At 43.0% G+C, this 288,358-nt stretch overlaps 1 non-coding gene across 1 annotated transcript; it reads right to left on the reverse strand.

The window, feature by feature from the left end:
* Positions 1-243,205: 243,205 nt before the first annotated feature.
* Trnat-ugu lies at positions 243,206-243,280 on the reverse strand. The gene has a single exon. It is a non-coding gene; the product is annotated as a tRNA-Thr (tRNA).
* Positions 243,281-288,358: the final 45,078 nt, after the last annotated feature.

Here is a 288,358-nt window from a genome sequence, read left to right on the forward strand (position 1 = left end):
TCAGCCTCAATGCGGGCAGTATCCCGGGCAACCACAGTCGTAGTCCGATCGGGGGATGCGTGGGACGAGTTGGCCGTCCCCAACAAACCCCCATCCGGACCCCCACAGTGATGCCCATTGGCAACAGCCTCAAGCTGTGTGACCGAAGCCAACACTGCCTGAAGATGAGAGCGAAGGGTTGCCAACTCAGCCTGCATCCGAACACAGCAGTTGCAGTCCCTATCCATGCCAAAAACTGTTGTGCAAAGAACGTCTGAACTAATCTACAGAGAGCGCAAACAAATGGACACAAAATTTAAACGGTTATTAAAATACAAGATTGCCTAGTAAATGCAGTAATGCTGCTACTTGCGCACTGCTGACACACTGCTCGGCGGCGGAAGGAGACTACGCGATTTTACACTATTCAGGTACTAAAACGCGATGCTACAACTGTCAAATACTATAATACGCCCGAAATTTATGAATTAAACAATGCAAGCACCAAAAACACGCAAAGAAATTAAGAATTAAACTATGTAACAAAAGGATGAGCTAGGAGTATACGACTTGCTGCTGCAGCTGCTTATCCAACGGCGGCAGGGAGCACACTGACTGCGACCAACCGACACTGGCCGTTCAAAACAAAAACAGAAGACAGACGACTACGCGAATTTACACTATTCAGGTACTAAAACGCGATGCTACAACTGTCAAATACTATAATACGCCCGAAATTTATGAATTAAACAATGCAAGTACCAAAAACACGCAAAGAAATTAAGAATTAAACTATGTAACAAAAGAGTGAGCTAGGAGTATACGACTTGCTGCTGCAGCTGCTTATCCAACGGCGGCAGGGAGCACACTGACTGCGACCAACCGACACTGGCCGTTCAAAACAAAAACAGAAGACAGACGACTACGCGAATTTACACTATTCAGGTACTAAAACGCGATGCTACAACTGTCAAATACTATAATACGCCCGAAATTTATGAATTAAACAATGCAAGTACCAAAAACACGCAAAGAAATTAAGAATTAAACTATGTAACAAAAGAGTGAGCTAGGAGTATACGACTTGCTGCTGCAGCTGCTTATCCAACGGCGGCAGGGAACACACTGACTGTGACCAACCGACACTGGCCGTTCAAAACAAAAACAGAAGACAGACGACTACGCGAATTTACACTATTCAGGTACTAAAACGCGATGCTACAACTGTCAAATACTATAATACGCCCGAAATTTATGAATTAAACAATGCAAGTACCAAAAACACGCAAAGAAATTAAGAATTAAACTATGTAACAAAAGAGTGAGCTAGGAGTATACGACTTGCTGCTGCAGCTGCTTATCCAACGGCGGCAGGGAGCACACTGACTGCGACCAACCGACACTGGCCGTTCAAAACAAAAACAGAAGACAGACGACTACGCGAATTTACACTATTCAGGTACTAAAACGCGATGCTACAACTGTCAAATACTATAATACGCCCGAAATTTATGAATTAAACAATGCAAGTACCAAAAACACGCAAAGAAATTAAGAATTAAACTATGTAACAAAAGAGTGAGCTAGGAGTATACGACTTGCTGCTGCAGCTGCTTATCCAACGGCGGCAGGGAGCACACTCAATTGGAGGATGCTGACCATATAACTTCCTTTGGCAACAGGACGGTGCTCCATCTCCCTGAAATAAATGAGAACGCTATTGGTTAAACAATGTTGTATAGGTCGCGCAGGGTACGTTGGCTGATGCGCAGTGACCAGTTTTCGTCCAAAGAACTGAGCGAGTTCATTCGTTTGTTCAGAACCGACAAGCTTTGCCACCTTTCGCCGGCCGCGGTGGCCGTGCGGTTCTGGCGGTGCAGTCCGGAAACGCGGGACTGCTACGGTCGCAGGTTCGAATCCTGCCTCGGGCATGGGTGTGTGTGATGTCCTTAGGTTAGTTAGGTTTAAGTAGTCCTAAGTTCTAGGGGACTTATGACCTAAGATGTTGAGTCCCATAGTGCTCAGAGCCATTTGAACCATTTTTTTGCCACCTTTCAGTCGGTCGGCGATGATAGAATCGACGCGCACGCCTGCGATCTTTCTCAAACTATTTTAAAGAAACTATTCACCAAAAAATTTCATTTTTGCTTTATTTGTAGCTTTAGAAGTCAGGTTCATAGTGATGCGCCCATCATTTGGTTAATGGTCGTAGTTACTAAGATATTTACGTTGAAGTAGGACATTGTCCGAAATTCGGAAAAGTTTGCAATGAAAAACAGGGGTCGCAATGATTTAGCGTCTGGTGCATATTACATAATATGTTGCTGCATATGCAATTTAGCTTACAAATTCGATTTTTCTTTAGACTGGGTTGGAAGTCTCTATATGTCACAAATCTCGAGATAGTTGATCTGACGTAGCGCACTCATTTGCGATCGCACCACGCCAGAGTGAAATATCCACAACATTCCTCATATTTCATGAACGGTTTGAGATATCGAAATGAGATTTTGGCAAATGATAGCACGCAAAGAAGAGAGTATTTTTCCGTACGGTTATTATGCATAAAGCCGTCCGGTGTGGCCGAGCGGTTCTAGGCGCTTCAGTCTGGAACCACGCGACCGCTACCGTCTCAGGTTCGAATCCTGCCTCGGGCATGGATGTGTAGGTTTAAGTAGTTCTGAGTTATAGGGGACTCATGACCTCTGATGTTAAGTGCCGTAGTGCTCAGAGACATTTGCTTTTAGTATGCAACACTATTCTACCTGCTATAAAATTTTCCGATGAAAGAATGTAATTTTCTACACTTACACCTACATCTACATGGATACTCTGCAAATCACATTAAAGTGCGTGGTAGAGGGTTCATCAAACCACCTTCACTATTCTCTATTATTCCATTCTCGTATAGCACGTGGAAAGAACGAACGCCTATGTCTTTGCGTACGAGCTCTGATTTCCCTTTTGTATCATAGTGATCGTTTCTTCCTGTGTAGGTCGGAGTCAAGAAAATACTTTCGCAGTTGAAGAAGAAAGCTAGTGATTGGAATTTCGAGAGAAGATTCCGTCGCAACGAGAAACGCCTTTGTTTTAATTATGTCCGTCCCAAATCCTGTATCATTTTAATGAAACTCTCTCCCCTATTTCGCGGTAATACAAAACGTGCAGCCCTTCTTTCAACTTTTTCTATGTACTCCGTCAATTCTGTCTGGTAAGGATCCCAGACCGCGCAAGAGTATTCTAAAAGAGGACGGACAAGCTTAGTGTAGGCGGTTTCCTTAGTAGATCTGTTACGTTTTCTAAGTCTCCTGCAAATAAAATGCAGTCTTTAGTTAGCCTTCCCCTCAACATTTTCTATGTGTTCCTTCCTATTTAAGTTGTTCGTAATTGTAATTCCTAGTTATTTAGTTGAATTTACGGCCTTTAGATTTGACTGATTTATCGTATAACCGAAGTTTAACGGATTCCTTTTAGCACTCGTGTGGATGACCTTACACTTTTCGTTACTGAGGGTCAACTGCCAATTTTCGCATTATACATTTATTTTTTCTAAATCGATTGGCAATTAGTTTTAATCTTCTGTTGACTTTATAATCGATAAACGACAGCATCGTATGCAACCAACCTAAGACGGCTGCTCAGAATGTCTTCTAAATCGTTTATATAGATAAGGAACAACAAGGGAGCTATAACACTACCTAGGGGAACGCCAGAAATTACTTCCGTTTTACCCGATGACTTTCCGTCAGTTACGAACTGTGACCTCTTTGACAGGAAATTACGAATCTAGTCACATAACTGAGACGATATTCCAAGACAGACACTTCACTACAAGCCTCTTGTGTGGTACAGTGTCGAAAGCCTTCCGGAAATCCAGAAATACGGAATTAATTTGAAATCAGTTTTGATAGCACTCAACACTTCGTGTGAGTAAAGTGCTAGTTGTGTTTCATAAGAACGATTTTTTCTAAATAGTTGTTCACTGTCAATAGACAGTTTTCTTCGAGGTTCGAATACAATATACACTATGTGATCAAAGTATCCGGACACCCCCAAAAACATACGTTTTTCATGTTAGTTGCATTTTTCTCCAACCTACTGCCAGGTACTCCGTATCAGCGACCTCAGTAGTCATTAGACATCGTGAGAGAGCAGAATGCGGCGCTCCGCGGAACTCACGGGCTTCGAACGTGGTCAGGTGATTGGGTGTCACTTGCGTCATACGTCTGTAGGCGAGATTTCCACGCTCCTAAACTTACTTAGGTCCACCGTTTCCGATGTGATAGTGAAGTGGAAACGTGAAGGGACACGTGAAGCACAAAAGCGTACAGGCTGACCTCGTCTGTTGACTGACAGAGACCGCCGACAGTTGAGGGTCGAAATGTGTAATAGGCAGACATATATCCAGACCATCACACAGGAATTTCAAACTGCATCAGCGTCCACTGCAAGTACTATGACTGTTAGGTGGGTGGAGAGAGAACTTGGATTTCGTGGCTGTTCATAAGCCACACATCAAGCCAGTAAATGCCAAACGACGCCTCGCTTGGAGTAAGGAGCGTCAGGATTGGACGATTGAATAGTGGAAAACCGTTGTGTGGAGTGACGAATCACGGTACACAATGTGGCGATCAGATGGCAGGGTGTGGCTATGCCGAATGCCCTGTGAACGTCATATGCCGGCGTATGTAATGCCAACAGTAAAATTCGGAGGCGGTGGTGTTCTGGTGTGGTCGTGTTTTTCATCGAGGGGGCTTCCTCCCATTGTTGTTTTGCGTTGCAGTATCACAGTACAGGCTTACGTTGAGGTTTAAATCACCTTCTTGCTTCCCACTATTGAAGAGGAATTCGGGGATGGCGATTGCATCTTTCAACACGATCGAACACTTGTTCATAATGTACGGCCTGTGGTCGAGTGGTTACACTACAATAACATCTCTGTAATGGACTGGCGTGCACATAGTCCTTACCTGAATCCTATCGAATACCTTTGGGATGTTTTGGAACGCCGACTTCTTGCCAGGCCTCACCGACCGACATCGATACCTCTCCTCAGTGCAACACTCCGTGAATAATAGGCTGCCATTCCCCAAGAAACCTCCCAGCACCTGACTGAACGTATGCTATGTGCCGGACCGAGACTCGAATTCGGGACCTCTGCCTTCCGCGGGCAAGGGCTCTACCATCTGAGCTACCCAAGCACGACTCACGATCCGTCCTCACAACTTTACTTCCGCCAGTACCTTGTCTCCTACCTTCCAAACTTAACAGAAGCTCTCCCGCCTACCTTGCAGAACTATAGTTCAGTTCTTTTATCTTGGCGGCTCGCGCATGCCCGCCCAGACGCGGGAGATTGCTGCGTTGCCAGTTGCACACGACGCACGCGCCAAGAGAAGCAGCGCCATAGTATAGCATACTTCGCAAGCTTACGTTTAGGGGAGAGCGCGCAGTTCATGAAGTAAGGCTACCACGGCCGCATTAACTCTTTCGCTGCTACAAAGAGGTACCCCCTGCACTCCGCGCTGTGCGCGATTTTGTCACTGCACCGCTCGCCTGTGCAGACACATGGTGTTCCCACTGCTTTGACACTCTTATCATTCGATTACACAAAAACTATTTGGCCCAAAAATTAGATTTTTACACATCTTCTTGACTTATACCTTCCCCCCCCATAAATGACTTAATTTTGTTTCGATGTTCAACGCAGTTATTATGCAGCATTAAATATAGTAAACCATTGCACGAAATTTTGAAGAATTTGCAGAGGTAAAAGTCCATAGAGTATACTTTCCGTATGGTCGATTTTAGTTGCCACAATGTTGAGAATGAAATGTGGACAAGATACCTAAATTTCATATAAAATTTACTGTATAACTATATCTTATTTAATTTAAGTACCACATATGTGTCGTATGTAATACTGAGAAATATTCCATCTTTCGCGACTGTAACAAGAGTTTTATTTACACTGGGCACGTTTGGCTTTATTTGAAAGCACTTCAATCAATCAAAAGGAAGTAGAAAAAATACATTAAACAAAACTGTGGACTTACAAAAATATTAGGACTTGAGTATACCGTCTATCAGTGAAGTGTTCTGAGCTATGTCAAATATAATTTTTGTGTGTGGCACACAAAAACAACATTTATTTGCTAAAGCACTGATCAGCCAACACAAACGTTGAATATTGTGTTACCGCAGCACAAAACTACGAAAGGTGACTTCGCAATGGAGGAGACAAAATACTGTCCACTGAAGATGCTTCAAAAGAGAGAAACGCGTCTGGTCTAAATAAGTCGCTTATTACAGTTGCAGAAGAAGAATATATTTCAATACCATTGGTAAAACTGCGACTGTGGAACAAAAACAAGAAAGAGAACATGAGTACCATTGTTTGTGCCACACCTTTCATTGATTGAAGTACTTTAAAATAAAGCCAAACGCGTCCAGTGTAAATAAAACTTTTATTACAGTCGCGAAAGACGGAATATTTCTCAATATTACATAGACACATATGTGGTACTTCAATTAAATGAGATATTGTTATACAGTAAATTTTATATGAAATTTAGGTATCTTGTCCACATTTCATTCTCAACACTGTGGCAACTAAAATCGACCGTACGGAAAGTATAGGCTATGGACTTTTACCTCTGAAAACTCTTCAAAATTTCGTGCAATGGTTTACTACATTTAATGCTGCTTAATAACTGCGTTGAACATCGAAACAAAATTAAGTCATTTATGGGGGAAAGTTATCAGTCAAGAAGACGTGTAAAAATCAAATTTTTGGGCCAAATAGTTTTTGTGAAATCGAATGATAAGTGTGTCAAAGCAGTGGGAACACCATGTGTCTGCACAGGCGAGCACTGCAGTGATGAGAAAATCGCGCACAGCGCGGAATGCAGGGAGCACGTGTCTGCATCAATGAAAGGGTTAATGAAGAGACAAAGCACTAGAAATTTTAAAAAGTTGCATTCAAACGAATATAATTCGTGAAATAAGGCACTTCAATATTGTTTTTAAATAATGAAAATATTAAGCACTGCAGAAGGTTTGAACTCATAACCGTTGGTGTAGAAGCCCAACACCTTAACCGTTACGCTGACGCAGCGCTTCTCACTACAGAACGCTACAAGGACTCTAACAGGGCATGCAAAATACTGACAAACACTGTTGGTTTGACCAAGAATTACTCACGCTTCGTCGAAATCGGTCCGTGAGATTGATACAAACACCTTTCCTTGCTATCGCCTGAACTAGGAGTCTTATTGCTTGTTTGATTTAATTACTTAATAGAATATGAAGCAATTGGTATAAAGAATGCTTTTTCCAAACTTTCTATAAAAGAAAGTCTGCTATCAAGACATTACTTTTGTTCTATTACTTTATTTATGACTGATCGTTTCTAAAACTGTAGACACTCGTCCATGCTCTGCACTGCAGTCGAGATCTGGCAACGTCGTTCTCTGTTCATTGGCTGACTGTGTTTTGTGACGTCAGATGCGCAGAACGAACCTAAACTCGGCCGCCAACATAAATGACGCGCACTTTAGCACTCCTGGAAGAAAGGCTACTGCGGCGACATTGCTTAGCCACAGCCTGGGTGATGTTCCCAGAATGAAATTTTCACTCCGCAGCGGAGTGCTCTCGGATATGAAACTTCCTGGCAGATTAAAACTGTGTTCCAGACCGAGACTCGATCTCGGAACCTTTGCCTTTCGTTTTTCCCCATCCTCCTTCAATTTACACAAAATAGTTTAATAGTGGTCTTCCCTAATTCGCTTTTTCAGCAAAAACCTCACAAAACTTTATACATACTAGATATCAATGCACTAAATCTAGCGCATTATGCTAAATTGCTTCTCTAGACTCGGTGGAACTTGGCATTAGGGTTGTAAGGACACCATCAGTCGTGCACGTTTTAAGTAGCTCTTGAGCATGCGCAACTGCCATGACGTATCTGTCTTACGGGCCAAATACATACGGAGTTGATAAACATTGTGCTCGGTTCATGGCGTGCACAGATAGCCCTTACTAGTCATCTACAAATTTATGTAAATGCCATCCGATGGTACCACCTGCAGCAGACTTTTATTTCCCGTTCGCTTAGCACATACCACGCTAAACGGTAGCACATTTCTCATATATGCCAATTGACTCGCTATACAGTAAAATTAGGTCGGACATCAGTATGTGTTATAGTTACAGTGATAGAAAAACCTATTTTGTAGTTTTCTGAATGAGGTACAGAATATTAAGTTTACGGTTTTATCATAAAGTAAACCATTTAAGGCGCCGGGAACCGTAAAGCACACCATCGTCGATAGTGACTCTAGCATTTATTCGTGCTTCTGACACCTGTTGATATAATGGTGAGTCATGTTTATTTGTATTGTAGGCCCGCATTGTGCACATATATGGGCATTCACGAATAGCTGTCTTACTGGTGTGCTTTTGGCCTTTATGGCTTTCAGCGCCTGATTGTATTCTAGTCAAGTGACCTTGTTGGTAGACAGTACGACTCGAATTTAATCATTTCCGCAAGTGGCGGTTAGTGTTTGGAGTTGCTTGTTTACTGTGCAAGAATCGGCTTTTTTGTGCATTGTCAACCTGAACTCTGTTGAGTGTATTTTAAGCGCTAAGTGAAAAGAAGATTACCAGGAAAAGTTTGCCGCAAAGGAACTAGGGTGTCCCAGACCAGATTCTGAGAAAGTGACGAAATCAGATAAGCGTGACTACAAGCGAAAATTTATCAAAGAAGCGTATAATAAGTTTAAGTTGTTGTGTGGGAGCAACGTAAGAATGTTTGATTTTCAGGCCGGAAGTTAATTCGTTAAGTAATACATGGATTAGGAATCTTGTACATTTGTCCAAAGAAATAAAAAAATACGAAAATTCCGACGTGAACAAAAATTTGAAACGGAGAGTAGTGAAAGCTTAAACATTATTTCGAGGCGCTACAGTCTGGAACCTCGCGACCGCTACTGTCGCAGGTTCGAATCCTGCCTGGGGCATGGATGTGTGTGATGTCCTTAGGTTAGTTAGATTTAAGTAGTTCTAAGTTCTAGGAGACTGATGACCTCAGAAGTTAAGTCTCATAGTGCCCAGAACCATTTGAACCATTTAAACATTATTTCGGTCTCGTAAACCGTACTTAACTATGTACAAAAGAACAAATTTCCATAAAAACCTTTCTTTTTCCAGACAAGTTTTGCATACTATTATTATTATTATTGACAGTTGTATAAATATGTTGTTAAGCCTAACAGTTACGCAGCAGATGGTATTAATTTCACACTCTCATATGTACCTGAATTTAAAAGTTTGTGAACACCCAAAATGTATAATTACGAGCCACCAGTGATTGCAGCAGTGACTGGCGAGCACAGTAATGCCACGCAGCGTTCTCGCGGCGAGTTAGCGACACCGCGTATTTTTTTCGTGGTCATGAGACCACACAACTTTTAATTATCAAACAAATCATCTGACTATCTAACTAACTAACCAAACATCCTACTTACTAAAGAGTGAGTTGTGTGGCCTCATGATCGCGAAACAAACAAAACTTATCCGAATCTCCGGAAAAATTAATATGTGGGTCAACATTCCTAAAACGCTAATTCCCCTCTCTCAGATCCCACACTATGGGGAGAGAGGGAGAGTTTTAGTCTTAGCGAATCAAAATTTACTAAGTAAATAAGTATTTTTTATTTACTCGTAACCATTTTCCACGCAAAAATGAGAACATGGATTTTCTTTCTATTACAGCGCCAACTAACAAGAATCAGAACTAATGTTTAAGACAAAATGTACGTAGTTTTTTATGTAGAATCTGATTCAGCAATAAAAAAATGGGGTTTCCCATTTGAAATTTGAAGTTGTCTCCAGCCCTTCCGCCAGGAGGCTCGCGTGACGCGCTAATTTTAGCACCAGCAGATGTCCCCGTAGAAAATAATCAACTTTGGATTCTACATGTTTTTTCGCATGAAGCTTATTTTTCGAGTTATTGTGGTTTGTCAACTTAAAATTTACACCCTGTATAATAAAACAGAGATGTTTTTAAACAACATTAGCTGATTAATTCAAAATCGTCACAAATCAATTAAATGAAAGATGATGCAAGCATCAAGTCGTCATTACCCATCGCAGACTACGAGCGCGTAAAAAACCCTCGCACACAGAGCTCACGCTATCTCAGATATAGACAGTCTGCCTACAGAGTTCGCCCCCCTAGACACAGTGTTCACAGGAAATGGATGTTCCACCCAGCAGCTTAAGAGGGCAGTGTCGGTTAAAACCAAGAATCAGGAAGTGGAAAAGATGATCACACGCCGGCAAAATGTTTAGCTTTTTTGCCCGCTTGTGGGCAACATTTCGTTTGAAATAGCAAGAATTCTCTGTAAATTTCAGGCAGAAGTGATTTTCCGTTCAAGGTTGCAGACCTTTCTGGGATCAGTGAAGGACGACTTGTTATTGCGGAGGGCCAGAATTTACAGAATAGCTTTTCATTGTGGTACGGCTTACAGAGGGCAGACCACACACAATGTGAAAGAACGCTGCACTGAACACCAACGTTGCACTCGCCCGTTGCAAGCAAACAAGTCCACTATTGCCGAATTTTGTATTTCCACTGTACTTAAAATGGGTGTGATAGAACTGTGATTCTGACCACAGAAACATCTTTTTGGGACCCCGTTATTATAGAAACCGTGTAAATACATCTAGCGGAAAAGCCGATGAACAGTAATAGTGGCTGTAAGTTGGACCCCACCGTCTCCACGATTTGTTCTAATCGAAAACTAGAGAACACTCCGAGGACCGCGGCGAGCGGTAACACAGAGGAGACACCTGAGTCCCGCGGTTCCACGAGCGAGGGCAACTCCTGTCAAGTCTTCGAATGAAGCACTAGTGTAACGACTGAATTCACGACATCCAGAGATTTATGGCTATATATGACATTTTCGTTTATTTGGAGAGATGCATATGGGGCCTGAAGACGGCATATTGAAGTGCTGAAATTGGCGGCCTTCAAAATAAAATAAAATAACATTTTAAGATACACGGCTGTTGGTGAATTTCATTGACATTGACAATTACTGATTCTTCCGTCTTTTAGGGGCAATTTCCCATTCCAAGGACAAGAGAGTGTCCTGAATCTCCGTCCGCTACTCTGCCCTTTTGAAAAGGCCGTTGGCAGAACAAGGGTGACTTCTTATGCCGGAAGTTATCGGCCGCTTTTGCTGGTGATTTGTATTCAAAATTTAAGCAGTGGTGAGGCTCTAACATGGGCGCTAGGACAGTATCATTACTAATCAACTACGCTACCCCTATACCACGGGTCTAACGCAGCTAAATACACTCAAGCTCATAAATTAAGGATAATGCTGATACATGGTGAAATAACGCACTGCTGGGCGGTTTGCGGGCTTAAATCACCTCGGGGTAAGACCATGCGGTGCATTTGACCTGCGGTCGTCGTACGGTGGCGCTGGCAGCAATCCACATACGCAGAGGTGTGTTGGTGCATGTCAGAGTACGGTGCAGCGAGTAAGTGTGCAGACGTTTTCAGACTTCCTAATGGTGATTGTGTGTTGTAAATGGCTCAAAGAACACATATTGATGACGTTATGAGGGGTAGAATAATAGGGCGACTTCTGGTACCGCGCGCCGCGGACTTTGAATCCGCGCCAGACGTCATTGACGTCGAAGACCCATAGAGGTCTCTGCACTATCGCGCCGTAAGCTGTGGCGGCGCGCGCCTCCTGGCCCGCTTTTAGTGTGAGGGCACCGCAGTGGAACACGTGGTCCCAGCGGCCAATAGCGGCGCCCCCGGTAGCGTACTTAAAGGCCGGCCGCTCGTTCAGCCAGGACTCGCACACGCTCAGTGGACATTCGCGCGCCGGAGATCACCGCCATCAGTGTTTCGTGTCTGTGCCATCGTGTTTGTGCTTTAGTGTTTTTCGCCGTCACGCTCCTTCGTTCACCTGTACCGTCAAATTCATCAGTGGCCGTGTGCAGTGCCAACAGTTTCTTTCGGTGTCTACGCGTGTGAACGGCTACGTGTTCTCTGTTTATAGATTGTGGCAACGATTCCAGCAGACAGGAAACGTGTCCAGGCACTACAGTACGGGACGTCCACAGTGTACAACACCACAGTTGTTTCCAGACACACAGTCTACAGACGACTGAACAGACATGGTTTATTCGTCCGGAGACGCGCAAGGAGCATTACACTGACCCCTGGTCACAAGAGAGTCCGTAAAGCCTAGTGTCAAGAACACAGTACATGGTCATTGGAACAGCGGTCCCAAGTTATGTTCACGGACGAGTCCAGGTATAGTCTGGACAGTGATTCTCGCCGGGTTTTCATCTGGTGTGAAACAGGAACGAGATACCAACCCCTTAATCTCCTTGAAATGGACCTTTAAGAGGTCGTGGTTTGATGGTGTGGGGTAGACTTATGATTGGTGCACGTACATCCCTGCATGTCTTAGATAGAGGAACTGTAACAGGTCAGGTGTATCGGGACGTCAGTTTGCACCATTGTGTCCGCCTTTTCAGGGGTGCAGCGGGTCCCACCTTCCTACTCATGGATAATAACGCACGGCCCCACTGAGCTACCACCGCGGAGGAGTACCTTGAAACAGAAGATATCAGGCGAATGGAGTGGCCTGCCTGTTCTCCAGACCTAAAACCCATCGAGCACGTCTGGGATGCTATCGGTCGGCGTATCGCTGCACGTCTTCAAACCCCTACGACACTTCAGGAGCTCCGACGGGCACTGATGCAAGAATGGCAGGCTATACTCCAGCAGCTGCTCGACCACCTAACCCAGAGTATGCCAACCCGTTGTGCGGCCTGTGTACGTGTGCATGGTGATCATATCGCATATTTAAGTCGGGGTACATGCGCAGGAAACAGTGGCGTTTTGTAGTACATGTGTTTCGGGACGGTATTGTCAACATATCATCAATACCGTGGACTTATAGATCTGTGTCGTGTGTGTGCCCTATGTGCTTATGCTGTTAGCGCCAGTTTTGTGTAGTGCCACGTTGTGTGGCACCACATTCTGCAATTATCCTTAATTTGTGAGCATGAGTGTACATGACGTCTAGTACCATCTGTGGCATAAAATTATTTGTAATTTCTGTCCGATTTCAAAATAAATAGAAGTTCTTTCTGCCTATGTATTCGCAATACGTTACATTTGTTATGACGTGAAGAAACTACATGTCTGGGAAGTGGTGAAGTGGAACTACAATATTTGAAATATTACTTCACTTTATTACAGCACCGCCTCCAATTCATCGTTGCTGTATGCAGCGAGAGAGCTTTATCTTCTGTAGTATCGGTGCGAGTAGCCGACTTTGTTATGGCACCGCGATCTTTGAACGACATCACAACATCCATTTAGTGGGGTCCATTGCCACTCTATGCACGAATCATCAATCCTCTGCGGGTCTTCCCGCATTTCGCTACAATTTTCCATAGTTGCAGCTTATCTGTGTACAAAAGGATCATCCGCGAGAAGCCTAACGGCACTTCCGACATTATCTGCTACGTCATTTACAATGATGTGACAAAAGTCGTGGGGTAGCGATATATGCATGTACAGACGGCGGTAGTATCGCGTACACAAGGTATGACCGGGCAGTCCATTGGCGGAGCTCTTATTTGCGCCGGGGTGATTCATCTGAAAAAAGTTTCCAACGTGATTAAGACTGCACGACGGGAATTAAAAGACAGGCTGGCAGAGTGGCAGTTGCAGCTAGAAGCATCGACCACTCCATTTCGGAAACTGTTAGGGAATTCAACATCCCCAGAGGGTGTGCCGACGGCCTGTACTTAAGGGGAGCCGGAGGTGGTCAAATCCAAAAAATTACGATTTTTTGTTTTGCTACCGAAAATCAATTGGAACATTCCTCTTTAATGTAAACTTTGAATTATTGTTCTACTCGCCCTAGAAGTGCAGTTATTACCATTTTCCCCCACGCCTGCAGAGGAAATGGGCGGCCGCTGAATGCATCTAACACCCTCTCGTGACTTCCTGGCGAACTGCTTGGCATTTTCTCGGCCTGTTACGCATACAGTGCCTTATGTTACGCATACAGCGAGTTTGCAAGGGTTGGCTACATTGTTTTCTGTGACAAATATTACCCGTATTTCCTTACAGCTTACTCCTATTTTCCTCAGAATTTCGAACATCTTGCTCCATTTAATATTGTCGTACACTTTTGTTCTGGTTACTATGCTACGTTTTAGTAACCGTGTATGTAAGAAGAGGAAGAACGTAGAGAAAAGAAAATTAACACTAATACCAAGTTGCGATACTACAATGAATAAGAGCGCGGAACATCGTCTCTTTGCTGTTTACCGTTTCGAATTACTCGTAGTTCAGTGTTACGCCTGTTGTTGGTAGTATTATACTTCTTGTGTAAAGCGGGTTCAAAAAATGGTTTAAATGGCTCTGAGGACTATGGGACTCAACTTCTGAGATCATTAGTCCCCTAGAACTTAGGACTAGTTAAACCTAACTAACCTAAGGACATCACAAACATCCATGCCCAAGGCAGGATTCGAACCTGCGACCGTAGCGGTCTTGCGGTTCCAGACTGCAGCGCCTTTAATCGCACGGCCACTTCGGCCGGCTGTAAAGCGGGTAATATGCAGTATGTACAAGAATCAGGAGGGAACAATAAAACCAATTTTTAATGACTTAGCACAGCCAGAATTGTTACACAAATGTCTACACGGAAAGACGTAGAATCCTAATGAGAGCGTAAACAATTTGATTTGGAAAGTGATTCCTAAATGGGTGCTTGTAAGCATAAAAACACTGCACTTTGGCATTTATGATGCAATAGCAACCTACAACCAACGGAACAGTGTCAAGTATGAAGTTCTGAAGGCATTAGGATTTACAGCTGGGGTGAACACTGTACGAGCACTAAGAAATATTGACAGAGAAAGGATAAGAGGAGCAGAAAGAAGAGAAAGGCATATGAAGTATGATGGAACAACAGGCCATAAAAGAAGACAGAAAAGGAAGCTTTTGGAGGATGAAGAAGAAGACCCTGATAATCCATCCTATAGTGCAGGAATGTATTGAGAAACTTTGATAGCTATTTCCCGTAAATTAGAATTTTTCGAATATAAGGAACATTTTCTCAAAATCCACTCAAGCTAGAGAGATGAAATTTTTATACAGCACTCCTAGTGGTCAAACTTACAGTGTAACCCAGCCATTTGGCAATATGTTCAGTAGTTTCATTTCAGTTTAATTGTTGTTGTTGTGGTCTTCAGTCCTGAGACTGGTTTGATGCAGCTCTCCATGCTACTCTATCCTGTGCAAGCTTCTTCATCTCCCAGTACCTACTGCAACCTACATCCTTCTGAATCTGCTTAGTGTATTCATCTCTTGGTCTCCCCCTATGATTTTTACCCTCCACGCTGCCCTCCAATACTAAATTGGTGATCCCTTGATGCCTCAGAACATGTCCTACCAACCGATCCCTTCTTCTGGTCAAGTTGTGAAACAAACTTCTCTTCTCCCCAATCCTATTCAATACTTCATCATTAGTTATGTGATCTACCCATCTAATCTTCAGCATTCTTCTGTAGCACCACATTTCGAAAGCTTCTATTCTCTTCTTGTCCAAAGTATTTACCGTCCATGTTTCACTTCCATACATGGCTACACTCCATACAAATACTTTCAGAAATAACTTCCTGACACTTAAATCTATACTCGATGTTAACAAGTTTCTCTTCTTCAGAAACGCTTTCCTTGCCATTGCCAGTCTACATTTTATATCTTCTCTACTTCGTCCATCATCATTTATTTTGCTCCCCAAATAGCAAAACTCCTTTACTACTTTAAGTGTCTCATTTCCTAATCTAATACCCTCAGCATCACCCGACTTAACTCGACTACATTCCATTATCCTCGTTTTGCTTTTGTTGATGTTCATCTTATATCCTCCCTTCAAGACACCATCCATTCCGTTCAACTGCTCTTCCAAGTCCTTTGCAGTCTCTGACAGAATTACAATGTCATCGGCGAACCTCAAAGTTTTTATTTCTTCTCCATGGATTTTAATACCTACTCCAAATTTTTCTTTTGTTTCCTTTACTGCTTGCTCAATATAGAGACTGAATAACATCGGGGAGAGGCTACAACCCTGTCTTACTCCATTCCCAACCACTCCTTCCCTTTCATGTCCCTCAACTCTTATAACTGCCATCGGGTTTCTGTACAAGTTGTAAATAGCCTTTCGCTCCCTGTATTTTACCCCTGCCACCTTTAGAATTTGAAAGAGAGTATTCCAGTCAACATTGTCAAAAGCTTTCTCTAAGTCTACAAATGCTAGAAACGTAGGTTTGCCTTTCCTTAATCTTTCTTCTAAGATAAGTCGTAAGGTCAGTATTGCCTCACGTGTTCCATTATTTCTACGGAATCCAAACTGATCTTCCCCGAGGTCGGCTTCTACTAGTTTTTCCATTCGTCTGTAAAGAATTCGTGTTAGTACTTTGCAGCTGTGGCTTATTAAACTGATGGTTCGGTAATTTTCACATCTGTCAACACCTGCTTTCTTTGGGATTGGAATTATTGTATTCTTCTTGAAGTCTGAGGGTATTTCGTCTGTTTCGTACATCTTGCTCACCAGATGGTAGAGTTTTGTCAGGACTGGCTCTCCCAAGGCCGTCAGTAGTTCCAATGGAATTTTGTCTACTCCGGGGGCCTTGTTTCGACTCAGGTCCTTCAGTGCTCTGTCAAACTCTTCACGCAGTATCGTATCTCCCATTTCATCTTCATCTACATCCTCTTCCATTTCCATAATATTGTCCTCAGGTGCATCGCCCTTGTATAGACCCTCTATATACTCCTTCCACCTTTCTGCTTTCCCTTCTTTGCTTAGAACTGGGTTTCCATCTGAGCTCTTGATGTTCATACATGTGGTTCTCTTATCTCCAAAGGTCTCTTTAATTTTCCTGTAGGCAGTATCTATCTTACCCCTAGTGAGATAAGCCTCGACATCCTTACATTAGTCCTCTAGCCATCCCCGCTTAGCCATTTTGCACTTCCTGTCGATCTCATTTTTGAGACGTTTGTATTCCTTTTTGCCTGCTTCATTTACTGCATTTTTATATTTTCTCCTTTCATCAATTAAATTCAATATTTCTTCTGTTACCCAAGGATTTCTACTAACCCTCGTCTTTTTACCTACTTGATCCTCTGCTGCCTACACTACTTCATCCCTCAGAGCTACCCATTCTTCTTGTACTGTATTTCTTTCCCTCATTCCTTTCAATTGTTCCCTTATGCTCTCCCTGAAACTCTGTACAACCTCTGGTTCTTTCAGTTTATCCAGGTCCCATCTCCTTAAATTCCCACCTTTTTGCAGTTTCTTCAGTTTTAATCTACAGGTCATAACCAACAGATTGTGGTCAGAGTCCACATCTGCCCCTGGAAATGTCTTACAATTTAAAACCTGGTTCCTAAATCTCTGTCTTACCATTATATAATCTATCTGATACCTTTTAGTATCTCCAGGGTTCTTCCATGTATACAACCTTCTATCATGATTCTTAAACCAAGTGTTAGCTATGATTAAGTTGTGCTCTGTGCAAAATTCTATCAGGCGGCTTCCTCTTTCATTTCTTCCCCCCAATCCATATTCACCTACTACGTTTCCTTCTCTCCCTTTTCCTACACTCGAATTCCAGTCACCCATGACTATTAAATTTTCGTCTCCCTTCACTATCTGAATAATTTCTTTTATTTCATCATACATTTCTTCAATTTCTTCGTCATCTGCAGAGCTAGTTGGCATATAAAGTTGTACTACTGTAGTAGGTGTGGGCTTCGTATCTATCTTGGCCACAATAATGCGTTCACTATGCTGTTTGTAGTAGCTTACCCGCATTCCTATTTTCCTATTCATTATTAAACCTACTCCTGCATTACCCCTATTTGACTTTGTGTTTATAACCCTGTAGTCACCTGAGCAGAAGTCTTGTTCCTCCTGCCACCGAACTTCACTAATTCCCACTATATCTAACTTTAACCTATCCATTTCCCTTTTTAAATTTTCTAACCTACCTGCCCGATTAAGGGATCTGACATTCCACGCTCCGATCCGTAGAACGCCAGTTTTCTTTCTCCTGATAACGACATCCTCTTGAGTAGTCTCCGCCCGGAGATCCGAATGGGGGACTATTTTACCTCCGGAATATTTTACCCAAGAGGACGCCATCATCATTTAATCATACAGTAAAGCTGCATGCCCTCGGGAAAAATTACGGCCGTAGTTTCCCCTTGCTTTCAGCCGTTCGCAGTACCAGCACAGCAAGGCCGTTTTGGTTAATGTTACAAGGCCAGAGCAGTCAATCATCCAGACTGTTGCCCCTGCAATTACTGAAAAGGCTGCTGCCCCTCTTCAGGAACCACATGTTTGTCTGGCTTCTCAACAGATACCCCTCCGTTGTGGTTGCACCTACGGTACGGCCATCTGTATCGCTGAGGCACGCAAGCCTCCCCACCAACGGCAAGGTCCATGGTTCATGGGGGGAAGTCAGTTTAATTATATAGCAATTATTTGTAAAAATATTTGGGTCATTAATAAAAAAAAATAATTGGAAGGAAACTAGAAAAGATACTCCAAAATCCCTCTGTCATAACTGCAATACTAAACCACTCTGTATGTAAAAAAAAATCAAACTTTTCTATTTGGTAGTTTATTCATAAATGTTCCTCAAACTTAGTGATTTTAACATGGGCGGCATAGGCACCTCCGGCTCCCCTTAAGGATCGAAAGCAGCGGCGTTTGCGTAGAGTTGTCAGTGCTAACAGGGCAAGCAATACTACGTGAAATAGCCGCAGAAATCAATGTGGAACGTAGTACGAACATATCCGTTAGGACAGTGCGTTGAAATTTGGCGTTAATGGGTTATGGCTGCAGACGACCTTCACGAGTACCTTAGCTAACAGCATGATATCGCCTGAGGCGCCTCTCTCGGGACTCGTGGCCAAATCGGTTGGACCCCAGACGACTGGTAAACCGTGGCGTGGTCGGATGAGTCCCTGTTTCAGTTGGTAAGAGCTGATGGTAGGGTTAGAGCGTGGTGCGGACCCCGCGAAGCTATGGAACTCAGTTGTCAACAAGGCAGTGTGCAAACTGGTGGTGCATCCATAATTGTGTGGGCTGTTTTTGCATGGAATAGACTCGGTCCTCTGGTCAAACTGAAACGATCATTGACTCGAAATGTTTACAGATCTGATAAAGTTACCTTCAGATATTTGTCTACGATAATGCTAGAAGCTGAAGAAATGAATTAAAACTTGTCTACATCTACATCTACATGGATACTCTGCAAATCACATTTAAGTGCCTGGCAGAGGGTTCATCTAACAACCTTCACAATTCTCTATTATTCCAATCTCGTATAGCGCGCGGAAAGAATGAACGCCTATATCTTTCCGTACGAGCTCTGAATTCCCTTATTTTATCGTGGTGATCGTTCCTCCCTATGTAGGTCAGTGTCAACAAAATATTTTCGCTTTCGGAGGAGAATGTTGTTGACTGGAATTTCGTGAGCAGATTTTAAAAAATGGTAAAAATGGCTCTGAGCACTATGGGACTTTTACATCTCAGGTCATCAGTCCCCTAGAACTTAGAACTACTTAAACTTAACTAACCTGAGGACATCACACACATCCATGCCCAAGGTTGGATTGAAACCTGCGACCGTAGCGGTCGCGAGGTTCCAGACTGAAGCACCTAGAACCTCTCGGCCACACCGGTCGGCGAGAAGATTCAGCCGCAACGAAAAACTTCTTTCTTTTAATGATGTCCTGCCCAAATCCTGTATCATTTCTGTGACTCTCTCTCCCATATTTCGCGGTAATACAAAACGTGCTGCCTTTCTCTGAACTTTTTCGATGTACTCCGTCAGTCCTATCTCGTAAGGATCCCACACCGCGCAGGAGCATTCTAAAAGAGGACGGACAAACGTAGTCTAGGCAGTCTCCGTAGTAGGTCTGTTACATTTTCTTAGTCTCCTGCCAATAAAACCCAATCTTTGGTTAGCCTTCCCCTCAACATTTTCTACGTGTTCTTTCCAATTTAACTTGTTTGTAATTGTAATACCTAGGTATTTAATTGAATTTACGGCTTTTAGATTAGACTCATTTATAGTGTAAGCGAAGTTTAACGAGTTCCTTCGTTATTTAGAGTCAACTGCCACTATTCGCACCATTCCGATGTTTCTTCTAAATTGTTTTGCAGTTTGTTTTGATCTTCTGATGACTTTACTAGTCGATAAACGACAGCGTCATCTGCAAACAACCGAAGACGGCTGCTCAGATTGTCTCCTAAATCGTTTATATAGATTAAGAACAGCAAGGAGGCTATAACACTACCTTGGGGAACGCCAGAAATCACTTCCGTTTTACTCGATGACTTTCCGTCAGTTACTACGAACTGTGACCTCTCTGACAGGAAATCACAGATCCAGTCACATAACTGAGACGCTATTCCATAGGCACGTAATTTCACTACGAGCCGCTTGTGTGGTACAGTGTCAAAAGCGTTCCGCAAAACCAGAAATACGGAATCGATCTGAAATCCCTGAAATCCCTTTCCAATAGCAATCTACAGTTCATGTGAATAAAGAGCTAGTTGTGTTTCAGAGGAACGATGTTTTCTAAATCCACGTTGACTGTGTGTCAATAGACAGTTCTCTTCAAGGTAATTCATAATATTCGAACACAATATATATTCCAAAATCCTGCTGCATATCGACGTTAACGATGTGGGCCTGTAATTTAGTGGATTACTCCTACTACCTTTCTTGAACATTGGTGTGACCTGTGCACCTTTCCAATCTTTGGGCACGGATCTTTCGTCGAGCGAAAAGTTGTATATGATTGTTACGTATGGAGCTAATGCATCAGCACACTCCGAAAGGAACCTAATTGGTATACAGTGTGGACCGGAAGGCTTGCTTTTATTAAGTGATTGAAATTCCTTCACTAGTCCGAGGATATTTACTTCTACCTTACACATGTTGGCAGCAGTTCTTGATTCGAATTCTGAAATATTTACTTCGGTGTGCTGACCCCACGCCCCTCCTATCCGCATCCTCCACTGAGGATGACACGGCGGTCGGATGGTCCCGGTAGGCCACACATGGCCTGAAGACGGAGTGTGTTCTTGTTTTGTGAAGGCATTTCGGAAGGCTGTGTTTAGTAACTCTGCTTTGGCAGCTCTGTCTTCAATAGTATCTTCATAGCTATCGCGCAGAGAAGGCATTGATTGTTTCTTGCCGCTAACATACTTCACATACGACCAAAATCTCTTTGGATTTTCTGCCAGATTTCGGGGCAAAGTTTCGTTGTGGAAACTGTTATAGGCATCTCGCATTGACGTCAGCTCTACATTTTGAGCTTCTGTAAAAGATCGCCAGTTGGGGCTTGAATCTAGGTCTCTTTGTTTACTGGGCAGGTGTGCTGGCCAGTACACCACCGCAGTCGTAAAGGTAACACAGCTGTATTGACTTCCCTAGTCCAGTGGATAGTTTAATGACAGTGAGTTAGTTTAACTAATTTATTGATGTCAGTGAAAATTCGATTAGCAGCTATTTCTAAATCTATACTTGACCTGCTGATTGTTGCAATGTTTGTATCATGTGCAAACAAAATAAGGTTTAGTGCGACAGTTGCGCCAAGGTTATGTGAAAACTTCGAAATGGCAATGTAACAGACGAGAGGAGTGCCTTGGTTATCATCCAGCTTGTGTACTGGAGTTATGGTCGCGTCCGTGGGTGATGAGAACAGTTCTGAGCCGTTTGTTTTGGAAACGCCCTACTAAACCCACAGGACAAGACAGGTAGTTAGAATTGTGGAAAGGAGCCAAAATGAGCGGCTGTCAGTTACACTCGAACAAATATAACTTTATTTATTTGAGGAAACATTGCAGTACAAACTCTTGAACTTATTTATCAGCTGGATACGCCACACTATGTTAAGCCTTAAGGGCACAACCACTTTAATTAAAAAAAAGTCCAAAAGCCATTAACTCAAAATTCAGACGCCAAAGAGAATATTTAGAAGGCAGAAGGTCTCACGTTAAGTAAGTTCTAGAATTTCGCTGAAGGCCCAAAAATCTAACACTTGAAAAGCAACAGCCGTAATTTAAAGACGGCTGAAGGCCCATGATTTAAGACTCAAGGTAAAATTAAACAAAAAAACACAAGGCAGAAGGCCTTATCTTCAATTAGGCTGAGGGCCCCAAACAGTATGATGCTCGAAAGACAAAGATCCTTAATTTTAAAACGGCTGAAGGCCCATGACTTAAAACACATCTAAAATAATTTTTAGTAGGCAGAAGGCCCAAGGCTTTATCTTTAGACAATATTTCAAGCTGAAAGCCCAAACAATCTAACACTTGACGAGCAAGGAAATTTAACTTTAAAGCGGCTGAAGGCCTATGACTTAAATCACCACTAAAAACAATTCAACTTTAATTCAAAACCATCGTGTATGAGCCATGCAAATACACACAACAGAAAATAAAGAAAAGGCAGTGCAGCTAACGGCGCTCAGAAGTTTCGGGGGTCAGCCAGGACTTGAAATACTAACGATCAACTTGCGCTCCACTCGACCAGCACACAATCCGGAGTTCAATGCGAAACGAAAAAGGCATGGACGCCCACAACCAAGTATACATTAAGCTGTCAAACTACCCACTGTGCTGGACAGCGACAATACGGTGAGGAAAGAACACTGCCTGAATTTACGTCAACGGCCAGGGCAGGTAACCGGAACGTTAACGGCCACAAGGCAGAAAATTCCGATGGTGCACTTCAATTGCAAATAACCAAATACAGTTAGACTCCACCAGACGGTGGCTAAACCTTCGCCAACTCGAACACACACATTGTTGCTCGCGGGAATGTCCCAACAGCCAACAATGAGAACCAGACGGCGAAATGTGAACGGTCTTGACTTGCTGATAAATGAAATCCAGACTCAACTTTCGTGTCCAGGGTCGGTGGGCCACGGACCTTGTAGCTATGGGAACAGCACCACACACTCCGACACTGCGTAGAGACCACCAGCGGGCCCGGCCCAACCACGCCCCATGGAGATTTCCTCTCTGCTCCGCGCCAACTGACCGACTACTCGTACACAGCACAGCTGGAAACTAGAAGCACCAGACCAAACATACACTCCTGGAAATGGAAAAAAGAACACATTGACACCGGTGTGTCAGACCCACCATACTTGCTCCGGACACTGCGAGAGGGCTGTACAAGCAATGATCACACGCACGGCACAGCGGACACACCAGGAACCGCGGTGTTGGCCGTCGAATGGCGCTAGCTGCGCAGCATTTGTGCACCGCCGCCGTCAGTGTCAGCCAGTTTGCCGTGGCATACGGAGCTCCATCGCAGTCTTTAACACTGGTAGCATGCCGCGACAGCGTGGACGTGAACCGTATGTGCAGTTGACGGACTTTGAGCGAGGGCGTTTAGTGGGCATGCGGGAGGCCGGGTGGACGTACCGCCGAATTGCTCAACACGTGGGGCGTGAGGTCTCCACAGTACATCAATGTTGTCGCCAGTGGTCGGCGGAAGGTGCACGTGCCCGTCGACCTGGGACCGGACTGCAGCGACGCACGGATGCACGCCAAGACCGTAGGATCCTACGCAGTGCCGTAGGGGACCGCACCGCCACTTCCCAGCAAATTAGGGACACTGTTGCTCCTGGGGTATCGGCGAGGACCATTCGCAACCGTCTCCATGAAGCTGGGCTACGGTCCCGCACACCGTTAGGCCGTCTTCCGCTCACGCCCCAACATCGTGCAGCCCGCCTCCAGTGGTGTCGCGACAGGCGTGAATGGAGGGACGAATGGAGACGTGTCGTCTTCAGCGATGAGAGTCGCTTCTGCCTTGGTGCCAATGATGGTCGTATGCGTGTTTGGCGCCGTGCAGGTGAGCGCCACAATCAGGACTGCATACGACCGAGGCACACAGGGCCAACACCCGGCATCATGGTGTGGGGAGCGATCTCCTACACTGGCCGTACACCACTGGTGATCGTCGAGGGGACACTGAATAGTGCACGGTACATCCAAACCGTCATCGAACCCATCGTTCTACCATTCCTAGACCGGCAAGGGAACTTGCTGTTCCAACAGGACAATGCACGTCCGCATGCATCCCGTGCCACCCAACGTGCTCTAGAAGGTGTAAGTCAACTACCCTGGCCAGCAAGATCTCCGGATCTGTCCCCCATTGAGTATGTTTGGGACTGGATGAAGCGTCGTCTCACGCGGTCTGCACGTCCAGCACGAACGCTGGTCCAACTGAGGCGCCAGGTGGAAATGGCATGGCAAGCCGTTCCACAGGACTACATCCAGCATCTCTACGATCGTCTCCATGGGAGAATAGCAGCCTGCATTGCTGCGAAAGGTGGATATATACTGTACTAGTGCCGACATTGTGCATGCTCCGTTGCCTGTGTCTATGTGCCTGTGGTTCTGTCAGTGTGATCATGTGATGTATCTGACCCCAGGAATGTGTCAATAAAGTTTCCCCTTCCTGGGACAATGAATTCACGGTGTTCTTATTTCAATTTCCAGGAGTGTAGTACGAGGTGCGAATATCGATACACACCGCTGCTGCATCTCATGGAGAGAGCGAACAAAAGCATAATCGCAATAACCGCGGGAAACCAAACACAGAATAGGAACAAAGGTTTAAACCAACGCATAACATGCGCCCAACACAGCTCGTGTTTGTCTGCCACTTCTCAGTGGCGTGCACACAGTACGTCGCCCTATGGATGTCATGGCGTAACCCACAATGAGTGCAGACTGTCTGCCTGTCACTACTTCAGTGCTGCGTACCAAATATGACGCTGGATGAACGCTGTGGACTCACCAGCATGATGCGTAAACAGCTGGCTTGTCACTTTCCCTGTGTGGGGTACGGCGCCTAGGTACGTGCTACGCCTTTTACGTCTGTGCTGGTGTGGATGCTAAAGCGACTGCATCAGATTAGCGTGGTGCTTAGCTACGGCTGCGGGGTGATCATGTGTGCGACTGACGTTATTTGTCGCCCTTTGCGGATCGTGCAACGTTGCTTTTTACTTTTTTTGGTGTCTTTGATGTCATGTTTGTCTAGTCCATTAAGTTGCATCAGTGTTGCCTGTAGCAACTGGGCTAGGGTTTCTGTTAAACTGTGTATCTCAGTGCACTGGGCTTCCATACAAAGCTAGTGGCCTGTTCTCGAATGTGAAACTTCCCTGTTGCTTCATGTTAGTGTTTAGCTTGGCTTGCCGTTTGTCTACTGGTGTCTGTAACTGTGTGTTTTACGTGCAGCAAAGGACAGACATGTTTTATTGAGATGTTAAATTGTGAAGTTTCCCTTCACTTCAATGCTGTTAAATATTTATTTCACTGGTCGGCTGAGGTTGTCTGTTAGATGGTTCCATGCATGTGAAGTTACTGATTCCAGGTTGCTGCCGTTAGATCCTGTAAGGTTTAGTGCGTCAGTTGCGCCAAGGTTATGCGAAAACTTCGATGTGTGGTAAGTTAATTAATTTAAAAAAAATTTTGAACATAGCTGCTAAGGTTCAGTGACCGTGTCAGAATTATATTACAACAAATAAGCCCTCGGTCACACATATTAAGTCAAAATTGATCAGGTTTCGACGCTACTATGAGCGTCGTCTTCAGAATTAAACTAACTGTTCTAAAACATATTAGGTATATGATACATTAATAAAATTAAAGTTTGTACTGACTGGAAGGAGCTGCAGTACTTACAAGTCACATTCTAAAAAATCTAAGCCGGAAAGGCGACGTGATGAATAGTTGGAAATAAGATGGCGAGCCGCTAAGGGCTGCTCGTACTTGAGTGGACAAAGGTTGCAACAAGACAATGTATTATATACCTAATATATTTTAGTACAGTTAGCTTAATTCTGAAGACGACGCTCATAGTAGCGTCGAAACCTGGTCAATTTTGACTTAATATTTGTGACCGAGGGCTTATTTGTTCCAATATAAGTTAATTAATGTACATGTTTTGTATCTTCTGTTTTACAGGGTTTTATGTTGGATATCTATTTTAAAGAATTTATTGTTGCTTGTAAATGTGTCACAACTTTATTCTGTAAAGTTTAGTGCGGCAGTTGTGCTAAGGTTAATCAAACTGATATACATGAGTTATGTACGATTTTATCCTCTAGAGTTTTACATGAACATTTATTTTAAAGAATTCGGTGATTGCTTGTAAGATTGACAAGTGGAAAGTATCACGGGCTGCGAAGTTACAGCAACTGTAAATTTAAATATTTGTTGTGGCGACCTTTGTTTCTATATTGATCATTTGCTTTCAGTTTTCTCATCAACTTTGGTGAGCAATGCGCTTTAACAGTATGTCTGTCTGAGTTTTGTTATGTTTCCTGTATAATGTGCACGAGATATTACAGTCATACATATTTTGCTTCCAATTCTTAGACAAAATGTTCATTTTATTGTGGTTAAATGTCATTAAGCGTATTTCGGCTTGAAGCAATTTTGATAACATTTCTTGTTTTATGGCCAAATGTGATAAAGTGTGCTTTGAGATCAGACTCCTTTGATCAGGCATGGTGCAGTCGCTCATATAATTATGCGTAATGTTAGGCCTTTTATTAATTGACTAGCTGTACGCGGCTGTGGCTCAGTCTGATTAAATGGAAAAGAAAGAAAAGGTAAAAGCACACGTTTCTAATGTGTGCGGGAATTGCATATTCATCCTAATTTCCTTCTTCCCTTGTTTCTTTCCATCTTCTCCTCCCGCTCTTTGCCATCTCCTCTTCCTTCACCCTCTGTGTGTCCATGTTCTCCTTCCCCCCTTTTCTCTCTATCTCCTCCTGCCCTTTGTCCCTGTCCATCTTCTCCTTTTCGCTCTCTGTATGCATTTCCTCCAACCCCTTTGTCCGTCTCCACTCCCCCCCACCCCCCTTTGAACCTTGTTTGCTGTTATTGCAAATTCAGTTCCTATTGTAATATTTTGGTACTAAGCGGAAAAGCTAGAAATACAACTTTTGTGTTTTCTGTGAAAACCTTCGGCGAGGAAGGAAAAAAAAATTATCTCTGCTGGCCCATCAGGAGACATCGGCTGGTTAAGTAACTGTCAGTGTCAATAAAATTCACCCGCAGCCGTGTGCTTTAAGATATTTTATTTTATTCTGAAGGCAACCAGTTTCGGCATTTCATTATGCCATCTTCAGGCCCCATACGCTTCTATCCAAATAAAGGAACTCGTCGTATAGCGCCATAAATCACTGGATATCGTGAATTCAATCGTTATACAATTGCTTCATTCGAAGACGTGACAACTGATGACGTGACAGTTGAATTCACGATATCCAGTGATTTAGGCGCTATACGACAAGTTCGTTTATTTGGATAGAAGCGTATGGGGCCTGAATGAAATGCCGAAACTGGTTGCCTTCAGAATAAAATAAAATAATATCTTAAAGTACACGGCTGTTGGTGAATTTTATTGACATTGAAAGTTAAGAAACATTGTCGCGCATAAAATGTATGTTTAAAGATACTTGTAATGAGGAGAAATGTATATAGAATTTTATTGACATTGACAATTAAAAAACATTGTTGTGCATAAAATTTATGTTTAAAAATACTTGTAACGAGGAGAAATGTATATGAAGGAAACAATTTGTCTAATGGCTTAAATGCCCCCTATCGTAGTTGAATCTGGCTGCGATAGAGGAAACCGCACATTGTTATAGCAGAGCACAGCAAAGCATTTTCTTTCTCGCTGTCCGTCTTACGAGAAAAGCTGTACGTTGTTATTTTTAAAAAAGTATATAGTCTACATCCATCTGAATGGTCATTAGGGTATTGCGTAAACATTCAAAGTAAATCTATCAAGAACTTTTCAAGATTTTTGGTAACACTGTTTCCCCTTTACGTACTACTTACATACTCGTACGTTATATATCAATTTAAATAGATATGTCCGTAAGCGTTTTGTGTAACCATTTGAAGTAAATCAAACAAGAACTTTTCAACATTTTTGGTAATAACGTTTCACCTCAATATACTACATATTCATTTATGTATTGTATATATTACAATGTGTGTAAAAACACATTGCGACAGCAGCGTTGTGTCAGTATTTCAAGTCAGTCGACAGACTACTTTTCGAGTTTTGCGAGCAAAAACATACGCAGGCTGAGTTTTTATATATAAAGATAGTGAAATGACATTTGTTCATAAAACTACCAGTACCATCCAGTCCCCAGCTCTCAGACGCTTTGACGTTTCACATACATTACGCATACTTTTAGTTAATTTGCAGTCTGATATTACTTTATTAAATGCTGAACGTCGCTGAATGATTAACTTTTAACTTAAACTTTATACAAAATAAACGGAACAGTGAAAAATAAGTCATGCTGACAACTTTACTCAGCTTGCCGCTCCAGCACTACGTTACTCATACGGTCATCTTACAAAGTTTATGTTACTAATTTCTTATTAGGGAAACTTCACACAAATTCGGATAACGCGACAAATCACTTGTGGTGACGCTAATCTTCTGTGTACATGTGGAGAAATCTTGGTTTTGGTTCTGTTTCAGGAATTAATCAGTAAATTACTTGTAACAATTTGTGTAACTGTTTAACAGTAATGAAACCAAGATTATTCTTTAGCAGATATAAAGTCCTATTCAACCGTATGTCGCAAACATGGACTGCGTGCCTATAACACCTGTTATTAATGTTACATGTAATGTCCTTAGTGACATGTGCAATACGTCACTGGCACAGGGAATTGTTACCGATGGGTTAAAATACGCAATTATTAAACCACTTCATAAGAATGGTGACAAGACAGACTTTAGCAATTATCGTCCAGTTTCCTTAGTGACATCTTTCTCCAGAGTATTTGAAAAAGTAATGCACTCAAAAGCAGTGGCTCACTTAAGTGGAATCAATTTATTTAGCATATCACAGTTTGGATTCCAGAAAGGTTGCTTGACTGAGAATGTTATTTATACATTCACTCATCAACTAGTACAAGTTTTCAATAATAATATACCGTATGTCGCTATTCTTTGTCATCTCTCTAAGGCCTTCGATTCTGTAGATCATGATACGCTCTTACAAAAAACACAAGTTTTACGGAATTTATGACAAACAGAACGGAAAAGGTTGTACTGAATAATGGAGACACTGTCGGAAATGTAGAAAATTTTAGTACCTGCAAATTGGAAAATTGCGCAGGTCGCACCAGTGTTTAAGAAGGGTAGTAGGAGTAATCCATCGAACTACAGACCTATGTCATTGACGTCGGTTTGCAGTAGGGCTTTGGAGCATATACTACACTCCTGGAAATGGAAAAAAGAACACATTGACACCGGTGTGTCAGACCCACCATACTTGCTCCGGACACTGCGAGAGGGCTGTACAAGCAATGATCACACGCACGGCACAGCGGACACACCAGGAACCGCGGTGTTGGCCGTCGAATGGCGCTAGCTGCGCAGCATTTGTGCACCGCCGCCGTCAGTGTCAGCCAGTTTGCCGTGGCATACGGAGCTCCATCGCAGTCTTTAACACTGGTAGCATGCCGCGACAGCGTGGACGTGAACCGTATGTGCAGTTGACGGACTTTGAGCGAGGGCGTTTAGTGGGCATGCGGGAGGCCGGGTGGACGTACCGCCGAATTGCTCAACACGTGGGGCGTGAGGTCTCCACAGTACATCAATGTTGTCGCCAGTGGTCGGCGGAAGGTGCACGTGCCCGTCGACCTGGGACCGGACTGCAGCGACGCACGGATGCACGCCAAGACCGTAGGATCCTACGCAGTGCCGTAGGGGACCGCACCGCCACTTCCCAGCAAATTAGGGACACTGTTGCTCCTGGGGTATCGGCGAGGACCATTCGCAACCGTCTCCATGAAGCTGGGCTACGGTCCCGCACACCGTTAGGCCGTCTTCCGCTCACGCCCCAACATCGTGCAGCCCGCCTCCAGTGGTGTCGCGACAGGCGTGAATGGAGGGACGAATGGAGACGTGTCGTCTTCAGCGATGAGAGTCGCTTCTGCCTTGGTGCCAATGATGGTCGTATGCGTGTTTGGCGCCGTGCAGGTGAGCGCCACAATCAGGACTGCATACGACCGAGGCACACAGGGCCAACACCCGGCATCATGGTGTGGGGAGCGATCTCCTACACTGGCCGTACACCACTGGTGATCGTCGAGGGGACACTGAATAGTGCACGGTACATCCAAACCGTCATCGAACCCATCGTTCTACCATTCCTAGACCGGCAAGGGAACTTGCTGTTCCAACAGGACAATGCACGTCCGCATGTATCCCGTGCCACCCAACGTGCTCTAGAAGGTGTAAGTCAACTACCCTGGCCAGCAAGATCTCCGGATCTATCCCCCATTGAGCATGTTTGGGACTGGATGAAGCGTCGTCTCACGCGGTCTGCACGTCCAGCACGAACGCTGGTCCAACTGAGGCGCCAGGTGGAAATGGCATGGCAAGCCGTTCCACAGGACTACATCCAGCATCTCTACGATCGTCTCCATGGGAGAATAGCAGCCTGCATTGCTGCGAAAGATGGATATACACTGTACTAGTGCCGACATTGTGCATGCTCTGTTGCCTGTGTCTATGTGCCTGTGGTTCTGTCAGTGTGATCATGTGATGTATCTGACCCCAGGAATGTGTCAATAAAGTTTCCCCTTCCTGGGACAATGAATTCACGGTGTTCTTATTTCAATTTCCAGGAGTGTATATTCAAACATTATGAATCACCTCGAAGCGAATGATCTATTGATACGTAATCAGCACGGTTTCAGAAAACATCGTTCTTGTGCAACGCAGCTAGCTCTTTATTCTCACGAAGTAAAGGCCGCTATCGACAGGGGATCTGAAGTTGATTCCGTATTTCTAGATTTCCGGAAAGCTTTTGACACCGTTCCTCACAAGTGACTTCTGATCAAGCTGCGGGCCTATGGGGTATCGTCTGTTGTGCGACTGGATTCGTGATTTCCTGTCAGGAAGGCCGCAGTTAGTAATAATAGACGGCAAATCATCGAGTAAAACTGAAGTGATATCAGGTGTTCCCCAGGGAAGCGTCCTGGGACCTCTGCTGTTCCTGATCTATATAAATGACCTGGGTGACAATCTGAGCAGTTGTTTTAGGTTGTTCGCAGATTATGCTGTAATTTACCGTCTAGTAAGGTCATCCGAAGAGCAGTATCAGTTGCAATGCGATTTAGAAAAGATTGCTGTATGGTGTGGCAGGTGGCAGCTGACGCTAAATAACGAAAAGTGTGAGGTGATCCACATGAGTTCCAAAAGAAATCCGTTGGAATTCGATTACTAGATAAATAGTACAATTCTCAAGGCTGTCAATTCAACTAAGTACCTGGGTGTTAAAATTACGAACAACTTCAGTTGGAAAGACCACATAGATAATATTGTGGGGAAGGCGAGCCAAAGGTTGCGTTTCATTGGCAGGACACATAGAAGATGCAAAAAGTCCACTAAAGAGACAGCTTACACTACACTCGTTAGTCCTCTGTTAGAATATTGCTGCGCGGTGTGGGATCCTTACCAGGTGGGATTGACGGAGGACATCGAAAGGGTACAAAAAAGGGCAGCTCGTTTTGTATTATCACGTAACAGGGGAGAGAGCGTGGTTTTTCGTCGGGGCGAGATCTATTTACAAAATTTCAGTCACCAACTTTCTCTTCCGAATGCGAAAGTATTTTGTTGAGCCCAACCTACATAGGTAGGAATGATTATCAAAATAAAATAAGAGAAATCAGAGCTCGAAGAGAAAGGTTTAGGTGTTTGTTTTTCCCGCGCGCTGATCGGGAGTGGAATGGTAGGGAGATGGTGTGATTGTGGTTCGATGCACCCTCTGCCAGGCACTTAAGTGTGAATTGCAGAGTGATTATGTAGATGTAGATGTACCAGTCATAAAGGGACTCCCAGACTGTTCAGTTTTGGATCCAAGTCTATTCATTACAAATATGAATTACCTTCCACCTTCAACAAGCAAAATTGGTACTTTTTTCAAAGCATTGGAACAGTTAGTATATGATATTTTCCAAAGAATTATTAAGTGGTTCTCTCAGAATGGACTGTATCTCAATTTTGAAAAACATCTGCCATATTCAGTTCTGTACAATAAATAGTGCCACACCAACGATTGATGTAGCATATGAACAGGTGTCAGTAAGTAGGGTAGAATGCTCCAAATTTTCAATTGTACATATTGATGAAAACTTAAACTGGAAGAAGCATATTATGGAACTTCTCAAACAAATAAACGTATCAACCTCTGGACATGTTCTGCATATTTCCACTCAGAATTGTCGTATGGAATAACTTTCTGGGGTAACCTATCACTTACAAAGGAAGTATTCAGTGCACAAAAACTAGCAGTAAGAAAGATATGTGGTGTTCACCCATCGACCCATCGACCTCTTCAAGGGGCCGGATATCTTAACTATGCCATCGTAGTGTATATTTTCAGTAATGAAATTCGTCATACATAATCCATCACAATTTGAGAAGAACAGTGATGTCCATACTTACAACACTAGAGGGAAAAATGACGTTCATTACCCATTGTTAAAGCTGTCAGTGGCTCAGAGGGGAGTTCAATATGCAGAATAATTTTTTTTATCTTTTGTCCAAGAACATAAAGCATGTGATTCAGGTAGAGAAGCAAGTTTTAAATCTAATTTAAAATCATTTCTCCTGGACAACTCCTTCAATTCCATTGAACAATTTCTACTTAAAACTCGTAGCCAATAAAGAAAAGTTTTTAAGTGTTGTTGCATGAGTAGGAATAAAATGATAATGTGTTCATTAATGTTAACCCTTAGTAGGTATACATATCCTCTAAACTGACTTTTCCTCACGATTTCAATAACAGAATCGTTCAAATGATCCATGGAACATATAACTAGCTAACTAAACAATATTCAGTGTAAATGTTAACAACTTTGTTAATAATAAATTTATTTACACGGCAATAATTTTAATGTGTTCTTCTACTTACTGTGATTTCAGCAGTCGATTTAGATTTCCTTTATTGTGTCCGGAAGTGGTTTCTGTGTTTATTGTGAATTTTTGAAGCTTGAGTTTTAGAGCTGTCATGAAATGTGGGCTTTTCGATGAGTCCACAAGCACGGGGGGCGAGGGGGGCACCATTTACCCCAACCACTGTGGGGTTACTAACAAGGGAAACTCCCCATCGCACTCTCTCAGATTTAGTGGTAAGAGGGGCCAGTTGGCAGTCTGTGAAAAACTGAACACAGATCAAGTGTGAAAGCACGGAGCGGGTGTATTGAACTGTTAACAAAAGGAAGCCAAATAGGAACAGTGAATGTTCCAACCTAAAGATGTGTAGCGGCAGCACCATTTAGGATAGGAAAGCGAGCGGTCTAAGGCGCTGCAGTCATGGACTGTCCGGCTGGTCCCGGCGGAGGTTCGAGTCCTCCCTCGGGCATGGGTGCGTGTGTTTGTCCGTAGGATAATTTAAGTGTAGTAGTGTGTAAGCTTAGGGACTGATGACCTTAGCAGTTAAGTCCCATAAGATTTCACACACATTTGAACATTTTGGTAGGAAAAGTTAGTTTTGTGCAATATTCTGAGCGCAAGTTACAGCCAGGTACGGGCTGGATTGCACTGAGTTACGCATACCAACAGTTGCAAAGTAGAATTAGAGGCCACAGGGCCGTCAAATTGCTGAAATAGTGTACGTAGCAGTTTTGCGTGTCACAAATCACAGGCAGAAGAGGCCCACTGGCCAACGTAGCGTGTTATGAGTATGTGACGGAAAGCGGCACGTATGGCTAAACAGAGGTGCACAGCTACGTATAAATAGGTGCTGGTTTCTAACGAGATTCATTCAAGTGTGGCAGCTCTCCTGGATGGCGGGGAGTGTCACACCATCAGCTACATGCAGCACCAGAAGGGGCGCCAGCATTTCAGTCCATGGTGGGTCGCTCGTTCGACCCTCTGAGGCCGACGTGGGGTCCATAGTCAGCTAGTGGCGGGCCACTCCATGGCTCTCTACTGCGGTCAGTCGCCCTGGCATCCAACACATGCTGGAGGCATCCCGAGGCGAGGGTCGCAGATTCGGCTTGTCGCGGTGGCCGCAGCCACGACAGAGAGAAGCATGCCAAATGGCCCTACTTCAGAAGTAGGTATCAACTATTTGTTTTACACAAGTACGCTGCGCGGGGTAGCCGCGTGGTCTAGGGCTCCTTGCTACGGTCTGAGCGGCTGCCCCCGTCGGAGGTTCGAGTCCTCCCTCCGGCATGGGTGTGCATGTCGTCCTTAAAGTAAGTTAGTTTAAGTTACATTAAGTTGTGTGTAAGCCTAGGGTCTGATGACATCAGCAGTCTGTTCCCATAGGAACTTACCACAAATTTCCAAATTTTCTACGCAAGTACCACATGTCATAACACTTGCGTTCCGTTTCGGAAGTTTTTACTCTTGAAGTCCTTTGTTGTAACATAGTTCATACCCGTTTATTTGTTGGAAATGGAAATTTGTTGTAAGTTCTGTGAGACCAAACTGCTGAGGTCATCGGTTCATAAGCTTACTTAATCTAATTTAAACTAACTTACGCTAAGGACAGCACACACACCTATGCCCGAGGGAGGACTCGAACTTCCGATGGCGGTAGCCGCGCGAACCATGACATGGCACCTCGGACTGCACAGCGGTTATTTGTTGTTTTCGTGTCTGTGAGAGGCCTATCCGACATCTCACCTGCTCTCACTATTGATTAGATTTACTTGCAACGGTAATATATTCTCACCGCATGACTCATACTCTATAGGTGACCAATGTATAGTTTAGCAATTGCCAAGACTACAGAAGGAGAACGGACACGTCAGTGACTGGAAGGACATTTTATAATTTTATGAAAAGAAGAAAAAAGAAGGATGGCAGAGATTTGAAAACGGATCTCCCGCATTGCAGACCAACGCAGCCACAACTCGTGGTTCTTCCAGTTCGCTCATGGCTGCACATCGTGAGGCTGCACAGTTGACTTTCTCTATTTTGCTCCTTTTTTCCCAGTACAGTATACCTTCTTCCTGTTTTCATGTTTGATATGTGTTAAATTTTGACGGGTTATACAGTGGGCCGACTTACCACTAAATCTGAGAATCGTGCGATGGGGATTTTGCCTTGTACGAACCGAGCGCACTGCGGCCGTCCAAACAGCTGACCCACCTCCTCCTACAGCTCGCTGCAGTGAGTCAGCGCCCACTCATCTACGTGGTCCAGCCACTAAATGGGAACTTGCCAGCGACATGTTGCTCAACCGAAACACGGTTTTTTGAATATAACTGCATAGCGGACATACCACTTGCGACGTCACAGCAGCACATAACGTTTTGGCTCATCAGTGTATAGCGGCCTGCAAACTTTCCACATCTGCATCTACACTCCGCAAGCCACCTTACGGAGTGTGGTGGAGGGTACTGCGTGTACAATTGTCACTTCCTCCTTTTCCTGTTCCAGTCGCGTATGGTTCGTGTGAAGAAAGATTGCTGTTAAGCCTTTCTGTGGGCACCAACCTCTCTGACTTTCTGTCCATGGTGCTTGTGCGAGTTAGTATGTAGGAGGAAGCAATAGGTTGGTCGAATCTTCGCGCAGTGTATCCTGGTGGAACTTCAACTCATTATGCAGACGCCTTCCTTGCAGCGTAAGCCGTTGTAATTGGCCGAGCATCTCCGTCACACTTTGGTCCTTAGTTTACGAACCTGTAGCGGAACGTGCTGCTCTTCCTAGGATCTTGTCTTCTCTCTCAGTACTATCTGGTAAGGATCCCAGACTGACTTCAGTTTGACTGCGAAATTATCGTTCCAAATTAAAAAACTGTAAAATTATCTGAACTGGACGTGCGTAGGCTACATTTAGTTTTTGCCTGAGTTCCAATCTCAGTTCTCTTAGTTCTGGTGTTGGTGACGATAAAGTGGCCAATGAGAGACAGAAAAATGAAATTTGCACGCTCGTGTGACTGCAGTTGCGTTGAATCCGGGATTCTTTTTTCGAAGAGCGGGCCATTGTTTACTTTCTTCACTGCTCTATCACATGTCGTGTTAAGATCCTGAAGACATAGTTTTTCCATCAAAACACTGTACACGGTCACATTTTGTATATAGTATTCGAATATCTAGCACATGCTGAAGCACAGAGTACAGAGAAAATTCTGCTGGGCTCTCACAGAAGCCAAAAGGCCTTTTTTTTATGACGGATGGCATCAGTCTGAGGTGACAGGTGACAAGAAGACTGTGCGAACATTACGATTATCGGAGAGAACTGCGTAGTTTATCGTCGCTTAAGACGATTCCCTTCGAGTAATCATACAGTTCATGGCTCAGAGATGACGCCACACGCGATAAACTGCGCAGTTAACCTGACGGTGTATAGGCTCCCTAAAACTGTATCCACAGATATCCGATCGTAAAATTAAAAAAAAATATTGCTTCTCATTGAATTACACCCACCTTCCACAATGATACTGATAAGAACAGTTAGTTAATGAAGGAATTAAAAAAACAGGTTCTATTTTGCATTTCGAATTAGTTTCGAGAGACCGATTGCATATGCTTAACTTCGGCAGCGTTGTCTCAAGCACGAGCTCTTCTGCTGACTTGGTGTTAACCGTGGTCCTAGCACTCTGGGCTCGCATTCGGGAGGACGACGGTTCAAACCCGCGACCGGCTGTCCTGATTTAGATTTTCCGTGATTTCCCTAAATCGCTTCAGGCAAATGTCGGGATGGTTCCTTTGAAAGGGGACGGCCGACTTCCTTCCCAACGCGACGGGACCGATGACCACGCTGTCTGGTCCGGATTTTCACCTGCTGCTTGAATAAAACGCAAGCTTCCTTTTTGACTGTTTACTCAATCTAGGAAAATCTTTTTCGCGTACTTTTGACATAGACGATAGACTCCATTCTCATCATAGTAACAGGTAAATGAAACGTTCTTCTGTATAACCCAAATAACCAAGAAGTGTCCACAGCCCATTTTCAGCTAGTCCCGAGATACAAGCACTCTAACACAGATTCCTCCTCACACTCCGTTCCACACATGCCACTTAACCACGCTCTCGAAACCAAAGATACATAGACAAATGCGCAAAACACAGGCTTTCAAGAAGCTACATTGCTATGAAAATATGAACTGCGATTTAAACTTCTGAACATCAGAAGGTAGAAATTTATGCCTTATTTCAGATTATGATTGGTATTAATACATTCAATTATTATTTTTAGTCTAATCAGTCTTAAATGAAATGTAAGTCACCTGGGTGTCTACTCTTCTTGTAGCTCCAGCATTTACGGCTTCTGAACATATAAATAAAAAATGAGCTGCAAATAACCAGAAGTTGGATAGAAATAATGGGCGGCCCTGTCAAAACCGAAAGACCTGCAAGTTCAAAAAAACCTGCCGTAAAATCGCTTTAGAAATCAGGCTTCGGTAGGTTCAATGCTGTTCATTGACCATCAGCCAACGATTGTTATAAAGTTCGTTGCGAAATTACAGAGCCTCGCCGATCGATTCTTCCTGTCCAACGAACACACGACACAGCCTCCCCATTTGGCACACATCGGCTGTCGTTCTGCCTGGCCATGGAGGCGTATGATGGGCAGACAGCGTTAATGTTGTAACGTAGCCCTGACATCCCGCTGCTCTGCCTGTAGGTGGTGACAGACGGGACAACTTGCATCGGGCCGCGGGCTGTAAATGTTCGAAAACACTGCCCTCAGTCCGGGGCATTCACAGATGCGAACACTGCTCCCAAACGGATATCGGAAAGCAGAGAGAAAGAGACAAAACACCGATTTTCCAGTGTGTACAGTGTGGCCCAGACTTCTAGGGGCAAAGTTATTCAGTCAGTAGAGGAATCTGATTCGTATATTGGGCTGGTGCATAAGTTCGTAGCGTTTTACCATACATTTAATAAACACAACATCTAAATTATGTGAGCCTATTGTATGTTAAACGGAGGACCTAGAAACGACGGAGACGCTTCGTTGCGCCGTAGCCCTCAGTGGTTCACAAACCTACAACAGGCCACAGCAGTCCACCCACCCCATCGCCGCCCCACACCGAACCTAAGCTTATTGTGCGGTTCGGCACCCAGTGGAACCCCCCCCCCCCCCCCCCCCCCCCCCCCAAGGATGTCTCCCAACAGACGAGTGTAACCCGAACTGTTTGCGTGGTACAGTAATTATGGTTGAAACACCCCATTAGAAAACTTGATGAACTACTGTGCTGGTAAACCTCTTACGTTATTTGATTTTCAAACAGCTGAGCAAAACTGAACGTATTCAGACACTTCTCTCTTTACTTATTGTGATCATCACTAAACTGATACACAATATTTTTAGGGCAACGCAATCTGACTTTCAATAATCCCTACAAAAGAATGGCTGTGCCTAACAATAACCTATACCTTTCATGAATCACTGAAACCTTCGTTACTCAAACTACTGCAATACAGCGAGCGCCAATACTGCCGGTTAAATGAAAGATTCTAACTACTGAAGGCACTAACTACTGATAGGCATAGTTAGGGAATGAAAGATTTTGATGGAGAACAAACAATGTATTTACCTTAATAGTGTTCAAAAGTCATAATATGTATATACTAGTTCAGGACATCCATTCTTACAAATTTCGTTTTTCTGACGGTCACACGTCCAGATCGTCCGCTCTCAGAACTCTGCCATCTCTCTCCCCACATCCACCACTGCTGGCGGCTCACCTCCAACTACGCAACGCTACGTGATGTTCACATCCAACTGCCCAACACTACAATAGCAAATATTCCAACAATGCAAATCAGCCACAGACACACAGCACAGTCAGTGATTTTCATACAGAGCGCTTCGTGGCGTTACCAACATAAAAACCTAAACAAGCCTACTTACATGGGGACGGTGTTCGCGCAGCAATCGCCGACATAGCGTAAATGAGGCAGAATAAGAGGTACCAGCCCACATTCGCCAAGGCAGATGGGAAACCTCCTTAAAAACCATCCACAGGCTGGTCGGCACACCGGACCTCGACACTAATCCGTCGGGCAGATTCGTGCCGGGGACCACCACGACTTCCCGCTCGGGAAGCAGAGAGTTAAACCTCTCGGCTAGCCGAACGGGCTTCAGTGGATACTTTAATCATCGACAATATACTCTCCTTCATTACTTACAACGGTATACCAACGCTAAGGTAACTTCTCGATTCAGCTACTGTGTAAACCACATGGTTTTGAGGCTCAAGATCAGGTAAATAAGGCGCGGATTGACTTCCCAACCTAACTCCTGTATAATGTTTTTTGTCAGTCCAACAGAAACCTGGCGGGCTTTATCGTAGAGCAGCATCACTTCACCCAGTCTTCCTGATGGTTATTCTTGCATTACATCTGCAAGATGTTTCAGTTGTTGACAACAGATGTCAGCAGTGATCTTACACCTCGGAGAAGCAATTCATAGTACACTACAACGTCACTGTTCGATCAGATAGCAGCGTTATCCATTTTCGATGCGCGCAGGTGTTTGAAAGGGAGTTGCTGCTCTGTTTGGGTTCGACCATTCCTTTCTTTCTCTTATGTTGGCATAACGACACCACTTCTCGTCACGAATAACGATGTAGGATAGGAATGGCCGATGTTGTTTATGAGCCAGTTGATGACAAACAAGCAGAAATGCGCATATGGCCACCTCTTGATGTTTGTGATTTTAGCTTGTTGTTGTTGTTGTGGTCTTCAGTCCTGAGACTGGTTTGATGCAGCTCTCCATGCTACTCTATCCTCTGCAAGCTTCTTCATCTCCCAGTACCTACTGCATCCTACATCCTACTGAATCTGCTTAATGTATTCATCTCTTGGTCTCCCTCTACGATTTTTACCCTCCACGCTGCCCTCCAATGCTAAATTTGTGATCCCTTGATGCCTCAGAACATGTCCTACCAACCGATCCCTTCTTCTAGTCAAGTCGTGCCACAAACTCCTCTTCTCCCCAATTCTATTCAATACCACCTCATTAGTTATGTGATCCATCCATCTTATCTTCAGCATTCTTCTGTAGCACCACATTTCGAAAGCTTCTATTCTCTTCCTGTCCAAACTATTTATCGTCCATGTTTCACTTCCATACATGGCTACACTCCATACAAATACTTTCAGAAACGACTTCCTGACACTTAAATCGATGTCAACAAGTTTCTCTTCTTCAGAAACGCTTTCCTTGCCATTGCCAGTCTACATTTTATATCTTCTCTAATTCGACCATCATCATTTATTTTGCTCCCCAAATAGCAAAACTCCTTTACTACTTTAAGTGTCTCAATTCCTAATCTAATTCCCTCAGCATCACCCGACTTAATTCGACTACATTCCATTATTCTCGTTTTGCTTTTGTTGATATTCATCTTATATCCTCCTTTCAAGACACTGTTCATTCCATTCAATTGCTCTTCCAAGTCCTTTGCTGTCTCTGACAGAATTACAATGTCATCGGCGAACCTCAAAGTTTTTATTTCTTCTCCATGGATTTTAATACCTACTCCGAATTTTTCTTTTGTTTCCTTTACTGCTTGCTCAATATACAGATTGAATAACATTGGGGAGAGGCTACAACCCTGTCTCACTCCCTTCCCCGATGTCGGCTTCTACCTGTTTTTCCATTCGTCTGTAAAGAATTCGTGTTAGTATTTTGCAGCCGTGACTTATTAAACTGATAGTTCGGTAATTTTCACATCTGTCAACATCTGCTTTCTTTGGGATTGGGATTATTATATTCTTCTTGAAGTCTGAGGGTATTTCGCCTGTCTCATACATCTTGCTCACCAGATGGTAGAGTTTTGTCAGGACTGGCTCTCCCAAGGCCGTCAGTAGTTCTAATGGAATGTTGTCTAAACCCGGGGCCTTGTTTCGGCTCAGGTCTTTCAGTGCTCTGTCAAACTCTTCGCGCAGTATCGCATCTCCCATTTCATCTTCATCTACATTCTCTTCCATTTCTATAATATTGTCCTCAAGTACATCGCCCTTGTATAGACCCTCTATATACTCCTTCCACCTTTCTGCTTTCCCTTCTTTGGTTAGAACTGGGTTTCCATCTGAGCTCTTGATATTCATACAAGTGGTTCTCTTTTCTCCAAAGGTCTCTTTAATTTTCCTGTAGGCAGTATCTATCTTACCCCTAGTGAGATAAGCCTCTACATCCTTACATTTGTCCTCTAGCCATCCCTGCTTAGCCATTTTGCACTTCCTGTAGATCTCATTTTCGAGACGTTTGTATTCCTTTTTGCCTGCTTCATTTACTGCACTTTTATATTTTCTCCTTTCATCAATTAAATTCAATATTTCTTCTGTTACCCAAGGATTTCTACTAGCCCTCGTCTTTTTACCTACTTGACCCTCCGCTGCCTTCACTACTTCATACCTCAGAGCTACCCATTCTTCTTCTACTGTACTTCTTTCCCCCACTGCTGTCAATTGTTCCCTTATGGTCTCCCTGAAACTCTTTACAACCTCTGGTTTAGTCAATTTATCCAGGTCCCATCTCCATAAATTCCCACCTTTTTGCTGTTTCTTCAATTTTAATCTGCAGTTCATAACCAATAGATTGTGGTCAGAGTCCACATCTGCCGCTGGAAATGTCTTACAATTTAGAACCTGGTACCTAAATCTCTGTCTTACCATTATATAATCTATCTGATACCTTTTAGTATCTCCAGGATTCTTCCATGTAGACAACCTTCTTTCATGATTCTTAAACCAAGTGTTAGTTATGATTAAGTTATGCTCTGTGCAAAATTCTACCAGACGGCTCCTTCTTTCATTTCTTAGCCCCAATCCATATTCACCTACTATGTTTCCTTCTCTCCCTCTTCCTACACTCGAATTCCAGTCACCCATGACTATTAAATTTTCATCTCCCTTCACTATCTGAATAATTTCTTTTATCTCATCATACATTTCATCAATTTTTTCATCATCTGCAGAGCTAGTTGGCATATAAACTTGTACTACTGTAGTAGGCGTGGGCTTCGTGTCTATCGTGGCCGCAATAATGCGTTCACTATGCTGTTTGTAGTAGCTTACCCGCACGCGTAATTTTTTATTCATTGTTAAACCTACTCCTGCATTACCTCTATTTGATTTTGTATTTATAACCCTGTATTCACCTGACCAAAAGTCTTGTTCCTCCTGCCACCGAACTTCACTAATTCCCACTATATCTAACTTTAACCTATCCATTTCCCTTTTTAAATTTTCTAACCTGCCTGCTCGATTAAGGGATCTGACATTCCACGCTCCGATCCGTAGAACGCCAGTTTTCTTTCTCCTGATAACAACGTCCTCTTGAGTAGTCCCCGCCCGGAGATCCGAATGGGGGACTATTTTACCTCCGGAATATTTTGCCCAAGAGGACGCCATCATCATTTAACCATACAGTAAAGCTGCATGCCCTTGGGAAAAATTACGGCTGTAGTTTCCCCTTGATTTCAGCCGTTCGCAGTACCAGCACAGCAAGGCCGTTTTGGTTATTGTAACAAGGCCAGATCAGTCAATCATCCAGACTGTTGCCCCTGCAAGTACTGAAAAGGCTGCTGCCCCTCTTCAGGAACCACACGTTTGTCTGGCCTCTCAACAGATACCCCTCCGTTGTGGCACGGCCATCTGTATCGCCGAGGCACGCAAGCCTCCGCACCAACGGCAAGGTCCATGGTTCATGGGGGGGGGGGGGGGGGATTTTAGCTTAGAGTGGGGATTTTAGCTTAGAGTATGCAATACCCGTAGCGAAATGCAGGGAGATATGCAGCGGATAGGCACTTGGTGCAGGGAGTGGCAACTGACCATTAACATAGACAAATGTAACGTATTGCGAATACATAGAAAGAAGGATCCTTTATTGTATGATTATATGATAGCGGAACAAACACTGGTAGCAGTTACTTCTGTAAAATATCTGGGAGTATGCGTACGGAACGATTTGAAGTGGAATGATCATATAAAATTAATTGGCGGGTGCCAGGTTGAGATTCATTGGGAGAGTGCTTAGAAAATGTAGTCCATCAACAAAGGAGGTGGCTTACAAAACACTCGTTCGGCCTATACTTGAGTATTGTTCATCAGTGTGGGATCCGTACCAGGTCGGGTTGACAGAGGAGATAGAGAAGATCCAAAAAAGAGCGGCGCGTTTCGTCACAGGGTTATTTGGTAAGCGTGATAGCGTTACGAAGATGTTAGCAAACTCAAGTGGCAGACTCTGCAAGAGAGGCGCTCTGCATCGCGGTGTAGCTTGCTGTCCAGGTTTCGAGAGGGTGCGTTTCTGGATGAGGTATCGAATATATTGCTTCCCCTTACTTATACCTCCCGAGGAGATCACGAATGTAAAATTAGAGAGATTCGAGCGCACCGAGACTTTCCGGCAGTCGTTCTTCCCGCGAACCATACGCGACCGGAACAGGAAAGGGAGGTAATGACGGTGGCACGTAAAGTGCTCTCCGCCACACACCGTTGGGTGGCTTGCGGAGTATAAATGTAGAATGTAGTTGTAGAACCGATGTTCGAACCTTCTCCATTACATGTAAATGTCACACAATGTCACACGATGTTGAAATGATCACAGTCCATCCTGTCTGCCAGTTCTCGAGCACACTGATGTGGATTATTGCGGATTAATGGGTCTAACAACCTTCAACAAACCCCGAAGATTTTCCTGAACATGGAGAGTCATTAATGCCATGACAATCTTACTTAAAACGAGAAAACCATTTTCTTCCCGTGCTTTGTCCACTAACACTATCCCAATTCACGGCACAGATGTTTCTGAATTTTATCCATAGTGGATGCTGTTGAACTCGTGACTGTTCCTTTATAGGGTGTCGAAAAATTTCCGTTACCAGTCGCAATAAACGGTGATTTATTTGTCACACGACCGGTTACGGTCTTGCGCCCATCCTCAGGTGATTATACATTCATGTACATGTTTATATTGCTGGAAATCACTGTATAAATACCGGTGGTTTGACAAATAAACTTTTATTGTGACTGATAGCGGAATTTTTTCGTCATCCTACAAATGTTTCTGGCTGCCTCCGCTGCTGTCATATCACTATTGAACTCAAACATGTACATCTGCATCTACAGGAGTAGATGCCCCTCAAGCCGCCGTAAGGTGCGTGGCAGAAGGTACCCTGTATCATCACTACCAGTCGTTTTCTTTCCTGTTCCACTCGCAAACAGAGCGAGTAGAAAACGACTGTCTGTATGCCTCCGTATGAGTCCTAATTTCTCGTATCTTATCTTCGTGACCCTTGCGCGCAGTGTTTGTTTGCGGCAGTAGATTCTTCCGGCAGTCAGCTTCGGCAGAAGAATATGTTGGATATGTTACGATTTCTCCACTTGGCTCTTCGCGCAGAGTCCACAGCTTCACTCACTACCCACAAAGGACGAAACGATACTATTTAAGTTCTAACAGCAACAGTGAACTATAAATAAATCCATAGCAACTGGAATACCAGCACGCCCCAAAACAGAACCGGTAGGAACTTAAGCACCAACCTAGTACTTAGGCACAATTTGCAACCGACAAGATAAAATCCAGAACTGAGCACGCCAGTAAACAATTCGTCATCGTGCTGGTCTTTTTTCGGTAGCGTTTTTGCGTCTAGTGCGAGGTCCGCTTTTTCAGGATTTGACAAATATTATTTTGTTATTTACTTCGTGGCTAGATGCCCTTTCTGGAGTCACAGTCGCCAAGGTAACCTAAGGGAGGGAAGTCATGTTCGCCAACTGTTTGTGAATCTGTGTGTGATCGTGTTTTAACAGGCAGTGTATCGTAATTCTCTGAGGCGGAATTGGGAACCAGCCAAGCATTTGCCTCGACGAGCGTGCAGAACCGCCTAAAAACCGCACCCCTGGCTGAACGGTCGTTAACTCTCCGCGCGGTTGCGATCCGAGTCTAGCGCATCTCCCTGTCTCGTCAGCTAGGCTACAGCGCGTTACGCTATACGAGCAAGTCCTAGGGCTCAGTTGATCAATATGAGAAAACTGTTCACGAGATCAGATTAAGGTCTGCAACTGACAACCAGAATCCTACACATTATTTATCGTCCGTTAGAGCTGTGAAAGTAGGAATCTGGGCCCAAGTATTGAACTAAATATACCCTTTGAAATGGATTTCTGTCTCCGCGACTTCCCTGTAGCCTGGATATTGAAAAGATCTAATACCGACGTCCTTTATTGGACGACAAAACAGAAAGAACTGCTACATGCTACATAGTCCAAAACGAAGAAAGACAGATACTTGCGACGTACTGCGAGGGGCAAGAGATGTTATTACAGCTTGTACTGCTGGTCTGTAAAATTGCAACGCCATGAAGGCGATATGCTACTAACGTCTACTTGCAAAGCAGTCTATCACACTGTTGGATACGCAAATGATTAGCATTTCGGTATAGCCTAACAAAGTAGTTAGGGGTAACAACATCTACATCTGTATATAATGAAACATTACAGGGGGCTGGACAACGATATGGAAACACTGAAGATGTTAGCCGAGCCAGCAGCCGGCGCTGTTGTATTTGACCAAGAACGGCACCTGTGCAATGTCATCAATACGTTGCAAGCGTCAGTCGCGAGTCCATCGTGTCGGAGCCAAGTGAATTCGAACGTAGGCAAATCTTTGGTGCTCGCATGGTTGATGTTTCCGCAATTACGGTGGCCAAACTGTCTGGTGTTTCAAGAGGTACCGTATCGAACATTTATACCACCTACACGGAAAGCGCAAAACATCGTCCGCTGAGTCACAACGCGGGCAGAAGTTGAAACATCAATGTTCAAAAAATGTTCAAATGTGTGTGAAATTTTATGGGACTTAACTGCTAAGGTCATCAGTCCCTAAGCTTACACACTACTTAACCTAAATCATCCTAAGGACAAACACACACACCCATGTCCGAAGGAGGACTCGAACCTCCACCGGGACCAGCCACACAGTCCATGACTGCAGCGCCTTAGACCGCTCGGCTAATCCCGCGCCGCTTGAAACATCCCCTTAGAAAAATTGATCACATAGTTGAAACGTCCCCCTTAGAGAAATTTATGAATTACTGTGATGATAAACTTCTTACATTATTTGATTTTCAAAAAGCTGAGCAAAACTGAACGTACTCAGACATTTCTCTCTTTACTTATTCTGATCATCACTAAACTGACAGACAATATTTTTAGCTCTACGCAGTCTGACTTTCAATAATTCCTACAAAAGAATGGCACTGACTAACAGTAACCTATACCTTTCATGAATCACTTACCTCACAAAAACCTTCCTTACTCAAACTACTGCAATACAGCGAGCGCCAAGAATGCCAGCTAAATGAAAGATTCTAACTACTGAAGGCACTAACTACTGATAGGCATAGTTAGCAAATGAAAGATTTTGATGAAGAACAAGCAATGTATTAACCTTAATAGTATTCAAAAGTCATAATATATATATCAGTTCATGACATCCGGTTTACAAATTTCATTTTTCTGACGGACACACGTCCAGATCGTCCGTTCTCAAAACTCTACCATCTCTCTCCCCACATCCACCACTGTTCGCGGCTCGCCTCCAACTGCGCAACGCTAGGCGCTGTTCACATCCAACTGCCCAACACTACAATAGCGAATATTTCAACTATGCCAATCAGCCACAGATTGCACACAGCACAGTCAGTGATTTTCATACAGAGCGCTACGTGGCGTTACCAACATAAAAACCTAATCAGCCTACTTACAAAGTGTACGTTGATTGATCGTGACAGACTGTCCCTGAAGAGTATTGTGACAAAAAATAAGAGGCCAACAGCTGCAAAAGTCACTGCACAACTGAATACCGCTCTCGTGAACCCTTTCAGCACCAATACAACCCGTGAGGGGGGGGGGGGGGGGAGAGTCTCCATAAACAGGAAATTCAGGGCGCAAAGGAATTCCAAAACCACTCATCACTAATTCAAATGCCCGTCACAGCTAAACATGGTGCTGAAGACATAAAATTGGGACTATGGGGCTATGGAGAAAAGTAGTTTGTTTCTGCAGTTGTGGCTTGTATAAATGGTATGGGACTGCCGCTGGTAAAGACTTGAAGAAATACCGACAGCCGTAATTTTATTAATTATTTTATCAGACTACCAGTTTCTTGGCGGCATTGGCACCATCTTCAAACACCTGTACAAATCGACAAAAATCAAGCTTCAAGTAGAAAACAAATATGATATGCAACATCAAATGTCATTATTTAATCTAAATTATCCATATATGTACATTAGTCAAAAGTATAAGAAGAGAGCTCACGGATATCAAGATGCTAAACTAAAGTGCATGAGATGCAAACATTGGTTACAGAATTGTCATGTAGCCATCAACTGTATTAAAAGAAGCGGCATAAAATTCAAAGCTAACATAATATTACAAAGTAAAGTAAATGTCCTCATATTATAGTAATGAGAAAAGCCTTCATTGAAAAAGTACGCTGAGTCTTATCGTACTAACGATGGTATCACGTACAGTGGTCGTACAGTAACGAAACGTCTTGAGTATAATCTGTCTCAATATATAAATATTGAACAATAGGGAACTGAAATACTAAAAGGTCTCAGACAGATTTTATAATGGTAAGACAGAGATTTAGGAACCAGGTTTTAAATTGTAAGACATTCCCAGGGGCAGATGTGGACTCTGACCATAATCTATTGGTTATGACCTGTAGATTAAAACTGAAGAAACTGCAAAAAGGTAGGAATTTAAGGAGATGGGACCTGGATAAACTGAAAGAACCAGAGGTTGTACAGAGTTTCAGGGAGAGCATATGGGAACAATTGACAGGAATGGGGGAAAGAAATACAGTAGAAGAAGAATGGGTAGCTTTGAGGGATGAAGTAGTGAAGGCAGCAGAGGATCAAGTAGGTAAAAAGACGAGGACTAGTAGAAATCCTTGGGTAACAGAAGAAATATTGAATTTAGTTGATGAAAGGAGAAAATATAAAAATGCAGTAAATGAAGCAGGCAAAAAGGAATACAAACGTCTCAAAAATGAGATCGACAGGAAGTGCAAAATGGCTAAGCAGGGATGGCTAGCGGACAAATGTAAGGATGTAGAGACTTATCTCACTAGGGGTAAGATAGATACTGCCTACAGGAAAATTAAAGAGACCTTTGGAGATAAGAGAACGACTTGTATGAATATCAAGAGCTCAGATGGAAACCCAGTTCTAAGCAAAGAAGGGAAAGCAGAAAGGTGGAAGGAGTATATAGAGGGTCTATACAAGGGCGATGTACTTGAGGACAATATTAAGGAAATGGAAGCGGATGTAGATGAAGATGAAATGGGAGATACGATACTGCGTGAAGAGTTTGACAGAGCTCTGAAAGACATGAGTCGAAACAAGGCCCCGGGAGTAGACACCATTCCATTGGAACTACTGACGGCCTTGGGAGAGCCAGTCCTGACAAAACTCTACCATCTGGTGAGCAAGATGTATGAGACAGGCGAAATACCCTCAAACTTCAAGAAGAATACAATAATTCCAATCCCAAAGAAAGCAGGTGTTGACAGATGTGAAAATTACCGAAAAATCAGTTTAATAAGCCACAGCTGCAAAATACTAACACGAATTCTTTAAAGACGAATGGAAAAACTAGTAGAAGCCGACCTCGGGGAAGATCAGTTTGGATTCCGTAGAAACACTGGAACACGTGAGGCAATACTGACCTTACGACTTATCTTAGATGAAAGATTAAGGAAAGGCAAACCCACGTTTCTAGCATTTGTAGACTTAGAGAAAGCTTTTGACAATGTTGACTGGAATACTCTCTTTCAAACTCTAAAGATGGCAGGGGCAAATTACAGGGAGCGGCAGGCTACTTACATTTTGTACAGAAACCAGATGGCAGTTATAAGAGTCGCGGGATATGAAAGGAAGCTGTGGTTGGGAAGGGAGTAAGACAGGGTTGTAGTCTCTCCCCGATGTTATTCAATCTGTATATTGAGCAAGCAGTAAAGGAAACAAAAGAAAAATTCGGAGTAGGTATTAAAATCCATGGAGAAGAAATAAAAACTTTGAGGTTCGCCGATGACATTGTAATTCTGTCAGAGACAGCAAAGAACTTGGAAGAGCAGATGAATGGAATGGACAGTGTCTTGAAAGGAGAATATAAGATGAACATCAACAAAATCAAAAGGAGGATAATGGAATGTAGTCGAATTAAGTCGGGTGATGCTGAGGGAATTAGATTAGGAAATGAGACACTTAAAGTAGTAAAGGAGTTTTGCTATTTGGGGAGCAAAATAACTGATGATGGTCGAAGTAGAGAAGATATAAAATGTAGACTGGCAATGGCAAGGAAAGCGTTTCTGAAGAAGAGAAATTTGTTAACATCGAGTATAGATTTAAGTGTCAGGAAGTCATTTCTGAAAGTATTTGTATGGAGTGTAGCAATGTATGGAAGTGAAACATGGACGATAAATAGTTTGGACAAGAAGAGAATAGAAGCTTTCGAAATGTGTTGCTACAGAAGAATGTTGAAGATTAGATGGGTAGACCACATAACTAATGAGGAAGTATTGAATAGGATTGGGGAGAAGAGAAGTTTGTGGCACAACTTGACCAGAAGAAGGTATCGGTTGGTAGGACATGTTCTGAGGCATCAAGGGATCACCAATTTAGTATTGGAGGGCAGCGTGGAGGGTAAAAATCGTAGAGGGAGACCAAGAGATGAATACACTAAGCAGATTCAGAAGGATGTAGGTTGCAGTAGGTACTGGGAGATGAAGAGGCTTGCACAGGATAGAGTAGCATGTAGAGCTGCATCAAACCAGTCTCTGGACTGAAGACCACAACAACAAACATGATAAAGGAATAAAGAAAACTAACACTAGCAATGATACTGAATTGCAAAGGATTACAATAACCATTAAGAAGACTAGAAAACTAAAAGTGAACCTTGCATTTAGGTCAAAGGAAGGACTTAAGATAAAAAAAGTAATTTCCTTTTCTTTTTTTGCGGCAACGGTCTTACCGCAATGGGTATATTGGTTCCCGTCAGATCACCGACGTTAAGCGCTGTCGGGCGTGGCTGGCGCTTTGATGGGTGACCATCCGGGTCGCCATGTGCTGTTGCCATTTTTCGGGATGCACTCAGCCTCGTGATGCCGATTGAGGAGCTACTCGACCGAATAGTAGCGGCTCCGGTCAAAGAAAATCATCATAACGACCGGGAGAGCGGTATGTTGACCACACGCTCCTCCTATCCGCGTCCTCATATGAGGATGACACGGCGGTCGGATGGTCCCGATGGGCCACTTGTGGCCTGAAGACGGAGTGCTATTTTCTTTTTTGTAGCATGTAACTGTGATTCCCATGTCCTATTACACGTGAATTATATCGAACAAAAAAAAGAAACGAATTTTAAAACTAGAACAAAAGGTACAAAACACAAGAAAATATAAAACCAGAAGTTTTCACCGATATCATGGAGAATGTGTAAAAATCTATCTGCAGTAGAGAAATTACATTGTAACGTATGATGTTGAAATTATGTAAATAGTTAACATTTGGAAGTGGTTGACCCATGGGACATACAGCTACGAAAAGCACTAGTTTCTTACTATACGACATGGGGTTACATATATAGTTGTTTTCACAGCCATTCTGAGTTCACGCTTATATTCTTGTAGTCCGTGATGCTTCGCTTTTTCGCATACTAAACCCTCTATTTTCGTTACGTAGAATTCTCTTTTTGCGTCTTCCTGACGTATGCTTTCACCTTTAGGGTCAATAGTCTACCGCACTTTAAATGTACGGTTTCCCCTTTTGTCATCCTCGCAAGATACTACTGTCTTTAGCTGAGGGTTTTGGGTTACCAAAGAAATACTCTTTGGCGTATGCACACGCTGCCACGCAGCAGGTAATTATATAGTAAGAGCGTGACAATGTTCGTACATAAGCTATGGCGACTGTTCTCGCCTTTGTGTACGTTTCTTTTACGTGCCGGTGGATGAGTGGATGTTTTCTGCGTTTGTGTTTGTGTATGTCATTGTTTCTTGTAACCTTTTTTGTCTGGCGTTCTCCTATGTTAATCCGCCTGTTATTTTATTGCTTTCATATTTGACCTTTTCATCTCACATTTTCTGCTTTGTTGACGCTGGATAATGTATAAATGTTGCTTCATGCCCGCATTTCGTGGTCGTGCGGTAGCGTTCTCGCTTCCCACGCCCGGGTTCCCGGGTTCAATTCCCGGCGGGGTCAGGGATTTTTTCTGCCTCGTGATGGCTGAGTGTTGTGTGATGTCCTTAGCTTACTTAGGTTTAAGTAGTTCCAAGTTCTAGGGGAATGATGACCATAGATGTTAAGTCCCATAGTGCTCAGAGCCATTTGAACCGTTTGTTGCTTCATACTTCTATCATTTAATTGATATTTATTTTATATTATGACTGATTCTTACGAGAGCATATTATATTGGGCATCTTATTTATAGCATTTTTCGTGTAATGAGTTCGTCGTTATTCAAGATTAAGGTACTCTGTACGCATTGCCCTTTTAATAGAGGTAGTTTCCCGTTTTACTTTGCAGTTGTCCATTACTTTTACTTTTTTGGTACGGTTTCATTCGATTTCCGACAGTTTTCGCTTTATATTACTGCAGTTAAGGCGGTGGCTATCACGATAGTGTGACAGTCACTTGTTTCAGTTTTAGCACCATGCCTTATTTCATTTATTTATGCAACAGAGAAATCAGAGGCCAATACGTTTATTGCCAACTGACATGTCTTTCATCAGGTTTTGCTTATCTCCTCAATGGATCTGGTGATATTGGTTGCCTGCTGTTAGCGTGTTACTTTATTTGTTTATATATTTTCGATAATATCTTCTAGTTTTCTGATCGTCCCTGACGTGAGCTTTCACTTGTATGATCAATGGACTTCTGCATTGTAATTAAAAGAACATATTATTGTCTCCCTTGTTATTAATTGCTATTTTAAATTGCGGGAGCTAGGTTACAAACTTGATACGTTTTGGCACTTACACACGTGGCCGCACAACATTTATTTGTAGTACGGCGTAGTAATCGCGACAAATAATCAATAATGACTGTCACTCACTTTCGAATACTTTTTCTTGTATGTGACGTTTGATGAGTGGGTGTTTTTTGGGGATGCGATTATATACGTCATTCCTTCTCGAAACTTTACCTTATTTGATGTTCTTTCTTGTTAGCCCTTCTTTGTTTAACATAGCTTTCAAATTTAACCACGTTGGGCTTCATTGCCGCTGGGCAGTGTCTATATACGATGTCGTTTCATTAGATTTTTAGTAATCTCTTTTGGCTTTCAATCTCTTTCTCATTATTATTTGTGTAGCTTTATGATCATCCGGCAGGAGATTGTTTGCATCCCTCCTTTTTATTGGTTTCCATGGCTCGAGTTTTCCTCCCTATATATTGACTACCTTGGCGCACCAACCATGATTCTATTTGCGTACGTTCTCTATGTGCTTGTGTATGTCTCATCTCCCATATTGGTGCAGCGTTTCTACGTTTTGACAGATATTGGTTCATATCGTGTAGTATTTATATTATTCAGTCTCCCTTGGTCCTTTGTTCAAACACTCATATTTTGTTAAGGATATGTTCTCATTATTTTAAAGTATCAGTTTTCTTCATAAACTGTTTTATTCTATTGTATTACAGCTTATAACGATAGATAATGTTTTATTACAATAATTATCACGTTACATTATATACGGACAGCTACTGTTAGGGCTGACTTGAGTTTTAAGAGTTCACTTCCTCAATGCTTCTACACCAGCTTACACAGCCTGAGAGTTTACTTTGTTGATGACTTCTGGTTTTATATTTTCTTGTGTTTTATATCTTTTGTTATACACTCCTGGAAATGGAAAAAAGAACACATTGACACCGGTGTGTCAGACCCACCATACTTGCTCCGGACACTGCGAGAGGGCTGTACAAGCAATGATCACACGCACGGCACAGCGGACACACCAGGAACCGCGGTGTTGGCCGTCGAATGGCGCTAGCTGCGCAGCATTTGTGCACCGCCGCCGTCAGTGTCAGCCAGTTTGCCGTGGCATACGGAGCTCCATCGCAGTCTTTAACACTGGTAGCATGCCGCGACAGCGTGGACGTGAACCGTATGTGCAATTGACGGACTTTGAGCGAGGGCGTATAGTGGGCATGCGGGAGGCCGGGTGGACGTACCGCCGAATTGCTCAACACGTGGGGCGTGAGGTCTCCACAGTACATCGATGTTGTCGCCAGTGGTCGGCGGAAGGTGCACGTGCCCGTCGACCTGGGACCGGACCGCAGCGACGCACGGATGCACGCCAAGACCGTAGGATCCTACGCAGTGCCGTAGGGGACCGCACCGCCACTTCCCAGCAAATTAGGGACACTGTTGCTCCTGGGGTATCGGCGAGGACCATTCGCAACCGTCTCCATGAAGCTGGGCTACGGTCCCGCACACCGTTAGGCCGTCTTCCGCTCACGCCCCAACATCGTGCAGCCCGCCTCCAGTGGTGTCGCGACAGGCGTGAATGGAGGGACGAATGGAGACGTGTCGTCTTCAGCGATGAGAGTCGCTTCTGCCTTGGTGCCAATGATGGTCGTATGCGTGTTTGGAGCCGTGCAGGTGAGCGCCACAATCAGGACTGCATACGACCGAGGCACACAGGGCCAACACCCGGCATCATGGTGTGGGGAGCGATCTCCTACACTGGCCGTACACCACTGGTGATCGCCGAGGGGACACTGAATAGTGCACGGTACATCCAAACCGTCATCGAACCCATCATTCTACCATTCCTAGACCGGCAAGGGAACTTGCTGTTCCAACAGGACAATGCACGTCCGCATGTATCCCGTGCCACCCAACGTGCTCTAGAAGGTGTAAGTCAACTACCCTGGCCAGCAAGATCTCCGGATCTGTCCCCCATTGAGCATGTTTGTGACTGGATGAAGCGTCGTCTCACGCGGTCTGCACGTCCAGCACGAACGCTGGTCCAACTGAGGCGCCAGGTGGAAATGGCATGGCAAGCCGTTCCACAGGACTACATCCAGCATCTCTACGATCGTCTCCATGGGAGAATAGCAGCCTGCATTGCTGCGAAAGGTGGATATACACTGTACTAGTGCCGACATTGTGCATGCTCTGTTGCCTGTGTCTATGTGCCTGTGGTTCTGTCAGTGTGATCATGTGATGTATCTGACCCCAGGAATGTGTCAATAAAGTTTCCCCTTCCTGGGACGATGAATTCACGGTGTTCTTATTTCAATTTCCAGGAGTGTATTTTTAAAAATTTTGTTGTTGTTCGGTATGATGCACGTGTGATAGTACATGTGAATTACAGCTACATACTACGAAAAGAAAAGGAAATTAATTTTTCGACATTAGGTTCTTACTTTGACCTAAATTCATGGTTCATTTACTGTTTTCTAGTCTTTTTAAACGTTATTGTATTCCTTCGCAATTCAGTTACGCTGGTAAGCTTAATTTGCTTTATTCCTGTGTCATGTTTACTCATTTATTACTTCGGTTCCCTATTTTTCAATATTTATATACTCAGACAGATTCTCTGTCATCAGGACGTTTCGTTACAGTACGACCACTGTATGTTTGTACAATATGACTCAGCCTGTTTTTTTTCCGAGAAGGCTTTCCTAATTACCGTAATATGAGACGAGGTACTGGCAGAAGTAAAGCTGTGAGGACTGGGCGTGAGTCGTGCTTGGGTAGCTCAGTTGGTAGAGCACTTGCCCGCGAAAGGCAAAGGTCCCGAGTTCGAGTCTCGGTCCGGCACACAGTTTTAATCTGCCAGGAAGTTTCATGAGAACATTTACTTTACTTCGTAATATTGTGTTAGCACTTTATTTTATGCAGTTTTTATTGATACAGATGATGGATACGTGAGAATTCTGTGACCACTGTTTGCATGTCATGCATTTTAGTTTACCATCTTGATATTTTTGATCTCATTTCTTGTACTTTTTGCTAATGTGTACTTATGGTTAATTTATTGTAAGTATTGCCATGTAATATTGCCTATCAGATTTGTTGTCTATTTGAAGCTCGATTTTGTCGATTTACACAGGGATCGTACGACGGTGCCAATGAGGCAACGAAAGTCGTAGTCCAATAATATATTTAATAAAATTTCGTCTGTCGGTATTTATTTTCTTCAAGGAATTTGGTCGCGTCAGTCTTGTATTACATTGTTTCCAACATTTGGCCTAATTTACTCGTACATGCTAACAGTGAAAGATGGAAGGGCTTCTGTGACGATTTGGGCAGCCATATCGTGGTATTCCACCATTTTGCGGACAGAATGGTGCAAGATTCCCTTGAAAACTATACATCACCTGTATCTTTCCATTCCGAGACGACTGGAAGATGTTCTGAATGTCAACTTGTTTCCTACATAGTGTTAGGGTCTGTAATGTGTTGTGTTTTTAGTGTTTATATAGTGTTTCGTCGCGTAATGGTCACGCTGTCCTATTGTAACAGAGGTTCTCGAAATGTACCCAAATGAGTTTCGTGAGAACAACATTGCTTTTCTTCAAGGGATTTTGATTTCAATCAACGTTTTCAAGTCTGTTCTTGGGCCAGACAATACGTCAGGTCACGCGCTGCCTTTTCGATGGCGACACTGTAAGAATTGACATCGAAATATTTTCCCACCGAGCCTATTTCAGAAATATGATAACATTTCTAAAGTGTCCTCGCCTGGCAAGAACGCATTATCTTGCAACAAAGCAAAGGTTCCCGTTCACAGACCTCTGTATAAAGACCTAGAACGTAAGCCCGGAAGAAAGTGTCCGTAGTGGGGTCGATATCCGAATAGCAGCTAGGCGAAATATAACCCTCGTTAGAGTGGTACGATCTCACACGCCGACTCCCTAAACATTGTCGATTATTTTTTCTATCAATGCACTGAGCGAGCTGTTCTGCCGTGTACCTTTCTCGTTCACGTTGCTTTACACGCGACGAGTTAGTCAGCTGACTAGTGAGGACCGCATTGTTCAGTCCTCTAGATCGACCACACCAACTTTGCATGGCTTAAACATTGTTAGCTGTTAGTTAAAAGGTATGTTCAACTCGATATCTTTGCAATTTGATTAGCATTTGCGTGCTTTCATATAGTCGTCATGAATTACTTAACTATACTCATTGTAAGACTTCATTTTTAAAAGATGTGTTAATAATGTACTACGAGAGAGAATGAGAACGTGTCAGAAGGTTACTGAAAGAAACTATGGTAGGCTCTGAACTTGAAACCGAACCAGAATTTTGTGCAAAAGAGGCCTCAGAGGAACGGGAGAAGAAACAGCGAGTAAGAGCTGGATCCTGATGGAAAGGTTCACTTTACGAAAGCATTATTTCCACTCAGGCAAAGATACTGAAAATGCCAGGAATGTCGTTGGGAAGTGGATCGCTGGGTTGGTTTGATTTGATCGCTTGGCGAAGGGTGCTCAAGGTTTTCGAGCAACGCTGGGCGTTTACTGTTGTGCCGTGCTGCAGGAAATGAATCAGAAGAGGGTCATCTTGGTCAAAGAAGAACGTTAGCATAACCTTTCCTGCACTCGTTTGGACGACGACTCCAGCTGTACGTGTGGAACTGGTTAACATCGCAGCCCTGGAAATTTTTGAGACAACTATTCACCGCCTTGTGTCGCAATGGGACAAGTGTCTCAACAGCCAGGATCAATACTTCTAGCACACAGGTACTGGTTTCTGTAATTATACCTCTGGCTCGTTCCTTTTTGAACGTCCCTTATATATGTTTATTTACAAAATATACAAATTTGATATGCAAACTATTACAAATGGGTCTGAATAATCTATGTAGTTCACGGTTCAAATGGCTCTGAGCACTATGGGACTTAACATCTGTGGTCATCAGTCTCCTAGAACTTAGAACTACTTAAACCTAACTAACCTAAGGACATCACACACATCCATGCCCGAGGCAAGATTCGAACCTGCGACCGTAGCGGCCGCCCGGCTCCAGACTGCAGCGCCTAGAAACGCACGGCCACTCCGGCCGGCTCTGTAGTTCATCTCTGTTACAGTATACACGTGAAAATTTATGAGCAAACTTAATTCTGTATTTCCATCTGTACTTGTTGCGGGTCTCAGCTGCTTCCTCCGACAATTGGCCTATGAGTAGATAGGCACTATATGATCAAAAGTATCCGGACACCCCGAAAAACATAGGTTTTTCTTATTATGTGCATTGTGATACCACCTACTGCCAGGTACTCCATATCAGCGACCTCAGTGGTCATTAGACATCGTGAGAGAGTAGAATGGAGCGCTCCGTGGTCAGGAGATTGGGTGTCACTTGCGTCATACGTCTGTACGCGAGATTTCCACACTCCTAAACATCCCTAGGTCCACTGTTTCCGATGTGATAGTGAAGTGTAAACATGAAGGGACACGTACAGCACAAAAGCGTACAGGCCGACCACGTCTGTTGACTGACAGAGAGAGATCTCCGACAGTTGATGAGGGTCGTAATGTGTAATAGACAGACATCTATCCAGACCATCACACAGGAATTCCAAACTGCACCAGGATCCACTGCAAGTACTATGAAAGTTAGACGGGAGGTGAGAAAACTTGGATTTCAAGGTCGAGCGGCAGCTCATACGCCACAAATCACCCCGGAAATGCCAAACGACGGCTCGCTTGGTGTAACGAGCGTAAACGTTGGACGATTGAACGTTGGTAAAACGTTGTGTGGAATGATGAATCACGGTACACAATGTGGCGATCCGATGAAAGGCTGTGATTATGGCGAATGCCCGGTGAACGTCATATACCAGCGTGTGTAGTGCCAACAGTAAAATTCGGAGGTGGTGGTGTTATGGTGTGATCGTGTTTCACATGGAGGGGTCTTGCACCCCTCATTGTTTTGCGTGGCACTATCACAGCACAGGCCTACATTGATGTTTTAAGCACCTTCTTGCTTCTCACTGTTGAAGAGCAATTCTGGCATGGCGATTGCATCTTTCAACACGGTCGAGCACCTGTTCTTAATGCACGGCCTGTGGGGGAGTGGCTACAGGACAATAAAATTCGTGCAATGGACTGGCGTGCACAGAGTCCTGACCTGAATCCTATAGAACGCCTTTGGGATGTTTTGGAACGCCGACTTCGTGCTAGGCCTCACCGGCCGACATCGATACCTCTCCTCAGTGCAGCACCCCGTGAAGCATATGCTGCCATTCCCCAAGAAACCTTCCAGCACCTGATTGAATATACACCTGTGAGAGTAGAAGCTGTCATCAAGGCTAAGGGTGTGCCAACAACATATCGAATTCCAGCAGTACCGATGGAGGGCGCCACGAACTTGTAAGCCATTTTCAACCAGGTGTCCGGATACTTTTGATCACATAGTGTGGTTTAGAATTGCATTCGGTACCATGCAGTAAAATTTGTGACTAGTCGGTGACGCAGGGTACCAACCACATTCTGTAAATCTGTGAACATTTTTGCAGCTACAGGAGAAAAGGCATCAAATTTCCGTGTCAATTCTGTTACCACTCCAGGATTACTTTAAGTCGCTTAATGAAATTTACATTGAGGCCAGTGATTCAAAAAGAGTAATAGTATTCTGGATCAGAAAAAATTGTATTCCTACATGCATGCTCGGATATGTCTTCGGGGAGACCTATTTCTTCTTTGCAAGCTTTTTGAATTGTTGATTTCTTTGTCTCTGGCTGTCTACTTTTTCCTGAAGTCACTTTTGACGTATCTCAAAGCACGACTTAAAACAGCTGTTTGAGCAGGTGAACATTTTAATATTTGTGCAAGTTTTTCTTCCATGAACGAAAGTTTATCATTTGTTTTCTTCGATTTAAATTTCTTCAAAATATCATACAAAGATCTTCTGGTACATTTCTTGACCTTTCCCAAAGAATTTACAACAGAATAAACGAAAAATTACTACGCTGCACTAGTTTAACTAATTCAACATTTCACTTTGAACGAATAAAAACAAAATGGCGGCGGAGGTTGGACGACGTTAGTGTGTCAAACAACTTTCATCGGTCTAAATTTCATGCCCGTGAAAGAAATAGCGCTCGAAAAACAGATAACTAGAGACATTGTGAAAGGCGGACACATATAAGTGGACTGTACATTTATTTGCGGTTAGTTTCAGAATGAGATGAAATCTCATGTTACGAGAGCGAAGCAATCGCGCGTGACATTTGTGGAATAGTCGACTTACGGGAGTGACAGCAGTATCTCTGAACTTGTGTATCTTTTGCTCAGTTGTAGAGCAGAGGGTAGATCGAGTGTTGGACATAGAGTAAGCGGGCAGAACTTTTAGCGTAGCGCGTATTGGAGGAGGATTTTTCTGAAGAAAACTGTTAGGAATTATTAATCTGATGGAAGGACTTATAGACGCAGCTTTTATGGAACAGAGAGAATGGATTGCCTTATAGATCTGTTGTTAAGGTGATAATTTTTGCTGGCGCGTATTGATATCGTCTGCGGTTCTTGCCACAGAACCGTCCAACTCTCCACCTCAGTTTAGGTCATTTCAGTTTAATTTGTTTCAATCTGCATAATCATAAAAGCGTTGCCTTGTAAAACTTTTGTAAAGAAAGTAAAGTTTTTGGTTTTCTTTAAGGTTTTGTTCTTATGAAATAAGAGTTTAAAATACAGCATTGTCATTGTGATGAACGAATTAGTATTTTCATTTCCAGGAGGGATCCAGTAAGGAGGTTTTTTTTAGTATGAGAAAATCATCCCAATGTTTCTCCCAGCAATTTAGTTTTACTTCGGCATATTTTAGCGGGCGCGATTTCTTCATGATGTGCTGTTGCTTCTGATTACGCTGTAATTTTTCAGGTGAGATTCTTTTCACATTTTGCTGGTTCTTTCGTTTCTCATTTAACGTTTCCAGTGCGGAAATTCTAAGCATTTTATTTGTAATTCAGATTTTTAATGAGTCAATGAACAGTGTGTGTTTCGTAGTGTTGCTTCGTAATATCAACGATTAAATTTTTTTGGGCAGTGCACAGTTTGATTTTGATAGTGGTTTCTTGCGTAACAGTTTTAATTTCCTGCACAGTGAACGTCAGTTAGTTTTGTCTTTATGTAAGGATGTCCATTTTGACATGCTGTTCACAATGGTAATTTCAGTTCAACTTTTTTATAACATAGGATAGTACATTCAGTTTTGAGCAAATATCAGGCAAACATTTTAACGCTCATGGACGAACGAACGATCGTGTCAGAGCAAACAACTTTCAATTGAAATTTGAAGATATCTACAGACACACAATTTAAAGAATAAAACCAGGAAGGTATAGTATGAAGTACATACCTATCATTTCCATATTCAGTAGGTGTTTTTATCTAATCGTAACGACAAAAGCGAAGGAAACAGACGTCGCAAACAGATTTATGTCCCTCTATGTCTGGCGTGAGTGCGGAGGAAGGTTCTGACTGCCGAAAGACGGACAGCTTATCGACGCTGAAGATTAACACGTTTGAAACGATTTTAAAGTAACATGGCGATGTTGATTTTTGACCGGTTTTAGAGTGCAAATACTCCTACGTGCAGTGCGCCACCTGTAGCAACGACGGCGCGCACCCGTCAACTGCTGAGGCTATGGAATGAGTGGAAAACCGAAACACCCTTACTGTGAAACAGCGTTCCGAGTTAACAACTTGGTATCACTTCAACCAAGAACAATTCTGGCTTACGACACTTAAAACCACATCAAAACATTCCGTTGTGGATTGTGCTGAAACTCAGTCAAAATGGCATAAAAAAACTTCAAACGTGATAGCAACGTGCACAGCGTTTCAAAACTAGTATAACACTACTGCCCACTGCTACTGTTATACAATAACCTTAAAGTTGGAGAAAGATCGTATACTGAAACTATCTCGTAAAATCAAGTATGGTAAAAAGCAACAGCGCAGTGTTACCCTCTGAAAGGAATGTTGTTGTGTTGACCGTGATGCACCTAACGAAGGTGGCTTATCGGAAGTGAAAGTCAGAAGTACGTAAAAATTTAAACAGCAACAAACAATATTTTACCTATCTGCACTGTTCAAAGAATAAAGGAAACGGTCGCTAGCCTAATTAGGCAAGAGAATGATTGACATTCTTGTTCAAGAAAATAGATATGAGTAACTTTAATGGAAAGATCCAACCTATACTTTGTCACACGAGAGTGCAACGAACTCTGGCACATGTATATGTTAACGCTAAAGTCGGAAATGACAGTCAGAGCAGAACAAACCTATTCGCATCAGTAAATGGACAATGACATACACTTTTGCCTTCAAGGCTTCGTCAAACTGAATGGTTTCAATAATATTACTATTAAAGTGCACTTTAGGATTTTACAATTAAGCACAGATTTAGTCTCACTTTTCAAATACTTTCCTATCTGACATGAAATGTGAATGTGGTTCACTGCAAAATTATGTATTGTGCATATATTAAATCTCTCTCTACTAAATACTCTTCTACTTAACATGAAAGTTAAATGGAGTTCACTAGCAAACACTTTCTAACTGACCTTTGAATAAAAGAAGTTACTGTTTTCATAGGTAGTGGTCTTTCTGTTGATTGTTATCTAGCATGAGCACAATAGACAAACTTTGGATCCTATTACGTTATTAATATGCACTTTCAATACACAAGAGGAACAAGCACTTGGCAAGCATGAGTATATAACTTCCCACAGTTACAGTTCTCAACCTTTACTGCAGTGAGACACAAAGTTGACGTATTTATAATATATTGACTCACCTTTTGCAATTTACAACAGGCAGCACTAAGATCATTTACTAAGCATAACTTTATAAACCTCAGTCTTAAGAACTTTTAATTTTGAAGTTGACAGCAACTGTTTTAATACCTGTTTGTATTACTTTATTACTTTAAATTCTATTTTTCATTTTGGTCTTTTAGCAAGCCCATAAACTTTTAATAAGCAGTTTTAATTGTAAAGTTACTTTCAGCCAACATTATTTGCTTTAGCACACTCTTTTGCCACATTAACTTTAACTTTCTTTTTACTATGTTCAAGAGGCATTAATTAGTAAGACGCTGGGCTTTAATATTTTTTCAATAAGGACACTCGGTATTCACTTTAGCATTGTAAGGATCCTAAGTGGATATTTGGTAGAGGATAAATCAAGGTAAGTTTTCATAAATAGTCCTCTTGTTTACCTTATAATTGAAAACAAATAAATCATCCACATGAGCTGATCCTTCATTGTACATTTCTACCATTCCTTTGTTCCGTTACACTGATTGCGCAACGTGGTGGCGAGTGCATGTTGGTGGATGGATTTGCAGGCGGAAATGCTGGACTCCGTCATTTCTTGCTGGCGATGATAGATACCAATTCCAGAATAGTTCCAGCTATTTATCCATCCATCCGAGGCTCTGGCACATTGGAAAACGGCACGAAGAGCCTCTCTCGGCACTAGTACAATACACAACTTTTACATGTGCAGTTGGCGGACAGGTAGCTCGTCCCAGACTAACTCTTGGTGCACCTTTTCATTCACGCCAACCACATTTTGCGCGCGCTGCACGACTCCCTTCACGAGGGGAACCACAACACCTTTTATACATATAAAGAACTAAGAACCCAAAGTGAGGATCAGCAAATACAGAGTAACAAGACATTTTCAACAAAACATGTCATTTGCACATATTGACAGTTCAACATAAAATAATTGAAACAAATTTTCAGTTATATATAATAAGTTTTGTCTCCCTCCAAGTGAGGCAAAGTGTTTAACTAATTAAGACAATACATTGCATAGGATTAAACCAGGACATCAAAGTTTTTACAAAGAAAAAAGTACACATTTTTATATAGTACCGAATTAATCACACAGGGTGAAAAGTATTTAAACTGACAAACTCTGGGAGGTTATAGGGGACATCAAAACAAATATTTTTCCCTAATGTCATTTTCTCCTATCAGGAGTATTTGAACCGCTAGAGGAAGATTTCTCTGGCGACAAATTAATTAAACCAACAAACACTTTTCAATTTTTTATGGCCAAGACACAACACATTAACACAACCCAATTTCAATTACAGTAGATTTTCAAAAATGCCTCCATTGACACGTAAACGTCGGATCATGTTCTGTCTGACATGGGCAAAAACCCCAGGAGTATCCTGAATTGTTCCTGCTGCTGCTACTATCCGGGCAACCAGATCCTGTTCTGATGCAACATGAGTTACGTAAACAAGGTTGCGCATCTCTCCCCACACAAAAAATTCCAGAGGGGACATATCTGGGGATCGAGCAGGCCATGGTACAGGACCACCTCTGCCAATCCACGTTTCTGGGAACCGTCGGTTCAGGAATCGACGCACACGACGCGTCAAATGTGCCGGCGTCCCGTCGTGTTGGAACCACATGCGTTGATTTGTAGGGAGCGTGACGTCTTCCAGCAATTCTGGCAATGCTCTGGCGAGAAAAATTGTAATAGTGCCTGCCATTTAATGGCCTAGGTAGCAGATACGGCCGAATTAAACACTTCCCAACAACACCGACCCGCACATTAACGAAGAACCGCACTTGATGGCATGTGGGTTACCCTCAGTCCAAACATGCGAATTGTGCAAGTTGTAGACTCCATCACGCCCGAACGTTGCTTCATCGGTAAAGAACACAGAGGATGGAAATGTAGGATGCTTTTCACACTGTTCCAGGTACCTACTACCACTGCGAAAACTGTGCTCTGGGTGGATAATCAACTGGTTCCAGGTTGTGAACACGCTGTAAGTGAAATGGACGTAACAATTGCTCTCGAAGGACTGTTCTTACATTCGCCTGATTCGTATCCATGTTACGTCAAATTGCACGATCGCTGATTGAAGGATACCGCTCCACATGGTGCGAGACAGCTTCCTCAAATTGCAGCGCTCTTACCGTGCGACGGCGTCCCTGTTCAGGTAACCTGCTAAATGACCCGGTCTCATGCAGACGTTGGTACACAGCAGCAAAGGTCGTATGATGCGGGATACGGCGATTAGGATATTGTTATTGATAAACCCGCTGTGCAGCTCGTCCGTTGTGGTGGGCTACGTAGTACGCACCAACCATATCAGTGTACCTACCCCAGGTATATCGCTCCATTAGTAAACAGAGACAATGCACTACTACACTGGTGGACAGCAGTTGCCTACAACTGAAGATCGTAATACGCCCTCTGACAACTGAAGATCGTAATTCGGCCTCTAACAACTGTAGAGCGTAATACAGCCTGCACCGGTTTAAATAATCCTCATAGGAAAAAATGACATTAGGGAAAAATATTTGTTTTGATGGCCCCTACAACCTCCCAGAGTTTGTCGATTTAAATACTTTTCACCCTGTAGAATGATTACAGAAGCTCAACGATGGAATGTTGAACAAAACACAAAGCAAAATGAATCAGCAAAACGTATGTAGTGTCTAAGCTATGGTGTTACACTAGCATTCACAATCAAGAGGTTACATACTTAAGATTTTTTCACCTGCCCAGGTAGTAATAAATGTCAGTAGGCAGAGTAGCGGCCACTCTCTAAACTGCACTCACAGTTACTTAAAGTAGAGCGCTCACTTATCGACTTAAATCCCATCGAACACGTGTGCGGTGCGTTTGGCAGGCGTATTGCAGCACGTCCACACGCACCAACTATCAGTCTCGCTGTCGGAGGAATGGAACACCGCAGCACAACGACTGGTTAGCAACCCTGTGCCCTGTATGGGAGCACATCGCAGCCATCCATAACTCTCTGTGGTGATTGAACACACCATTTAGAGCCATGTTCCGTCTTCTGTAATGTCCAGGGGACTACGATGAAACCGAGCGAGGTGGCGCAGTGGTTAGACACTGGACTCGCATTCGGAAGGACGACGGTTCAATCCCGCGTCCGGCCATCCTGATTTAGGTTTTCCGTGATTTCCCTAAATCACTCCAGGCAAATGCCGGGATGGTTCCTCTGAAAGGGCACGGCCGACTTCCTTCCCCATCCTTCCCTAATCCGATGAGACCGTGGACCACGCTCTCTGGTCTCCTTTCCCAACCAACCAACCAACTACGATGAATCACGCTAACTCCAGGGTAATTATTGTCTTTGACTAAAAGTGTCATTTGTGGCCGTCTAGTTGCGCATTACTTTCAGTTACCTTCTGTAGTGTGCTGCAGCAGTTCTTCCTATGTGTAGTCCTTTTTCATCGAGCTGCGTAACTGACAGAGACAAATCATGCGAAAATAACTTTCATCCTTAAGTTCTACACAATGGTGTACAATGTTTTAGTTTTAATGTAATTGATTTCCAAGCCTACTTTCATACTTTTTCTATTAACCTGTTTCATCCGCAGCTGAAATTGTACTGCACTTGAGGTAAACTTCGTCTGTGTTTATTATTATTCACGCTGGGCCCCGCTGGACCACACTATGTACGACAAGGGGTATTTAGATTTCCTTGGTGCTACTATTACTCTCATTCTCTCAGAATGGGTTCTCGCCAGGCAAAGATGTCCCAGTCTACTTGGGTTTTCCTGCCAGGCTGACTGTCCATCGTGAATTTTGTGCTTAAAATATTTTCTCTCTGGTGTATCAAGTTGTATGATTCCTGCTCCCTTCACTACTGCTTTCACTGCGTCGATTCATTTTATTGTTTCGATTTTAGATTTACAGCGGGTTTCATAGAACTACAAAAGTCCTCAAGTTAATCTGGTTGGTTCCATTACTTTAACATGCCCATAAAAATTTAGTTCGCGTTTTTCCATAACCAGATAAATGTTGGTATGCTTTTCAATTTCTTTATTTATTCTTAATATGTATGTCCTTCTTCATAATAATTTGATTTAAACATTATCTGATTTCTTTACGTACCCTCTTCTGAATTTATCAGTGTCACTCTTTCTGCATAAATTCTTTGAACCTCATAAAGACACTTTGGTTTGACGACTGTGTTTTATTGTCAGAGCTGCTTGTATCTTGAGCTACATTTTTTGTTACATTTTTAAACCAGTCTTTTACAGACAAATGTCCTGAACGGTTTCACTTTAATATTTTAACTGACAAATGTTCGTGACCTTACCGCATTTAATTTTTAGAATTTGGGTGCCACGTAGCTGTTAGGCGTGTATTTTTTCAAATTACATTTGGAGCCCTTTTCTTTCTACTGTATCTTTGTAAATATCTATTGTTTTGTTTTTTCTCCGTTTCAGTTTCCTGACATAGAATCGCCGGGTCGTCTGCAAAAGTTAACAGTCTATCTTAATGTTGGTTCTTCGTACGAAGGAGGGGTGAAAACTAATGCCTCCGAGTTTTTAATGTAAAAATTAATACAGCCTTTTAAATAAAACAAATGTTATAAACGTCATACGTCTTCATTCTTCATGTCCACGTATTTATTTCTCAACATAGGCACCACGGCGACGAACACATTTTTTCCACCGAGAGACAGTTTTGTTGATACCGTCACTCTAGGATGTTTGACCTTGTTAACGGAACAACAATCTCACCTCTGCTTGCCCCGCTTCAACACTATCAAAGTGAAGTCCTCGAAGGCGTTCCCTAAGTTTTGGAAACTGGTGAAAGTCAGATGAGGCCAAGTTGGTAATGTATGGAGGATGATCGATGACAGTGAACCCAAAATTGCTGCTGATGTCGCAGCGCTCGTGTGTGTTGTGGCATTGTCTGGCTGAAGGAGACGATGCTCCATGTGTGGACGACGTCGCCGCATTCGAAACTCGATTACAGCACGCTGTTTCTCAAGCACCGATGTAGTTAGGTTACACACCACCATCTTACACGTTACAGTTCGAAGTCCTCTAGAGGTAGAGGTCTGCAAATAAATAGAGATGAAGAATAAAGATGTAGAATGTTAATAACCTTTGCTTTATTTAAAAAGATTCAAGTGTTTTCACATAAGACTTCCCCTGTTATTTGATTTGTTCCTCAATTTTAAACTCCAATATCAGCTTTCGTCACTCTTGGATTATATTTTCTAAGAAACAGCTGCAAAGTAATGGAGTGTATCCATCACCTTGTCTCTCTCTCTTGTTGTAATTTCAATATTTTCCGAAATTACTCCTCTTGATTTTTATCTCTGCGTTTGTTGTCAGTGATAAAATGTTATTTTCACCCACTTAGCAGGTAAAGGCGACTTACAGCCGATCCGTCACGTCACTTAGGCCAGGTGCTGGGACGGGCAGTACACGCAAGCGCTGGAGTCCAGACCAACCCTCCTCTCCCTCCCCCCTCTGTCCCCGCATCCACACCTCCCACCATAGCCGGCCGGCGCGACGGGAGCGCCGCGCCTGGCGTGTAGGCAGCCCAACACTCACACCGCCAGTGCGGGTCTGCCGTCCGACAGGCGCGCAGCGCGAAGCACGGGCCGAGGTGCACCGCAACCAATTTCCGGAGGGTACTTCGCTGCTCACGCGATGTCGAGCGCAATTGAAGGCGACGTGCCAAACACGGCTACATAGCTCTGCCCACGATACGTTTCTTACGCGATTATCACACAGCGTAACAGTTACACCAGACAGATTTTTCTGGTGCAATTACTGTTTTCAATTTATATTTATGATTTTTTTGCATCGTGTACATATACCAACCCAACTTCATTAACTATCGCAGCCACGAGATAGAATTACATCCTCGTCGTAGAAGGCCACAAGAATTTGTAATAAATGTACTTCTGTTGCTACTGTCTTGTGTTAAGTACCATATTTATTCAAGATTTACTTAGAAATTTTACTAGTTATTCATACCGCAACTTCTGTAACTAATCTTCCCTGTTAGAGATTGATCATTAATAGATATTCGCGTGAACGTAATACTTTCTTTTCAATACTGCAAATGAGATAAGCAGGAAATTCTACCTTGATATTTACTGAAGGTGATCCTCAATTAATATTTTCGAATTCCTTGTTAACAGAAATTGTAGGGACAATAAAGACTTTGGCCAAGACGCGATAGTTTATTCTGCTCGGGTGGGCGGGACGTCTGGTGAGAGAAATATTTACGCCTGTCGGCTAGACAACCCCCATTACAGGAGTCAGTGTCGGATCGGTATGGGCAGGCGAAGCTTGCGACTGATGCTCGCTTTGACAGCGATGCTGGGCTGGTGGTGTGACGGTTACTTCGGTGCTGCGGCTTTGCATCGCACTCGTCACTTCGCTCACCGCTACAACTCCTCAGGTAAGTGTACGCTGCGTGCGTCAGTTGTTGCTACGGCAGCCGCTCTCTGCCAAGACTTGTGCGTCGGGAAAAGTGTCGAATCTGGACACCTATTTAATATCTAATCTCTTCCCTATACACATCAATTGAGTCCTGACCACATATGTATTTAGGAGCTAGTTTTGGGAACTATTGTAGCGATTCTGATCCGGTTGTGACCAACAGATGGACTGATTCACGAGGAACCTTCTCGTATAACGCCTGATCTAGCTGTCCTACCGCTGTCCTTTTATGCAACCTGCATTGTTACAGTTGTCCTTCATGAACCATGTGCGAGATTTTTACATTCTCTGGCTCGCTTCGCACAACCTATTAGTCCTACAGAAAAAATGAGCAGGACTTTTTTTGTAGGAAGTTTAATATAGTTATACGCTTTTTCTAGAGGCCGTAGTTATTCAAGAAAAACGTACAAAAGTGAGTTAAAACGCAGCCCCACTGCCACACTCAGCCCCCGCCGGTCAGGATTTCTAGTATGTTAGTCATGGCACTCCCTCCTCCCCCCCCCCCCCCCTGTACAAATATTTGCGGGCGCACGAATTATTTCCCACTTGCGAACTGTTTCGGTCTTTATTGGATGGCCTTATTGCGCCAGGGGTTTAGTCGAGCACTTACAGAGTACAAAAGTGACGATTATTGCGAATTTTTAACATCATAAAATAAACAATACATCGATGTATTCGTCAGGCCCTCTTACTACGAAAGTACTGAACTTGTAAGGGCTAAGTTTTGATACAATTGTCAGCGTAATTAGCTTTAGCGTAATGTTTACATAAGTCCTTATTGTTTTATTACCCGCACGAGTACGTTTAAATTAATAATGTTAACGAAGTAGCCGACTGTGCTGATGTCGTAAGAGCCCAATCCATACAGACAAAAAAGGTCGAATATTAGAAGTAGGTTCGTGAAGGCGGAAATACTTATACAGTGGTAGAAGGGAGCGCCACAAACAACACAAAACAGCCGGCCGCTGTGGCAAAGCGGTTCTAGGCGCTTCAGTCCGGAACCGCGCGACTGCTGCGGTCGCAGGTTCGAATCCTGCCACGGGCATGGATGTGTGTGATGTCCTTAGGTTAGTTAGGTTTAAGTAGTTCTAAGTTTTAGGGGATTGATGACCTCAGATGTTAAGTCCCATAGTGCTCAGAGCCATTTGAACCAACCCTTTGAACCATTTGAACACACTAGAAATCCTAACCGGTGGAGGATGAGAGTGGAGTGAAAGGTTACTTTTCGTATTTTTCTTGAATAACTGGAAAATCATGGCCTCCAGCAAAAACGTATCCCATTATAATATTTAACTACATTAAACTTCCTACGAAAAGGTCCTGCTCAGTTTTTCCGCAAGAGTCGGCGCGTAGCGAGTGACACAATATGAAAATCTCGCAAGTGGTTTATGAAGGCCAGATATAACATTGTGGGCTGCATAAAACGAAACGGGTACGGGCAGCTGAATTACCCAGTATAATTTACAAATATTTCGTGTCGACTGTCTGAAATGTGATGAATTAAAGTCTGCCGGCCGGAGTGGCCGAGCGGTTCTAGGCGCTACAGTCTGGAACCGCGCGACCGTTACGGTCGCAGGTTCGAATCCTGCCTCGGGCATGGATGTGTGTGATGTCCTTAGGTTAGTTAGGTTTAAGTAGTTCTAAGTCTAGGGGACCGATGACCTCAGAAGTTAAGTCCCATAGTGCTAAGAGCCAATTAAAGTCTATCGTCGCTGTGGCTGTGAAAACGACGGCACTCCCATCTAGCGGTACATCCGCTGCAACTTCAAGCAGCAGCGAATCTTGAGCAGAATCTGAGTTGGACCTGATTGTCTAGCACATGCCTCAAAATCGAAAGGTCGCGGGATAGAATCCCGGTCGAACTAATTTTGCAGTGTATTTGCGCCAAGCAGTCACCTTTCAACAATTTGGGCGTTGGCCGGAAGCGAAACGTGGTTCAGATTCTTCCATGTTAAACTGTAGGTCTCATTATCACAGAGCCCACTTGGCATGCTGTTTGAAGGTCTAGGAACGGAGCTTGGTTACTAGTGGTACGTGGGAAACGCTCACAGCGCTCTCAAACCCATACCGAGGTACCGTAAGCTCTTTGCAAATTATTTTGCTGTATTTTCGTTAAACCCTACCACCACCTAGTAGAGAAGTACGAGGCTCAGTTTCACTTTCCACGCAACATCATACTGAAGACAATATGTCCAGAACTGTAAGCGGTGAGGAAGGACGGAGATGGCCGGATTCGTGGAAAGCTGCATTAGCTGAGGAATTAGCGGAGCAGAATGAGTCTGTTGTAGATATTTTTACATGGAATTGTTGGACATAGAAAACACTAATAACAATGAACACGAAACTTCCAGTGGTTCCGTTTTTTGGAGAAAGGTTGTTTTAGCTGATGTAACACAAGTAACAAATAAATGGTATTTTTGTTTATCCTTTGAAAAACATTTTTTTCTAACATCGTGTTTTATAGGATTTTCATTTGTATACGTTTAATAATTATAATTACATAACACAAAATTATAGCACCATGGATCCTAACGCCTTGGGAGAATTTTTTTGGAATAATTAGGGGCAACGCCTGAAGAGAGTCTCTCTGTATGTCCATCTTTTCATAGATGTTTACGGGATCTGGCCTGTTCAGTACAGAATGTCAAATCAAACACCTTTCAGCAGTCTAAATTTCAAAACTATTATTTTAGTGGGCTACCAGTTTCGCTGATATATCACGCCATCTTCAGGCAAAAGGGATCTGAAGATGGCGTAATATATCGCCGAATCTGGTAGCCCATTAAAATAACAGTTTGCAAATTTAGACGGCTGAAAGGCGTTTGATTTCTCGTTCTGAACAGGGATAGTTCATTTTTTATGATAGGGTAAAAGTGACGGTAAATTTGACGATATGCTAGATGATGATCAGTTTGGTTTTAGGAAAGGTAAAGACACGAGAGAGGCAATTCTGATGTTGCGGTTGATAATGGAAGCACGACTAAAGAAAAATCAAGACACGTTCATAAAATTTGTCGACCTGGAAAAGACGCTCGACAGTGTAAAATGGTGCAAGATGTTCGAAATTCTGAAAAAAGTAGGGGTAACCCATAGGGAGAGACGGGTCACATACAATATGTACAACAACCAAGATGGAATAATAAGAATGGACGACCAAGAACGAAGTGCTCGGATTAAAAACGGTGTACTGTTCAAACTGTACATCGAAGAAGCAATGATGGAAATAAAAGAAAGGTTCAGAAGTGGGATTAAAATTAGATGTGAAAGGATATCAATGATACAATTCGCTGTTGACATTGCTATCCTGAGTGAAAGTCTAGCATAATTACATGATCAACTGAATGGAATGGACAGCCTAATGAGTACAGAATATGGAGTGAGAGTAAATTGAAGAAAGACGAAAGTAGTCAGAAGGAGCAGAAATGAAAACAGAAAGAAACTTAACATCAGGACTGATGGCCAGGGAATAGAACAAGTTAAGGAATTCTGCTACTTAAGCAGCAAATAATCAGTGACGGACGGAGCAAGGACATCAAAAGCAGACTAGCATTGGCGAAGATGGCATTCCTGGCCAAGAGAAGTCTACTAGTAGTGTCAAACATAGGCCTTAATATGAGAAAGAAATTACTCAGAATGTAAGTGTGGAGCACCGCGTTATATGGTAGTGAAACGTGGACTGTAGGGAAACCGGAACAGAAGAGAATTAAAGCTTTGAAACGTGGTGCTACAGGTTGAAAACTAGGTGGATTGATAAAAGGTAAGGAATGAAGAGGTTCTGCGTAGAATCGAAAGGAATATGTGGTAAACACTGACAATGAGAAGGGACAAGATGATAGAACATCTGTTAAGACATCAGGGATGATTTCCATGGTACTAGAGAGAGCTGTAGAGGGCAAAATCTGTGGAGGAATACAGAGATCGGAATACATCCAGCAAATAACTGAGGGTGTAGGTTGCAAGTGCTACTCTGAGATGAAGAGGTTGGCACAGGAGAGGAAATCGTGACGGGCCGCATCAGACCAGTCAGAAGACTGACGAGAAAAAAAAAAAAAAAAGAAAAAAAAAGGAACGGTGCCAAGTAGGAGTAGCTTCGACTTTTGTTTCTTTCTTTTTAAGATTAAACTTAGTCAGATAAGTAGATAGTTAGGCGGGAAAAAGACCTGTAGAGTACTTGAGGGGAAAAGAAAAAAATGGCGAGCTTGGGGATCGAATCCTTTTCGGACCGTGGATTTTTGTTTCAGTTTCTTAATCTCCTAATCACTTCTCAATGAAGTGGAGATTCGCCATAAACGAAACGTCTTTGAAATTTCATGTTAAACTGCATGTCGCCTTTACCCGGTTGGATAAATAGTTGGGGAGACGGAAGCCGCCGAAGTGACGTCGAGTTGAAAGACTTGGACTGAGTCGTTTTTGAGCCACACGATGTTATTGTTACCAGAATCCGCACGTGTTGGATATTTCACAATTCATGTTACATACTTCTAGAGGTTGTAAAGGGGACTTAGTGGAGCAAGTTTTACATAGGCACCCATGTCCGGAAACGTCATCCAACGACGCTACACAGTGTCAAATTTATAGGTCCCGAAAAAATGTCCAGTAAACCTGGGCTGTAAAATGCATACCTGAGGAGCTATGAGCACTTGTTCATCTTCGCTAGTGTGAAACACATCTCTACTGAACAACTGCTCATAACTCTGCATTTTAGAGTCCATATTCACTGCCACCTCTGAAAGTTGGCTACCCTACAACCTTAGCAACAACATTACCAGTACTTGTACTCCACTGTCAAGAGGTATCAGAACAGTTTTCACTTATAACTTTCGTCTCGTTCGTTTCTGGCGCAAGATCCCAGCATCACATTGATACATTTATCCTTCTTCAAAGTTCTAGAAAGTTTCTAACGTAATCGCGGAACAACCCTGAATACACATACATTTAGAAGTGCCGTCACCTATAACTTTGACACTGTAGCGTCGTTGGATGACATTTCCGGACGTGGGTTACTATGTAAAGCGCGATCCACAACATCTGCTCTACAAAAACAACCTCGAGAAGTGTATAACATGAATTTTGAAACATCCTGCACATACAAACATTGCCCTGCAGTACATGCTATTCGCAAGAACTGCTATGGGAATTTTTCATTGGGTTTTCACCTATCGAGAACTTGTCTCACGATATAAAAGCCAAAGAAACTGATGCACTTGCTTAATATCGTGTATGGCCCCGCGAGCACGCAAAAGTTCCGCAACTCGACATGACATGAACTCGACTAATGTCTGAAGTAGTGCTGGACGCAACTGACACCATGAATGCTGGAGGTCTGCCCATAAATCCATAAGGGTACAAGGGGATGGAGATCTCTTCTGAATAGCACGTTGCAAGGCATCCCAGATATGCTCAATACCGTTCATGTCTGGGGAGTTCGGTAGCCAGCGGCAGTGTTTGAACTCAGAAGAGTGTTCCTGGAGCCACTCTATAGCAATCTGGAAGTTGGGGTGTCGCATTGTCCTGCTGGAACTGCCCAAGTCTGTCAGAATGCACAATGGACATGAATGGAAGCAGGTGATCAGATAGGATGCTTATGCATATGTCACCTGTCAGAGCCGTATCTAGACGTATCAGGAATCCCATATCACTCCAACTGCACACGAGCCACACCATTACAGAGCCTCCACCAGCTTGAACACTGTCTGTTGACAATCAGGGTCCATGGTTTCGTGAGATTGTGTCCATAACCGTAAAAGTCCATACGCTCGATACAATTTCAAACGTGAGTCGTTCGACCAGGCAACATGTTTCCAGTCATCAACAGTCCAATGTCGGTGTTGATAGGCCCAGGCAAGGCGTAAAGCTTTGTGTTGTGCGGTCATCAACGGGACATAAGTGGGTCTTCAGCTCGATGATGTTTCGTTGAATGGTTTGCACGCTGACACTTGTTGATGTCCCAGAATTGAAACCTGCAGCAATTTGCGTAATCTGTCACGTTGAATGATTCTCTTCAGTGGTTGTTGGCGCCGTTCTAGCAGGATCTTTTTCCGGCCGCAGCGATGTCGGAGATTTGATTTTACCGTATTCCCGATATTCACAGTACTCTCGTGAAATGGTTGTACGGGAAAATCCCCACTTCATCGATACTTCGGAGATGCTGTGTTCCATCGCTCGTACATCGACTATTTGCCACGTTCAAACTCACTTACATCTTGATAAGCTGCCATTTTAGCAGCAGTAAACGATCTAACAACTGTGCCAGACACTTATATAGGAGATCCCGACCACAACGCCTTATGCTGGGTGTTAACATATCTCTGTATTTCAATATGCATGAATATACCAGTTTCTCTGGCGTTTCAGTATACGTACTTTGATGAATTACATTATTACAGTCCCACGCCGCGTCTTTCTGTCTGCCTGTGAAGGCTACACTCAGGAACTACTGTGTGGGTTTTGATGCTCGCGGCGCAAAGGCGTGACCGTCCCGCCGACAAATGAACGACCGCGGAGCCTTTGATGCAAAGCTACCATTGTTAGCGGCTTGCGGTGGGGCTGTCCGCCCACGCTTTTAGGCGCTGCATAACAGCAGCAGGTGGCGTGTCCTGCTTAAACCTTTTGCTTTGCATGATAGCGATGGTTTTCACTTACGTAACGCTGTCCTCTGATTACTCGCTGCTACCCGTGCGAAGCTAGACCGGGTCGCTGGAGTTTTAATGACTGAACATTCTCGACATTTATCTGGCAAAACATGTTATTTATACTCCATATAGTAATTTACTTGATACACATTGGGTGTTTGAATAAGAACTCCCTAATTTTAATGTGTCCTAGAATCTGTACAAAGTGACATGCACTATTTTAGTTTGTGGTGTTAGATTCATCAACGTTCCAAGTTTGGTTCCCCTGCAGTTGGCAGGTCTGCTTGACCTTGAGAGGGTACCAGTGCTGTTGTTTTCCTCTGTACCCTCAGTTCAGTACAGGCGTGCGTGCAGTGCAGTGCCGAGCAACCCAGCAACAATGTGCTCCGCAACAGAAAGCGCAATGTGTTATTTGGCTTGCGAAAACTGAGTCAGTTATAACAGTGCAACGTGATTTTAGATGTCAGTATGGTGGTGAGCTGCCTACAGCAAAAACTATCCGTCATTGGCTAAAGTCTTTCAAAGAAACCGGTAGTGTTTTAAAAGCAAAATCGCCAGCTAGATGAACACATCCGTGTTTCGTGTGTTCAGAGCCCGAAGAAGTCATTGGCCAGGTACAGTCTACAATTAGGAGTGCTTAAAGGTACTGTGTGCTGGTATGCGTAAAAGACTTAAGTTGAACATCTACAAATTTCAACTGTTACATGAAATAGAACCTACTGATAAAATCGAAAGGTATGAGTTTGATGTTGATTTTCTACACAGAATTGATGATGATGTCAATTTCTTTAAAAGGATTCTCTTTTCTGATGAGGCTACGTTTCATGTCAGTGAAACAGTTAATCGTTTTTTGGGGGGCAGGGCTTCCACAAGAAGTTATTCAGCATCAACGTGACTCTCCCAAAGTTAACGTCTGGTGCGGTTTGATAGAGGATCGTGTGATTGCCCCTTTCATACTTGTAGAAAAAACAGTAAACGGGGACGTTTAGTGTGACGTGTTGACAGAATACGTCTTTCCCCAAATGGACGATATAGAGGTGGGAAAGAGGCTTGTGTTTTTCCAACAACATGGCGCCCAACCTCTGTACAGTAACCATGTGTGTGCGGCTCTTGACATTCGCTTTCCAGAAAAGTGGATAGGCAGGGCTGGCCCAATACCTTGGCCACCACGAAGCCCAGACTTAATCCCAGTAGAGTTTTTCTTTTGGGGCCACATAAAAAATGTTGTGTACAGTGTAAAGATCAGAGACACCAATCATTTACAGGAAAGAATCGTTGCAGCGGTTGGGACAGTTGCACCTGAATGTTGGTGAATAAGTGGCGAAAGGTGGAATATCATCTCGACGTGTGCAGGGCACCAAATGGATCCCCCGGTGACGTGTACTAACATTAAACAAAGCTTGAAGGAATTCTCTTTCATGATGTCTATTCATTGACGTAATTTGTCTTTAGTTTCCCCATTAAATTTATACTTAAAACTATGGAGTTCTTTTTCAAACACCCTGTGTTACTACAAAAATAATAATTTATGAATTTTTATCAAAACATTGCACCCTGTCAGTGCCAAAAATAGACACCTCCTCCATTTATCTTGACCATTCCAAATAAGTTTTTGTCCAGAAGCAAATTGAGAAATATATGAAGCAAATGTAGTAACTTTAAATAATAATGAATAGGCACCTGTTATTTTTTATGATCTTTCCAAGGCGTTTGACTGTGTAGGTCATGATACTTTACTCTTTGTTGACAGACAAATCGCAAAATATTGTTGAATAATTCAAACAATGTCGGTAAGGTAGAAAATTTTAGTCACTGGGGAAGAATCATAAAGGGACTCTCACAGGGTTCAGTTTTGGGTCCACTCCTAATCCTTGTAAATGTGAATGACCTTCCACATAACATTCAAGAAGGAAAATTCGTACTTTTTGCAGAACATACTAGTATTATAATAAATCCCATCAGGGAGAAAGCAACAGACGACTTGGTAAACGATGTTTTCCAAAGAATTATTCAGTGGTTTTCTGAAAATGGACTCTCCAAAATACACTACATTCAGTTCTTTATAACAAATAGAACATATCAACAACTGATGTAGCACATTAGCATCAGTCAGTAAGTGGGGTAGAATGCTCCCAATTTGTAGGTGAACATACTGATTAAAAATTGAAATGGAAAAAGCATATTACTGTCGTTTCCAAACTATTAAGTTCACCTACTTTTTCTCTTGGTATAAGTGCTACTCTTGGAAACAGATGTATCAATCATCTGATATATTTTGCGTATTTCCAACCAGTAGTGTCTTACGGAATTATTCTCTGAAGTAACTAATCACTTAGAAAATACTGATTACACAAAAGCGAGCAGTAAGAATAACATGTCGTGTTCACCCACAGACGTCACGTAGGTACCTCTTCGAGTGGCTAGGCATTTTAACTGTGCCGTCGCATTGCATATTTTCGCTAGTAAAATTCGTCATAAATAATCCATCAAAATGTAGGAAGAACAGTGATGTACATACCTACAACACTAGAGGGATAAATGACCTTTATCACCGATTCTTAAAGCTATCAGTGGCTGAGAGAGGAGTTCAATATGCAGCTGCAAAAATTTTTGATCATTTGCCGAATAACATGTCTGACAGGTAGCGAGGCAAGTTTTAAATCTAATTTAAAATCATTTCCCTTTGAGAGCTCGTTCTATTCTAGTGTAGAATTTCTACTTAAAAACTGGTAGCCAATAAAAAAAATTAAGTATATTGATTTGTGTGGACTGAAAATAATGATGTGTATTTTAACGTTAACACTAACCATATACACTTATTCTTATTCTGTATACTGACTTGTTCAACATAATTTCGAGAAAAGAATCGTTCATAAGATCTATGGAACATGTAACTACCAAAATACAGGCGGACATTAACTACCAGGATGTCATTTCTCGTAACTTGATTTGTTACGAAGATACGGACAGTAGAGGGTTTGTTTTCAATAGCATCCTATACATTTTTATTCAGTACTCCCATTCTTTCCTCAAAACCTGTTCAAAAACGTATCACAGTGCATCACTCATGTACACATGATGTCATTAGAAAAGTAATATGAAACTGACTTCTCTGTACTAGCATGCGGGGTAACGTAATTGGTCCAATCGCTGTAGTTTGTAACACGCCCGGGAGGAAAGGGGGTAGATATGCAGTACTAATATAATCTAGTTTTTAGCATTCGAGACTGTACAACACTCCCTAGACACAAGAACGAGGCTGGATATTTAACGACCGTGTGCCTAAACCCACGTACCTGGTCTTTCCCATTCCGGTTGATCTGCTGCTCTCTGTACATCCTGCTATGTGTCCTGTAATAAGTATTATCTAGCAGGGAGAGGAGCCACTCACGTCAACAATACCAAGTTGATCTGGTAGAATTCACTGTGTTCTGTCAAACACTCGCTAAGGTGGGGTTGCAATTAGAAGCACACCACCCCTGCACATTATTTTTCCGTAACCGACGCGCGCGGTTGATTGTTGTTCTCCCGACACGACATACGAAATCGAGGAACATCATCTCTCGGATAAACATTGATACTGCGTCCTGAACACTGAAATTAAACGCACAACCTGCGTGGCAAACATTTTCAATTACTTTTCACGATAACTTGTAAGATACGCGCTGCAGCCACGGCATCAACACAATACTTTACCCCACGCTCCACGAAAGCTACGCCTCGACTCACCACTGTTGCTCTGCGCTCGGCAGACAGGCGACTATCGATAGTCGGCGATACAGTTCTATGCTTACAAGTCGACAGCAAACAAACGGAAACACAAGGAAAGTGCAGTTGAAGATATGTGTGAGTACATTGTACTCCAACTAGGAGAAATGCTGCTTATGTATGAATAATGTAATAAGCGTGAACTGTTAAACGGGACGTACACCGGCTTTAGGAACGTCAGTCTCCAGTTCCAGTTGTCGTGTGCTGACGTGTGGATTCAATGCAACAGAAGTGAGAACAGTAACAGCTTCTTCTGTGCGAGCTGTTTGACGATTGCGTTGATTTGAGCCGAAATTATCCGTTTCGTGACGCGTCACAACAAGACGGCGGGAGGTCGGTCCGCTTCAGAATGTAACTCTCCATGGAGTTGGGCTGTCTGAATAACATTACGCCTATCTTCAACAACGGCAGAAAGGAATGTAATGACGGTGCAGTTTTTAATCAATTACTGCCTTTAATCTCCATAGCAAAAAAAAAAAAAAAAAAAATGGTTGAAATGGCTCTGAGCACTATGGGACGTAACATATGAGGTCATCAGTCCCCTAGAACTACTTAAACCTAACTAACCTAAAGACATCACACACATCCATGCCCAAGGCAGGATTCGAACCTGCGACCGTAGCGGTCGCGCGGTTCCGGACTGAAGCGCCTAGGACCGCTCGGCCACACCGGCCGGCTTATCTCCATAACATATCGCTTAAAATTATTACAGTACTGTTCTACATGTGCTTAGTATTGTAAAGAAGAAAACCTTTTTTCAGTAACTATTTTTCCGATTTAAGATTCTCCATAGAAGAGTAGCTATTCAACCTTCTCTTCGTTGGTGTATACCGTACTCACACAAATCCTCAACTAACGACTGTTGACTGAATGCATTGTCCTTGTGTTCCCAATTGTTACTGTCAGCTCCAGCAAGTGGACGAGTTATGTTATCCCGGAAACCTGTACTGGGTACAGTGACAGTCATTTCGTGTTACGTTTTTAATAACGTCGTTTTTACTTGAATTGTGCACCGTGATACGTTTCTGATTAACGAATAAAAAATATAAGGTACTGTTTAAAAAAAACTGTATTGCTGATCGTATCTTTGGGATGAACAAAGTTACGAGAACAGTAGTCATTCTGGTTAATCTCCCTCTTTTGCTTGATACTTCTTTTATTGTACTCATAGACAAAAGGTTATTTGGGGTGGTCAAGATGAATGGACAAGCCTGTGTACACTAAGCTTTTAAACGAAAGAGAGAATTACTGAAATATGATGTTTGTAGAATTTTTGTGTCTTCTGCTTGCTAAATCAAGGGGTAGGCTTGATGGCCACTGAGGAGCGTGTGGCAGTCGAGATAACCAGGCTAACTGTTAGGGCTGTTGTAATATCATTTAATTGTATTCTCGGACTTATTACGCGTGTGCGAGAGTGGAGAAAGTAGCAACTAGACTTGGCCACTGTTTGTATGTTTCGATACAGTGTATCGATACGTGGAACTGTTTCAGTGTTTCGGAACGGTTGTGGTTCACTGTTTCGAAACAGTGGTGTTTCATTCCGCCCCTGTCTCGGACCAGATTCGATCTCGAGCCAGACACAGAAACTGTATCGTTGTTTCAAAATAAGGCTGTTTCAGTCCACCTGTGCCTGCAACGGACTAATTGTATCGAAACAGTGATGTTTCATTCCACTCTGTGTCGGACGAGATTCGGGCTCGGCACAGGTACTGAAACACAACATAGCACTTCATGAAACTCTTTCAAGAGTGTCGAAATCTCTTTGACAAGCAATAGCATGAAGCTTAAGATATCTGAAAATAAAGCTTCGTTTCTACTGACTATCCTGCTTCGAAATGGCGTAACATCTGCTTTATAAACACTAACCAAACAATACAACTACGCATACTATTCACATTCAAAATAATAAATATGTGAAAATCATTCAGTTAAATTACACTTTTTTTATAACATACGCTTCTCTGTTCATGTACAGTAATCATATTAAGAAACGTAAGTAAGCCTACAACATTTTGAATAAAAAAAGGCGTAGAGTGACAGTTATTAGACATATACATAAATCTGATGTAGGTATAATTGCGAGTAATCTGTTTGACAAATCACTGATAGTGTAATGGTGTACGGGAAGGGCTGGGAAGCATGGTGAATTTATAGTAACGGTTCGAAACACCTTGAAAGACAAAAAATTTTTCTGTTATATTTTGTTATTTATTCGAATTATTTGGCGTTATTTGTGAGTCTATAGTCACTGTGCCTATTATCCACAATGATTCCCTTTGTGTGCATGGAAATTAGCGGGATGGGTATATTGTCCATACTAACGGAATGTGAGAATCCCAGTAGCATATCCGTTGTTTCTGCAGTTTGCTCCCACCTCCAGTTCCTTTCGTGGTGTTCTTCTGTCTTTAGCTATGGCTGTCCTCAGCCAATTGAAAAGTATGAAAGTCACGCGACACGAAAGCAGCGCATTTGCTGCAGGAAATACGAAACTGCCAAGACGCCTAAGTGGTAGTTTCATACTTTCTGCGACATGATTAGCGCTCTCGCACCTCGTTTGTGTTTATATGGACATACTTATTCAGTGGACATTCAAGATAAAAAAATGTGTAGGTTTATTAGATTTCAAAACACAAACTGTTTCAAAGCAGCGTATCGGAACATTACATTGTACCGTTTCATTTGTTTCGAAACAGTTACGTGTTTCAGTTTGCCCATCTCTAGTAACAACGCGATGGAAATAACGAGTATTACTCTTCTAGTTGCTAACGATGGCATCAAAGCTTCAATGCGACGGTCATATAGCCTCTGCAAGATATAGTGGCTGCGAGTGACAGCAACGATTCTGAAAAGAAGTGGTTATACATTGTATCTCTGGCTGTGTTAGCCGACTTGGAGGTAATTTTTAATTTTTTTTGTCTTGTGTTGTCTTCCTAACGGGAGGAGAGAGGGGTGTTCATTGTTCTACGAAAGGGTTAGTCCGCCACTGCAATCAGAATTATGACTTTAATGTTTGATGTCAATGTAGAAAAGGTAGGATTAAAAACCATTGTAATTCGATAGAGCTCATCTCGATGAACACACTATATTTGTGGTAGGAACTTATGGGACCAAACTGCGTATGTCAGCGGCTCCTAAGCTTACACACTACTTAATCTAACTTAAACTAGCTTACGCTATGGACAACACACACACCGCGGGGTAGCCGCGCGGTCTAGGGCGTCTCGTCACGGTCCGCGCGGCTCCCCCCGTCGGAGGTTCGAGAGCTTACCACAAATTTACAATTTTTTTAGTTTTATGCCCGAGGGAGGACTCGAACCTCCGACGGGGGGACCGTGACAAGACGCCTCAGACCCGCGCGGCTGATGAATAAACGGCGAATATAATCGTCAAAGACAACAAAACAGGAAAGGGTAATTCACTCTTTTAAAAACCCGACACTTAACATTGGGCATTATATATGTTTAAGTTTTACCAGCAAGATTTACATCCTGTGGTGAAAATAATTTCAAGAGCCTGCATCGAATTTATCGTAACACGGATCAAAACCGGCGACGAGCTACATTGCCGTCGTTTCTCAAAAGTAACATTCAATATCCCGGACGTGAATTTATTCTCGCTACAACGATTAAGGTTCTGCTGCCATTTTCATTCCCCTCCCGTTTTTCTGTGAGATTGTGCAGAACCATCGTCGATCGCCGCTACTGAGGAGTCCCGGGATCGACATCGCCGAGATTCAGAAGAATTCTTCCTGTGGTGTCACCGCCAGACACCACACTTGCTAGGTGGTAGCCTTTAAATCGGCCGCGGTCCGTTAGTATACGTCGGACCCGCGTGTCGCTACTATCAGTGATTGCAGACCGAGCGCCGCCACACGGCAGGTCTAGTCTAGAGAAACTCCCTAGCACTCGCCCCAGTTGGACAGCCGACTTTGCTAGCGATGGTTCACTGTCTACATTCGTTCTCATTTGCAGAGACGACAGTTTAGCATAGCCTTCAGCTACGTCATTTGCTACGACCTAGCAAGGCGCGATATTCAGTTACTATGTATCCCAAACAGATAATATTGTGAATCATGGACCGTCAAGAGCGACGTGGATTAAAGTTAAGTATCAAACTACTTACGTCCGCTTTCTGAATTCTTATTCCTTGTCATGTTCCAGACCTCACGTCAGTATAGTTCTTCTCTCCTCACGCCAGCCTGCGTGAGCTAAAACGCGTGCTTTTCGGCCTCCTCTAGTAACATGGTGTTGGCTCTTCTGCCAACACAACACTTCCCCCAGCGAATCTCTATTGCTGTAGATACAATAATAATAATAATTATTATTATTATATTATTATTATTTTCAGAGAATCTTCAAGATATTTGTTAGGAAAAGTCCTGCAATTAACTTCACAAACATTCGTAATATTCTTTTTTCTCATTTTTTATCTGCACAGTCGCCCAGTAAAGCACACATTCATTCACGAGAGAATTAGTACATTACTGCAATTTACTTGGGGAAGCGATATTATACTGTCTCACGACTGCGTCTTTACGTACCGAGATAAAAATTCCAAAACTGCCACTTTTAAACTGAGGCGCAGACATGATACGATGTATGAGGGAACTCAACAGATTACCGAAGTAGTCTCATGTAAGGAATATAATGTATGGAAATAAGTAAAATACACTCTAATCGAAAAAAAGGCTGACTACAAAGGAATCTATAGATTTGCTGTACATGTACAAGCAAACAAATGATTAGATTTTCAGAAAAATCGGATGATTTACTCAGGACAAAGAGCTTCGCAAAGTGAGCAAGTCACTAACGCGTTGGTGCAGCTCTGGCTCTTATGCAAACAGCTACTCGGCTTGGCATCGATTAATAGAGTTGTTAGTTGCCCGCTGAAGGACGTCGCGCCAAATTCTGTCCAATTGGCGTGTTAGCTATTTGGCGGGACCTGTCCATAATGCTACAAACATTATCAAGTAGTGAGTGATCCGGCGACCTTGCTGGCCAAGATAGGGTTTGGTAAGCACTAAAACAAGCAGTAGAAACTCTCTCCCGTTAGCGGGCTGACATTATCTTGCTGAAATGGAAGCCCAGGATGGCTTGTCATGAACGGCAACAAAACTGACCATAGAATATCGTCGATGTACCGATGTGCTGTTGGGGTGTGGCGGATGACAAGCAGAGGGTCCCGCTATGAAAAGAACTGGCATCCGAGATCATGACTTCTGGTCGTCAGGCGATGTGGCGGGCGACATTGGGGCTGGTATCTCACCTCTATGTGAGGCGTCTCCAGACTCGTCTTCTGCCTGGAATCTCATTGACTGGTACAGAATTATCTTCAGGGGTGAGTCCTGCTTCGAACTGAGCCTCGATGACTAGCGAAGATACAACTTGTGGTTCGGATTGCACGGTAAACTGCAGATTCCCTTTTCCCAGTTGGAGAACTGGGGTAAGTTAGGGTCATACGAATCGCCGAAGTGTCGTCCAGTTGAAAGACTTGCACCAGGCCAGTGGGCTACACGATATATAAGTTTGGAATATCATAGTGTCTACTACTATGGATTCTTGTAGTACACCCTTTGAGGTTTGCACAATACCTTATAAACAAAATAAACAGAATTCCTTCAGAAAACAAGAACGATTTTCGTTAGTTACAAAAAATCATTGCAAAACAAAGCAGGCTCTCTCCTAAGCGTGCATCTGGAAAATAAAAACAGTGATGATGACTATCAGTTTTTAGTAGTGAGTATATCCTCCACGCACACGGATGAGTTCTTCCACTCTGCGAGGCATACTCTGGATGACAACATCAAATTTATCTTGGGGTATGAGGTCCCACTCCTCAATCGCAGCTTCAGTGGGGTCCTGAAGATTGTCAGGTGGATTTTGACGCTGTACAATGGCCACCTTCAACAGATCCTATGCATCCTCAGTTGCATTCATGTCTGGCGACTGTGCTGGCCAATGCATTCGGTCGATGTCGCATATTTGAAGATACCGAGACACTGATAGGGTACGGTGCCGTCTTGTCATCGACTGTAGGACCTTAAGTCGTTTGTAGGACCTCTTGGAGGTATCGGGGACAAGTCAAACTGCCGTAGATGGGAATGAGATGGGTCCGCCGTTCCACCATTATTGCCACCCCGAACAATACACTTCTACCAGCAAACGGACAGACTTCCTGAACGTATCGGCGTTACTGGTGTCGTCTAGCGCGTCAGCAAACACGTCTAGTGTCAGGCCGCAAACCTATCCTGGTCTCGTACTGGTGACATTACTCAGTTCCGCAATGGTCCAACCCTGATATGCGAGATCCAGTCGCTTCGAGTGCGTCGGTTCCCTTGGTTCAGTGCAGAACTTTTCAATGGTCTTCTGGAATGTAGACAACTCTGATTCAATCTTCTACGCACTGTTTGGTCTGAGATGAGAATCCGTGTCGCCCATGAGAAGATATTTCCAATATTCTCGGCAGTTGATTTTGGCCGCCTGCAAGCCAACAATTGAAGGAAACGATCTTGCACTGGTGTTGTCATACGAGGACGACCACTGCGAGGTCTATCGTTCACATTTCCCACCCCCCTCTGCACTTTCTCCACACCTTAGACACACCACTTTGAGGAACATGTAACCGGCCGGCAACATGTTGCTGTGTATGACATGCTGAAAGTATATCCATTGTCCTGGCTCTATCAAAGTGTTGTATGCCTCTACGTGGCATGTTATTGTACTGCTGAACACAAACTAAATAAAACTGTTGTTGACATTAGACTGCTCGCGGTGTGCCGCTGCGGCGACGGTATGTTTACACAACAGGGAAACGGCCACAAAGCATGCCAGTTGTAAACACCATCCTGTATATGGGCTTTAACTCGGTAATGCATGACGTGTCTAGGTCAATGAGACCTCTAGTATCGTAGACTACATTTTACAATGGTATTCCCAAGCTTTTGTTGAGCAGTGTGTATACAGGGTGAACGTTAATGAAACCGACAACATGCAGGGATGGATTCCTGATTGTAAATGGAGGAAAATGGTCCTTTGAAGGTGTGTCCGGAAATGCATCGTAGTCACGGTAGATGGTGCTGACGAATGAGAGTTCCTCCTAACACGTGCCGTGTGTGCATTATGTGTTGCAGGCTGTACGATTGACGCAGCGTACCGTAAGCAGGAGAATGGTCCGGTATCCGTGTCAGGAACATGACCTATGATACTGAAACATGTACCCTCGCAAAAAGAGAATGATCAAGGCTGCAAGCATCAGAGATGAAATTTGTTAGATCCACCATCCAGAAGACCAAGATGGACAAGTTAAGGAATGTGGAGCTGAGGAAAGAAGCCAGAATAAAGATATCCCTATTAGATCGAACTGGTGCATCATGTTGACTTCCATTGTAAGGGCATGTGATGAGAAAGGAGCCAATTAGAACAGCCAAAATAAATTTGGAAAGACAGGTGGATGGGAGAAGACCTCAAGGAACACCTAGAACCTGATGGATGGCCTTGATTAAGGCTGATATAGTGACCAGAGGATGGACAGTGGATGATGTTCTCCGTGAACTGGTGTGTTTGGACGGGACGAAGTGGAAGAGGCTCATTACCAGTACCCGGGAAATTGGAACTGTTAAACGAAGATGATGATCCGTATTAGGAACAAGTCTAGTTGCCGTTTGTGTAAGGCTAAGCAGATGCAAACGGTCGAGAGGCAGCACAGTTTTACCAAAACAAGTACCCTCACAGACACCAACCACGTCACACAACATTTCAAGCCCTTTTTCGGCGTTGGTGTCATGGTCGGTCCTTTCAGACAGACGAACGTGTAAGGAGGTGGCGGACTGTGCGTGCACCAGATCTGGAGGAGCAGGTTTTGCCTCTCGACCAGCTGCTTGTCCGTACACAAACACCCACTTGACTTGTTCCCGAGATGAACACCGGACCATTCTTCTGGTTATAGTAGGCTGCGTCAGCCACACATCCTGCGACACACAAGGAACACACGGCACGCAGTCAGAGGAACCGTCATTCGTCAGCGCCATATATCGTGGCAACGATGCATTTCCGTACACATCTTAGTAGGACCTTTTACCTCCATTTACACTGAGGAATCCGTCCATGTAATTTGTTCACCCTGTGTACATAATTAAGTTTGTACAGCATCCTCAGTGCGCGAGTACTACTGGCATTTGTCTGTTTTCTTTTTTTTAATTGTGACTCTTCAAGCATTCCCGGCGGATATGTTCTAAATAGTCTTCACCGGTTTGCCGCCGGATGACGTTGTGCAATACTCCACAATATTTCCTTGGGGCTACTCACCAGCAAGGCTCAACCACTTCCAGATGCTGGACAGTTGCTCCGAGGGAATATTGAGGAATTTGCACGAAGTCACCCGGCGACAAACCCGTGAAGACTATTTACATTTTTTTTTTAAATTATAGATTAAAGGCATCACACACTCCAAGGGTGGCTGGGCCCGAAATTCATTATTCTTTACGAACTGACGAGCCGAAATTAGTTCCTGGTGTTCTGCAGGTTGGGGATTCCACAATTGGACGCAACAACTCGGTGTCTGCAGCGTAGAACAGATTGATGTGCATGAGGCCAACCCTCGCAATCCCTGGGAAAGTTTCTGAGGACAACTGTCAAGATATTGCGTAAGAAAGTAAATCTATATCTTAAGTGTTGTTGTTGTCGTAGTTGTGGTCTTCAGTCCGAAGACTGGTCTGATGCAGCTGTCCATATTAGTCTGTGCCATGAGCGTCACATATCGGTGAGCGAATTTGATTATTTTTTTGCTCATTCCTTAGCTATTTTTCAGGAGAGTGTAAGCCTTACTAACTCTGGAGGAAGGCTTCAGATTGTCTTGTTAAGAGTTAACGGAAGTGCGTGCGGTAGCCCCCTGCCCCTCACTCTGGAGGCGAATGCGGTTTTCTCCTCTGAAGGCAGTTGCCGCTATGCCACTGCAAGTACCTAGAGTATAATTCTTCGTAACAAATTCAATTCCCTGTGCGCTGACCTAAGAACGGGCCCACAAGGCGCCGCTCGGCCTCCGTGACAAAATTCATTGCCTTTCCCTCCAGATATCGTAATCCAATCGGCTGAGTCTTACCGCCACAGTATTTGGGCACGAAGGGCTTGTAAATAGCCTGTTTGTATGTTGGCATAGCTATAGATTGTGATAATATGGCTGGCAGCGCTCGGCGCTCTCGGCAAGGGATCCTGTGGTTGGACGGACTAGCAGTTAGCGAGTGGAAAGGGAAGTATATGGACATGATTTTCTTAGTGGAGACTCCGTGTTGCGAGGACACGCAATGTAAAGTGAGATGAAATGATGTCTTTATAAGAAAATACGCAAGAAAATGTATAATGATAAATGTATATTTGATAATGTTTGGGCAGTGGAATTATTGACAACTATGTAATTTTTGGATCTGGATGTCACACGAATAAGGCAAAATTTTCCAAATACAGTGTTTCCTCTTTAACAAAATCTTTCTTTTGCTAACCAGTGCCTCCCACTAGTTAGAGACTACGTTGTTGTTGTTGTGATCTTCAGTCTAGAGACTGGTTTGATGCAGCTCTCCATGCTACTCTGTCTTGAGAAAGCTGCTTCATCTCCAAGTACCTACAGAAACCTACATCCTTCTACGATTTTTATCCACAAATACTAAATTGGTGATCCCTTGATGCCTCAGAACATGTCCTACCAACCGATCCCTTCTTCTAGTCAGGTTGGGCCACAAAATTGCTCTTCTCCCCAATTCTATTCAGTACCTTCTCATTAGTAACGTGATCTACCCATCTGATCTTCAGCATTCCTTTGTAGCACCACATTTCGAAAGCTTCTATTCTCTTCTTGTCTAAACTATTTATCGTCCACGTTTCACTTCCATACATGGATACTCTCCATGCTAACACTTTCAGAAAAGTCTTTCTGACACTTAAATCTATACTCGATGTTAACAAATTTCTCTTCTTCAGAAACACTTTCTTTGCCATTGCCAGACTACATTTTATATCCTCTGTATTTCGACCATCATCAATTATTTTGCTCCCAAAATAGCAAAACCCATCTACTACTTTAAGTGTCTTATTTCCTAATCTAATTCCCTCAGATAGTGCAATGATATGGTTTGAAAGGTACTTAAAAGACAGACAGCAATGTGTTGTCTGTGTAAATGAAAAATCTTCCCAGAAACATGTCTCCTCAGGAGTGCCACAAGGATCAGTCTTAGGACCACTTTTGTTTTCCTTATATGTCAATGATATTTCGTCGGTTCTATCCAGTAAATACCATTTCTATGCCGACGACCTCCAGCTGTACCTAAGCGTCAGACCTGAAGATATAAACATTGAAATCGCTCAGATGAATGATGATCTGTCTTCAGTGGTGACATGGGAGAAAACCCTGGGGCTTAAACTAAATGTAAAAAAGACACGAGTAAACTTAATCGCTCATCATAAATTAATAAGTTCAGATTTCCGCGAACGGCTGCCTCCTATTCTGCTGGACGGTATTCCAGCACCATATCAGAAAACAGTTAAGAACTGGGGTATAACTTTGGATGAGCATCTCATCTGAACAGAGAATACAGTCGCAGTGTGCCGGAAGACGTCCGCTTGTCTCTATGCTCTCAAAGAGTTTCGGAACGTATTTCCACAGGACTTGAAACGCCAGCTCGTGCAAGCACTCGTTCTACCGAACCTCCACTATTGTGACGTAATTCAACAAGGCATGAGTAGTGAAAACAAAAGACGGTTAGAACTAACCACAGATGCCTGTGTGCGTTACACCTTCAACATTCGCCGATATGATCATGTTAGTGCCTCATATTCTCAGCTAGGGTGGTTGTGGCCGGACAAATTGCGTGACTACCACACTCCATATCTACTTCACCGGCTCCTCGTCGCGCAAGCACGCCAGTACCTTTCATGCCATCATAATCGAAACACGAGGTCATTGTTATTTGGTATCCTAACTGTGCTCACTCACAAAACAAAAACTTTGGAAACTCCTTTACAGTTTCCGCTGACCGCCTCTAGAACAAACTGCCCCTTACCTTGAGCAAAATTCAATCCCTTGCTGCTTTTAAGAAGAAGTTGAAGCATTTCCTATTATCATCCTGATAACGTTTTTCACAAAATTAATGTACAATGTCAATCCTCCCCTTTGTCAAATAGCAAAGTTCGTGTCTCCTATCTTGCTCCTTTCTCTTCTTCTTCTTCATCAGTCTCCATTAGCCACACAATCTTCTTTTCCTTTATGTTTCCTTAATTATGTGTCATCATGTACGTATTCTTCTCCTCCCTTAACCCAGAGTCTCCCTCATATGCCCTGCTGCTAGCACCTCTATCTAGAATCCGTCTCTATCATAATGTCTAATTATAGCAGTACTTATCATCTACGAATGTAAACTATATACATATGTATGTTTCCAAGTGTGCCTTTGCAATTGTTTATTTCACTTTTTGTACTAGATGTAGTTTAAAATGCTTACTAAAACTTATGAAAGTAAAATAAGTAGAATGCCTGGTTATATGTAAGAGAGGACCTGATGTGACATCCAGATCCAAATATATATATATATATATATATATATATATATATATATATATATATATATACAGGGTGTTACAAAAAGGTACGGCCAAACTTTCAGGAAACATTCCTCACACACAAATAAAGAAAAGATGTTATGTGGACATGTGTCCGGAAACGCTTAATTTCCATGTTAGAGCTCATTTTAGTTTCGTCAGTATGTACTGTAGTTCCTCGATTCACCTCCAGTTGGCCAAATTGAAGGAAGGTAATGTTGACTTCGGTGCATACACACCAGTACGTAGCATCAACAGGTTAGTGTTCATCACGAACGTGGTTTTGCAGTCAGTGCAATGTTTACAAATGCGGAGTTGGCAGATGCCCATTTGATGTATGGATTAGCACGGGGCAATAGCCGTGGCGCGGTACGTTTGTATCGAGACAGATTTCCAGAACGAAGGTGTCCCGACAGGAAGGCGTTCGAAGCAATTGATCGGCGTCTTAGGGAGCACGGAACATTTCAGCCTATGACTCGCGACTGGGGAAGACCTAGAACGACGAGGACACCTGCAATGGACGAGGCAATTCTTCGTGCAGTTGACGATAACCCTAATGTCAGCGTCAGAGAAGTTGCTACTGTACAAGGTAACGTTGACCACGTCACTGTATGGAGAGTGCTACGGGAGAACCTGTTGTTTCCGTACCATGTACAGCGTGTGCAGGCACTATCAGCAGCTGATTGGCCTCAGCTTCTGCGAATGGTTCATCCAACAATGTGTCAATCCTCATTTCAGTGCAAATGTTCTCTTTACTGATGAGGCTTCATTCCAACGTGATCAAATTGTAAATTTTCACAATCAACATGTGTGGGCTGACGCGAATCCGCACGCAATTGTGCAATCACGTTATCAACACAGATTTTCTGTGAACGTTTGGGCAGGCATTGTTGTTGATGTCTTGATTGGGCCCCATGTTCTTCCACCTACGCTCAGTGGAGCACATTATCATGATTTCATACGGGATACTCTACCTGTGCTGCTAGAACATGTGCCTTTACAAGTATGACATAAAATGTGGTTCATGTACGATGGAACTCCTGCACATTTCAGTCGAAGTGTTCGTACGCTTCTCAACAACAGATGCGGTGACCTATGGATTGGTAGAAGCGGACCAATTCCATGGCCTCCACGCTCTCCTGACCTCAACCCTCTTGACTTTCATTTATGGGGGAATTTGAAAGCTCTTGTCTACGCAACCCCAGTACAAAATGTAGAGACTCTTCGTGCTCGTATTGTGGACGGCTGTGATACAATACGCCATTCTCCAGGGCTGCATCAGCGCATCAGGGATTCCATGCGACGGAGGGTGGATGCATGTATCCTCGCTAACGGAGGACATTTTGAACATTTCCTGTAACAAAGTGTTTGAAGTCACGCTGGTACGTTCTGTTGCTGCGTGTTTCCATTCCATGATTAATGTGATTTGAAGAGAAGTAATAAAATGAGCTCTAACATGGAAAGTAAGCGTTTCCGGACACATGTCCACATAATACATTTTCTTTCTTTGTGTGTGAGGAATGTTTCCTGAAAGTTTGGCCGTACCTTTTTGTAACACCCTGTATATCCCAAGCAAAGGGCGACACGCAATATAAACAATGCCCTTCAGTATAACAATTTCCAATATATGTAAGTAATATCTCGGATGCTTCTATCCAGATAGCTGGTCTTCTGTAGAACTCGCAGAACTGCGCCGCGGCAGGTCTGGTGCAGCTCTTATGTCCTCTTCGTGTAGAGGGCGCTGCTGTTGCATTGTCATCCTAGAGAGGGGTCGGTCCACATGCAAATGACTGACGTCTTCGCAGCTCTCTCTGCTCTAATGTTCCTGGTTGGTACTCAAATAGGACACCAAACAGTGGCACAATCTAGCAAGCCTTAGACTAGCAGTTGGTCATGATCTTTTATTTTAGTCGAGCTACGCCATGAGTTTCTTTACTTCCTGATTCGATTCAGAACTTCATCATTCACTATTCTACATATACATCTACAACATACTCCACGGTGTTTGGCGGAGGGTACTTCTGGTACCACTAACTGGTCCCCACTACCCTGGTCCATTCGCGAATGCCACGTGACAAGAATGATTAGCGGTAAGATTTTGTATTGGTTCTAATTCATGGGAGTTTGTCATTGTGAGAATTACGCGAGATGTACATAGGAGGAAGTAATATGTTGTCCGATTGTTGCCCGGAAAGTGCGCTGTCGAAATTTCAGTATTAAACCTCTCCGTGATGCACAGTTCCTCTCTTGTAACGTCTGCCACAGGGGTTTGTTGAGCATCTCTGCAACGCTCTCGCGCCAAGTAAACCATCCCGTGACGAAACGCACCGCTGTTCATTGGGTCTTCTCTATTTCTTCCGTCACTCCTACCTCGTGAGGATGCCATAACGATTAACAATACTCAAGGATTTGTCGAGAGAGCGTCTTACAAGCCACTTATTTCGTGGATGAGCTACATTTCTTCACGATTCTTGGCCGGCCGTTGTGGCCGAGCGGCTCTAGGCGCTTCAGTCTGGAACTGTGCGACCGCTACGGTCGCAGGTTCGAATCCTGCCTCGGGCATGGATGTGTGTGATGTCCTTAGGTTAGTTAGGTTTAAGTAGTTCTAAGTTGTAGGGGACTGATGACCTCAGATGTTAAGTCCCATACTGCTCAGAGCCATTTGAACCATTTTTTTTTCAAGATTCTTCCTATGAATCTCAGTCTGGCATCTGCCTTTCCTATTATTTGATTTATAAGGTCATTCCAATTAAGCTCGCCCTGGTAGTTACTCCTGTAGAGTATTTCCAGCAGTCCCTCATCAACAGTGTAGTTGTACAGTAGTGGATTTCTTTTCCTGTGTACACGCAATATCTAACATTTACACCCAGGATCAACAGCCATAGCCCGCACCATTCATCAATCCTCTGCAGGTCATTCTTCAAACCGATACTGTCTTCTGGCGTTGCTACTTCTTATAAATAATGGCATCATCTGCGAACAGTCTTACAGAGTTCTTCAGGCTTTCGCGGCTGTTGTCACTGAAGTTAAAATCTGTTGATTATTAGGCCTCGTAATATTTCTACTAAAATGATCGACGTTTCGACCCCTCTGCTGGGATCTTCTTCAGGATCTTCTGGTGTCCACTACTGCTAGAACTGTTCTAGCAGTAGTCGACACCAGAAGATCCTGAAGAAGATCCCAGCAGACGGGTCGAAACGTCGATCATTTTAGTAGAAATATTACGAGGCCTAATAACCCAAAAGATTTTAACTTCAGACTTACGGAGTATCCGCTGCTTCCTACTACATCGTTTATATACATACTAAACAATAACGGTCCTATCACACTTCCTTGCTCTACTCCAGAAATTACTTTGACATCCGTCGATTTTGTTCCGTTAACAGCGACGTGTTGGTTCCGCCTGCAAGGAAGTCGTAAATACAGCCGCAAAACTGTTGCGATACTCGATAAGCTCGTAATTTCTTTCACTAAACGGCAGTGCGGGTAGTATCAAATGGCTTTCTCAATTCAAGGAACACGGCATCAACCTGAGCGTCGTTGTCTACAACATGGAAGAACAGAGCGAGCTGAGTTTCCAGGAACTCTGTGAAATAGTACTACATGTTGATTTTTATAGAGGAGATTTTCGTTCTCCAAAAAGGTCATAACTCGTGAGCTCAAAACATGTTCCACACTTCTACAGCAGACTTACGTCAACAATATAGGCCTGTAATTTTGGGCCTCTGTCCTGCAGTCCTTCTTGAAAACGAGAATGACCTGCGCTTTTTTTTTTCCTTCCGGTAGGTACCCTTCGTTGCTCTAGCGACATGCCATAAACTTCTTTCGAGTAATCTTTGTACAATCTTATAGGTGTCTCATGTGGTCCTGAAGCCTTCCCACTACTAAGCGACTGTAGCTGCTTTTCTATTCCGCCATCGATTATATCAATATCTGCCATTCCGACATTCGTACGGTGATTGGAAGGACGCAACGTGTCTTCCGCTGCGAAACAGTTTTGGAAGACCTAATTCAGTATTTCGGCCTTGTCCCTGTCATCTTCCGTTCCGGTGCCAGTATGAACATTGTGTGAATGAATAGAGGATTTCGAACCGCTTACTGATTTTACATACGATCAAAACGTCTTAGGGTGTTTACTCAGATCGGTTGACTAAGTTTAACTTTCAAAGTCACTGGACGCTTCTCTCATTGCGTGTACCATCTGCTCATCCAGTGTTAAGAATCCTGCTGTTTCACCTAATTTCAAAAACTTCTTGTCTATACCGTTTACCGTCGGTGTTTAAAAGGCTTCACCCTATAACACCTCTCTCTTTGTACTTTCGATGCCTGCCCTCTCGTGGATATCTCTCGGTTCCCTCTTGTCCTAAAGCGGGATTCATTACGAATCGGTTATTTAATTGCCTTACACGGGCATTTAGATTGATAAATACCATTTATTGCTATTGATTGTTTCACTTGAACTAAAGTTCGCTGAATACTACGAGGGCGGTTCGGACAGTAAACATGGCTATAATATTCGTGCGCGGACAGCCGCCATTGTCACATTTGCATACCTGTATTCTCTGATTCGGTGAGCGTCCAGCAGCGAAAATTCATTTTTTGGCGTATTCGCTTGTTATAACCTCAAAATATGAGCGATGTAACCAAAAATCCATGGAAATGAGAGCACTAATAAGATTTTTTTGGCGTAAAACGTTTCAGCAGCAGACGTAGATCGTCAGTCGTTTACTGTATACTGTCCCAACCTTATGAGCGAAGGTGTTGTGTGGAAACGGGTCCGATTTTAAAAAAATGGTAGAACAAACGTTCATGATGAAGAGAGCAGTTGTAAGCCCAGTGTTGTGACTAATGATCTTGTCAAGAAAATTGATCAAACAGTTCCTGAAAATCGCAGAGTCAGCATCTCTTGTAACACCAGAGCTCCATATCTCCACTGAAATAATTTTTTTTGTCTGTTCTACTTTCTGTTTTTGTAAATATTGTTTGATTGTATTGATAGCACAAGAGTGTTCGCTTTTTCCTTTGTAAAAACTTCGTTGTCATGGTTTGATTCTATGCAGTTTAGTGTACCTACCATTTAAATTCTTTGTCTGATTTTGAGGGAACAAAACTTAATGTATATAATTGTAATTTTGTTTAAATAATTTTTTATAGAAATACCAATATGTGCAAACGATATGTTTTGTTTAAAGTAACTACTTGCTGTTATGTAAAGACTGATCCTCACTAAGGGCTTTTAGTTATTTTGTATGTAAAAGGTGGTGTGGTTCCCCTCGGGAACGGGACTTCGTAGCACGCGCAAAATGTGGTTGGCATGGATAGGAAGGTGGAAGAAAGAGTCAGTCGGGGACGAGCTACCAAACTGTCAACTGCTCATGTAAAAGTTGCGTATTGTGCTGGTGTCGAGAGAGGCTTTTCGTGCCGTTTTCCAATATGGCAATGCCACGGAAGGATGGATAAAGAGCTGGAACTATCCTGGAATTGGTATCTATCATCGCCACCAAGAAATGACAGGGTCCAGCGTTTCCGCCTGCAAATTCACCCACCGACATGCACTCGCCACCACGTTGCACCATCGCTGAAGAGGAACCAAGGTATTGTAGAAATGTGCAGTGAAGGATCAGCGCATGTGGATGATTTATTTGTTTTCAGTTATAAGGTAAACCAAAAGACTATTTATGAAAACTTACGTTGATTTATCCTCTGTCACATTTCCACTGAGGATCCTTCCCATGCTAAAGTGATTGCCGAGTGTCCTTACTGAAAGAACATTAAAGCCCAGTGTTTTACTAATTAATGCCTCTTGAACTTAGTAAAAAGAAAGTTAAAGTTAATATGGCAAAAGAGTGAGATAAAGTAAATAATGTTTGCTGAAGGTAGTTTTGCAATTAAAACTGCATATTAAAAGTTTGTGGGCTTGCTAAGAAACTAAAGTGAAAAATAGAACTTAAATTAATAAAGTAGTACAAACAGGTATTATAACAGTTAACTGTCAACTTCAAAATTAAAAGATCTTAAAACTGAGGCTTATGATGTTTTACTTAGTAAATGATCATATTGCTGCCTGCTGTAAATCGCAAAAGGTGAGTCAGTATCTTATTAATATGTCAATTTTGTGTCACACTGCAGTAAAATTTGAAAACTGCAAACTGTGGAAAGTTATATACTCAGACTTGTTTCTCTTGTGCATTGAAAGTGCGTATTAACAGTGTAACAGGACCCACAGTTAGTACTTTATGCTCGTAATAGATAACAATTAATAGAAAGACCACTATCTATGAAAACAGTAACTTACTTTATTCAGGGGACAGTGAGGAATAGTTTGCTAGTGAATTTTTTTATTCCCATGTCAGTTATAAAAGTAATTGGTAAAAGAAAGATTAAACCTATTCCCAGTTTATAATTTTGCAGTGAACTTTATTATTTGAAAAGTGATAGTTAATCTATGTCTAATTTATGATTCTAAAGTGCACTTTAATACGAATATTATTGAAACCTTTCAGTGGCTTTCTTTAACGTCAACCTCTGCTAGTGACAGGGTTCATTAAACTCTCATGTGACAAAGTATAGGCTTTGTCTGTCCATTAAAGTTACTCATTTTTATGCCTAATTAGGCTGGCGACCGTTTTCTTTATTCTTTGAACAGTGTGGGTAGGTAAAATATTGTTTGTTACTGTTTAAATATTGACGAAGTTCTAACTTACACTGCCGATAACCCATCTCCGTTAGGTACATCACGGTAAGCACAACAAAATTCCTTTCAGAGGGTGACACTGCTGTGCTTCTTTATACTGTAATTGCTTTATTAGAAATAATTTCATTATACGAACTGCCTCCAGCATTGAGGTTATAGTATAACAGTAGCGGACGGTAGTATTATACGTGGCTTTTCCGTGACAGGACTATTTTGTTCTGTTAGGGCAGAGTGCGTAGTTAACCAAATTTGGTAAATAGATAGCACAATCTACGTAAGCACTACAATGTTATACTCTGAACTTTCTGAATAACTCCAGCAAATTTCTCCTTCGGTTTTGTTCGACACTGTCACTGATAACTTAGGTTATCGAAAGTTCTGTGCTCGGTGGGTACCTAAATTGCTCACAGAGGTCCAAAAAGCCAAACGAATGAGCGGTGTCTTAAACTTCTATTCAAACCAAGAGGCGGAAGGAGATGCTTTTTTTGAAGAGTATTATGACTGGTGACGAAACTTGCGTGGCTACGTAAACGCTGGAATGATACAGCACCCGAAAGATTGTAGACATACCAGTTCTCCACGCAATCAGAAGAAGGCTCGTCCGACTTTGTCATCGAGGAATGTGGCGGCTGCGGTTTTTTTCGGATACCGACGCAATTTTGCTGGTTGAATTTATGGAGCGCGGAGCGAAGGTCGCTTGAGATGTCTTCTGTGGGACATTGAAGAAACTTTAGCGAGCCACCCAAAACAAACGTCACGGTATGCTGACATCCAGTGTGGTGATTTTGCGTGACAACGCTTGTCCCCGCAGATCCTGAAAAACTCCAGAGATTTTGAAGCAGCTCAAATGGAACGTTCCTGATCATACTGCAGACAGTCTACACTGACAGGGGGTTGCATGTAGTTACATGGACGTTTTTCTAATATTTGGATGTCATGAACGCGTAAGCGCCTTTGTACTGTTTGAAATTATAAGCGCGTAGTGTCATCAGAGATGCTGCGTCGCCTGGAAGCTTGCTTGGACCATCTCTGCTTTGCAGGCTGAGCAGGAGATGACGCGCACTGTTAATCGTGAGATGAGGAGTGACAGTAATCGGCAGTGGCGTTACGCCATAGGCCGAGTGGTACGGTTGCAGTTATGTTCTGAGGAAGGATAACATGTTGATTTACTGATTAATTATCTGAGATGAGGAAAGAGATTGCAGCATATTGAGAAGGATACTTTATTATGATCATTTTGATTAGTAACAGAAGAGGGTTTAATTTAAGGTAATTGGTTTTAGATTTTGTAGTTTATTGCGGCAGCTTTGGTCAGACAGCCAGAGATATGACTACAGGGAAAGATAAACAGCTGTGCATAATTTTCAGTTTGAGTTTGGAGGTGGGAATAACTGTTGAATATTTAATGTCATTTTAACGAGTTTCATTTTTTGAAAAAGTCTCATTTGATGTTAAAGACTACTTATATTTGTTCACTCAAGAGCAGTAACTTTTTTTGTGTGTTAGTGTTTGTGAAGAAAAGAAAGAGATAATTCTTTCAATGTTGAACTTTTGCAATCAGAAAAATAATTATATTTGACGTTATAATTTACCCCAAGTTATTGTCTGCTTCCAAAGTCCATGCCAAAACATGTGTTTTAATGTTTACTTCTTCTGATTTGTTATGAACCAAGTATGCTTTGTACTTTTCTTTTAAAGAAAGCGCATTGCACTAGGCGCAAGTCAGTTGTAGCTCAACAAATGCGGCGCTCTTTCAATAAAAGTGCAGTTACGATGTTTCCATTGTGCAAGAGGTAAGCCAAAATAAAAGGATAAAAGAAAGGGAACATTGAGTTTTTCCAGAGTCAATTTATCAGTTTAAAAGTTTAATGATTCACACTGTTGAACTCAGACAGTATTCGTGCCATTACGAATGTTTAAACAGAGAAGGAACCAGATAGGCACGTTCAAGTTACTTTTTTGCGTTCGGATTTTGCAACACATTGTTGCACTCGAAATTCTTATGTTCAAGATTTACCAATTCCTATGTTGAAAGCTTACCGTGCCAGCAAGCAAAAATTTTAATGAATAACGGAAATTTTATTACTTTTATTAAGATAACTGTCAAGACTTGTCACCACCTAATCTTCATCTCTTCACTCACATGAAGAAATTACTTGCGTCGCAGCACTTCGATGATAACGACGACAGGCTTCAAAATGCTGCGAAAGATTGGGAACGCGCGCAAGCGGTAGAATTTTACGAAAATGGAATTCGTAAATTAGTGGAATGCTGTGTCAAATGCTTGAATTTGAATGGCGACTTTGTTGAAAAATTTTAAAAAAGTCTGTAATTTCAAGATATGCATAGTATTTTTTTCCAGTGTAAGTTTTTTATTTTCAGCCAAACGAAGATTACTTTACCAACCGTCCTCGTATATGCTACTGGTATTAACTGAACTATATGATCAGTAGTTTAATTCAACCTTGGAACCATTTCGCGGACCAATTTTCTCAGTTCGACAGACGAATCACCTCAAAGTCAAATTGTCGCCACCGACCAGTACGATCATTCACTACGACCCTTCGCTCAAGCCTCTACCTACCGACTCCTATTCCCTGCGGTGCTGAACACAGGGCAGACAAAACCCATCAACTGCTGTGGCCAGAGATGCAATTCTACTCATCTTTCACGAGTCGCCTGCTTAGCTGTGTGGTAACGTACTTGCCTCCCATGCAGTGGACCCGGGTTCGATTCCCGACCGGGTTGGAGATTTTCTCCGCTAGTGGACTGGGTGTTGTGTTGTCCTCATCATCATTTCATCTTCATCATTGGCACGCAAGTAGCCCAGTGCGGTGTCGACTGAAACAAGACTTGCTCACTGAGGCCGCACTTCCCCGGTTTGGGCCTCCGGACCAACAATGCCATATGATAATTTCGTTGCAGTGGTCGATGCTGTTGCCCGATAGGAACATACGCGCATATCTATATTCAGATCAGCTGTAACAACAGTAACCTTACATTCACAGAACTTTCAAAAATTTTCGGTCTTGGCTCCTTCATGTAGATAAACTATAAAAGGTAAGAAAATAAAGAAAACTTACGATGGTCTTAGGAAGTTGCACAAAAAAAACACACAGTAAATTAATGTTGACATAGTAAAAGCATGAGGTACCTATCATCTAAGTAGCTACATATCTATGAGTAAGGGAGAGTGTTGTACCGAGACGATAACGTATCTAGAAACACATGATGAATTTTGGTTGGTAATTCAGACTAGCGACTGCTTTTAGAATCAGATGAAGGAATGCGCACTAGAAATCACCATAAGCAGTGCCCGCCATTTTTTCAGTTTTTGTTGTTGCTAGACGTGAGGTTGTATTCTGGGCAGCATTTGTAAATATTTCGAGTTCTACGTATTTAAGTTTTGTATAATGTATTAAACTATATTATTAATTCTTCAGTTACATAATTTTATGGATAGTGAAATACTATATGTTTTAAAAACCAGTTACATACTGTGAGAACGATAGAAGCGCAATACTTCTTCAGTTGTTTACCATCTTGTGTCTTGAAACATAAGACGGCCATGAAACATGGGTTATTTTGAAAATTAACTGAGTTTCTTTCGGGTGTTAACAACTCTACCTGTCCAGAAAATGGAAATTTGTGTTTGTTTTCAACAGCTTCATTTTTAAAACGTATTTAATTTTCAACTCGTTTTTGATAGTACATCTGCTTAATTTGGTTTCACTTACTGATTATTGGTGTGTAGCATAGTAATAATGTAACAGATAGACTACCAAGAACAGCAATTCTTTTAAAATTCACTAGTATATTTCTTTCTAGGTACATGACTTTGGGAAACCATCATTTTTCGGAGTTATTTTTGTAATTTCAGAAAAAGGATACAGGACATAGAAAGCGATGTCATCATTTAAATGTGGTTGTTGTTGTGGTCTTCAGTCCTGAGAGTGGTTGGATGCAGCTCTCTATGCTACTCTATCCTGTGCAAGCTTCTTCATCTTCCAGTACTTACTGCAACCTACATCCTTCTGAATCCGCTTAGTGTATTCATCTCTTGGTCTCCCTCTACGATTTTTTCCCTCCACGCTGCCCTCCAATGCTAAATTTGTGATTCCTTGATGCCTCTGAATATGTCCTACCAACCGGTCCCTTCTGTTTGTCAAGTTGTGCCACAAACTCCTCTTCCCCCCAATTCAATTCAATACCTCCTCATTAGTTATGTGATCTACCCATCTAATCTTCAGCGTTCTTCAGTAGCACATTTCGAAAGCTTCTATTCTCTTCTTGTCCAAACTATTTATCGTCCATGTTTCACTTCCATACATGGCTACACTCCATACAAATACTTTTAAAACGGCTTCCTGACACTTAAATCTGTACTCGATGTCAACAAATTTCTCTTCTTCAGAAACGCTTTCCTTGCCATTGCCAGTCTACATTTTACATCCTCTCTACTTCGACTTTCATCAGTTATTTTGCTCCCCAAACAGCAAAACTCCTTTACTACTTTAAGTGTCTAATTCCCTAATCTAATTCCCTCAGCATCACCCGACTTAATTCGACTACATTCCATTATCCTCGTTTTGCTTTTGTTGATGTTCATCTTGTATCCTCCTTTCAAGACACTGTCCATTCCGTTCAACTGCTCCTCCAAGTCCTTTGCTGTCTCTGACAGAGTTACAATGTCATCGGCGAACCTCAAAGTTTTTATTTCTTCTCCATGGATTTTAATACCTACTCCAAATTTTTCTTTTGTTTCCTTTACTGCTTGCTCAATATAGAGATTGAATAACATCGGGGAGGGGCTACAACCCTGTCTTACTCCCTTCCCAACCACTGCTTCCCTTCCGTGCCACTTGACTCTTATAACTGCCACCTGGTTTCTGTACAAACTGTAAATAGATTTTCACTCCCTGTGTTTTACCCCTGCCACCTTTAGAATTTGAAAGAGAGTATTCCAGTCAACATTGTCAAAAACTTTCTCTAAGTCTACAAATGCTAGAAACGTAGGTTTGCCTTTCCTTAATCTCTCTTTTAAGATAAGTCGTAAGGTCAGTATTGCCTCACGTGTTCCAACATTTCTACGGAATCCAAACTGATATTCCCCGAGGTCGGCTTCTACCAGTTTTTCCATTCGTCTGTAAAGAGTTCGCGTTAGTATTTCGCAGCTGTGACTTATTAAACTGATAGTTCGGTAATTTTCACATCTGTCAACACCTCCTTTCTTTGGGACTGGGATTATTATATTCTTCTTGAAGTCTGAGGGTATTTCGCCTGTCTCATACATCTTACTCACCAGATGGTAGAGTTTTGTCAGGACTGGCTCTCCCAAGGCCGTCAGTAGTTCTAATGGAATGTTGTCTACTCCCGGGGCCTTGTTTCGACTCAGATCTTCCAGTGCTCTGTCAAACTCTTTACGCAGTATCATATCTCCCATTTCATCTTCATCTACATCCTCTTCTATTTCCATAAAATTGTCCTAAGTACATCGCTCTTGTATAGACCCTCTATATACTCCTTCCACTCTGCTTTGCCTTCTTTGCTTGGAACTGGGTTTCCATCTGAGTTCTTGATATTCATACAAGTGGCTCTCTTTTCTCCAATGGTCTCTTTAATTTTCCTGTAGGCGGTATCTATCTTACCCCTAGTGAGATAAGCCTCTACATCCTTACATTTGTCCTCTAGCCATCCCTGATTAGCCATTTTGCACTACCTGTCGACATCATTTTTGAGACGTTTGTATTCCTTTTTGCCTGCTTCATTTTCTGCATTTTTATCTTTTCTCCTTTCATCAATTAAATTCAATATTTCTTCTGTTACCCAAGGATTTCTACTAGCCCTCGTCTTTTTACCTACTTGATCCTCTGCTGCCTTCACTACTTCATCCCTCAAAGCTACTCATTCTTCTTCTACTGTATTTCTTTCCCCCATTCCTGTCAATTGTTCCCTTATGCTCTCCCTGAAACTCTGTACAACCTCTGGTTTAGTCAGTTTATCCAGGTCCCATCTCCTTATATTCCCACCTTTTTGCAGTTTCTTCATTTTTAATCTACAGTTCATAACCAATAGATTGTGGTCAGAGTCCACATCTGCCCCTGGAAATGTCTTACAATTTAAAACCTGGTTCCTAAATCTCTGTCTTACCATTATATAATCTATCTGATACCTTCTAGTATCTCCAGGATTCTTCCATGTATACAACATCATTTAAATGTGGAATAAGAAATGTTAAGTTCTGTTATAGAAGTGGGTAGATGCGAAAGCCTGAGAAGTGTACCGAGGTACAAACTCTCCGCTACAGGTTGTGGTGTCAGTATCAGCAGTGACGTCACTCACTGTGATAAAACATTACCTCACAATAAGCAAAGTACCTTGTAGTAAGAGTCAGTATAAAAGCGTGACACAACAGAATATATATAAACCAGTTAACCTAATAATCGCAATGTTGTGGTGTGATGTCTATATAAAAGTAATGCATCACGGAATACCAACAAATGTGTAAGAGTGTAAATGAGAATTAGTGTACAGGTAAAAAATGTAAGTGTGAAAAGTTATTCGTCACAGAAATTCAGCAAAGCCATACTTTCACTTAAGCAATATGCAAGCAAACTTGTTTATAATAATCACCCAGAGAGTCAGCTCAATGAAAGAGTAAAATGATTGTGATATGACTTTGAACCTACGCCCAATAATTTAGTAATCAAGAGGAGATGCGCTTGTAAGGACATAAATTTGGAAAAAAATGCCACATCCACGTAAACTCAGACTAAGAGTTCAATGTAAACAACGCAGTCCTTTCTGGAACGAAATAAGAGAACAACAATGTCTAACTTCTAAAAATTCTCAGAGTAGGTTGTCTCGGAGTATGAGTCATAGACCTATGCAAAGTTTTGTTAGAATTTGTACAATCTAGTGACACAGTAGCTTAGTTGCAAGTGTTTATCACCATAATTAAAAAAAAATCAGATTATATAAATTACATGAAATGAACAGATGAAAAGACGAGGACAAAACATTATCCAGCAATGTTCCAGTGATCGTACAACAAAATAAACAAAAATGGCATCAAACAAGATTTCCAAATCAGATCATCATACAGCAGTCAGACAAAATTAGCTCTTCAGTATCAGACATGACAACAACTCCTTCTTTTGTAACAGAACGTTTATTCTGTTTCCAACCAAACACGTTTCACCGGTTCATATTACGCATCACCAGTGGTTTTCATTTTTATGTTCTTTTCATGTGTTTATTGGTTGTTCTCTAGGCCAAAAGTGCAAACAGTAAACGTTTACAGTTAATAGTCTGTCCCATTTATACGTTTCACTACACTTAACCTTTCAGTCATAACACTACAGAAAGCGAACAATGTCTTGTGCAGCGTGCTGCAAGGAACTTCATGTCTAGCGAAATGTGTAAATGTGATGTACTGTCAATTGGAAACACATACTGAGTGCATGTAGTGCCTGCAGAAGAACCAATGGACACACGAAAAGAAGAGAAAAATGAAAACCAGTCATAATATGTAGTATGAATAGACGAAAAATGTTTGGTTAGAAACAACGGGATTGTTCTTATCTACATGATAAACGCAATTTCTGTTTATTGCTTCGTTTGTAGTACGAACATCAGTAATCGGAAATGCTCAGTGTCTGAAAAATGCCTTTGGACTACATTCTTCCTACACACTCCACTTTCAAATCAATGAATAACGTGGACACGAATGATTGAACCAATTACTAGTACCCAGATTTTGGCGATGTTGTGTGAAACACATTGCAACGTTTTCGCACATCATTAATGCTATCGACAATCCACAACTAGTACAAACATTACGCCAAGAGTTCGCACTGCGCGAATAACAATGATAATTCAGAGAACATACCGGCAAACAATGATTTTTTGACATAGCTTAACCAGCTGCTGTTGCAGCTATCGATTCTTTAGACCTCGACTTGCAGGCCACATGAATGAATGAAGTTAGCAAAAAATACCAAAAAAGTAGTAAATATTTGATACGTGTGAGATCATCGGAGCCTCACAACATTACAACAAAGCCATGTACCGTTCTTTCTAAAAATCTGAAAAGCGAACCTCCTAGTACGCAAAGGAGACACTTATTTCCTATATTGGAATAGTTTATTAACTGGTTTTTCGAAACTTTTTGGAAGGAAACAAATTCAATGATGTGACTTTGTTCAGGTTTGTAGCGAATTTTTGGCAAGATTAACTAGCGAATTTTGCAAGTACAAGCGCTGTGGCAGCCTATAGAACGCTGCTTTCCCCCGTCTGAAGGCGTAATCATCATTTAACAGAACCCTACCCGAATCCGGATACTGTCACTTGTGGAGAGTCATTGTAAATAAGTAACCGTCATTACTTTGACCTTTCTAGATATTAGAGACGCGTCAATGGGAACCGCCACACTTCCACTCCACCTGAAAGTTTTCGGAACTACGAATGAATAAATTAGATCTAGAGAGTTTCCGATGACGTCAGAACTGTATATTTAGTCGACGCGTAGATTCACGCTGACAAGTGAAGGGAAAAATCAATAATTACACTTACCTTTTTTCCGTACCCCTTTGAATTTTAAGTGCTCTAGATAATGGAATTAGTGACGAATTTTTTTAACTTTTTATAGCCTCGACAGATGGAAATGATCAGAGTTTGAAGTGTAAGTAGGAAGTTCTTTTATGTACTGTATATACTATTAATCAAATTGCGTGCATATGGAGTCTCGTCTCAGTTGTGTGACGGGATTCGTGATTTCCTCTCAGAGAGGTCACAGTTCGTAGTGATAGACGGTAAATAATCGAGCAGAACAGAAGTGATATCTGGTGCTCCGCAAGGTAGTGTCATAGGCCCTCTGCTGTTCCTGATTTACATAAATGATCTAGGTGATAATCTGAGCAGCCCCCTTAGATTGCTTGCAGATGACGCTGTAATTTATCGTCTAATAAAATCATCAGACGATCAATTCCAATTACAAAATGATCTATAGAGAATTTCTGTATAGTGCGAAAAGTGGCAATTGGCACTAAGCAAAGAAAAGTGCGAGGTCATTCACACGGGTATTAAAAGAAATACGATAACATTTGGGTATACGATAAATCGCACAAATCTAAGGGCTGTCGATTCAATTAAATACCTAGGGATTACAATTACGAGCAACTTAAATTGGAAAGACCACATAGATAATATTGTGGGAAAGGCGAAACAAAGACTGCACTCTGTTGGCAGAACACTTAGAAGATGCGACAAACCCACTAAAGAGACAGCCTACATTACACTTGTCCGTCCTCTATTGGAATATCGCTGCGCGGTGTGGGATCCTTACCAGGTAGGATTGACGGAGGACATCGAAAAAGTGCAAAGGAGGGCAGCTCGTTTCGTGTTACCGCGAAATAGGGGTGAGAGTGTCACTGATATGATACGCGAGTTGGGGTGTCAGTCGCTGAAACAAAGGCGGTTTTCTTTGCGGCGAGATCTATTTACGAAAATTCAATCACCAACTTTCTCTTCCGAATGTGAAAATATTTTGTTGACACCCACCTACGTAGGGAGAATTGATCATCATAATAAAATAAGAGAAATAAGAGCTCGAACGGAAAGATTTAGGTGTTCCTTTTTCCCACGCGCCATTCGAGAGTGGAATGGTAGGGTAGTAGTATAAAAATGGTTCGTTGAACCCTCTGCCAGGCGCTGAAGTGTGAATTGCAGGATAACAATGTAGATCTAGATGTAGATGTCAGGCAGATATCAAGTTAATGAAAAGAAGTAATAATAAATAATTCCATTTAAGAATGAATAGTTATTTGAGATTTTCCATTTTATAGCCTACTTTTATGAATGTGGCCACACTTTAATGCGAAGAAAACTTATAGTGGGAAATGTAGATTGAGATCAATAAAACAGTTTATCGTGGTTTTAAGACAGGTCATGCAAAACACGTCCGTGTGGCTTACTTTGTCCAGTCTGACTACTGTGCCTTACAATCAGTGTATGTATAGAATACGTTGTGAAGTATAGCGTAAGAATGTAGTTCTGGTCTACACCTTTAAAATTAACGTCTACCTCTAATTTTTAAAAAAAATTATTTATCATATGGCATACATAGCTATTCTTATACACTTTGTAAGCAATTTAATTACAAATTGACATCCAGACATTGAATATAATCGACAGCCTGCTCTGTTGCGAGGAAGTCGATGAATATTCCCTTGTAAGTCGAACTCGGCATTCTTCCACTATGCGGTAGACTGTTTATTTTTCAGCACCGCAGTCGCAATTTGGAGTTCGAATCTTTCCTCATTTGTAGAGGGGGTCAGCACTTCTTCCGTGGCCAGTGACTATGCGGTTTAAAGTTGTCCAGATTGATTGAAGCCGAGCAGTTTCTCATTTATCATGAAGCTGTGGCATTTTTGAGGGCAGTGTTGTTTCCAGAGATTGTGGATGTCAAAGTTGGAAGTCGTCATGTCTTTAGCGGTGAGTAGCTATGGTTGCAGTCTTCTGCGCTTCAGGTCAGCTGTATCATTATGCAAGGGCAGCTGAGAGATATTAATTACCTTGTTGTGTTCTCTGAGGAGGGCAATTTTTCGTCGTGTCTATTGGGTTGTATGGCTCACGGTTGACAGCCATACAGTAGATGTAGATTTTATTGTGGCGCTGACGATGCGCATGGAGTCTTTTAATACCACACCAATCACGTTTTGTGTATGGGCTGTCAATACATATCGGAGCGCAGTATTCTGCTGATGTGCGGACTGTGTTTCCTGTGGATACCAAGCAGTGCCGCACAATTAGTGGATGATGATGTTTCTTGTCCTCATTTTGCCTGCAATCTTTGTCAGGTGCTCCTTGTCAGAGGGCGTCCTGTCCAGTGTAGCTCTTAGATGCCTGGGGTACTTGTTATGGTTAAGGCGCTCCATTTCAAAGATAACATTGAGCTCTCTCGTTGTTGAGTGGTTGCAAAGGTGGAAGCATGATACTTCAGTCTGGTTCGGGTGCTGATGCCATCTCTATTTGTGAAAGTAGCCACTCAGCGACTTCAGATGCCTCACATGTTCATAAGGGATAATGTGTCCAACATTCTCTCTTCAGTATTTTAAAAAAAAATTATTTCCATCCCTTTCTTGGGTAATATATCGTATAGGATTAAACGTCTTCTAAATAAAAAATATAACTGTAACGTCTCCTTCTCTACAGATAACAGTTTAAAAAGAAATCTTGTACATTCAGTAGAGATTGCCAGAGATTGGTTTTCCAATTCAGGTGTTTACAAACTAACCTGTAATAACTGCCCCTCATATTATATTGGTCAAACAGGCAAAGCTGTGAAAACACGATATAAAGAACATCTATTAGGTAAAAAAGGAGCGAATATTCACAACTCTACTTTTGCTGAACACCTCTTGATAGCCGGCCATACGCCTAAACAGTTAGAAGACACGGTTATCCTACACAGACAAGTCAAAGAGCGTAGACTAGATCTGTGGGAAGAGTTACAAATTTTTAAACATCTAGAGCTCAAAGACGGTAATATACTGAACGACCAGTTGAACCTTGCCTGTAGACAATTTTTCGAAGGCTTTAAACCCGTACTGTTTATTGTATAACATTAATGCTGGTAACCTCAGTAGTCTATTTTCTCAGGAAGCTATAATGCACTTTCAAATCTTTAAGCTCACTACCTTTTATGTAATGTGGTTTTCTCACGATGTATGGCTGCCACTACATCGGCCCTCATGTCATTTTCTCTTATTCTAAAACCTTGGCTCCCTGAGAATGTGTATTAACTGGATTGTGGACCAGGGTTCGCAATTTTTGTCTTAAGAGCCATTACTGATTATTTTTAAACTTTTGACTTCTATACGGTGTGTGTCCTTCACTAATATTGTAATATAACTTTTATATTCTGGCTGTATATGCCACTGCATGTAACTCACGGCGTAAGCGCCACCTGCCTTTTTGATGTATATACACTCCTGGAAATTGAAATAAGAACACCGTGAATTCATTGTCCCAGGAAGGGGAAACTTTATTGACACATTCCTGGGGTCAGATACATCACATGATCACACTGACAGAACCACAGGCACATAGACACAGGCAACAGAGCATGCACAATGTCGGAACTAGTACAGTATATATCCACCTTTCGCAGCAATGCAGGCTGCTATTCTCCCATGCAGACGATCGTAGAGATGCTGGATGTAGTCCTGTGGAACGGCTTGCCATGCCATTTCCACCTGGCGCCTCAGTTGGACCAGCGTTCGTGCTGGACGTGCAGACCGCGTGAGACGACGCTTCATCCAGTCCCAAACATGCTCAATGGGGGACAGATCCGGAGATCTTGCTGGCCAGGGTAGTTGACTTACACCTTCTAGAGCACGTTGGGTGGCACGGGATACATGCGGACGTGCATTGTCCTGTTGGAACAGCAAGTTCCCTTGCCGGTCTAGGAATGGTAGAACGATGGGTTCGATGACGGTTTGGATGTACCGTGCACTATTCAGTGTCCCCTCGACGATCACCAGTGGTGTACGGCCAGTGTAGGAGATCGCTCCCAACACCATGATGCCGGGTGTTGGCCCTGTGTGCCTCTGTCGTATGCAGTCCTGATTGTGGCGCTCACCTGCACGGCGCCAAACACGCATACGACCATCTTTGGCACCAAGGCAGAAGCGACTCTCATCGCTGAAGACGACACGTCTCCATTCGTCCCTCCATTCACGCCTGTCGCGACACCACTGGAGGCGGGCTGCACGATGTTGGGGCGTGAGCGGAAGACGGCCTAACGGTGTGCGGGACCGTAGCCCAGCTTCATGGAGACGGTTGCGAATGGTCCTCGTCGATACCCCAGGAGCAACAGTGTCCCTAATTTGCTGGGAAGTGGCGGTGCGGTCCCCTACGGCACTGCGTAGGATCCTACTGTCTTGGCGTGCATCCGTGCGTCGCTGCGGTCCGGTCCCAGGTCGACGGACACGTGCACCTTCCGCCGACCACTGGCGACAACATCGATGTACTGTGGAGACCTCACGCCCCACGTGTTGAGCAATTCGGCGGTACGTCCACCTGGCCTCCCGCATGCCCACTATACGCCCTCGCTCAAAGTCCGTCAACTGCACATACGGTTCACGTCCACGCTGTCGCGGCATGCTACCAGTGTTAAAGACTGCGATGGAGCTCCGTATGCCACGGCAAACTGTCTGACACTGACGGCGGCGGTGCACAAATGCTGCGCAGCTAGCGCCATTCGACGGCCAACACCGCGGTTGCTGGTGTGTCCGCTGTGCCGTGCGTGTGATCATTGCTTGTACAGCCCTCTCGCAGTGTCCGGAGCAAGTATGGTGGGTCTGACACACCGGTGTCAATGTGTTCTTTTTTCCATTTCCAGGAGTGTATCTACGTTAATGTTCCCAAGGCTCCCATACTGTTACAACGGGAGTATTAAATGCTTTCCTTCTATTTATTGTCACTTTATCTAAGGACGCAATTAATATTGATATTTTACATGTTGCTTCAGTACGGCAATCGGCACATAGTTCGCGACTTGAGCGCCACCTGCCCTGGCCGCAGTGTAACTACGCTGGCCGATTATACTCAGTCGCTCGTGAGTTCTGCAACTTCCATGCACTAATTTTTATTTACTTGACAAACCCTATTTTCAGGGCTATATTTTATTTGGACTAATGGATCTATGCAGATATTTGCAAAAACGATAATGACATATCATTCCATATTAATGTAATACTGTAAGTACCAGGAATCCTTCTCATATTTTGTAATACAAGAGCTTTCTAATATGTGTTAAACTCTATTCCTGACTTTTGCTTCATACCTTTTAATATAAATTACGATGTTCATTGTCCTCAGGCCGCCTTCTGAAGAAGATAGATTTAAATCTGTCGAAACCTAGGTAAAGATTACTTTATCCATTGCAACTGGTCGGCTGTTTTTAATCTTATTCTCTCTTCACTTCATTAGACACATGATTACATTATTCTATACGGTTGTCGAAAATTCAAAGCTCGGTGACGGATTTACCTTTTAATTAAAGGTATTACTGATATATTTCCTACATTTCTCTATTACAATGACACAGTTAAAACTCCTTTTTAAGTGTAATAAAATCGTGTTAAGCCGTGTCCTACGTGAGCGACAACGAGCGACTTCTGGATTCGCGATACTGCAGCGACAAGCAGCAGCATCGGGCAGCAAGCTTGGATGTGCTGCGTGGGAGCGGCCGTGTCGCGCTGCGAGATGGCTGCTTAGAGCCAACCAGCTGTTTCTGTAAAACGGCGCCAATAAACTGTAGAATACAGTAGCTGGAGAGTAAGGCTACAGAATTAGGTTTACTTAAGAAAACAAAGCTAAAAGGAATGCTGTGCACGGAATTTGCAAAGGGAGGAATCTCCATGGAGAATTTCATAAATATCATCAACTAGGGTCACCAGAAAAATTCTTCGAATACACGTGAATGAGCAGTGGAGCATTCGACTATCTCATCAATAAATTAAATACGAATGTTTTCTAACATTATCAAGAACTTTTAACAGCCAATAAATGTGGAGGAATGACTACTACATGACTAACTACGCTAAATACCATCCTAAGTATATAGATTGATACTAACGAACGGAAGTTAGCTGTGGTGGAAGGGTAGCGTATACAGTTCACGATAACGTGTGAAGAAAAGTTCCTGGGTTAGATTCTCATTTTTACTGACTCAGTTACAATTATGTATACTAAGTATTGTATATACTGTTTACACTGCATCGCTAAGTACATTTTTAAGGTCTTGCCAAAGAACTTCATCTTCACACTTATCCCAGTATATTACACACATTAAATTAGTAATAAATTACAATGAACCATGAAATTTTACAGATATTTGATGTTGCGAACGTAATTCATCAGCAGTCAATGTTAAGGCCAAGCGTTTCAGTTACTCTAAGTAGTCTCTAAAGTTAAGGCTAACAAAATTTTTGAAAAGAAACTCAAACGTTTTGTGTAATGATTTGTCTAAAAGTATGAAATAAAAAAAAATATTAGGGGAACGTTTGGTGCACCTCATTTTCTGTTCATGATTTCGAGCATCATTCAAAGGCTTGTAGAACGTTTCTCTGATCTACTTGTTTCTTTTACACAAATCATTTCATAAAATATTTGACTGACTTCTTCCATTTTTTAATTTCAAGTTTTATCCAGACAGCTTGACCTTACTGACTCCTCGTTTGCCTTCCTGACGTACTTGATTCGAAGGAAGCCTTTCTCACATTTAAATACCACTCCAATGTATCTTTTTATGTGCAAAATAACTAGGTCTTGAGGAGATGAAATTTTTGACACTTCATTTACAGCAGCTTTTCGTGAAATATTTCAATTTTTCCTGAGCGTTTCAATTAACTTTTGGTTAGTTACCCTGATTACTTTCAAACAGTTAAATATTTTCATGTCAAACTAGACCTCATGCTGGTCACTTTGATATCCCGTTTACCTGTTTCTCTCCCATTGTTTGGCTATGAAAATTTGGACAAAACCTCATGGTGTTAGTTATAGAGAGTATTGTTTTCTCTTTGCTCACGCGTTTGCAAAAACGTATCGAGTGTTAATCATGTGATAAAATAGTTCTTTTTGCGTGCTGTCGTTTCCAAAATTCTTCGTTTCGAGATCTTGGACCTTTTATGAGATGCGAAGATTTTTACGACCACTTGATTCCCGAAGTACAGGAAAGGTTCGGACTCTGCGCAAGCGACCCGTTCGCGGATATAACAACCAATATCTCAAGAATGAAAAGAGATATCATTCCGGTCTCAACTTTAAATACAATTTTGATATATTGATTACATTTGATACGCAATAATGTATGGCCTTAAATGAACTATACGAAAGTCTACAAATGTGATTTTACCTCTGCAAATTCTTAAGAATTTCGTGCAGCCATGTTCTCAATACCGTGCAGCACAGTAACTATGACGAATAACGAAAATAAATTCAGATCTTTATCGTTTAAAGATATCAAGCTATAGGTTGCGGAAAAATCAACGTTTTTCACCGAATAGTTTTGTTAAAATCGGATGTTAAGTAATTCATAGCTGCCGTCGCGTCCGCTCCACTGCTTTGGCGAGAAGACACGTGGCTGTCGCTGTCTGTCGCGCGTGCTGCAGCCACGAGATTCAAACACTTTTGAATTCAAACGTCACCAGTTGCAGCGGGAGACAGGCAGCGACGCAGATGCCGCTCACTTAGGGCACTTCCGTAACTACACATGCGGTTGTGTTTTGTCGCCTGAATTTGCCGCGCGCTGTCGCTCGCTTCTGTCGCTCACGTAGGACACGGCCTTAGTGTTTCGCTATGTAGGGTTTAACGTTTGCAGTAAAAAGTATTTATCCTGTAATTCCACAAACCGACAAACGGATCAAAGACATCTGGATACCACTATGAGATGCGGAACTGACGAATAGATGTCACGATATGTGGACCTGCCAGTGTAAAAGGATGTGGGGAGTACTGTGTTGCCAGTAAAGCTGCAGCAACAACAGAAAGGATCGATCGGCAGAGCTACCTCAATGACTTCGAACGTGGACTAGTCAGTGGATGTCACACGAGTAGTAAGTCCATAAGGGACGTTCCCATCCTTCTAAAGCTACCCAAGTTGGGTGATGTGGCTGTGAAGTGGAAACACGCAGGAACAACCACAGGTAAACGAAGACCAGACAGACATAACGTACGAGGAGGTAAAAAAAAGAAGAAGAAAAAGGAATAAAATGGCCATGGCGCGGAGCTTTTGTGGTACACCTTTCTGCTGCTAGGTGTGCTTAGCGCAACTCATTACCAGTTCAGTGACGCCTGTGTTGTCGACCTAGCTTTCTCTGTTCATCTCCAATGATTGTTTTTGCTAGCACTGTTTTGTTCTTGTTTCATTTTTTATCATAGCAAGTTTAAGTCAACAACGTGCAGATGCGAAATTTTGTTTTCTACTCGATGAAAAAGCTGCTGAAACTGTTTTACTGTTGAAAACAGCTTACCAAGATGACGCTATGGGAGAAACTTAAGTGTACGAGTGCTTTGCTGATTTAAAAATGGCGACATGTCGATTGACGACAAACCTCGTTCTGGACGTACATCAACTGCCCGAAATGATGAAAACATCGAAAAAATTCGAGAGCTTGTTGTCACATACGGTCGACAGACAATTGATCAATTGTCAAGAGATTAGAGGGTTATCTTGGAGATCTGTTCAGCGAATTTTGATGGAAGGTTTGTGAATGATGAAGGTTGCTGCCAAGTTGGTTTCTCGGGCTCTGAATGACATTCAAAAGGAACGCCTAGTTGAAACATGTCGTGCTTCGAGTTACTGGTGATGAGTCCTGGTGCTAAGGTTACGACCCAGAAACAAATCAACAGTCATGCCAATGGAAGACGTCACCGTCTCCATGTCCAAAAAAATGTTCCCCAGATCAGACTGTCATTCAGACCTTTTATCTGGAAAATTTAAGAAGATTTCCCTACAGTGTTCTTCAAAAAAGATACGATTTGTGGCAGATAGGAGACTGGTTCTAATCTTTTTCTTATTACCACGCATGAAAAGGGGCATGAAAAGACACCGATTTGACAACATTGAAAAAGTCAGGAAGAAACGGGGGAGAAGCTGACAACCATTTCTAAAGATGACTACAAAAATGTTACGAACAGTGGAAAGTCCAGTGGGACAACTTCATTAGTTGTAATGGAGAGTATTTTGAAGGGGATAGGGTTGTTTTGTAAACAATTTGAAAATAAATAGCTTTTAAAAAATAATTCCAGTTTTTTTGGATACGCCCTTGTACTGATGGACAGGCATCGTCGAGCATCGTGTAGGGTGGTTGTAAAAAACAAATCAGGTGAAATCAGCAGAAGGATTCACTCGTCTGAGTTCCAAATTGCTACCAGCAGTCCATCTAGCAACGAGGGGAAAGATCCACCGTGGTATAACAATCATGTACGAAAGGTACTACGGAAACAAAGAAAGCTTCATCATAGATTTAAGAGTAGTCGAATCATAGCTGATAAGGAAAAGCTGAACGAAGCGAAAAAGAGCGTAAAGAGAGCAATGAGAGAAGCATTCAACGAATTCGAACATAAAACATTGGCAAACAATCTAAACAAGAACCCTAAAAAGTTTTGGTCATATGTAAAATCGGTAAGCGGATCTAAATCCCCTATTCAGTCACTCGTTGACCACGATGGCACCGAAACAGAGGACGACCGAAGAAAGGCAGAAATACTGAATTCAGTGTTCCGAAACTGTTTCACTGCGGAAAATCGTAACACGGTCCCTGACTTCAGCCGTCGCACGGACGCCAAAATGGAAAATATTGAAATAAACGATATCGGAATTGAAAAACAACTGCTATCACTTAGTAGCGGAAAAGCATCCGGACCAGACGAGATACCCTTAAGATTCTACAGTGATTATGCTAAAGAACTTGCCCTCTTTCTATCAGCAATTTATCGTAGATCGCTGGAAGAACGTAAAGTACCTAGCGACTGGAAGAAAGCGCAGGTCGTTCCCATTTTCAAGAAGGGTCATAAATCAGATGCGAATAATTATAGGCCTATTTCGCTTACGTCAATCTGTTGTAGAATAATGGAACATGTTTTGTGTTCTCGTATTATGACGTTCTTAGATAATACAAATCTCCTTCATCATAACCAACATGGATTCCGCAAACAGAGATCATGTGAAACTCAGCTCGCCCTATTTGCCCAAGAAATTCACAGTGCCGTAGACACTGGCGAGCAGATTGATGCCGTATTCCTGGACTTCAGGAAGGCATTTGATACGGTTCCGCACTTACGTTTAGTGAAAAAAATACGAGCTTACGGAATATCGGACCAGGTTTGTGATTGGATTCAGGATTTCCTAGAAGAAAGAACACAACATGTCATTCTTAAGGGTTCAAAATCTGCAGATGTAGAGGTAATTTCGGGAGTACCGCAGGGAAGCGTGATAGGACCTTTATTGTTTACAATATACATAAATGACTTAGTTGACAACATCGGTAGCTCGGTGAGGCTATTTGCAGATGACACGGTTGTCTACAAGAAAGTAGCAACATCAGAAGACTCGTACGTACTCCAGGAGGACCTGCAGAGGATTAATGCATGGTGCGACAGCTGGCAGCTTTCCCTAAACGTAGATAAATGTAATATAATGCGCATACATAGGGGCAGAAATCCATTCCAGTACGATTATGCCATAGGTGGTAAATCATTGGAAGCGGTAACGACCGCAAAATACTTAGGAGTTACTATCCGGAGCGATCTGAAGTGGAATGATCACATAAAACAAATAGTGGGAAAAGCAGGCGCCAGGTTGAGATTCATAGGAAGAATTCTAAGAAAATGTGACTCATCGACGAAAGAAGTAGCTTACAAAACGCTTGTTCGTCCGATTCTTGAGTATTGCTCATCAGTATGGGACCCTTACCAGGTTGGATTAATAGAAGAGATAGACATGATCCAGCGAAAAGCAGCGCGATTCGTCATGGGGACATTTAGTCAGCGCGAGAGCGTTACGGAGATGCTGAACAAGCTCCAGTGGCGGACACTTCAAGAAAGGCGTTACGCAATACGGAGAGGTTTATTATCGAAATTACGAGAGAGCACATTCCGGGAAGAGATGGGCAACATATTACTACCGCCCACATATATCTCGCGTAATGATCACAACGAAAAGATCCGAGAAATTAGAGCAAATACGGAGACTTACAAGCAGTCGTTCTTCCCACGCACAATTCGTGAATGGAACAGGGAAGGGGGGATCAGATAGTGGTACAATAAGTACCCTGCGCCACACACCGTAAGGTGGCTCGCGGAGTATAGATGTAGATGTAGATGTAGATGACTGTTCTTGGGATGTTAAACACAATGAGGTACAATGGTGGACCATCTCCTCAAGAGCCACGATGTCTGCAGTCAATACTAAGCTAAGCTTGATGCTTGAGGTGGTGAAAAGAACGACGCCACTCGACAGTGGCTGACTGAAACGAGTGGAGTGACGATTGACGCCGTACCCTGTGCCGATCCGATGGAAGGTTTTGTATTTCACCAATACCTGGAGAACGTTAGCTGCTATCATGTAGATTGCCAACAGTGAGGTATGGAGGAAGAACCAGGAGGGCACAATAACAATGGAAGAGCACGAAAATGGTGCTCGGAATACAAAGGGTCTAGACCAGTGATGCACTCTTTATGCACTACTGTTATTGAAGAAGCAATGACAGAAATAAAAAAGTTTCAGGAGTGGGGTTAAAATTTAGGGTGGGAGTCTAGTAATGACGAGAAATGCTGATGGCTTTGTATTCTCAGTGGATGAGGGAAGAACTGCAGCATCTGGTGAATGGAATGAACAGGACAATGAGCACAGATTACGCGTTGATGGTAACGTAAAGGGAGACGAAAATGATGAGATTAGCGATAAACTTAACATAAAAACTTGGGCCCATTAAGAAGACTAAGTTAGGGAATTGTGCTACTGTGCATTCAAAATAAACTGAGTCGTGCGCTTCGGTAGCTACGCCGTCAGCTTGGTAACTGAATAACCGAAAGGGCCCAGGGTCGATTGCCGGCTGAAGCGGAGGTTTTCTCCATCCAGGGACTAGTTGTGGTGCTGTCCTTACCTTCGTACTACTATCAAACGTAGTCCTAATTTGGGAAGAAATGTCTGAGAATATAAGTTTGCAGCACAATGTTTTATGACATTGGATCATGTATTGTGGAAAATCCAGAGAAGAAGGGAACAGAAGCATTTGAAATGTGGTGTTATAAAAGGGTCTCGGAAATTGAGCGGACTAAAGAGATAAGAAGAAAGAAAGAGCTTCACAGAAGCGTCGGGGAGACGGATGTGTGGAAATTAGTGTGTAGAAGAAGGCACACGAACATGTGTTAAAGCGTCAGGGAATAACTTGTCTGGCGCTAGATGATGTCAAAGAGGGCAAAAACTATAGGACAGGACAGAGGACTGATTTTTATCCAACAAATAACGATGGACATTGGTTGTAAGTGCTACTGAGATGATGAGGTTGACAGAGGAGAGGAACTCGTGGCAGTCCACATGAAACCAGTTACATGATTTGGAAGAAATTTCATATCCATGAAAGTGTGTATCATCGTGAAGGAGTCACCACGTATACACAGCCGACCTTGGTAACGTCATGCGGTGACAGTACTCCTGCACTCGTTAAGTAACAACCAGTAGATCCCCGATCCTTTACAGAATCCAACTGCCATCTATAAAACAGCTTAAAACGTCTCATTAGTTTACAAATGTGTTAGTGTGTGCAGTATTTGACGTTAAAAACGTCTCAGCTACAGTCTGGAACCGCGCGACCGCTACGGTCGCAGGTTCGAATCCTACTTCGGGCATGGATGTGTGTGATGTCCTTAAGTTGGTTAGGTTTAAGTAGTTCTAAGTTCTAGGGGACTGATTACTTCCGAAGTTAAGTCCCATAGTGCTCAAGGCCATTTTTGAAAAACGTCTCATTACTTTACAAATGAGTTAGTGTGTTCAGTGTTTGGCGTTAGTGATATAAGAGAGAAAAAGTTTATACAAGGTTTGAAATTATGTTTGTCGCTAAGTACTCCCAGTACTAAGAAACACTGGATGGATTCAGTCTGGATAACAGGCGTAACGTAAACTATGTTGCCATGACATATACACACAGTTTTTTACTATAATACCTGTATTACAGTGTTAGACCTTTATTAGTAGATCGTGACAGCATTTTAAATTTTTAAATTCGGCCAATAATTATAGGAGCTACTGAATACTTTTGATGCTCATGGAAGCCGTTATATAGGCAACTTGCAAAAGGGAGCTATGCACCCATGATCCCTGAACCGTGTCAGCCTTATGGTGCACTGGTGTGCAAACCTTGAGGACGAAAATAACTTTCGCTTCACGTGTCGTCCGCAGCTCGTGGTCTAGTGGCTAGCGTTGCTACCTCTGGGTCAAGGCCCCCTGGTTTCGATTCCCGACCGGGTTGGGGATTTTCTTCGCCCGGGGACTGGATGTTTGTGTTGTCCTCATCATTTCATCATCATTCGTGAAAGTGGCGAGATTGGACTGTCTACAGATTGGGAATTAGTACGGGCACAGATTACCGCGCGGTTGAGGGCACCACAAACCAAGCATCACCATCATCGCTTAACGTGTCACAGCAAGTAACGTACCATGACGAAACTCGGACCATAATAGAAAGCGCTGCTACAGTGTGATATAGAAGATAACCCAAAGAAAGTTGGAATGAGGCTAACAGAAATGACACTTCTACTCAAAGACCCCCTGGAGATTACAGAAGGCGGCACATGGTTGTTAATAAGGCATGTGATCACCATGGGCAGCAGTGCGTGTTCTGCAATGTGTTCCCATGCCAGCTACAAGTTTGGTAAGGAGTTCATGAAGTAGGGTTTTCCGTTTCTCCAGCAGTGCGGTTCACAACTGCTGGGTGGTCGTCGGTAAGTGTAAAGGTTTTGCATCAAAAGTATCCGGACATACACAGAGCATACGTTTTTCGTATTAGGTGCACTGTGCTGCCACTTACTGCCAGGTACTCCATATCAGCGACCTCAGTAGTCATTAGACATCGTGTGAGAGCAGAATGGAGCGCTCCGCGGAACTTACGGACTTCGAACTTGGTCAGGTGATTGGGTGTCACTTGTGTCATAGGTCTGCACAGGAGATTTCTACACTTCTAAGCATCCTTAGGTACACTGTTTCCGATGTGACAGTGAAGTGGAAACGTGAAGGGACACGTACAGCACAAAAGCGTACAGGCCGACTCCGTCTGTTGACTGACAGAGACCGCAGACAGTTGAAGAGTGTAGTAATGCGTAATACACAGACATCTATCCAGACCATCACACAGGAATTCCAAACTGCGTCAGGATCCACTGCAAGTACTACGACAGTTAGGCGGGAGGTGAGAAAATGTGGATTTCATGGTCGAGCGGCTGCTCATAAGCCACACATCACGTCGGTAAATCCCAAACGACGCCTCGTTTCTTGTAAGGAGCGTAAAAATTGGACGATTGAACAGTGGAAAAACACTGTGTGGAGTGACGAATCACGGTACACAATGTGGCGATCCGATGGCAGGATGTGGGTATGGCGAAAGCCTGGTGAACGCCATCTGCCAGCGTGTGTGTTGCCAACAGTTAAATTCGGAGAGGTGGTGTTATGTTGTGGCCGTGTTTTTCATGAAGGGGGCTTGCACCCCTTGTTGTTTTGCGTGGCACTATCACAGCACAGGCCTACATTGATGTTTTAAGCACCTTCTTGCTTCCCACTGTGGAAGAGGAATTTGGGGACGGTGATTGCATCTTTCAAAAGGATCGAGCACCTGTTCATAACGCTCGGTCTGTGACGGAGTAGTTAGACGACTATAATATCCCTGTAACAGACTGGCCTGCACAGAGTCCGACCTGATTCCTCCAGAACACCTTTGGGATGTTTTGGAACGCCGAGTTCGTGCCAGGCGTCACCGACCGACATCGATACCTCCCCTCAGTGCAGCAGTCCGTGAAGAATGGGCTGCCGTTCCCGAAGGAACCTTCCAGCACCTGACTGAACGTATACCTGCTGTCATCAAGGCTAAGGGTGGGCCAACACCACATTGAATTCCAGCATTAATGATGGAGGGCGTCACGGACTTGTAAATTATTTTCAGCCAGGTATCCGGATACTTTTGATCACATAGTGTATCTTCCCATCGCATCCCACATGTGCTGAATGATAAGTTGGGCGAACGGTCAGGTCAGTCCATGGGCAGAGTATCCTCTCGTTCCAAGAGATCCTTCACCAGCGCTATTCGACACAGTCGCGCATTGTCATCCATAAAAATGAGTCCCGAAAACACCCACGAAATGACACATATAATAAAGTACCAAAGTGTCACAATAACACTGATTGGTGAGTGTGCCGTGTTCAAAGATTTGCGAGTCAGTACACCGATGCAGCATTATGCCTCCCCACAACATAACACCACAATCAAAAAAACGATCATGGTCGACATGTTCATGATTGCATTACATGTCCCCACATCTCTCCATATGAAGGTAGATAACGCACCCGGGAACATGTCGAACATGATCGTTTTGGTGGTTCAGGTGTGATGGTGTGGGGAGAGATATTGTTGCATGGGCGTACTGACCTCCAGATCATTGAACACAGTTCACCGGTCAACATTATTGTGACACTGTGAAACTTCAACATGTCCATCCTCCCAGTGGTGCTTACGGCTGCGACTTCATTTTTATGAATGACATTGCGCGGCAGCATAGAACAGCGCATGTCAAGGAACTGTGAACCGCGCTAGTGCACGGAATTAACGCCCTGCCACACGAAATCCTCACCAACCTTGTGGCTGCCATGGGAGCACGTTGCATAGCTTCCGTTATCACACAACCTATTAAGATCCATGTCCCACCTTTCCTAATGCCGAAGGGACTGTCATGAAATGAATCGCAGTGCCTTCAGTCTTTGAATAATAGTGTCATTTCTTCATTTCTGTTACTCTTATTGGGTATTTCTTTCTATTAACTTCTGTACTGTAGGACTTATTTCTGCGCGTGGTCCACGTTTCATCAAGCTATGTTAATTGGTAAAGACACATTATGCGAAAGTTACTTTCGCCCAAAAGTTTTGCAACTAGTAATGATGGCTGAGGTAAAGTTATCATTCGCGGAACACAAAGGTTTACAGAAACAATACTGGCTCTACGAGAGCATTCATGAAGTGCAGTAGGAGTGGCGTAATGGGTTTGGAACACAACCACCAACGCTTCGAACAACTGCCCGCATTAGTGATAATTTCGAAACAGACGGAACTATTAACGATGTGCAGAAGGCAAGATGCGGCCGACCGCGAATAATTAAAAGTATGGTGCTCATTGCGTGCAGTGTTCCATCATTTCATACGATCACGGCAAAAATCATTGAAGCAAGGAGTACGTGAAAGTGGTATGAGCCTATCAAGTGTAAGACGCATTCTTAAGAGTGTAATTTCTATGCTTCATGAAAGACGACATCCCTCAACGAGGACTGCATGCAACGAGTTGTTTGAGCACATGATTCTCGAGGATGAGGAATTTGCAGAACACTTTGTCTGCTATGGTGAGGCGTAATTCATGCTTAACGTTACTTTTAATGTCCACAAATATCTCGATTGGGTTACTCACACCCATATGGACAATGCAGTGAATCCGACAGGGGCAAAATGTGTGGTGATGTCTGTCATAATTTGTGTTTGGATTGGTCCATTCTTCGAGAATATGATAACTGCTCAGGCGTATTTTGATACTCATGCTCATAAATTAAGGATAATTGCAGAATTTGGTGCCATACAACGTGGAACAACTCAAAATTGTCACTAACGACATAGGCACATAGGGAACACACACGACACAGATCTGCACCTCCGCGCTATTGGTGATAAGTTGAGAAAACCGTCCTGAAGCACATGTCAACAAAATGCCACTGTTTCCTATGCATGTACACCGACATCATTATGGAATATGAGCGCCATGCACACGAACATAGGCTGCACAACGGTTCGGCATACTCTGGATAAGGTGATCGAGCAGCTTCTGGGGTAAAGCCTCCCATTCTTGCACCAGTGCCTATCGGAGCTCCTGAAGTGTCCTAGGGGTTTGAAGACGTGCAGCGATACGTCGATCGAGAGCATCCCAGACGTACTCGATGAGGTTTAGTCCTGGAGAACAGGCAGGCCACTCATTCGCCTTATATTTTCTGTTTCAAGGTACTCCTCCACGATGGCAGCTCGATGGGGCCGTGCGTTATCATCCATCAGGAGGAAGGTGGGACCCACTGCACACTTGAAAAGCTGGACATGCTGGTGCAAAATGACGTCCCGATACACCTGACCTGCTACAGTTCCACTGTCAAAGACATGCAAGGGTGTACGTGCACCAATCATAATCCCACCCCACACCATCGAACCACGACCTCCATACAGGTTCCTTTCGAGGACAGTAAGGGGTTGGTATCTGCTTCCTGGTTCACACCAGATGAAAACCTGGCGAGAATCATTGTTCAGACTATACCTAGACCCGTCGTGAACATAACGTAGGACCACTGTTCCAATGACCATGTACTGTGTTCTTGACACCAGGCTTTACGGGCTTTCCTGTGACCAGGGGTCACTGCAATGCACCTTGCAGGTCCGGGCGAATAAACCATGTCTGTTCAGTCGTCTGTAGACTGTGTGTCTGGAGACAACTGTTCCAGTGGCTGCGGTAAGGTCCCGAGCAAGGCTACCTGCAGTACTCCGTGGCCGTCTGCGGGCACTGATGGTGAGATATCGGTCTTCTTGTGGTGTTGTATACTGTGGACGTCTCGTACTGTAGCGCCTGCACACGTTTCCTGTCTGCTGGGATCGTTGCCATAATCTTGAGGTCACACGGATGGCCCATGCTACGACCTGCTATGTTTGACCAGCCCCCAGTCGCCCTAGTATTCTACCCAACATAACGTCATCATTGTGTGTTCTTTGAGGAATTTTCAACACACAGTCACCATTAGCACGTCTGAAAACCTCTGCACCCTTACTCGCTGCACCGTACTCTGACATGCACCAACACACCCCTCCATATGTGGACTGCTGCCAGCGCCACCGTGCGACGACCGCAGGTCAAATGCACCACATGGTCATACTCCGAGGTGATTTAAACCCGCAAACCGCCCACAAGAGCGTTGTTTCACCATGTATCAGCATTATTCTTAATTTATGAGCATGAGTGTATATTTGCTGTCGTACAAACCCTGTATGAAGATCAAATGTTTTACATGTTACAACGAGGAGTTCCACCTCACTACCAAAGAGATATTCCCTGGAACAAAACACGGTGCCAAAGAATTGGAAGAATGCCTAGGTCACGCCGAGCTACACGAATGGTTGTGAAACTGATGCCCAAAAGTACCGTCCATTATCCCTAACATCCAATTGTCGTAGAGTATTAGAATGTGTTCTGTCCTCAAATCTGAGTACGTATCTCGAACAGAATGATTTCCAGCATGGATTCAGAAAATACCGATCATGTGAAACCAACTCGCACTTTTTTCACATTACATCATGTAAGTTCTGGTAAAGGCAGTTATGTAAATGCAGTATTTCTCGCTTTCAGAAAAGCGTTTGACTCAGCATCACACCTACTCTTACTACCAGAGTCTAGCTGTATGGGCTACAAAGTGAAATTTGCGAGTGCACTGGGGATTTCTTGGTAGTGAGGACACAGCAAGATATCTTAGTTGCAGAGTCATCATCAGATGTAGAAGTAATTTAGAGAGCGCCTCAGGGAAGCGTGTTGGTTCCCTTGCTGTTCATATGTATTAATGGCCTTGCAGACAATATTAATAGTAATCTCAGAATTTTCGGAGATAATAGAGTTATCTACAATGTAGCACATTATCTACAATGTAGCACCGCCAGCCGGAGTGGCCGAGCGGTTCTAGGCGCTACAATCTGGAGCTGCGCGACAGCTACGGTCGCAGGTTCGAATCCTGTGTATGATGTCCTTAGGTTAGTTAGGTTTACGTAGTTCTAAGTTCTAGGGGACTGATGACCTTAGAAGTTAAGTCCCATAGTGCTTAGAGCCATTTAAACCATTTTTTGTAGCACCATGTGAAAAATGTTGCACAAATATTCAGCCAGATCTTAATAAGTTTGGTCTAAAGATTGGCAACACGCTTTAAAAGTTCAGAAATGTAAAGTTGTGCACTTCTCAAAACGTAAAAACGTAGCATCCTGTGACTATAATATCGACGAGTCATAACTGCAATCGGTCAACTCATATAAATACCCAGGTGTAGCACTTTGCAGGGGTATGAAAATAATGTAACGATAATATAGGCAATGTCGTAGGTAAAGCAGCCAGCAGGCGTCAGGCCATTGCTAGAATACTAACGAGATGCAATCAGTCTACAAAAGAGATTGCTTACGAATCACTCGTGCGACCCATCCTCGAACATCGCTCAAGTGTGTGGGACCCGTACCAAATAGGACTAACGGGAGATAAGGAGAAGGGCAGAACGAATAGCAACAGATTTGTTTGAACAGTGGTAGACTGTCACAGGAGATACTGAAGAAATTGAACTGGCAGATACTTTAAAGCACACATAAACTATGTATCCTGAAAATGCTTGCTTACTAAGTTTCAATAACTAGCTTTAAATGACTGCTGTAGGAATACACTACACTTCCTTCGTATCGATCCCCTAAGGAAGGTGAAGAGAAGATTAGATAAATTACAGCACACACACGGAGGCATTTAAACTATCATTCTTCCCGAATTCCATACGTGAATGGAATGTGAAGAATCATCGAATAAATGGTACGTGCACTTCACAATGGTTTGCAGGCTATGGATGATGATGTAGATGTCAGCTTGTACCTAGAAGTCACTGAAGCCGGAGTGGTGAGAGCTGGAAAAGGAAGTAATGAGTACATACTTTTCTCTCCCGATTTGACACTTACAGACTACTGCCCAGTAAGACGTGTCTCGACAAAGCTATCTACAGTCGACGATATATGTGAAATCGTGGTTACACAACGAGCTGTCAGATACACTGACACACGTATTTCGTTCTGCAGTTTGTGGCATCGTCGGCGATGTTTAGAAGCCCCTGGTGGCCATTTCAAACGTTTAACATTCTCTCAGAGCCAATATCTGTAACTCTAACAGAAATTTTCAGGAATATACCGACTATCAAACAGTGAGTACAGTTTTTGGATCCCCCATATATTCACGTTATCAAGTGCTGTAAACAAGAAACTCGCCTTTCGGTTTATTTCACATGGAGAATATTGGTGAATTAATTAGTTCTGCTGCAGTAACTGCTACGTCACTTTCCTCAGTGACGTAACATGTCGTTAGGAAGTAGAATACAGTTTCTCATGCCAGAAAAACATTTAACCTCATTCGCTGCGCTATTGGAGTGCGGTGCATTTTCTTCGACCTGACGCCACTAGCACCTCTTGCGTGTCAGTGTGGCCGCTTCTTTATTCAAGAGGCTATTCAGCAGTCGCCACTGGGCGGTGTCGATCCCCTCTTTTCCAGAACACCTCACAGCCCTAAAAGCAGGCCGGTTCGGCATGGCTGGTAGCATGCAACTGCTGGTGATCCGTCACTTCACCACTGACGGATCGCGTTCAGGTCTTATGCGCGGCCTTATCTCTCTTGTCACTCTCATTTGTCTGTTTGTGACAGGATATTTTTCTTTTTTCGTTATGTATTCTGGACTGTAAGTTGCATACAGCTGCATCTACATCAGTTCTCCGCAAGCCACCTGACGATGTGTGGCGGCGGGTTCTTCTGATGCCACTAATTGACCCCGCCATCTCTGTTCCACTCGCGAGTCGTGCGTGGGAAGAATGACTGTCAGTAAACCTCTGTGTTAGCTCTGATTGATACGTGGGACTTAGGGAAGGCAGGAAAAGGTGTGGACGGGGGCTAATTAGTTACCGTTGGTTACACAGTAACCACGTGCACTTTAAGGAAATAATTAAAAAAAACAATCATTTTCATAAGATTCACTGTAACACAAGCTACACTGACGGCTAAAGGCCTTATTACGAAAGAATTCAAAATTATTTGTCGGATGAAGGCCACAAGCAATACTTTAGAACAGCAAGCGGCTGAATGCCTGAATTACAAATGAGGAGGACAATTACACGATAAAAATACGAAAATATTTTTTAAAACAATCATTTTAAAAAAATTGACTGAAACAGACCCTACACTGACGGCTGAAGGCCTTATTAAGAAGAATTCAAATTATTAATCGGCTGAAGGCCACAAGCAATAGGAATAATTTAAACAAAATATCATTTTTAAACAATTGACACAATCAGACGAAATAAAGAAGGGAGTGATCCACAGACAGTGCTCCATGGATCGACCTGAGAAAAGTCCCTACAGCTGCGTAAGCGGTGAGACAGGTACCCCCATTGTTATACTCACTTTAACAGGATGGCAATTCAAACCAGTCACAGTTAAACGCAAGACCAACACACTCGCAAAATATACCTAACGCCCGATGCCAAATACACGATAGAATAACTCATACCAGGTAGACGGGTGGACTACACTCCATTATACAAGAGAACATGTTCAAACGCAAGAATAATCCGAGGTAAGCAGAACAAGTTGCCTCCACGAATCCAGTACGCAGACAGCGTTAAAATGACTACTCATTCAAAACCACACTAGATACACACGGATCCGCGGAAACAATTCCACAAACAACTCAAAAAATACTAAAACCATTCACTGGGGAGCAACAAGAGCGAATTACAAGTCGACACAAACAAAGAGAACCCAGAAGCCGTCGGAAGAACAAATACACGTCGTCCGTTGAGCCGACCGACCGAACGACCACCCAACGGTCGCTCTAGATCAAGTCAGGCCAGGCAAACGTCCCAGTATGGTTCAAATAGCTCTGAGAACTACGGGACTTAACAGCTGTGGTCATCAGTCCCCCAGAACTTAGAACTACTTAAACCTAACTAACCTAAGGACATCACACACATCCATGCCCGAGGCAGGATTCGAACCTGCGACTGTAGCAGTCGTGCGGTTCCGGACTGCGCGCCTAGAACCGCGACACCACCGCGGCCGGCCGTCCCAGTATGAATCGCCAACTAACAGCTTGTTACCAAGAGGTCACTTCGGCGGACGGACACACACACACAATGGTGGCGGTTTCACTACTCGGATTTAACGATCCATTCAACTTAAAGTAGTTGAATACGATCCTTGGCGTGGTCGCGCACTCTCGCGGCCACATCCATCCGTCGGGTAGCGCATGTATGTATTGCCAGCTGTCCCGGCGAGTCCTGAGGCTGTGCGAAACTCCCTGGTCCTCCGTCCCAACCGAACTCCGACACACGACGACCCGGAAAGACTAGAGGCCGCTCCAAAGAGAGTACCACTGTACCCGCTATCGATAAACGCCGCTGCTGCCACTCACGGACAGACAAAGCTAGCAAACGTAGTGGCGCCAGTGAACGCACTAAGAAAACGAGAGGTCACAATTCGAATACACGACGCCAACCTGTCAACGGCACAAACTCTAGCAGGAGCACGGCTCACTAATTACTAGAATTTTTTGTTTGTAGTCATTTCGCGAGACGTACACTGCCGGAAAAATATTAGTACAACTGGAAAGTCCGCATCGATTTTGATCTGGTAACCGGCATATGTCACCTGGTGGACAGTAGATGTACTGATAATGGCTTCAACGTCGTCCGCTAACAGATAACGTACTGACAAAGCTACCAGGACGCCATCTGTGTCTACCCTTTAATACTGAATGTTCACAGACAGAAGGCTCAGTATGGTGGAAACGTGTGAAGCAAGCAGCCTACCATGCCACGGAGACGCACTCACGCATCTTACAGCCAAGTGAGCGAGATTCAAAAACGGTTCAAATGGTACCGATTTGCAGGACCTGCAGAGGATTGATGAATGATGCAGGCTGTGATAGTTGACCCTCATTGTAAATAAATGTAACACACTGCACTTACTTAGAAAAATAAATCCACTGCTGCACAGCTACACGATTGAGGACCAACTGCTGCAAACAGTATCTACCGTAGGAGTAACTATCCGGAGCGACATTAAGTGCAATGACGAAATAAAACAAATAGTGGACGAAAGAGATGCCAGACTGAGATGCATAGGACGAAAGTTAAGAAAATGTAACTCATCCACGAAAAAAATGGCTTACAGAACACTTATTGCACTGAATTTTGAATACTGTTCATCGCTCTAGGACGCTTACCAGGTAGGACTAATAGAAGAGAGAGAGAGAGAGAGAGAGAGAGAAATAGAAGATCCAACGAAGAGTGGCGCGTTTCGTCACTGGATCATATAGTGAGCTTGAGAGAGTTACAGAGAAAATGGTTCAAATGGCTCTGAGCACTATGGGACTTAACTTCTGAGGTCATCAGTCCCCTAGAACGTAGAACTATTTAAAAACCTAACTAACCTAAGGACATCACACACGTCCATGCCCGAGGTAGGATTCGAACCTGCGACCGCAGCAGAGCGTGGTTCCGGACTGAAGCGCCTAGAACTGCTTGGCTACAGAGGCTGGCTGAGCGAGATTGAAAGGAGTCAAATTGTGGTCGAGTGGTGGGATGGTCCCTTCGGAGAATTGCCACACAAGTTGGACGTGCTGCGTCAGTTGTCCAAAGATCCTGGTATCAGTGGTCGCGCGAACATTCTCACATCCGTAGACGAGGTTCTGGACGTCCATGCAGCACAGACGCCCGCCAGGATCTTCGTATTGTAAGGGCAGCAGCGGCACATCGTACAGGTACCACAGCACGTTTAAAGGGGCTTGTGAACCCCGACGTGTCAACACAAACTGTTGCTAATCGGTTATCAGCAGTGCGACTACGGACACACACACTTACAGCCTGTCTTACACTGACGCCACACCATTGCTGTGCACGGTTCGACTGATGCCGTCAGAGGATCACTTGGAGGATGGAAGAGCGCGTCTTCAACGACGAAAGCAGACTCTGCCTGCACTAATGTGATGGTTGTTTTGTTGTACGACATACGGTAGGCCTGGTGAGAGCTGTCTCGTAGAGTGCATTCGTCCAAGACACACTGGCCACTTCGTGATCTGGGTATGATAGGCTACAACTCTCGCTCACCTTTGGTGTTTCTGGTCTTGACGGTACGTGCAGCACGTTGTTAGACCCTTATTTTTCCGTTCTTGCAACAAGAAGGTGATGTGTTTCTCCAATAGGATAATGCTCGCCCACACACTGCCCGTCAAACTCAACGTGCTCGCCAAGACGTGCAGCAACTTCCCTGCGTAACACGATCTCCGGACTTGTCTCCAATCGTGCATGTGTGGGACCAGAAGTGACTCGAGCGACTCGTCAACCAACAGCAGTTACAGAACAACGTGGACAGGTCGAGCAGGCGAGGCATGACGTATTCCGCGACAGTATTTGCCATCTGTACGATCGACTGGTCCACAGCTGGTGGTCTGGCGGTAGCGTTCTCGCTTCCCGAGCACGGGGTCCCGGGTTTGATTCCCGGCGGGGTCACGGATTTTCACCTGCCCCGAGATGACTGGGTGTTGTTGTGTTCGTCTTCACCATCATAATTCATCCCCATTACGGTCGAAGGAAGACAACGGAAAACCACCTCCATTAGGACCTTGCCTAGTACGGCGGTGCGGGTCTCCCGCATCGTTCCTATACACTCTGTCAAGTAGCATGGGACTTCATTCCATTCCACGATAGACTGGATGCCACAGTCAGTGTCTCCAGTGCCGCCCCATGAACACACCACATACTATTATGGGTGTCTTAGCATGGGTCAAGACCTGGAAGACCTGGTACCTCAGAACCCCTTGCGCTATTGATCTGTAAAAGTAATCATTTCATGTACGACACATGCAATGTTGCAACAACTAAATCCTGAGTGAATTACAAACCTCTAAAAGGGTGCACAATTTTTTTCCCCGACTGTGTGTGTGGGACGAAGTAGTATATTGCTCGACTCTTGCCGGAAGGTATTCTCTGGGAATTTCCTAGCAAACCTCTCTTCGATGCACAACAGCTCTGTTGTAGCGTACCGAGCGAGGTGGCGCAGTGGTTAGCACACTGGACTCGCATTCGGGAGGACGACGGTTCAATCCCGTCTCCAGCCATCCTGATTTAGGTTTTCCGTGATTTCCCTAAATCGTTTCAGGCAAATGCCGGAATGGTTCCTTTGAAAGGGCACGGCCGATTTCTTTCCCCATCCTTCCCTAACCCGAGCTTGCGCTCCGTCTCTAATGACCTCGTTGTCGACGGGACGTTAAAACAACACTAACCTAACCTTGTAGCGTCTTCACTGGAGTTTGTTGAGCATCTCTGTAACTCTCTCGCGCTCACTATGTGATCCCGTGACGAAACGCGCCGCTATTTGTTGGACATTGTATTTATCTCTCTCTCTCTCTTCTATTAGTCCTACCTGGTAAAGGTCCTAGAGCGATGAGCACTATTCAAGATTCGGTGCAATAGGTCTTTTGTAAGCCACTTCTTTCGTGGATGAGTTACATTTTCTTAACGATCGTCCTATGTATCTCAGTCTGGCATCTGTTTCGTCCACTATTTGTTTCGTTTCGTCATTGCACTTAATGTCGCTCCGGTTAGTTACCCCTACGGTAGATACTGTTTCCAGAAGTTTGTCGTCAATGGTGTAGCTGTACAGCAGTGGATTTATTTTCCTATGTAAATGCAATATGTTACATTTATTTACAATTAGGGTCAACTACCTGAGCCCGCATCATTCATCAATCATCTGCAGGTCCTTCTCCAAATTGTTACTGTCTTCTGGCGTTGCTACCTTACTATAAACAACGGCACAATCTTATGGGGCTCTAGACGCTTTATATACAATGTAAACAATAACGCTCCTATCACACATGGAATATTCCGGAACTTATGTTTATAAGAATCGATTTCGTTCCGTTAAAGGCGGCGAGTTTCGTTCTATGTGCGAGGAAATCTTGAATGCAGTCGCAAATCTAGTCAGATGCTCGAAAAGCTCGTATTTTTTTTCACTGAAAGGCAATGCGGTACGATGTCATCAAATGCCTTCCTGAAGTCAAGAAACACGGCAGCAACCTCAACGCCGATACCTACGGCGCTGTGGATCACAAAGAGGGACAAAATGGCTTCAAATGGCTCTGAGCACTATGGGACTCAACTTCTGAGGTCATCAGTCCCCTAGAACTTAGAACTACTGAAACCTAACTAACCTAAGGACATCACACACATCCATGCCCGAGGCAGGATTCGAACCTGCGACCGTAGCGGTCACGCGGTTCCAAACTGAAGCGCTTAGAACCGCACGGCCACACCGGCCGGCAAAGAGGGACAGAACGGACTGACTCGCGCAAGATCTCTGTTTGCGAAATCGATGTTAATTTTTATAGAGAAGATGTTTGTCCCCCAAAACGGTGATAATACGTAAGCATAAAATATGTTCCATAATTCTACAACAGATTGAAGTCTGCGATATAGGCCCACTAGCAGAGAAACCCGGCAATGCTCAGGCGATGAACCAAAACATTACGACCACCTGCTGAACACCTTGATTGTCCCTGTTTGGAACGAAATAGGTAACTGATTCTGCGTACCAGGGATCTGACAGTTTGTCTGCTGGTTTGTTTAGGTATGTGGCGTTAGATATCAATACACAGGTCATGTAATTCTCTTAAATAACGGGCCGCTGATTTCCATACGCTGTGATGGCGCCCGATAGCGACTCATAGGATTTACATGAGGCGAATTTTGTCCACGAGACATCAACGTGAGTTCACTATAACGCTCCTCAAACCACTGTACCACGGTTCTGGCTGCGAGTCACGGATAATTATACTGCTGAAAGATGACATCGCAATTAGGGAAGATATCGAGCGTGGAGGGGCGCAGGTGGTTCGGAGCTGTCACCGTGTCTTCGATTACTACCACAGGTCCCATGCAAGCGCAGGAGAACGTCTCCCGTAGCATAATACTGTTCCCACCGACCTGCGTGCGTGGCGCGCTGCACGTTTCGAGCCGCCGTTGACCTCGATGACGGCGTCTGTGGAGACGACTATCGATGTAATGGAGCAAAAATGTGATTCACCCGAAGAGCCGACACGTTTCCATTGATCGACAGTCGAATCCCGATGGTCCCATGGCCACTGCAATCGTAACTGACGATGTCGTTGCGTCAACATGTGAACACGTAAAGCCGTCGGCACACGGACAGAGCATCCGAACGTTGAGCGTTGAGCGTGCCGTGTTTCTGACGTCACAGCGCGGAATAGCACGCTCGGGAGTCTTTCCGAACGTGCAGAGCGATATCCGGCATGTCAGATATTCTGAGCGTGCGTCTGAGTGTTGACCAATGAGGAGGCACAACGCCACCTACGTCACAAGCACGCCGTCTCCCTTCAGTTGTGAGGCGCCATATTGGCATTCATTTCAAGCCTATATGTATATATGCCGTTCCGAGCACCAGCAAATTGAGAATCACTGCAAAACCCGTTGTGATTCGTTCCAATAAAATAATGAGAAACATCATATTCGTGGCAAAAGAATTATTGTAACTTGCATATAATGAGAGTAGACTGATTGAAGGCAGCGACACACTGAAGATCCACCCAAAACGCATTGTTCTTGGTACAATTTGTTATAATTAAATTTCAGTTAGTAACATATCTACGATTAAGGTTTTTAGCAAGTGGTAAGATACTATGGGTAGATACGAAATGTGCGAAATTGGTTTAGCGTAATTAATAGCGTCCTTGTCCTGTAGTGAGTTTTTTTGCTGGGGCGGTGGTTCGCGTCCTGACACAACCAATTTTTTTTTTGTCCTAACATTCACGTTTTTATTAGGTTCTGATACTTTATTATTATTATTTTAATATAAGTATAGACTATCATATTTAATGTTATGTAAATACAAGTTCACCTTTTTTTTGAGGGGTGACTTCGTTCGATTGGCTTAATCTACAGGACAGCTTGCGCTACCTGTATACAGATATTTTGCTCATTTCTCTTTTACGCTTCGTAATTCACATGTTGCAAAGGTTCTGCTACTGGGTAGGAACAGTGACCAAGTAAGAGTGACCTTGGGGTTTTACTAAAATGTGGGAATGATGAAATAATGTTTATCTTATTCGGAGAAGTATTCCAAATTTGTAACGCACTGTTTGTAATGGAACTTTTATAAGCCTGTGTCTTTTTTGATTGGACATGGTGCTTTCCTTTTCGTGGACGATGGAAGAAATGTGCGTTTTAATATAGCTAACGTGGGAATTTTACGCGCGCCCGTTGAGTAAACAGTGTGATTTACGAACTAGAAACATCCCTCAACTGTCGCTGGGGTGCGTTGCGATCGCGTATACCACGTTGGGGCCCACGTACCGTATGCACAAGTCGCATCGTTCCTGAGCGTTCAGTAGCACGTTGAACTTGGCACGTTCAACGTTAACGTTCGACAGCACGGTCCGTGTGCCGACGGCTTAAGGGTTGTCTGCAGTGGAGTACAATGTTCGATGAATGGTGTGCTCCGAAACACTTGTGCGTGCACCAGCGTTTTGCTCTTTCGGCACAGATGCCAAGGATCACCATCTCTCCTGCTTTACAGGACAGACAAGCCTTCGCACCCCACGTTCATCTACATCTACATCCATACTCCGCAAGCCAACTGGCGGTGGCAGTCTCGTATTGGTCGTGGAAAGAAAGATTGCCGGTATGCCTCTGTGTGGGCTGTAATCTCTCTGATTTTATCCTCATGGTTTCTTCGCGAGATATACGTAGGAGCGAGCAATATACTGCTTGACTCCTTGGTGAAGGTATGTTCTCGAAACTTCAACAAAAGCCCGTACCGAGCTACTGAGCGTCTCTCTTGCAGAGTCTTCCTCTGGAGTCTATCTACCATCTCCGTAACGCTTTCGCCTTTACTAAATGATCCTGTAACGAAGGGCGCTGCTCTCCGTTGGATCTTCTCTAGCTCTTCTATCAACCCTATCTGGTACGGATCCCGCACCGGTGAGCAGTATTCAAGCAGTGGGCGAACAAGTGTACTGTAACCTACTTCCTTTGTTTTCGGACTGCATTTCCTTGGGATTCTTCCAATGAATTTCAGTCTGGCGTCTGCTTTACTGACCATTAATTTTATATGGTCATTGCATTTTAAATCACTCCTAATGCCTACGCCCAGATAATTTATGGAATTAACTGCTTCCAGTTGCTGGCATGCCATATTGTAGCTAAATGATAAAGGATCTTTCTTTCTATGTATTCGTAGCACATTACACTTGCCTACATTGAGATTCAACTGCCATTCCCTGAACCATGCGTCAATTTGTTGCAGATCGTCCTGCATTTCAGTACAATTTTCCATTGTTACAACCTCTCGATATACTACAGCATCATCCACAAAAAGCCTCAGTGAACTCCGATGTTATCCACAAGGTCATTTGTATATATTGTGAATAGCAACGGTCCTACGACACTCCCCTGCGGCACACCTGAAATCACTCTTACTTTGGAAGACTTCTCTCCATTGAGAATGACATACTGCGTTCTGTCATCTAGGAACTCTTCAATCCAATCACAGAATTAGTCTGATAGTCCATATGCTCTTACTTTGTTCATTAAACGACTGTGGGGACCGCATCAAACGCCTTGCGGAAGTCAAGAAACACGGCATCTACCTGGGAACCCGTGTCTATGGCCCTCTGAGTCGCGTGGACGAATAGCGCGAGTGGGTTTCACACGATCGTCTTTTTCGAAACCCATGCTGATTCCTACAGAGTAGATTTCTAGCCTCCAGAAAATTCATTATACTCGAACATAATACGTGTTCCAAAATTCTACAACTAATCGACGTTAGAGATATAGGTCTATAGTTCTGCACATCTGTTCGACGTCCCTTCTTGAAAACGGGGATGACCTATGCCCTTTTCCAATCTTTTGGAACGCTACGTTCTTTTAGAGACCTACGGTACACCACTGCAAGTACGGGGCAAGTTCCTTCGCGTGCTCTGTGTAAAATCGAACTTATATCCCATCAGGTCCAGCGGCATTTCCTCTTTTGAGTGATTTTAATTGTTTTTCTATCCCTCTGTCATCTATTTCGATATCTACCATTTTGTCATCTGTGCAACAATCTAGAGAAGGAACTACAGTGCAGTCTTCCTCTGTGAAACAGTTTTGGAAAAAACACATTTAGTATTTTGGCCTTTAGTCTGTCATCCTCCATTTCAGTACTATTTTTGGTCACAGAGATATTTTGTTTTGATCCACCTACCGCTTTGACGTAAGACCAAAATTTCTTAGCATTTTCTGCCAAGTCAGTACATAGAACTTTACTTTCGAAAATCGTTGAACGCCTCTCGCATAGCCCTCCTCAGCCGAGGACGTCCAACCATACAGTGCCTAATGGTGGCTTCACTGTCCTTCTGCCTCTTTCCGCAGACGCTCACGACAGTAGCACGTGAACATTCGACCAGCTTTGCCGTTTGCGAGCTACCAGTTCACCGTCTCCGCGTAATAATAACTCGCCCTTTATCAAAGTCACTGATCTAAGTGGACTTCCCCATTTGTATTCCATATCTTCGCTACGGTAATCCCCTGTCCGAGTCTGCTCCGCCTACATACTTTTGCTACCGCGTCGCTTGCCCGCAATACCACCAGGCGGCATCCAAAGCCGCGGTAGCCAGTGGTCATAACGTTTTGGCCCATTAGTGAACATGTAGCTGCTCGTCCGCTCCCGTATCACTCAGCGTCTGGCTTTGGGCTTGATGTTTATGACGTCATATCTCCTGAGCTCTGCGTCGTAAAATGACATAATATTGCTGGCACATTCAGCGACATATGTGCATACTGTCCGTGAAATTTATTGCGAGTAGACGTAGTAACAAAGAAGTAACAGATTTAAACGTCGTGCATGATGCAGCACTTCTCCATTAATATCATTATTTAAGATGTCAAATCTCCTGAACTGCCCGTCGCACAACGATATAATTTCGCCTTCGCACATCAGTATTTAAATTGGATGATGGTGGTACAGCAGCTGGTATAATCTTTATTAAAAATGAAACTCCTCCAGCTGTACTTAAGATTTCATGTTTATTTGGCTACTAGTTTCGGCATTGCGTCAACGCCATCTTCAGGCCCTATATAACATACCATATATAAAACAAGCAATGTGAGACATCAGTAGTGTGTGAGCTATTGTACAAAATAAATATATTACAAGCATATAATTGTAATATGACTTCATTAAAAGTAGTTGCATTTCGTTCATTTTCACTAAGATGCAATTTACCTTGACATTAGCAATTTATATGGTACAAACATGTACAGTGTGTTATATAAGGCCTGAAGATGGCGTTGACGCAACGTCGAAACTAGTAGCCAAATAAATATGAAATCTTAAGTACAGCTGGAGGAGTTTCATTTTTAATAAAAATATAATTTCGCAGTTACATTCAGTGCTGCATGTGTATACTGTTTGCAAAATATGTCGCGAATACAATTAGTAGTAAAGAAGTAATAAATTATAACATCATTCCTCATGTGTTACTTTTATTGCATGGACACCGAAAAAGTAGAAAGTGATTAACTTTTTTCCTTTCATCAGTCTGCAACAGTTGTCAGTGAGAGAAAAAAAAACCTTAAAGGTTTCAAATTACATGTAAAGGCTGTTCAACACTAAGAAGAATCGCTTCTCGGCTTTTGACAAGATCAATGTGTAGGTCTCTTTATTTAAAGAAAGATGAGAATATAAATAAGAGACTTTAGTAATGTAAGTAATATTCAATGACTGTAAAGTGACGCACTGCTGCTGCTCGACAGCTCCAAGTCCAGCTATCTTAACCGCAAAATCCGGTCGCCGAACCTTACCGGTGACCTTGACACACCGGAAGTGAATTGTAGCGCACCGCGGGTCTAAGTAAATATATAGGCGCTCAGCGGCGCAGCGAAGAAATTACGAAGTACCACTGCACGTGAAGCACTCTTAAGCAGCGAAATGGAAACCACTGGGAAAATAAAGAAAATGTTTTATTTGCAGCAGTTAGGTACAACTTCCAGCTACGTATCTACATAGTGACTGCTCCGACTTAGACATCTGTCATGGCGTTGTACCAACTTTCCAATACTCTCTTCGTACAAGGCAGCCGCCAGTGCTTTCCGCCAATTCTCTACGCTAGTCTACAGCTCGTTGTCTTCAAAGCCAGCAGGTCATTTGAACAGACATGAAACACAGGGGGAGCCAATTACGGCCGGTATTGTGGGTGATCAAACACTTGCCATCGAAAGCGCTGCAGGAGCAGCTTCATTGCCCCTGCAGAGAGCGGCCAAGAATTGTCACGAAGAAGGAAACGCACGACAGTTATGTTACGTGGGATGCATGACATCAGGCGAAACTCTCACCAGGCACTCACACCTGGCGGGAGACGCTATTTTCTAGGCATGGTTCAAATGGTTCAAATGGCTCTGAGCACTATGGGACTTAACATCTATGGTCATCAGTCCCCTAGAACTTAGAACTACTTAAACCTAACTAACCTAAGGACATCACACAACACCCAGCCATCACGAGGCAGAGAAAATCCCTGACCCCACCGGGAATCGAACCCGGGAACCCGGGCGTGGGAAGCGAGAACGCTACTGCACGACCACGAGATGCGGGCTTCTAGGCATGTTTACGTACTCACTGTGCGCTGAGAACAGAAAAGAGCGACGTGACGCGATCGACGGGCATACCAGAGACACTGCCCAACACACCTGTGCAAAGCTTCATCAGATTTTCACAGTGGTTTCTATTTCACGACCGATCGGAACTTACTTTCTGGACAACCTTCGTATTTATGGGCAATTATGTGTATCTGTCCTGTGACTGTCCTTGGAAAAGGGAATGACTTACTCGTTTTTCCACCATTCTGTACCCTTTGTTGCTCTGGCAGCCTACGATGAACTGCTCCAGGTATGTGAGCAAGTTCTTTGAGATAATTTCTACAGGTATCCTCTGGTGTTGATGCCCTTCGACAAGTGCTAAGCGATTGTAGTTGTTTTGCTATTCTGTGGTCGCTTATCTCAGTACTTGCCATTTCGACATTCGTACGATGAATGAAAGAAGGAACCGAATTATGGTCTTACACTGTGACACAATTTCCAGCGACCAAATTCATCAATTCTGCCTTCTCTCTGTGATCTTCTATATCGATCCCAGTATGGTCACTGGGTGACTGAATAGAAGATTTTGGTCGACTTACTGGTTTTATGTAAGACGAAAAGATGTTAGGGTTTTTAGTCAAATCGGCTGACAAAGTTTTACTTTCAAAGTCATTGAAAGATATTTATTTATTTATTTATCGTATGGCAATACTTATTCGAAGATTACTAAACTGTTGCGGGCATCCACTGCTGTAAAACTGAACCTTAATGAATAAGACCGCTTCAGCTGTATGATAAATCCTTACTTTTGATCCAACTAATTTCGCTGCGTTAGAGTTTCATCCTTAGAGGTACAGATTTATTCCATAATTTATTCGAAAAGGTAAGTAGTAGATAACCCAACATTCTTTGTCCAGTTGTGATAAAACTGTTTAACCGTCAAGAGATTGGTAGTCATGTTCAAAATAGAGCAGAACACGGGGAACATAATCCCGATTCAGGAAAACAAAGGGGTTCGCCAGACAAACCATAGGTCCGGGTGGTTCGTGAACTCGTCTCACAGAGAGTCCTCGGAGCCTACCTCCATCTATATTATTCGTAAGGCTCGCGAAGCACACGAGTCACACCAGTAGTGTGGAGACACCTTAATATATACTGGTGGCATCTTGAGCCACCTTCCACCTCCTCATTTCAGAAGGAAAATCGTGCCGCTGTGTGAATGCTAGAACATTGCTGATAAAGTGGACCTTCCAATATTGAAAGACTGAATTTATCATGCGATTGGCGTTCATGCATGCAAACAAACAATTTATCATTCAATTACTGTTTCCTAAGTAGCCGAGAATACCACAAGGGCAGTTTTAGTCATACAAATTTTATATGACTGGATTTTTAATAATTAGATACAGTCAGGTTCTAACGTGAAATTTGGTATTTTTAGAATTTTTAAAAATGAGGGACAACCAGGTTCTAAAATGAAATTAGGTATTTTAGGTACTATAAAATTACAATTTTCGATAAAACATTTGCGTAATTCTTAGCTGGGAAGACCACAAGAGAATGTTAGTCATAAAAATTTTATTTAATTAGATTTTTAACTTTAGGTGAAATCAGATACTAACCTGAAATTAAATATTTTTAGGTGCTATAAAACTAGCGTTTTCGATCATAAATTGACGTAATTCGTGTATGTACAACTTTTATTGCCTATATTTAATGAGGAACAAAATAGGTTTCTACCTAAAATCCGAGGTCCAGTTATGACTCATCATTATGTTTTCCACCGAGGACATCGGATACGTCAGGTGCGCATTATGTAGCATAGGGACATTTCTAACTTCGTTTTAAACATTTATTGAGGCTATTGAGTTATACTGAAAGCTGCTTGTTTATCTTCAGTACTTCGGATAATAAATGCATCTTTCTTTTCTTAAAGCACGACATTGGTAGGATTACACTCAACAATTTTTATGATTCAGGGTGAACATGAAGCCTTTCTGTATGTACGTCCATACTTCGCAAGCCGCCCTATGGTGCTTGGCGGAGGGTACCCTGCACTAATACTAGTCATTCCCTTTCGTGTGCCACTCACAAATAGAACGAGGGAAAAGCGACTGTCTATATGCCTCCGTGTGAGCCCTAATTCTTCTTATCTTGTCCCTGCGGGCGTTACGCGAGATGTACGTCGGCGGCAGTAAAATCATTTTGCACTCAGCTTCAAAAGGCGTTTTCCTAAATTTTCTCAATAGGGTTCTTCGAGAAGAAGTTCGCCTTCACTCCAGGGATTCCCATTTGTGTTACCGTAGCATCTCCGTAACCTCCGTAATGGACTACTATATGCTGTATAATGGAATGATGACAATGAAAATTTGTGCCGGACCGATACTCTAACAATTTCGTCATTCCATTATACAGCAGATAGTTGTATACATTCGTAACCGTTAATACATTTTACGTCTGTCATAACGGCTGGAGTCGCCTCAGTGACTGCTCCTTCGGACATGCATGCATGTTCGAAAAAACATTCAAATTCAACGTTTTCGTTGTGCGTATTGGATTTCTGGGCGTGCTCATAGAGCCATCTCAACAGCGGGACGCCAGTAATGACGATACGAATGTAAGGACAACACCCAGTCCTCGGTAATATTCAATAAGACTTTTTTTTCTTGGCTCTTGTACATATCGTATATTACCCGTCTCTGCCTATGGCTTACCCTTATTTTCCTCAGGATTTTGAATATATTGCAATATTTTACATTGTCGAATGCTTTTTCCAGATCAACAAATCCTATGAACGTGTCTTGGTTTTTCTTTAGTCTTGATTCCATTATTAGCCGCAACGCCAGAGTTGCCTCTCTGGTGCCTATCCCTTTACTAAGGCCAAACAGATCATTATCTAACACATCCTCATTTTTTTCCATTCTTCTGTATATTATTCTTATAAGCAACTTGGCTGGATGAGCTTTTATGCCGATTGTGCGATAATTCTCGCACTTGTCACTTGTTGCAGTCTTCTAAATTGTGCGGATGATATTTTTCCGAAAGTCAGATGCTATGTCGCCAGACTCATACATTGTACATACTAACGTGAATAGTCGTTTTGTTGCCACATCCCCCAATGGTTTTAGTAATTCTGATGGAATGTTATCTATTCCTTCTGCCTTAAGTCCTCCAAAGCTCTCTTAAATTCTGATTCTAATACTGGATACCCTATCTCTACTAAATCGACTCCAGTTTCTTCTTGTATCGCATCAGACAAATCTTGACCGGCATAGAGGCCTTCAGTGTACTCTTTCCACTTCCCCACTCTCTCCTCTGCATTTAACAGTGGGATTCCCTTGCACTTTTAATGTTACCATCCTTGATTTTAATTTCACCGAAGATTGTTTTGACTTTCCTACATGCTGAGTCAGTCCTTCCGACAATCATGTCTTTTTCGGTTTCTTCACATTCTCCATGCAGCCATTTCGTCTTAGCTTCCCTGCACTTCCTGTTTATTTTATTCCTCGGTGACTTGTATTTCTGCATTCACTTTTGGTCTCCTAAAATTTTTCATACCACCCTTTCATGCTCTTCGTATTCCGACCATAGGCTCTTCAGAATTATCACTGAAGTGTAATAGGCGACCATCTTGCATCAAACACGAAACACAGTACATAATCTCCAGTGTGGATGTCACTGTGACAACAACACTTTAAGTTGCTATCAGAGTACTCGCTGGAGTTTGTCAATTAAAAAAAAAAATCACGAGTTCAACTAGTTATGCTACAATTTGCAACAAACCGACTAGAATAGTACCTTGTAAATAAATTTTTGTAATCAGTGAAAGGTTTTATGCTAACCCTATATTTCACAATTTACATAAAAAACTAAATAAAAATATTTATGAAGCAGTAAAATCACATATGTCAGCCTGTTGTTATTATGAGCTAGATAAGGGTAAAATGTAAACTTTCACGGTCGGAAATATCACAATTAATAAAATGTTCCAGGCTATTATGTCGTGGTCGACTGGATTTCACCTTATAACCCGACTTTTCGTTCCCATCCGCGGAGAATATTTTCAAGAGGGATCGTATATTTTTGGAATGTCCGATTCACACCCCGATTCGCTACTGACTACTGCAAAATTCCGCTTTGGCGTGACGTCACATGTTTTGAATACCCGACCGCAGTTGGCCGTTGTCGACTGCCGTCGTCCGCTGTTACTATCAGGGCATGGTGGAAGCCTGGTTCACATCTTCTTCAGCACTGGAATACTAATGTCATTCAATTTCACGCCCTCCGCCTTCCTATCGCAATTCCTGGGGTGTTTTTCAATCTCTACGGCCTCTCTGTACAACCTTCCAGGGTATCCACTTGTGGCTGCCAGTACTTGAGTCCTATCAAAATGAATGTGGTGGTCTCCTGTCTATAAAGCATGTTCCGCAACAGCTGACCTGTCAGTCTCCCCTCTTCTGCAATTACCCTTGTGTTGTTCTAGTCGTTTTTTGACAGTTCCTTTTGTAATACCCACGTACACTTCCCCACAACTAAACGGAATCCTAAAACTTCCAGCTTTTTCCAGCGGTTGGCGATCATCCTTGGCCGGTTTTAGGTGACCTTATATCTTGCGTGTGGGTGCGTATACCGCGATGTTCCGCTTTCGCAGGACTTTTCTTGTGCGGTCAATCACGTCCTTAATGAATGACAGGAAAACTTTCCACTTTACCGGCGCTTGAGCGTCGTTTTGATTTCTACGCGGTGGCCTTAACGCTCTTTTCACCTCAGCGAGCCGGCCGGGATTGCCGAGCGGTTCTAGGCACTACGGACTGGAACCGCGCGACCGCTATGGTCGCAGGTTCGAATCCTGCCTCGGGCAGGGATGTGTGTGATGTCCTTAGGTTAGTTAGGTTTAAGTAGTTCTAAGTTTTAGGGGACTAATGACCTCAGAAGTTAAGTCCCATAGTGCTCAGAGCCATTTGAACCATTTTTGAACCTTAGAAGTTAAGTCTCATAGTGCTCAGAGCCATTTGAACTACCTAATCGAGCTTTTAACCGTTCTTGAGCAATGCAATGGTGCGATGTTTTAATTCTGCGTAATGCAGCTCTGGTTCGCAGATTTTCTTTGCTTTATCCGCCAACGTTTTTATGATGCCTCGCTTTTGTTGCGGGAGTTGGTCGAATCCCGGTGTAGGTAACGGTCTGTGGGCGAAGGTCTTTGGTAAACAGTGTGGCCCAAGCTATCATCTCCTTTCTTGAAAACTAGTACATCATGAAAATTTAATCTTTCGCCTAACTCCTCCTCCTTCGTAAACTGTATCTTCGGATTGATCCCATTCAGATGTTTGTGAAAACGATCCAGTTCTTCCGTGCCAGGCCGCCACAAAACAAACATATCCTCTACGTAACGGAACCAAATATTCGGTATCTTGCTCGCAGTTTCCAGTGCCTACTCCTCAAATTTTTCCATAAAGTAGTTCGTTATAACCGGGATTAATGGGCTCGCCATAGCGACACCATCCGTCTGTTCATGGAACTCTTCGTTACGTTTGAAATACGTGGTTGTGAGGCAATATTTAAACAGTTCTGAAACACCGGGAGGAAAAATCCGATTCAGCTGTTGCACCACTTCATTGAGTGGAACCATACTGAACAGCGACACCACATAAAAACTAACTATTATGTCCTCTGGTTGTACTACTATGCCATTTAATTTACTGATAAAATGTATCGAATTCTTGATATACGAATCCGATCGGCCCGCATACTGTCGTAGTAATGCTGTCAACACTTGGCCATCGAATAGGTTGGCGAACCAATAGCACCTTCGGCAATCCACAATGTTTTGGTGCTAGCGCAACTAAATTGAACATGTTTTTCTGAATTCCTTGTTCAATAGAGGACTTCTTTATCAACCGGTAACAGTTCTACGAAATTCGTCAGTGGGGGTCTTTAGTTAGTTTTTTATATGTTTGCGGATCTAATAAATCGTTAATGTTACTGTAACAGTCGATCACACTCAAAACAACCGGTGCATTTCCCTTGTCAGTGGGGAGAATGATAGCTCTAGCGTCCTAATTCAGGCCTTTTATGGCATTCCTCTCACCCACAGTTGAATTACTTTTTGGAGGCTTTGCGGGAGCCAATACTATTACAGTTTCTATACGGATTTCTCCAGCCGTAACCTTGTCCACACTACGAATGCCTGATTCTACAATGGCTGCGCTACTCGCCATTAAACTTGCTACACCACAAAGATGACGTGCTACATACGCGAAAGTTAACCGACAGGAAGAAGATGCTGTGATATGCAAGTGATTAGCTTTTCAGAGCATTCGCACAAGGTTGGCGCCGGTGGCGACACCTACAACGTACTGACATGAGGAAAGTTTCCAACCGATTTCTCATAGACAAACAGCAGTTGACCGGCTTTGCCTGGTGAAATGTTGTGGTGATGCCTCGTGTAAGGAGGAGAAATGTGTACCATCACGTTTCTGACAGACGCGATGACTGTTAGCAGAATATGGAATCGGTGGGTTCAGGAGAGTAATACGGAACGCCGTGCTGGATCCCAGCGGACTCGAATCACTAGCAGTCGAGATGACAGGCACCTTATCCGCATGGCTGTAACGGATCGTGCAGCCACGTCTCGATCCCTGAGTCAACAGATGGGGACGTTTGCAAGACAACAACCATCTGCACGAACAGTTCGACGACGTTTGCAGCAGCATGGACTATTAGCGTGGAGACCATGGCTTCGGTTACCCTTGACGCTGCATCACAGACAGGAGCGCCTGCGATGGTGTACTCAACGACGAACCTGAGTGCACGAATGACAAAACGTCATTTTTTCGGATGAATCCAGGTTCTGTTTACAGCATCATGATGGTCGCATCCGTGTTTGGTGACATAGCGGTGAACGCACATTGGAAGCGTGTATTCGTCATCGCTATACTGGCGTGTCACCCGGCGTGATGGTATGGGATGCCATTGGTTACACGTCTCGGTCACCTCTTGTTCGCATTGACGGAACTTTGAACAGTGGACGTTACGTTTCAGATGTGTTACGACCCGTGGCTCTACCCTTCATTCGATCGCTGTGAAACCCTATATTTCAGCAGAATAACGCACGACAGCATGTTGCAGGTCCTGTGCGGGCCTTTCTGGATATAGTAAATGGTCGACTGCTGCCCTGACCAGCATATTCTCCAGATCTCTCACCAATTGAAAACGTCTGGTCAATGGTGACCGAGCAACTTGCTCGTCACAATACGCCAGCCACTACTTTTGATAAACTGTGGTATCGTGTTGAAGCTGCATGGGCAGCTGTATCTGTACACGCCATTCAAGGCGTATCAAGGCCGTTATTACGGCCAGAGGTGGTTGTTCTGGGTACTGATTTCTCAGGATCTATGCACCCAAATTGCGTGAAAATGTAATCACATGTCAGTTCTAGAATAATATATTTGTCCAATGAGTACCCATTTATCATTTGCATTTCTTCCTGGTGTAGCAATTTTGATGGGCTGTAGTGTATTATTTCTTCCGCGAGCACAAGTCGCGGTCTCATGGCAAAATTTCCACCCTTGGCAAGAACACATCTTTTATCGTTATATAACGACGTACGAATAAATTGACAATCGTGTGGGAAAGTTTAATTGTGGGTGGTCTTATTAGGTTGCAAATTATCAAATATTTTCTTCCGTCTGTTAGAAGTTGTCAACATACGCTTCCTAATAGCATCGTGCAACAGTCTGTCAGTTCTATCCCAGTACCACCACACAATTTATTGCTGATAGTTATATGGAGAGACTGTAACTTACAGTCTGTGCTTGCCAGGTCCCGGCCGGTCTGTTGAATCCGCTCTCGTAGTAAAGCCTCTTCCGTCCGTTTGTAAATCCGCTGCGCCTTGGCCGAGCTGCGAAATCGCTTAATCCTCAAAAACTTCGGAACAACACTGACCGCTCTGCAACGGAACAGAAATGTGAGGGAACAGAAAATCTGCATTCTCTTCTTCTGTAGACAACAAAAACGAGGCATCATAAAAACGTTGGCGGATAGAGCAAGGAAAATCTGCGAACCACAGCTGCTTGATGCAGAATTAAAACATCGCACCAACGCATTACTTAAGAATGGTTATTCGTTCGCTGAGGTGAAATGGGCGTTAAGACCACCTCGTAGAAATTATAGCGATGCTCAAGCGCCGGTGAAATCGAAAGTTTTCCTGCCGTTCAATAAGGACGTGACTGACGGCATGGGAAGTGTCCTGAAAAACCGGAACATTACGGTAATTTACACACACACACACACACACACACACACATACACACACACACACACACGGAAGATACAAGATCACCTAAAATCGGCCAAAGATGCTTGCCAACCGCTGGAAAAAGCTGGAATTTATAGGATTCCGTATAGTTGTGGGGAGGTGTACGTGGGTACTACAAAAAGAACGGCCAAAAAACGACTAGAACAGCACAAGGTTAATTGCAGAAGACGGGAGACTGACAGGTCAGCTGTTGCGGAACATGCTTCACAGACAGGAGACCACCACCTTCATTTTGATAGGACTCAAGCACTGGCAGCCACAAGTGAATGCCCTGAAAGGCAGAGAGGCCAAAGAGATTGAAAAACGCCCCAGGAATTACAGTAGAAAGGAGGAGGAGGCCGTGAAAATGCGTGACATTTGGATTCCACCATGGAGTGACAGCAACAGCTGACGACGGCAGCTGCACTCGTTGTTCAAAACATGTGACGTCACGCCACTGTGCAGAAGCGGAATTTTGCTGTAGTCAGTAGTGTGCCGATGGGGACGAAACGTCGGGTTTTAAGGTGAAATCAATTCGACCACGGTATAATAGCCCGGAACATTTTATTAATTGTAAAAGGCCTTTACTTTCTCGTGTATTATGGTTATCAGTTATTTGCTTCTACCCTGCAGTTGCATGTTTTCGGATATCATCTACTCACCTTCCATTAGGTAGCAGTCCAGGTCCCAGGAACTGATTTCCGATAGCTGTCATACTTCGATCTTAATGGCCTTCGTGTGGGAAAATAGCACAGAATTGTTTCCACCGACAGAAATCACTGTTTTGTGACACTTTTGAGAAACAAAGAAGTAGCTTTAGGAATATCAAGAGGTCAGATGACGAGACCGTACTAAGGAACGAAGGGAAGGCTGAAAGTTGGAAGAAATACTCAGAAGGTCTAGAAATAAACTTGAAGACACTATTATAAAAAGAGAAGAAGAGGTAGATGAAGGTGAGATGGGAGAAATGTTACTGGGAGAAGAATTTGACAAAGCAGTGAAAGACACAAGTCCAAACAAAGACGTAAGTCACCTGGAATTGACTACACTCCTTCAGAATTATTGGGGGGATAGCCAGCCTTGACAAAACTAAGTGTGCAAGTTGTGTGAGAGAGGCCAAACACGCTCACACATCAAAAATAATGTAATAATACCCATTTTAAAGAAGACAGATGTGAATAATATAAAACCGTCAATTCGATCAGTCATGGTTGCAAAATTTGCTTCAAACTATAAACAGAAGATTGGAGAGATTGGTAGTAGCCGAGCTCAGGGCAGATCAGTTTCTGTTTTGAACAAGCGTAGGAACACACGTGGCAGTATTGACCTTACGACTTCCATTAGAACAGCGCCTCCCAAACCTTTTCGACTCACGAAGCTCTTCCACAACGATCTGAGTTGGGTGAACCACTGAATTTAAAATGTACATACAGGAGAAATCCATGAAATGTAGGTCCAAGCAAAAGGTTGAATAACCTTAAAGTAACGTAACCCTTAACCGCTAAAACCTACAGTTACTCTAGTTACGGCTTAAAAGTTACACAACGTGTGGCCTAATTGCAATAATAAATACAAGTTTTCATTGTAATTACTTTTCTGTCCTTGGAATTCAGTGAGGAGTTTGTGCATCCTATCCATGGCACAGAGCTTTGAAGTCAAGAACCACAGAAATTAAATAAAGTTACAAGTCAGTTTCAGCACAAAGTCTGTTTATGTATTTCATTTTTAAATAGACTCATGAAGAAAAACAAATATGTGGATGAAAAGGGTAACAAAGACGCTATGGCTTTATTTGCTAACACTGGGAACTCCTTTAAACTTAACCAAGAACCACTGAATGGCTGAGATTTATGACTTTTCTGTAACTGAAAATCAGCGGAAATTTCAGAATCTGATATTTTCGTTTACCTTTAATGTGTGATTTAAAATTTTTGACCCTTCGAAGGGATTGCGAATTCAAATGTAATTATTAGATATAACAGGGAAATATTCTCTGAAGGTTTTTCTAAATCCCTTCAAATGTTCTTTAACCATTTTCTCGGCATTTTCGTCCAAAGAAAGACGATTTTCCACCAGCAAGTCTTGAAGGGTATCAAGTCGGTTTGATTCCTAGTGAAACACGTTTCCCAGAAACTAAGTTTCTTAATGAATGATTCGATACGGTCTTGCACAATGTAAAGGCTTACATTTGACCCCTGAAGAGATAGGTTTAAACTGTTAATTTTTGAGAAAACGTCTGCCAAATAAGCTAAAGTCTGAAGCCAGATTTCATATTCCACGCGCTTTGCTTTGTGATAGGCACTGCTGATGAGAAAAACGTAAACTTCGTCTTTAAGCTCATACTATCTGGAAATAGTTCTAACTCCAGACAGTCACCTAACTTCAGTCTGAGACAATAAACACTTATAAATGCTTCCCATTTCCTCACCAAGCACTGCAAAGATGCGGGTATTTGTTGGGTGAACCTTAATAAAATTAACTATGTTTACCCCTTTTTTTTAGTTAGTGTAATTATTGTAATTATTGTAATATTTTCGGATGTAAGCACCTTGTCATTTCTGTTATCTTGCAGTACTGCAAGTTTCTCAGGAGAGCTTCTGTGAAGTTTGGAAGGTAGGAGACGAGGTACTGGCGGAATTGAAGCTGTGTGGACGCGGCGTGAGTCATGCTTGGGTAGCGCCGGCACGGTAGATCAGCGTGTTCGGTCAGAGGGCTGTCTGCTCTCTGCAATAAAAAAAACTAAGTGACGAGATCAGCAACGAACTTCAACAGATGTCACGCGACGTCCGCTACGACCACGTGCAACGGAAAAAAAGCCGGCACGATAGCTCAGCGTGTTCGGTCAGAGGGCTGCTCGCCCTCTGTATTAAAAAACGGAGTAAAGGAATCAACGATCAACTTGAACGGATGTCTTGTGACGTACGCCCAGACGAAACACACACGCACACACACACACACACACACACACACACACACATACACACACACACACACACACACACAAAATAATTGAGCACTTGCCCACGAAAGGCAAAGGTCCCGAGTTCAAGTCTCGGTGCGATACACAGCTTTTAATCTGCAGGAAGTTTCAGTAACAAGTACTTATCGAAGCCATCATTATCCGCTTCCTTAAACAATCAGTAAATGAAACCAATATATCATTAACCTTAACAGAATTTTCCGTCGGTGCCTGATGATAATAATAATGTTCAATAATAATAATATTAAATAATCATAATATTAAATAATTATAATATTAAAAAGAAAAACACTTCTTAGCGTTCTGCAAAACTATATTTGTCTTAGCAGAAAACCATTCATATGAAGAAGAAAGTAATTTTTTTGTTTTTTATTTTTACTTCCTGTCAACGAAGCAGAAAGATGACCCTACTGGAAATATTGCAAATCAACAAACACTTGACACAGAACGCTAGCCTAGTTCTAAGTGACAAGACTCAGTTTCCATTTTCCTCTTTGTTAAATTAAATTTTCGATACAAATCCTAGATTCAAGCAGTAAATGTATCATATCTCCCATCATTTGTAAAATGTACCTCAACATAAAAACTTTGTTTACCCTTCTTTCTTTAGTCAGTGTAATTATTGTAATATTTTCGGATGTAATCACTCGCACATCATGTTTATCTGTGTTTACGACATTCAGTTGTCACCTGAAGATGGCCTGAAAAGCCGAGAACCGGTTGATGACCAAATAAATACAATTTTTCAGAACATTAAGAAGTGTTCTTCTTTTTACTATTAATATCGTTAAGTTTTCGAAGCGGACAGAGACAGCATCGTTGTAACATAGCACACCTAGCGATCGTGTTATAAGGCGAATAAAATAAGCAGATTCAAATGGATGTAGATGGCAACAGTTATTCACATATGAAGAGACTTGCAAACAGGATAGAGTAGCTCGGAGAGCTGCATCAGCCCAGGTATCGGACTGGAGACAACAACAACAACAACAACGTCTTATATGCTGTTGCTTTTTCAGGGAAGCCTTCCAGCAAAGAAAGCCTTCCTTTCGTCCTAAATGGCACTGATTTGGAGGATTTTCCCTATTTCGTACCACTTCTTTCTATTACGACCAATTACAGGGTGTCGCAGACGAATGGTCCGTGTTCAGACATATGACAGGTACGATCATTCGTAGCGAAAGAGTGCGGTAAACATGAGCTCAGATCCAGGCCCATAACTATCGTTGTCGATTGCATTGCCGGTCTAAGTATAGGGGCTGAACTTAAGAACAGCAACACTATCCCAGTGGATGTTATTGGAACGCTCTTGCTCGAATACTTATCTCCGAAATGATTATGTTCCATCACATGTGAAGTACATTTTGTAAAACTCATTGCCTATGTCACATTATTCAGTACGGTCATATCATAAATCTGAATGACGATTAATATTACTTACTTATATATTAAACGTGAAATATTCAGCAATCATCGTCTGAGGGGCTATTATTTTAGCTGCCACACATACAAGGCTACCGTGTTGTACAGTACCATTTGTCACATTGTACAAATGACGTGTTTTACAGCGCTGACGGTCGGCAACATTTTTCTTCACTACGAAAGCGGTTACATGTGAGCATCTGCATCCCATGAGCTCCATCTTCTCACATACAACGGTTAGCATAGTCGTAGTAAATTACCATATCTCGTCCAACACGAGAAGGTGGAACACGCAAGTACAAAGTTTTCCCATATGCACGGGAACAGTACCTTCTGGGGCAACGAGGCCATCCTAAAGGTACGGCATCCAAGTCTGGGTTCTACTTCAAAATGTGTAATTCATTGTGACTGAACAGCTAAGAATTTCTTGGAATGGCTCAATAACCGCTTGCAACAGTCTCAATCTCAGTGGAGTTACACCTTTTCTGTCTTAAGACGTTTTCACGTACGTGATTCATTCCGTGTTCATAATTTACACATAATGTATTTGAAATGCCTGAAGATCGAAATTGTATCATTTTACTGAAAATAAACCAAGTAGTTTACAGTTGCAGGCAGTTATGGCGTCATTTCAAAAATTTAGAGGAACTATGGACACATATACAAAGAAAATTACGTAAGAATCCATTTGCTAGCGTATTAGCACTCTCAGAAACTAAGAATAAAAGTCGTTCTAGATAATACGTTCTCTCCCAAAAATCTGATGCTTACTAATCCTGTTCATTGCCTGCTGTAAGCGCAACTATGAAATTATACCCTAGCCTACGAACCCGAAACACTAGCTGTCAATCACGCAGAAAAATCATGGAAAATCACAACAATAAAACTTGTTATAGAAGTCAGTACATTTTTGAGTGTCGTATTTACTAAACAAGTTCATAACTACGTACCACACAGATATGGAACAAACTGTGAATTACCACCGGCAATTGTTTAAAATACTTCTACTTCTACATCTATACTCTGAAAACCACCATGAGGTGCATGACAGAGGGTACGTCCCACTGTGCCTGTTATTAGGGCTTCTTCCTGTTCTGTTCACGCATGGATCGCGGGAAGAATGATCGTTTGAATACCTCTGTGCTCGCAGCAATTATTCTAAACTTATATTTACGATCCCTGTGTGAGCGATACGTTTGGGGTTGTAGGATATCCCTGGAGTAATCATTTAAAGCCGGTTCTTGAAACTTCCGAAACAGACTTTCTCGGGATAGTTTCCGTCCATGTTCGAGAGTCTTCCAGGTCAGTTCCTTCAGTATGTCTGTGACACTCTCCTGCGTGTGAAACAAACCTGTGACCATTCGTGATGCTCCTTCCCTGTATATATTCAATATTCCCTGTTAGTCCTGTCTTGTACAGGTCTCACACACTTGAGCAATATTCTAGGATCAGTCGCACGAGTGATTTGTAAGCTATCTCTTTTGTAGACTGATTGCACTTCCCCAGCATTCTATCAGTAAACCGAAGTATACCTCAAAGTTTAACCACGACTGAATCTATGTGGTTATTCCATTTCATATTCCTACAAAGTGTTACACCCAGATACTGATATGAGTTGATCGATTCGAGCAGCGACTCATTGATATTATAGTCATAAGATACTACGTTTTTTCGTTTTCTGAAGTGCAAAATTTTACATCACAGCATAGCATGTTTTTTCTCATAGTTTCAACAGCAAATCTGTACAGTCCCGTTAAAAAAAAATTTAGCCTATGTCCGACTGAATGTTTATTAGAGCGCTGTGCAGGAATCTGAAATAAATCAGTCAACCAATTTTCAAAACTTTAGCTATAAACGTTTCCATTTTATGTGTTCTACAATTATTTATGTATGATACATATTAAAAAATATATGACATGTTTTACCCAAATATTTTTTAGGGCATTGTGTAAAAATTTGAAGCAAATGGGTCAAGAACTTTTACAGATTTTCTTAACAATATCTCCCGTATGTGTGTGTGTGTGTGTGTGTGTGTGTGTTTAAAATATATAGCTTATGCCCATCTGAATGGTTTTAAAGTGTCGTGTAAACAACATTTCCCCATTACACGAGATGTTTGTTAGCAACGATTTCCATTTATATATTATAGGTAAATGTATTTATATATTTTATATACATTAAGCAATAGGTAGCCTGTGTGCATCTGAATGTTCAATACGTGTAATTATTTGAAGTGAATCGGTCAAGAAATGGTCGAGATATTTGATAACAACGTTCCCCTTTATACAGGGTTTTCGCAAATTCCCATCACAAACTTCTAGAATTTGTAGAGGACAGAGAATGAGTAATATTTTGAATATGAACCCATGTGCGGAAACGTACTGTTGTCGTTCAACGACATATGCTATCACATCCACTTCTGCTTGAGGAACTGAATTAGGCGTGGCGCAGTACAGCTGTTAGGAAACATTTGGAAAGGAAAAGCTACGAAAAATCCGTTTATCACTTAAGCATATTTGTTTGTATCATCACTTAATCATTATATTATTCCTGAACAAAAAAGAGCCCAGAATACTGTACAAACAGAACAGTACTGATGCATTATAACAGCGGCTCGATGTGTCGACCGCCGACGTTGTTACAGGCATTGTCCTGGTACACACTCTCCATCCCTCTTGGTGCCTCTTCAGTTTCTAGGGCAGCGGCCAGAACTCGTGCCACCAGATCGTAGCAAGGCAAACGTTAAGTGACAAGCGAGCGTATACCCTCTCACATACCGGGACAGGCAACTCTGACACTTTTCTCTTTCCCTCAATAACGTGAACGCGTTACACATCTGAACTGAAACTCTCGTAGAGCGGAAACGGTATGTTTCTGGACAATGGTTCCTATTCAAAATGTTATGTACTGGCTCCTCTCGAGAAGTTTGTAACGGGAATTTCCATTCTGTATATTACATACACATCTGCGTATTACATACCTTTATACATATACATTACTGGCCATTAAAACTGCTACACCACCAAGATGACGTGCTACAGACGCGAAATTTAACCGACAGGAAGAAGATGCTGCGATATTCAAATGATTAGCTTTTCAGAGCATTCACACAAGGTTGACGCCGGTGGCACCTACAACGTGCTGACATGAGGAAAGTTTTCAACCGATTTCTCATACACAAATAGCAGTTGACCGGCGTTGCCTGGTGAAACGTTGTTGTCATGTCTAATGTAAGGAGGAGAAACGCGTACTATCACGTTTCCGACTTTGATAAAAGTCGGATTGTAGCCTATCGCGATTGCGGTTTATCGTACCGCGACATTGCTGCTCGCGTTGGTCGAGATCCACTGACTCTTGTAAGGGAACCTCCCCATCGCACCCCCCTCAGATTTAGTTGTAAGTGGGCACAGTGGATAGGCCTTGAAAAACTGAACACAGATCAATCGAGAAAACAGGAAGAACTTGTGGGGTACTATGAAAAAATAAGCAAAATATACAAACTGAGTAGTCCATGCGTAAGATAGGCACCATCAAAGAGAATGTGAACTCAAGAACGCCCTGGTCCCGTGGTTAGCGTGAGCAGCTGCAGAACAAGAGGTCCTAGGTTCAAGTCTTACCTCAAGTAAAAAGTTTCATTTTTTATTTTCAGACAATTACCAAAGATCAGGCAATCATACGTAATCAACTTCGGTCTTCAAAATTCCAGGACATGTTCAGATTTGCTTGGACATATGCAGGATTTTACGGTCTACTCACGGAAAAATTTGAAAACGTTAAAAACATATGTTTTGACAGAGCACAGGGAAAACTGTGCGACTGTGAAACTTTTGCATTCATTTGTTGCAGTTTATGTGACAAACTCTTATGTTTTCATCACTTTTTTGGGAATGATATCACATCCACAAGAAAACCTGAATCGGGGCAAGGTACAAGAATCTTTCTACCCATTCGCCAAGTGTACAAGTTAGATGGGTCGACGACATATTCCTGTCATGTGACGCACATGCTGTCACCAGTGTCGTATAGAATATATCAGACGTGTTTTCCTGTGGAAGAATCGGTTGACCTATGACCTTGCGATCAAATGTTTTCGGTTCGCATTGGAGAGGAACGTCCTTTCGTCTACTAATCGCACGGTTTTGCGGTGCGGTCGCAAAACACAGGCACTGAACTTATTACAGTGAACAGAGACTTCAATGAACGAACGGGCAGATCATAACTTTGCGAAAATAAAGAAAGTAAACTTTTCACCCGAGGGAAGACTTGAACCAAGGACCTATCTTCCCGCAGCTGCTCACGCTAACCACGGGTCCACGGCGCTCCTTAGTTCGCACGCTCCTTGATGTTGCCTATGTTGCGCATGAACTACTCAGTTTGTATATTTTGCTTATTTTTTTCATAGTTCCACACAACTTCTTCCTGTTTTCTCGATTGATCTGTGTTCAGTTTTTCAAGGCCTATCCACTGTGCCAACTTATAACTAAATCTGAGGGCGGTGCGATGGGGAGATTCCCTTGTTAGGAGACTATGGAATCGGTGGGTTCAGGAGGGTAATACGGAACGCTGTGCTGGATCCCAACGGCCTCGTATTACTAGCAGTCGAGATGACAGGCATCTTACCCGCATAGCTGTAACGGATAGTGCAGCCACGTCTCGATCCCTGAGTCAACAGATGGGGACGTTTCCAAGACAACAACCATCTGCACGAACAGTTCGACGACGTTTGCAGCAGCATGGACTATCAACTCGGAGACCATAGCTGCGGTTCCCCTTGACGCTGCATCACAGACAGGAGCGCTTGCGATGGTGTACTCAACGACGAACCTGGGTGCACGAATGGCAAAACGACATTTTTTCGGATGAATCCAGGTTCTGTTTACAGCATCATGATGGTCGCATCCGTGTTTGGCGGCATCGCCGAGATCGCACATTGGAAACGTGTATTCGTCATCGCCATACTGGCGTATCACCTGGCGTGATGGTGTGGGGTGCCATTGGTTACACGTCTCGGTCATCCCTTGTTCGCACTAACGGCACTTTGAACAGTGGACACTACATTTCAGAAGTGTTACGACCCGTGGCTCTAGCCTTCATTCGATCCCTGCGAAACCCTACATTTCAGCAGGATAATGCACGACCACATGTTGCAGGTCCTGTACGGGCCTTTCTGGACACAGAAAATGTTCGACTGCTGCCCTGGCCAGCACATTATCCAGATCTCTCACCAATTAAAAACCTCTGCTCAATGGTGGCCGAGCAACTGGCTCGTCACAAGACGCCAGTCACTATTCTTGATGAACTGTGGTATCGTGTTGAAGCTGCATGGGAAGCTGTACCTGTACACGCCATCCAAGCTCTGTTTGACTCCATGCCCAGGCGTACCAAGGCCGTTATTACGACCAGAGGTGGTTGTTCTGGGTACTGATTTCTCAGAATCTATACATTCAAATTGCATGAAAATGTAATCACATGTCCAATGAATACCCGTTTATGATCAGCATTTCTTCTTGATGTAGCAATTTTAATGGCCAGTAGTATATATATATATATATATATATATATATATATATATATATATATGTTTCTGCGAATTTTCATTAGGGTATCGTGTAAAATTTAGAGGTAAATCTCTCAAGTACTTTACGACATTTTCGGTAACAACGTTAAACAACGACTGTGTTATAGAACCCAGTTTACTGTACGTACAGAACAATAGTGATGCATTAGAAAAGCGGCTCGATGTGGCGACTACCTACGATGTTACAGACATTGTACCTACGAAGCATGTTCTAGTACATGGAAGCCGTTAGGTGCAATGCGCAGTATTTGAAAGTAAGCCAGTAGTAACTAGACTTGTGCAGTAGTGAAGATGTGTTGATGACTATCCTAGAAGTGAGAGATGAATGTCTTTGACTTTTGGTGCACTATTGTAACTCTTGTCATTTTCCTGATTGTTTCTAGTAATTACTTGATGGCCTTCCCGAGAAAGTTAACGCTGGCTACTTGTGAAGTCTCCTAGTTACTTCTCTGGCACTAATGATATTAAACAGAATCACAGACTTTACGTCTGTGGCAGTCACCGTCCTGGTCTGCGTCTTTCGAATGACAAAGTTTTGCAGTTTTCTGAAAGACAAATATAAGCTCCGTGAGTAAGGTTGAAAGTTTTCGGAAGCATCGCAAGATTAGGAGGAGATTTCGACTCAGTGGAATAAAAGAATAGACATGGCTCTCTAAACACACGCTAAGAAAATCTTCTGACAACACTTATACAGACACTGTCGCAATTTTTGCCGTTTTTGTACCTGTACAACACAATTTTTTATAACAAGGCTTAGTCTCTTTTTCGGAAACAAGGTCTCATTTATAAGGACTAACATATTGTTAAACATACGTGTCTAAAAGCATTAATTTCAACAATGATGAGAGTTATATTAATTGGCAGTCCCGTTTCATTAACTAAAAATTCAGATTTAAAGTATACTTTAATTTGCCTTGTGTTTTGGCTAACTGAAATTGTAGGGTTCTGTTTTCAGAATTTGTAGGATGAGTAGAAACAGTAATCGTCAATGTATCTCCAGAAATAAAATTTGACGGATATAAAGAACCGCCTGGCACTTTTCACAACTCATGAGATTATGCTATGATTTGCGTATATGGAGAAAGTAAGAAGTCATGCAGATCGTACGCATGTAATACTTGTTTTTTAGAAGGCAAAGCTTATGTTGCGGTCACACTAAACTCCAAAGGGGTCAGACCACGTTCAATGGGGTTGCAACCCCAGTAGCCCCACTGAGTAGGGCTGAATCCTCTAAGATGTCGAACGTTGACAACATCGTCGTCCTATTGTTCATCAGTGCGATGTTGCGATTTTGTCGTTTTCGACCGCGAGATGTGTGGGAATAAAAGCCCCAAAGGAAGGGGATCTTTTAACTCATGCCCTTTATGCCACCTCCTGAGGCCTTTTCGTGTCAATTCTGTGTAGCGGTGTGTGAAAAATCACGTGATGTCAACTCTTTGTGTCACGGTTCTGACCTCCATCGTAGAGGCGTCAAATGAAGGGTGAAATGTTGGTAAGAGGCGATGTGATGACTTTCCCATCGTGTGACACGTCCACGGTGGCATTGGATGGAATTGTGGTGAAATTTTGTGCCTATGGGACATCAGTAAACCACCTGACACCTCACATAAACTTTTGAGCTGTGGTCTTTCTTTTGCGCACGTGTCGGCACCTTACTGTTTGAAGCGTCGCTGATCCCGAGGGCGACATCGCAGGGAGCCGTGCTTCTACACCATCACAGAGGAAGGCTGTCGTCATCTTTGAGCCCAATTTAAAGCTTATCCGGTGGAATGGGAGACAAAATCAAAATCAAATGGCTCTGAGCACTATGGGACTTAACATCTGAGGTCATCAGTCCCTTAGAAATTAGAACTACTTAAATCTAACTAACCTAAGGACATCACACACATCCAGGCCCGAGGCAGGATTCGAAACTGCGACCGTACCGGCCGCGCGCTTCCAGACTGAAGCGCCTAGAACCACATGGCCACACCGGCCGGCGTAATGGGAGACAATTACGGGATTTCGAAAAAGTGATAATTATTTTTGCACAGGGTATAATTTTTGAATTTCATGTCTTGAATCATTTCATGAAAGTGTTGTCTGTCGTTTTGTTTTCTGTACTTCAGCGCTGCATCGGCGTTGAATTGTGGCGAGCCAGTTGCTCGGCCACCATTGACCTGGCGTTTTCAATTCGTGTGAGATCTGGAGAATATGCTGCCCTGGGCAGCAGTCGAACATTTTCTGTAACCAGAAAGGCCCGTAGAGGACCTGCAACATGCGGTCGTGCATTATCCTGCTGAAATGTAGGGTTTCGCAGGGATCGAATGAAGGGTAGAGCCACGGGTCGTAACACATCTGAAATGTAACGTCCACTGTTCAAAGTGGCGTCATCGCGAACAAGAGGTGATCGAGACGTGTAACCAATGGCACCCCATACCATCACGCTGGGTGACACGCCAGTATGGCGATGACGAATACACGCTTCCAGTGTGCGTTCACTGCGATGTCGCCAAACACGGATGCGACCATCATGATGCTATAAACAGAACCTGGATTCATCCGAAAAAATGACGTTTTGCCATTCGTGCACTCAGGTTCGTCGTTGAGTACACCATCGCAAGCGCTCCTGTCTGTGATGCAGCGTCAAGGGTAACCGCAGCCACGGTCTCCGAGCTGATAGTCCATGCTGCTGCAAACGCCGTCGAACTGTTCGTGCAGGTGGTTGTTGTCAGGGATCGAGACTTTGCTGCACACCCATACGAATAAGATGCCTGTCATCTCGACTGCTAGTGATACGAGGCCGTTGGGATCCAGCACGGCGTTCAATATGACCCTCGTGAATCCAGCGATTCCATATTCTGCTAACAGTCATTGGATCTCGACCAACGCGAACAGAAATGTCGCGATACGATAAACCGCAATCGCGATAGGCTACAATCAGACCTTTATCAAAGTCGGAAACGTGATGGTACGCATTTCTCCTCCTTACATGTGACATCACAACAACGTTTCACCAGGCAACGCCGGTGAACTGCTGTTTGTGTATGAGAAAACGGTTCGAAAGTTTCCTCATGTCAGCACGTTGTAGGTGTCGCCACCGGCGCCAACCTTGTGTGAATGCTCTGAAAAGCTGATCATTTGCATATCACAGTATCGTCTTTCTGTCGGTTAAATTTCGCGTCTGTAGCACGTCAACTTCGTGGTGTAGCAATTTTAATGGCCATTAGTGTATATTGTAACAGTAAGTGTACAATGTGCCTGCCACTAAAGTTCAGAAACGAGTCCCGGTACGATCAACGCAATAAATGGCGTGGTAGCCCTCTATCCCGCATCCGTGAGGACTGTTCCCGTCTTCACCTGAAGAGCGTGCTTTTGATGACGTAACGGCTGGGAAGTTTCGCCCTCTATAAATTTCTAGAATATTCAATAAGATTCGACAGTATCCGAGAACATTACAGAACCATCGAGATCATTCCAAAACATTCCAGAATGTTCCGGAATGTTTCACAATGATTCGGGGTGTTCTGAAGTGTTCGGGAATAGTCTGGCAAGTTCTGGAACATTCCAGAATGTTTGCGAACATCCAGGAACATCGCATATCATTGTGCAACATTCTAGAACACTCTCGAATGTTGTGGAATGTTTTGGAACATAGTGGAACATTCGAAGCCTTTTTGGTATATTCCGGAATTCGCCACTGCTGGGGCTACCAATTGGTAGGGGTATATGAAGCAAGACCCATAGTGGGTTCGAAAGTCAGTTTCTTATCAGTGACGGAGGGAGGAACCGAAACAGTAGAGCAGTGAGCGAATAAAAACAAACAGCAAAGTCCGAGTAGTCAAACTGCTACAGTGACTGAATACCGTATAAACCGAACATGCAGTGTGGAGCGTGTGTAAACTGTACTTAGTGCTTTTGTTAGTAAAAAGTTGAAGTGATTTATGTTGTAGACAACGGACAGCGAAAAACCGGAACAGACGAAGAGCGCGAAGCAGGATTAAGTTCCCAGCGAACGACAATAAACGCAGTGAGAAGCAGAGAAAACGAAGAACAGCGGAATGAACTTACTGAAGAATCAAGAATTGCGACACGATATTATAATAAAAGGCTGCGAATTCAAGCCAGCCATGACGATATCACCCTGGGAGAAGCGCGGAAGAGGACAAGTAAACAGTACAACCTAATAAATGAAGCATTCCACTAAGAACCGACGAAATAATATAATAAAAACAAACATGTCGTAATCGGAAAAATGGATAGCATCTGCTAATTTTGTAACGCTTGTTCTGGAGGGGGAAATTCGAAAAATTTGTGCATACCGACCGCGCACAACAAAATGAAAAATGTTGTTTATGGACAAGTATTGTAAATAGAATATGCTTTGAATAAAAATTTTTTACCTCTTGTACTTAAACAAGTAAATAGTTAGAATATGTTTTCGATAATTTTTTTTTACCTTTTATACTTTAAGGTCTATCCACTTGCCGCGCGGGATTAGCCGAGCAGTCTAAGGCGCTGCAGTCATGGACTGTGCGCCTGGTCCCGGCGGGGGTTCGAGTCCTCCCTCGAGCATGGGTGTGTGCGTTTGACCTTAGGATAATTTAGGTTAAGTAGTGTGTATACTTAGGGACTGATGACCTTAGCTGTTAAGTCCCATAAGATTTCACACACATTTGAACATTTTTCTATCCACTTATTCCACCTACCACACAATCTCATATCAATTGTCTGAACGAAGTCTGGCATCCCAGCTAGTTTTTAATATATGCAGAGGCTTCTGAATTATTTAATATAGTGAATTCTGTAAACTTTATTTGGGAAGTTAATGAGTTTTGGCTGCGAAGGTAAACGTTGCTGTGAGGGACCGCAGTTTTATTTGTAATACAGAGAGCCCACTAGTTAGCCATTTCCGTAACTATTGTTTGTATTAGTTGCATTTTGTTTACGTATTGCTAACACTGATTTTCTTTAGTCACCTAAAATCCTAACTTTGGTCTGTCGTACTGTGTTTTTGTTGGGTTCGTGTCCTAACTATTTAGTCAGGACTCGTTTGTTTAGCTAAATTACATAATAATTTATTGTTCTGATAACTGATTGCTTAATGAACTGAATTTGTCCAATTGGACTGACGACCGAATTTAGAAATAATTTCATTGATAAGCTGTAGGTTACTCATAATTTCGTTGTACTTTTCGTTGTCCTCGTTGTTTGTGATTTGCATTGCTTTATAACTATCATTCAAAACTTAGACGGGATAGAAGGTGAAGTTATCTGCAGAAGTAACTTCTTATTCATTTTCGCCACGAATCAGTTCTGAAACGATTTCCCTCATTTCACCAAATTGGGCTCACGGGATCACTGTCATTTGCATAGCAGATTCTGGAGAGGGGAGGTTAAAATCTCACATGAAACTCGCTCTTACATGAAAGGTTGAGCTAGTATTGGTACATGTATCAGTCCGCCACTGAACTGAATCCTGGACGCGCTGAGGCATCCCTTGAATATTGCGAACGGCTTCGCAGCCTTCCGCAATATTGATACGAAGGCACTCTGCATTTTGTAGTGGGTATCGTTATATGAGCCCTATGAAATGCCTCCACAAATAAAGCTGTAGCGGGGTCGGAGAATGTGGAGGCAGGGAATTGGTTCACCTCTTCCTGTCCATGAAAAAATACGAGGATTGGAACTTTAATACTGGCAACTGTTTATTTACAGGTCGTACAAAACAGATACGCGTTTCGAAGTTTTACTGACCTTCGAAGTAGTCACCAGCATCGTGTATAACCCGCTGCCAGGGATGTGGAAGTCGTAGGACACTCTTAGCAGTGCTAGTTGTGTTGACAGTTCGAGCGCCGCAGTCTATTGCCCGACTGATTTGTAGCAGTTCTGAAGCGAATGACGTGAAGTGTTTCCTTCAGTTTAGAAATCGAGTTGAACTCACGTGGGCTGAAGTCAGGGGAGTGCAGTAGGTGGTACAGCACTTAGCAGCCCCATCAGTCAAACAAATCAGCTTGCTCTGTACCTGCTTGTGCATTGTCCTGCAAAATGATGCTCAGGTCCTGCAGAAAGTGTCATCACTTTCACAACCCTCGTACATTTATATTCCGCAAGTCACCTTTTTGTGTGCGGTGGAGGGTACTTATGGCACCACTTTCTTCTGACCTCTTACGTGTTCCACTTGCGAATGGTGGGTGAGAGGAACACTGTCGATAAGCTCCCGAGTGAGCTCTAATTTTCTCGTCGGGGTCTTTTCGCTAGACGTATGTGGCAGCAAGTAATACGAGGAGATTTCCAAAAAAATCTGAAATTATTATTTCTGGAAAAATTTATTTATTCGTCTGAATCAGTGTTATCCCATTAAGAACAAAGGGCCATTAATTATAAACTTACGATAGCGACATAGAAGACGAATGTATAGCTTTTGTGATAGGAAACAGTGAAGGCAGCAAAGAATCACACAGGTGAAAAGACAAGTGCTAGTACAAATCCTTGAATAATACGGGAGATATTGAAAGTAACTGACGAAAGGAGAAAACACACAAACGTAGCAAATGAATGAGACAGAAGGAAAATAGAGACATCTAAAAATTGAGATTAACAAGAGCGCAGAATGATAAAGCAGGGATGATTAGACGAGAAATGGAAGGATGTAAAAGCGTGCATAACTATTGGAAGGACATGTGCCGTTTATATGACAATTAAAGAAACCTTTGGAGAAAAGAGACGAGCTGTATGAATATCAAGAGCTCAGGTGGAAAACCAGTACTGATCAAAGAATGAATCGCTGGAGGGTGAAAGGAATACATAGAAGGGAGAAACGTGCTTGAAGTCAGTACTGTAGAAACAGAAGAGGAAGTAGATGAAGATGAGACGGGTGGTACGATACAGACAGAAAAGAATTGACAGAACACTGAAGAGTATAAATCGAAACAAGGCCCCTGGAATAGATGAAAATCCCTGAAAGCTGTTGATGTCCTTGGGAGAGTCAGCCATGACAAAACTATTCCACCTGTGTGTAAGATATGTGAACACAGGTGAAAAACCTTCTGACTTCAGGAAGAGTATAGTAATCCTAAGATACACCAGTGATCTAGTAATCATAATGTCCTCGGTCCTGGATCCCAAACCCGCCACTGCTTAAATTTGGAATAAAGATCAACGCAATTTCGGTAGAGGATTTCTGGCTTAAGAGCTCATTCTCGCTCTGCCATCGGCCTTGTCGAAGGGGGCGGAGGAGATGGGAGAGGCTCAGGGCATTCTCTTGCCCTTTGGGTGGGAAACTGCCCCAAAAAAGGTGGAAGAATCAGCAATGATCAACGACATGAGGATGCAGAAGGCAATGGGAACTATTGCATTAAAGACACATATTGTGTATCCACAGGAAGTTTGGCTTGCAATTGAAAAGTGTCATGATGGTCTTTCCATTGGCGAAAGATTCCGGACTAGTCCCCCGTTTGGATGTCCGAGAGGGGAATGCCAAGGGGACGGTGACCATAAGAAAAAGATTGAATGACCAACGAAACGGTAACATTTTACGGGCCAGGGCATGGAATGTAAGGAGTCTGGATAGGGTAGGGAAGCTAGAAAACCTGAAAAAGAAAATGCTATGGCTCAATGTAGATGTAGTGGCGATCAGTGAAGTGAAATGGAAAGAAGACAAGGATTTCTGGTCAGATGATTACAGGGTAAGATCAGAGAAAGTAGAAAAAGGTGTGACGGGATTAGGGTTCGTAATGAACAGGAAAGTAGGACAGAGAGTGAGATACTGCGAACAATTCAGTGATAGGGTTGTTATCATCAGAATCGACAGCAAACCAACATCAACAAAACAGTTCAGGTATACATGATGGCGACGTAGGCAGAAGAAGAGATAGAGAAAATTTATGAGGATATTGAACTGGTAATTCAGCACGAAAAAGGAAGATGTAAATCTAATAGTCATGGGAGACTAGAATGCAGTTATAGAGGAAGGAGTAGAAGAAAGGGTTACGGGAGAATATGGGCTTGGCAGTACGAATGAGAGAGGAGAAAGACTGAGTTCTGCAATAAATTTCAGCTAAGTAACAATGAATATTCTGTCCAAGAATCACAAGAGGAAGAGGCATACTTGGCAAAGGACGGCTGGGGCAGGAGATTTTCTCCGCTCAGGAACTGGACGTTGTGTTGTCCTCACCATCACTTCCTCCTCATCTCCGACGCGCAAGTCACCCAATGTGGCTTCGAATGCAATAAGTACTTGCCTTCGGCGGCCGAACTTCCCTGAATGGGGGACTCACGGCCTACAATGCCGTACGCTCATTTCCACTTTCCATGGTGAGGCAGTGGTTCCGAAATCTGATATTGGATTGTAAGGGATACTCAAAGGCAGATATAGGCACGGATCACAATTTAATAATTATGAAAAGCAGGCTGAAGTTAAAGAGACTAGTCTGAAAGAAACACTGCGCAAAGAAATGGCATATGGAAGCACTAAGGAATAAAGAGTTACGCTTTGAGGCTATAGATACTGCGATGGTGATCAGGTCAGCACGCACTTTAGTTGAAGAGGAAAGGAATTCTCTAAACAGAACAATAAAAGAAGTTCGAAAGAAAACCATAGGTAACTGCGAAGAAACCACGGTTAACAGAAGAGATATTTCAATTGATCGACGAAAGAAGGAAGAAAAAAATATCCACAAAGTTTAGGATTACAAATATGAAAAGTGCAGGGTAGCTAATGCGGAACGGATACATAAAAAATGTCAAGAAATCGAAAGAGAAATAGTTGTCGGAAGGATTGACTCAGCATATATAAAAATAGAAAAAAATATTAGCTTAAATTAAAAGTAGGGGAGGTAACATTAAAAGTACAACGGGAATTCCTCTGTTAAACGCAGAGGAGAGAGCGGACAGGTAGAAAGAGTACATTAAACGCTCAATGAGGCGAAAGACTTGTCTGATGACGTGATATGAGAAGAAACAGGAGTCGATTTAGAAGGGACAGGGGATCCACTATTAGAATCAGAATTTAAAAGGGCTTTCGAGGACTTACGCACCGCAGAATGTATCAAGCCTTTGTCACAAGAGAGACTAGACTCTTCTATTATTATAATGCGTACATATTGCTTCTTTTCAAACATTATGGATGACTTTCAACCAATCGCTGGTCTTGTCGACTATTTGACAAGATGTCTGTATAGAACAGAAGGGATAGATAACAGTCGATCAGAAATTCTAAAATCATTGGGGAAGTGGCAACAAAGCGACTGTTCATGTTGGTGTGTAGGACATATGACACTGGCTATCAGACTTTCGGAAAAATACCATCCACACAGTTCCGAAGATTGCAAGAGCCGATAAGTGTGCGAATTATCGCACAATCAGCTTAATAGCTCATGCATACAAGTTGCTGGCAAGAATAATATGTAGAAGAATGGAAAAAATTCGAAGATGTGTTAGATAACGATCAGTTTGGCTTTACGAAATGTAAAGGCACGGGAGAGTCGGTTCTGACGTTGTGGTTGATAATGTAAAGAAGACTAAAGAAAAATGAAGATTCGTTCATAGGATTTGTCGATCTGGGAAAAGCGTTCGACAATGTAAAATGGCGCGAGTTGTTCGAAATTGTGACAAAAAAGCGGTAAGCTTTAGGGAAAAACGGGTGATATACGATACGTACCAGGAACCAAGAGGGAACAATAAGAGTGGAAGACCAAGAACGAAGTGCTCGGACAAAAAAGGGTGTAAGATAGGAACGTAGTCTTTTAACGTTACTTCAATCTATACATCAAAGATGCAATGACAGAAAAAAAGAAAAGTTCAAGAGAGGGATGAAAATCAAGGTGAAAGGATATCAATGATAAAATTTGTTGATCACATTGTGAAAGTGAAGAGGAATTACACAATATGTTGAATGGAATGAACAGTCTACTGAGTACAGAATATGGATTGAGAGTAAATCGGAGAAAGGTGAAAGTAACGGGAAGCAGCGAAATGAGAACAGTGAGAAACATAAAATCATCAAAATTGGTGATCGCGAAGTAGACGAAGTTAAGGAATTATGCTACCCAGGCAGTGAAATAACCTATGATGAACAGAACAAGGAGAACGTCAAAAGCACACTAGCACTGGCAAAAAGGGCAAAGAGAGGTCTACTGGTATCAAACATAGGCCTTAATTTGAGGAATAAATTACTGAGAATGTAAGTTTGGAGCACAGCGTTGTATGGTAGTGAAACATGGACTGTGGGAATATCAGAACAGAAGAGATCGAAGCATTTGAGATGTGGTGCTACATAAGAATGTTGAAAATTAGGTGGATTGATTAGGTAAGAAATGTGGAGGCTCTCCGCAGAATCGGCGAGGATAGGAATAAGTGGAAAACACTGACAAGGAGAAGGGACAGTACGATAGGATATGCGTTACGACACTATGGGATAACATCCGTGGTACTAGAAGGATCTGTAGAGGGTAAAAACTGTAGACAAGGCAGAGATTGGAATATATCCAGAATATAATCGAGGACGTAGGTTGCAAGTGGTACTCTGAGATGAAGAGGGTGGCACAGGAGAGAAATTCGTGGCGGGTCGCATCGGACCAATGAGAAGTGGATATTACCGAATCATTAGTTTCGTAAGTCATGCTTACCAAATACTGTCGCGAATTATTTACAGAAGAATGGAAAAAGTGGTAGAAGTTGGCCTCGGGGAAGAACAGTTCGGGTTCCGGAGTCACGTAGGAATACGCGAGGCAATAGTGACCCTACAACTCATCTTAGAAGATATACTGAAGATATAGTATTTCTATATTTAGAGAAAGCTTCTGACAGTGTCCACTGACAACATAATCTCCGAAATTCTGAAGGTAACAGGGATGAAACACTGGGAGCGAAGGGTTATTTACAACTTGTGCAGAAACCAGACTGGAATTAGACCATTATCCAAAGCAAGAGGGAATACATGAATCAACAAACTGGTCTCCATCGAAGAAAATTTTCGAGAATGCAAGACACAAGATTTTTCTGGAACAATCTGAGGATAAATCACTCAAAATTTGTGTTTTGTAAAATCAGACGGATGACTCACCTTGACCAACCATGAGAACTGTCGGTACCTGGCACGATATTTTTCAAAACTCCTCAACTGCCCCGAACCGCCCGCAACATTCCATGAGGAAATCTCCGCTCACACCCACACCGGATCCCTAGCACCCCACGAGAAGAGATTCAAGGCATATCCTGAAGTTCAAGAGCTTCGGGAGAAATCACTGCAGAGCTGCTCGTAAATCTTGGCGTCAGTTCCCTTAAAGAAGTCACACAAATCACGCCAGACATTTAGCAGAAACAAAAACTTCCCTAAGAGTGAAAGGGGTGCTAATGCACCCTCTGCACGAAAAAGAAAACCAGTTACACAGAAACTCTCTAGGAATTCGCTGAAAGAGCTGGCCTCAAAATATGCTTCCAATTGATTTAAATAACACTAGCGGTATCCCCGTCCTGCAAGTTACATAAAACATTCTGTGAGCTTACCTTCTACAAAGAGTTCAGGACCAACTCGGTCACAAAATTGACGAATATCAAGCCGGCTTCCACGATGGTAGAAAATGTACAGAGTAAATATTCAGTTAAAAAAAAGAAGCATTAAAATACAAAAAGCTCAGGAAGAGCCCGACCATATGCTGCATTGTGGACTTAAAGAAGGCGAATGAGTCATTCTATCGGCAGATCCTTTATGTTATCCTCGAAGAATAAGGACCCGAAAGCCTACGTCTCAACAAACATTCACCCTGTCAACAAACACTCACCAACACAACTTCCAAAGTAAGGGTCATGGGTGATGTGTCAAAACCATTTCTGGAAAACAAAAGAAAAAGAGAGAAAGAAACCGGTGATCGGTAGGGTGACGGTCTGTCTCCTATCCTCTTTAAGCCGCTTTTGGATGAAGTTCTTCGAGAATGAGAAAATGAACTTAAAGATTAGAGCTACTGGAAAACCATACGACTTGGAAATCCTAAACATGACAATCAGATTTCTTGCCTAGCATTCGCAGACGATCTGGCAATATTAGCATACGTTGAGACGACAGTAATTAAACAGAAACTCTCTAGGAATTCGCTGAAAGAGCTGGCCTCCAAATATGCTTCCAAAATACCCAGTACATCTGCTCAATACATCCTCCTCAAGAACTGATCACAAAATATGGAAAAATCGAGAGAATTCCGTTCAAATGCTATGGAGAAATTCTTCACACTACAGTGGGAGAGACAATGGCACAGAAAATTCTGATACAGAAACGTAGGAGAACTTACGGTAAAATCTGCAATATGTGCAACAAGAAATGGGTGTACATACACACAACAATCAGGTACTATATCTCAGTTCTGAAGCTTGAATCCTTAGCGAGACGCTTACACGCCACAGAAAATGAGATTTGGAAGGTATTCTAAAAGAAAAACGCAAAATTCTGTGAAAGATAGTTCCAAGTCAACAGGAGAGCGATAGATACTACGCGCGACCGTTACGGTCGCAGGTTCGACTCCTGCCTCGGGCATGGATGTGTGTGATAGCCTTAGGTTAGTTAGTTTTAATAGTTCTACGTTCTATGGGACTAATGACCTCAGATGTTAAGTCCCATAGTGCTCAGAGCCTTTTGAACCATTTGATAGAGACTACAATTCCGAAAAATAACCGAAAACGTATCTGCTCTCGCAGTAGACGTGCGAAAAAGAAGACTGAAATTATATGTGTGTATCCACAGACTCCCAAAAAGAAAACTCACAAAACTGCGACTAAATAGAACGACTCAAAACCATATTCTGGATCCAGCAGCTCAAAAAGGACTTAGAAATAGGTTCATATAAGCTTACGAACATTTTCAACAGGAACTTGAAGCATACAAAAAAAATTAGCAAATCGGAAGTACTGCCAGAGAATGAAGTCACTGCCACAGCAGTGGCAGAGTGGACTGAAGGAAGAAAGGGAACCCGCGGAGAAAAAAATGAGAGGTTCTTGGAAACATCTGAGATTGAAAGATAATAGCTTTGTGTGATCTGATATGGTCGAATCGCGCTTAGTAATAACACAATAGCGCACACACACAACACACACACACACACACACGTAGGTGCAGATATTGTGTTAGTTGGTCCTTTAGTATGTACCCCCTTCAGTCTGTTAGTTGCTCTTTCTATGTATCTGACAGTCTTCCTACAAACAGCACCATGACGTGATTTACCACTGTCAATATAGACTATCCACTTTCAATCCACACGTCCAAACTTCAATACCAGATCTGCTGCCCAAGGGAAGATAAACGTCGCCACCCTTACCTGAATGTACTAACTAATCGAAAAACTTACTACTCCAAACAGCTATAATTATTACACTGCCCTCAGTCATCACACTCCAAACATCCTGTATACGGGGTGTAAATTAATTAATGGCGTAAACGTATACAGTTTAAATTACGCGAATTCTCAGTAAACATAGGGTCGAAAATGCATGCCGTAAGAGATGCGAACAGTTTTTCATCTTCGATACTGTGAAACAAATCTCTTCTACTGAAAGCTCTATGCATTCCATATTTTGGGAAGTGGCAGTATGGACCAAAACAAGAAAAAACGTCCAGTGCTCTAAAATGCATACGTTAAGAGCTAGGAGTACCTTTCCATCTTCGCTACTTTGAAACGTAATTCTTCTAATGAACAAATGCTCATGACTCTTAAGGTACGCATTTTAGACCACATGTTTAGTGGACATTTTTTTCTTGTTTTGGTCCATACTGGCACTTCCCAAAATATGGAAAGCAAAGAGCTTGCAGTAGAAGATATTTGTTTCACAGTATCGAAGATGAGAAATTGCTCGTAGCTCTTAAGGTATGCGTTTTCGACCGCATGTTTACTGAGACTTTTTTGCTTCTAGTATGGTGTACTTTTAACTGCATGCGTTTACGCCATTAAGTATGATACACCGTGTATATGATTAGTTTCCCTCCATATTCTGTATTTCGTTTCTCTGAAATTTGAGCCACACAACCTCTGCTAAGGAAGCGTGCACGTGTGTTTATTCATTTTTTTATTTATGTGGCTCATTTTCCTTCTCAGTTTATCTTTGAGTGCACGTTATTGTGTGGTACCGGGAGAATGCAAGTCATCTGAAGCACGCTCCTCTCGTAGTCAGATTTTTATCATACTGTTGTGGGCCTGTAGTGCAACTAAAAAATTTTTGCTGCTAGGGATAGAACCAGAGGCAACTCAGGAACAGGGAGTGGGACTCTGCTTCGGAATTTATGTACAGGGTTGGCAACAGGTCCAGTTTTTCCCCCACCATTCGCGTTGTTGGTGGCGCGAACCAGAGAAATAAGTTTGAGGCACTCTCCGCTGGGGTCTGATAAGTATAGTTCGCTCTGCTCATAGGTAAAAGAGTCAGAATTCCGTTTAATTGTGTCGGTTTGGTTTTGCAACTATTTTGGAACAGTTTTCCATTTCAGTGAGACATTTCCGTCGCGAGTTTTGATTATTTTGGGATAAATTCACGGGCTTTACGGGACTCCATGGAACTTGCTTTGTTCTAGAAAACGACTGTTAATCTCTTGAACTGAACTAGTAGAAAAGTATTTTCATCCATCTAATATTTCTATTACACTGTCAATATGAATTAAAAAACGCCTTCAGTCACAAATTGTTGTGTTTCATTAAATACACGATGCATTTCGGACCTTGTCGGTCAGTCCTCAGGTGTAAGTTATCTTAATAAATGATTTATTTTTGATCTTGAATATGGTGAAATGAGTATTCCTGTCATGAAAAGGTTTGATGTTAGGTTATTAATTTCGTAAGTCAAATGCGGAAAATATATTAGAAAGAGTTGAAAAAAATTAACAGTGTAAACTTACCACCTAATCCAAGAAATACGTTTTCAACTTTTTAACACCATCGTGCAATGGTTTCTCCATCCTGTTCAAGCAAGAGACACATCTGCATGCAATTTTTGTAAACAACTCAAAGATGAAGTTGTGGATGGGTTGTTCAAAGATGAATTTATTCGTCGTGCCAGAGATCTAATTATTAAGCAATTGACATGTGTAGGGAATAACTTTTGAATAGGACTTTAAAATTATTGAAATGACTGTGGCGTGCGAAATCTGTCTGTTCATTTAACAAAGATTAAGTTTTTTTTTTAATTTTATGGAGGTATACCTCCAGTTGTTCTAAGAGAGTTAGGGTCTTACCATAGGGTTCATTATGCAGTACTATCAAATTACTCTCTACAGTGTTGATGATATGGTTCGTTTCCAACATAGGTTGTGCAATAACTGATGTTTTGAAGTGGTTGAGCATGAAAGCATTTACATGTTCTTGAAAACGGGTTTTGAAGTTGCTGCCTGCTTTCCCTACTTAGTAGGCAGGGCAACTGGGGCATGATACTTTGATGTTTAACTTTTGTGTATTTGATTTTATGTTATGGACGAGCAAGTTTCCTAACTTACTATTGGTTGAAAATGCCGTTGTTACATTTTTTTAAAGTTTAGCGATTTTTTTTATACAGGACCTCGGTATGGGGTACTGGCAAATATCTTCTCTTCTTTCACAGTGGGGCCATTTGTTGTCTTACTTTAGTGCATTTGACGGCCTAAATTGTCAATTGTGTTGGCTGTGTAGCCATTGATTATGACAATGCTTTTTATTGGATCTAGCTCATTCCTGATGCTGTTTTCTTCTAGATCAAGAGATTGTTCTCTGTGTAGCACGGATCTAAATGCAGCATGTCTCTGTGTGGTGGGATAGGATGCTGAGTTGTCCAGTGTTATGTTTGTGAATGTGTGTTTTCTGTGTATTTCTATTGCATGTAATCTCCTGACCGAGAGGATTAAGAAATTGTAATTGTTTTCAAAAATCATCAGTTAGATTTTCCAAAAACGATGTGTCGCTTACGAGACACTGATATTCATGGAAAGCAAACTGGAAACATGAAGCTGGGTAATATACTGATCATATATTTTATAAACTTGTTTTGTAGATGTAGAGGTATGAAAAGGAAACGAGTACAAAAATATGTAATGACAACATGGTATGTTGGAATATAAGTTTATACTTTCATAAAAAAAGATTTTCTGTGTTACACAATACTTGTGTCTTTCGAAGTGAACATGACATTCCTCCTCTTACACTTTTTCAACCAGGCATTCTGCAGGGATCACTCATGGAAATATTCCTGTAGTAGTTGGTATTAGAGCTGCACATTTTTTAGATTTAAGTCAGTTGATAGGTATACCTGCTTAAGGAAAGTCCCCCTAACAAAGGAATCACATTCAGAGGAGGTCAGGTATCCAAGTAGAGAAGGACTGAGCATTTTTTATCAAAATACGTAGGTTGGAACTTAAATAGTGGCAACACTGCTGTGGAGACACTATGCAATGGAATCTACTATTGTCGCTGATAGCACACGTTGTTGACATTCCTACCTTACCTCCGAGCAAATGAACTCGCCCGTCCTACGTCACCGGCATGCGCACAGTCGAGGGAAATACAGTCACTTGTGAGCGTGCGGTCTAACGTAACGGTGTCACTATGTTTTCGAAACAGGAACAACGGAGTTGGATCAAGCTTGAATGTGCCAGGGGTCGTACAGCACGGCAGGTCATCAAGGTCTTCAAGAGACGTTCGGGATATCGGCATTTCCGTACAGAACAGTGGCACGTAGGATAAAAGCCTTCAACGATGGTCGGCAAACAGGGGCAGACATGCATGGGGCAGGTCATCCTAGCGTCTCTGAAGAAGACGTGCATGCTGTTGCCGCGTGATCGACGCCATACGATTCGTGAGCTTGCATCCTGAAGGAACGCCTGGGTATGCGAAAAACTGCATCACGGTGGGTTCCGCATGACTTGAAGGAAATGTAGAAATGGATGCGTTACGACGGTGCTCAGACGCACTTGGAGCGCTATGAGCCCGAAGGAGAGGCTTTGTTACGCTGTATCGTAACACCGGATGAAACATGGGCCACATCGTACGAGCCTGAACTGAAACGCCAACCCAATGAATGGCGTCATTATGGGTCGCCGCGAAAGTCGAAAGTGCGTCAGAGCTCCAGTATGGTGAAAGTGATTCTCGCGTACGACTGTGGTGGTGTTATCCTAACGCATTACGTTCCTCCACGGTAGACCGTCGATGGACAGTATTACTGTTCGTTTTTGGAGCACCACCTGCGACGAACTTTGCGAAAGAAGCAGCGACAATGCGCGGGCGCGTACAGCGCCAGCTGTGGCTGCTCTGTTCGGTCGATGGGACTGGGAAGTACTGTACCACCCACCATACTCCCCGGACTTAAGTCCTTGTGACTTTGATTTGATTCCGAAGATGAAGGGAAAAATGGTGAATGGCCTTTCAGACCATGATGCTCAAATTTTAACACTAAAAGGCTTTTGTACTCAAACAAATGTCACATATAATCACAAACTATATAGGAAAGTTAACCCAACAGCAACAGAGAGTTTTTTAAACCATGTCAAGGAACAAGAGTGGTAGGACGTTTATAGTGCTGATAACATAGATGACAAATATAATGCTTTTCTTAACACATTCCTCATGCTCTTTGAGACTTGCTTTCCATTAGGACGTTCTAAATGGAATACTAGCAGTAAAAGGCAGCCTGGGTGGCTGACTAGTGAGATAAGGATATCATGTAGAACAAATCTGGAATTATGTTAAACTGTTAGAAATAGTCACAACCAAGCTACGGTAGCACATTAAAAACAGTATTTTAAGGTGCTTAAAATGTTATTAATAAGACAAAGAGTATGTGGTAACCAAATAGAACAGCTAATTCACAGGATAAAATTAAAACCACGTGGTCAGTTGTGAAGGAAGTGTCTAGTTAGCAGCACAAGGTCGACGATATAAAGTCAGCTCGTAGTAAAAATATTTCTATTGCTCATAAGTCAGATACATGTACAGTATTTAACAAAAATTTTCTGAGCATTGCAGGTGAATTAAATAAAAACTTAGTTTTTACAGGGAATCATATCACTCTTATGGAAAATGCCTTTCCGCGATTGATGTCTGAAATACTCTTCTGTGATACTGCCGAGGAGGAGATTGAGACAATAATTAAATTACTGAATTCCAAGGTCTCTCATGGATATGATGGAGTGCCTAGCAGAATATTAAAGTACTGGGCTGCACATCTTAGCTCTGTACTTACCCATATTTGCAGTTTTTTCTTTAAGAATGGTCGTTTCCTGAACGAATACTCAGTAGTAAAGCCGCTTTATCAAAAGGGAGAAAGAGACAATGTAGACAATTTTAGACTTATTTCTTTGCCATCAGTGTTCGCTAAAGTTATTGAAAAGGCTGTGTATATAAGGATAATTGTTCATTTTATTTCACATAATTGCCTTTGAAATGTACAGTTTGATTTTAGAAGTGGTTTATCAACTGAAAATGCTATATTCTGTTTTCTTTGTGAGTACTAGATGGATTAAACAAAAGGTTTCGAGCGCTAGGCATATTTTTTGATTTAACTAAAGAGTTTCGCTGTGTTGATCACAGAAGTAGCTCACAATTGGTTCACCTCTTACTTTAACAATTGACAGCAAAAGGTCATTATTCACAATGTTGAGAATGGCTGTGATGTGGGGCCTGAATGGGGTATGGTTAAATGGGGGGGGGGGGGGGTGTCCCACGGATTGGTGTTGAGGCCTCTCCTGTTCCTTATTTATGTAAATGGTATGCCCTCTAGTATTACAGGTAATTCTAAAATACTTATGTTTGGTGATGACACTATCTTGGTAGTAAAGGATGTTGTGTGCAACACTGGCTCTTTTTCAAACAGTGCAGTTCTTGACAAAGAAAATAAACTAACGCTAAATCACAGTAAGACTCAGTTTTTACAGTTTCTCACACCCAGTTCAACAAAGCCCGACGTTTTAATTTCGAAGAGTGGGCATATGATTAGTGAAACTGAACATTTCCAGTTTCTAGGTATTCAGACAGAGAGTAAACTGTCGTGGAAAGCCCAAGTTCAGGATCTTGTTCAAAGACTTAATTCTGCCGTTTTTACTATTCGAACGGTATCTGAAGTATGTGGTCGTTCGACACGAAAATTGGTCTACTCTGCTTATTTTCATTCGCTTATGTCGTATGGTATCATATTTTGGGATAACCCTTCCCAATCTCAAAGGATATTTTTGGCTCAGAAACCGTCATCTGCCGAGTCGGTAGATGATGGTTGAAGTGATCGCTGTAGCAAGCAGAAATCTACTAATAGCAGTTTGCTGGTCGCTGTTTTGAATCTGTGGAATCTTCATACACGTGAGGGGCCTGAAGATGGCGTAGTACATCGCCGAAAATTGTAGTCAAATAAAATAAATTTGGAAACTAGAGGCTGAAAGGTGTTTAATTTGACATCTTCAGGTAATGGAGGGTGAACGTAAGACAATGACAGCCACTAGTGCTGGCGAAACGTCAGAAACATCATCAAACAAACGTCGGCGACACAGAAGACAACAGGCAATCTGTCAATTTTTGCGTAATTTATGCCCTTCTGCGAGCGTCGGCAGTTGTGAGCGTTCGAGACGCACACACAAACACAGTGGATTGCAAGAGTAACGCTTATTTGCTCGCGCTGTTGCCTAGCGCGCCTGTAAAGTGGGCGTGCTTTACCTCGGCGGAAGTAAATTTGTCCGGCGCTATCGGAGCGTGATTTGGCGTTCACTCTACCCCCTCCCCCTCATCCCCCCTTTCCGCTGTAATTACAGTCCCTTTCACCCTTTATCGCCCGACTTGGAAATTGCTTTTTCGCTCCGCCAGGTGAGCCCCCTACTCGCTGCAGAGAGCACTATTGCGTGCACGTAAATGACGCCGCCCGCCCGCCTGTGCTTTAGACTTCCGCAGGCTAAACAGCCTCGTACCGTATGTACATGGAGCGCGCCGCGAGCGCCTGCGCCGAATTTATACACAGTTTCGCAAATTTGTTTCGCGTCGCTCGTAGCGCCGCCGGCGTAATTTCTACCTCGCGGGCGGCGCAACTTGGGTGACGGACGCGGGCATCTCCTTACGTGGAGAGCCGCCATCTGCGAGGTACGAGAGCGAACTTCAGTACACACAGACCAGTACCCGCCCTTAAACAACTACGCTAATCGCTCTTCCAAATTGCAGCGGCAATGGAAGCCGGCTACTGCGCGGAAATTTTGATAACGTTCCAAAATTGCTATTAAAACTTTTCTGGATACGGCAATGAAAAACGTAACATTCAGGTTCTGAAAGTTGCTTGTACACATTAGCTCACCGGACACCTCCTTGACTGGATGCGATGGACCTCTGTGTGTGGTGTAGAACCGGTACCAGACAGTCACTTGTCCCTCTAAAGCTGACGAAAGTAATGACAGTGAAAAGTACGCACGTACCAGTCGGCTGTACGTGGACCCGTGGACGTGTTGAAAGCGGTCAGTCAATCCACTTTTCGTACAATTTTGTAGCTTCATAATTTTGTGGATTTATCAAGCTCTGCAAAGTGTCTTCTTTTTGTCTGTATTGTCACGTATTTTTTTATGTCGTGAAGGAATATCACGCCGGAAGCACACTATGTACCTGTGACCGACTGGTCTAAACATGGATGATCGCTGGACTGAATGAATATCGGTATGAAACTTCCTGGCAGATTAAAATTATGTGTCGGAGCGAGGTTCGAACCCGGGACCTACGCCCTGTCGGGGGCCAGTGCTCTACTGACTGCGCTACCCAAGCTCGACAGACGATTCCTGCTCACAGCACACAGTTTTAGTCTGGCAGGAAGTTTCGTATCAGCGCACACTGAGCTACAGAGTGAAAATTTCATTCTGGAATGTCGGTAGAATTACAAACGCGTGCAACCTGTAAATTCAGGTGGACATTATTTGGGAAGAGGTCTCGAAAAAGCAGCTGAGATTTCAGAATTGGCTTGAGACACCACTCAGGCGAGAGTGTTTTTGGAGAACGAAAACCTCCATAAAAATCAACATAGATTCCGCAAACAGACATCTTGCGAAACACAGCTCGCTCTGTTCCTCCGTGAGATCCACAGCGCAGTGCACAACGGCGCTCACGTTGATGCCGGCGTTCATTGCTTCTGGTAGGCGTTTGAAACTGTCCCGCATTGCCAATGACTGAAAAATAAATACCACCACACCAAGTACCGGACTAGATAAGTAACTGGATTCAAGACTTTCTTGAAGACAAAAATCAACACATTGCTCTTAACGGAACAAAATCAACATATGTAAAGGTAATTTTCGGTATACTCCAATATATATGTGTGTGTGTTGTGGTCTTCAGTCCTGAGACTGGTTTGATGCAGCTCTCCATGCTACTCTATCCTGTGCAAGCTTCTTCATCTCCCAGTACCTAATGCAACCTACATTCTTCTGAAACTAATTAGTGTATTTATCAGTTGGTCTCTTTCTACGATTTTTACCCTCCGCGCTGCCCTCCAATACTTAATTGGTGATCCCTTGATGCCTTAGAATACGTCCTACCAACCAATACCTTCTTCTAGTCAAGGTGTGCTACAAATTTCTCTTCTCCCTAATTCTATTCAATCCCTCCTCATTAGTTATGTGAGCTACCCATCTAATCTTCAGCATTCTTCTGTAGCACCACATTTCGAAAGCTTCTATTCTCTTTTTGTCTAAACTATTTATCGTCCACGTTTCACTTCCATACATGGCTACACTCCATACAAATACTTTCAGAAAAGACTTCCTGACACTTACATCTATACTCAATGTTAACAAATTCCTCGTCTTCAGAAACGCTTTCCTTGCCATTGCCAGTCTACATTTTATATCCTCTCTACTTCGACAATCATCAGTTATTTTGCTCCCCAAATAGCAACTCATTTACTACTTTAAGCGTCTCATTTTCTAATCTAATTCCCTCAGCATCACCCAATTTAATTCGACTACATTCCATTATCCTCGTTTTTCTTTTGTTGATGTTCATCTTATATCCTTCCTTTAAGACACAGTCCTTTCCGTTCAGCTGCCCTTCCAGGTCCTTTGCTGTCTCTGACAGAATTACAATGTCATCGGAGACTTTAAAGTTTTAACTTCTTCTCCATGGATTTTAATTCCTACACCGAATTTTTCTTTTGTTTGCTTTACTGCTTGCTCAATATACAGATTGAATGACATCGGGGATAGGCTACAAACCTGTCTCACTCCCTTCCCAACCAGTGCTTCCCTTTCATACCCCTCGACTCTTATAACTGTCATCTGGTTTCTGTACAAATTGTAAATAGCCTTTCACTACCTGTATTTTATCCCTCCCACCTTCAGAATTTGAAACAGAGTATTCCAGTCAACATTCCCCAAAGCTTTCTCTAAGTCTACAAATTCTAAAAACGTAGGTTTGCCTTTACTTAATCTATTTTCTAAGATAAGTCGTAGGGTCAGTATTGCTTCACGTGTTCCAACATTTCTTGTTCCAACATTTCTACGAAATCCAAACTGATCTTCCCCGAGGTCGGCTTCTACCAGTTTTTCCATTCGTCTGTAAAGAATTCGTGTTAGTATTTTGCAGCCGTAGCTTATTAAACTGATAGTTCGGTAATTTTCACATCAGTCAAACCCTGCTTTCTTTGGGATTGGAATTATTATATTCTTCTTGAAATCTGAGGGTATTTCGCCTGTCTCATACATCTTGCTCACCAGATGGTAGAGTTTTGTCAGCGCTGGCTCTCCCAAGGCTATCAGTAGTTCTAATGGAATGTTGTCTACCCCCGAGGCCTTGTTTCGACTTAGGTCTGACAGTGCTCTGTCAAACTCTTCACGCAGTATCATATCTCCCATTTCATCTTCATCTACATCCTCTTCCATTTCCATAATATTGTCCTCAAGAACATCGCCCTTGTATAGACCCTCTATATACTCCTTCCACCTTTTTGCTTTCCCTTCTTTGCTTAGAACTGGGTTTCCATCTAAGCTCTTGATATTCATGCAAGTGGTTCTCTTTTCTCCAAAGATCTCTTTAATTTTCCTTTAGGCAGTCTCTATCTTACCCCTAGTGATATACGCCTCTACATCCTTACATTTGTCCTCTATCCATCCCTTCTTAGCCATACGTTTGTATTCCTCTTTGCCTAGCGGCACTTCATCCAGAAGAGGAGGAAGAATTAGTCTCAGGAAGATGGCACACGCTGTGCCGTTTAGACTACCATTGATGAAATAGGGGCCAATAATTGTAGTACCAAGCATCCCACATCAGACGTTAACTCTTCATTGACGCTGATATTCTACCTGTCTAAGCCATTGTGGGTTATCGCTGGACCAATAATGCACGTTCCTTGTATTTACCTGTCCTTTGTTTGAGAAGGAACATTCATCAGTAAATAGAACATTGGAGAAGAAGTTCGGGTTGGCGAGGATTTGCTGCAGTGTTCACTGACAGAACTGTACACGATTCTGGAAATCATTCCCATGAAATTCTTGATGTAGGTGTACATGACAAGGATGGAACCGGTGACGTGTAAGAATACGATGCACATTGGTTTTAGGAATGCCAATCTCGTGCTCAAGCTGTCGTGTGCTCACATGTGGATTCATAGCAACGGAAGAGAGAACAGTAACTTCGCCAGCTTCGTCTGTGCGAGTGCTACAACGATTGCGTTGTCGTGGGTTGAAGCATCCAATTTCCTGAAGCGTCGCAACAAGACGAGAAAACATCCGTCAAGGAGGTGGGTTCTTGTCAGGATATCGCTCTCTGCACAGTTACGCTGCCTGTGTAGCATTTCGCCTACCTTCAACAACAACAATAAAAGAAACGTTATGCCGATGCAGTTTGCAGGAGGGACAGCCTTTACTGTATGCCTACTCTGCACAACAATATTTAAAAGGACTGAACTACTGTACTAAATGTATCCGTACATAAGAAAACGTTATTGCAATTACTGTTCTGCTAACCTACATTCCCCATAGATGAGTAGCATTTCTACCTTCCCTTCGTTGGTGTACATTCTACTCACACAACTCTTGAACTGACGATGGTTGACGGAACGACGTGTGTGTATTCTACTTATGTTTACATTTGTCCTCTGTCAATGTCAGCACGTTGATGTGTTCCATTACCTCGAGTACCTGCACTATGCGCTGGGAGCGTAAACGTCAATGTTGTGTTATGTAATTAATAACGTTGTGTTTCAGTAAATGGTAGTCCGCCTCTGGTAGCTGAGTGACAGCCGGCACCGAAGCTCAGTGTGTTCGGTCAGAGGGCTGCTCACCCTCTGTAATAAAAAAACTGAGTACAGGAATCAACGGGCAACTTGAAGGGATGTCTTATGACGTCCGCCCAGAAGAAAAAGGTGGTCAGCGTGACAGAATGTCAATCCTAAGGGCCCGGGTTCGATTCCCAGCTGGGTCGGAGATTTTCTCCACTTAGGAACTGGTTGTTGTGTTGTCCTAATCATCATCATTTTCATCCCCATCGACGCGCAAGTCGCCGATGTGCCGTCAAATCGGAAGACTTACACCGGGCGAACGGTCTACCCGACGGGACGCCCTAGTCGCACGACATTTCCTATGAATGGTACACTGTGATACATTTTTGAATAGGTCTTTAGGGGAGCAAATGAATTACCGAATAAAAAATACTGGGTGCCATTTAAAAAAGCCATACCGCTGTTCATATCTTTGATAAAAACAAAGCTACAACGCAGGCAGTCATGCTCATTGATGTCCCTCTGACGACGAAAGAATATCTGCCTGAAACAGTTTGTAATTTGCATCTGGACAAACAGCTATTTAGCAAGAAGCGTCAGATGCTCTTTAAAACTCTTGGCAGATGATACGGTTATGTATAGGAAATTAGCAACGCCAGAAGACAGTATCGATTTGCAAAATGACCTACAGAGAATTGATAAAATGGTGCAGGCTCTGGCTGTTGAACCTGAACGTGAATAAATGTAACATACTGCGAATACATAGGAAAAAAAGGCAATACTGTACAATTACACTATAATGACAAATTGCTGGAAATAGTATCTACCGTAAAAGATCTAGGAGTAACTATCCAGAGCGACCTTAAGTGGAATGATAACATACTCGTAAAACAAATAGCAGTAAAAACAGATGCCAGATTGTGATTCATAGATAAAATTTTAAGGAAATGTAAGTCATCCACGAAAGAAATGGCTTAAGAGGCGCTTGCTTGACTGAGTCTGGAGTACTGTTCATCAGTCTGCGACCCTCACCAGGTAGGTCGAATAGAAGAGATAGAGAAGATCCAACGATGTGGGGCGCGTTTCGTCATGGGATCGTTTAGTTGGCGCGAGAGCGCTAGAGACCCACTAAACAAACTCCGATGACAGACTGAAACACTCCCTACGTAAGCCCAACGTTATTGACTAGTGGATTATAGCCTAACAGTTTAAAATAGTCTGACCGTGTGCAATTGATAAAGGCTGATCTGTTAATATTTGCACGGGAGTTGCTTCGTATCAAATCCAACAAAGCTATTTAGGATGTCGGGTAGCAATAATCGATACACACTTTGTTTTTAATGTTTTATATCTTTTGTCTAAACAGCACGTATGACAAAGTAATAATGGTTAACTCATCACAGGTGGCCTTTTAATGTCGTCGCACACCAATATTCTTTATGTGGCACCGAATACACACAATCCTTACTGCAATCCAAATCGTGGATGTGCGGCGCGGTAGTCGCGTAATCACGGTGCAGAAATGAACACTTAAACACATCAAACAAATCACTCAATTAAGGCCATTTACGTATCTGCTGGAGGCCAGGCCCACAGCTTTGAGTGACACAATTGTAAACGTGGTCGGCCGTCCTGCCGAAATCCGCCAGTTCGCTTAGCAGCCAACCACTTACTTGCTCGGAGTTCAAATGGTTCAAATGGCTCTGAGCACTATGGGACATCTGAGGTCATCAGTCCCCTAGAACTTAGAACTACTTAAACCTAAGTCACCTAAGGACATCACACACATCCATGCCCGAGGCAGGATTCGAACCTGCGACCGTAGCGGTCGCGCGGTTCCAGACTGAAGCGCCTAGAACCGCTGTCACAGTGGCCGGCTTGCTCGGAGTCTCAACACTGACTAGTCTCTGGCGCACTGGGCGCTCTACTATCGATAGTACCTACTCCGACCTATGGGAGGCAAAGATATATTGTTCTCCATACGTAAGGAGCGGCTGACCCCTTACAAGCCGCTACAAGAGAGGCGTTGTCCATCACGGTGAGTTTACTATTGAAATTTCGAGAGAGTGCTTTCCGGGATGAGTCGGGCGACGAATTATTTACTCTCACATACGTATCGCGAAATGACCACGATGAGAAAATTCGAGAAATTCGAGTTCATACAGAGACCTACTGGCAATTCATACTTCGCAAGCGCCATTCACGTGCGGAAAAGGGTTGGGGGGATCAGTTAGTGGTACCAGGACTACTCTCTGTCATACACCGGTAGGTGGCTTGCTCAGTATTGATGTAGAAGATGTAGGTGTTGAAACTCCTGGCAGATTATAGCTGTGTACCGAACCGAAACTCAAACTCGGGACCTTTGCCTTTCGCGGTCAAGTGCTCTACCAACTGAGCTATCCAAGCACGACTCATGACCCGTCCTTACAGCTTCAATTCTCTCTGTCTCCTACCTTGCAACCTTCGCAGAAGCTCTTCTGGTTCGCAGAAGAGCTTCTGTGAAGTTTTTGCCTTCTACAGCTCCCTCTAGTACTGTGGAAATCATTTTCTGATGTCTTAACAGATGTTTATCATCCTTTCCCTTCTCCTTATCAGTGTTTTCCACATAGCCCTTTCGATTCTGCACAGAACCTCCTTATTCCTTACCTTATCAGGCCAACTAATTTTGAACATTCGTCTGTATCACCACATCTCTAAATGCTTCGAGTCTCTTCTGTTCCGATTTTCCCACAGTCCATGTATCACTACCATACAATACTCTACACCAGACGTACATTTTCAGAAATTTACTTCTCAATATGAGGCCTGTGTTTGATACTAGTAGACTTCTTTTGGCCAGGAATGCCGTTTTTGGCATTGCTAGTCTGCATGTCCACTGATGATGGCACAGTGGTGCCGAAACATGTCTGGGTACTGAGAAAAAACGGTGTTTTGCATAACTCGTGGACCTCACATAAAAAAAAAAGAAATTGCTAGTCTGTTTTAGATGTCCTTGCTTTGTCAGTCATTGGTTATTTTATCACCTAGGTAGCAGAATTCATCTACTTCGTGACCATCAATCCTGATGTTAAGCTTCTGGTTGCTACATCTCATTACTTTCGTCTTTCTTCGATTTACTCTCAGTCCATATTCTGAACTCATTAGATTGTTCATTCCATTCATCTGATCATGTATTTCTTCTTCACTTTCACTCAGGATAGCGATGTGATCTGTGAATCGTATCATTGATATCCTTTCACCCTGAATTTTAATTCCACTCCTGAACCTTTCTTTTATTTCCGTCATTGCTTCCTCGGTGTACAGATTGAACAGTAGGGGCAAAAGGCCACATCTTCGCCTTACACCCTTTTTAATCCGAGTACTTCGATCTCCATCGTCCACTCTTATTATTCCCTCTTAGCTCTTGTATGTATTTTGTATTTTACCCGTCTCTCCCTACAGCTTACCCCTGTTTTTCTCAGAATTTCAAACGTCTTGCAGTGTTTTACATTGTCGAACGCTTCTTCCAGGTCAACAAATGCTGTGAACGTGTCTTGGTTTTTATTTCCACAGGGTGATTCAACTGCCCATACCTATGCGTTTAACGCAGCACGCAAGTCTTCGTAAACCACATGCGAGATTTTCGTACTGTCTCGCTCTGTACATTCAAATTGTTAGTACTACACAAAAAATGAACAGGACATTTTTAAGGAAATTTAATGTAGTTAAGTTTTGTACTGGGATACGTTAACTGCGTTGAATTTCCGAAAAAAAGATTCTGTTAATTTTTTTGTAGGACTAATAGCTAGTGCATAGCGAGCCACTAAAGGTTAAGATGGGGTCATTTAATGAGTCCGTCGAGACTCGTTAGGGTGCCCCAGTGTTTGTGAAACTAGGAACGGATGCGTCCAAGCCTTTGTGAGACACGGCTATTGTCATCTTAGAAGATGGTAGGGTCCATAGATCAGTAGTGCAACAATTCGGCACTCACAGTGTTGAAACAGACATCCATGTTCATGTTCACGGTAGCCTGAACGAGGGGATGCAAGTCATGATGGGAAAAAACACTCGAAAACCGTCATAGGACCAAATTTGGCCCTAACAACACCCTCCACTGGCTGTAGGCGAATCGCTTCATTCGGTCACCGGCACACTCTACGCGTCCCAGAGTCTGACAAAAGAAGCAAAGTCGTGGACCTCGCTACACGCTTCGAGTCAGCTACTGAGCCAGTTTCAGTGTTGTTTGGTACACTGAAGGCGTGCTGCTCTGTGAATGATCGTCTTTTGCGAGGAACCCACTGCGTACAGTTTCCTTCGTAATTCGTTGCTCGGAAACTGGTTGAGATGGACTTGTGGTTCCTGTCGAGTTTGAAACCGACTGTCGCTGACGACGCGCGACCCTCGTCCCCGCTCTATGTCAGCATCTTTGTACGAGCGACGCTCTTGCGTCGTATTACATGGCAGTAAGCAGTACACCATTCACTGTAGAAACTGGCTACTAACAAAAACATTGTACTGTTACCGATGACACAAGCCAGTTTAAATTCAAGTTCATTGGCATCGTATACTGCAATGATGCTTCAAGGACTGGGCAGTGTTCTGGGTTTGTAATGGCGGGGTGGGAGGGAGACAATGTTTGCAACCTTGCCAACCATTGCAACTCACGTTCGTCGCCTCGGTTCACTGCTGGTGTCACTTGAATTCAGAGTTGCCAGATAGAGACAGATTTCCCGCGGCATCGAATATATGGCCATATTTACGACCGGCTGGAATTTTAAACCAAACACCTGACTTTTTTATTAATTTCGAGTGTAAGACGCATCCGAATTTTGGAGGTAATTTTTCGAAGAAAAAAAATGTGTCTTATCGTCTGTAAAATGCGGTAATAATGCTTCATAAACAATGCAAACCTGCATACCTGAACGCCAAAAATGGATGTAGCTAATGAATGGAGAGTTAACGAAAAGGTACCGATACTGGAAATAACGCGAACTCATTCCACCCCAGTCATACAAAACAGAGCAGGAAAATCATGTGGTCTCCTAGTACAAAATTTAACTGCACTGAATTTCTTACAAAAAGGTCCTGTTCATTTTTCTGTAGGACTAATAGTCTGCGTGTAGCGAGCGAGAGGGTATGAAAATTTTGGCCTGGTATTTGAAATTTTTACGGGTTGCATATAACCCACTGGTAGGGAAAGCTGAGTCCCTCTGTGTAGAGAACATCATCATCATAATTTGTATGGCACACACTTGCTGTACAGTTTAATATGTAATGAACGTCACTGCATAAAACAAAAATAAAGCAAATAAATATTAATAACTAGGTTTCTAATATATTCCACAACTGTCATGCTCTAGACCATACCGGCAACAAACAATATCCTGTTGCTCTGTATTATGACAATCGTGACCTCGGAGCCTCTTCTACCACACGCGCCATCTTTATTCTTCCCCCAGACACCAGTTTCTCAGAACTCCGCCGGTGGGAACTAGCGCTACATGTCCTTGGTTCTCGCCACCCACCTGGCCTTAATCTGCTTTATTTTCTTCCATGTCAGTATTTACTCACTGTGACTACTATTTTCTTCACTCCGTTTTAATTTTCTCCATCTTTCATTTACTGACCTGTCTATTTTTCGCTGTCCTTCTCCCACCTCTGTTACGTAAATTGCGCTTAGATTTTCGCTCTTATTAACTTGTGCACGATGTTTCAGCAGTAATCTCTGTCTTGCGTATTACCGTATCTTACGCCTTTAAGGACAGGTTTTCAAATCTCGTCCGATGCAGTCCCCAACAATCAGTCTTTCCTTCTTATCCCGTCCGGTAAGTCTCCTCTTACCCACGGTTCTGGGTGACTTTTCCAAACTCTACCCCATTTCCTAAACCTCTCCAGTCCTTTTCCTTTACCCCTCTTCCTTCCCCTTCAACCCTTCTGCCGAAAGAAGGCGCCACTGGTTCCGAAAGTTTTTATGCGTAGCCGGCCGAAGTGGCCGTGCGGTTAAAGGCGCTGCATTCTGGAACCGCAAGACCGCTACGGTCGCAGGTTCGAATCCTGCCTCGGGCATGGATGTTTGTGATGTCCTTAGGTTAGTTAGGTTTAACTAGTTCTAAGTTCTAGGGGACTAATGACCTCAGCAGTTGAGTCCCACAGTGCTCAGAGCCATTGTTTTATGCGTAAAACCTTTTTTCATATCTGTGTTCTCCTGCCACCACTTGGAAAGTAGATTTTTGTTCTATCCAATTACATTATATTGTCACAAATTGATTATTTTCTTTCTTATATCCAGTAAGTCAGTAATTAATGCCATACCATCTGCAAAAGCCAGACAATCTATGGTGACTTTATTTGAACACCCTCAGTATTGGTGGATTTTCTCAAGTTCCTCACCACCCTCTGTAATGCTCTGTTTAAAAGTGTGGGTGATGAACCATCTCCCTGTCTCATTCCTGATTTTATTTAAAAAAGTTTTGACACTTACTTCATAAATTTTATTTTTTATGTTGTATTTGTTAAAGTTCCTTTAATTATTTCTGTTATTTGTCTAGTCCAAGTTCCTTAAATGTTGATCAACCCATTTCTTTCAATTGAGTCATATGTCTTTTTAAAATCAATGAAAGTTGTCCCATGTTTCAAGTTTCTGATTTTTCTCGTCTCTATTATGTGCTTTAGACTTAGCGTTTGCTCTGCACAAGACCTTCCTTACCTAAATCCTTCTCGATACACTCCCAACTCGTGAGTCGAGTGTTCTTTCAGCTGTCTTTAAAAGTGCCAACATGTTATATGTCACCGATAACAGGGAAATCCCTCTGTGATTAGTGGGATAAGTTTTTATTTACTTTTTTACGTAGTGGACGTATTAATTCCAATATAAATTCTAATGGTAAGCTGTTTGTTGACCAAATTTGATTAATGATTTCTGTTGGACATAGAATAATATTGTCACTAGAGTGTTTCCATAATTCAGCAACTATATTGTCTTCTCCTCATGATTTGTTATTTTTAAGTTGTTTTATGAGTTATACATGACAAATCAGAAGAATCTGTTGTGTCTTTAAATGAGTATTCAAGGATCAGAAAGCTAGCTGTTAGTAGTGCTTGTACTTGCATGACCTGTTGCATAATGTGTGCTTGGAAGTAGGTTGTGCAGTGCAAGACCAAAGATTTAAATGTTCGATGTTTGTGTGTGGGAACAAGTGTATGTCCTCACATAGCATGAAACATGAAACAGATTTTAATGGTGACACACACACACACACACACACACACACACACACACCAACTGTATGTAAGTAAAAAATTTAACAACAATTGTAATATGTAAGCATAATGAAGTTCACCATTTTTTTACTGTTCTTTTGGTGTTGATGTCGTATTCACAGACATCTGAAAATTGCCAAAGCCCAAAATTGGCCAGTATGCCATTCACATAAAACTTGCACCCCAAATACTATTGAAATGGAAAGTGCTACTCATGTGCAGATTTGGCAGAATGGTCTGGTAGTCAAGGAAACGTACTATTATCCAATCAAAAGATTGGGATATTACTTAGAAAGTGTATTTTTTAATGCAAACATTCGCTTCTTTGAATGGAACGATGGATATTGACATTAATAAACAAAATGTAGGGTAAAGTAGAATGTAAGTGGTGTTTGTTGCAGGATTCTAAAGCGCCTCTTTTACGAAATATCATATTTTGAAAAGATCTCACACCAACACTTGTACGATACGTGTGGTAGCACACGCTGAAGAACAAGTGCATAACTAGTTTCGTGGATTCTGGCCAGTAACGAGGGAACTGACCATCACAGGTTGTGTTCAAAATGACCACAGGCGGCGGCAATACAGGCTTCCAGTCTGGTACGAAACGACTGCTGCACACGTGCAAGCATTTCAGTGGAGATGTCCAAGCAGACTGCAGTAATACGTCGTTGCATACATTGCGTGTAATTGGTATGTCCTTGAGGACAGTGTCTTTCACCTTTCCCCATAGAAAAAATGTCTACAGCCGTCAAATCCGGCGAATGGGCTGGCCAACGTACAGGTCCTGTGTCTGCGGTCCAACGATTTGGAAACAATTCGTGAAGACATCTGTAGTACTTCGTGCACTATGGGCTGGGCTACGATCAGAGGGATAGAGAAACAATGAAAATCGCTCAAAAGAGGAAAGGCCGCTGGACCTGATGGGATACCAGTTCGATTTTACACACAGTACGGGAAGGAACTTGCCCCCCCTTCTTGCAGCGGTGTAGCGTAGGTCTCTAGAAGAGCGTAGCGTTCCAAAGTTCCAAAGGATTGGAAAAGGGAACAGGTCATCCCAGATGTGCAAAACTATAGACCTATATATCTAACGTCGATCAGTTGTAGAATTTTGGAACACGTATTATGTTCGAGTATAACGACTTTTCTGGGGACTTTAAATCTACTCTGTAGGAATCAGCATGGGTTTCGAAAAAGACGGTCGTGTGAAACCCAGCTCGCGCTATTCGTCCACGAGACTCAGAGGGCCATAGACACGGGTTCCCAGGTACATGCCGTGTTTCTTGACTTCCGTAAGGCGTTCGATACAGTTTAATGAACAAAGTAAGAGCATATGGACAATCAGACCAATTGTATGATTTGATTGAAGAGTTCCTAGATAACAGAACGCAGCATGTCATTCTCAATGGAGAGAAGTCTTCCGAAGTAAGATTGATTTCAGGTGTGCCGCAGGGGAGTGTCGTAGGACCGTTACTATTCACAATATACATAAATGACCTTGTGGATAACGTCGGAAGATCACTGCGGCTTTTTGCGGATGATGCTGTGGTATATCGAGAGGTTGTTACAATTGAAAATTGTACCGAAATGCAGGAGGATCTGCAACGAATTGACGCATGGTGCGGGGAATGGCAACTGAATCTCAATGTAGACAAGTGTAATGTGCTGCGAATACATAGAAAGAAAGATCCTTTATCATTTAGCTACAATATAGCAGGTCAGCAACTGGAAGCAGTTAATTCCATAATTTATCTGGGAGTAGGCATTACGAGTGATTTAAAATGGAATGATCATATAAAGTTGATCGTTGGTAAAACAGATGCCAGACTGAGACTCATTGGAAGAATCCTAAGGAAATGTAATCCGAAAACAAAGGAAGCAGTTTACAGTACACTTGTTCGCCCACTGCTTGAATACTTCTCACCGGCGTGGGATCCGTACCAGATAGGGTTGATAAAAGAGATAGAGAAGAGCAGCGCGCTTCGTTACAGGACCATTTAGTAATCGCGAAAGCGTTATGGAGATGATAGGTAATCTCCAGTGGAAGACTCTGCAAGAGAGACGCTCAGTAGCTCGGTACCGGCTTTTGTTGAAGTTTAGAGAGCGTACCTTCACCGAGGAGTTGTAATGTCTCTTGCAGCGGTCTCTCCGCGGTATTTTCAGAAATTTTATAAATTATATATCTCAGTACGTATCTCGAAATATCTCTTCTTATCTTACCGATTCCTAAACTTTAATATACGATGATTATCAATGCAAAGTAGTTTCAAGCCCTATTATTCCTTGGAGCGTGCATTTACTCCATGGAATAGCTTCTCTGCTATCTATGTTTTCTCTTATGAAAAGAATGATTCAGATCTTGCCGATTAGCCGTGAAAGAACGAAGATGTATATGTATGTATTGTTGAGCTAGTCGCCATCTTGATGATATTCTGTATGAGAAGGAATTTAATACATGAACTAAACTAAAGTAAGTGTGTTCGCGTATTATTTAACTGATTATTATTGACAGTGTCTGCTTACTACGCTGTGTTGCACGGGATCAGTGGGGAACGTCTGATTTACACTGGACGAACCTGCCGTTTTGTACGCTCAAGATATCCAGTTTATTACTTTCAATAAATGGGCTAACTTGGTCTTACCAGCAGATCTCCGGTCTTCCCCATGTGATCACCGAAAGTTAATAATTATTAGAAATGTTTTCAGGAGATTGACTGACAATTTTCGTCGCACCGAGACTTCGAAATTGCTTCACTGCCTTATGGAATTTAAGTTAAGCTCAATTTAATCAGGATAGAACAGTATTGACCTGTGTGAATGTGATAACCCTGCTTTGAGAATGAAAATTCCCTTAATATACGCATGTTTTTTACTATCCTGATCAGTGAAGCTAAATCAGGCCGATGTGAGAGAGGTTTTTAAATTTCAGATCCCCCCAAAAAATATTGAAGAGTCAAGCAGTATATTGCTCCCTCCTACGTATATATTGCGAAGAGACCATGAGGATAAAATCAGAGAGATTAGAGCCCACACAGAGGCATACCGACAATCTTTCTTTCCACGAACAATACGAGACTGGAATAGAAGGGAGAACCGATAGAGGTACTCAAAGTACCCTCTGCCACACACCGTCTGGTGGCTTGCGGAGTATGGATGTAGATGTAGATGTTAGTACCACAGATTCCTCCTAATCTGTAGAGAAACGACTTCAAGCATCCGTGGAAGATGGTGTGTTAGGAAGCTGCGACACTCGTGTACCCTCACTTCTCTGTCTGTGAAAAGTGGGCATACGTGCTGATCGATCTCTATCCCACACAGCGCATTTACGCTCTGTGGCTGCTGATGTTCCATCTGACGAAGCCAAAGGGGATTGTAAATGTGGTGTCACCGCCAGACACCACACCTGCTAGGTGGTAGCCTTTAAATCGGCCGCGGTCCAGTAGTATACGTCGGACCCGCGTGTCGCCACTGTCAGTGATTGCAGACCGAGCGCCGCCACACGGCAGGTCTAGAGAGACTTCCTAGCACTCGCCCCAGTTGTACAGCCGACTTTGCCAGAGATGGATCACTGACAACTACACTCTCATTTGCCGAGACGATAGTTAGCATAGCCTTCAGCTACGTCATTTGCTACGACCTAGCAAGGCGCCATAGCATTTGATATTGAGATTATAACATGTACCGTCAAGAGCGATGTACACCAATTGTGGATTAAAGTTAAGTATTATATCAATTACGTACTTTATTTGCTACTATTAATTCCCTTAACTGTCCCAGACCTCGCACCAGTCAGCGTGTAATTAAACGCGTGCATTTCGGCCTCCTCTAGCAACACAGTGTTGGCTCTTCTGCCAACACTTCAGTAAACAGACATGTAGTGCATGTTTCGGAGGTTCACCTGACAATGATTAGTAAATCCTGAGTATCCTGTGTAAACGCCTATGTACAGAAGTTAACATTATCTTAGTAATCGTTTCCATGTAGCGCTTGAGATGTGATAGGAATGGAACCTATGTTGATGGAGAAAGCGAGCGTACAACACTTGCCTGACTCAAGCCCCTTCCTCGTAAGAATGCACGAGGCCTAATATGCGGAACAACTGCAGCAGCAGCAAGAACATTTAATTGCGCCTCTTCTGTCGTCAGTTGTTTCCTTCTGTTACGTTGTCTATGTGTTACACTAGATCCTTCACGTAACTGAAGAGTTTGATAAATAACTGCCGAGATGGTTGACGTCTTTTGGTATCTTTTGCTCTATAAACTTTACAAGAAAGAACTGCATTCTTCCTACACTGTCCAGACACCACGAACATGTTGGCTTTTCCTGCGTTTGTAAATCTCACTGCCGGAAAAAAAAGATTAGTACACTCTTTTAGAAGATTCCAATTCACTCAGGATTTATTATTGCAACAGAGCATATGGAGTACATGAAATGATTACATTTACAGATCAATAGCACAAGTGGTTCTCGCGCTGACTGTGGAATCGAGGCGATCGTACAGACGGCAGATGCTGCCCTGGGATACGCTATGCTACGCCTGCTCGACCTGTTCACGTAGTTCTGTAAGAGTTGTTGGTTGACGAGTCGCATGAGTCACTTCTCGTCCGATCTTAACCCACACGCGCTCAATTGGAAAAAGTCCGGAGACTGGGCTGGCCATGCAATTTGCTTCAAGTCTTGAAGAGCACGATGTGTTTCACGGGCAGTATGTGGGCGAGCGTTATCCTGCTGGAACAACACGTGACCTTCCTGATCCAAAAAGGCAATGGAACCCGTCTAAGAACAACGTACCGAACACTCATTAGTGTGCCAAAGGTGAACGAGAGTTGTAGCTTATTGCACCCGAGACCATAAGGCAGGGGCGGGCAGGAATCCTGCACGTGTGCGGTGCACATGCACGTGTGCAGTTAACAGGTGTTCCGCGTGCACACAGGGGCAAGCTGGCCACCCGCTTATCTCCCATCCCCACCATACCTTCTGTCCGCTCCTTCCTCTGTAATGCGTTTTGTTTCCTAGCTTCCTTTATTGAGTGAATCAATAAGGTTAGTAGGAGTGCTTGAAAGAAATCATGGTTTGAAAGAGTACCTATTACCTACGATACGTTTTATTTAATTATCACAGGTGGAGTTTACAATACGTTTAATATCTGGAACAAAATTTCTACATACAGACAAACACAAACAGTTACGTAAATTTTCATCACTGATGTTTGCTCTTAACCGAGACTTATTAATTCAGCAAATGGTTTTCCAGCTCTCGCTATATTAAGCGCAGTATTACAACTTGCATATACCGCTGGCTATTATTGTTGTCGTCCTGAAAATTTGAAAACAGTGCTCCATAAAATGTTAGATCAGTTAGATGAGAGACATGACGAGAGAAAGTCGCAGATCTCTCGTGACAACAGCAACCACGACAAATTCAAATGGCTCTGAGCACTATGGGACTTAACTGCTGTGGTCATCAGTCCCCTAGAACTTAGAACTACTTAAACTAACCTAAGGACATCACACGCATCCATGCCCGAGGCAGGATTCGAACCTGCGACCGTAGCGGTCGCGCGGTTCCAGACTGTAGTGCCTAGAACCGCTCGGCCACTACGGCCGGCCAACTACGACAGATTCATCTGGTATTGTCAGATCGGTCTTATTAAGCTCAGTCAATTCCCCATCCGCTCAGAATCCGACAATAAATTGTACTCGTCCTTGTGAAATTTATTATAATGGCCTTCAATACTAAACTTCCGTTGACCAGCGAGAATACTGCCACATATTAAACATTTCGAATTTTCACGTTTTTGCACAAACAAAAAATGATTCTCCCATTACCTTATAAAAGATAGCAAATCTCCACTTCTCCGTTTCTTGAAATACAACGTTCACTGCATAGTGCTCGCTTCGCATCAACGTCCGCAGCTTAGCCTGGCACTACACTGCCGCAACCTGCCGGCTGTCGCCACAGCCCCATTCGACGCCTGCACGCGAGCAGCACACGTGCAGCGCTGTGCGCTCATGAGCCGCGTGCAACGTTTGCCCGCCCCTGCCATAAGGCATGGGGTGGGGGCAGTGTGTCTTGGACGAATGCGCTCTACGAGACAGCGCTCACCAGGTCTACGCCGTACGACCATCACTTGCATGGACGCAGAAGCTGCTTTCCTCGCTGAATACCGCGGCTCGCCATTCCAAGTGATCCTCTAACGACACCAGTCGACCAGTGCACAACGATGCTGCTGGCGTGAGTGTGAGGCGGTCTAGATGTGTGTGTGTGCTCGTAGTCCCACTGCTAATAACTGGTTCGCAACAGTTCGTACTGACGCGTCTAGGCGCACAAACCCTATAACTTGGGCTGTGGTGGCTGTACGATCTGCCACTGCTGCCCTTACAATACGACGATCCTGGCGGGCGTCTGTGCTGCGTGGCCGTCCAGAACCTCGTCTTCAGTTGTGAAAATGTTCAAGCGACCATTGATACCGGCATTTTTGGACAACTGACGTAGCACGTCCGACTTCAGCGACAATTCTCCGAGAGGACCATCCCAGGTTTCAGAAGGTCACACGCTCCTTTCGAACTCGCTCGATTGGTTGAAGGAAATGCGAGTGCGTCTCCGTGGCATGGTAGGCTGCTTGCTTCACACGTTTGCACCGCGCTGAGGCTTCCAGCTTTGAGCATTCCCTATTAAAGGGTGGACACAGATGACGCTATAGTAACTGTGCCACTACGCTATCTGTTGGCGGACGACGATGAAACCATTACACTGGGCAACAACCAAAAAAACGTCATGGGTTTCTCAGCTGATTTAGACTAATTTTGGTGTTCTGAGTCCGAATATCACATTGATTTTGCTCTATCAGGTCAACTTTTTGAGATACAGCCATAGGCCTACATGACCATTTTTCCCTGAAATGTAAGCCTTTTTATAGGCTTCAATATGCTAATATTAGGGGTTTTAAGGGGATTATTCAGGACATATGAAAACAAAAGAAGCCTTTAAGATTGTAACAGTTAATCATTCCAATAGATGCCTTTTTTTCTTACTATAGTATAAAATTTATTCTAATTTTTATTGTCTGACAGTCAACTGCATATTTCTATTACTATTTCAGATTGATATGGCTTCTGCGCGACGTTCATGCATGAATAATCCAGACGTTTTCTGCTACATCTGCGGAGAATACACGCTTTCAGTGGACAGGAAGAACATCACGGGATTTGTGAAGAACGCCTACCAGGCTTACTTTCATGTCAAGCTGGGTGACCAAAATAAGCCCTGGGCACCGCACACGGTCTGCAAGAAGTGCGTGGAATACCTCCGGCGGTGGACGAAGGGCACGAAAACTTCACTGAAGTTTGGGATTCCCATGGTTTGGAGGGAGCCCTTTGACCATGCATCGGATTGTTACTTCTGCGCCATCAATACTACTGGCATCAACCGGAAGAATCGGCACAGCCTCCAGTACCCCGACCTTCCATCTGCCCGCCGTCCAGTTGCTCACTGCGAAGAAATTCCTGTACCAGCGTTCACAGAGCTTCCTAACATCGACGACGAGGCCACCACTGCAGACGAGGGAGGATATATAGCAGACAAGGAGTATGAAGCACAAGATGGTCGGCAGCCCTTTTCACAATGTGAGCTTAATGATCTTGTTCGGGATCTCAGCTTGTCGAAGACTTCATCCGAGCTGTTGGCCTCCAGACTCAAAGAGAAAAATCTACTTGGCGAGGACGCGCGTATCACTTTCTTTCGTAGAAGGCATGAGGACTACATGGGCTACTTCTGCCAGGAGGAAGACCTAGTGTACTGCCGAGATGTCGCCGGTCTTCTTGTTAAACTCGGGGCTCCTACATACGATCCGAGAGATTGGCGACTCTTTATTGACAGCTGCAAGCGCTCTTTGAAGTGTGTGCTCCTCCACAACGGGAACGAGTTCGCCTCAATTATCAATACACCCACTACCCTCCAGGTGGCATATGCCGTCACCGGATCAAAACCAATGTCATCTTTCCAGGTGCACCAATTTTTTTTCGACAGTGCATATCGCATCTTCAAGCAGCTTCGAGTGAACCGATCGTAGGAACATGCCTGCAACGCTCAGTACCACAGTGGAGGCAACCATAGCAGCCGCGGCTATAGCAGCACGCACAACGAGCCACGGAATAAGCAGTCTTGGAGAAACTACAGCGAGTCTGCTCGTCCAGTGCAACCACCACCCAGCATTCCAGCCTTCAGAGCTGAGGAAGGAGACAGTGGCGACTTCTAGCGAAGGCTTCTGAACTTGTAACGTAGAAAACTATTAGGAGTTGTCACCTTGAATTGAAAACGTAGCTTGCCGTGGAGCCGGCAGGAAGCCAGATGGTTCTTACCCTGGCACAGCTGACGCTGGCTACTGGGCCAGGCGAGCCGTGTACTTTACTAGGGCTCCATGCAATAACTTGCACACACTTCATCTACATCATACTCCGCAAGCCACCTAACGGTGTGTGGTGGAGGATACTTTCGGTACCATTACCTTATCCCTCCAACCGTGTTCCACTCGCGAATGTTGCGTGGGAAGAATGATTGTCGGTAAGCCTCTGTACTGGCTGTAATTCTCGAATTTTCTCCTGGTGTCAATACGCGAGATTTATTTAAGGAGAGGGGGGGGGGATAATATGTTGTCCGACTCCTCCTGAAAAGTGCTGTCCCGAAAATTTCCATAGTAAATCTCTCCGGGATGCACAGCGCCTCTCTTGTAACGTCTGCAAGTGGAGTTTGTTTATCATCTCCGTAACTCTCTCTCGCCAGCTAAACCATCCCGTCACGAAACACGCCACTCTTCGTTGGATCTTCTCTATCTCTTCTATCAGTCCTACCTGATAGGAATCCCAGATAGATAAACAATTTTCAAGAATCTGGTGAACAAGCGCCTTATAAGACACTTCTTTCGTGGATGAATTACACTTCCTTAAGATTCTTCCGATGAATCTGAGTATGGTGTCTGCTTTTCCCATTATCTGTTTTATATAGTCATTCCACTTAAGGTCGCCGGCCGGAGTGGCCGAGCGGTTCTAGGCGCTCCAGTCTAGAAACGCGTGACTGCTACGGTCGCAGGTTTGAATCCTGCCTAGGGCATGGACGTGTGTGATGTCCTTAGGTTAGTTAGGTTTAAGTAGTTCTAAGTTCTAGGGGACTGATGACCTCAGATGTTAAGTCCCATAGTGCTCAGAGCCAGAGCCAGCCACTTAAGGACTCTCTGCATAGTTACGCCGAGATTTTTTACGGCAGACGCTGTCTCCAGATGTTTGTTATCAATAGTGTAGCTGTAAAGTAGTGGATTTATTTTACTATGTACGCTAAATGTGTTACATTTATTTACGTTCAGGGTCAACTGCCAGAGCCTGCACCAATCATCAATTCTCTGCAGATCGTTCTGCAAATTTTTACTATCTTCTGCCGCTGCCACTTTGGTGTAGATAACTGCATCATCTGCGAATAGCCTTAAAGAGCATCCGGCACTTTCTACTACATCACTTATACAGGGTGTTTCAAAAATGACCGGTATATTTGAAACGGCAATAAAAACTAAACGACCAGCGATAGAAATACACCGTTTGTTGCAATATGCTTGGGACAACAGTACATTTTCAGGCGGACAAACTTTCGAAATTACAGTAGTTACAATTTTCAACAACAGATGGCGCTGCAAGTGATGTGAAAGATATAGAAGACAACGCAGTCTGTGGGTGCGCCATTCTGTACGTCGTCTTTCTGCTGTAAGCGTGTGCTGTTCACAACGTGCAAGTGTGCTGTAGACAACATGGTTTATTCCTTAGAACAGAGGATTTTTCTGGTGTTGGCATTCCACCACCTAGAACACAGTGTTGTTGCAACAAGACGAAGTTTTCAACGGAGGTTTAATGTAACCAAAGGACCGAAAAGCGATACAATAAAGGATCTGTTTGAAATATTTCAGCGGACTGGGAACGTGACGGATGAACGTGCTGGAAAGGTAGGGCGACCGCGTACGGCAACCACAGAGGGCAACGCGCAGCTAGTGCAGCAGGTGATCCAACAGCGGCCTCGGGTTTCCGTTCGCCGTGTTGCAGCTGCGATCCAAATGACGCCAACGTCCATGTATCGTCTCATGCGCCAGAGTTTACACCTCTATCCATACAAAATTCAAACGCGGCAACCCCTCAGCGCCGCTACCATTGCTGCACGAGAGACATTCGCTAACGATATAGTGGCCAGGATTGATGACGGCGATATGCATGTGGGCAGCATTTGGTTTACTGACGAAGCTTATTTTTACCTGGACAGCTTCGTCAATAAACAGAACTGGCGCATATGGGGAACCGAAAAGCCCCATGTTGCAGTCCCATCGTCCCAGCATCCTCAAAAAGTACTGGTCTGGGCCGCCATTTCTTCCAAAGGAATCATTGGCCCATTTTTCAGATCCGGAACGATTACTGCATCACGCTATCTGGACATTCTTCGTGAATTTGTGGCGGTACAAACTGCCTTAGACGACACTGCGATCACCTCGTGGTTTATGCAAGATGGTGCCCGGCCACATCGCACGGCCGACGTCTTTAATTTCCTGAATGAATATATCGATGATCGTGTGATTGCTTTGGGCTATCCGAAACATACAGGAGGCGGCGTGGATTGGCCTCCCTATTCGCCAGACATGAACCCCTGTGACTTCTTTCTGTGGGGACACTTGAAAGACCAGGCGTACCGCCAGAATCCAGAAACAATTGAACAGCTGAAGCAGTACATCTCATCTGCATGTGAAGCCATTCCGCCAGACACGTTATCAAAGGTTTCGGGTAATTTCATTCAGAGACTACGCCATATTATTGCTACGCATGGTGGATATGTGGAAAATATCGTACTATAGAGTTTCCCAGACCGCAGCGCCATCTGTTGTTGAAAATTGTAACTACTGTAATTTCGAAAGTTTGTCTGCCTGAAAATGTACTGTTGTCCCAAGCATATTGCAACAAACGGTGTATTTCTATCGCTGCTCGTTTAGTTTTTATTGCCGTTTCAAATATACCGGTCATTTTTGAAACACCCTGTATATACTGTAAACAGCAACGGTCCTATCACACTTCAATATGGTACTCCGGATATTACCTTTACATCTGTCGATTTTGTTCCGTTAAGAGCAACGTGTCAACTTCTGTCTGCAAGAAAGTCTTGAATCCAATAGCAAGTCAGCTCAGATACTCGGTGAGCTCGTATTTTTTTCATTAAACGGCAGTGCGGGACGGTGTCAGATGCCTTCCTGAAGTCAAGGAACACGGCACCAGCCTGAGCGCCATCGTCTACGTCGCTGTGGATCTCATGGAGGAACAAAGAGAGCTGAGTTTCGCAGGATGTCTATTTGCGGAAGCCATAATTCTTGAGCATAAAACATGTTCCGTAATTTTAAAATAGATTGACGTCACCGATATAGGTCTATAATTGCGTGCATCTGTCTTACGGCCTTTCTTAAAAACGAGAATGACCTACGCTTTTTTCCAGTCGTTAGGTATCTTACGTTCCTCAAGCGATCTACGATAAATTACTCCTACAAGGGGAGCAAGTTGTTTCGCATAATCTTAATAGAATCTTATATGTATCTCATCTGGTCCTCAAGCCTTTCCACTACTAAGTGATTGTAACTGCTTTTCAATTCTGCTATCGGTCATCTCAGTATCTGCCATTTCGACGTTCGCCTTCTCTCTGTTATCTTCCGTTTCGGTGCTGGTGTGATTGCTGAGAGAATGGATAGATGATTTTGAACGAATTACTGATTTTATATACGACCAAAATCTCTTAGGGTTTTTACTCATGTCAATTGATAAAGTCTTACTTCAAAATCATTGAACGCTTCTTTCATTGCTCTCCTTACGCTCATTTTCGCTTCGTTCAGCTTTTGTTTGTCATCTAGGTTTTACTTCTCTCGAATTTGAGATGAAGTGCTCTTTGTTTACGTAGCGCTTTTCCACCACGGCTATTAAACCATGCTCGATCTTTCCCATCCGTTAAACCCTTGCTCGGACATACTTGTCTAGGGAATATTGAACGATGTCTGAATTGTTTCCATTTGTTCTCACATCTTCGTCCTTATCACCGAATATTTTATGCTGACTGCTTAGGTATTCTGAAATTTGTATCCTGTTACCCTTGGAGAGCAAATTTATCTTCCTACCTTTCTTAACATTCCTTATAGGACCCATCGTCATAGATGCTGGCACAGCCTTATGATCACTGATATCTTCCTCTACGTTAACTGATTCGATAAGTTCAGGTCTCTATGAATCTGAAGAAGTTCTGTTAAATAATAATCGATCTTTTTCACACTTAGTGTACCAAATTCTAGCCGGCCGGAGTGGCCGTGCGGTTCTAGGCGTTGTAGTCTGGAACCGAGCGACCGCTACGGTCGCAGGTTCGAATCCTGCCTCGGGCATGGATGTGTGTGATGTCCTTTGGTTAGTTAGGTTTAATTAGTTGTAAGTTCTAGGTGACTGATGACCTCAGAAGTTAAGTCGCATACTGCTCAGAGCCATTTGAACCATTTGAACCAAATTCTATAGATAGCAGAACCATACTGTTAAAATTTTAAATCAATAACTTAAATATTTTCGGAGATATAAATTTTTACTTAACACACATAATAACCGTGCTGTCATTGTGAAACCGAGTTAGGTACTGTAATGTATTCATCTATAGCATTAATTGAAACTACAAACAAGAGGATAGGTTCATATAACCTAATTTTCTAGAATTTTCTTTAGTCCCATTGCCACAGATTTCTGACGTAATTAACAGTACATTGTAAAATAATTAATTAATCGTGTTTTGGTTGTGCGACTGTTTTGGAGAGACAGAGAGTGAATGGGGGACATACGTAAAGTGAGAATGTGATATTTTATTAAAACTATGTAAATGTAAGCGTGAGAAAGTTGTGGTGTGATAGGGGAATTTCTGACGTGTATCCGAGTTAGTTTGATTTTGTAAAAGGGGCGTTGAGTATTAAATTTACTGGTAATTTATTTTGTGGAAAGGAGTCGTATTTTTTTCGTTAAATATCATCTATTTTGGACTTACGAGATTTCTAGTCTACATTATTTGTGATAACCTCATGGACTGACATTAGAAGTACCGCGACTATAGAAGTGCTCGCGATGATTTGATTGGCTGCTCAACATACTAGACAATAGAAATTCAGCATTACGCCCGCGTTTGAGTAAGACTTTGTGCCTCAGATCTGAATCGAGATAGTCACTCGGGAGCCGTCTTCTAGTCAACATCTCTGTTAAATCGCGCTGATCAAATTTGTACCAAAATGAAATAATCTGCACTTTTAATCCGTTCTCGTGTAGTTGATAAAAAGCGATTACAGTGTTGAGTACTTTGTGAAAGTTTGAGCCATGTGAGTGGTTTATTTTAGGAGAATTCGCATGTGAACATTTCAAGTCGCACATAAACTCCGCGTGGCGCGTTTCGTGCAAATTACGAGACATTATGGCGAGTACATCTCTACAATAAGTCTATTGAACGACAGAACGTGTTAGCTCGTAAATAATTGTGGGTCAGTAATTGTTTAGGATGTTTCAAATATCGGTTCTGACTAAATATCTTCTAGCTGCCTTTAAGTGTGAACTTATTACAGAGACAGTCAGTAACATTGCATAATTAGTTTCGGGACATTAAATAAGGACTAACGCAATAAACCAGCTTACAGGAAATTTTAGGAATTTTTCAATTGAGTCATGCAGGAATCCAGAACGCGTGATAGTTTAAATAAATTTCAGATGATGCGCATGGCTGGAGATATGTGGCCTTTGCTTGGTACGTATTTAGCTGGCTTTTCGTCAACGCTGCTTTTATCGGCTAAACCAGTATCTACCATGGCATCGTGAAAGAGCAACCCGCCCCGCCGCAACTCTCTGTCATATAACATCACAGATGTTGCTATCCGATGTAGTTGTCTTTATAACTAATAATTCTAACATTCTTCACCCATTTCTACACTATAAAAATATTTCTTTAATAACGCTCGGCACTGTCTCTGACTTGTTTACTTTCACTCTACCCTCTTGTGCCTCGTATTATCGGATAACTCTGTGAATTCAGCAAGAATATTTTTATCGCAGATGAAAGCGATCAGGCAGATCTGCAATGTTAGTTCACGAACTTCTTTTAGAACACTGTTCAGGTGTCTCGGAATTCTGCAATCCATGCACCGTCATGGGATTCGTTGTTGACAATACTGACTCAGTCAGTGGAGAGCGCAAAAAGCGACATACACTTGGATGACGCCTCCTTAAGCATTGCACAGAATGGTGTTCGGTAAGTTTCATTTTCAATAGGATTTCAGCAGAACTGAAAAAGTTGAGTCATAAATCTCCAGTACCCAAATTCAAGTTGAAAGGTTTCCGCGTGGCACATTACTAATTTTCTGCACGGCATTTCCGCGCAGCAGTTCAGAACTTTTGTCTTAAAAGTACACACAGTCAATTTTTTCGTTTAGTTCTTTAGTTTCTTTTGTTTGTAAATTTTCTAATCGAAATTCTGTAATCAATGTATTAGCTCGTTCCCTGACAAAGTAGCTTTGGTTGGCATGGTCCCATGGCGCCTGAGTTTGAAAAAATGAACAGAGAAGCTCGTTTAGGTACACAGAAGTTGAAATCATATTCTCTGCTTTTCATTTGCAATCGCAAAGCAAATGGCTAGGAATTAACCTCTTTTAATTGTGGCAGCAATGTTAAACGAAGTTTTAGACTGCATTAGCTCCGAGCTGAAACACTCGAAAATATGATTGTCACTGAATGAAATGAAGTTGTTTTTCTGTTGCTTACAGTACTTACAGCTTAAAAGGGTATTATTTTCGGTGACGGCTGATCCTATATGCGGTGCCACTGGTGAAGTCAATTCATAGCACTTTCTCCTGAAATAACTTCCTGCTGCAACAGACTGCGGTAAGTCATCCTTATTTATTCACATGTTTATGTTATAGCATCTGGTTTTAAGTGGATAATGTCTCACAGTGAAACGTAAAAATATATGTTGCACACGAACCGATAAAGTTCGTGACGTCTATAGAGTGATGGAGTGCAATAATTTGAATTACGTCTCGTAAGAATAGTGCAATGTCAGAAAACCTGACATGTATTCATGAGGTGATGCAACTTCAACATGCAAACTTCAGCTTTTAGCAAGGAAGCAACACGTTTGCATAGGAACGAATCAATGACTTGTAAATGTTGCCCACAGTGAGTGTCTCAGTTAATCCCATTCGAAATGTATAGCAAAATGGACAGAGCAAATGATTGTTTATTGAAGGTTTTTTCACGCAGCCTGGGTAGTAGTAAATTGCGAAATACTGACCGTTAAAGTCTCACATGAAGACAGTATACGTGTAGTTAAAACACGAATTTTTTGACCAATTGCATATTTGCGTTAGTCTGAATCACTATTAATATGTGGAACTTGCGTAATTTATTTTTCACAGCATTGATCACAAGTTTGGGCTTATTGTGGGCATCATCAGAACAATTCAGCTCCACATGTACATCTGCATGGTTACTCTGCAATTCACACTTAAGTGCCTGGCAGAGGGTTCATCGAACCATTTTCATACTACCTCTCTACCATTCCACTCTTGAATGGGAAAAAGGAACACCTAAATCTTTCCGTTCGGGCTCTGATTTCTCTTATTTTACTATGGTGATCACTTCTCCCTACGTAGGTGGTGTCAACAATATATTTTCGCATTCGGAAGAGAAAGTCGGTGACTGATATTTCGTAAATAGATCTCGCCGCAGTCGTTTCAGTGACTGCCACCCCAACTCGCGTATTATGTGGGTGACACCCTCACCCCTATTGCGCGATAACACGTAACGAGCTGCCCATATTTGCACCCTTTCGATGTCCTCCGTCAGTCCTACCTGGTAAAGATCCCACACCGCGCAGCAATATTCCAATAGAGGACGGACAATAACCACTCCGTTATTATATCCGGTTCAAATGGCTCTGAGCAATATGGGACTTAACTTCTAAGGTCATCAGTCCCCTAGAACTTAGAACTACTTAAACCTAACTAACCTAAGGACATCACACACATCCATGCCCGAGGCAGGATTCGAACCTGCGACCATAGCGGTCGCGCGGTTCCAGACTGTAGCGCCTTTAACCGCTTGGCCACCCTATTATATCCGGGAACTTAGTGCACATTCACCATTGACTCTACACTCAAATATATCTTCATTAGCGAATCCCGTGCCGGACATAATTTATATTTTATGAAGATTTTTAAAAACTGAGGTGAACTCTACTATTGTCCACCAATGCACATCTCGCCTTCAATTTCAGTCATTTTACATCTTCGTCAACAGATGACAGGAAACAACAGTGAACATTAATAAAATAGATATTTTTTTTTTTTTTGCATATGGCAAGTACAAATCACGTTTATAGAAAAATGAGCTGCTACAATAACTTTATAACTTTGGCACTAAAAACAAGACATAAAGAATTAAATACAGTTATGTCATGAACAACATATATATAATTACAAATTAACATTTAGGTTTTTAATATATTGAACTGCACTTCGAGTCGCATCCAGGAAGTCCGTTGTTTGACCTGAGTAGGCTCTCAGAGGGCACTCTGCAATAATGTGCCGGATCGTCTGCTTCTCAGCGCCGCAGTCGCACGTTGGGGATGGTGCTCTTCCCCATTTGTGGAGAGAATCCGCACATCCACCGTGGCCCGTCCTGATCCTGTTGAGGATGGTCCAGGTTTTACGTGGTAAGCCAAAGCCTGGAGGTCTGTTCGACGGTTTCAGTAAGGTGTTTACCTGTGGTGGTGCTGATTCTTCCCATTCCACTTTCCAGTGTTCTTCAAGACAGAAACCATTTTCCTCCAGATCCTTGGCCCTTATAAGAGGTGGATGTCTAGAGCGCAATCTATCTCTGTCAATGCCATTGCTCAAAGCGTGAATCGGAAGTTGCGGGTTGTCTTGTATTTTTTTAAATTCTCTGAGAAGCGCATGTTCTCTTCGTAAGTGAGGTGGCGGTATGTGGATCAGTACAGGTAGCCAGTGAATGGGGGTTGATTTTATTGTACCTGAAATAATCCTCATAGTTTGGTTCAGTACTGTGTCCACCATCTTGGTGTGAGCGCTCTTTAGGAATGAGTGTACGGCATTGCGGACCGGCAGTCCCCCATTTGGGGTAGTTCGGCCGCCGAGGGCAAGTACTTATTGCATTCGATGCGATATTGGGCGACCTGTGCGTCGGAGATGAAATGATGATGAGGACAACACAATACCCAGTCCCTGAGCGGAGAAAATCTCCTGCTCCAGCTGGGACTCGAACCCGGGCTCCTTGGCGTAGCATTCCGCCTCGTTGACCACTCAGCTAAGGGGTACGGACTGAACATTAGTATGTGTTTCTTGTTAAATATAACTCTTGGCGTAGCAACAGACACGGAATCGGACAAGAGAGCGAGTACACAAATAAATAAACTTATGAGAAACTAAAGTACTTCTCCTAACAAGCACTACTTGCATGTGTTTACCTACAGAAGGCGGCATGTCGTTCGACAAACGCCGGTTTTATTCCCCAACTTACAAGCGCACTTACCAGTATTGTTCTGCGCATATCTTCAAAGAACAATTCGGCATTGAGAGTAGGACACTAAATTCAAACATTATCCGACACCGTGTTGTAACTCCTGGTACCAACTTTGTCCATTACGGCCGCGGCGTGGCGTACTCGGTCGAAATTTGTTCCCAGGAGGGCGTGCTAGCTGTGGAAGAAACGACCGTGTTGCAGAGTTGCTACGAAACTTGGCCGCGGTCAGACTGAACGCGAAGAACAAGAGGGAGGGGAAACCAGCGAGCAGTAGAAGAAGGGGAACAAGCGACGTGCTGCCACTTCGCGTGGGAAAGACGCAGGGCAGCCCACACCAATACCGACCACACCTCTTTTGTTTAAGTTTGTTCGATTTCCGAAGCATCCGTCGCTGGCGGATAAATGCGAGACTACCGGTGAAGAGAGAAGGACGAAGACGACTTGAAAGCACACTGAGAAAGTTTTGGAAGTAAATATTGTCATTCAGAGCAACATAAGCATGGATCGTTGTAAGTGAAAAGGACTATCGTATGAACATATTATTTAAAGGAGTAGTCCTCTTTGAATAGGTGTCTTTCGTGATTTTTTCAAGTGAAATAAAAAGTAATGCTAAATTCGATGTTATAGTTTTATTCCTTACACATTTACCGTTAAGATGCCATTTTTGTGTTCACATCGGACGCCTCCTGTAACCACTTGCAGCCGAAACGTCGGTCATTGGCGGGAATTCCCGAACCTCTCCTATTGGACCTGTAACAATATAATTTTGTGTAAGTCATTTTCAGTAGATTTCTCTCGGCATAGGATAAGCGATAAATATTAAATACTAACAAAATGGTGGAGTCAAAGTCTAACATAACAGTCGCTACCATAGACCACAGGTAACAGACTGCGCATGACGTCATTTTACTGAAACCAGCGTCTAAGTCACGTGAATCGAGGCACAAAACCGAGCATGTCATTATGCATTTAAAGTGCACAATTTATGACGTTTTCGTTACAGATGAAATGTTGTGCTTTTTACTAGGTGTAGAAGTACAGACCGTCACATATGCTCAGATCAGACAATTATTCTCTATCCTACAAATTAGGTAAAGTGACGAAAATCTCAGTTGTTACTTTAAAATATTTGCAGAGGTATTTCCATAAGTTGGAAGCTAGGATGGATGTTGGTCTTTGCATGTAAAACTCGGTGAATGACTAAGATTTTGAGACGACATATCGTTAATATCTAGCTCAGTACACCAGCGCAATCAACGTTTTGTAATATATTACGCTTTCTATCTTGATATCATGTCGATGTCGGTGCTGGATTAAGCAGAAGCCAGAAAAGAAACGTGCTGATTTTGTATAAATACCTGACATTTTGCCCATGAACGCATTTCCTTTGTTACAAAAGGTTATTAAAGCATTTCACAAACATTCTCGTGGAATCGTTAGAATACTAGTGCTGCGTTCGAAGCTGTTATTTTGTCTTCCACTCCTGTGGAAGCGACGAACTACAAGAATTCACAGTGAAAAAAGTCATTCCGTTTGTTAAAGGAACTGTCAATACGTTTCAACTTGATGACATGTAAAAACGATAACCACTGCTTTTTTTATCAGGAATTTCGGAGAAAGTAGGTTAATGCACTATTACAAGTGTAGGAGTAGTACCACACTTTGTTGAATTGCCAAAATCGATGCCACATTTCAGCTATGAATGAGAGAAACTGCCAACTCCACACGGCGTTAACACGGCAGAGATACGGACATGCGCGGCTATGTTATATATGGTCTATGGTCGCGACACTACGTATCGTTTTTGTTACCTTCAGCGATAGCAACCCCTCCAAGCGGCCAGCAAGTGACACTCATGAACACGATATCGGATGAGTGCGAATACTAACGTTTGTATTGATATGTAACATAGTTTTTACGAGAGGGAGTGTACGTAGCGTCATTAAAACCACACGGACGTGATAAAAAAAAATAATTAAAAAAAAACACTGTTTCCCAACAGAGAAGAAACTAATTCCACAATTGTTGCTAAATCAGAGCTACAAACGACAAGAATCTTCAACAAATTCCCTTCTGAAGCAAAAGCAATTAAATTTACAAAAATATTCGCGTATTAGAAACTCGAGTGAAATGGAAGAAAGGGTGAATCTTTGGACTCCATGAAAATTTTTGAAATTTGTCGGAAAGTGCCTGTGAAAATATCAGCAACAGAAATATATGCATCTCATGCATTAAATGTGTTTATATTCTCTTGTTTTCAGCGGAATAAGCTGCATACCTAGACTAATTCGCAAGTATGTCTTCATGAATGAGTTGTAGCTTATGTCATAATTCAGTGTGATTCGAGTGTTTTTACATTCATTCCATGTCTCTTGGTAACTTGCTAACGCAGAGACCGCAAAAATGTAACCACTATTCCGTTAATTAAGTAGAAAATCATTGAAAACGAATATTATCCGTACGATGCATGTGACTACTTTCTCACCGCTTGGAGCGCTAGTGTCGCTCAAGCTCTCAAATGGTAACAACTTTCACACCAGAGAGTGTCGTGACAGTATTTGTTAGACTGTGGTGGGGTCTTGAAACAAATGTCATATTTTTCGACCAAAAAATCGAGATGAAAATGTGCATCGAAAAGAGACTTTTGAAGATATCGCGAAACAACGGTTCCGTATGCTGATAGAGAATTGAATTCACAATGCCGGCATCCGATTACGATCAAAATCGAATGTACCGTTCCCATGTTATGTTTCCTGCCTATCTGAAAAAAACTGTTTCGAGAAAAATACGTTTAAACATACCTACAGTCAGCAATTCCTGGTTCATATGGCAATCCTCTCAGATCCAAAATTAGGTCCTCCTCCACCTTCGTGTCCGTGGTGGTCCTGCAGACATCCTTAGCAACTTCTACCATCCTCTGCTTTGCTCTGTCGATACGGTTTTCGGCCGCTTTTCGGCAGAAGTTGTAAAAGGCTGGTTCTTTCTCAAGCTCGAGCACTTTCGCAATTTCCGTAATGCCTATTAGGCCGTCGTTGAAATTAGATGCTCTCGCATTGGTCGCGTTGTGACACTTCTTCACAAATCGCTTTGTACGAGTAATTCTATAACGGAGTTTCTGAAGAAATCGGGATGAACACTTCAGTAATGTATACATCCCAGGGAACATTTTTAGCCAGCAAAAAAATTATCGATTTTTTTGGAAGTTTCAAAGTATTATGCCCTTAAAGGGAAGAGTTGTATCTAAAGAATACTTAATTTCTTTTTGCCGTGTACCAAATTCGACTGCGTCTGTGATTCCATTGTAAAAACTAACGGTCGCGGAGGTGGGAACACAAACAACAGACCGTATTTTGCTCATTGTAAACTCCACTACAAGCGACAAAATGGGAATTGTGAGTCCACCCTGATGCGAAACACTTTTTGTTGTTTATTTATTTATTTCAAAAATGGTTCAAATGGCTCTTAGCACTATGGGACTTAACGTCTGAGGTCATCAGTTCCCTAGACTTAGAACTACGTAAATCTAACTAACCTAAGAACATCACACACATCCATGCCCGGAGCAGGATTCGAACCTGCGACCGTAGCAGCCGCGTGGTTCCGGACTGAAGCGTCTAGAACCGCTAGGCCACAGCGGCCGGTTTATTTATTTATTCCCCAAAGTAGTTTCAGCGATAAATATCACAATCATCAGTGGGTTCTTTAAATCTAAAACATGCAGCAAATAGCGTAGTTATAAAATCACTGTAAAACGTTATTGCATTTGCACTGTTTGTTTTTTTAAATATGGCTTTCTGTGAATACGTTCATACTAGCTTATATATTATACGTAACAACATGGTTTTAAGAGTGTTGTCGCTGTTAACCGCATATTTGCTGTGTTTTTTTGTTGCCTATTTTCTCGCCATACATCAAGTCATCTGCAACTGTGTGAGCGGCTGTTAGTAAACAAATACAAAAGCGTGAACTTATGTATGTCAGCGCTATACACTTGGGATTGCGATAGTGTTGTGGGCGCAGTTTTGGTGAGTACTACGTTTTACTTAGTTTTTCCTGTACTCACGTTCATTGGATGGCTTGCAGCTAACTTCATACACAGAAAAACATAACTTTTGCACTACGCCATCTTGCTGTTCACGTGTGTCGCGAGAAATGTATCGCATGTTGCGTGAAGACTATGAAAAGCGTAGTGGGAGTTCTGATGACTGCTGTTCCTTATTTATGTCTCTGTGTGTGATGGGGTAGTGGTTCTTTTGGGCGACGTGTGTTTTCTGTTCTGTATCCTGGGTCAGTTCTCTCAGAGCGGTAAAGAATGCGTTGTTGCCAAGTTTTCTTTTATTACGTTTTTCCCTTCCACTATAGCTTTTTGTATGTAGTAATTTTCTTCTATTGTTAGTTGTCGGTATAGACTGTTGCTGTGTTTGAGAATGTGTAGATCCCTTACGATATTACTGGGGTTATGATCTTTGTTCATTAAGTGTCTGGGAACGTGGGAATAAGAGATCTAAAGAGCAACAGTACACAGAAAATATGCCGCAAACGGCGACAACAATCTTAAAATCATGCTGTAACTATAATACATAAGGTAGTATGAAAGTACTCACTGAAAACAGCATTAAAAAAACAGTTTTACAGTGTTTTATAACTATACTATTTTCTGGATGTTTTAGATTTAACGAACCCACTGATGATGGGGATATCCGTCGCTGAAACTAGTTTGGGGAATAAATAAATAAACAACGTAGAGTGTTTTGTATGAAGGCGGACTCACAATTCTCGTATTGTTCTTTTTGTATCCAGACATGCGCTAAATAGAAGAGCTTCAACATAAAATTATTACTCAACCATAATGGAACTGAAGCCTATACAGCACCCACAGCATCTGGTACTTTACACAGCGTGTTGTGAGGCCTCTGGAAATAGGCCATACCTATACTGATGAGCCACAAAATCATGACACACTGTTTAATAGAGTCTTAGTATATCTTTAAAATGCAACGCAACAGCGACCTGTGTGGCATGGGTTCGACAAGTCATTGGTAGGTTTCAGTATGTATGGAAGATATTTAAGTTGCAACACGCCGATTACTCACTGTGATACGTAGGCATGTTATTGCGTTTTGTTACCTTTATTTTAATTCTCTCTCAGATATTCTTTGGCCTGCCTTGGAGAGATCGTAGGCATCGTCCCTTATAACGGACGCACCCTTCTCTGACCTCGTAGCCCCATATAATTTCAGTGAAAAAAGTAGGTCCACGGCAACAGTCTGCAACAGTAATGTAATAGAGAGTAACAAAAGTTACTGCTGATATTTTAAACATGCAGCCGATAAAGGATAAAATGGTGGGATCGTTAGAGAGAGAGAGCGACTTGATAATTTAATTGAGTTAGTGTTTGGCATTTGGCCTTGGACAATATTTAGATGGTGCACATTCTGGTGCTTGTGCAGCCTGCTGATCTCTGTTCTTTGGATTATTTTGATGCTTATTAAAGCATTTACTTTCAGCCATATTGCTTTGGAATGACTGTCCGAGACAAGGGCATTTGATTTTAAACGGCAACGTAATTTATCTAACTCGAATATTGGCAAATGATATCACATATAAGCAAAATTTTCTGGCGGCTTACAATATGCCCGCGTATTTTACGCTGTTAAAATTCACAGTATTTAAACACTTTTTTGCGCTACACTGAGTGTGGGAAGGAGTAGAAAGTTGGGGACTCGGACTCACAAACGTTCATGAACATGCAAACCAAGCCGAGAACCTTAGTTAGAAACAAGTAGATTGGAAAAATATAAAGTTCAGGCAACGAACAGGGCACAACGGTTGGGGTTGTATGCATGACGCGCTTCAGATGGATCAATGACAACATCCTTCCGAGCAGACTTCACAGCTCATAACGAGGCGATGAAGCTAGCTGCCAGTGTAGTTCTGCTACCAGAGCTGGAATGACGCCCTTGGTGGCATGGTGCAAGGCATAGGACAGTTGCAGTGGCGAGCTGTATCACATCCAGAGGCGGGACGCGGTCGTAACAAATCTGGACTGATCTGCTACAAACAGACCTATGTTTACATCTACATCAATACTCCGCAAGCCACATTACGGCCTTTGGCGGAGGGTACTTTCTGTACCACTATCACTTACCCCTTTTCCTGATCCTGTCACGTATTGTTCACGGGAAGAACGAGTGCTGGAAAGCCTCCGTGTGGGTTCAAAACTCTCCAATGTTCACACTACTGGTCGACGTCAGAGCCAACGTCTTGCAGCTTCAGCAACCTCCCCATCATCCACTGCATCCCACGGAGTGCGCCGGCCGTTGTGGCCGAGCGGTTCTAGGCGCTTCAGTCTGGAACCGTGCGACCGCCACGGTCGCAGGTTCGAATCCTACCTCGGGCATGGATGTTAGTTAGGTTTAAGTAGTTCTACGTTGTAGGGGACTGATAACCTCAAATGTTAAGTCCCATAGTGCTCAGAGCCATTTGAACCATCTGAACCCACGAAGTGCTTCCTTCACTGGGCCAAACAGATGGAAGCTAGAAGGTGCAAGATCTACTGTAGGCTGAATGAGGAAGAACAGTCCAGTGAAGCTTTGTGAGCTCCAGTCGGGTGCACAGACTTGGGTGAAGGCTCGCGTGTCATGGAGAAGGAGAAGCTCCTTTGCGTTTTCGTGACGACGAACACGCTGAAATCGTTTCTTCAGTTTCCTAAGGGTAGGACAGTGCACTTCAGAGTTGATCATTGCACCAAGAGGGAAAAGATGAAACAGAATAGCCCCTTTAGAGTCCCAGAAGACCATCACCTTATCTTTACCGGCAGAGGGTGCGGCTTTCAACTTTTTTCTGCGGAGGAGAGGTGGTGTGGCCCCACTCCATGGATTGCCGGCTAGAAGTCATGAACCCGTGTTTCACAGCCTATGGACACATGAAAGAATAATCCGAAACTATGTTGTGGATACAGCTGATGACTACATAAATTGTTATCGATCTGAAGAAAATACCCTGGGAAAAGCAAGAACGAACATCAAGATTTTTGCCAAAGCCCATGACGGATCCAATTAGCTGGCTGAGAATGCTGAGGCTGTACAATTAATTCCTGATGCAATTTTACTAGCTTTGCATCAGCCTCACCTTGTAGACAGCATCGAAGTTCATGTAAACCACTCCTGAATGGTGAGAGTGTGGAAGACAGTTACAGCGGGCAGATGGAAATTCTGAGTCCATCTCAACCTCCGCTCTCTGCTCTAAGCTGGAGACATTTCTCTCTCCCTCAAGAACATTCATCAGCGCCGCTAAGCAAGGGTAGTTTTCGATCTCCCCGTAGCAAGTGTGTCCCCACTTTCCTCTCCGAAAATTAGCTGGTTCTGCCAGAGAAGGTATTTCGCCAACTAAGTGCAGCAGACTTTGAAAGTTCAGAGCAATAATAATTTTATAAGAAAGTTTAAAAATTTCCTTCTCTCATGAATTTTGTTATAGTTAACCAATAATTACGTGGTGCAGGAAGGAAGGCAGAGAGTCTCTGTCACTACAGGCTAGATTTCCTACCCTGGCCAATTGGAATCACTGCATTTAGACACGCTTGGAACATAAAAATCAAATGGCTCTGAGCACTATGGAACTGAGGTCATCAGTCTCCTAGAACGTAGAACTACTTAAACCTAACTAACGTACGGACATCACACACATCCATGCGCGAGGCAGGCTAAATGGCTCTGAGCACTATGGGACTTAACTGCTGTGGTCATCACTCCCCTAGAACTTAGAACTACTTAAACCTAACTAACATAAGGACATCACACTCATCCATGCCCGAGGCAGGATTCGACCCTGCGACCGTAGCGGTCGCGCGGTTCCAGACTGCAGCGCCTAGAACCGCTCGGCCACTATGGCCGGCGCGCGAGGCAGGATTCGAACCTGCAACCGTAGCGGTCGCGCGGTTCCAGACTGAAGCGCCTAGAACCGCTCGGCCAACGCTTGGAACAATTGACCTTCTACCGAAGAAATTACTGTGAGCCACCCGGCCGAAGTGGCCGAGCGGTTAAAAGCGCTACAGTCTGGAACCGCACGACCGCGACGGTCGCAGGTTCGAATCCTGCCTCGGGCATGGATGTGTGTGATGTCCTTAGGTTAGTTAGGTCTAAGTAGTTCTAAGTTCTAGGGGACTTATGACCACAGCAGTTGAGTCCCATAGTGCTCAGAGCCATTTGAACCATACTGTGAGCCAATCACAAACCCTCTTACTTAGATTGAAACGAACCAACAGCCGGTCCCACGGTCTCACGCTCTGAGCTTTTCACGTGTCTTTTAGATACTATCTCAGCAGAGAGGATTCCTTCTAGCGCTTGGTACAACTCAGTTTTTATGGAACACAACCTGCCCTCCTATGTGTCTCGTGTGGTGACGTATGACACTGTGCTTTCCTGTTCTGTACTTGATGGGAGGTGGCTTTCAGTACCAAACAAGTTTATGATGCTCCAGTCCTTCTACATTAACTTCCCTGTCGTACGCCAGCTAAAGAGGGCGCCCCGCCCACCTCTAAGGCCACAAAAAATAGTATGTATCCCTCATGACAATAAAAGGAAAGCATAAATACAAGTAATATGCAGTGCAATCATTTATAGTAGTCAATATTGTCTGCAGTTTTCATGCAGCGTTAAAGGCTTGACTATAATGACTATCAGGATGTGTATATTACACTATAAAGTAAGTTACATGACAGTTTGAGTATACACTGTCACGTAGCAATGACTAACTTCTTGTATCCATTTCTTTACTCGAATCTAATTAATCATGAGCTACGTAAATCAGTTACTTCTGATTTATTGTTTCTGTGACGAAACTTCAGTTTGTCACTGATGACAAGATGTTTCTCATTTGAACAATTATGCCAATATTCTGGACATTAGCTATTGACAATCAACAAAGATCCACCTTCCAGGCATTAATCAGATCTCATATATTCCAACCTCTGAACTTTGGCTCTCTCTTTTACTCCCCCCCTCTCTCTCTTTCTCTCTCTCGCTCTCTCTCTCGCTCTCTCTCTCTCTCTCTCTCTCTCTCTCTCTCTCTCTCGTTCTCTATCTATCTATCTATCTCTTTCTCTCTCTCTCTCTCTCTCTCTCTCTATCCCTAACGTCACATGTTTCTCCGCCATAACTTGATGCTAATCTGCACTTCCGTGTTAGCACACAAAGGGTGACAAGAAACGCCCCAACCACCCACCTACCTCTGTTTTCCCGATCCACTATTGGATCACGCGCGAAGCTTTGATGTTTTGCTCGTGGTACGGAGTAAACGGAAACACTAATGAACGCCTTCGCCCTGCCCCAACAAGGCAGCCTAGAAAGGCGTTTGCTTCGAGCTGCAGGCCCTGCCGAGCTTCTGTGTCGTGCAGGCGGAGCCAGCAGCGCCGCGAGCGCTTGATTGTGTCTTCAGCGGTGCGGGTGGGACCAACTTGCAGGAGCAATATAGATTATTCAGAACAAATTCCTGCCTTAGATAGTATTTAGTGCGCCTTCTGAGACACGTACACGAAACTTCAAAGAAAGGGGTAAAAATACCTCTGTTAATTAACATTGTTTATAAGATCACAGGAAACCGTCATCTTCTCTAGAAATAGTCTATTACCTTGCTAAGTAGTTTGTGGCATGTAATCCCCTACTTACTGCAATAAGTATGTCTAAATTGGCACTAGCTACTTACTATTACTACATTGCTTACATCTACCATATAAAAAGCGAAGTGCAAATTTCTCTTCTTCAGAAATGATTTTCTTGCTATTTCCAATCTGCGTTTTATGTCCTATTTATTTCGTCCCTCAGTTATTTTGCTGCCCAAATATCAAAATTCATCTACTGCTTGTAGTGAGTCAGTTCCTAACCTAGTTCCCTTAATATTGTCTGATATCATTTATACTCGTAAGTGGGCTCACACTGCCAAGTTCTTTGTAAATTTGAGTCGATATTGTAATCGCTGAAATAAGATCACATACCCTCTCTAACCGTGGGGATTCATTTCGTTTCTTCCACCCTGTGTGCTACACCTTTTTCGTCAGACAGGCTAATTACGGAGAAAACATTGTTGTTGTTGCGTTCTTCAGTCCGAAGATGTTTTATGCAGCTCTCCACGATACACTACACTGTGCAAGCCTCTTCTACACTGCAGCCTAGATTCATTTAAACCTACTTACTGTATTCGTACTTTGTTCTTCCTGTTCAATTTTTACTCTTCAATACTATCCTCCATAACCGTTATTATACTTTTGTTAATGTTGATGTTATACCCTCCTTTCAAGACACAATTCGTTCCTTTCCTTGCCGTCTCTGGCAGAATTGCAGTGACACGGACAGACCTATTTTTCATCGTTTCGTATCTTCTTCCTGATCTTTAATTCCTACTCCAAATTTTCTATGGTTTCCTTCACAGCTTGCTGAGTATGCAGACTGAATATCATTTGGGATAGGCTACAACCCTGCCTCACTCCTCTCTCAACCTCTGGTGCTATTTCACGGCCCTCGACTCTTCTAACTGCACTACGGTGTCTGTGCAAGCTGTAACTAACGTTTCGCTTCCTCTGGATTTGCCCACTATCTTCAAAATTTCACAGGTGTACTTCAGCCAATAACGTCATAAATTGTTTCTAAATCTACACATGTTATAAAAATAGGTTTGCATTCCTTCAACCATCTTCTACGAGAAGTCATAGGATCAATATCACCTCAGACAATCCGACATTTCTCAGGAAGCTAGAAAGATCTTCCCCTAGATCGGCTTTTACCAGCATTGCCATTCTTCTTTAAAAGGTGCAATACAATAAAAGGCCATTCTGTTAATGCAGGCAAAGAAAGGATTCTTTCTTAGAAAACGAATTGATTAAAAATCAAATAAAAACAGTCCCGATAGCGTTTACAGATTTTTATTCGTTAGCAAGCGGTTTCGGCCCTTTCGTCACACCATCTTCAGAGTTTTCCCCGCTGCAATACAGTAATAATAGATATTCAATACCGAGGGATGAAAATATGGCTGAACATCGTGTAAAACGTAAACTACAATATTTACAAAGTAGGATGCTATAACCGTTACGGCTTCTGGTGGCGGCAGACGAGATCCCTAGAAGTAAGGTGTCAATGCTGCATACGTCAGCTTTAGTCGAGATTATATATTGTAAGCTCCGCCCATCTTCTACAGCATTACATCATTAACAACGAATCACGCGTGAGATATTGTGCATTGATTGGTTTAGTCGAATTTATAAGAAAAATAGATGCAGAAATAAATACAAAAATTACACAGATAAAATTTTTACATGTCTAATCCTATCTTAATTGACTTAAGTAATTGAATTAAGAAACAAAATAATAGTCATTCTGTAGTCGCTATCGTGTGTAGACTGCCTCCTGTGGGCATTTGTATGTATGCCCTGCAGCAGAGAGAGCTATATTTGGTTGCTATGAGGGCGGCTTGCCCAAGGCACAAACTTGTCTCTGCCTCCTCAAACTCCTCTCTGGCTGAACATTGGGTTTGGACCTGTCCACTATCCTCCACACTTATATGTCCCTCATCCACCTCATCCTCTGTTATGCCTACCCCACCTGCATATCCACCCCTCTGACCTACTACAAGTCCCTTCAAATCCTTGAACGCCAAGTGCTCCACCTCGCCTATCACATCCGTCTCCCATCCCCCACGTGGATCCTTTATGATTTGATTCCTTTCCTGCACCTCCTACTTTTCCTCGAACGGATATGGATGCTTTACACCTCCCGCAAGCTTGATCCTCTTCGCCCACTTGTCTCTCCCATCCTCTCACTCCCCAACCTGCTGCTGCGCCTGTACTCTTGCGTCCCACCTGCTCTCCATCTTCACACTCTCCACACCCTTGCCCACAGTGGCTTCCACCAACTCTCCCTTCCTGATGATGTCCTCGTTCCCTCTGTATACCCCTCCCATCAGATCTAATCCTCCTCTTCCTTCCCCCTTTTCCTCCAGGGCTCCCTCTCTCCTTCCTCACCTTCTTTTCTCCCTCTCCCCCTCCTCTCTCCCAGTTTCCCACTCCCTCCCCCTCCTCCCACCCCAGGGTTCCACAATCAACCCTGCCCTATCCCCTTCCCTCACCCTCCATTTCTTCTTCTTCCCCCCTCTCCTCCCCCCCCACTGCCTGCCCCCTTCCCCACGGTGGCAGCCCCCCCCCCCCTTGCGTTCCGTGTTCTCAGCGCCAAAGATCGTCGCCTGTGTTTTGTGCAACTGTTTTTCGTCGTTACTGTGCATCAGGATTCTCTTCGGTGTGCTCCTTCGTTCAGTGGACAACTGACTGCCTTTGTCTGTGTGCTCTGTCGACCTTGCTTATGTGTCAGTGCCTTACACCGAACGCCTCCATCACATCCTTATGCATACCAACTGTTTTTAACATTCATGTCTACCTGCCTTCCTATATGATTTCTGTTATTCTGTAGGCTGAAGAGCGGCGTGTGTAAGCCGCTTCCAGCCCCCCTTTGTTTTTAAGGCATTTACAATAATGAAAAAAAAAAACGGCGTGCCAGTATCAATGGCTGCGCTGCAGCAAGACCCACCACAGATATACGCTACTGGCCATTAAAGTTGCTACACCAAGAAGAAATGCAGATGATAAATCGGTATTCATTGGACAAATATACTATACTAGAACTGACATGTGATTACATTTTCACGCAATTTGGGTGCATAGATCCTGAGTAATCAGTACCCAGAACAGGCACCTCTGGCCGTAATGACGGCCTTGATACGCCTGGGCATTGAGTCAAACAGAGCTTGGATGGCGTGTACAGGTACAGCTGCCCATGCAGCTTCAACACGATACCACAGTTCATCAAGAGTAGTGACTGGCCTATTGTCACGAGCCAGTTGCTCGGCCACTATTGACCAGACGTTTTCAGTTGGTGAGAGATGTGGAGAACGTGCTGGCCAGGGCAGCAGTCGAACATTTTCTGTATTCAGAAAGGCCCGTACAGGACCTGCAACATGCGGTCGTGCATTATCCTGCTGAAATGTAGGGTTTCGCAGGGATCGAATGAAGGCTAGAGCCACGGGTCGTAACACATCTGAAATGTAACGTCCACTGTTCAATGTGCCGTCAATGCGAACAAGAGGTGACCGAGACGTTTAACCAATGGCACCTCATACCATCACGGCATTTGATACGCCAGTATAGCGATGACGAATACACTCTTCCAATGTGCGTTCACCGCGATGTCGCCAAACACGGATGCGGCCATCTGATGTAGCACACTCATTTGTGATCGCGCCATGCCAGTGATAAAGCCAGAGTGATATATCCACAACATTTCTCATATTTCATAAACAGTTTGAAATATCGAAATGAAATTTTGGCAAACGATAGGATGCAAAGAGCACACTATTTTACGATATCGTTACATAAAACTTGATTATCTACCATGTTAGTCCAATAACTACAGACTTTTTTGATGAAAGAATGTAATTTTTAAGGGCTATCGATAGCTGGTAAAACGAAAAATGCTAAGAGCAACATATCTGAAGACATCAGACGTTTTTTCTACCGAAGATGTGTTTTTTTGCAAGCTACTGACTTTACTTCTCCTCAGTTCCTCATTTAATAAATTTAATAAACCACTGTCTCAGAATTCTCACAAACGTGTCTGCACAACATGTTAGTGAAGCGAGACAGTGTAAACTGCACTGTGTTACGGCGAAAGAAGCAAATCTTGACAAGACAGCCAGAGAAATGCATAGGTTTTACTCAAAATTCACCACTTCCTGATGCTTCTCTGAAAGTTTCAAACGGTTAACAAACCTGGCGAAAATAAGTCTCTAATTTTCGGCGGAATTCTTTTTAGATATTAGCCAAAGCAGAGGTGACAATAGATCTTTCCGAAAGGTCATCTGCAAGTGTGGGGGTGGAGGGCCCGACTTCATATTTACAAAAATGTGAGAGTAGGCTTCAATTTAGAACGGCACTTCCCCTTCAGCGATCGGCATTTTCCTTACAGCTCTCTGAGTGACCCCTACCACCGCCAATCTCCCCACGCTTCTGCAGCAGACTGCTCATCTAGAGACCACGGTATTTTGCGCGCACAGATACCATGGCAGAGGTCGGAACGTTGAGGGAGGGGACGTATAGTGGCTTGGAAGAGTATCTTCGAGCTTCAATTTTGCTTGACGGTAGTAGCGAAGACCGACTGCCACAGTATGGCAGCAGCCATAACGGGTATAACATCGTAGTCCTTAATTATTATAGCTCATATTTTAGATGCTGTGTAGCCATATTTTCATCCTTCTATACTGAATACGTATGATTACTGTATTGCGGCGGGGAAAATCCTGAAGGTGATGTGACGAAAGGGCCGAAACGGGATGCCTACGAAAAAAATCTGAAAATGCGATCGAGAGCTGTTTTTATTTGATTTTTAGCGATTTATACCGATTGCTGCTTGGCTCCAGTTAAAGAATGCTTTCTAAAATTTTAAAAATGATTAAATCCTGCCATCGTCTGATTACCCCGACCTCTCCTACCCGTAAGAATGGTGCATGGGTCAGGCAATAACTGTAAACAAAGCAATCGAAACTACTCTGCACACTGACGCTGCTCTTATTTCACTTTTCTGGATTTACCAGTCAATGCGACAAGATCGAAGCGGTAGTTTCCACTTCTAATAGTTAAAACTAGACAATAGTACAGAGACGGCACAAGTAGCTATTCGAGTGATATCCCAACTTCCATTTATTTGAGTGCACCTGCCTACACAGTTCTGGGTTTTTCTCGGCTGTCGAAGAAACTGCGGAAAACGAGTTCAGGAAGCAGTTTGTCACCCGCTAACATTGGCGTCCGTAGCTGTGCTGGACCTCCTTCTTCTGTTTGCCGTGCTCGCTCCAGCTGTAAGTGGGCTGTCTGGGTCGGTAGATAGCGGGGGACGTGACGTGGGCGACTCCTTCCGCCGAACATCAGGCTTCTTTTTGTCGCAGTGTGGGCTTCATACACCCTCCATGGCGTTTCGTCACGACCAGATTCTCGTCTTTTTTGTGTATTCGAATGCTCCACCTTGTAACATTTCTATATTTTATACACTTCTGGAAATTGAAATAAGAACACCGTGAATTCATTGTCCCAGGAAGGGGAAACTTTATTGACACATTCCTGGGGTCAGATACATCACATGATCACACTGACAGAACCACAGGCACATAGACACAGGCAACAGAGCATGCACAATGTCGGCACTAGTACAGTGTATATCCACCTTTCGCAGCAATGCAGGCTGCTATTCTCCCATGGAGACGACCGTAGAGATGCTGGATGTAGTCCTGTGGAACGGCTTGCCATGCCATTTCCACCTGGCGCCTCAGTTGGACCAGCGTTCGTGCTGGACGTGCAGACCGCGTGAGACGACGCTTCATCCAGTCCCAAACATGCTCAATGGGGGACAGATCCGGAGATCTTGCTGGCCAGGGTAGTTGACTTACACCTTCTAGAGCACGTTGGGTGGCACGGGATACATGCGGACGTGCATTGTCCTGTTGGAACAGCAAGTTCCCTTGCCCGTCTAGGAATGGTAGAACGATGGGTTCGATGACGGTTTGGATGTACCGTGCACTATTCAGTGTCCCCTCGACGATCACCAGTGGTGTACGGCCAGTGTAGGAGATCGCTCCCCACACCATGATGCCGGGTGTTGGCCCTGTGTGCCTCGGTCGTTTGCAGTCCTGATTGTGGCGCTCACCTGCACGGCGCCAAACACGCATACGACCATCATTGGCACCAAGGCAGAAGCGACTCTCATCGCTGAAGACGACACGCCTCCATTCGTCCCTCCATTCACGCCTGTCGCGACACCACTGGAGGCGGGCTGCACGATGTTGGGGCGTGAGCGGAAGACGGCCTAACGGTGTGCGGGACCGTAGCCCAGCTTCATGGAGACGGTTGCGAATGGTCCTCGCCGATACCCCAGGAGCAACAGTGTCCCTAATTTGCTGGGAAGTGGCGGTGCGGTCCCCTACGGCACTGCGTAGGATCCTACGGTCTTGGCGTGCATCCGTGCGTTTGCTGCGGTCCGGTCCCAGGTCGACGGGCACGTGCACCTTCCGCCGACCACTGGCGACAACATCGATGTACTGTGGAGACCTCACGCCCCACGTGTTGAGCAATTCGGCGGTACGTCCACCCGGCCTCCCGCATGCCCACTATACGCCCTCGCTCAAAGTCCGTCAACTGCACATACGGTTCACGTCCACGCTGTCGCGGCATGCTACCAGTGTTAAAGACTGCGATGGAGCTCCGTATGCCACGGCAAACTGGCTGACACTGACGGCGGCGGTGCACAAATGCTGCGCAGCTAGCGCCATTCGACGGCCAACACCGCGGTTCCTGGTGTGTCCGCTGTGCCGTGCGTGTGATCATTGCTTGTACAGCCCTCTCGCAGTGTCCGGAGCAAGTATGGTGGGTCTGACACACCGGTGTCAATGTGTTCTTCTTTCCATTTCCAGGAGTGTACTTTGTGAATGAAAACATACACAACACTGGTGTAATATTGTATTTGAAGCAAAGATATTACAACCCAAGTTGAAACCCACGCGTTTCTATCGGTACGCTGACGACACGTTTGTGGTGTCCCCACATGGAGCGGAAAAGCTTCAGCAGATCCTGAAACATTTAAAATCTATTCACTGTAATATACAATTCACGACAAAAGTTCAAAAAGAGCGCCATCTACCTTTCCTCGGCGTCTTAGTTAAGTGAAGACTGGAGGGATCACTGGGTCGGAGTGTGTATAGAAAACCTACACGCATTAACGTCTATCTCCACACCTCGTCCCATCATCATCGTCACAATGTTAGTCGACGCCAAAGACTGGTCCGTAGTGGCGTTGTTTCCGAGGTCTCCTGCAAAGCCGCCAACCCGCAACGTTGCACCGCTAAGCGGGTCATCGCTGCAGCTCCGCAGGCGCACCGGCCGAAGTCAATTGAACTTCGCCTGACCTGCAGCAAGCAGACCGGTGCAGAGAGCGCGCGCAGGAGCAGTAGAAGCCACCACGTCAGCGGACCTTCCACTGCATCCGCCACACCATTTTCCTCAGCCAATCCGAGCCCGCATCGCTAGACCAGTAGCTGCCTGGTAGTCGTCCGCTAGCAGAATTAGGAGCTCGGCAGCACCACGCCACCGACCTGTCTCGACATCGCCCTTCTGCCCCCCACCCCCCGCTTCCCCCACCCCCACACCAGCCACCACCTGCACACGGGATAACTAAAAGTCGCAACCTGCTGCTGTGGTATGGACTTTTCTCTTGTAACTCCTTGTACTGCTGATGAGATGGGACTTTAATTTTCTCCCTACTGTTGATGTCTAAGAAGATAGTTTGTTTCGTTTGCAAGAGAACTTTTCAGAGGATAGTCTCACGCAGAGATTTACTTCTGTTGTTTTCCGAGAACTTCAAGTTGTCAAAGAAGACACTCCTTTATTTTCGAGGAGGACTTTTCCTATTTGTTTGGAACTGATAAAGGATAACAGAATGTATATTTGTTAACGTAAACAGACTGTGTTAATAAATTGATTTTTGAGAGTAATGAACTGACTTACTGTGAAAGTGTCCCAAGCCGGAACACTGGACCTAGAGCTCGAACACTTTCAGACAAGGGCAGCCTCACGAGACAATTACAACAGCTGCGAAAAGTGTTACGAAGGACTTGGTACACAGAGCGTCAAATTGGTGGGGCGATGCAAGCAAAATCAAGAACGCCTAAAAAACAGGATAACACAGAGACCGGGCAAGAGAAACCAAAAATCGCTTACCTGTCTCATGGCAGGCCCAGTATACACAAAGATCAGTAGACTCCTTCGGAACCGAGCGGGGTGGCGCAGTGGTTAGCACTGGACTCGCATTCGGGAGGACGACGGTTCAATCCCGCGTCCGGCCATCCTGATTTAGGTTTTCCGTGATTTCCCTAAATCACTCCAGGCAAATGCCGGGATGGTTCCTCTGAAAGGGCACGGCCGACTTCCTTCCCAATCCTTCCCTAATCCGATGAGACCGGTGACCACGCTGTCTGGTCTCCTTCCCCAAAACCAACCAACCAACTCCTTCGGAAACTGCCATCTAGTGTATATCGTTCTCTTCATGTAAGATAAAAAGTATTTTCTGTAATGTTGAAGACGATGTAGGCCTCCGAAAACCGAGTGGGTATCGCATTCCTTGCGAATGTGTCGTGTCTTACCAGTACAGTTGAGGAGGGACGCGCGGCAGTTCGGCGACGCACTCGACTAAAACAACGAAGAAAACCAGCTGTCGCCCTGCACTGCCTCGAATATAACCATCAAATGAAATACTGTGAGACCGGTATTGTGGTGCAAGCGCAATGTGTCTGGAATAGCTAAATGAAGGTGTCTAACGAAATAAACATGTTATAAAACCTAATAAACAGGGACGGAGGTTTCAGTTTAAATAACGCTTCTATTTGTATTACTTAGGACCAGTTTCCAATTTCCATTCCGTGCAGATATTATGCCTGTATCGTTAACCGGATATCTTGCGAAATCTTCTTCAAATACGTAGCGATTCTTATACTTACTTTCCAACACACACATTTCATAAGGTTATTTGTGGTTAATAAAAATCGTGAACAGTCCATTTAACATGAACTGTACAGCTCACAACCACAACACTAGAAGTGAAAATAATGACCAACTACACTATACATCCCTATCTCAGTTTCAGAACAGAGTTTTATACTTTGATGCAAAAATCTGTGATAAGTTACCTACACCACAAGGTAGGAAATTGGTATTGTCTATTTATTGAAAGTGAAAGCCAGTCTCTATAGGTACTTCTTGTACAAGTTACCAAGATATTTTGACTCAACGGTGTTACTAACACATTGCTCTGATGTTCGTATGACATTTCTTTTGACCTTTCCAGTAACGAGACAGCCAATGGTAGCCAGCGTAAAGTTACGTAAATGTATCGCTAGTAGTATTAGAAAAAAAGAATTGGCCAGCAAGTCGGAGTAGAATTCGCGCAGTGAGGGTTCCGTACAAATAATAATACATCTGTATAGAGAGTTCATCAATACCACGGATCGAGAATGGTGTCCGTTTTTGCCTGTTACCGACATTGATAATGACACGATATTGGTCCCAAGGATTCCAAGATTTTCCAGAATATTTTAATTTACATAGTATAAATATGGTGTAAAGTCATACAGGAGGCAGGCGACCGTTATTATAGTAATACCTCTCCATTTAGGCTGACTGAGACGCAGTGGTAAAAGTCCTGCGAATGTTTTTTTCACATACAACTCGAAACGCCATATCCAGGTGCAGCAATCGCTGCTGGATATCTGATGGATAAATTCCGAAACGCGAAATGTGGGAAATAATGTCATCGCTTGTCTGCTGATGTTTCACTTTTACCATTGCGACCCAGACAGCCTGAATGCAGAACTACTGATTGTTATAATTTCAAGCTTGACGTCGGATAACGAATGACAAAAGCAATATTTTTTTGGCTGATACAATTACAAATTAAAAAATTTAGAAATTTTTTCTATGCTTGAACTGTGAAACCGTACTTCCTGCCAAATTTCATTGTTGTAGATCAACGGGAAGTACCCTATAGGTTTTGATAACTGAGTTTGCGAGTGTCAAAAGGCGTGAAAAAAATGGCCATGTCTTTTGACTTCACTCACTCAAAAGCTTACCACCAAGGGACCATAGACCTCAGTATGTGACAAATTTCACCTTGATACGTCTGCCTGTCGCTGATAAGAAAGAATTTAAGAGTCGGAGAGACAGACACAGACAGAGAGTGGGACAACAAAGTGATCCTCTAAAGATTTCGTTTTTCCGATAGACACACTGAGGGTGTGGCACCTTTATATCGCTCCTGTCTAGAGCCTGTGTAGTCTGAAGCGGGTTCAGTCGAGTACGTAGTTCTACTTTTCATCCATCAGAGTACAGTAGCGGACAGAGGCATTCAAGGAACAGGTCAAAAGAATGTTCTGTTTATTTACTGAAGGCTTTTTCGTTTATTTATGTTTGTACAGTTTTGTATCTGCTCTTAGGAGTCTTGAAACTTCTTTATTTAAATGTGTGAATCTGTACTTAAATTGCTGAATGACTGAGAAGATGAAACTTCCAAATTATTTGATTCTGAAACAACTGAGTAAAATGTACTGAGCATACTTTCTCTTTCCTTTGTCTTATCTTGTCAGCACTGACCAACAACACTCTAGCGCAACGCAATCTGACTGCTCAAAAAATTACAACCTTACTTCAAATAATTAATACAAAAGAATGGCCCTGAACAAGAAGCAATCCTGACAATAACCTATACATTTCATTGAGCACAAAAATCTTCATGACACGAACTACTGCAATACAGCGAACGTCAATACTGCCAGCTAAATAAAAGATTCGAACTACTAAAGCCACTAACTACTAATAGGCACGTGGTTAACAAAGGAAAGATTTTGTTGCAAACCAAATAATGTATTTTTTACTTTAATAATGTGACATCCAGTTCAAACACGAATATAAATCGGCATTGACATCCAGTACAAAGATATATAATGACGAATAATTTTCAATCTCCAAGTCGGATACTTCCAGATCGTTAACCTACGCTAACACTTCAGACCGCTACCCTCCATCAACGCTAACTTATCACATCTAACATCCATCACTGCTGGCTGTTCACCTCCAACTGCCCAACAGTACTTCCATCACTGCTGGCGACTACTTTCCATCTGCCCAACACTACTGGCGATTAACTTCCAACAACGAGTCCAACCAGCCACAGAGTCTCTTACAAAGAAAGCGCAGTCGGAGATCCAATGCAAAGCGCTACACAGCGCTGCCAACACAGAAGCAGTCCACTTACAGTGTGAATGATGTGCGAAAGTGGTCCAAAGTAAATACGTAGGCCACTGTTCTAATGACAAACGCTGTACGAACTAGCGTGAGAAATTTTTAAGACAGTGTGAATGCAGACGACGAGGAACTTTGTATCATAATATGTTGAATAAGTTTATGGTAAAAGGAAAGTTAAATCGAGTGCAAATGAAAATAGTTAATAACGTAAAGTATAAACAAAATATCAGAATGTGAATTTTAAAATTTTCCCGGCGAATTGACTATTCAAACAAATTTCGGGCTTGCAGCCGGTCGTCGTTCAATACTTCGCACGATATTTCAACTGGGCACCTGCCAGTCATCTTCAGGTGAGCCGTCGCAGACTGGCGGAAACGACCTCCGTTCCGCAATATATAGCGTACTGTAACTATTCTGTGCATGCGTCGAAAACTTGATAGTTGAACCACACTGCCCGCCGGCGGCGCCCTCGCTGGCGGAATAGCGGAACTCAGTCGCCCTCTGCGTTGCTGTTTGCCACGGCCGTCGACGCACTATGTCGTCTTCGATTTGAGCAAATTGTGGAGATGATGGGATTCCATGCACTGTCCAGCTGGTAGCCGCTGTCACGGTTTAACAGATTTTCCGCCAGTCGTATTTCTACAGATTCTTTAATAATGGAGTCCCAGAAAGACGTTGCTGTGGACAAAATCATTGTTTTCTCATACTCCATTGAATTTCCAGTAGAAATACAATGTTCAGCAGTAGCGGACTTGCTTGGCTGCAAAAGGCTATTGCTGAACATTGTATTTCTACTGGACATTCAATGGAGTATGAGAAAAAAATGATTTTGTCCACAGCAACGTCTTTCTGGGACTCCATTATTAAAGAATCCGAAGAAATACGACTGGGAGAAAATCTGTTAAACCGTGACAGCGGCTACCAGCTTGACAGTGCATGGAATCCCATCATCTCCACAATTTGCTCAAATCGAAGACGACAGAGTGCGTCGACGGCCGTGGCAAACAGCAACGCAGAGGGCGACTGAGTTCCGCTATTCCGCCAGCGAGGGCGCTGCCGGCGGGCAGTGTGGTTCAACTATCAAGTTTTCGACGCATGCGCAGAATAGTTACAGTACGCCATATATTGCGGAACGGAGGACGTTTTCGCTCCGTATCCGCCTCCCGTCCCCCACGCGGATCCTCTATGATCTCATTCCTTTCCCCCATCTGCTCCTATTCCTCGAACATATCCGCATCCTCTACACCTCCCGCCGTCTTGAACCCCCTCACCCCCTGGTTGCTCCTCTCCTCTCCCATCCCCGCCCCCTGCCACGTCTTCACCGTTGTGTCCCCCCTACCCTCCATCTCTACACCCTCCATCTCCTTTCCCAAGGTGGCTTCCGTCAACTCCCCCTCCCGGATGATGCCCTCTCTCCCTCCATTTATCCTTCCTATCAACTCTAATCCTCACCCCCCTCCTTTCCTCTGTCTTTTCCCTGGGCTCCCTCTTCCTACCCCCTTCTGTCCTGTTTTCTCCCCACTAAACCTCTCCCTACCTCCCTTCTCCCCCCCAGTCCTTTTGTATTCCCCTCCTCTGCCTACCCCACTCCCTGTCGCGTCTGCCCCCCACCCCTCTTATGGGTCCTCATCCTCCTTCAGCTCCTTTCCCCGCTCCCCCCTTCGCTTTTACTCTCCTTTCCCCCCTTTTTTGTTTTCCCATCTTCTGTCCACTTTCCCCCCACCTGCTCTCGACTGTGGTGTCACATTTGCCAACTTTTTAGTGCAGTGTTCCAGTGACTATTCAGTGTTGTTTGTCTTTCTCGTGTTGCGAACAGAAACCATGCTGTCGCTAGGTGTGAATTTTATGTCCTTTGCGAACAGAATCCAGACTGTCACCGTGTTTTTTTAATTGTCTATTGTTTTCCCTGTCTGCTTCGTATGTATTTTTATTAGCGCCATCATCCCTGTGTTGTTGTTTTAAGTTCCACGATTTCTTTTCGCCTTGTTACTCTCTAAGTCTCCGATTTTATCGCCTGTTTTTTATTATTTGTTCTCTTGATCTTTGTCACAAAATCTGTCGGCTGAAGAGCGGCATACTAAGCTGCTGCCAGCCCGCCCCCTTCGGGGGGAATTGAAATTCAATAAATGAAATGAAAAAAAAAACGTTTTCGCCAACATTCGCGCGCCGGAGATCCTCGCCATCAGTGTCTCGTGTGTGCCGTCGTGTTTAGTGTTCAGTGTTCACCGTCACACTCCATCGTTCACCACTGCCATCGACATCTTCAGTGTTTGTGCTTCGTGTCAACAATTTGTAATGTGGACTGTCATTGAGTCTGAACGGCTTCATGTTTTTTTTATGTTCATGTGTCTACCGTCTTTTTCCCGCCGTTTTGTTCCAACTCATGTGTCTCCTCTGTTTTTATCATTGTACTATCTTTGGGTGAAGAGCGGCGTATTGTGCAGCTGCCAGCCTACCTGTTCTACGGGTTTTAAAATCACAATAAAGAAAAAAAAAGTTTTCGCCAGTCTGCGACGGCTCACCTGAAGATGACTGACAGGTGCCCAGTTTAAATATTGTGCGAAATATTGAAAGAGGACCGGCTGCAAGCCCGAAATTTGTTTGAACACAAAATATCAGAATGTTAAATATTTACTTCGGCAAAAAGTACAATTCGGAAGTGTGTTTTTTGTTGATTGGTTAGTCACGAAAAGCGCGGACTAACGAGGGAGAATAATGTTTTTCTATTGGCCTTAAAGAAAACTCACCAATGAGAACGTAGTACTCTTCGCGTGTCTTTTCTGTTGGAGACAGAGAATGCTTACAGCAGTCTAAAGCAGTCGGAGCCCAGCCTTTTAATGGTACGGTCGTGTGTAGTACGAGCTCCGAAGGAAGCTATAATTTGACGGTTCTAGTTGTGCTAAAGTGCTACAGTGAAGGCATATTTCTTTTGGTGTTTTTTTTTAGAAAGTACGGATTTTTTAAGTAATTTTGTGTATGAGAAAAGACAGAAATTCCGCGTGGCATATTGAGCAGATCGGTGACCAAAAACTTGAGTGCATTCAACACCGACAAACTTAATAGCGTAGCGAGCACTTTCATTTAAGAACAATCTGTGCTTAGTAGCTGTTCAGATTTCTGGAAGTACGTTACCATAAACTTGCTAACGTGAATGAAAGGGTTTGCGAATGAGTGTGTTAGGATTAGCACGGGCAAACAGAGAACATATAATTCTCGACTTCAGAATATACCGAAGTTTTGGCAATATTCCCGCCTTTAATTCCAAATTATGACCTTTTCCTCAATCTTAGAAAAGTTACGCGTATACAGTCTGGTGCGAGTTGCAGTACGGTAGGTCTCTGCTCGGCTTTCCTACTGGCGAACTGCTGCAACGAGTTCACATGTATGTGCAGGTAAAATGACGAAAAGGAACCAGAAAACTGGATGGTATAAGAGGAGAAAAACTGGATTTTTTTAATGTGGCTGTTTGTCTTCTAAAATATGTAATCGTACGTAAAGTAATGCAGAAGTAGGTCCCATAAATATTAGTTGAATGCATCGAAACTAGTCATTATGTGTTGTTTGTACACATTACAGATTTTGATAGCAGTGAAATCTTTTGCGAGTTAACGTTTAACTAGACTCGTTGCACATCCCATCATCGTATTAGCGAAACACAGTGTGTCAATGAATGAGTGAAGGCACGTATGTTCCAAAACGTGTCAAGATTGTATTTTTAACTCGTGTGCATCGTGAATAAAAGGCATGACATATTCGTCATTCGGATTTCCTACTCTTGCATAGGCTCAGTTGTAAACCATGTAGCAGATTTCGGTTTGGTGGTAAAATACTGTTGAAATGCAATCAGTCTACAAAGGATTTTACTTAGAAATCACTCGTTCGACCCGTCCTACAGCATTGCTTAAGTGTGTGTGGAAACTGTACCAAATAGGACCAGCAGGGGACATTCAACGTATACAGAGAAGACCAGCACGAATGGTTACAGGTTCGTTTGACCCGTAGGCGAGTTTCATAGAGATAATGAAGGATCTGAACTGGCAGACTCTTGGAGATAGACAGGAAGTTTCCCGAGGGAACCTCGTAACGAAGTTTCAAGATCCGGCTTTAAATCATGACTGTAATAATATATTAAAACTCCCTACATGTGGCTATCATAGTGACCGAAACGACAATAAGAGAATAATTGCAACATACACAGAGGCATTTAAACAAACATTCTTCCCGCGCTCCATACTTCCCTAATAACGTTACAGTGGGGCGAACCCTCTGCCATGCACTTTACGGTGGTTTGCAGAGTAGATGTAGATGTTGGCGTTCTCTTGTCAAGTGCGTTTGGCGCAATCTTTGAAGTTTGTTTACTTTCTCTTTCTCTCTCTCTCTCTCTCTCTCTCCCTCTCTGTATGGGTGTGGGAGAGTGCTTCCCTGCAGGGAAGACGATGCTCTTTTCGCGAGGCATTGTTGCGTAAATTTAGAGAACTGGAATCTGAGACCGACTGGAGAATGTTTGTACTGCCGCCAAAGTGCATTTCGCGTAAGGACCAGGAACATAAGATGCGAGAAACCAGAGTTCGTTCGGGAGCTTTCAGAAAGTCGTTTTTCCCTCGCTCTGTTTACGAGTGGAACAGGAAAGGAAATGACTAGTAGATGTACACGGTACCCCCCCCCCCCCCCCCCCCCCCCAGCATGCACCGTACGGTGGCTTGCGGAATATGTATGTAGACGTAGATGCAAACACGTGATAGTTCCATTTCGTGTCCCTATTGAGCACTACACCCAGTGATCGTACGACTTCACGGTCTGCGACTCACTGATGTTATATTCATAGGAAACTAGCTTTTTGCGTCTTTGTAAAGTGCACAGTTTTCCATTTCTGAAGATTTAAAACAAGTTGCGAAACTCTGACTCACTTAGAAATCTTATGAAGGTCTGACTGTACTTCATTGCAAACAGCTGCATCAGCTGTGAAAAGCTGAGACCACCTTTAGTCTTGTCCGCAAGGTCATTACATCTACTACATCTACATGGATACTCTGCAAATTACATTCAAGTGCCTGGCAGAGGGTTCATCGAACCATCTTCTTAATTCTATATTATTCCAATCTCGTATAGCACGTGGAAAGAATGAACACCTATACCTTTCTGTACGAGCTCTGATTTCCCTTATTTTATCGTGGTGATTGTTCCTCCATACGTAGGTCGGTGTCAAAAAAATATTTTCGCATTCGGAGGAGAAAGTTGGTGATTGGAATTTCGTGAGAAGATTCCGTCGCAACGAAAAACGCCTTTCTTTTAATGATGTCCAGCCCAAATCCTGTATCATTTCTGTGACACTCCCTCCCATGTTTCGCGATAATACAAAACGTACTGCCTTTTTGAACTATTTCGATGTACTCCATCAGTCGTACCTGGTAAGGAGCCCACACCGCGCAGCAGTATTCTAAGAGAGGACGGACAAGTATAGTGTTGGCAGTCTCCTTAGTAGATCTGTTACATTAGTATGTAACATGAACAGCATCGGGACGCAGCACACTTCCCTTTGACACAACCGAATTTATTTCTGCACCCGCCGACGTCTCTCCAACCAAGATAACAGGTTGTGTTCTCGCTATCAAGAAATACTGAATTCAGTCACAAATTTTGTTTCATACTCCGTACGATCGTATTTTTGATAATAAGCGGAGGTGTGGTACTCGGTCAAATGGTTTTGGGAAATCGGGAGATACTGCACCTACCTGAACGAATTAATCCATCGCATTCAGTATGTCACGTTCTGACTGGGTTTGACATGTTCCGCGACTGGAACAGGACACACAATAACAACGTTTTCGCTGTGTTCTGGCAAAGTGAAACGAAATTCTGCAAAATATGTGTAGTATTTGTGTGTTCTCGATAAGTCATGTGGACACAAATGAAAAAGTATTTGCTAAAGGTAAACGTTAGCAACATATCCGCGAAATATCGGGACACAAAGAAATTGTGTCTAGATGTAAAATGACGTGCGAGTCCGCCAACCGAATTCACAATGACATCATTTAGTTGCAAATGACAAGCTACAGGTACATGACAACGTACAGAGGGCTCTGGATAACCCTATACACTGAGGTGATAAAAGTCATGAGATATTCTCTAATATCGTGGTTCAAAATGACTCTTAGCACTATGGGACTTAACATCTATGGTCATCAGTCCCCTAGAACTTAGAACTACTTAAACCTAACTAACCTAAGGACATCACCCCGCCGGGTCTAATATCGTGCTCGACTTTCTTTTGCCCGGCTTAGCGCAGCATCTCGACATAGCATCGACTTGTCTTTGGAAGTCCCCTGCAGAAAGAATGAGCCATGCTGCCTCTATAGGAGTCCATAATTGAACAAGCGTTGCCGGCGTAGAATTTTGTGCACGAACTGATCTCTCGATTATGTCCCATAAATTTTCAATGGGATTCATGTCGGACAATCTGGGTGGCGAAAGCATTCGCTCGAACTGTCCACGATGTTCTTGAAACCAATCGTGAACAGTTGTGGCTTTTTGACGTGGCGCTTTGTCATCCACAAAAATTCCGACGTTGTTTGGGGATATAGTCTTCAGATAGCCGAACAAAACCAATTCCAGTCAATGATCAGTTCAGTTGGACTGGAGAACCGAGTCCATTCCGTGTAAACACGGCGCACACCATTATGGAATCCTTAGCACCTTGCACAGTTCACAATCTGGATCCGCGGCTTCTTGGAGTTTGCGCCACACTCGAACCCTACCTTCTGCTCTTACCAACTGAAATTCGGACTTACCTGACCAGACCATGGTTTTCCAGCGGTCCAATCGATATGGTCACGAGTCCAGGAGAGGCGCTGCAGGCGACGTCGCGCTGTTAGCCACTCTCATCGGTCGTTTGCTGCTATAGCCCATTAACGCCAAATTTCGCCACACTGTCCTAATGGATACATACGCGGTTATGCCACGCAGTGTTGCTTGTCTGTTAGCACTGACAACTGTATGCAAACGCCGTTGTTCTCTGTTGAGTGAAGGCCGTAGGCCACTGCGTTGTCCGTGGTGAGAGGTGATGCGTGAAATTTGATATTAGGGCACTCTCTTGTCATGTGGGTCTAGGAATACTCAATTTACTGAAAGATTTCGTAAATGGAATATGCCATATGTCTAGCTCAACTACCATTCAGCGTTCACAGTCTGTTAATTCCCTTTGGGAGGACATAGCCACTTAGCAGACCTTTCCACATGAATCACTTAAGCACAAATGAGAGCTCCACCAATGCACTGCCCTTTTATACACTGTGTGCGCGATATTACTGCGCCTTCCGGTGTGGCCGAGCGGATCTAGGCGCTTCAGTGTGGAACCGCGCTATCGCTACGGTCGCTGGTTCGAATCCTGCCTCGGGCATGGATGTGTGTAATGTACAGTACAGGTAGTTCTAAGTTCTAGGGGACTGATGACCTCAGATGTTAAGTCCCATAGTGCTCAGAGCCATTTGAACCATTTTTGATACTACTGCCATCTGTAACGTGCATATCGCTACCCCATGACTTCACTTCAGTATAAAGTAAAATTGAGGTAATAACAACAAACAAAAAAACTTCTTCTTCTGTAGTGGTCAATCCAAGGATTGCTTTGCAACAGCTACAATGGCAGCTTGTCTCCATTCTGTGAGTGTTTCAGCTTTTCTCTTCATTTCTTTATAGGTGTTACATCCCACATCTTTCACGATTTGATCCATGTACCTCAGTCGTGGTCTTCCTCTTGGTCTTTTTCGCTCGACAAATCCCTCTTGTGTTCAGGAGACCTTTATGTCTTAATAGATGATCTGTAAATTGCACTCTTCTTTTAACAATGAAACTCCAGAATCTCCTCTTCTCACCTGCTCTTTCCAGAACCACTTCGTTTGTGACCTTGTCGATACATTTTATCTTGAGCATGCGTCTATAGCACCACATTTCAAAAGAATTTAGCTTCTGGTCTTCCTCTGTCCCGAGAGTCCATGTTTCACACCCATAGCATGTCACACTCCACACATATGATTTCAAAAATCTTTTCCTGATTTCAAGGCTGATGGTCTTAGATGTTAAGATGTTTTTCTTCTTGTTAAAAGCAGCCTTTGCTTGAACAATCCTACTTCTCACTTCTGCCTTGCTCCTTCCATCCCTGGTAATATTACTGCCCAGATAAATAAATTTATCAACTTGTTCAAGCAGTTCATGGCCTACATGCACTTGGACTTTCATTTGATCTTTTTTGTCGCATGCCATTTCTTTTGTTTTTGCCTTATTTATTCTCATATTATATTCTTCCCCCTTAACTTTATCCATTCTATTCAGTAGAACTGCAAGATCTTCAGGACAGCTATATCATCGGCATATCTTATCATATCTATTCGTTGGCCATGAATTACTACACCTGTCTGTGAATTTTCCCTTACTTTTTTCAGCGCCTCTTCATTGTATAGGTTAAAGATAACAGGGGATAGTGCGCAACTTTGTCGGACACCCTTCTGTATCTGCACCTCTTCTTGTTTCGTCCGTCCACGTATAACTGCTGTCTCTTTTCTGTACAGGTTCCATATCATTTTTCTATCTTTAAAGTCTGTTCCTATTTTTTTGAGTACCTCAAACATCTTATCCCATTTAACATTATCAGATTTAAGTAATTAAAGTAATAACAATAAACGAAAACTGTCTTTAGTCCTCGTATTCTTGTAGATTTCTTAACACTTAAAATATGTTCGCATTTCACAGATTTGAATAAAGAAGACTCACCTACGATTACGCAATGGTGCTGAAATATGTTATGGTCACAAGGAATAAGTTTTGCACAACACGTGGACCTTATTTCTAATAAAAAGCATGACGTCAAAACGGGAGATTTCGTGGCTATTCCGGGAGCCACCCACAGCCTTTCAACGCGCGCGTCATCCACGAATGGGACAGGAGAGATGTAAGACGATATAAGCCCTCTTTGTATCGTCTGTCGCACACGTTTGCCTGCAGAGTACGAACGTAAATCTGCGGAGCCACCTGTCTACGTCACAGGACCGCCCATTCGCACGGCTGAATCCGAAACGGGCATCTCTATTTACAGCCGTCACAGCGACAGCCATCGCTGGCCCGGTAGCTGTATACTGCTTCACATCAAAGCAGAGCTGGGCGCTTCTCTTGCGCGGAGGATTTTCTGTTTGTCGCCTTCCACGGTATTTGGCAGTCACCGCCGATCAGCGATACCTCCGCAGTGGACACAGGTTATTGAGCGCTTGTTGGCAAAAGACCATGTTTTCCGATGGACCGTGCTTCTAGTGCCAAAGTGCCGCGGCCGTAAACGCAGCCGGTGACTTCGTCGGAACATTCGTGTTTCCTGCAGCGAGTGCCGTTCTGTACAGTGTACTAATTATTCCCCTCTCTTAATTTGGCGTTCGAAATATACTCCGTCAGAAGTATCTGGAGGCGTATTAATGCACTTTTATATGGCATCTTGCATGGGGGCTTTATTATTTTAGAATGCAAATATTTTTAATTTTTTGATTTAGTAGCTGTCTGTTCGGTTACGCTGTCTCGTAAACGGTTGGCCCAGACTGGTATTTGTACGCAATCTGACTGCATAGAACAACAACAAAGAATGAAACGAAATTTCCGTTAACACAATTAATTAATTAAGTCCCCAGCAACTATGAAAGCTACGAAACAACAAGGCACAAGTGTCGCTGTTCTGTGTGTGGAAGTGTGATTCAACGTACACATCTGGCACGGTTCTTCCTCAATAAGACCAGATATTTTAAACACCATTTATACTGAAGTAATTAAAAAAACCTGAAATACTATAATTGCACATAGAAACCAGAAATACAGTCTAATACAAGAACACGAGGCAGATGCTTTGTTGACTGAACCTGTGACCAAGAGGCATTATTGTTTAAGACATTGAAATAATAAAAAAAAGGAATTTTTTTACCTTCATAGATATTGACGAAAAGCACACTCTGATCATTACAGCATTCCCAATACAACTATCTGGTGTCTAGCCCATCAAAACAATATGACAACATCTGAACAAGCACTCTCCATGGGGACTTCTCAACAACGACTCACCACTGCAACATCTCAACAAGCACTGTCCACTACGACTTCTCAGCAAGCACTCTCCACTACCACATCTCAACCAACACTGCCTACTGCTACTTCTCAATAAGCACTCTCCACCACGACTTCTCGATAAGAACTGCCAGTGGAGGCGGCTGAATAATACTCTTTGGCGCAATCTCTGGCGCTGTGGCTCAGTGTAGCCACCTTTCAATGTGTGCACCCTTTGCCTTTATGACGGCTTGAAATCTTCTGGGCAACTTATTCTTCCTCAATAGCCGAAACCTGATCTGAGCCGAAGTCAACACTAATTTATGCCCAGAGTTAGGTTCTCCGTGATTTCCCTAAATCTCTTCACGCAAATGCTGGGATTATTCCTTTGAAAGAGAAGCCCGATTTCCTTCCGCATCCTTGACACAATCCGAGCTTGTGCTCCGTCTCTAATGACGTCGATGTCGAGGCGACGTTAAATCCAAATTTCCTTCCTTCCCTTTTTGCGCGTCCAACGGGTTAGTTTAATAGCAGAAAGACATCCCGTGCATGGAGACTGAAAACAAAGAGGTAAATGGAGCTGGAATAAAACAGCAAAGAGATTGCGTGGGTAAGACATACGGGCGTGCCCCTAGCCCAAAAACAAGTGTACATTAAATGTGATCTGTCTCGGAAACCATTCGAAATAGAAAATATATCACAATGAATGTTTTGTGTTTGAGCCGAGCGTTCCTGTCATACCCCTGTATATTGACCATTCGTCCAAACGATCTCAGGAACGTGGTGAGCACCAGTCTAGTACTGTTTTCTGAAGACGCTGCAGTGTACGCTAAAGTGTAAATGTAGCAGGATACAGGATGACTTGGACAGAATTTCTATTTAGTTTGATGACATTTGTGGCACGACTTGACTAATAAGAGATCGACTGATGGGACACATACGAGGCGCCGAGGAATCGTCAATTTGGTAACGGATAGAAGTGTGAATGGTAAAAATTGTAGGGAAGGCAAACACAGTAAGCCGATTGAAATGAATGTAAGCTGGGGTAGTTACGGAGAGAGGAAAAGGCTAGCAAGGGATAGTCTAGCGTGCAGATATGCATAGAACCTGTCTTAAGACTGAAGACCACAACAACAACAACATGGATAACAAATGGTTCAAATGTTCAATATTTAGTGAGGGTTGGAACGTGCATCGGAAAGACAGATTACACACCGTAGGAGGTGGTGTCTTCATTACAGTTGACAAAAATATTGTGTCTACTGAGGTCAAAGTAGAGTATGATTGTTTAGTTATCTGGACACGTTTAACAGGGCTAGGGGAAATAAAATTAATTATGGGGTGTTATTACTGGCCACCAGGTTCCACCGTGACAGTTCTAGAATCATTCAAAGGGAGTCTACATTCTGTATCGCAGAAGTACCCTGCTCATGATATATTAGTCGGAGGCGACTTCAACCTACCTAGTATAGACTGGGATGTCTATGGATTCGTTACAGGTGGTACAGACAAGCCGCCATGTGAATTACTTTTGTACACATTATCCGAAATCTGTCTTGAGCAGCTAAATCGACAGCCAACGCGTAATGGAAATATTTCAGATCTGGTAGCCACAAACAGACCAGACCTCAAAAAAAATGGTTCAAATGGCTCTGAGCACTATGGAGCTCAACTGCTGAGGTTATAAGTCCCTAGAACTTAGAACTACGTAAACCTAACCAACCTAAGGACATCACACACATCCATGCCCGAGGCAGGATTCGAACCTGCGACCGTAGCGGTCGCGCGGTTCCGGACTGTAGCGCCTAGAACCGCTTGGCCACTCCGGCCGGCAGACCAGACCTCATCGACAGTGTCAGTGTTGAGACAGGGATTAGTGACCATGATGTTGTCATTACGACTATGGTTACGAAAGTTAAAAAGTCGGTCAAGAAGGCTAGGAGAGTTTTCTTACTAGAAAGAGCAGATAAGCAGTTTTTAGCATCCCACTTAGTAAATGAATCGACTTCTTTTACTTCCGGTACGATGGACGTGGAAGAATTATGGGCAAATTTTAAACACATTGTAAATCACGCATTGGACAAGTATGTGCCGAAAAAGTGGGTTACGGACGGAAAAGACCCACCTTGGTTTAACAGCGCAATTCGGAGAATGCTCAGGAAGCAAAGGCAGTTGCACTCGCGGTGCAAGAAAGATCAGGAGAATGAAGACAGGCGAAAGTTAATAGAGATTAGTGCTGCTGCAAAAAGAGCGATGCGCGAAGCATTCAACCACTACCACCATCATACCTTAGCAAGAGATATTGCTGAAAACCCAAGGAAATTCTGGTCTTACGTAAAATCGGTAAGCAGGTCGAAGGCTTCCATCCAGTCACTAACTGATCAATCTGGCCTGGCAACGGAAGACAGCAAAACGAAAGCTGAAATATTAAATTTAGGATTTGAGAAATCTTTCACGCAGGAGGGTCGTACAAACGTACCGCCGTTTGAGTCTCGTACAGATTCCCGTATGGAGGACATAATGATAGACATCCCTGGGTTTGTGAAGCAGCTGAATGGGTTGAAAATAAGTAAATCGCCAGGTCCTGATGGGATTCCAATTCGGTTTTGCAGAGAGTACTCTACTGAATTGGCTCCTTACTTAGCTTGCATTTATCGCGAATCTCTTGCCCAACGTAAAGTCCCGGCCGACTGGAAAAAAGTGCAGGTGACGCCTGTATATAAGAGGGGTAGAAGGACGGATCGTCAAAATTACATACCAATATCCTTCACATCGATTTGTTGCAGGATTCTCGAACATATTCTCAGTTCGAATATAATGAATTTCCTTGAGACAGAGAAGTTGCTGTCCAGGCATCAGCACGGTTTTAGAAAGCATCGCTCCTGCGAAACGCAACTCGCCCTTTTTTCACGTGATATCTTGCGAACCATGGATGAAGGGTATCAGACGGATGCCATATTCCTTGACTTCCGGAAAGCGTTTGACTCGGTGCCCCACTGCAGACTCCTAACTAAGGTAAGAGCAAATGGGATTGGTCCCCAAGTGTGTGAGTGGCTCGAAGACTTCTTAAGTAATAGAACCCAGTACGTTGTCCTCCATGGTGAGTGTTCATCGGAGGTGAGGGTATCATCTGGAGTGCCCCAGGGAAGTGTGGTAGGTGCACTGTTGTTTTCTATCTACATAAATGATCTTTTGGATAGGGTGTATAGCAATGTGCGGCTGTTTGCTGATGATGCTGTGGTGTACGGGAAGGTGTCGTCGTTGAGTGACTGTAGTAGGATACAAGATGACTTGGACAGGATTTGTGATTGGTGTAAAGAATGGCAGCTAACACTAAATATAGATAAATGTAAATTAATGCAGATGAATAGGATAAAGAATCCTGTAATGTTTGAATACTCCATTAGTGACGTAGCGCTTGACACAGTCACGTCGATTAAATATTTGGGCGTAACATTGCAGAGCAATATGAAGTGGGACAAGCATGTAATGGCAGTTGTGGGGAAGGCGGATAGTCGTCTTCGTTTCATTGGTAGAATTTTGGGAAGATGTGGTTCATCTGTAAAGGAGACCGCTTATAAAACACTAATACGACCTATTCTTCAGTACTGCTCGAGCGTTTGGGATCCCTATCATGTCCGACATAGAAGCAATTCAGAGGCGGGCTGCTAGGTTTGTTACTGGTAGGTTTGATCATCACGCTATCGTTACGGAAATGCCTCAGGAACACGGGTGGGAGTCTTTAGAGGAAAGGAGGCGTTCTTTTCGTGAATCGCTACTGAGGAAATTTAGAGAACCAGCATTTGAGGCTGACTGCAGCACAATTTTACTGCCGCTAACTTACATTTCGTGGAAAGACCACAAAGATGAGATAAGAGAGATTAGGGCTCTTACAGAGGCATATAGGCAGTCATTTTTCCCTCGTTCTGTTTGGGAGTGGGAGAGAAGATGCTAGTTGTGGTACGACGTACCCTCCGCCACGCACCGTATGGTGGATTGCGGAGTATGTATGTATATGTAGATGTAGAAATGGCTCTGACCACTATGGGACTTAGCATTTGTGGTCATTAGTACCCTAGAACTTAGAACTACTTAAACCTAACTAACCTAAGGACATCACACACATCCATGCCCGAGGCAGGATTCGAACCTGCGACAGTCGCGGTCGCGCGGTTCCAGACTGTAGCCTCTAGAACCGCTCAGCCACTCCGGCCGGCACATGGATAACAAAGAATACTTAAGATAACACTTGTTTTCTTGCAAATATAAAATAAACGTATTATTATTGCAAGCCAAACTCCTAGCATTGAATTGCAAGTAAGACAATTAGAAGAAAATGCTAAAATGCAAGAATGAAAAATTGTAGGGATAGGTTTTGGTTCACTAAGTAACCGTGAGAATGGGAATACGTGAAAAGCACTGACGAGAAGAAGAGACGGAATGATAGGACACGGGATAACTTCCATAGTGCTAACGGGAGCTGTGAAGGGTAAAATCTGTAGGGAAGACAGATTTTTGGAACATAACGAACAAATAGATGAATACATTGGATTAAGTGCTACTCTGAGATGAAGAAATTGGCGCAGGAGAGGAGCTCACGGAGGACTGCGTCAAACCAGCGAAAAGACAAATGACCCAAAAAGGGGAAAAAAAGAGTAACGAATATCTAATTGTTAACAAGCGTTGTCGAAATATATCGAAACGTAGAAACAATAATAGAAACAAGGGGAAATGAATGATACTTTAGGCTGTTTATACAAAAGAATGACAACAAGCTAACGAAACAGAGATCATAGTACATCTGCAGAGAAAGATCTTACGAGGTTGATTAAAGAGACGTGGAAAATATAACATAAATGTAGAAGAAGCGCTAGATATATGTACTTTCAGAAACAAAGTGTTAAACAAGAAGGATTGTAACCTAGTAAAAGTAAAAGAACAAAGTCTTATGAAGGAAGAAAGGACAGGCATTTATTAGATATTGACTCTAATTAGTCCTCTGTGAGATTATAAAGTTGACCTTTTAATCAAATACGCAATACACCATATTGCCAGGAACATACATTTTTAGAGACCATTTATTGAACGATGTACATAACGAAGATCAAGGATAAAACATAAACTACCATACATTCGTCAACCTGAAAGCTACGTGAAGAAGGGGGAGGAGATGAAGGTTTGCAAGCTGAAGAAGGTAATTTATGGTCTAAAACAGGCGTCACGCGTTTGGAATATGAAATTAGTTGTGACATTGCAAAAAATGAACCTAATGAAGTCAGAATATGATTCTTGCATTTACTTCAGAATTGAGAAACAAAATATACTCATTATAGCTGTTTATATAGACGACTTGATAATTTTCTGTAATAGAAATAATAGGTGGAAGAAAGGATTAATAAATCAGTTTAAGATGAGAGATCTTGGTGAACTTAGTTGGTGTCTTGGCATGAGAATAAAACGAAACAGGAAACAAGGGATGATTAGTATTGATCAAAGCAAATATGCAGCAAACATACTCAAGAAATTTGGTATGGAACATTTTAATCCGGTTGCATATCCATTTGAACCTCGTTCAAGGCTGCAAAAAGGTGAAAATAAATTGACAGATGAGGAAAACCTTGAGTTATTAGCAAGCCGTAGGATCACTATTGTATTTAGCTCAAAGCACAAGACCGGACATTGCATATGCTGTGGGGATTCTAAGCATATTAAATTCTAATTTTTGGGAAATCCACTGGGAAGCGATCAAATGAATTATGCGATACATTAAAGGCACAGTCAATGTAGGACTAACAACTGAAATTGAAGGTTTCTGTGATGCCGAGTATGCATCAGACCTCCATCAGCGGCTGTCAACGACCGGTTATATCTTCAAGTTAGCTGGGACAGCAGTTTCCTGGACTTCAAACCGACAATAAACCGTCGCTCTTTCAACTACAGAAGCTGAGTATATGGCTCTATCAGCAGCAGCGCAAGAAGCGGTATACCTTCAAGGATTGCTTCGTGAATTGTGTGTTACGCACAGTGAAAAACCAGTAAGTGTACGCTGTGATAATAGAGGTGCCATTGCACTGAGTAACAGTGGTATGCATAATACTCGAATGAAACACATTGACGTGAGGCACCACTATATTCGTGATTTAATTAAGACAGGACAATTCAGTGTGAAACTAGTAAGTACCGATAAGCAGCAAGCTGATTTTTTGACAAAGGCACTGCCTAAAGGTAAACATCAGTGGTGCTGTCAAGCTGTGGAACTTAAAGAGTTCAAATTGACATGTCGAGAACTTGTGGGGGTGTTGGGAACATTCATATTTTACTCTTTGATGTGATATATGTATGGTAGTTTATGTTTTCTCCTTGATCTTCGTTATGTACATCGTTCAATAAATGGTCTCTAAAAATGTGTGTTCCTGGCAGTATCGTGTATTGCGTATTTGATTAAAAGGTCAACTGTATAATCCCACAGAGGACTAATTAGAGTCAATATCTAATAGCATTGTAAAATAAATTTTGCATACTGTCGAAACTTTAACATTGAACTTTGTGATCCAGAAATACGTTCTGATAACAATAAATTGGTTTGAAATGATAATTAAATAGACACCCTAGCTGCAAGCAGGCGTTGATACACTTCATTGGGGACATGTTGAAAATGTGTGCCCCGACCGGGACTCGAACCCGGGATCTCCTGCTTACATGGCAGACGCTCTATCCATCTGAGCCACCGCGGGCCATGTAAGCAGGAGATCCCGGGTTCGAGTCCCGGTCGGGGCACACATTTTCAACATGTCCCCAATTAAGTGTATCAACGCCTGCATGCAGCTAGGGTGTCTATTTAATTATCATTTCATTTCTAGCAAAGCTGCATGGTCATCCACGGTAACTGTTCTTTCGGGAACAGATACTACCGTCATATATATAGTTAAATAAATTGGTTTGTTTGTAACGTAATCCTAGCTGAAACAGTCCATGTGTCTACTGTGAGAGGACAGTATGTGGAGTATATGGCAGCCTTGTCACCTCTAAACATTGGAGTACTTGTGCTGTGTGTCTCTACGAGAGCTGTGTTGCTTCGGGAGAACAATAGCGTACGATCGGAGACTCCTTACAGTCACTCTTACGGAGCAGGGGATGGGACAAGTGAACGTAGAAGCGAATGTCGCTGCGAATCAAAGTGATGTCTCTAGAATATGGAACAAGTTCCTAGCGGGAGGATCAGTTTAGGATCGTCATAGACGTACCCAGGGAACAAAAACAGCAGATGTACAGGAGCGATATCTGTGTATAACAGCAAACAGAATCCTTCAACACAATCCTACACGTCTATGGCAGCAAGTCCAGACAGCTTCAGGATTGCATGTACCACCACAAACGATACGAGATAGGCTCCATGAGCACGGACTATGAGCCAAAAGCCCTCTCAAGCCTCATACTTTAAATCGGATTGCGACAGGGGCTGGTGTCGCTTGGGCACCAATACGCAGCTGTCGGACACGACGCTCTTTCCTGATGAGACCCATATCGGTATCCACCCTGACAACACTGATATTAAATTTCCTTTGCTTTACGTCTATAGTCACAATTTTTTCTTTTGTCATCAGACTACCGGTCTCGGTCTATAATGACTATCTTCAGATATGCGGCAAAATATGAGAAAACGTAAGTACACTGGCAGATTGTCTAAAGCTTAAAACAATAAAATAGACCATAATGAAAAATGCTACTGACATACACGTACATTTGTGCGCTTGAAGTATAAAGTATGTTTTATAAAAACATGTCCTAATGTACTGCAGCCATAGTGGCATCGTCAAATGTTCAACACAAGCATCGTCAAATATGTATAAATAACAGCATATGCAAGAATCATCTTGTCAGCAGCACTACTGTTCAAAACAAACTGCCGTACAGTGGCCACAAGATGTCTGTGTTGCAAGTTCACCAGATGTCGCTACTGTAGGCATACACAAATTCTTCCGTGATCAATTGAACAACGTAAAATAAAGGGGGATTGATAAAAAGGGTTAAGAGACAGTAATTGACATAGGGTCAAGTGACAATATTATAGATAATGACATAAATGATGAACAGCGTTCAGAGTGCACAGAATAATATAAAAAACTACAGAACAAATATCTAAATAAGCCGCAATGAAAGAAAACAGACTGCCGCACATTAGGACATGTTTTTATAAAACAGGTATGCCTCTTTATACTTGAAGCGCACAGATGTAGCCTACATGTATTTCAGTAGTACTTTTCATCATGGTCTATTTTATTGTTTTAAGCTGTAGACAATCTGCTAGTGTATTTATGTTTTCCCATATGTTGCTGCAGATCTAAAGATAGTTATTATAGACGGAAACCAGTAGTCTGATGACAAAAAAAACTTGTGACCATAGACGTAAAGTAAAGGATATTTGTTCTATATTCGGGACGCTGTTTTATTCATGACTATGTCGCAGCTTGTAAAATACAGATATTCTTGAGTGGAAGCAACGAGGACAAATCTGACACCCTAAATGTATCGTAGACCGCTACCCCTATCGAGACGGTTCATCCATGTTTTGAGGTGGATCCTTGTAAGGTCGCAGGACAACTCTCGTGTCAATACATGGGAAGGTGACTAGTGTGACGTATCTGGCTGACAACCTTGCTCGCTTTGTGGCTCCATTTGGTGAAGACACTGCTGCGGGATTCACGCTGATGGTCGACAATGCACACCCCCAGCGACACGATGTTGTGGGCACCTTCCTAGTGGAGCATGCAAACAAGCGGACGAAATGGCCTTCATGTTTTTCAGATCTCAACTGCATTCTGAATACTTGGGCCACGCTAATACGAGCGGTTTGCAATCGTCCTGTTAAATCAGAGACCACAGGACACCACAGAGGCCGTTGTGGACGAATGGGACAATATCCTATAGGCTTAAATGACAATTTGCTAAGAAATGTGCCTAAACACATTCAAAAGTGCCTTCGATTACCAAGAGGTCCAATTAGTTCTGTTATACAAGATGATAGTGAGAAGAAACTGTCGTGGTCGCATTGGATTCTTTTGCAAGGTTTTGTTTTTGTTCGTTTGTTTATGTTTATGAAGTGAAAATGTATCTATTGTCTTTAGTTTTGTTTTCTTATGACTGTGCCTGACACAACACATCAGCTTCGTTTCCTGCTATGTCCAGTATTGGCGTAAGAGGAAATCTACATCTAAATGGATACCCTGAAAATCACACTTAAGGCCTGGCAGAGGGTTCATCGGATCTTGTTCACAATAATTCTCTGTTATTCCAGTCTCGAACAGCGCGCGGAGAAAACGAACACCTATGTCTTTCTGTGCGAGCTCTGATTCCCATTATTTTATGATGATGATCGTTCCTCCCTGCGAAGGTCGGCGTCACCAAAATATTTTCGCATTCGGAGCAGAAAGTTGGTGACCGAAGTTTCGTGAGAAGATTCCGCCACAACTAAAAGCGCCATAGTTCTAATGATGTCCACCCCACATCCTGTATCATGTCATTGACACTCTCTCCCCTATTTCACGATAATACGAAGCGTGCTGCTCTTCTTTTATCTTTCTCGATGTACTCCGTTAATCCTATCTGGTAAGGATCACCAGACCTCGCAGCAGTACTCCAAAACAGGACGGACAAACGTAGTGCAGGCAGTCTGTTTAGTAGATCTGGTACATTCTCAAAGTGTTCTGCCAATAAAAGGCAATCTTTGGTTCGCCTTCACCACAATATTTCCCATGTGTTTTTTCCAATTTAAGTTGTTCGTAATTGTAATTCCTAGATATTTAGATGAATTTACGGTCTTTAGATTTGATCGTGTAACCGAAGTCTAACTGATTCTTTTTAGCACTCATGTGGATGACCTCACACTTTTTGTTATTTAGGGTCAATTGCCAATTTTCACACCATACAGATATATTTCCTAAATCATTTTCCAATTTGTTTTGATCTTCTGATGACTTTAATAGACAATAAACGACTGCATCATCTGCAAACAACCTAAGAAGGCTGTTCAGATTGTCTCCTAAATCGTTCGTATACGAGGGTGAGTCAAATGAAAACCTTAAACATTTTTTAAAAATATTACTTATTGTGCAGAAGTGGCACAAAGCTGTATCACTTTTCAACATAATCTCCCCCACGCTCAATACAAGTGCTCCAGCGCTTACAAAGTGCATAAATTCCTTTAGAAAAAAATTCTTTTGGTAGTCCGCGCTACTACTCATGCACCGCGTGGCGTACCTCTTCATATTCATTCTTCATGCTGCAATGCCGTTCAGTGTCACTCGGCTGTTTTCCTTCACTATGGTTTCAACTGCTACAATGTTCTGTGGAGACACAACTCGTTGTGCCTGACCTGGACGAGGAGCATCTTCCACTGAAGTCACACCATTTGCGAACTTCCAACGCCACTCGTAGACTTGCTGCTGTGACAAACATGCATCACCGTACTTAACCTTCATTCGTTGATGAATTTCAATAGGTTTCACACCTTCACTACGCAAAAACCGAATAACATAACGCTGTTCTTTCCTGGTGCAAGTCGCAAGTGGGGCGGCCATCTTTATACTGATACTGCGACGGTATGTGTGCATCTGTACTATGCTGCCACCTAGAGGCCATTCTGCACACTGTAGCACGCTTAACCAAGTTACAGGATAACGACGCGAAATTTCGATTTGTTATTACAAATTGAAGGTTTTCATTTTACTTACCCTCGTAGTTAATGAACAGCAGAGGACCTATACTACTAAGTTGGGGAACACCAAAAATCACTTCTGTTTTACTTGATGATTTTCCGTCAATTACTCGAATTGTGACCTCTCTGACAGGAAATCACGAATCCAGTAGCATAAGACAGGCGATATTCTATAAGTTGGAGTGTAGCCACGTATGTAAGTGAAACATGGACGATAAATAGTTTGGACAAGAAGAGAATAGAAGCTTTCGAAATGTGGTGCTACAGAAGAATGCTGAAGATTAGATGGGTAGATCATATAACTAATGAGGAGGTATTGAATAGGACTGGGGAGAAGAGGAGTTTGTGGCACAACTTGACTAGAAGAAGGGATCGGTTGGTAGGGCATATTCTGAGGCATCAAGGGATCACCAATTTAGTATTGGAGGGCTGCGTGGAGGGTAAAAAATTGTAGAGGGAGACCAAGCGCCGGCCAGTGTGGCCGAGCGGTTATAGGCGCTTCAGTCTGGAACCGCGCGACCGCTACGGTCGCAGGTTCGAATCCTACCTCGGGCATGGTTGTGTGTGATGTCCTTAGGTTAGTTAGGTTTAAGTAGTTCTAAGTTCTAGGGGACTGATGACCTCAGATGCTAAGTCCCATAGTGCTCAGAGCCATTTGAACCATTTGAGACCAAGCGATGAATACAGTAAACAGATTGAGAAGGATGTAGGTTGCAGTAGGTACTGGGAGATGAAGAACCTTGCACAGGATAGAGTAGCATGGAGAGCTGCATCAAACCAGTCTCAGGACTGAAGAACACAACAACAACAATTATATAAGTACGCAGTTTTACTACAAGCCGCTTGCATGGTACAGTGTCAAAAGCCTTCTGGAAATCTAGAAATACGGAATCAATTTGAAATCGCTAGTCAATAGTATTGCATTTCACAAGAGCGATGTTTTCTAATTCCGTGTTGACTGTATGTCAATAGACCATTCTCTTCGAGTAATTTATAATGATCAAACACCTCATATGTTCCAAAATCGTGCTGCATATCGACGTTAATGATATGGGCCTGTAATTTAGTGGATAACCCCTAGTACATTTCTTGAATAGGGTCGGCCGCTGCGGCCGAGCTGTTCTAGGCGCTTCAGTCCGGAACCGCCCGACCGCTACGTTCGCAGGTTCGCATCCTGCCTTGGGCATGGATGTGTGTGATGTCCTTAGGTTAGTTAGGTTTAAGCAGTTGTAAGTCTAGGGGACTGATGAGCTCAGATGTTAAGTCCCATAGTGCTCAGAGCCATTTGAACCATTTCTTGAATATTGGCGTGACCTGTGCAATTTTCCAGACTTTGGGTACGGGTCGTTCCTGGAGCGAACAGTTGTTATTTCTACAGTGTGCGGGAGGTACACGGTACATTTGTCAGTTTCTTTAGCTCTCTTAAAGAATTTAATTGTTTATTGGATTTGAAATTGCTTTGCTGTCCGGCTAACCACAGGAGAACCGCACTATAAGGGTGAATTTCTTCCGGGCCTAGAAGTGGCCAGGTAATACGAGAGCACGAAATCGCGATTTCCATCTCGCGCACGAGTGCGCTGCGTATCAGTATTAAGGGCGCCCCGTAAGCGCAGGGCGCGAGCTGAATGCTAAAGTAGCCAGCCGCAGGGTAGCACGCACTGTGGAGCAGGGCCACGAAGGCGGCCTCAGCTCTGCACCTCAGCGCGAGGGAGTCTCAGAGAGCTCAGAATACCGGCCTCTAGCGCCTCCTCCCAACGCTTTTAAAAATAACCAAAAAATGTTGGATAGAGAATAAGAAGTATCCCATAAAAATTCTTCCAATCCATCTGTGGCATGAATCAGCAAACCAGTGTTTAATAGTATTGGTTGAAAACAGTCTTGGTTGCAATTTTAGTTTTTTTATTTATCAACTACGCGTTTCACCTTATTTAGGCATCTTCAGGCTAATCTACATAGTAAACAGAGGACAAATACATCTATTTAAGGATCGCGATCGCGTTGTGCAGACTTGGATAACCTAAAAGCATGTATAAAATACTGAAAGAATAAATACCTTAGTTTGGTATTTCTTAGAACGATCCTTTAGACAGTGTAGCTAAAGGGCATCGTCGAGTACATCAGGCCAACATCGCCTTCGTTAACCTCAGTAAATACTAGAGATATAAAATAGTAAAAACGAATTTAGATCTACATTCTACATTTATACTCCGCAAGCCACCCAATGATGTGTGGCGGAGGGCGCTTTACGTGCCACTGTCATTACCTCCCTTTCCTGTTCCAGTCGCGTATGGTTCGCGGGAACAACGACTGCCGGAAAGCCTCCGTGCGCGCTCGAATCTCTCTAATTTTACATCCGTGATCTCCTCGGGAGGTATAAGTAGGGGTAAGCAATATATTCGATACCTCATCCAGAAACGTACCCTCTCGAAACCTGGAAAGCAAGCAGCTACACCGCGATGCAGAGCTCCTCTCTTGAAGACTCTGCCACTTGAGTTTGCTAAACATCTCCGTAACGCTATCACGCTTACCAAATAACCCTGTGACGAAACGCGCCGCTCTTCTTTGCATCTTCTCTATCTCCTCTGTCGACCCGACATGGTACGGATCCCACACTGATGAGCAATACCCAAGTATAGGTCGAACGAGTGTTTTGTAAGCCACCTCCTTTGTTGATGGACTACATTTTCTAAGGACTCTCCCAATGGATCTCAACCTGGCACCTGCCTTACCAACAATTAATTTTATATGATCATTCCACTTCAAATCGTTCCGCACGCATACTCCCAGATATTTTACAGAAGTAACTGCTACCAGTGTTTGTTCCGCTATCATATAACCATACAATAAAGGATCCCTCTGTCAATGTATTCGTAGTACAATACATCTGTCTACGTTAAGGGTCAGTTGCCACTCCCTGCACCAGGTGCCTATCCGCTGCAGATCTTCCTGCATTTCACTACAATTTTCTAATGCTGCAACTTCTCTGTATACTACAGCATCATCCGCGAAAAGCCGCATGGAACTTCCGACACTATCTAGTGTAGTGCAACACTCGTGGCGAGAGTACAGTTTGTTCTGCTAAATTTAAGAAGACGCTTTGTTATCAATAATAAAAGCAATCTGACTACGAGGAAAACATGAAATATAAATAACTGCCAAAAATACCCTGCCTGAAATGTATGTCAGTGTTGAAATGCTGGCTGTATTATACATAAATTGTAAATGGACTACCATACTCGTTTGCGGAATGAATAAAGGATGTGCTGCTGCTATCTTCAAACTAATGCGACTGCCGCTGCTATGCTAGTAAATAAATAAAAATTCAAATTACTAGCAACGCGATGTGCAATCCGTATTTTAAACTATAGAGACGTCTACAAATCTTCTGTGCTAATAAACCTCATTACTGCAATAATCATTGTCAGTTATAGTTCTGTCACTGAGAAACTCAGGAAAGCACGCGAAACTTGAAATGAAGAGACGAATGCTGATTAATGGAAAACCAATAACGTAATTGTATTAACAAAACTTTACATCATTAAGACAAAATATTTTAGCACTAGAAATATTAAAAAACCACTTTAAATTAGTAGTGGAATAACCTGAACCAGTTATCCTTACTTGCTTACAAACACGCATGCTGCCCGTCTTTGAAGAAAAATCAGTGAATCACACATAGTTACGTTATGATAAAAATCTCCAATTCTAAATCCCTGACCAAATTAATTACTACACTTGGATGTCTTGGCATAAGCGCTATTACAGTAACTTTTGAAGTTTTCTGAAAAAATTTACAAAATATCTCTGCATTAATGGAAAATGATGTAAGAAAATTCTTTCCAGCACACAGCACGGCCAAAACAGATCTTACTCCATTACAAGATACAACTCATATCTCTCTCTCTCTCTCTCTCTCTCTCTCTCTCTCTCTCTCTCTCTCTCTCCAACACAGGACTCCATTCGCAAGCAAAGGTTCTACTGTCTCTCACAGGGCAACCTCTTTGGCAGTCCGTCCCCGGCAGCTGAGTGGACCGGCACAGTAGCTCAGCGTGTTCGGTCAGAGGGTTAACTGCCCTCTGTAATAAAAAAAAAACTGATTTAATGGATCAACGACGAACTGAAACGGGTGTCTTGCGACGTCCGCCCCGAGCAGATACAACGAACGCAAACGAACAAAATGAGATTAAAAAAAAAAAAAGTCGTCAGCGCGACAGAATGTCAATCCTAAGGGCCCGGGTTCGATTCCCGGTAGGGTCGGAGATTTTTCTCCGCTCAGGGACTGGGCATTGTGTTTTCCTAATCATCATCATTTCATCCCCATTGACGCGCAAGTCGCTGAAGTGGCGTCAAATCGAAAGACTTGCACCCAGTCTGCCCGACGGGAGGCCCTAGTCACACATTTACCTATTTGGCAGACATGTTGCCCGCTATTACTCAGATGCTATTGAATCTTTACTTTTCTGCGTGGCATCCAAAGTATTAGCAAATTACAATTTTCTCTATAAAACAAAACCCTTACGCTATGGTTCTGTGTGTCCGACACTAATATGAGTTCCGAGTGTTATTAATCACAGTCGTCGAGTCAGCTTCAGAGTACTGTTGTCAGGCTGTTCCTGTTGTGCTTCTTAGAAGTGTGCACTGGACTACTGTACAATACAGCACTGTCTTCAAGGGTTTCGTTATAAGTGAAACTGAACTCTGTACCTGTTGAGCCGCAGCAGTGGCGCGGACTTGTTAGACCATCGTTACCTCGCTGCACCGTTGTTATTTCGTAGCTGCCTCCTTGAAATAATTCGGCTGTGAAACAATTTTGCTGTGAAAGTATCAAACAGAAACACGCAGTGCCAGACGTGGGGCGATTAACGAAACTTAAGCTGCTCTTTAATTAATACAGCGCTTGCGCTTTACTTGTGTTCATTGTGTACTTCGATTTCTCTCCTTAGGTGGCACGACATCTACATCTACATAGATGCTCTGCAAGTCACCGTATGGTGCGTGGCGTAGGGTACCCTGTACCACTGCTAGTCATTTCCTATCCTGCTCTACTGGCAGATAGAGCGAGGGAAAAACGACTGTCTGTGTGCTTCCGTATAAGCCCTAATTTCTCCTATGTAATCTTCTTGGTCCTTATGCGCAATGTATCTTGGCGGCAGTAGAATCGAACTGCAGTTAGCTTCAAATGCAGATTCTCTAACTTTTCTCATTAGTGTTTACCGAAAAGAACGTCGCCTTCCCTCTAGCGATTCTCATTCGAGTTCCCGTAGCATCTCGTAACACTTACATGTTGCTCGAACCTACCGGTAACTAATCTATTAGCCCGCCTCTGAATTACTTCGACGTCTTCCTTCAATCGGACTTGTTACGGATCCCAAACACTCGAGCATTACTCAAGAATAGGTCACATCAGCGTTCTACATGCGGTCTCCATTACAAGTGAACTACCCTTTTCTAAAATTCTCACAGTTAACCGAAGTCGACCATTCGCTGTCCCTACCACAGTTTTCACATGGTGGTTGCACCTCATATCGCTTCTTACGTTATGCCCACATATTTAAACGAATTGACTGTGTCAAACAGGACACAAGTAATACTGTATCCGAACATTACAGGTTTGATCTTCCTACTCATGCGCATTACCTTACATTTTTCCACATTTAGGGATAGCTGCCATTCATCACACCAACTGGAAATTTATATGCATATATGTATATAGTTCTGGCAATACCGGCCATGACCTTCTTCTTCTGTGCGGATGCACACATATTCCTCGAACACTTACGGAACTTGGTAAGAATGTATTCCACAGGTAATGAGTGTATTGGGGTGGGACACTATGAATGTAGTGTGTGGACATACAAGGTGATAATGTGGGTCTCGCGAGAGGCGTGCGCGAGATAGTCCCTGCAGTCGCACTACCCTCTGTGCCCTCGATGGCTCAGATGGACGGCCGGCACGGTAACAGCGTGTTCGGTGAGAGGGTTAGCTGCCCTCTGTAGAGAAAAAAAAAAAAAAAAAAAAAAAAGAAAAAAAAAAAAAACAGAGTTAATGCATCAACAACTAACTGAAACGGGTGTCTTGCGACGTCCGCCACGAGCAGATGCAACGAACGAAATCAAACAAAATGAGATAAAAAAAAGGATGGATACAGCTGTAACATCCACCTGATAAATTTTAGCTACAGTGCGACGAGAGGAAATTATGCCTCTAACAGTTACAAAAATTATCCTTTCGACGTATGAAAGAACAGTGGAAACGATGATAAATATTAATTATTTATATAATATTTTATGATGTAATTGGACATATCGACGTGTATCATACAAAGACAATGATAATTGCAAATTCCTTTTATTATCTGCGTTTGTCTTCCTCTGTTTTTACCTTTTGCTGGTTGGGTTTTGTAGGTTGCGGACGCACATCAAACTGAGGTCTGTTAAGGAATTGTAAGAGTTCATTATTATTATAAATATGAGTGAATAATTATTTGTAACTTTAATTCCACTCTCAGTGAGCATTATCTGTGTTAATTATTTCTTTCCGCTGCAAGGAGCGCATCCATTGATGATAGCGATTTGTATCGCGTTTTTGTGTGTTTTCCTTAGAAATAAATCAAATGTTTGCTCGATGAAGTCTAAATAGTGCACAATACGAAAGTAAAGTTTAATAAACATTTCAAATACTTATCTTATTTGCTCCAACAATAGAAAGTCTCTATCAACTGTCTGCCTCCATCTTAACAATTATCTCGGCGGCAAATTCAAATTACGCAACTCTTCAGACATAAATGCCGAACGTAATACTAATGTGTAAAAGTAAATGTGCACCGGTGATCCCGAACTCATTTTAATGAAAATAATTCGAATCAGATTGGTTCTTTAAAAACAGTGCTCATAGCACGATCCTTATAACAAACTTTTCTAGCTGATGTATGAAGCCGAAATTAATTAAGCACGAGCTGCGAAGAATATTGTTTCAGGTAACATACGCCAGTGTTGTGCGCGGCTGATATTCGTTGGTTTTAATGATCATTTTGCTGAAGATAACTGCTTTCATCATAATCAATAGTTGTATAGAATCTGTTGTATGAACTGTGATTTAGTGATACTTACACAACTTACAGACAACACTTTAACACGACGTTAACTTGGAGTTCTTTAGCAACTTGACCAAATCTTTAGCAGTGAGAAAAATTATTTAGTAATTACTCAATGTAATAAAATAAGATTATCATTTTCATTTACAAATTAGTTAAATACCAAACCACTGAATAACACAGCGAACGCCACACAGCGTCTGCCATGTAAGCAGGAGATCCCCGGTTCGAGTTCCGGTAGGGGCACACATTTTCACCTGTACCCGTTGATATATATCAATGCCCGTCAGCTACTGAAGGTATTAAATTAATTCTAACTGGAAATTTTGTTAATAAGATTACCATCAGTTACTGTAGTAGTGTTTGAAACTATAGAAGTAGTAGCTACATCTTCTGTATTACAGTCTTATCCAAATTCTGATTCTTCTGCATTAGATTAGATTTACTTTCATTCCAACTGATCCGTAGTGAGGAGGTCCTCCAAGATGCACAACATGTCAGAAAAACAATAATATATGACAAATATTTGCAACTCAAAGAAATAAGCTAATGTACCTTGTAAGTAGCCTGTTTATGTGTTTGTATGTTGGCAGCGCGGTAGACTGCATTAATAACTCTGACAGCGCTCTACGCCCTCTGTAAGAGACTTTATGGCTCGTCGGACTAGCAGTTAGAGGTGAATAGCTAGGAGTGATCGAAGTGGTAAGTTAATAGCCAGCAGTGATGGCAATTGGAAGTTAATAGACAGCAGTGATAGCAGTTGGAGGTTAATAGACAGCAGTGATGAAGGTTGGATGTTAATATTTGGCAGTGGTGGAGGTTAGAGGTCTGAAGTGTTAGCGCAAGCGGACGATCCAGACGTGTGTCCGTCATGGAAATATAATTTTTGGAACTGGATGTCACTGACGATTACATAATTTTTTTTGAACTGGATGTCACATTATTATGGTAACATTTACTTAATACAATCTACAACAAAATCTTGCCCTGTCAAGGTCCACGCGGCTCCCCTCGTCGGAGGTTCGAGTCCTCCCTCGGGTATAGATGTGTGTGTGTTGTCCTTAGCGTAAATTAGTATAAGTTACATTCAGTAGTGCTAAGCTTAGGGACCGATGACTTCAGCAGTTTGGTCCCATAAGACCTTACTACAAATTTCCAAAATCTTTCCTTTGCTAACCTCATGCCTGTTAGCAGTTAGAGCCTACAGTAGTTAGAATATTTTATTTAGCTGGCTATATTGGTCCTTACTGTATTGCTGTAGTTCGTGTAATGAAGATTTTCTTTGATGTAAGTGACTTACGAAATGTATGGATATTGTTAGGATTTCTTCTAATTCAGGGCTATTCTTTTGTGTTAATTATTTGTGCAGTCAGATTGGGTTATCGTTGCATATTGTGTGTCATAAACGAATAGAATAACTCTGAGCTGAATTGCAAAGTGATAGTATGTTCAATTTCACTCACAAATTTAAGCAGGTTCCACTCCTGAACATTTCACTCAGCAGTTTCAGAATTAAATAACGTAGAAGTTTCACCTTCCCAGTTATTGCAACTTAAGTATAACTATAATAAAGAAGTTTAAACCTTCCACAGGTTCCAAGTGGAATGATCGTCTTTTTTTTTCGTCTGTAGTCTCTTCCCAGCGTTTCATTACATGATCAGCCAGAATTTCATCTGCCATTGAACTATGCCACTTCTATGAAGTAATTATTCTTATACATCTAAAAAAATTTTCACGTGTGTGATTATGATCCATATAACTATTGAAACCAGCCAAGAATAAGTAAACAGTATGCCTCTTACATGCAAATGTGTGCATAAACTGTTTTTGTCATGTTGCAACTTATCGGTAATCATCCTACATGTGCACTGTGAGAGGAAATAATTTACATTACATCAATGGATAACATTTTTGAGATTATTTCTGAAATAATATCATTTGCAGTGCCCATTCTTCATCAGAAAAAGCATTTCACAGTACGTAATAAGTAAAACTGGATGTAACTAGAAACTGAATTCACGACAAGCTACTTACTTGCATCTGCGGTGCGGAAGACTAGCTGCAACTATGTTTACAAACGAATCTCTTACGATTTTATACTTTACAATGCAGAGAATGTTACTGTGAGTTGAACTTACGGTCGTTTACATTAGAAGAGTAAATCCACAGGAGACAAACGACAACAAAACACAAAACCAGCTCTAGAGAAGAATACGTCAAAGACCACCGGTTAATATTCATATCATCACTCACTGTCTCCAGTGGCACAGGTATGTTACATCTCATAAAACGTCGTATGCACTTTGTAAACACTGAAAAAAAACAACGATGGCATGTAGAGTCTGTAGATCCAGCTGATAATTGATGGAGGTTAAAATCTCTGAAACGCGAAGTGTAAATATACGAATTGTGACAGGTAACACTGAACTTGATGCTTAAATCGATATCAATAACAGTCAAAGTAAAGCCAAACCTAAAATGTTCGCATTTAAAGTAAAATTTTTATGTCGTAAAAGTTGAGCCCGATGTAATGTAACAGACACCTCTGGCTACAACACAAAATTCCTTGAAAGTAGCTGTCTCTTTATAACACTACCGGTTCTTTCTTACTAAATTAGCAATACAACGATAATGTTACTGCTGTGAAAGTATTTCGAAATGATCGTGACTGTGCTTAATAGGTAAGGTATCGGACTGAATTTCGTTTCTCGTGAAGATTACTATCGAAAGAAAGCATAACAGAACAAACAGGACGCGACCTAATGTTCTTTTAGTTAGAACTAAACTGCATTTACGTAAAACTTCAGCCTACTCTTCATCACTACTATATTATGATCTGGGACTATATCTGCTGCTGCGTACCCCTTAAATCCAGTATCTGATTTCGGAATCTCTGTTTGACCATGTTGTAATCTAACTGCAATCTTCCCGTATCATCCGGCCTTTTCCAAGTATGCCTCCCCCTCTTGTGATTCTTGAACAGAATATTCGCTAGTACTAACTGAAACTTGTTACAAAAATCAATTAATCTTTCTCCTCTCTCATTCCTTGTTCCAAGCCCATATTGTCCTGCAATCTTTTCTTCTACTCCTTCCACTACAACTGCATTCCAGTCTCCCATGACTATTAGATTTTCATCCCCCTTTACATACTGTATTACCCTTTCAATATCCTCATACACTTTCTCTCTCTCTTCATCTTCAGCTTGCGACGTCAGCATGTATACCTAAACTATCGTTGTCGGTGTCGGTTTGCTGTCGATTCTGATAAGAACAACCCTGTTACTGAGCTGTTATTCCATTTTCTGCTGCTGTTGATAGTACCCTATACTCATCTGACCAGAAATCCTTGTCTTCTTTCCACTTCACTTCACTGAGCTCTACTACACTACTGGCCATTAAAATTGCTACACCAAGAAGAAATGCAGATGATAAACGGGTACTCATTGGACAAATATATTATACTAGAACTGAGATGTGATTACATTTTCACGCAATTTGGGTGCATCGATCCTACGAAATCAGTACCCAGAACAACAACCTCTGGCCGTAATAGCGGCCTTGATACGCCTGGGCATTGAGTCAAACAGAGCTTGGATGGCGTGTACAGGTACAGCTGCCCTTGCAGCTTCAACACGATACCACAGTTCATCAAGAGTAGTGACTGGCGTATTGTGAAGAGCCAGTTGCTCGGCCACCATTGACCAAACGTTTTAAACTGGTGAGAGATCTGGAGAATGTGCTGGCCACAGCAGCAGTCGAACATTTTCTGTATCCAGAAAGGCCCATACAGGACCTGCAGCATGCGGTCTTGCACTATCCTGCTGAAATGTAGGGATTCGCAGGGATCGGATGAGGAGTAGAGCCACGGGTCGTCACACATCTGAAATGTAACGTCGACTCTTCAAAGTCCCTTCAATGCGAACAAGAGGTGACCGAGACGTGCAACCAATGGCATCCCATACCATCACGCTGGGCGATACGCCATTATGGCGATGACGAATACACGCTTCCAATGTGCGTTCACCGCGATGTTGTACAAACACGGATGCGACCATCATGATGCTGTAAACACAACCTGGGTTCATCCGAAAAAAAATGACGGTTTACCATTCGTGCAGCCAGGTTCGTCGTTGAGTACACCGTCGCAGGCGCTCCTGTCTGTGATGCTGCGTCAAGGGTAACCGCAGCCATGGTCTCCGAGCTGATAGTCCATGCTGCTGCAAACGTCGTCGAACTGTTCGTGCAGATGGTTGTTGTCTTGCAAACGTCCCCATCTGTTGACTCAGAGATCGAGACGTGGCTGCACGATCCGTTACAGCCATGCGGATAAGATGCCTGTCATCTCGACTGCTAGTGATACGAGGCCGTTGGGATCCAGTACGGCGTTCTGTATTACTCTCCTGAACCCACCGATTCCATATTCTAATAAGAGTCATTGGATCTCGCTCAGCGCGAGCAGCAATGTCGCAATACGATAAACCGCAATAACGATAGGCTACAATCCGACCTTTATCAAATTCGGAAACGTGATGGTACGCATTTTTCCTCCTTATACGAGGCATCACAAGAACTTTTCACCAGGCAACGCCGGTCCACTGCTGTTTGTGTATGAGAAATCGATTGGAAAGTTTTCTCATGTCAGCACGTTGTAGGTGTCGCCACCGGCGCCAACCTTGTGTGAATGCTCTGAAGAGCTAATCATTTGCACATAACAGCATCTTCTTCCTGTCGGTTAAATTTCGCGTCTGTAGCACGTCATCTTCGTGGTGAAGCAATTTTAATGGCCAGTAATGTATATCTAGATTGAGCCTCTGCATTTCCCTTTTCAGATTTTCTAGTTTCCCTACCACGTTGACGCTTCTGAAATTCCACTCCCCGACTCACAGAACGTTATTATCCTTTCGTTGATTATTCAATCTTTTTCTCATGGTAACGTCCTCCTTGGCAGTGCCCGCCCGGATGTCCGAATGGGTGACTGTTCCGGAATCTTTTGCCAATGGAGAGATCATCATGACACTTGTTCAATTACAGGCCACATGCCCTGTGGATACTTGTTACGTGTCTTTAATGCAGTGGTTTCCGTTGCCTTCTACATGCTCATGCCGCTGATCATTGCTGATTCTTTCGCCTTTAGGGGCAGTTTCCCACCCCTAGGGCAAGGGAGTGCCCTGAACCTCTGTCCGCTCCTCCGCCCTCTTTGACAAGGCCGTTGGCAAAATGAGGGTGACTTCTTATGCCGGAAGTCTTCAGCAGCCTATGCTTTTACATAACCCTACAATATATGTCACAAGGTTCAAATGGTTCAAATGGCTCGGAGCACTATGGGACTTAACTTCTGAGGTCATCAGTCCCCTAGAACTTAGAACTACTTAAACCTAACCAACCTAAGAACATCACACACACCCATGCCTGAGGCAGGATTCGAACCTGCGACCGTAGCGGTCGCGCGGTTCCAGACTGTAGCGCCTAGAATCGCTCAGCCACCTCGGCCGGCTGTCACAAGGTGTGAGGTCTGGATATCTGGGAGGTCACTGGCGATGAGGTTCGTCTTCTGCTCCTCCTCTTTCAACCCAATGTCCTGGAATGCTTAGAGAGTAAAAGACCTCGTGTTTATCCTCCCTTTGCCTGATACTCTTGAAAGTCTAACCCTTACTTGTACGGTTTATAAGGAAAGTTAGCTATTGGTATTTTCTTTACATAATACTGAAATGCTATTTTTCCTTATAGGACAAGAGACAGCAGTTCATTTTAGCAAGATATATAAAGTGGTTTGTCGTGGATAACACACAGGGAGTATTAAAAGGTGTTTTCAACAACTTGCTTTCAGTAACACTTACTATCTGTATATTAAAGCAGAAAGCTAATGATCATTACAGATTAATGATTATTAATGATGGGCCACTACTAACTTGGATATGAGGACCTTTTATCAGTTTAATTATTGGGAAATAGTATCAATGAAATGGTATTCTGATTACTATTTGTACCCTCAAAGAGCATTCCGTTCTTTATACTATATAGCTGAAATGAAACATGCGGACCCTAGACCTGTTATAGTTTCTACCATGGTAGTCAGTTGCTTCGCACAGCACAGACAAGTTATAAGAATGAAACTTGCACTTCATCACGGTATAAGTGTATATTTGCTTGGCCACTTTATCACGGGATAATTATATATTTTTATTTTTATAATTATATATTTTATGATTTTGGTTGGGGTGGCTTTAAATATTGTGGGCTAGCACGACACTTTTAATTAACTTATACCGCGATATCACTCGTACGGACATCGGCTGCCCCGAAGTACACAATGCGCGACTCACCGCTTCTAATAAATAGTTTGCGTGAGCGCTGCTATTGAGAAAAGGAAATATGTGTATTCTTACGCTAACTGTAATTATTAATATGGGTCTCAGGAGCTACTGGTAATTTATGTACCAAACTACACAAGGATTAACTGAGATATTGCGGACTGTAATGATTTTCAATATTCCTTGTTCATTATTTGCAAGGCAAAACTGGAGAGAATCTCATCTGCCGCTAGGCGGCCTAAATGAAACATACTGAACTCATTCAGTATTCTAAGTATTAATAAACGAAATCTGTTTTTACTCTGTTAACTCTGAGACTGTTGGAAGATCAAGGTAGATAAACCTCTCACATTTACATTTAATATTATGACATGAAATTTTAATTAAATAATACAGTCAGCGTAATGGCCGACTAAATCCTGCTAGGGGAGATGAGCTCCCTGCACTACGAATTTCTGTAAAAATGTTGTTAATTATAATTAATGGTTGCGATCATGAGAGGTGACAACTAAGTCAATAATACCCACTTTCTAATAACAATTTCTATTATATTTTGCAAAAATACAGAAAAACTTACATTAATTATTATCCAGCGCTGCAATGGCGGCCTACCTCTAGACGAAACAAAAACAAAGCAATCCTCTCTGGTCATGTCCATTTTCGTTACACAGATAAAAAGAATGTTCTTTTATTTTTATATCACACCGCTGTTTGTGATTTTTGGTGGCATTACTTAACTTCTTTTTAATCTTTCTTATACAGCGCGCACACGTAGGCAGTTTTGAAATCATTTATAATTCACATGTGACACAAGCAAAAACATTTTTTCTTTTACTAAAATGTCAATTTATGTGCCGTACTGTCACAACTTCTTTAATACTATTATTGTAACGTATACTTCAAAACTGGCTCAACGACGGACATAGGGACCCAGAAACTATTCTATAAGCTGACTGAGATCGAAAGTGAATATTTGAATTACTACACGATATGAGAAACACTTTTAACAATATAAACATGAAAATGTAAACACTGTTACTTAAAAACCTATACAATAATTATACTTGGTGCTGGCCCTTCAAATTTATTATTTAGTGAACTAGTCTGAATGATCCCAGTTTTAACTTGAATACTATACTGGTATTTCAATGAGAACAACATCTAAGCAAGCTGTACTTTGGTGAAACTTTAACTATCCTTTCATGAAAAATACGTGGAGTTCTTCAAACGCAAGTCCAAGTGAGTAATTATGGAACTTACTATTCCACAAAGTTTATTAACTGTAGTGAAGAAGGACAATTGCTTTTCAGTTCAATAAAACAGGATTCTCGGAAGTATAGCACTTGGAGTATGCCACTGTCTAGGTAAAGGAAAATAATTATAGCTGCTCAACACAAAGTTTACAGAACACAAACTTATTATCGATTAATAAACCACGTAACTGGTACACGCAGTTATACAGTACTCAACTGAAAATTTGAGATGAAGGTGGTGACAGTGTCGATCTCCTGTGGCTACTCAAAAAAGGCGGCGAAAGTGTCTATACCTCTTACTACATAAGAAGCTCTGGATATTCTCTTCTTAGCGTGGTATTTTCGTATTTCAGAGCTAATCAGTGAATGCCATGAAACAGAGCCTAATTTCTTCCACATCCGAGGCTTTGTAATATAATATTGCTGTTGCTCTTACCTCACTCCGCTCGCAAGATGCGAACACTTTGCATGATAGCCACCGACTAACTCTCGCCACAAAGGAGGTTTGCAGTTCGACCGCCAAATCCACGCTTTCTACTCCCGGTAAACCAATTTCGTTGCGGAGGGACTTCCCTCCGAGTTTTGCATATTTATGAACCCTAAGCAGCACCATATAATTCAACCAGTATTACAAGTAAACCTCTAACATTTGCTTTCTTTTGTAGAATATCACTTTATAAAGTACATCCACAGATTAATTACAGGTACACGAATGGACGTAGATAATGGATGAAACATTTACATAGGTATTAGAACAAAGAGCATGGTTATACAGATGTCACATTAAGTAAAGCACCAAAGACGTTATGTGAAATAAGAATAGATAATATCGATTTTGGTGTTACATGTTTTCATACCTGTCTTTGTACCTCTGTTTATCCTATCAGTTCTGTTTCTGTGATTCATATTTTCGCTTTAACTTTAAGGGGTATACTAACATTTATTTAAAGTCAGAACTGCCTCTTATTTGCATTGATATAGTAGGTATTTTGGGAGATGCCTTCCATCAACTACGTCCGCCGACTCTGATGGGGGCAAGCTAGTTAATTAGGTAGTTAATTACTTGTTGTGTGCGATAAGGTAAACGCTTTTTTTTATCAAAACGAGGAGGAACGATCAGTTTATGGGATATGTATACACGTTTAATCTCAACATTAAGGAACATATTTGTCAGTCCTACTGATGCAACTACACTTAACACTAGGGTTATTACAAGAGGCTACCTATTTTGAAAAATGATTTTATGTTGGACTGAAAACTTGCATTGCTACCTGTTAGCCATCTTATGTTATTGGACAAACGAACAGAAGTTGTTATTGATGCACACTAAACTCGTTTCTGAGCCACTGACAGCTTTAATTATGGGTTAATAAAAAATAAAGTTTTCTTCTAATGTTATAAGTATATATATCGATATTCTTCTCAAATTTTGATGTGTTACATAATACAAATTTCATTATTGAATAATATATACATATACTGTCAAGATGTAGTTGAAATGCATAACTTCTTGAAGAGAAGGCGCAGTGTATCTTAGAACACAAGATGTTTTTTGGTCGGTACTTCAGTCTAGGGACTGATTTTAGGACGAGAGACGGCCACAAGCAGTTCCCGCCATTTTTCTTGTTATTAGACATTAGGTAGTGTTTTGAGCAGCATTTGTAAATATTTAGAGTTCTGGGCATTCAAGTCATGTATTATATAATAAATATATTTGGAATATATTAATACTTCTTCAGGTACATAATTTTATCGTCAGTGAAACGCTATATATTTTTAGAAGTATTTATATGGCATGTGGACAATTAAGCCGTCCTTCACTGGTCATAAACCATCTTGTAGCTCGAAACGGAAGTGTCTCTTTTACCATGGGACAGGCGACACTTGCTAATAAAAAAAGTCCTTTAATGTCTTAACAATTTTACCTGTATTGAAAACAGAAATTTTCGTTATTTCCTAATATCGTCGATTTAAAAATGCATTCAACTTGTAAACTCGTTTTTGATAATCCTCCTACTCTATTTGGTTTCTCTTACTGATTATTGATGTGTAGTAGAGTAAAAATGTCACAGACAGATGGATTTTTAAATAGAATACTCACAAGATGTGATCGACTGCATGCTTTCAAGTTTAAGTCGAATATTTGTTGCTATGTACATAATCATATTTTACCTTGGAACATATTTTCACATTTCGAAAAACCTTTATTTTTTGGAGTAATATTTGTAATCTCAGAAAAAGATGGAAGCACGTGAAAAGTGAGAGCCATTATTTAAAAATAAGAAAAATTGTTAACCTTGTATTGCAGGGCTATCTAGAGCCGCAGGTCTAAAATATGTACAAAGGAACAACACTCTTCCTTATTCACTGTTCATTGACAAAACGAAAATCACGGATTTGGTACCCTTTGTCAGAGGGTGGGGACGAAGTTTACTGCAATAGTTCTGCTCGTAGTTAAAGGAATATTTTAGGGAATACAACACTTCTCTTTAGACAGTGTGTTGATTAATGTAATATCGATATTTACAGAAACAATAGAGAAGACCTTTGGGAAACAAGACGTATCCTGTGATAAATATTTTGATTTAAATTATTGTCTCCCTTCCCAGAAGAAAATAAGTGATAGTAAGTACTGGATACAATAACAGAGTCCTTAATTTTGGTTGTAAGTCGATACTTGACCAACAGTTCATAATAAGACAGCTAAAATCGGAAGATTTATCTGTCACGTCTATTTATGTCCGCTATGAGAAAATACGACGAGGTCAGTGTACACTCAGCCTGTAATTCCTATAAAAAACGAAAACACTACGTAAATGAATTTCGTTTAAAACTCCTTGCAGAATATCTGTAGTTGATGTTAATCGTCAGAAACAGCATCTATGGAGCCGTTATTCGTACCGAATATGGGAAATTAGATGGCTGGATAGAATAACTAACGAGCACGTACTACGGATGGGAAAAAACCGACCGTGTAAAACCGATATCGTAATGCCGGTCACGAAAACCGACAACCGCCGGGAGAGCGGCGTGCTGGCCACATGCCCTCCGTATTCAAATCCGGTGACGCTTGTGAGCTGAGGATGACACGACGCTCGGTCGGTGCCGTTGAGCCTTCAAGGCCTGTTCGGACGGTCTTTGGTTTTTTGTTTTTTAATAACCGTGTAAAAAACAAAAGTATCAGTTAGCCATGGCATCAATGCTATAATTTTTTTTTTTTAAGAGAAGCAAGCAATTTTTGCTCCTCAAATTTCCATTGCTTTGAAATATTGTGTTATTGTAGGAAATAAGAAAGGTGATATTTTAATAAATATTTCGACAGAAACGAGCAAGAACCACATGGGATAAGAACTGGTACAGCATTGCAGAGACAATGCTCTACCTGTTACCGTGTCTGCTGGTCTACTGGATGGTACATTTGTACATGCAGTGTGCAAGATTTGTTTCGTTTTGCCTATGTGGCAGTTTCACGTTGGCGTCGCCGGACATCAGTTCTAGTACAGAATGGCACCATTTCGAGTTTGGATGTATTTTACGAAATGCGGTACCGCTGAAGTAGAATACTTCGTTCATTTCAAAATATTAAGAATGGGAGAACGAGGATAATGGAATGTAGTAGAATTAAGCCGGGTGATGCTGAGGGAATTACATTAGGAAATGAGACACTTAAAGTAGTAAAGGAGTTTCGCTATTTGGGGAGCAAAATAACTGATGATGGTCGAAGTAGAGAGGATATAAAATGTAGACTGGCAATGGCAAGGAAAGCGTTTCTGAAGAAGAGAAATTTGTTAACATCGAGTATAGATTTAAGTGTCAGGAAGTCTTTTCTGAAAGTATTTGTATGGAGTGTAGCCATGTATGGAAGTGGAAAATGGACGATAAATAGTTTGGACAAGAAGAGAATAGAACCTTTCGAAATGTGGTGCTACAGAAGAATGATGAAGATTAGATGGGTAGATCACATAACCAATGAGGAAGTATTGAATAGGATTGGGGAAAAGACAAGTTTGTGGCACAACTTGACCAGAAGAAGGGATCGGTTGATAGGACATGTTCTGAGGCATCAAGGGATCACCAATTTAGTATTGGAGGGCAGCGTGGAGGGTAAAAACCGTAGAGGGAGGCCAAGAGATGAATACGCTAAGCAAATTCAGAAGGATGTAGGTTGCAGTAGGTACTGGGAGATGAAGAACCTTGCACAGGATAGAGTAGCATGGAGAGCTGCATCAAACCAGTCTCAGGACTGAAGACCACAACAACAACAACAAGAATGGGAGGAACCACAACAACCTTGTGACATCATAGGAGGAGAAAACTTATTAATTTATCTATTGTTTACAATAAAAATAGAAAGTAGCTAATCTATTGCGTGTGTCTACATAATATGCTTTTATGTGCTTGTAGCTTTTGATAACGGACAAATTAACATGAAAAACAGCCCTTCAACTCCAGTTTTCACCTTTTTGCACTGACCATTCGTAATGCCCAAATAGTGGTATGATCCTCGATTACAATGTCATTTTTGAGCAGAGTTTCAAAAAATTAGAAGCAATAAGAGAATACTGGTGATTTTTTTGTAGTTTTCGACCGCTTATCACTTTTCGAGAAAAACAGAGAACGGTGGATCGCCTATGTTTCCTTTTATTTGCCTATTTAATATTCTGATTCAATGTTAAATTAAATGTAGATGCCACCTCTATAGACCGTGTAACAAATAAAAAATTTCTACGAATGAATATTGATTGTTAGTTGAAGTACTTGCAAACGCAATGTCATCAGCAAGTTATGCCCTGCAGGCTTCTAGCCTATCATCAGTATGTAACACGCAGTGTCTTTTAGTTACGTATTATTCATATGTACACTCAATGGTATTCTTTTTTGGGGAACAAATGCACAAAGTATGAACACAATTTTCAAACTCCAGAAAAGAGCCATAAGAATAATAACCAAAAATACTAGTCGAGCTCATTGTAAAGATCTGTTCAGAACACTGGGGATTTTAACTGCTCCATGTGAATACATTTACCAGACAGTTGTAAACATCGAAAATAACATTGGTAATTACTGCAGAAACAGCTCTGCCCATGGCCATGCAACAAGAGGTAGACACAACTGACATTTACCGAGAAAAGTAAACATAAAGCTCAAAAAAGCATTTTCTACCAAGGAATAAAACTGTACACTAAATTACCAAAAGGGATTAAAGAAATTGCCAAAATACACTTATTTAAAAAGGCAGCTAAAAAGTACCTGTTATGTAATACATTTTATACATTGAAGGATTACTTAGCTAAAACAGAGTAGGGGTTTGACAAAAAAATGTTATACAAATAAGTAATAATAATAATGATTATAAAATATCCAACATTCCACATAACACCTTCACTCTATGTTTTTTCCTTCTTTTTTTCCTTTCCAGAAATGCTTACCCCCAAGCTATGCTGATACAATACTAACACCTCTTCCTCTTTCTGAGTTCATCATCTCACTCATTATGGAGGGATACTGTTTTTCAGCATAGCAAATGGGAAGTTGCGGTACAGAAAATGGCCCAGAGATCAGCAGTGTTTGTGTTTGTCTGTTGTGTGTGTGTGTGTGTGTGTGTGTGTGTGTGTAGTGAGTGAAGTGTTATGAAACAATGTGTGTATAGTGTGTGCAATGACTGGTAGTGCGATATGAATGAACAATGTGGCATTACGTTATTTGATAAGTTATTTGTAAAAAAGTATTGTATACCAGGAGTAAATATAATGATTGTCTCTAACTAGAAATCTGTATATATGTGTGTATGAATCAGCTTATTTTAAATTGATCTAAATTTGTAAATACTTTGACATGTCCTATATCCTTACAAAAAGAGATCTATGGATGAATAAAGCTACTACTACTACTACTACATGTATCTTGGAACTGAAAGCATAAAACTTTTTCAGTATTTGTTCGATTTCTACGTTCACTACAGGAAATAGTAGGTATAAATAACAAAAAGCTGTTTTAACGGTCAGGTTAAACTGGCAAAAAAAACCGACATGACCGAAGTTCATAAATAAATGCAGACTTCGATCAGAATTCGGTAGCTAAGGTAAAATTTTCAAAATTTCTAGGTGTATGCATTGATGAGGGGTTGAACTGGAAAAAACACATTGAGGATCTGCTGAAACGTTTGAGTTCAGCTACTTATGCTATTAGGAGCATTGCAAATTTTGGCGATATACATCTCAGTAAATTAACTTACCACGCCTATTTTCATTCTCTGCTTTCATATGGTATCATATTCTGGGGTAACTCATCACTGAGTAAAAGAGTGTTCATTCCACAAAAGTGTGTAATCAGAACAATTGCTGGAGCTCATCCGAGATCATCCTGCAGACACTTATTTAAAGAGCTAGAGATCTTCACTGTAGCCTCACAATATATATATTCACTTATGAAATTTATTGTTAACAATCCGAACGAATTCAAAAGTAATAGCAGTGTACATGGCTACAACACCAGGAGAAAGGATGATCTTCACTACTCAAGGTTAAATCTAACTTTGGTTCATAAAGGGGGAAAATTATGCTGCCACAAAAGTCTTTGGTCACTTACCTAATAGAGTCAAAAGTCTGACAGATAGCCATATAGCATTTGAAAGGAAATTAAAAGAATTTCTGAATGGCAACTCCTTCTACTAATTAGATGAATTTTTGGATATAGTAAGTGGGTAATTTCCCCAATCCCCACAAAAAAATTAAAAATTAAAAAATTAAAAATATTAAGTGTCATGTAATATTTTGTGTAATGTAATATCTTGTATAGACTCCTTTTATTAACCTGACACGTTCCACATCATTACAAAGTGTCGTATTCATGATGCATTGAACAAGTACTAATCTAATTAATCTAAAGTTATTTCAGCCATAAACAAGACTTAAATACAGTAAGCAGGTTTAAATACAGGGTGTTTCAAAAATGACCGGTATATTTGAAACGGCAATAAAAACTAAACGAGCAGCGATAAAAATACACCGTTTGTTGCAATATGCTTGGGACAACAGTACATTTTCAGGCGGACAAACTTTCGAAATTACAGTACTTACAATTTTCAACAACAGATGGCGCTGCAAGTGATGTGAAAGATATAGAAGACAACGCAGTCTGTGGGTGCGCCATTCTGTACGTCGTCTTTCTGCTGTAAGCGTGTGCTGTTCACAACGTGCAAGTGTGCTGTGGACAACATGGTTTATTCCTTAGAACAGAGGATTTTCCTGGTGTTGGAATTCCACCGCCTAGAACACAGTGTTGTTGCAACAAGACGAAGTTTTCAACGGAGGTTTAATGTAACCAAAGGACCGAAAAGCGATACAATAAAAGATCTGTTTGAAAAATTTCAACGGACTGGGAATGTGACGGATGAACGTGTTGGAAAGGTAGGGCGACCACGTACGGCAACCACAGAGGGCAACGCGCAGCTAGTGCAGCAGGTGATCCAACAGCGGCCTCGGGTTTCCGTTCGCCGTGTTGCAGCTGCGGTCCAAATGACGCCAACGTCCACGTATCGTCTCATGCGCCAGAGTTTAGACCTCTATCCATACAAAATTTAAATGCGGCAACCCCTCAGCGCCGCTACCATTGCTGCACGAGAGACATTCGCTAACGATATAGTGCACAGGATTGATGACGGCGATATGCATGTGGGCAGCATTTGGTTTACTGACGAAGCTTATTTTTACCTGGACGGCTTTGTCAATAAACAGAACTGGCGCATATGGGGAACCGAAAAGCCCCATGTTGCAGTCCCATCGTCCCTGCATCCTCAAAAAGTACTGGTCTGGGCCGCCATTTCTTCCAAAGGAATCATTGGCCCATTCTTCAGATCCGAAACGATTACTGCATCTCGCTATCTGGACATTCTTCGTGAATTTGTGGCGGTACAAATTGCCTTAGACGACACTGCGAACACCTCGTGGTTTATGCAAGATGGTGCCCGGCCACATCGCACGGCCGACGTCTTTAATTTCCTGAATGAATATTTCGATGATCGTGTGATTGCTTTGGGCTATCCGAAACATACAGGAGGCGGCGTGGATTGGCCTCCCTATTCGCCAGACATGAACCCCTGTGACTTCTTTCTGTGGGGACACGTGAAAGACCAGGTGTACCGCCAGAATCCAGAAACAATTGAACAGCTGAAGCAGTACATCTCATCTGCATGTGAAGCCATTCCGCCAGACACGTTGTCAAAGGTTTCGGGTAATTTCATTCAGAAACTACGCCATATTATTGCTACGCATGGTGGATATGTGGAAAATATCGTACTATAGAGTTTCCCAGACCGCAGCGCCATCTGTTGTTGACAATTGTAACTACTGTAATTTCGAAAGTTTGTCTGCCTGAAAATGTACTGTTGTCCCAAGCATATTGCAACAAACGGTGTATTTCTATCGCTCCTCGTTTAGTTTGTATTGCCGTTTCAAATATACCGGTCATTTTTGAAACACCCTGTAGACGTATGAAGATGGTGGGCAGGGACACTGCAAATGCAGTGTGTGGACAGAGGGTAGAAAATGTGAGTCTCACGGGGAGCGTGCTAGAGATAAGTCCCTGCAGTCGCACTTTCTTCTGTGTCGTCGATGGCTCAGTACGATAGAGCGTCTGCCATGCAAGCAGGAGATCCCGGGTTCGAGTCCGGGTCGGGGCACACATTTTCAACTGTCCCCTTTGATGTTTATCAACGCCTGTAAGCAGCTAATGGTCTGGATCTCATTGTAATTTCATTAAATAGATGTAGTTTACAGTAGCTATACAGAGATGAACAGCCTTGCGCTGCACAAAAAGAGTGAGTGCCATCACTTGAAAATCGAATTAGAAAATATGTTAAACTTCTGTTACAGGACTTGTTGGAGGTTTATCTGTCTGAAAAGTGTACCAAGGTACAAAACTCCCCCGTACTTACACTGATCAGCCGGAACGTTTCGACCACCGATCTACTATCGATATGAAGATGTACACTACTGACCATTAAAATTGCTCTTCAGAGCATTCACACAAGGTTCACGCCGGTGGCAACACCTACAACGTGCTGACATGAGGAAAGTTTCCAACCGATTTCTCATACACAAACAGCAGTTGACCAGCGTTGCCTGGTGAAACATTGTTGTGATGCCTCGTTAGGAGGAGAAATGCGTACCATCACGTTTCCGACTTTGATAAAGGTCGGATTGTAGCCTATGGCAATTGCGGTTTATCGTATCGCGACATTGCTACTCGCGTTGATCGAGATCCAACGACTGTTAGCAGAATATGGATTCGCTGGGTTCAGGAGGGTAATACAGAACGCCGTGCTGGATCCCAACGGCCTCGTATCACTAGCAGTCGAGATGACAGGCATCTTATCCGCATGGCTGTAACGGATCGTGCAGCCACGTCTCGATCCCTGAGTCAACAGATGGGGACGTTTGGAAGACAACAACCATCTGCACGAACAGTTCGACGACGTTTGCAGCAGCATGGACTATCAGTTCGGAGACCATGGCTACGGTAACCCTTGACGCTGCATCACAGACAGCGCCTGAGATGGTGTACTCAACGACGAACCTGGGTGCACGAATGGCAAAACGTCATTTTTTTTTCGGATGAATCCAGGTTCTGTATACAGCATCATGATGGTCGCATCCGTATCGCGGTGAATGCACATTGGAAGTGTGTATTCGTCGTCGCCATACGGGCGTATCAGCCGGCGTGATGGTATGGGGTGCCATTGGTTACACGTCTCGGTCACCTCTTGTTCGCACTGACGGCACTTTGAACAGTGGACGTTACATTTCTCTACCCTTCATTCGATCCCTGCGAAACCCTACATTTCAGTAGGATAATGCACGACCGTATGTTGCAGGTCCTGTACGGGCCTTTCTGGATACAGAAAATGTTCGACTGGTGCACCTGGCCAGCACATTCTCCAGATCTCTCATCAATTGAAAACGTCTGGCCAATGGTGGCCGAGCAACTGGCTCGTGACAATAGGCCAGTCACTACTCTTGATGAACTGTGGTATCGTGTTGAAGCTGCATGGGCAGCTGTACATGTACACGCCATCCGAGCTCTGTTTGACTCAATGCCCAGGAGTATCAAGGCCGTTATTACGGCCAGAGGTGGTTGTTCTGGGTACTGATTTCTCAGGATCTATGCACCCAAACTGCGTGAAAATGTAATCACATGCCAGTTCTAGTATAATATATTTGTCCAATGAATACCCGTTTATCATCTGCATTTCTTCTTGGTGTAGCAATTTTAATGGCCATAGTGTAGTATCAGTGGGCTTGCTGTCCCTGTGTAGAATGAGGAAGACGCGCGATCTATCTCAGTTTGACAGAGGGCAGGGTGTGATGGCCTGGAGGCTCAGCGCGAGTATTTCTGAAACTGCACGACTTTGCGGGAGTTCGAGGAGCCCTGTGGTGAGTGTCTTCAACTCGTGGCGAAACCAAGGTGAAACCACGTCCATACGCCGTGGGGTTGGGCGGCCGTCCCTCATTACACGTGTCGGACTTCATAGGCTGGGCAAACTGGTAAGACTGTCCCGAAAGTGGTGATCAAGTGAAAAAAAAAGTGAAATCTGCAACTTTGACTAGTTCTTTAGTTGTACTGTTTAACAGAAGATGCCGACTCACAGCTATTCCAGTATGCTGCAAGTATATAAAATCCTTAATAGCTGCACATGGCAATTAGTGCAAATATTTCAGCTGTACTACGGCTACAGATATGTCAGACAGTGATATTAAAGTATGTATTTTCTTAAAATATTTTGAGTATAATGACCATAATCCGAAAACCGTATATTATCGTCCGCAGCTCGTGGTCATGCGGTAGCGTTCTCGCTTCCCACGCCCGAGTTCCCGGGTTCGATTCCCGGCGGGGTCAGGGATTTTCTCTGCCTCGTGATGACTGGATGTTGTGTGATGTCCTTAGGTTAGTTAGGTTTAAGTAGTTCTAAGTTCTAGGCGACTGATGACCATAGATGTTAAGTCCCATAGTGCTCAGAGCCATTTGAACCATTTTTGTATATTATCATGCAACTTTTTACGTGTTATTCGTCAGGAAATAATATGAACCTACTAATGGTGGAGAAGCTTCACTGAAGCACATATGGATAAAACAGAAGCATCTATCCTATAAACTAAGTCGTTCCACAACATTTCGTATCGTTCATATTCTGTCCCATTCTTTTACAAACTTCATCCCTGTTGCACTTCACAAATACACTTTTTATAACATTATCTATTTGTGCAACGAATTCCTCTTCACTATTACTTCGTGTGCCAGACAGTTCACTATTCCTATCAAACCACAACATTGCTTTCGGTGAACAAGAACCTTTACACTGCACAATTATGAAGCTACACCACGACAGGAACCTGCGAGGCCGCTGGCTGTAAAAACGGCCGCTCTTTCTGGAAGACCGCAGTCCTCGACCCCACACCACGACGGCCGGGAACGGATTTTCCAGTAGACCAGGGGCAAATACCGCACCGTAACAGATAGAGAGGAAGAACACACTTCCTCCCGACACTTTCGCATCCTACAGTGTTGGCAGGTCGTGGAAATGGCCCACCTTCTCACGTGTGGGCAGTTTTATTGGCCACTTACATGAACGAATCAGCAACGGCAGACTAAGATTGTAGGCATAAGAAGTCACCCTGATTTTTCCAGTGGCCTTATCAAAGGGGACGGAGGATGAGGGCACTGTCTTTGCTTTTAAATAGGAAACTGCCCATAAAAACCAAAGGAAGAATAAGCATTTATCAATGGCATGGCGATACAGAAGGCGCATAAAGTGTATCCGCACGACATGTTTCCTACAATTGAGGACGTGTCATGATCATCTCTCCATTGGCAAAATATTCCGGAAAATTGCCCCTTTCGGATCTCCGGGAGGGGACTGCCAAGGGAGAGGTGACCATGAGCAAAATATTGAAAAACCAATGAATGGGTAAAGTTCTCCGAGTCGGGGTATGGGATGTCAGAAGCTTGAACGTGGTAGGGAAGCTAGAAAATCTGAAAAGGCAAATGGTAAGGATCAATCTATACATAGTGGGCGTGATTAAAGTGAAATGGAAAGAAGACAAGGGTTTCTGGTCACATGAGTGTAGGGTAGTATCAACAGCAAAAGAAAATCGAATAATGGGAGTAGGACAGAGAGTGATTTACTGCAGACATTTCAGTGATAGGCTTGTTATCAGAATCGACAGGAAACCAACAGCGAGAACAATAGTTCAGGGATACATGTCGACGTCGCAAGCAGAACATGAAGATTTGTAAGTAACAGATTTGGTTTAAAGTCGCCCATTGGAATTTTTATTGACAGACCTAGACTTCAGCTAGAAACCAGCCATTCCCAATGCACTGTCATTTTTGGTCAATGCATGTAATGCCTGTTGGTCGGGCTTTAACCACAGTTCATTGAATATTCAATGAACTGTGGACAAAGCCCCACCAACAGGCATTACATGCATTGACCAAAATTGATAATACATTGAGAATGGCTAGTTTCTAGCTGAAATCTAGTCTGCCAATAAAAATTCCAATGGACGACAGATAGCTGAACTCCATTATTTACAAATAAAAAATAACGGTCGCTGCAGGCAACAGCCTCTGAATGGAGGGTAACCTGAAGAACATGAAGAAATAGAGGAAATACATGAGGATATTGAATGGGTAATTCCGTTCGTAAAGGGAAATGAAAATCTAATAGTCATAGGAGATTGGAATGTCGTTGTAGGGGAGGGAGTAGAAGAGAGAGTTAAGGGAGAATATGGGATTGGTAGTACAAATTATAGAGGAGAAAGAATAATTGATTTCTGCAGTAAATTTCAGAAGGGAACAGAGGATACTGTGTGCAAGGACACAAGAGGAGGAGGTATACTTGAAAAGGGTCGGCAGATACAAGAAGATTTCAATTAGATTACATCATCATCGCGGGGATTCCGAAATCAGATACTGGACTGTAAGGCGTATTCAGGGCGAGATATAGACTCAGATTACAACTTGGTAATGATGAAGAGCAGGCTGAACTTTAAGATTCTATTCAGGAGGAATCAATGCGCAAAGAAGTGGGATACGAAAGTACTAAAAAATGAAGAGATACGATTGAGCGTCTATGAGGCTATAGATACTGTGGTAATGAATAGCTTAGTAGGCAATTCAGTATAAATGGCAATCACAGAACTCGGAGGGAAAAACGTATGCACAAAAAAGTAAACTGTGAAGAAACCTTGGCTAACAGAAGAAATGCTTCAGCTGCTTGACGGGAAATTCAGGAGTATAGACATACAAGTCACTTAGGAATAAAAAAAAATAGGAAGTACGTGGAAGCTAAGGCGAAATGCCTGCACGAAAAATATGAAGAAATAGAAAAAGAAATGATTGTCGGAAGGCCAGACTCAGCACATAGAAGATACACAAACTGTCAGTGAAATTAAAAGCGAAGCCGGTCACGTGTTAAGATTTCCTGATGATATTGCTATCCTTAGTGAAATTTTTGAAGAATTGCAGGATCTGTTGAACGGAATGAACAGTCTAATGAGTACAGAATACAGAGTGAGAGTAACTCGAAGAAAGACGAAAGTAACAAGAAGTAGCAGAAATGACAACAGCGAGAAGCTTAACATCATAAATGGTGGTTATAAGTAGCTGAAGTAAAGGAATTCTGCTACCTTGGTAGCGGACGGAGCAAGAAGTAAATAAAAAGCAGACTAGCGCTAGCAAAAAAGGCGTTCTTGGCCAAGAGAAGTATACTAGTATCAAAGATAGGCCTTAATTTGAGGAATGTTTGGAGGACACCATTGTGTTGCTGTGAGACATGGACTGTGGGAAAACTGGAACAGATGAGAATAGAAGCATTTGCGATGTGGTGCTACAGGTGGGCTGATGAGAGAATGAATGAGGAGGTTCTCCACAGAATTATCAAAGAAAGAGTATATGAAAAACAGCGCCGCAAAGGAAATACACTACTGGCCATTAAAATTGCTACACCACGAATGTGACGTGCTACAGACGCGAAATTTAACCGACAGGAAGAAGATGCTGTGATATGCAAATGATTAGCTTTTCAGAGCATTCACACAAGGTTGGCGCCGGTGGCGACACCTGCAACATGCTGACATGAGCAAAGTTTCTAAGCGATTTCTTATACACAAACAGCAGCTGACTGGCGTTGCCTGGTGAAACGTTGTTGTGATGCCTCGTGTAAGGAGGAGAAATGCGTACCAATACATTTCCGATTTTGATAAAGGTCGGATTGTCGCCTATCGCGATTGCGGTTTATTGTGTCGCGACATTGCTGCTCGCGTTGGTCGAGGTCTAATGACTGTTAGCAGAATATGGAATCGGTGGGTTCAGGAGGATAATACGGAACGCCGTACTAGATCCCAACGGCCTCGTATCACTAGCAGTCGAGAGGACAGGCATCTTATCCGCATGGATCCCTGAATCAGCAGATGGGGACGTTTTCAAGACAACAACCATCTACACGAACAGTTCGACGACGTTTGCAGCAGCACGGACTATCAGCTCGGAGACCATGGCTACGGTTACCCTTGACGCTGCATCACAGACAGGAGCGCCTGCGATTTTGTACTCAACGACGAACCTGGGTGCACGAATGGCAAAACTTCATTTTTTCGGTTTAATCCAGGTTCTGTATACAGCATCATGATGGTCGCATCCGTGTTTGGCGACATCGCGGTGAATGTACATTGGAAGCGTGTATTCGTCATCGCCATACTGGCGTATCAGCCGGCGTGATGGTATGGGGTGCCATTGGTTACACGTCTCGGTCACCTCTTGTTCGCATTGACGGCACTTTGAACAGTGGACACTACATTTCAGATGTGTTACGACCCGTGGCTCTAACCTTCATTCTATCCCTGCGAAACCTTACATTTCAGCAGGATAATGCACGACCGCATGTTGCAGGTCCTGTACGCGCCTTTCTGGATGCAGAAAATGTCCGACTGCTACCCTGGCTAGCACATTCTCCAGATCTCTCACCAATTGAAAACGTCTGGTCATTGGTGGTCGAGCAACTGGCTCGTCACAGTGCGCCAGTCACTACTCTCGACGATCTGTGGTATCGTGTTGAAGCTGCATGTGCAGCTGTACCTGTACACGCCATCCAAGCTCTGTTGACTCAATGCCTAGGCGTATCAAGGGCGCTATTACGGCCAGAGGTGGTTGTTCTGGGTACTGATTTCTCAGGATCCATGCAACCAAATTGCGTGAAAATGTAATCACATGTCAGATCTAGTATAATATATTTGTCCAATGAATACCCGTTCATCATCTGCATTTCTTCTTCGTGTAGCAATTTTAATGTCCAGTAGTGTAAAACATAATTTAAATCGAAAGACATTTCGTTATTTGACCCTGTAACAACAACACGACAAGCAACCAGTACGAGATAAGCTGCCTTAGCTGATGGGGGCGGATTATCAGCAGAGTGACTGCACGTTTGTTAGTTGAGATGGACACTGTGCGGATTTGGGTATCTACTAATGGAGGCTCGATTAAATGCCGTAAAATAAACACGAATATGAGTCAATACGTGGAGCACACCCCCGTCAGCGGGCAGTTAGACGTGCCTGTGGAGAGGAGCTATTTCGGAGCCTTGTAGGCCGTGTTCCCGGACCGCCACGGCCGGCAGTGGTTTGGCTGCCGGTGGGCGGGGAACACCGCCGGCCGACACGGCCACCCGTGTCCGGCTGTCCGCAGTCCGGCCTCCCGTGACGTCACGGGCGTGCGCCACTTGCCGCCGGCGCCGCCGTTTCGACAGCTTCGAGATTAATTATTTCCGGTAACATTTGCTACCAGAAGACGTACGACAACGCAACAGTGATAATGAATAGCGGAGAGCACTGTCGGATGCAGCTTGTGTCTGGGAGAACGAAACACACACTTTTTATGGACACCAAAATTGCTGATAGTGAAATACACTTACTTTTAGAGCAATCACGCTGAAAACACCGACAGCTGCTGAGACGAATCGCTTTGTTTTGCTACCGGTAACACACATCCTCAGGATCATAAACCGTGACAAGAGTAGCAATTAACGGCCCCGAGACACAATCTAAAGTAACCGCTGTTATTACTAAGCATTACACTCTGTGGAACAGATTTTATCTCACGCTAACTTACTGAACACAAAACTGCAATTTAAATATTACGATCTGTATTAAATGGTTCAAATGGCTCTGAGCACTATGGGACTTAACATCTGAGGTCATCAGTCCCCTAGAACTTAGAACAACTTAAACCTAACCAACCTAAGGACATCACACACATCCATGCCCGAGGCAGGATTCAAACCTGCGACCGTAGCGGTCGCGCGGTTCCAGACTGAAGCGCCTAGAAACGCTCGGCCACACCGGCCGGCGATCTGTATTACTAACGAGCTGAAGCGTCAAGTTGCATCTGCAAGTTGCCATTGTAACGGCGAACCGGGGGCAACAAAAATATCATTTTCGATATTTCGTAAAATGATTCATGTAATTTAAAAATTTAAAACGCTGTTATATTCTGCTCGTTTAGAGATATAAACTTACGTTAAATATTCAGCATAAAAATTCAAGTATTAAATTTCGAAAACATGCACACTTCTTTATGCATTCGACAGAATTAGCTGCCAATTGTTTATTCCTTGTTAATTACATATGTTCACGACAGCCGGCCGGTGTGGCCGAACGGTTTTAGGTGCTTCAGTCTTGAACCGCGCTGTTCCTACGGTCGTAGGTTCGAATCCTACCTCGGGCATGGATGTGTGTGATGTCCTTAGGTTAGTTAGGTTTAAGTAGTTCTAAGTTCTAGGGGACTGATGACCTCAGATGTTAAGTCCCATAGTCCTCAGAGCCATTTGAACCATTTTTATTCACGACAAGGTTGTTTCGGTATATGTCTCATTTTCAAGTGTTCCTGTTGACATTACATTTATACATAATTTTATTCTACGTCTACGTAATAGTACTATGAGATTTTATCTTATATTATACCTACATGTAGATAGTGTGTCGTCCATAAACATCTTGGATGTATACACACTTCACGTGTTTACTTTCTGTAGATATTTCACGTTACTTTTTAACAGTTGCAAAACGACAGCTCATTCCAATGGTGCTTCATGCAAGTAAATTATACCTCAGGTAATCAGAGATGTTGTGCATTACGTAAATCCGCAATCTTAATGTTATCTACTGTGTTTTTGGTAATCGCGTCGTGTTCATTCCTTTTCTTTTTTGTCAATAAAGTTTTCCAGATTATTTTCATGTCTGAAGTCCGTTTGTTCGTTTAGGATGTTATTCGGATATCTATTTATATCTGCATACATTTCTAGTTCATCCAAAATGTTCATGGTTTGATCTTCTGGTATCCTATGTAGAATTTTTAAGGCGTTTTGGACTGCGTTCACACTATGATTTTTATTTCTTAAGTGTGGGTAAAAGCTTAACTGCTTGCTTTCGAAATATCTCGTATGTTCTATTAATCGCACACTAAAACTTCGTCCTGTCTCTCTGGTGTAAAAGCTACAGCGGTCACCGCAGGATATTTTGTGTGCGCCTAAAGCAGACAACATAGTACATAAAGACGTAAAATTGAAAAGAGATGACAAAACCAAGGGCAAACCGACGTATGTACCAAGAACATACAAGGGCAACATATCAAACGAAAGAAACAATTTGATAAGGAATACGAAAGTACAACTAGCATTGCACATTACCAATAACTTGCCCAGAAACTGAAATCAGGAAAAAGCGATGTCCCATATTTTCTAATCCAGGCGCATTCAAAATTTCCTGCGACGCCTCCAATAATTTGTACATCGGGGAAACAGGATGAACTTTAGTATAAGATGTAAAGAACATACAAGAGATAGCGAAAGCAACCAATCAAGTTTTCACCTACACCTAAGAAATAAAAACCACAGAGCTAACACAATCGAAAACGCTTTGAAAATTCTGCAGAGGATAACAAAAGGCCAAACCATAAACATTTTGGAAGAGCTAGAAATTTATGCACACACAAACAGATATGCGAATGACATCCTAAGCAAAACAAACGCATCTCAAACATAAAAATTATCTGGAGAACTTTATTGACATAACAGGAAAAGAAAAGGGATGATACCAACACGATGAAGCAAAAACAATAGACCACATTAAGATCGCACATCTACATAACGAACAACCTCTCTGACTACCTAAGATATAAATCACTTGTAAATTAAAGAATCATTGGAACGATCTGTCATTTTATAACTGTCAAAAAATAACACGAAATTTCTATAGGATGTAGATATATGACCTATGTAAGCACGTAGTCCATAATGGAAATTAAGTTCAAAGCTAATGTACGAGCGTCACCCCATCTAGATATAAGTATAGTTTAAGATAATGTCTCATAGCACTATTATATTCAAACTGGAACGATCTATCGAAAAAAAAAAAATACTAAGAAATGGCACTACTAGTCTTCTACAGAAAGTGAATCCTTAGGTATCATTACAACATCGTACACAAAAAAATTACTTTACAAGATGTTTTATGAACGTCACACCATCTAGACGTATGTGTAATATGAAATCTCATAGCACTCTTACACAGATGTACACTTCTGGAAATGGAAAAAAGAACACATTGACACCGGTGTGTCAGACCCACCATACTTGCTCCGGACACTGCGAGAGGGCTGTACAAGCAATGATCACACGCACGGCACAGCGGACACACCAGGAACCGCGGTGTTGGCCGTCGAATGGCGCTAGCTGCGGAGCATTTGTGCACCGCCGCCGTCAGTGTCAGCCAGTTTGCCGTGGCATACGGAGCTCCTTCGCAGTTTTTAACACTGGTAGCATGCCGCGACAGCGTGGACGTGAACCGTATGTGCAGTTGACGGACTTTGAGCGAGGGCGTATAGTGGGCATGCGGGAGGCCGGGTGGACGTACCGCCGAATTGCTCAACACGTGGGCGTGAGGTCTCCACAGTACATCGATGTTGTCGCCAGTGGTCGGCGGAAGGTGCACGTGCCCGTCGACCTGGGACCGGACCGCAGCGAGGCACGGATGCACGCCAAGACCGTAGGATGCTACGCAGTGCCGTAGGGGACCGCACCGCCACTTCCCAGCAAATTAGGGACACTGTTGCTCCTGGGGTATCGGCGAGGACCATTCGCAACCGTCTCCATGAAGCTGGGCTACGGTCCCGCACACCGTTAGGCCGTCTTCCGCTCACGCCCCAACATCGTGCAGCCCGCCTCCAGTGGTGTCGCGACAGGCGTGAATGGAGGGACGAATGGAGACGTGTCGTCTTCAGCGATGAGAGTCGCTTCTGCCTTGGTGCCAATGATGGTCGTATGCGTGTTTGGCGCCGTGCAGGTGAGCGCCACAATCAGGACTGCATACGACCGAGGCACACAGGGCCAACACCCGGCATCATGGTGTGGGGAGCGATCTCCTACACTGGCCGTACACCACTGGTGATCGTCGAGGGGACACTGAATAGTGCACGGTACATCCAAACCGTCATCGAACCCATCGTTCTACCATTCCTAGACCGGCAAGGGAACTTGCTGTTCCAACAGGACAATGCACGTCCGCATGTATCCCGTGCCACCCAACGTGCTCTAGAAGGTGTAAGTCAACTACGCTGGCCAGCAAGATCTCCGGATCTGTCCCCCATTGAGCATGTTTGGGACTGGATGAAGCGTCGTCTCACGCGGTCTGCACGTCCAGCACGAACGCTGGTCCAACTGAGGCGCCAGGTGGAAATGGCATGGCAAGCCGTTCCACAGGACTACATCCAGCATCTCTACGATCGTCTCCATGGGAGAATAGCAGCCTGCATTGCTGCGAAAGGTGGATATACCCTGTACTAGTGCCGACATTGTGCATGCTCTGTTGCCTGTGTCTATGTGCCTGTGGTTCTGTCAGTGTGATCATGTGATGTATCTGACCCCAGGAATGTGTCAATAAAGTTTCCCCTTCCTGGGACAATGAATTCACGGTGTTCTTATTTCAATTTCCAGGAGTGTAGAATAAAATGATATACGAGGCTTGCCCAGAAAGTAATACACTGCATTTTTTTTCAACAATTCTTTATTGAACGTAATGAGACACGAAAGAAAAGTGTTTTGGCCGCGAGGGGTAGCCGCGCGATCCGAGGCCTCTTGCCAAGGTTCGCGGGGCTTCCCCTGTCGGAGGTTCGAGTGCTCCCTCGGGCATGGGTGTGCGTGTTGTCCTTAGCATAAGTTACTTTAAGTTAGATTACGTACCGTGTAAGCCTGGGCCCGAAGACCTCAGCAGTTTGGTCCCATAGGAACGTACCACCAAAGGTGTTTTATCTACACACCCTATTTTTCCACGTAATCTCCATCCAGTTCTATGGCCTTACTCCAACACGAAACAAGGGCTTGTATGCCCTGTCGGTACGAATCCTTCTCTTGGTGGCGGAGCCAGCTCTTCACTGTGTGAACTTCCTTTGCAGACTGACATATGCAGCGCCAACTGCCGAGTCGTAATGCGTGTGTCCCCGCGGATAAGCTCCCTGCAACACGTTAGGTGTGACAGCCGTGGATGGTCTCCCCGAGCGCTGCAAATCGTGGAGCTCCGCCGAACCACCTTCTGATGACCTCACCCTCCGTGCCCAGCGACTGACTGTACTTCTGTCGGCAGCAGATGCTCCATAGACTTTGCACAAGCGTTTGTGAATATTCCCCACAGTTCCTTCCTCTGCAGTGAGAAATTCAATGACGGCACCTTGGTTGTAACATACATCACCTACAGACGCCATTTTGAAACTGTCCTGTCCTGCGAGAGGTTCTAGGCGCTACAGTTTGGAACCGCGTGACTGCTACGGTCGCAGGTTGGAATCTTGCTTCGGGTATGGATGTGTGTGATGTTCTTAGGTTAGTTAGGTTTAAGTAGTTCTAAGTTCTAGGGGACTAATGACCTGAGTAGTTAAGTCCCATAGTGCTCAGAGCCATTTTCACCATTTTGAATACTTGAAAATTGGACATATGCCGAAACAAGCTTGCCGTGAATGTATGCAAACAGCAAGAAATAAAAAATTTGCAGCTAATTTTGTTAATAGTACCAAGATGATGTCACTCTATCACCTTATGCAAACTGCGGGCTTAGCAGTGAAGAAGCTATGTACACTACTCTGCCGAATTTAAGGACGAGCTAGATGAAGTCAGATAACATGTTAACAACTCAGTGGAAATGCAGTAGCGTGTTGCCAGAGGTCTCCCAGTCGTGCACAGAAACCTGGGCACCACATGGCTTGAGGTCAGCGTGACTCAGCCCCGTAACGCGACGAAGTTGAAGGAACGCGTCAAGCAGCGAACAGTCACAGTGTTCTGTGGTGATGTCCTTCATTACACAGTGGTCCGCAGATAAGACTTGTATGAGTTCGTAAGACGATGTATCATCGGGAAATTGGAAGAAGGTCGAAGTGTGACGAATGTAGAACAGGTCTTCGGTATTTCTCACACCATTCCTTCATATTCCATGAGGAACCACGGGCACTGCTGCTCGAAGGAGGAGAGTTGCTTACTGTGAACTACGGCCGCAGATGACCGCTACAATGGCACCGATAGTATGCTAACTGGCTCAGGGAGATGCGAGATCGCGTGCTCTTCATGGGTGAGAGCAGATTCAATCTGAGTAATCATTCTGGACTTACCCGCACATGCCAAGAGGTTCGAACACGTAATGCATCGAGGAATGTTGTCGAAAATAATACACTACTGGCCATTAAAATTGCTACACCACGAAGATGACGGGCTACAGACGCGAAATTTAACCGACAGGTAGAAGATGCTGTGACATACAAATGATTAGCTTTTCAGAGCATTCACACAAGGTTGGCGCCGGTGCCGACACCTACAACGTGCTGCCGTGAGGAAAGTTTACAACCGATTTCTCATACACAAACAGCAGTTGACCGGCGTTGCCTGGTAAAACGTTGTTGTGATGCTTCGTGTAAGGAGGGGAAATGTGTACTATCACGTTTCCGACTTTGATAAAGGTCGGATTGTAGCCTATCGCTATTGCGGTTTATCGTATCGCTACATTGCTGCTCGCGTTGGTCGAGATCCAATGACTGTTAGCAGAACATAGACTCGGTGGGTTCAGGAGGGTAATACGGAACGCCGTGCTGGATCCCAACGGTCTCGTATCACTAGCAGTCGAGAGGACAGGCATCTTATCCGCATGGCTGTAACGGATCGTGCAGCCACGTCTCGATCCCTGGGTCAACGGATGGGGACGTTTGCAAGACAACAACCATCTGCACGAACAGTTCGACGACGTTTGCAGCAGCATGGACTATCAGCTCGGAGACCGTGGCTACGGTTACCCTTGACGCTGCATCGCAGACAGGAGCGCCTGCGATAGTATACTCAACGACGAACCTGGGTGCACGAATGGCAAAAAGTTCATTTTTTCGGATGAATCCAGGTTATGTTTACAGCATCATGATGGTCGCATCCGTGTTTGGCGACATCGTGGTGAATGTACTTTGGAAGCGTGTATTCGTCATCGCCATACTGGCGTATCACCCGGCGTGATGGTACGGGGTGCCATTGGTTACACGTCTCGGTCACCTCTTGTTCGCATTGACGGCACTTTGAACAGTGGACACTACATTTCAGATGTGTTACGACCCGTGGCTCTAACCTTCATTCTATCCCTGCGAAACCTTACATTTCAGCAGGATAATGCACGACCGCATGTTGCAGGTCCCGTACGGGCCTTTCTGGATACAGAAAATTTCCGACTGCTGCCCTGGCCAGCGCATTCTCCAGATCTTTCACCAATTGAAAACGTCTGGTCAATCGTGGCCGAGCAACTGGCTCGTGACAATACGATAGTCACTACTCTTGATGAACTGTGGTATCGTGTTGAAGCTGCATGGGCAGCTGTACCTGTACACGCCATCCAAGCTCTGTTTGACTGAATGCCCAGGCGTATCAAGGCCGTTATTACGGTCAGAGGTGGTTGTTGTGGGTACTTATTTCTTAGGATCTATGCACCCAAACTGCGTGAAAATGTAATCACATGTCAGTTCTAGTATAATATATTTATCCAATGAATACCCGTTTATCATCTGCATTTCTTCTTGGTGTAGCAATTTTAATGGCCAGTAGTGTAGTTTCAGTTGTACGGATGTTCTGGTTCAAGTGGTTCAAATGGCTCTGAGCACTATGGGACTCAACTTCTGAGGACATTAGTCCCCTAGAACTTAGAACTTCTTAAACCTAACTAACCTAAGGACATCACGCACATCCATGCCCGAGGAAGGATTCGAACCTGGGACCGTAGCAGCAGCGCGGTTCCAGTCTGTAGCGCCTAGAACCGCTCGGCCACTCTGGCCGGCGATTATTTGGTGGGGACGTATAATACTGCATGGGCGTAATGACCTCCAGATCTTTGAAGACGGTACACTCACCTGTCAAAACTATTGTGACACTGTACTCCTCCTTCATGTTCATCTTTTCAGGGATTATGGATGACAACGCGTGACCACGTCGAACTGCGCATGTAGGGGAGCCCTTGGATCGAGATGATATTCGGCGAGTGGACTGGTCTGCCCTCCACCCGACTTAAATCTCATAGTGCATGCTTTGGGAAGAGATATTGCAGGGAAAGATATTGTAGCTCGTCCATTGCACCAATGACCATCCAGCAGTTATCAGCCACGCTGGTGGAGCAGTGGAATGCTCTACCGCAAGAACTCCTTACCAAATTTGTGGGCAACACGAGAGCACGTTTCAAAGCATGCACTGTTGTCTGTGGTGGTCGCAAACAACATTATGGTCTTTAAGATTTAATCTAATGAATAAATAAATAGATAAATATTTTTGAGGGATTTACTGACACACCGTAGTTTAATCTGACTTAGAGGGAAGAACAATTCAGTGGTTTATGGAATATAAGTTGTAGAAAAGTTCAAATTACTTATTAAATGTAATACAGTAATTTGAATCAAATTTCGCCTTAAGTCAAGCTGATACAATGCTGACTCATAGGGTGCAGGCACTGCTCAGCTCACCTTCGGGCAGGCGCAACTGGTATAGGCTACCTGCATAGCAGTCATCTTACACGCTTTTTGCCCGTATGCCACGTACTTCGCCAGCCCTGTCCGCGCGGACTCAGCCAGTGCTGTGGGATCTGGTAGGTTGTTGTCTGGCTGCCTGTGGGTGGGGTAAATCTGAACAGAAAAGAGGAGACAGATACCTCTATGGTGAGTATATTTTTCACCTAAAAGTTAGATCTCTTTCTTGATTCAGCAGTCACGAGGTAATAACGATTACTAACTACACCGCAAATACTAACTTAAATGTGTAAACACTGTTAACAACAGCTTGTGTTTGGAAAGAAAGCTGAGAATAAGTAAGTAATGTTGGAGTAGTATTAAGCGAAAGATAGGAAATGTGACAAATTTGATTAATTCCATTTTTGGCAAGTCACTAGCCATCATGAACAAGTGGCTACCATCTTGAACGAAGCCTTGCTGGTGGAGCCAGATAGCACAACAACTACATAACAAAGTAAAGATACCGGAGATTTACTCTTGCGCTCACCAATTTAGTTGATAACTGACATCAGTTCAAGACTGCCACTTGATGGGACTTGACTAAAATTACTAAATCACTAAAAAGTAATGCACAGATGTGTCGGTGGAGATGTCAGGCGATAGGCCCAGAAGCTGAGAGAAATTTCGCAGTGTGTGCCGCATGTGATGAAGCAATGAAATTAAATCATCGGGCATTGTAACTTGCATGATCTGTTGCACTTCTTTTGTTGTGGTGCGCCTTTTGCCTTCCTTTTGTAATGTCCATGACACAATCATAAATCGCTGCGACGTCAGTGTAATTATTGTCTTTGAATAAAAGTGTCATTTCTGTTCATTTCGTCGTCAATTTCTTTCAGTAAGCTATAGTATACTGTAGCAGTTCTTTCTATCTATGGTCCAAGTTTCATCGAGCTATATTAGTTGGCAGTGCAGCAGCATCCGAAAGTTACTTTCGTACTTACGTTCTGCACACCAGTCTACGTATCTTGACGCAACATAACCTACAGTGTGCTGGGTATATTCATCCGGTATTTGAGAAGGATAGCACTTAGCGACGTCCAACAACCTCATTTGTAAAATATTCGCTTGTTTGAAGGTGTTTTGTATAAGGGAGTTAGGGTCTTTTAAGGAATAGTGAATTAGTTTGGGGAGTGTGATGAAAAGGTAGCATTGGGGACACGTTAGTTGCTGTTTCTATGTCTGTATGCTGTGTGAACGGCATTACAGGCTCTACTTTCCATTGAACCAATTACGATGCGTAGTCATAAAGTTTTAATTATCGACTACAAGAAATAAATTTCTCTAATTATTATTTAATTTTTATAGATAATAATTAAAACTTAATGACTGCCCATTGTGTTAGTGCTTTTCCACGTTCCGTTTGCGTTTTTTTTAAAGGAATAATTGCTTAAATGTCTATGTGAATGCTGTAATTAGACCAGTCTTTTCATCACAGTACCAACGGGAATGATACATAGTGGGATGTATATATTTATAGATCCAACATTTAAAGCCGGTTCTTGAAAGTAAGTAGGCTTCCTCGGGGCAGTTTACGTCTATAAGGGACTGCAGGCTTTCTCGGGCAATTTGGATGATGAAGTCTTCTCGGCTTATCGGCAGAATCAAGCCGTCGTTCTGCAGCAACCTTTCGACACGTTTCCTACTCGTCATCTTCAGGTCCATGTCCAGTTCGTATCTTTACAGCTGTTGGACAGCATGCTCCTCTGCCTCGACTATAATGTCATGCGCCTCCAAAGGTGTCACGGACAGTGGTGGTGTGGGGAATTGCGGATTGCAATATGGAAGGGGGAGCGACTTACGGGGATTTGGAGGGTCCGGGAGTCGCAGCCTGGTGCTGCCTCTCTATTCTGTCCGCTGCCTTCGCCACTTCCATGAAGACTCTGGGGAACTGTTCAGCTACACGCCCACTACCATGTACTTCCAATGTGGTTAAAAGTTCTACCATCAGTTAAGACTCACTATGGTATCCTCGCCCTCACCATGCATCGTAAGACTGTGTGTGGAAAACATCGAGGAAACGTTTCTCAGAACCATGCATCTGAGTCCCAAAGCATTCTATCGATACGTGGACGACACATTTGTGAGGTGGGTGCATGGCGAAGGAGACCTGCATCGATTTCTTGAGCACCTACACAGCACTCACAACAATATAAAGTCCACCTTGCAAGAAGAAGAAAAACAAATGCCTAACTTTCCTCGACACCCTGATAGGAAGAAAACTGATGGTACGATGGGACACTCTATGTGTATAAAAAAAAAAGACACACACAGACATGTAACCAAACGCCTACAGCTGCCACCATCGAGAAAAACGCAAATC

Source organism: Schistocerca piceifrons, chromosome 1 (genome assembly GCF_021461385.2).
Source record: "Schistocerca piceifrons isolate TAMUIC-IGC-003096 chromosome 1, iqSchPice1.1, whole genome shotgun sequence".
Taxonomy (NCBI): Eukaryota; Metazoa; Arthropoda; class Insecta; order Orthoptera; family Acrididae; genus Schistocerca; species Schistocerca piceifrons.